Source organism: Marmota monax, unplaced genomic scaffold (assembly GCF_021218885.2).
Source record: "Marmota monax isolate L192 unplaced genomic scaffold, Marmota_monax_Labrador192_F-V1.1 WCK01_AAM20220418_F8-fsc00192, whole genome shotgun sequence".
NCBI classification, from domain to species: Eukaryota; Metazoa; Chordata; class Mammalia; order Rodentia; family Sciuridae; genus Marmota; species Marmota monax.
The window spans coordinates 2,714,900-2,960,567 of record NW_026693786.1 but is presented as its reverse complement, the minus strand read 5'-3'; the positions used below and the strand labels follow the sequence as shown (position 1 = coordinate 2,960,567).

The following is a 245,668-nucleotide window of genomic DNA, read 5'->3' as shown; positions in this document are numbered from 1 at the left end:
CCCATTCTCCTTGGTGAGTTCGTTCCAACTCGCCATGGGGAACTCCTAACCCCTTCCCCTTGGAGAGTTCACTCTCAGGTCTTGGTTCTTAGCTCCTCAGCAGAGCTCATGAAAGCCCTGGCCAGGCAACCAAGACTCTCTTGGCAAAGCCCAGGCAGGACTAGGGAAGTAGTGGGTGACTCCCTTCTCTCAGTCCCAGACTCCAACTAGCCATGGGGAACTCCCAAATCCCATCTGACTCACCTCCTGGCCCTCTTAGCTCCACTCCATTTGGCTCCTGATGTAAAGGCCCCTTACTCCAGGCAACATACACATGGTTCACAGATGGTTTCTCCTTCCTTCAGGAGGGAGTTCGTTGGGCAGGGGATGCTATAGTCTCTCTAACCTCAGTTATGGAAGTGGCTCCCCTCCCCAATAATACATCCAATCAGCAGGCTGAACTTGTTGCCCTTCCAGAGCCTTTAAGTTGGCAAAGGGAGCCTCCCTCAATGTCTGTACTTACTCTAAATATGCTTTCCACATACTTCTCTTCCACTCTACTATTTGGAAGGACTGTGGATTCCTTGCCACCAAGGGAACTTCAATTACTAATGCCTCCTTTATCTCTGATCTCCTTCAGGCCTCAAAGCTTCCCACTGCCATTGGAACTGAAGGAAGGCAGCTAAGTAACCCCCTTCTCTGGTGGACACTTCCTTTCCTGACCTCTCTCCTTGTCATAGGCCTTTTGCTAATGCTTGCCCCCATGTCATTAGATTTATTCAAGATTAGATTCAAAGAAACCAGTTTCTGTTATAGAAATTCCAATCCCTCTCCAAAATTGGGCCATCCAGAGTCAGCATTGCCCAGTACCCCTTGACCATCACCATTGCCTCAATGACAACCAACACCCGTAACAAAGGTCCAGACACCACCCCTTCCCAGCAGGAAGAAGCTACAGAAGATTGTTCTACGCCCCTGTCCCTCAGGGGCCCAATAACAAACAAAAAAGGGGAGAATGTAAGGTCCTTGCTTAGCATCTAGACAGCCATCTTAAATGACAGCCGCCATTTTAAGAAAAATTTCACTTTCCTGCCTAAGAGCCTTTCTGAGAAAGGCTCACCACTCCTTCATACCAACCTGACCTTTCACTTCCCATTTTTTCCCACCCAAGGGTGTATCACCTTTCCCTCATACCAATCCCATGCTTAACCACCTCCATTAGAACCCGCCCAGCTCTAATCTCTGAGCCTGCCCCATAAAAGTCCCAAACCCCAAGCCTGTTTTGTCTCTGTCTATGGAGAGATGGCCTTTATTTGTCAACTCTGACAAATAAACTCTCAGGTGTATCTTTGCCTTGTCTCTGTCTCACTTCTCACTCACCCATCTCCTGGTTCTTCACTTTCCTTTCACTAAGCATTACAAGCCTGTAATCTCACTTACTCCAGAGGCTGAAGCAGGGATCACAAATTCAAGGCTAGCATTGGTAATTTAGGGAACTCCTGTCTCAAAATGATACAAAAGGGTCTGGGAATGTAGATCAGTGGCAGAGTGCTTTGTCTAACATGGGCAAGACTCTGGGTTCAGTTGCCAGTACCACACACACAAACATCAAAGAAAGAATATATAAAAACATCAAAAGCAGGGACTTGAAGATATATTTGTACACCCGTATTCATAACAGTATTATTCACACTTGCCAAAAGGAAGAAGCAACCTAAATGTCCATCATCAAATTAATGGATAAGCAAAACGTATATAATACAATGCAATATTATTCAGCATTAAAAAGGAAGGTAGTTTGAAGCTCAGCATAGTAGCAGGAGGATCACTTGAGGCCAAGAGCTTGAGACCAGCCTGGGCAATTTAAGGAGACCCCATCTTATTAAAAAAAAAAAAAGAACAAGGGGCTGGGGTTGTGGCTCAGTTGTAAAGTGCTCACCTAGCATGTATGAGGCACTGGGTTCGATCCTCAGCACCACATAAAAATAAAATAAAGAGGAGCTGGAGTTGTGGCTCAGTGGTAGAGCGCTCGCCTAGCAAGTGCGAGGCTGTGGGTTCAATCCTCGGCACCACATAAAAATAAATAAAATAAAGGTATTGTGTCCAACTACAACTAAAAAATAAATATTTAAAAAAGGAAGAAAGTTCCAATACATAATGCATCATGATTGAACTTTGAGGATGTAATATTAAATGAAATAAGCCAGTCTCTCTCTCTCTCTCTCTCTCTCTCTCTCTCTCTCACACACACACACACACACACACACACAAACAGGTAATAGAAGGTTTTTGTGGGTATAGAGTTTCAGTTTTACAAGATGAAAATAGTTGTGGGCTGGGGGTGTTAGCTCAAGGCCCTGGGTTCAGTCCACAGCACCACCAAAAAAGAAGTTGATTTCTGGAAATTTGTTGCACAACAATGTGAATAAACTTAATTCTATAGAACTGTACACTTAAAAATAGTTAATATGGGCTTGGTGTGGTGATGTACACCTGTAATTCCAGGAATTGAAGAGGCTGAGGCATGAGTATCACAAATTGGAGGCCAGCCTCAGCAAATTAGCAAGGCCATAAGGAACTTATTGAGACCCTGTCTAAAATTTTAAAAAAAGGTCTAGGGATGAAGCTCAGTGGTAGAGTGCCTCTGGGTTCAATTCCCAAGTATGTACACATACATACATACATACATACATACATATATACCAATGCCTTGGCCACAAACATAGTTGTTACATCCTCACTGACACCACTTAATGCTTGATCTTTCATGTGGATCCTGAAAATAAGAGTACAGACAGCTGGAAAGAGTATGACTCATGGTGGAAATGCTGAGAAATGGTCGTTGAGCTCTTTTGGGTGATACTTTAAGGACAGTTAGCTAAACCCTGCCTGCAAAATCAGTGTGATGATTAGTAATATTCCAATGAGTGCTTTGTAAGTAATCACTTCCAGCTGGAAAAAAAATCATTAAGATGACTATAGCTATTGACTCCACCCAATATCCAGGCTCAGAAATGATTTGGTCTGAATCTTCCAGTTTATAATGCCTGGCTAAGGCTCTCTGGTTAGAAAATGTAGCTACAGAACTTTGGATCTGAAGTTCTTTTTATATTCTTCAAATAAATTAATGAAATGCTTTCTCCCGGTTCAAACACAAACTTCCCCCTGCAAACATAACTTCTGGGGAGCTTTCCTGACTTGCCATTTTGAGTTCCATTTACTTCCTATTTTTCAGTATATGCTGATTTCTGTTACTCTTGTAATTGTCCTACGCACATGAAACTTTAAGCTCTTTAAGACAGAGGCACTATCCTACTCATCATTCTAAGCTTATTTTTTAACATTCCTACATAGTACATGCTTAGCAAATATTCACCAATTGAACAAAGAAGAAAAAAATGGGCTTCACTCTTCATTTGCTTGCTGTCTTGTGGTAGAGACAAACATGTAAAACAAATGCAAGCCTGTGCTGGGAATGTAGCTCAGGCCCTGGCACAAAAGCAAATAAAAACAATCAAAAACTAAGAGCAAATGCAATTCTATGGCTAGTGGAAAAACATGTGGGTACAGCAAAGGGTGTGATCATGTTCTTGGGGTAGGAGGGCAGGCTTCTGTGATGGGATTGAATTTGTAAAAGATGATTACCTCAAAGGATAGATATTTTAAAGCACTGAAATGCCAAAACAAGTATTTTTTTATTGGTATAGCATCATTTCAGTACTTAAGAATCTGAAGTCTGAATCATTTGAATCCTGAGTCATCCCCAAATAGTTACATGGTAATTGAAATTTCTTTTTTCTCCTTTTTTTTTGGGGGGGGGGGTGGGAGACATGGGGTTTTCTTATGGGGTTTTTTGTTTGTTTGTTTAAAAACATTTATTTTTTAATTGTAGGTGGACACAACATCTTTATTTTATTTTTATGTGGTGCTGAGGATCCAACCCAGTGGCTCACACATGCTAGGTAAGTGCTCTACCTCTGAGTCACAACCCCAGCCCTGTTTGTTTGTTTTTTGTACTGGGGGTTGAATGACAGAGTCTCACTAAATTGATTAGAGCCTCACTAAATTGCAGAGGCTGACCTGGCATTTGTGATCCTCCTGCCTCAGCCTCCTGAGCTGCTGGGATTATAGACATTAGCCACTGGGCTTGGCTCCCCAGCTTTCCCCCCCTTTTATTTTTTGTACCAGAGTTTGAACCCAGAGGCTCTTAAACACTGGACCACATTCCCAACCATTTTTTATTTTTTTATTTGAGGCAAGGTCTCAAAAATGCTTAGGGCCTCATTAAATTGCTGAGGCTGGCTTTGAACTTGTAATCATCCTGCATGAGCCTCCTTAGCCATGGGGAATACAGGTGTGCCTCACCGTGCCTGACTCCTCACTTCTTTGAATCAGGAATTTTTTTTTTTCATTCTACTTGGAAAGACTCAAACCAGAAGCACAAAGAATACTTAGTCTTGGTTCCTGGCCAACATTGAAGCCTAACAGCATCTGAAAACAAGTAAAAGACAATGAAAACTGTATCTCAGATTTAACAAAATTCCAGCATAGCTGGGATGAGTGGCACACACCTGTAATCCCAGTGGCTCAGGAGGTTGAGACAGGAGGATTTCAAGTTCAAAGCCATCCTCAGCAAAAGTGAGGTGCTAAGCAACTCAGTGAGACCTTGTCTCTAAAGAAAATACAAAATAAAACAGTACCTCTCGCATGCTAGGCAAGCACTCTGCCACTGAGCTACCGCCCCAGCCCTCCTGTATTTCTATTAGTAAGTGTTTTTGAAAGTTTAGAAAATTTGGCAAGTATAGTTAAACACCTTAATTATAAAATTGTCTCAAGTTTAGACTATTTAAACAATACTTTTACCATCAGCTCAGCCCAGGAACCCTGTCTGGATCTTAGGTGGCTGGATTCAGATGCTCACCTGCATAAGAAATAGGAAAAAGATGGGAAAATTATTTGTGTGTGTATGTGTGAGTGTGCGCGCACTACATCCTCAGCCCCCCCCCCTTTTTTGTATTTTATTTAAAGATAGGGTCTCCCTTAGTTGCAGAGGCTGGCCTTGAACTCAGGATCCTCCTGATTCAGCCTGCTGAGTTGCTGAGATTACAGGTGTGTGCCACTGCACCTGGCAGGAAAAACGAATTTGATGCAGTTTGACCAACCCTGGGAGAAGGAGCTATATTCTTTCTGTTGGACCTACAGAAGCAGTTACAATTTATAGGAACAAAAACCAGGTGATATATATATATATATATATATATATATATATATATATATATATATATATATATATATATGTAGATTCAGTTAGCCTCTGCTAGATAGGCCTGGGCAGGGGACAATCTCCACTAAGCTTCCTTGGTTTCCATTTATACTTGCGGTGGGGACTAAAAGGCGAGTGATTCACCCTAGATGGAGATTCAACCAAGAGATTTTATTGGGGGGCTGCCCGAAGAAGAGGCAGAGAGCAGAGAGAAGAGGAGAACAGAAAGAGAGAGGAGAGAAAGAAGAGGAAGAGGGCAGAGGGCAGAGGGCAGAGGGCAGAGGACAGAGAGAAGAGAGCCTGTGTTCACAAGCTTCGGCTTAAGAACGGTTGTGTAGGGGATGTGGCGGGTGCTGATTGGCAGGGTGACTCAGGACACTGTGTCCTGTGGGAATTGGTTGAAGAAACCTTTGAATTTGGTGCTCTTGGCTTGGCGCCCTTTGGAGAGGAGGGGGAGGGGTAAGGGATTCTATGATGTTCTTCTCTGAGAAGGGGGAGTCTCCCACACACCCAATAGGGACAGCCCCTCAGCCTCCACTCTCAGCTTGAGGAAGTTGTTCTTGATTCAGAGAGGCCCCCAACTTCAGTCTACTTCAATACAGCTTCATTAATTGAACTCCTTATTTGGTTTGGAGCTACCTGATGAAGTTTGTTTGATTTACTGTTAAAGATTCCATTTTCCCTGGGATTTGGTTATACCTCAGTGGTAGAGCCCTTGCCTAACTTTCAATAGGCTCTGGGTTAAATCAGCAGCATGAAAAACAACTATGATTACTTGAAGTATCAATCCATTCTCTTAGGTTTGTCTAATTTCTTTGTTTGCAGTGCTGGAGAATGAATCCAAGGCCTTACACATGCCAGGCAAGTGCTCTACCTCTGAGCTACATACCTAACCCTTTTTGTTTTTTGATATAGGTTCTTACCAAATTGCCCAAGCTAGCCATGAATTTGTGATTCTCTTGCCTCAGCCTGAGTGGCTGGGATTATAGGCATTCTGCCTGGTTTTGATTTTTCATTTAAGAATATAACCAGGGGGGCTGGGGCTGGGGCTCAGTGGTAGAGCGCTCGCCTAGCACGTGCGAGGCCCTGGGTTCGATCCTCAGCACCACATAAAAAAGTAAAATAAAGATATTGTGTCCATCTACAACTAAAAAACATTAAAAAAAAAAAAAAGAATATAACCAGGGAGACTGGGTTTGTGGCTCAGTGGCAGAGCACTTACCTAGTGCAGATGAGGCACTGGGTTTGATCCTCAACACCACATAAAAATAAATAAATAAAATAAAGGCATTGTGTCCACCTACAACTAAAAAAAAAAATTAAAAAAAGAGAATATAACCAGGAAATCACTTCATATCTATACATCTAGACTTGCTTCCTTAAAAAATAATCTTTAGAGCCAGGTGCAGTGATGCATACCTATAATCTTAGTCTCTAGGGACTCTGAGTCAGGAGAATTGCAAGTTCAACTCCAGTCTGTGTAATTTAGTGAGACCCTAAGCAACTTAGTGAGACCTTGTCTCAAAATAAAAAAAATAAAATAAAAAGCACTGGAGATGTGGCTTACTTGTTCATTGCCATTACCTCTGAGTTAAATCCCCAATACCCCCAAAAAAGTTATCTTTAGGAATAGGCCCCAGCAGCGCAAGCCTATAGTTCCAAGCGTTTGGGACCAACCTGGGCAATATAGCAAGATCCTGTTTCTTTAAAAAATTTATTTTATTGTTATTTAATAATCTAATATTAACTGCATACAGTGGCCCATGCCTGTCATCCCAGAGACTAAGGCAGGAAGATCTCAAATTCAAGGCCATCCTAGCAATTTATGGAGATCCTGTCTCAAAATAAAAAAGTTGGGGATGTATCTCAGTGTTTGAGACCCTGCCTAGCATGCAGATGGCCTTGGCTTCAATCTCCAGTACCACAAAAAAAATCAACATAATAATTAATTATCATCTTCTTTGTGTGTGTGTGTGTGTGTGTACTGGGGATTGAACTCAGGCACTTGATCACTAAGCCACTTCCCCAACCCAGTTTGTATTTTATTTAGAGACAGGGTCTCACTGAGTTGCTTAGGGACTTGCTATGTTGCTGAAGCTGGCTTTGAACTCCCAATCCCCCTGCCTCAGTCTCCTGAGCTGCTGAAATTACAGGAGTGCACCACTGTGCCCAGAATAGTGTTTCTTATTTTTTCATACATTTTTTCTTTTTCTTTCCTTTTTTTTTCTTTTGTGGTGCCAATGCCAATCCAGTGTCGCATGCATCTTCTTCGTATAATTTTGCATTACTATCTAGTGTCCTTTCATTTCTGCCCCCAAAACTCATAGCATTTCTTGTTGAGCATGGGTACTAGGAACAATTATGTTTATTTGAGAATGTCTTCATCTTCTTTTCTTTTTTTCTTTTTGTGGTGATGGTGAAGGGAAAGCAAGAAACAAGAGATGGGTATGTGAGAAATGAAAGACCAGGACCAGGCAGAGGTACACACGACAGTTTATTTGTCAGAGCTGATACATAAAGACCATCTCTCTGTAGGAGAGAGGCAAAACAGGCTTGGGTTCTCGGGACTTTTATGGGGCAGGCTCAGGAATCAGAGCCAGAGGGCTCTGATTTGGTATGAGGGAGTGGTGAGCCTTTCTCAGAAACGCCCTAGAGTAGGAAAGGGAAACTTTTTCCTTAAAATGATGGCTGTCATTTAAGATGGCTGTTCAGATGCTAAACAAGGACCTTATAGGTGGGGATTTAAACCAGGGCCTTCTGCATGTGAAGCAAGCACTCTACCAACTGGGCTATATCCACAGTCCCTTCTTTTTTGGGGTGGGGGTACCTGGGACTAAACTCAGGGGCACTTGACCACTGAGCCACATCCCCAGCCCTATTTTGTTTTATTTGGAGACAGGGTCTCACTGAGTTTCTAAGTGCCTTGCTTTTGCTGAGGATGGCTTTAAACTCCCAATGCTCCCGTCTCAGCTTCCTGAGCCACTGGGATTACAGATGTGCACCACGGCTCCCAGCTTCTTCTTTTAATTTTTGAAGAACTGTTATGCAAGTTGGCTGACATTTAATTTTTTCAGCAATTTATTTGTCTTTTTTGTGGGGAAGGTACTGTGGGTTGAATTCAGGGGAGTTTAAGCACTGAACTACATATTCAGCCTTTATTTTATTTATTTGTTTGTTTTGGTAACAGGGATTGAACTCAGGGGCACTCCACCTCTGAGCCACACCCCCAGCCCTATTGTGTATTTTATTTAGAGACAGGGTCTCACTGAATTGTTTAGTGCCTTGCCATTGCTGAGATTGGCTTTGAACTCCTGATCCTCCTGTCTCAGCCTCCTGAGCTGCTGGGATTATAAGTGTGCACCACCGAGCCTGGCAGCCCTTATGTTATTTTAAATTTTGAAACAGGGTCTCACTAAGTTGTTCAAGCCCTTGCTAAATTTCTGAGGCTGGCCTTAAACTTGCAATCCTCCTGTATCAATCTCTTGAACCAGTGTCACAGCACCCTGCTAAAAAAAGAAGTCTTGCCCAGTGCGGTGGCACACACCTGTGGCACACACTGGTATTAAAGACATGTACCACCATGCCTGGTTCCCAATCCTTTAAAAATTTAACTTAATAAATTTATTTTGGTACCAGAGAGTGAACCCAGGGGGAGCTTAACCACTGAGCCACATGCCCAGCCATTTTAAAACAATGTTTTATATAGAGACAGGTCTGCTGAGTTGCTTAGATCCTTGCTAAATTGCTGAGTGTTAGAGTCTGTAAACAAGTCAAAATAACACCTGGCATTTTGCCAGGGGAATGTTAGAGTTCATAAACAAGTCTGGATGGTGCCTGGCAAAATGCCAGAGGGAGTGGTTTGAGAAGTAACAAAAGAGAGCCATTAAGTGTGGAGATTCCTGATTGGTTGACTGATGTATCTAGTTTATGCTAATTAGATAAGCTGTGTGGAATGTATAAATACTGCTCCTGTCCTGCAATAAACGGCTCCTACTCCTGCTGTATCAACGTTCACAAGTTGTTCATCACCCCCCCTGATTATTTTGCTGCAGCCGGACTGCGGCACTGAGGCAGGTTTTGAAATTGCCATCTTCCTACCTCATCCTCCTGGAAACTGCTGGGATTACAGGTGTGCACCACTGTAGCTGGCTTTTAATTTAATTTTATTATTATTTTGATACATGGTTTGGTTAAATTGCTAAGGTTGGCCAAGAACTTTTTTGTTTTTGAGTACCAGGGATTGAACCCAGGGAAGCTCAACCACTGAGCTACCTCCCCAGCCATTTTGTACCTTGTAACAGAGCCTCTCTAAATTGCTGAGGCTTGCTTTGAATTTGTGCTCCTCCTGCCTCAGTCTCCCAAGCCGCTGGGATTAGAGGAGTGCACCACCTCACTCAACCTCAAGTTTTTTTTTTTCCATTTAAATACATTTGTAAGTATATGTACATATATTTGTAAGCATGTTGATAAGCTGAACTTTATCTATAAAACATCCAGTGAAGAAATCGCTGTTAAACTGGAATAATAGAGATAAAATATTTTTTTATAGGATGGCCATATAGATGAGTGGTTTAGTGCGGTGTCTGATCTGAATTGCGACTCCACAGCTCTGAGACTGTCTACTTAAGAAGGTGTAAGGATTATGTGAGATAATCCAGATAAAGGATTAATATAGTGAACGGCATTTGGTACTCAATAAACGTAACTTGCTGTTGTTTCATCAGTTATGTCAAAGAAAAGAAAATGGACCAACAGAGCATTTTCAGAAAAAAAAGTCAAAATACGTCACTATCACTTTCAGGTCAACTAGGACTGAAACAGACCCCCTGCTAAAAAGGTGGAGGGGATCAAATGACGTGGACCGCCTTAGCAACAGGCCCCCAAAGAAGGTGAATTTACACAGCCAATAAGACTCTGAGCTGGTGCGGAGGTAGCCAATGGATGACGGAAAGAGGAAGAGGGAGGACGCGCCAATTCTCCTGCCTGAGCCTCTGCCCAACAAAATGGCGGCTGCGGCGGCGTCGCTTTGTTTCCGCGGCTCCTGCGGCGGTCGCAGTGGTAGCGGCCTTTGAGCAGTGGGGAGGATCCAGCACCGGTGACAGTGACTACTAAGATTCCAGGGCATTTTTATCGTAATCTGGCGCAGGAACCGTAGTGGCGCCAAAGGACTACAGAAGCCGAGGCGGCGATCAAGCGAAAACATGACTGCTGAGCCCATGAGGTAAAATGTACCCCCTTCCCGAGGGCCCCAGCGATGCGGGCCTGAGCACCATCTGAGTCGGGTGTTTGGGAAGACTTTCCCTTGGTGGGTTGGGCTTGTGCGTTGTTTAGCGGAAAGGGAGGCATCATTTTCTCTTTAGGTGTGTAGGGTTTCGGCATTTCGTAGGAAGGCTCTTATCGGGGGTGGGGGCGGGGGCGCGGCCTGTGGTGTTGGGAGCTTCTTCCAACCTTCTGTAACCTGCAAAGCTCGGTTGGCCTCCACTTTTTTGTTTTGGTGTCTGTGGGGTTGAGAATCCAAATTCGGAGGCGGTCTTTGGTATCCCGGTCATTCTTCCTAATCTTTGGGCCTAGAAACTGCATGGGGAAGAAGGGGGGGAGGGTGAAAAGAGGGGGGCAGGGTGAAAAGAGGGGGGAGGGTGAAAAGAGGGGGGAAGGGCGGGCGGGCTGTGAGATCCTGGGACTGCTTACTGGCGTTTAGACTGCTGGTGACGGGAAGTACTGGGGCTCTCCGGGTTTTTGTTTTTTGTAGATATTGGAGGCATTTTTTTGTCGGGGGGGCGGGTGGGGTGTCTTGCCAGGTATTTAGATTCCTTTTCTACTTCATATCGTGAAGGGTATTCTCGGATTTATCCTAGTTTGTGGGGGTGGGGGGACATACTAACGCAGGATTTTGCTTCCAGAGGATCCCAATATACCACTTTTTGGGAAGTCCAGCTTTAATGGGACATCAAGTGTTTCCCCAACTTTATGGGCAGATTTCGAGTAAAGGTAATTAGATCCTGTTTTTATTTATTTATTCCATGAGGGATGAACGTGGGTTCATGAAAAGTAAGATTTATTGCAAGCATAGTTGTGTCTGGCAGGCCGCCTCTCAAGCACGTTTATTAGGTTGACGCTATTTTTCACGCGTGTTTCTGGTTTGCCTATTGACTGTGTCTAAAATTTGGGTAGTTAATATGAAATGTATATCACTTTTATCTAGGTGGCTGGATTGCTTTTCAGGTAGTTTTATATTTGACTTTACATCCTACTAATTGATAGCTAATTTTTCTGCTGGTTATGCATCCTTCGTGCCTAGTGGCAAAGTAGAATTACTGGGAGCATGGATCAGAATTGCATTCCTAGTTTGCAAAATGTGCCTTTGAGTAACTATGAGAATGGCATAGGTTTTCAGAGCACTTCAGCTAAATTGTAGAATTTGAGAATCAGCCGGTACTACTTATGCCTGTTTTTTTTTGCATTAATAAGGAGTAGATGGATGATGATGTTTTCCTGACCTAGGGGAGAATGCACTTTAGTTCTTAGATTATAGATCATTAGTTGTGTAAAGATTGTGGCCTTGATTTCTGAATTGACTCAAGTATAAGAAACTATTTATGGGTTATTGGACTCCTAAGAGATATATGGTACAAATTGTTGACAAACTGCTGATAGGCATTCATATTCATAAGCAGGTACCTTACAGTTTAACAGGACTTCTAGATTTTATTAAGTCTCATAAAGTCTACATTTAAAACAATAGGTTGTATCTGTGCATGGGACTGTAGTCCCAGCTCCCTAGAGGGTTAGGTGGGAGGATCTTTTGAGTACAGGAATTCTAGACAAGGCTGGGGAACTTGAGATCCTGTCTCAAAAGAAGAGAAGAAACACCGCCCCCCCCCCAAAAAAAAAAAAAAAACCCACCATAGGTTGAACTCGTATTTTTTTTTTTTCCCATTTGTTTCCTTTTCTGGGACTACAGGGGTGTGCTACTACACCCAGTTCCCTTTCCCTTTCTTTAAAAAAATATTTTTAGTTATTGATGGACACAATACCTTTATTTTATTTATTTATGTAGTGCTGAGGATCGAACTCAGTGCCTCACATGTGCTAGGCAAGTGGTCTACCACTGAGCTACAACCTTTTTTGTGTATAGGATTTCTGAATAGTCTAATGTTGTGCCAATGCCAATTTTTCTTACTGGTCTTGAATTTTTGTAGATATTCTGGTGATTAGAGTAATATTCATAACAAAAATTGAGTTCTCATTGTTCTCTTTGACCTGTAATAATTTTTTTTTGGTACCAGGTATTGAACCCTGGGCACTTAACCATTCAGCCACATTCCCCACCCTTTTTTTGTATTTTATTTAGAGACAGGGTTTGCTGAGCTGTTGAGGGCCTTGCTAAGTTGCTGAGGCTGGCTTTGAATTTGCAATCCTCCTGCTTCAGCCTCTGGAGATGCTGGGATTACAGGTGTATGCCACCACGCCTGGCTTTATCTGTGTAATTTTGATTAATCCTCAAAATGTCCCATAGGGTACTACTTGATTTCCCCCATTTTACAAATGAAGAGGAAACTGAGGCATAGAGAAATAAAATAATTTGACTGAAATTATTCAGCTTGTAATTGATAGAGCTGGAATTGAACCCAGTGTTGACTCCCAAATTTGTGTTCTCTTTTGATCTGATTTTGTACATTAGAGCTTGTGTTCTTAACCACAAGGCATTAATGCCTCCTTGAACTCCTTCGTTTTAGTTTTTGGTACTGGGAATTGAATCCAGAAGTGCTTTAATACTCAGCCACATCCCTATCCCTTTTAATTTTTATTTTGAGACAGGGTCTTGCTAAGTTGTTTAGGGCCTTGCTAAGTTGCTGAGGCTGGCCTGGAATTTGAGATCCTCCTGCCTCAGCCCCCAGGTTGCTGGGGTTACAGGCATGCACCACCATGCCTGGCATGACCATTTTAATTTAGCCCAACTATTATGATAGAAGTAGTTTGTGTTAGCTTGGTCATGGTCATTTGTTATGGGTTTATGATTTTCTAGCTGTTTATAATGATACACATTTTGTGTCCAGATGTATGATATAGTGAGCTAATGAAACATTTAATTTGAGGAGTGTCTTAAAACTATGTGAAGGAGCTGTGGCTCAGTGGTAGTGCACTTGCCAGGCATGTGTGAAGCACTGGGTTCAATTCGCAGCACCATATATAAATACATAAATAAAATAAAGGTCTGTCAACAACTAAAAAATATTTTTAAAAAGGCTAAATGTCTTTTTAAAAAAACGATGTGAAAAACCTCTTGTAAGGAACTACATATATAATGGTAGAGAATTAATTAAAACATTTTACCTGCCCTAATTATTTACTGTGCAAGAGCTTCAAGTGGATGTTGAGAAGAACTTTCTCAGGTGAAGTCTCATCTTCAAGCTTTTAATGATAGTTAAAGGAGAATCTGACAGGTAATGCTTGAAAATTAAGCCCACAATACCAAAGAATGGTTGATTCTCTTATGTGAGACAGAAAGAATTTGAGCAGTTCTATGCATTATCATTAATTAGATTTTACACCATAGTTCCAGATTTTTCATCTTTAGATTTTCTGTTGAGCACTGAAAAGTTGGAAACAAAGACTAGTTCTTTAAAAAAAAAAAAAAAAAAGTACTGGGAATTGAACCCAGGGCTTTGTGCATGCTTGTAGGTGCTCTGTAGGTTCTCATCAGGTTGCCCAGGTTGACTTTGAACTTGTGATTCTCTCCCCTTAGCCTTCCAAGTAACTGGAATTCCAGGCATCCACCAACACTCCCAGTAGTTCTGATTTCTTTTGTTGGTATTGAGGATTTAGCCCAGGGGTGCTTTGCCATTGAGCCACATCCCTAGCCCTGTTGAAAAAATTTGAGAGGAGGTCTCACTAAGTTGCTTAGGGGCCTTGCTAAATTGCTGAGGCTGACCTTGAATTTGCAGTCCTCCTGAGTTGCCAGGCTTACAGTTGTGCACAATTGTGCCCAAATTTTTACTTTTGTTTATTAAAAAAAAAAAAAAAAAGAAAAGAAATGTTCCAGAATTCTGTGTTGGAAAAATGGCCAAAAGGCAAGAGGAAGGAAAATTAACCCGTGACCTGGCTAAACCATACATGGAATAATCTCTGGTTCACTCTTTAAAGCCCCCGCCCCACCTTTTTTGGTGGTACTGGGAATTGAACCTAGGGCCTTGCACATGCAAGGCAAGTGTTCTGCAACTGAGCTATGTTGTCAGCCCTTTTATTTTTTTTAAGGCAGGCTCTCCTTAAGTTGCCCAAGCTGGCCTGAATTTGGGATCCTCCCACCTCAGCCTTGAAAGTAGCTGGGATTACTGGTGCACTGCTTCACATCTGGCTTTCAATCTTTAAAGGTTTTGTTTTTCTTTTAAGTTTTTTTGGTTTTGTGTTTTAAATAAGATTGGTTTGTTTTCTCCAGTTTTTGACATTATGAAAGATGAATATCTGATTTATAACTTAACGGGTACTTACATGTAAAGAACTTGATATTATGAAATTTGATGGAATTTGTCATTTAAAAAATGTCTTTATTTAATTAATTAATTTATTTTTATATGGTGCTAAGGATCGAACCCAGGACCTCGCAGGTGATAGTGCTCTACCACTGAGCCACAACCCCAGCCCATGGAATTTGTCATTTTAATCTTACAAAAAGGGAGTTGAAAAGGGAGTTCTTAAATGTCAGTAAAACTTGTTATTGGTCTTTAAAAAGGCAGCGGTTATCCAATTTGAGAAATGATGAATGTCTTCAAGTCTGTTAAGATGGTAGCCTAATTTTTGAAAAATGTTATATGTCAATTATTTGCACTTCTGCTTTGTGGAGGGGGAAGAAACGCAATTTTAAATATTTCTTTGTGGTACTGTGGTTTGAACCCAAGGCTTTACACTTTTTAGGTAAGCTCTCTTCTAGTAAGCTACATCCCCAGCCCAGAAATGTAAATTTCCTAAAGGATTTTGGAATCATTTAAATATTAATTTGTTGGTTATGTTATGGGTTAGGGTGAAAAGAAGGACATTTGTCCTGTGCCCATGTCTGTAATCCCAGTGGTTCAGCTGCTTGGGAGGCTGAGGCAGGAAGATTGTGAGTCCAAAGCCAGCCTCAGCAATTTAGCGGGGTCCTAAGAAACTCAGTGAGACCCTGTCTCTAAATAAAATACAAAAAAGGGCTGGGGATGTGGCTCAGTTGTCAAGTAACTCTGAGTTCAATCTCCAGTACAAAGGAGGAAAAAAAAATTTGTGACCCTAATTTTGATTAGTTCTTATTATTGTCAGCCCTCAATGTAATTAGTTTTGAGCTTTCAGTTATACATGTTCTTTATAGGTAAGATAAATGTCATACTTAAAAGGAATTTTTATATAGATGTGTGATATAACTTTTTAAATAAGAAATTGTATTTATGTGGCTATTTTACATTTGGAGTCTAAACTTGGGCTTTAGGTTGATACGAAATGCTTTCCTCCAAACCTTGAATGATCTGTTTGACATTGTCAGAAGCACTTCACATTGTTTAAGTCAATGAAAAAGGATGCATAGATCTTTCTTTAGCAATGTTGAATATAATAATACAGTAAAAGGAGTGTCTAAATAATATCTCTGTATATATGTTTCCTAATGCTTGTCCTGTGATCTGCTTGATAGCTGACATGCAAGATGTTTAACTTTCATTTCCCCCTCTGTGAAAGGCAACAAGTTTAACAGATATCCATAATGCCTGCAGGTGTTTTCCTGGAGGTAACATGGTTATAACAACAGTTCTTTGTTTGGGTGGCTTGTGCTGGGGTTTGAGCCCAGGGCCTCATGATGCTAGGGAAGCACTGTACCACTGGAGCTATATTTCTAGCCCCAATAGAACAGTTCTTAAATGTCAGTAAACTAACATTCTTTGGATTTTTTTTTCAGTATAAAGAAGTTCTAGTATAGAGGAATGAACACTGAACAAACTGAGTCAAATCTTGTAGCCTTAGCTCTGTCCCATAAATAATTGTATGATCTTAGACAAATCATGTATCTTTCCCAGGTGTCTGCCTTGTCATTTGCAGAGTGAGTTTATACCAGTTGTTCCATACAGTTGTTGTTGTTATTATTTTGGTACCAGGGATTGAACCCAGGTTGCTATACCACTGAGCCACATCAGCAGCCCTCCCCCTTTTTTTTGAAGGGGGGGGGCGGGAATTTTAATATTTATTTTTTAGTTTTCAGCGGACGCAACATCTTTGTTTTGTATGTGGTGCAGAGGATCGAACCCAGGCCACATGCATGCCAGGCGAGCGTGCAACCACTTGAGCCACATCCCCAGCCCCTCAGCAGCCCTTTTTTAAATTTATTTTTTGGCATCAGGGAATGAACCCAGGGGTGCTTACCACTGAGTCACATCCCCAACCCTTTTTGTTTTTTTTTATTTCAAGATGGGTCTTTGTAAATTTCTTAGGGCCTTGCTAAGTAGCTGAGGCTGACCTTGAATTTGTAATCCTTCTGCCTCAGCCTTCCAAACCACTGGGATTATAGGCATGCACCACCATCCCCGGCTCCATAGAGTTATTTTTAAAAATTAACTCTCATTATGTGGATGTTGATCATTTTTCATTTTATCTGCTTTTTGGGCAGCATGTAGAAAAGTTTTGATTATGAGAAAATTTATTTAATATATGTTCTCTTTTTTTTGTCTTAAGACTTACATGGTCAGTAGTTCGGTGCAGTGGTGTTGAGAGCCACAGCCGAAGGGGCCCCAGCAAACTTCCAGCTGCCAGCAAACTTCTAGCTGCCAGCTGATGATTGGCTCACAGTGGCACAGTGGCACATGCCTGTAATCACAGCAATTCTGGAGGCTGAGGCTGGAGGATCCCGAGTTAGAGGTCAGTCTTAGCAACTTAAGCAGACCTTCTGCAACTTAGTGAGACCCTGTCTCAAAATAAAAAATGACTGGGGATTCAGCTCAGTGGTAAGGCATCCCTGGCTTCAATCCTCAGTACAAAAACAAGCAAACAAACAAAAAAGTGAGTAAAAACAAACAAAGACTCTTATATGGTTAGGATACTGGTGTTTTATTGCTAATATGTGCCATAGTGTCATGAACATAAACTTGAACAAACATTTACTGGGAAGGAAAACATTTTTGCTGGAAATTTTGTTGATTATAGCTTGGGAACATGTTGTTTGGTGGTGGTACTGGAGATTGAACCCAGAGGTGCTTTGTGACTGAGCTACACCCCAATCCCTTCTAATTTTTTATTTTGAGATGAGCTCTGGCTAAGTTGCTGAGGCTGGCCTGGAATTTGTGATCCTCCTCCCTCAGCCTCCTGAGTTGCTGGGATTATAGACATGTGCCACCACATCCAACAGGAATGTGTTCTGTTTTGAAAGGTTACTACATCTAGTATATTTCTGTCCATTTTATGATTGAAGATGGTCCTTCTGAAAAGAACAATATTAGCACTAGCCGATTTTTCTTTTTGCCCTGGAAAAGGGTTCTTTGAATTTTGCCCTGTAGCCACTGTTTCATATCCTTTTTCTGAGACATTTGCAGTTTTGGCTTTTTTTTTTAGAGAGAGAGAGAGAGAGAGGATTTTAATATTTATTTATTTATTTTTTGGCGGACACAACATCTTGTTTGTATGTGGTGCTGAGGATTGAACCCGGGCTACACGCATGCCAGGCGAGCGCGCTACCGCTTGAGCCACATCCTCAGCCCCGCAGTTTTGGCTTAAAATAGACATTCCTGGTATCTATAGCTCAGGTCTTTTGTTAACTGTCCCGTGCAACATTTAAGAAATTATTGATATGGCAATAATGCTGTTATACCAATATCATATACTCCATATTTTGTTTTATTAGTTGCTCCAATAGTTGAATGACTTGAGTATCAACAAGAGGTAAAGTTCCATACTGTACTAGAATAATAAAAATTCCTGCCCTCTGCTGGGCACAATAGTCCAAATCTGTAATCCTCGCAACTCAGGGAGGCTGAGGCAGGAGGGTTGCAATTTCTGTGTTAGTCCAGGCAACTTAGGGAGATCTTGTCTCAAAAAATAAAAATGGCTGGGAGTGCAGTTCAGTGGTATAGCAACCCTGGGTTCAATCCTCATTATTGCACACAAAAAATTGCTGCCCTCCAAAGGTATTCTTTTTTATTAGTTCATTTTAGTTATATATAATATTGGTATTTATTTTGATGTAATTATACAAGCATGGAATCAAATTTGCTCCAGGTCAGTCCTTAGTACTTCCTCTTTGCCTCTCCTCCCTCCCCATGTTTACTTTCATCTGCTTACAGATCTTACTTCTATTTATAGCTCTTTTTAAAAAAAAATTAGTGCATTATGGGTATATGTAAAGGTGAAAATCATTGTTATATGTATATATGTTCATAGGAAGGTTTGGTGAGATCTGTTCTACCATTCTTCCCTTTTCCTGTCCCTCCTTCAACCCCCTCAATCCCTTCCTTTACTCCACTAATCACTTTTCTATTTTCATGGAATTCCTTCCCCCTTTCTAAAGGTATTCTTGAGAGAAAGAAACAGAAAGAAAGAAAATAAACAGTTACAGAGCAGTCCTAACCTGAAAATATATTAGCTATGCTAAGGATAAGGAATGAAGGAGCATGATGCAATGGAGCACTCCTGTAATCCCAGTGACAAGGAAGGCTAAGGCAGGAAGATAATGAATTTGAGGCCAGCTTCAGCAGTTTAGTGAGATCCTTTCTCAGAGTAAAAAAAGACTGAGGATATAGCTTAATGGTAATGTGCCCATGAGTTCAGTCCTCAGTACCCTCCCCCCACAAGGGAAAAAAATAAATGAAGGAAAACCTGGTTTGGAGGATGTCTAGGAAAGTTTTGCAGAGAATATGGTAACCATATGAATCTTTTTGGCTATGCTGTCTAGGCTGGTCTCAAGTTCCTGGACTCAAGGGATCCTCCTGCCTCAACCTCAGAAGTGCTGGGACATGAGGCGTGCACTATCTTGCCAGTTCTGTATTGAGTCTTGAATGAGTTAGTGTGGGAGGCCAACCTTACAGGTGACTGAGTTACACTCCCCAGCTGGGTGCTGAGGCGCTCAGTCACAGAAATGGGTGTGTCTTGCCCCATGGGTGAAGCTATGCTCACCTGTTCCTTTGTAACATAACCCCTTGCCCTGTTTAGGATAGAATCTTCCATGGAAGTGCCTTGTGTGTGTCCCCTCCTCTTACTGTGCCCTTGGGTGTGGCCTACCCAGGTGTCAGTCAACCTGCTGACAGTGGACATCATGAAGATAAGACTCAGCCCCCTGAAACCTGACCCCTTGCCTCATTTGAATAGCTTCTCCTCAATAAAGGGTCAGCACGTGCTCTTTCTCTCTCTCTTTCTGTGGACCCTTAAGGTCAGAGGAGCAAAATTGCCGGGTTTCTGTTGTCGTGACTAAAAGGCTCAGGGGTCACTCTAGTTAAACTGGGCTAACTGGGCTGCACGAAATAACCACACAAGAGACACAAATACCTTTTTCTTTGGGGTTGCTGTGACGGCTCCTCTGACCTTAAGGGTCTGCAGAAAGAGAGCGAGGGAGAGCACGTGTTGACCCCTTTTATTGAGGAGAAGCTATTCAAATGAGGCAAGGGGTCAGGTTTCAGGGGGCTGAGTCTATCTTCATGATGTCCACTGTCAGCAGGTTGACTGACACCTGGGTAGGCCACACACAAGGCACTTCCATGGAAGATTCTATCCTAAACAGGGCAAGGGGTTATATTACAAAGGAACAGGTAAGCATAGCTTCACCCATGGGGCTGTAGCAAAACACACCCATTTCTGTGACTGAGTGCCTCAGCACCCAGCTGGGGAGTGTAACTCAGTCACCCGTAAGGTTGGCCTCCCACAAGTTAGCAATTAAGTTTTGGCTATGAGAGGGCAGTCCAGGTAAATTACTATGGCTAAAAGAATTAGTTTTATTTTCCACATTGCAGAGGAAATGAGACATACACAAATAATTTTGGAGCATGGTATGAAATGATAAATAGTACATGAGGTAAAAAGTAAGTTTGCTGTGGGAGTTCAGAGCAGGAAAAAAGACATTTATTTATATTTATTTATTCTCCCCCCCCCCCTTTGTGTGTGTGTGTGTGTGGGGTGATGGGGATAGAACCCAGGGCCTTGGGCATGCATGCTAGGCACATATTCTACCACTGAGCTCTGCTTCCAGCCAAGGAAGATATTTCTGATGGTAATCAAGAAAATATTAGAGATGTAGTATTTGAGTCTGGCCCTTGGAGGATGGGTTCAATTTTGACCAAGAAGACTATGGGAGGATTCCAAATGTGAGGGGTAGCAGTTTGAACAAAGAATATTGTATATATTAGCATTTTTTGCAAGGTCATCTTAGAATTTTTTAACTCAACTCGTGGAGGAACATTGTATAACTATCATGCAGTTTGTTTGTTAGCTTTTGTGTCTTGATATTTTTATAAAAACTACCTGTGCCCTGTGAATGAGCCTGATAATTTTAGTTCAGAATTGTTAAGAGTAACTGGACGGGCTGGGGTTGTAGCCAGTGGTAGAGTGCTTGCCTAGCATGTGTGAGGCACTGGGTACAATCCTCAGCACCACATAAAAATATATAAAAAAATAAAGATATTGTGTCTATCTACAACTAAAAAAATACTTAAAAAAAAGTAGCCGGACACTGTGGTGCATGCTGATAATCCCAGCAGTAGCTACTTGGAAATTAAGGCAAGGATCTCTAGTCTGAGGCTGCCAGCCTGGGCAAAATAGGGAAACCTTGTCTTAAAAAAAATGGGCTAGGGCCAGCATGGTGGCACATAGCCTGTAATCCCAGCAGTTTGGGAGGCTGAGGCAGGAGGATCAAGAGTTCAAAGCCAGGGCTGGGGATGTGGCTCAAGCTGTAGTGCGCTTGCCTGGCATGTGTGCGGCCCGGGTTCGATCCTCAGCACCACATACAAACAAAGATGTTGTGTCCGCCGAGAACTAAAAAATAAATATAAAAAAAAAAAAAAAAGAAAGAGTTCAAAGCGAGCCTCAGCAACAGTGAGGCACTAAGCAACTCAGTGAGACCCTGTCTCTAAATAAAATACAAGATAGGACTGGTGATATGGCTCAGTAGTGTTCAATTCCCGGTTCCCCTTCTCCAAAAACAATGGGCTGGGGATGTGACTGAGAGGTAAAGGTGTTTGCCTGGCATGGGCAAGGTCTGCGGTTCAAAACAGACCAACTGTTAAAAGCATTATCTTTTAAATTGTGTGAATTTAACACACAGGTTTTGAATAACTATGATCAAAGTTGTTTGACCTTAGTTGTTTTTATTTGGTAAATTGAAGTAGTCAGTTGACTATTGGGCAATATTTGAATTGTAAAATTCACAGTAGGCCTCAGGGTGTAGTCCAGTGTAAGACTGTGGGTTTGATGGCCAGCACTGCAAAAAGAAAAAGAATCCAAAATAAAATAACTTATTTTTGAGTACTATTGGATTTAGGATTAATTATTTTGCTTATTTGATTTATATTAGTCAGATTTTGGTTTTTGAGAGATAGCATCCTATATTAAATGCAATAATATTTGGTTTGAAAATGTTAATTTGTTTTTTTAAAATTTTTTTTAGTTGTAGCTGGACACAATAACCCTATTTTGTTTATTTAATTTGTTTAGGAGGTGCTGAGAATCGAGCCCAGTGCCTCACACATGCTAGGCAAGCACTCTACCACTGAGCCACAATTCCAGCCCCTGAAAATGTTAATTTGTTTCAGCAATATTGACATCAGGGAAGAATTTGAGCAGAAGACACAATTTGCATTTTTTATGAAAGATTTTTCTGCAGAGTCAGGGGTCAGTAAACTCTGACCTAATAACCAATGGCATTTTTTTTTACAAAAGTAAAATTCTATTGGACCCCCACCCCACTCTTGTTTGTTTATGTTGTCTGGATGCTTTTCTACCACAGTAGCAGAGTTGAATAGTTGTGATAGAGACCTTATGGCCTACCAATCCTAAAATGTTTATTATTTATCCCTTTATAGAAAGAGTTTGCTGATTACTGGGTAGGTAAATGGGGCAGATGAACCACACCCAGCTGAACAGAGCTGTACAAAAATACATGTGGATACATGCATACATTTCAGACATCTACCAAGTACCCCAGTTTACCACTTGTGTTATGAACCACACCCATCTACATTTGTTGTTACAATTTTACATCCGATTTCAGATAACCTTCCTTCTACCACTTTACAATAATTCACTAGCTGCAACCCTTCTGATACCCACTTCCACAAGCAAACTACAGGTTTTTTTCAAGGTAAAGTGTTGTATTTTTTGTTGTATATGTACATTTCTTAATCACTTAACTTGTGTATAGTATGTAAAACTGTGCTACCATTTCTACCAGTTCATTAGGTTTCTTTCTTTAAAAATGGTGTCACAGGGCTGGGGTTGTGGCTCAGTGGTAGAGTGCCGGCTTAGCGTGTGTAAGGCACTGGGTTCGATTCTCAGCACCACATAAATAAATAAAGTAAAGGTCCGTTGACAATAAAAAAATATATAAAAAAAGGTGTCACAGATAGTTTTAAGTGCTATATGTCTAACCCCATTTTTCTTATGATTTCTGTGATACTGGTTACACAACATTATTTAGTATGGTGAGTTTTTTAGAATTTTTTTTTGTTATAAATGGGCACAATATCTTTATTTTATTTATTTATTTTTATGTGGTGCTGAGGATCGAACCTAGTACTTCATAAGTGCAAGGCAAGCGCTCTACCACTGAGCCACAATCCCAGCCCAGTATGGTGAGTTTTTAGGAACCCATTTATTACATTATTGAGAAACTAATTGTTATCAATTAACAGATATTTCTTGGGTGGTGTGAAGATTGAGTTACTGGGCATAAAGTAGTTAAATTAGAATTTAGGATATAATAATTACTCAAATGTTCATTATTAGTGATTACTATTACCATGTGTCAGAAACCATGTTTTTTTTTTTTTTTTTCCTGTACGAGGGATTGAAACCAGGGGTGCTTAAGCACTGAGCAACATATCCAACTTTTTTTTTATTCATATATTTATTTATTTTTGAAACTTAACAGTCTATTTTTGTTTTTATTTTGAGACAGCGTCTTGCCAAGTTGCTGAGGTTGGCTTTAAACTTGCCATCCTCTTGCCTCAGCCTCCTGACTCTCTGGGATTAAAGGTGTGTGCCAGCGGGCCTGGCTAGAACTGTTTTAAATACTTCATTGACAAATAAGTCAGTAAGGGCATTGTCTCTGTGGAGCTTGTATAGTACTTTTCAAAATCTTTATTAATATATACTTTGGCTAATAATTCAGTCCTTCTCCCCAAATTGTTATTAAAATGATGTTTCTTATATGATCTTTTTAGATATACATGACAGTAGAGTGAAAAATAATAAACTTAAAAAATTTTAATATTTATCCACAAATCAAAGACATTTATTTAAAATGACTTACTTAACTGGGTACATGCCTGAAATCCTGGCAACTCACTTATAATTCCAATGACTTGGGAGGCTGAGGCAGGAGGATCGTATTTTTTTTTTTAATTTATTTTTTAGTTTTAGGTGGACACAATCTTTATTTTATTTTTATGTAGTGCTGAGGATCGAACCCAGTACCTCATGCATGCTAGGCAAGCGCTCTGCCACTGAGTCACAACCCCAGCCTGGGAGGATCATATTTTGAGGCCAGCCTTGGTAATTTAGTGAGACCTTGTCTAAAAAAAAAAATAAAATACAATAAAGAAAGGACTGGGGATGTAGCTCAGTGTTAAAGAGTTCAGCCCAGTGTGGTGGTGCATGACTATAATCCCAGCTGCTTGGGAGGCTGAGAGGGGAGGATCCTGAGTTCAAAGCCAGCCTCAGCAAAATCAAGGTGCTAAGCAACTCAGTGAGACCCTGTCACTAAATAAAATACAATATAGGGGTGGGGATGTGACTCAGTGGTCAAGTCCTCCTGAGTTCATTCCCCAGTATCCCCGCAAAATCCTGGGTTCAATCTCTAATACCTTCCTCCAAATAATAAAATTTTCTAGTCAGTATCTTACTGACTTTGTGTCATATTTTATTTATTTAATTATTATTATTATTTTTTTTTTTGTCTAGAGATTGAACCAGGCCTCATACTCACAAAGTGTGGACTCTGCCACTGGGTTATACCTCAGTCCTGAAGAGTGCCACAGGCACTCTTACCACTGAGATAATACTCAGTCCTTTTTTATTTGTTATTTTGAGACAGGGTTTTCCTCAATGGCTTTATAAATATAATCTTTCTGCTTCAGCCTCCTCAGTCGCTGGGATTACAGGCATGGACTATTGAACTTTCCTAAGTAATTTTTTAAATAACTTTAGCTTCAGGTGATAAAGCCTAATATATCTACAAGGATATAAAAGAGTTATCCCCTTTTTATAAGGTATAAAAAGTAAAAAAAATACTATTACTTTCATACTTATATAAAATTTGTAGAAATAGGAGACAAATTCAGATTCTCATATGCTCTTTATTTATTCACATTTATTTTATCATTCATTTTGTATTATTATTATCTTTATTTTTTGGGGGGGGTACTGTGAATTGAACTCAGGGACCCTTTACCACTGAGCCACATCTCCCACCCTATTTTGTATTTTATTTAGAGACAGGGTCTTGCTGAGCTGCTAAGGACCTTACTATGTTGCTGAGGCTGGCTTTGAACTCGAGATCCTCCTGCCTCTGCTTCCAGAGCTGCTGGGATTGAAGGCATGTGCCACAGTGCCTGGCCTATTATTATCTTTCTTAATCATTTGAGAGTAAATTGCAGACATGATGCCTCTCATTCCTGAGTACATTGTAATATATTTCTCCAACAAGCCTTTTCTCTGAGGTACCCTAGTATATTGTTAGCAATCTTAGAAATTAGCATTGATACAATATTATTTCCTAATCTACAGGCCTTATTCACATTTGCTAATTGCTTCATAATGTTCTTTATAATGAAAGCAAACTTTTCTTAATTTCTGGTGGATGATCCAGTTCTGGAACATAGCATTGCATTTCATTTTCATGTCTCTTTAGTTTGGAGAAGTTTTCTTTGCTATTTTTTTTTTTTTACCTTTTTTGGGGGGAGAAGGTAATGAGGGGCAACTTATGAGTTACATTTTCAGCCTTTTTATATTTTATTATGAAGCAGGGTTTTGCTAAGTCATCCAGATTTGCCTTGAACTTGTGATCCTCCTGTCTCAGCCTCCAGAGTCAGTTGAATTTGTCTTATGATTATGTATTTTCATAGGAATAGTATGAAGTGATATGTTCTTTTTTAAAAAATTTTTTTTGGTATTTATTTTTTTAGTTGTAGTTGAACACAATACCTTTATTTTATTTATTTATTTTTACGTGGGGCTGAGGATCGAACCCAGGGACTCACACATGCTAGGTGAGCGCTCTACAGCTGAGCCACAACCCCAGCCCTAGGGATGCTTTTTTTTTTTTTTTTTTTGATTTGGTTGTTTTTATTTTTGCTCATTACCAGTCTTATGAATTTGTAGTCCTCCTTTCTCAACCTCTTGAATTGCTGGGAATATAGGTGTGTATCATGATGCCTGGTCCTGTTCTCATCTTAATAAACATTTACTGTTCCTCTGTACAAATTGATTTGTTATTTCCCTTAATGGAAAATAAAAGATGAATTCAGACTAGTTTTCTCCTTCAAGGTACTTACATTCCATTAGAGAGTACTCTGAGTTTAAATAAATAACTATAATAATGTTTTGCTTATTATAAGAGAAGTAAAAGAAAATTCTGTGGGAGAAGGAAAATAGAATTTCTTTGATCTAAAAGTTGTAGTAAGATAAGATTGGAGGGCTGGGGATGTGGCTCAAGCGGTAGCGCGCTCGCCTGTCATGCGTGCTGCCCGGGTTCGATCCTCAGCACCACATACCAACAAAGATGTTGTGTCCGCCGAAAACTAAAAAATAAATATTACGAATTCTCTCTCTCTCTCTCTCTCTCTCTCTCTCTCTCTCTCTCTCTCTCTCTCTCTCTCTCTCTCTCTCTCTTAAAAAAAAAAAGATAAGATTGGAAAGGAAAGTACAAGTTCCCCCTGCAGAGAGCTTCCTATGCTGTGCTTAGGAGTTTGTACTTTATCCTTATGTATAAACATGGGAAGCCTGTGGATATCTTGACCAAGAGTGTGATGTATGTGAGTCTACTGTGTGGGAAACATTATGCTAGTTGTAAATACTGAAAAGATAGAACAATCTTTTGTTCTTGATTAATTGTGCTAGGGATGCAACCTCCAGCCTCACACATGTTAAGTAGGCACTGTACCAGTGAGCTGCACTTTCAACACAGAACATTTCTTTTTTAAATATTTTTTCAGTTATACATGGGCACAATATCTTTATTTGGTATTTATTTTTATATGGTCCTGAGGATTGAACCCAGTGCTTCACAAATGCGAGGCAAGTGCTCTGTCACTGAGCCACAACCCCAGCCCCAGAACATTTCTTTCTTTCTTTTTTTTTTTAAATTCTCTCTATTTATTTATTTTTTATTTATTTTAGTTTTTTTCGGCAGACACAACATCTTTGTTTGTATGTGGTGCTGAGGATCGAACCTGGGCCGCACGCATGCCAGGCGGGCGTGCTACCGCTTGAGCCACATCCCCAGCCCCCCCAGAACATTTCTTTAGACAAGGAATGTACTTAGAGAATATAGGGATATACCTCCAATTACATCTACTGCCTCCTTCCAAATAGTAGCACATCCTAAGTATCAACTGAGTGATATGGACAAATATGTTATAATAAATGTTAGGTGTTTTGGTACTTGAGTCAGGAATAGAATGTGATGTCTAAAAGCTGGGATTTCAAGGCAGGTAAAGTTGGCTTTTAAAAAATATTTTTTAGTTGTAGATGGACATAATACCTTTATTTTACTTATTTATTTTTATGTGGTACTGAGGATTGAACCTAGTGCCTCACACATGCTAGGCAAGCGCTTTCCACTGAGCCACAACCTCAGCCCCTAAAGTTGGCTTTTGTGTATACTTTTTTCCTCCTCCCTTTCCCATTCCAAATATAATAGTAAAAGATAAAAATAACCTGTATTCCTAAATGTTGCCAACCATTGATGGGTTTCTGTGATTTATTTCTGACATCTGATTTCTAAACATTTTTGATATGTTTTTCTGGACTGGAGCTAGTGTTATCTGTTTTAATTACAAAAATAGATGCTATTTTCCCTTCTCTGTATCTCTGCCCCTCACCCTTTTGGTACCAGGAATCGAACCCAGGTGTGCCTAACCACTGAGCAACATCCCTAGCGCTTTTTATTGTTTGTTTTGAGACAGGGTCTCACTGAGTTGCTGAGGGCTTCACTAATTTGCTGAGGCTGGCTTGAACTTGTGATTCTCCTGCCTCTGTCTCCTGAGCTGCTGGGACTGCAGGTGTATACCATTGTGCCAAGCCCTCTTAAATCCATTCTACAGAGAACTCCAGTTCTCTTCTAAAGATCTTCCCCCAATTTCTTATGCAGTGTTGGAGATTGAACCCAGGGCTTTCACCTGCTAAGCAAACATTCTAAAACTGAGCTAAAACTGTGCAAAGGGTATACCCTTTGCACAAGACCCTTTTCTTAGTCAGGCATGGTGGCACATGCCTGTAATCCCAGCAGCTCAGGAGACTTGAGGCAGGAGGATCACAAGTTCAAAGCCACCCTCAGTAATTTAGTGAAACCCTGTCTCAAAATAAAGAATAAAAAGGGCTGAGAATGTGACTCAGTGGCTGAGCACCTCTGGGTTCATTTTCTGTTACAAAACCCAAAACCCAAACAAAAAACAATAACAAAAAACCCCAGGGGAAAAAGGTACACTCATATATTGCTGGTGGGACTGCAAATTGGTGCAGCCAATATGGAAAGCGGTATGGAGATTCCTCGGAAATCTGGGAATGGAACCACCATTTGACCCAGGTATCCCTCTCCTCGGACTATACCCAAAGTACTTAAAAACAGCATACTACAGGGACACAGCCACATCAATGTTTATAGCAGCACAATTCACAATAGCTAAACTGTGGAGCCAACCTAGATGCCCTTCAGTGGATGAATGGATAAAAAATGTGGCATATATACATAATGGAATATTACTAAGCAATAAAAGAGAATAAAATCATGGCATTTGCAGGTAAATGGATGGCGATGGAGAAGGTAGTGCTAAGTGAAGTTAGCCAACCCCCCCAAAAAAAAACAAATGCTGAATGTTTTCTCTGATATAAGGAGGCTGACTCATAGTGGGGTAGGGAGGGGTAACATGGGAGGAATAGATGAATTCTAGATAGGGAAGAGGGGAAGGAGGGAAAGGAAGGAGGCAGGGGATTAGCAAGGATGGTGGAATGTGATGGACATCATTATCCAAAGCACATGTATGAAGACATGAATTGGGTGTCAACCTACTTTATATACAAACAGATATATGAAAAATTATGGTATATATATATGTGTAATAAGAATTATAATGCAAAAAAACCAAAGTACATGCATAAAGACATGAATTGGCATGAACATACTTTATATACAAAGATATGAAAAATTGTGCTCTGTATGTGTAATAAGAATTGTAGGGGCTCGCCTGGCATGCGTGCGGCCCGGGTTCAATCCTCAGCACCACATACAAACAAAGATATTGTGTCCGCCAATAACTAAAAAATAAATATTAAAAAATTCAAAAAAAAAAAAAGAATTGTAATGCATTCCGCTGTCATGTATTTAATAAAATAAAATCAATTAAAAAAACCCCATTATTTTTACAGCCAGTCATAACTAGAACAAAACTTTTAACCCTAATTTTCTTGCCTCTTGGTACATTCTTCACCACTGTCTTCATTAGAATATTCTGCCTTTGGGTGAGTTTATAGGTAATGGTACATAGATGAAATGAACTGTTTGATAAAGCTAAAATCAAAGTGGTTAAACAAAACATTTGTTAATGTTCCCTGTAATTTGACTCACACAAATATGGTGATCTTGGTTGCAATTTAAATGTTTTGTTTTAGGTATTATGTAAAGAAAACTAAAAAGTAATAAGGTAGAACCAGGCATAGTGGCACATGCCTGTAATCTCTAAGACTTGGGAGACTGAGACTGGATCCCAAGTTCCAGGCCAGCCTTGGAAGCTTAAGGAGATCCTGTCCCAAATTAAAAAAATAAAAAAGTAATAATGTAAAGTACAGATCTGATTTACATATTACTGCCCTATCACTCAAAATTTGTAATTTCTTCCCTCTCTTGTGACATTTATATCTTTGTATTTAAAACAATAGACAGGGATTTGTTTATTATTTCTTAAATGTTTTTAGGAAGTGTGACATTTTCAGAAAAATTCTGAATAGTGTTTACTTGCTCAGATAGTCACTCTTGATACGGAGCCTAGTAAAACAAGCAATGCCTAGGTTCTGTGCTGAAATGCTTTTATACTAAAATAACATAGGCAAGTAGGTATTTATTTATTTGGTACTGGGGATTGAACCTGGAAACACTTTACCACTGATCTACATAACCAGTCTTTTAAAAAATATTTTAAAAACTTTTTCTAGTTAGTTATAACCAGACCATTTAAAACAAATATATCTTTTTTTAATTTTGAGACAGTGTCTTGCCACATTTTTAAGGCTAGTCTTGGGCATGTGATCCTCTTGCCTCAGCCTCTTCAGTCACTGGGATTACAAACATACACCACCATACCTGGCTATTTTTTTTTTCTTTTTAAAAATTATGGAATGCTTTGCCAGGCTTTGGTGCATGACTGCAATCCCAGTGGCTAGGGAGGCTGAGCTAGGAGAATCACAATTTTGATACCAGCCAGAGCAATGTAGGGAGATCCTATCTCAAACAAAAAGGGGCGGGGGCTTGGAATGTTGCTCAGTGGTTAAGCCCCCTGGGTTCAATACTGGGTATGTATAAATAAATAAATAATTTAAAAAAATGGGCTGCTTTATGAATTTGCATGTCATTCTCTGGCACCACGCTAATCTTGGTATCATTCCAATTTTAGAACATGTACTGCCAAAGAGAGCACTGTGGAAAAATATTTTAAAAGTTAAATTATTATCAGGAAATGATGGTATAATAAAACAATAGCAGATATCAAATTCAAATATAAATTGATGTGATGAAAAAATTAAAGTGATCAAAAATTAAAATGTGGTAGATAATAGTAAGATACCAACATATGGACTGGTCTGTATAAATTTTATTGTAGCTTACCATTCCAGATTGTTTCTGCTTGTTATAATCCTTTAAGAACATTTGCACATGCAGAAAAATATCGCTTGTGTGACTCTTTGATTTTCTCATTTTTGTTCTTTGGTTTCTCATATCTCTTGGAGTAAAAATTGTGTATTGTGATGGAGGATTACAGGGGAAAGAAAAAGTTGGTAGGTCCCAAACTGAGCTTTTTTTTTTTTTTTTTTAGTGGTACTGGGTATTGAACTGTGCATGTGAGGCAAGTACTCTACCAACTGTACTATATCCCCTGAGTTTTAAATATGTGTTAATTTGCTGTAGAGGCATTAAAGATAAATGATACATTAAATAAGAAAAATCTCTCTAAATGTTGACTAATTGATACTGGGAATTGAACTCAGGAGTGCTTTAACACTAAGCTCCATCCACAGCCCTTTTTATTTTGAGACAGGGTCTCACTAATTTGCTTAGGGCCTCGCTAAGTTGCTGAGCCTGGCTTTAAACTTGTGATCCTCCTGCTTCAGCCTCCTAAGTTGCTGAGTTTGTAGGCATGCACCACCTTGCCCAGCCAAAGTTGTTTTTTTTTTAAATTTTATTTTAGTAGTTAGATGGACACAATATCTTTATTTTATTTATTTATTTTTATGTGTTGCTGAGGATTGAACCCAGTGCCTTATGTGTATGAAGCAACTCCACCACTGAGTCAAAACCCCAATTTTTAAATATTTATTTTTTAGGTGTAGATGGACACAACACAACGCATTTATTTTTTATGTGGTGCTGAGGATTGAACCTGGGTCCCGCCGGTACTAGGTGAGCGGTACTAGGTGAGCGCTCTACTGTGCTGAGCCACAATCCTAGCCCCAAAGCAGTATTTCTTAAAGGGGCACCGTTTACTATTGGGCCAAATAATTATTTGTTGTGGAGGGACTCTTATTTGCATTGTAAGGTGTTTGGTAGTAGTGTTTGTTTGTTTGTTTGTTTCTTTCTTTATTTTTTAGTTTTTGGCAGACACAACATCTTTGTTTATATGTGGTGCTGAGGATCGAACCCGGGCCGCACACATGCCAGGCGAGCGCGCTACCGCTTGAGCCACATCCCCAGCCCCTTAGTGTTTGTTTCTACCCATCAGAAGCCAGTGACAATTCCCATGATGCTTGTGACAGCGAAAATCATCTCCAAATTTTACCTATGTCCTAGGGCCAAAATTGCTCCCATTGGTTTTGCTGACTCAAAGCAGTGGTTTTATGTCTTACCCCTATGATTCTTTTAATTTTTGGACATACACACTTTTACTTTGTATTCATTAAATTTGCAATCATATTTTGCACTGTGTTGTAGCTTTCATAGATTTTTTTTAAAGAGAGAGAGTTTTTTTTTTTTAATATTTATTATTTTTTAGTTTTCGGTGGATACAACATCTTTGTTTGTATGTGGTGCTGAGGATCGAACCCGGGCCGCACGCATGCCAGGCGAGCGTGCTACCACTTGAGCCACATCCCCAGCCCTCATAGATTTTTTGTTTCCATCCTTTTTATTGTGATAAAATATGTAAAGCTTAAATTTTACTATTTTAACTTTTTTTTTCAATGCTCAGAAAACTTAAATTGGAACACCATTTGACATAGCTATCCCACTCCTCTGTTTATACCCAAAGGACTTAAAATCAGCATACTATAGTAATGCAGCCACGTCAATGTTTATAGCAGCTCAATTCACAATAGCTAAACTATGGAGCCAACATATGTGCTCTTCAATGATGAATGGATAAAGAAACTGTGATATGTGTGTGTGTGTGTGTGTGTGTGTATACACACACATATACATACACATACACACGCATACATATACACACAGAATGGAAGAATGAAAAGTTTGGCATTTGCCAGTAAATGGATGGAACTGGAGAATATCGAGCAAAACAAGTCAATTCCAAAGAACCAAAAGCGGAATGTTTTCTCTGATATGCAGAATCTAATTTATGATGGAGGTGGGGCTAGGGAAGAATAGAGGTACTTTGGATTAGACAGAGGGGAGTGAAGGGAGGGGATTGGTATGAGAGTAGGAAGAACAGTAAGTAGAATGAATTGAACATTATTACTCTATATGTATATATGATTACATGACAGGTGTAATCCTACACTATGTACAACCAGAAGAATGAGAAGTTATACTCTATTTATGTATGATGTGTCAAAATGCATTCTACTGTCACATATAACCAACTAGAACAAATTTAAAACTTTTTAAAAAGAGTAAGCAAGTAAAATAAATGGATTGTTGCTTGTAATCTTTTTTAATACATACATATATATATTAGTTGTCAATGAACCTTTATTTATTCTAGGCAGTGCTGAGAATTAAACCCAGTGCCTCACATGTGTTAGGTAAATGGTCTACCCCTGAGGTACAATCCCAGCCCTGTTGCTTGTAATCTTGATAGTTGCCATTCTGACTGAAGAAAGATGGAATCTCAGTGTAGTTTTGATTTGCATTTCTCTAATTGCTAGAGATTCTGAACATTTTTTCATATATTTGTTGATCAGTTGTATATCTTCTGTGAAGTGTCCATTCAGTCTTTAACCTAATTTATTGATTGGGTTGTTTTTTTGGTGTTAAGTTTTTTTGAGTTCTTTATATATCCTAGAGATTAATGCTCTATTTGAGATGCCTGTGGTAAAGATTTTCTCCCATTCTGTAGGCTCTTTTCATATTATTGTTTCCTTTGCTGTGAAGAAGCCTTTAGTTTGATTTAATCCCATTTATTGATTCTTAATTTTACTTCTGGTACTTTAGGAATCTTGTCAAATCCTAAGCCAACATGGTGAAGATTTGGGCCTACTTTTTCTTCTATTAGTCACAGGGTCTCTGTTCTAATGCCTATGTCCTTGATCCACTTTGAGTTGATTTTTGTGCAGGTTGAGAGAGAGGGGTTTGGTTTAATTTTGCTACATATTGATTTCCAGTTTTCCCAGCACCATTTGTTGAAGAGACTGTCTTTTCTCCAATGTATGTTTTTGGTGCCTTTGTCTAGTATGAGAAAAATGTAGTTATGTGGGTTTGTCTCTGTTTCTTCTGTTCTGGACCATTGGTCTACACATCTGTTTTGGTGCCAGTGCCATGCTGTTTTTGTTATTGTGACTCAGTAGTGTAACTTAAGGTCTGGTATTATGATGCTTTCTGCTTTACTTTTCTTGTTAAGGATTGCTTTGGCTATTCTGGGTCTCTTATATTTCCAAATAAATTTCATGATTGCCTTTTCTATTTCTATGAAAAATGTCATTGGGATTTTAACAGGAATTGCATTAAATCTGCAATTTCAATTTCAAAACCAAAATCAATGGTTTTGGTAGTATGGCCATTTTGACAGTGTTAATTTTGCCTATCCTAGAACATGGGAGAACTTTCCATCTTCTGAGGTCTTCTTTAATTTCTTTAGTGTCCTGTAGTTTTCATTGTAGAGGTCTTTTAACTCTTTTGTTAGATTGATTCTCAAATTTTTTTTTGAGGCTATAGTGAATGGGGTAGTTTTCCTAATTTCTCTTTCAGTGGATTCATCATTGATGTAGAGAAATGCATTTGATTAGTGGTGTTAATTTTATATCATGCTACTTTGCTGAATTCATTTATTAGTTCTAGCAGTTTTCTAGTGGAATTTTTTGGATATTCTAAATATAGAATCATGTCTTCAGCAAACAGAGGTAGTTTGAGTTCTTATTTTCCTATTCATAACTCTTTCTTTCTTCTGTTAATTGCTCTGGCTAGAGTTTCAAGGACAGCGTTGAATAAAAGTGGTGAAAGATTGCATCCTTGTCTTGTTCCAGTTTTTGGGGGGAATGCTTTAAATTTTTCTCCATTTAGAATGATGTTGACCTTAGGCTTAACATCTGTAGCTTTTACAATGCCCAAGTATGTTCCTATTATCCCTAATTTTTCTAGTGTTTTGAACATGGGTGCTGTATTTTGTCAAAGGCTTTTTCTGTGTCTATTGAGATGATCATATGATTCTTATTTTTATTTATTTTTAAAATATTTTTATTAGTTGATGGACCTTTATTTTATTTACTTATTTATATGTGGTGTTAAGAATCGAACCCAGGGCTGGGGATGTGGCTCAAGCGGTAGCGCGCTCGCCTGGCATGCGTGCGGCCCGGGTTCGATCCTCAGCACCACGTACAAAGATGTTGTGTCCGCCGATAACTAAAAAATAAAAAAAAAAATTAAAAATTAAAAAAAAAAAAAGAATCGAACCCAGTGCCTCATGCACACTAGGCAAGTGCTCTACCACTGAGCCCCAGCCTCTGATTCTTATTTTGAAGTGTACTGATGTGATGAATTACCTTTATTGATTTCCGTATGTTGAACCAACCTTACATCCCTGGGATGAACCCAACTTGATCGTGATGTGCTGTCTTTTAAATATGTTTTTGTATGCAATTTTCCAGAATTTTACTGGGATTTTTTGCATTTACATTGAGCAGGGATAGTGGTCTGAAGTTTTCTTTCCTTTATGTGTCTTTGTCTGGTTTTGGTATCAAGGTGATATTAGCCTCATATAATGAATTTGGAAGGATTCCCTCCTTTTCTGTTTCATGGAATCATTTGAGGAGTATTGGTGTTAATTTTTCTTTGAAGGTCTTGTAGAACTCGGCTGAGAATCCGTCTGGTTCTGGGCTTTTCTTGATTGGTAGGCTTTTGATGATGTCTTCTATTTCTTTGCTTGAAATTGATCTGCTAAAATTGTGTGTGTCCTCCTGATTCAGTTTGGTTACATCATATGTCTCTAGAATTTTGTTGACGTTTTTAAGATTTTCTATTTTACTGGAGTATAAATTTTCACAATAGTTTCTGATTATCTTCTGTATTTTAGTAGTGTCCATCGTGATATTTCCTTTTTCATCATGAATTTTAGTAATTTAAGTTTTCTCTCACTCTTCCTTAACATGGTTAAGGATTTATCAATTTTGTTTATTTTTTCACATAACCAACTTTCTGTTTTGTCACATTTTTGCATTATTTCTTTTGTTTCAATTTCATTGATTTCAGCTCTGATTTTAATTGTTTTCTGTCTTCTGCTGTTGATTTGTTCTTTTTTAGGGCTTTAAGATGTAATATTAAGTCATTTACTCATTGACTTTCTATTCTTTTAATGAATGAGCTCAATGCAATGAATTTTGCTTTTAGCACTGCCTTCAGAGTGTTCCAGAGATTTTGATATATTGTATTGGTGTTATCATTTACCTCTAAGTATTTTTTATTTCATTCCTGATTTCTTCTGTATCCATTCATCATTCAATAGGGTATTACTCAGTCTCCAGGTGTTAGATTAGCTTTTTTTTTTTAAAAAAAAAAAGTTCTTTTTTTGTAGTTGTAGATGAATAGCATGCCTTTATTTTGTTTGTTTTTATGTGGTGCTAAGGCTCGAACCCAATGCCTCACCCATACTGGGCAAGAGCTCTGCCACTGAGCTACAGCCCTAGCCCCTATTTTTTGTTTTACTGTTTATTTCTAATTTCATTTCATTATGATCTGATGGAATGCAGGCTAGTATTTCTATTTTTTTGTATTTGACAAGAATTGCTTTGTGGCATAAGATATGGTCTATTTTAGAGAAGGATCCATGTGCTACTGAGAAGAAAGTAGATTTGTTCATTGATGAAATATTCTATGTAGGTTAAGTCTAAATTATTGATTGTATTATTTAGTTCTATAGTTTCTTTGTTTAGTTTTTGTTTGGAAGATCTTTCTAGTTGTGAGAGAGGTGTGTTAAAGTTATCCAGTATTTTAGTGTTGTAGTTATTTTTTCTTTGTGGGGCTGGGATTGAACCCAGGGCCTTGTGCATGCGAGGCAAGCACCCTTCCACCTGACCTAGATCCCCAGTCCTGTAGTGTTTTTGATTCTTAAAATTGAAATGTGTTTGTTTTTTTAAAATATTTATTTTTAAAATTTTAGGTGGACACAATATCTTTATTTATATGGTGCTGAGGATTGAACCCAAGACCTTGTGTATGCAGGGCAAGCACTCTACCAACTGAGCTATATCTCCAGCCCCCTTTTTTTTCATATATGTTCAGACAGGGTCTTGCTAAGTTGCTTAGGGCCTCTCTAAATTGCTGAAGCTGGCTTTGAATTCGTGATCCTCCTGCCTCAGCCTCCTGAGCTGCTGATATTAGAGGGATGCTCCACCATGCCCGGCTGGGAAATGATTTTTATTCCCTGTCATTTTGATTTATTTCTGTTTTTTTCCTCCAGTCAATGTAAGGGAAACTTTATTGAGGTCCCAAGGCCATACATGGGGCTTGGGCAGGAGGCTGCCCTTTTGGGGAAAGGAGCCAGTGGAGGGGCTTTATTTGAACTTCTTCTTGGGGTGGATATTGTTGGTGTGGCCGCACTTCTTGCTGTAGTTGACAGCACAGGGTTGCAGGCAGGCATTACTACTTGTGACAGATCATCTTGTTATAGTTGTACTTCTGGGCAAACTGGTACAGGGAATGTACGATGATATCATCTCACAGGTGAAGCATGAAGTGCAGGGTGGACTCTTTCTGGATGTTGTAATGTGAGAGAGTGGGGCCGTCCTCCAGCTGTTTGCCCACAAATATCTGACACTATTGGTCAGGTGTAATGCTGTCCTTCTCTTGAATTTTGGCTTTGACATTCTCGAAGCTATCACTGGGCTCAACCTCATGGGAGATGGTCTTAACTGTCAGAGTCTTCACAAAGATCTGCATCTCTGCGTCTGCTTGGGAGCCTCATTGAAGCAAAAGTGCTATTTCTGGTTTTTAATTTGAATTTGTTTCTCCTTTGATTGACTATTCTTCCAATATCGTTCCTCCCTTTGATGGTTTTGAATTTTGGAGACACGGTCAGAAAGAACTTCTCAAATTGAAATTATTAAGAATTGACAAGAGCCAGGTGTGGTGGCACAGGCCTGTAAATCCCAGCAGTTTGGGAGGCTGAGGCAGGATGATTGATTATGAGTTCAAAGCCAGCCTCAGCAAAAGCGAGGTGCTAAGCAACTCAGTGAGAACCTGTTTATAAATAAAATACAAAAATATGGCTGGGGATGTGGCTCAGTGGTTGAGTGCCCCTGAGTTCAATCCCTGGTACCCATTAAAAAACAAACAAACAAACAAACCCAAAACCCCCACAATATGTGTATTGATAGATAATAAATATAATAAATATTTCTGGTTGTGTATGCTTTTTTAGTATTAGGAAGTGTGACAGGAAGAAGAAAAGAAAAGTCTCCTTCCCTGGAACCATATCTCTGTGAGAAGTAAGCTTTCTGTTTTCAACAGGATAAGATAATAAACAAGTGATGAGAGAAAAGCATGGTAGATATGATATATCCTGAATTAAGTGACAGTAGCTTGATTTTCCACCTAAGCCTAAATCATTAATGTGGCAATTAAGTAACTTTAAGGCTTTGGGTAATATAAAATAAACCAACAATTTTTTGGTATATGGGACATAAGGTTATTAATAGAATAAAATATTGCCAAAACATTGGACTAAGATCATGCTTTATGTAACTTTTAGTTTTGGGTCTTCTGTTGACACTGTGACCCTGAGCCTGGGTTTTTCCCCTCTTAATTTGTAGCAATACTCTACTCCACTCTTTTATTTTAATCTTCATTAGCTCTAAACTTGTATCCAAATGCCCTGTTGAGTTATATATTACTGTCCTCTGAGATACCTGGATACAAAGAGTGGGGTGCTAGCATTTTAGAATTATGGTTTGGGGTTTTGAGTCCTTAAGTGAGTTTGTCTGAGGGTCATGTGAATTAATACAGAGACATTTAATTGTAGAGAAAAAGGATGTTGCTAATTGGTAATTGTTTTTAGTAATGCATACTCAGCTGATTTATTCTTAAACAGGATGTTAGCTTATGGGCAAATTTTGTAGCTGGAAGTCACTTTTCTTTTTTTCAGTATGGGGGATTGAACCCAGGGCTGCTGTATCACTGAGCTACACCCCTAGCCCTTTTTCAATTTTTATTTTAACATAGGATCTTGCTAAGTTTCCAAGGCTGGCCTCAAATTTGGTGATCCTCCTACCTCAGACTCCTGAATTGCTGGGATTACATGTGTCCGATACCATACAGGACTATAGCTGGAAGTTATAACAATCATCTAGTAATTTGTTTCATTTTCCAGGTGAGAAAATTGTTCTACTGAGGTTTCAATTTGCCAAGATCACAGATTTAATAAATTATTAGAACTAGAACCAAGATTACCTGATTCTTGTTTCAGGGTTTTTGGTAGAGTACTGTGTTGTGTGTATTTGTTTGGGGGTGGGTAATGGGGATAGAACCCAGGGTCTCTCACATATTAGGCAAACAAACTGCCACTGAACTACATCCTATCCCTTTTTGAGATATGATCTCACTAAATTGCCCAGAGTGGCCTAGAACTTGTGTTTCTCCTGACTCAGTCTCTGCAGTATCGGAGATTACAGGTGTGTGTGTGCCTTGCTAGGCCAGTACTGTTTTTAGTCAGCTCATCAGGATGTTTTCTGTGTATTTTATAACAGTTAAGTAAGAAACTAGAATACTATTTTATAAGGTGGGTCAGAACTCCTGTTCAAGGAAATAATGGATGCCTATTATGTCTTATTGTGATTTTTACATTTTTTAAATCACTATCACAGGTTTCTGGAAGTAAATTAGCTACAATTCTATTGTGTTACTGTATTACTTATGATCTTCTTGAATACTTCAGAGCTGTTCCCTTGCTATTTAAGTTAAGGCAAGGTAATTATTTACTGAAATCACTACAGAGAGTTTGTTAAGTGTCTACAATTAGTGACATGATGTTTTAGATCAGAAATTTCTTTTCTTAATCCCAAAGTAATTTGTGTATGTGGTTTTTTGTGACGTGTAGTTTTACTTTGCATTTATAAAGTCTATAGTTTAGACCACTTAAAGTTTAATAACTAGCTGCACAGTATTCTTCAGTTCACATTTACAAGGAAGAATAGTTTTTAACTTGTTATACTAGGAGGAAATGTGTAGTGGGATAAAAAGGGTGAGTGGAGTAAACTGATTCTGGTGTTCTGTAGAATTGGAGTAGTTTGTACTAATCTTTTTTAAAAATATTTTTTAGTTGTCAATGGGTCTTTTAATTAATTAAATTAATTAATTAATTTATACGTAGTGCTGAGGATTGAGTCCAGGGCTACACACATACCAGGCAAGTGCTCTACCACTGAGCCAAAACTCCAGCCCCTTGTACTAATCTTTCAGCAGGAAAAAAAATGTTCCTTATTTGTTTTTTTGCCTCACATGTCTTCTAAATATCAGATCTTGGATCTTTATTACTGTGTTTTTATTGTGAAAAATGTTGAATAAGTTACATATTGGTCAGTAAAATAAATTCTTTGATCAGAGTGGGTTAAGTCCAGATGCCTGGATAAAACTTCCTGATCTTTCCTAAGTGCAGTGTGTAATGGCAGATCAAGGAATATGGAGGTATCAAGCAGAATTACAACTAAATTGTCCATAAAGACAAGGATTAGGACCTTAAAGGTTGAGCCAGGATTCGTTATACCTTTAATATAAAATAATCAAAACAGGTTATTTTATCTGTTCTAGGATATAGGACACTGAACTAGATATTAAAAATTCCTTAGGTATTTAACTCTTTTGGAAAATTATAAGCATATTCAAAAGTAAAAAAAAAATACTATAATGTATCCCCAAGTACCTGCCACAGTTTCAATTATTATCTCATAGTTGAATTTTATATATATATCTGCTGAACCTCCCCCTCAGTAGATTATTTTGAAATTAGTTTCAGACATTATTTTTTTAAATACTTTTTTGTTGTTGATGGACCTTTATTTTATTCATTTATTCATATGCAGTGCTGAGAATCGAACTCAGTGCCTCACACATGCTAGGCAAGTGCTCTACTACTGAGCCACAACCCCAGCCCTAATTCCAGACATTATATTAGTGTGTTGTTACAGGGAAGAATTTTTTTTGTGTGTGTGTGTGGTGCTGGAGATAGAATCTGGGCCTTCATAGGCAAGTGCTCTACCATTGAGCAATAGCCCCAGCCCTTTAAATGTTTTAATCAAAAGAAAAACTGGAGCCATGTGTGGTGGTGCATGCCTGTTATCCCAGAGAGGGAGGGTGAGGAAGGAGGATCCCAAGTTCAAACCCAATCCAGCAGTTTAGTGAGGCCATAAGCAGCTCAGCTAGGCCTTGTCTCTAATACAATATAAAAAAGGGCTAGTTGCAGCTGGGGATGTGTAGCTCAGTTCGTAGAGTGCTTATCGCCTTGCATGCACAAGGCCCTGGGTTCGATCCCCAGCACCAAAAACAACAAACAAAAAGGGCTGGTGATTTGGCTCAGTGTTTAAGTGCCCCTGGGTTCAATCCTTGGTACAAAAAAAAAAAAAAAAAAAAAAAAAGCCGTACTATTGGGGTATTTACCAAAATGATTCAAGTTGAACTATGATTCAAGTTGATTTTTTTTTTCTTCTCGTATTTTGTGTACAACACCAGATCACCTTCTTGATTTCTTTTATATGATAATGTTTTAACTGTTTGGTGTCCATCAAAATTGTAGTTTAGGCTGTGTGCAGTGGCACACGCCTGTAATCCTAGCAGCTCAGAAGGCTGAGACAGGAGGATCAAGAGTTCAAAGCCGGGGGCTGGGGATGTGGCTCAAGCGGTAGCGCGCTCGCCTGTAATGCGTGCGGCCCGGGTTCGATCCTCGGCACCACATACAAACAAAGATGTTGTGTCCGCTGAGAACTAACTAACTAAATAAATATTAAAAATTAAAAAAAAATGCTGGAGTTTAAAAAAAAAAAAGAGTTCAAAGCCAGCCTCAGCAAAAGCAGGACACTAAGCAACTCAGTAAGTCCTTGTCTCTAAATAAAATACAAAATAGGGCTGGAGATGTGGCTCAGTGGTCGAGTGCCCCTGAGTTCAATCCCCAGTACCCCCTGCCTCAAAAAATTTTTAGTTTAGAAGTTATTGGATTGTCATGTAATTATTACTTGTGTTGGATGCTGAGGATCGAACCTAGGGGTGCTTAGCCACTGAGTCACATCCCAGACCTTTTTTATTGTTTATTTTGAGACAGGGTCTTGCTACGTTGCTGATGCTGGCCTCCAACTTGTGGCCCTCCTGCCTTAGCCTTCATTGTTACTGAGATAATAAGCATGCATCACTATGTTGGAAAAACATTGCATTTTGTATAGTGACACTGTCAGGGAAAAGGGCATGGTGTAGTTACTGTCTTAAGAACATTAACACAAAACTTTCACAGTTGTAATGTTATTATAGTAAAGAGAAGAGATTAAGTGAACTGTATTTTTTCCCCATTTTGAAAGATAAGGGTTAAGGGTTTGGGGCATTGCTTAGTGGTAGAGGGTTTGCGTTGCCTGTAGGAGGCACTAGTTTGATCCCCAGCACTGTAAACAAATAAAAGACAAGTTAATAGTTTTCTTCTGTTTTTGTTTTAAAATCTTGAGGTACAAATGGAACCAGCTGTGTTAGAGGACTTTTTTATTTTTCTTTAAATATTTTTAGCTGTAGATGGACACAGTATCTTTATTTTATTTATTTATTTTATGTGGTGCTAAGAATCGAATCCAGTGTCTCACACAGGCTAGGCAAGTGCTCCACCCAGCCTCAGAGGACATTTTCTTATTTATTTATTTATTAATTTTTGGCATTGAGAATTGGACCATGGGATGCTTTTTTCAGTGAGCTAGCTACATCCCCAGTCCTTGTTTAACTTTGAGACAGGGTCTTGTTGATTTGCTGAGGTTGTCCTCAAACTTATGATCTACTTGATTCAGCCTCTGTAGTCACTTGTATTACATGTGTATGTCACCGTGCCTGGTTAAGAGAAATTTTTCCAAAGAATGTCATCATTGTTTAGGGATTTTCATTTAAATTAAGTAAGAGGTTCATTTGCATTTATTAATTTCTTTGTAGAAGAAAGGATATAGTTGAAAATGGATTCATGTCTAGTCCTTTGGAATAAAATTCAATTTGAGCTCTGTTCTCACACTTGATTTAATTTGGAATCATATAATGTACTGACAGATTTGGGATTGAATCTGGTTCTCTTGCTTTTATAACCTTGGGACAGTTACCTGTGGTCTAAGTAGTTTGTTCGTCTGTGCAGTGGAGCAATAATACCTAAATGAAAATTTCATTCATTGGGTTCAGTGGCACGTGTCTATAATCTTAACTACTTTGGAGGCTAATGTAAGAGAATTGCAAAATTTGAGACCAACTTTGGCAATTTTGTAGGACTCTGACTCAAAATAACAAAATAAATGTGCTGGGAAATACTTTTAAATACTTTCTACATATTTTCCATCTTCCATTGATTTTTATTTCCCCTGATTTTATGTAAAAACATTACAACTTTTTTCTTGGATGGAGTACTGGGGATTTAGCACAGAGGAACATAACCACTGAGCAACATCTCCAGACCTTTTTATTTATTTATAATATTTATTTATTTTTTGTTTTAGGTGGACACAATATCTTTATTTATTTTTATGTGGTGCTGAGGATCGAACCCAGTGCCTTGCACATGCCAGACCAGCGCGCTACCACTTGAGCCACATCCCCAGCCCCCAGACCTTTTTATGTAATTTTGAGACAGGGTCTCACTGAGCTTTTAGAGCCTCACTAAGTTTCTGTGGCTGGCCTTAAACTTAACAATTCTCCTGTTTCAGCGCCCTGAGTCTCTGAGATTATAAGCATGTGCCACTGTGCCTGGCTACTACTCCTCCTTTAATATAGGGAATACTTGTGGTATCTTTCTCTAGGTATTCTACCAGAAGATCCTGATATTCTAGCATTTTTGCTTTTTAAAATGGAGGTTAGCAGTATTGGTAAGGGGTGTTAACACCTAAATTTGCAAAAAGCTATATGAAAATTAGATATAGTCTGAAATATAGAAAACATTAGGAGATTTATAGTAAGAGGAATGGATCCTCCCTTTCCCCTATGTTACTACTGGTTTACTTAGTGTTTTTGTTTCTTTGTACTGGAGATTGAACCCAGCGCCTGGCGCATGCAAAGCAAGTGCTGTACCATAAAGTTACATTCTCAGCCCTTTTTTATCTTGTGAAAATGAATCAACTGGGCTGTGCTTGTGGCTCAGTGGTAGAGCACTTGGCTAGCATGCGCAAGGTCCTGAGGTTCTATCCTCAGCACCATATAGTTATAAATAAATAAAATAAAGGTATTGTGTCCAACTGTAACTAAAAATGAAATATATTAAAAAAATAAAATAAATCAACTTTAATTCTAGCACCCAAAATTACTAATGGGTATGCTCAATAAATGCCATGCGACTATTGTACACATAAAGGGATACTGTATACTACCATTTAATATCTTAAAAACAGGAACATATTTTGAATTGTTTAAATAATCCACAGAATTAGAAACAAAATTAGAAGCCATCCACAATTATAGTAATTGACAATTCAAAGTTTTATACTTGCTGGGTGTGGTGGTGTATACATGTAGTCCCAGGGACTCAGAGACTGAAGCAGGAGGATCACAAGTTTAAGGCCAACCTTAGTAACTTGGTGAGACCCTCAGAATAGAAAAATGAAAAGGGTTGAGGATGTGGCTCAGTGGTAAAACACCCCGGAGTTCAATCTCCAGTACAAAAAAAAAAAATGGTTTACACTTAATACTTGACATAATAGTCAAAACCTAGCAGTGGATACTGAAAATGATTTCACGGTCTCATCCTGTTGTATTCTGTTGGGAAGGTTTCTGGAGTGAAATATATAGCTGGTCCAGTGCAGATCCAGCCATGATCAGATTAGCAAGTAATTTTTTTTTTTTTTTTTTTTTTTAACCACAGAAGCTACTTCTTTTGTCAGTTAAATGTAAACAGTAAGGCCGGGCATGGTGGGTTAGGCCTGTAATCCCAGTGGCTCGGGAGGCTGAGGCAAGAGGATTGTGAGTTCAAATCCAGCCTCACCAAAAGTGAGGTGCTAAGCAACTCAGTGATACCCTGTCTCTAAATAAAATACAAAATGGGACTGGGGATGTGGCTCAGTGTGAGTGCCCCTTAGTTCAATCTCTGGTACTCCCCCCAAAAAAAAGTGAACAATGAGAATTAAATACTTTTATATACACAAGGTATTCTGTGAAAGCAAATTTGCTTGAAAACATAAAACTACGTTTTTTTTTTTTTTTTTTTTTGTTTTGTTTTTTTTTTGGTACTGGGGATTAACTGAGTGTTGCTTAACCACTGAGCCACATCCCCAACCCTTTTTTTGTATTTTATTTAGAGACAGAGTCTCGTTTAGTTGCTTAGGGCCTGGATAAGTTGCTCAGACCGGCCTTGAATTTGTGATCCTCTTGTCTCAGCCTCCTTAGCTGCTGGTATTACAGGTGTGCACCACTGTGCCTGGCATAAAAATACTTTTTTACAGTTCAGTAGATGGAGCAAAGGGGAATGAAGGGAAGGGGGGATAGGAAAAGTAAGATAGTAGAATAAGTCTGAAATAATTTTCCTATGCATACATATGAATACACACAGTGAAACCCACCATCTAGTACATCCACAGGAATGGGGGTCTTAAGTAGAATGATATATATTCAATGCTTGTATAATTATATCATGCATAACCAGAAGTAACAAAAAAAGGATTCTAAATATACTTCTTGGGCTGGGGTTGTGGCTTGCCTAGCATGTGTGAGGCACTGGGTTTGATTCTCAGAACCACATATAAATAAATAATGGTCCATCAATAACTAAACAATATATATAAAATACTTCTTAACTAGTTTGAAAAAATAATGTTTAAAAGTATGTGGCAAGATATTAATAATCTCTGACTCTGGAAAGATCAGTTTTGTATCTGTCATCAAAGAAAGACATGTTTAGTGTTTTTGAATCCCTTTAACCACAAATACTTGTCAAGGGAGATAAATTATTCATTCCACAGTCTTAGCATGGCTATGATGAGAGAAATTAAAAAACCAAGTACACATTGAGATGCCTAAGTCCAGAATGTTTTCTAATATTGGTCCACATAGAATATTTTCTTCAAGAGGAGGAGCAATAACAGGCTTGAGTAACAGTTTTTAATCTATAAACGCAATAGTCATGTTGGTATTTTGGGCACTGGTAAACACAAGCTCCAGCATCCAGAAAGGTCTGAGATGGCTGGGAGAGGTGGTATATACCTGTAATCTCAGTGTCTCAGTAAGCTGAGGCAGGAGGGATTGCAAGTTCAAAGCCAGCCTCAACAATTTATCAAGGTCCTAAGCATCTTAGTGAAAACATGTCTCAAAATAGAAAATAAAAAATAAAAAGATCTGAGGATGTGTGGCTCAGTGGATAAGCACTCCTGGTTTTATTCCCAAGTACCAACAACAACAAAACAAGAAAAGTCTGTGATGTTTCACTTCTGTAGATTCCATTTAGTGTATAACTAAAGTTTACATCAAAAATTTTAAAGATAGGGCAAAAATTCTCATTAAAAACCTTTTTATGGGGTTGGGGATATAGCTCAGTTGGTTGAGTGCTTGCCTTGATGCACAAGGCCCTGGATCTGATCCCCAGTACCACAAAAACAAAAACCTTTTTGTTTCTATTTAGAGTAACAATTTTAGGAGTTAAAAATTATTTTGTAGCCTATTGCGTCAACTTGGCAAACAGCTCATGTTGCAAAAGTGATTCATTCCTATTAAAATGTAAGCTCTTTGAAAATGAATATGTATGCTGACATGTATTTTATTTTTAAATATTTATATTTTAGTTTTAGGTGGACACAATATCTTTATTTTTATGTGGTGCTGAGGATGGAACCCAGTGCCTCATGCATGCTAGGCAAGCATTCTACCATTGAGCCACAACTCAAGCCCTGTAGCCATTATTTTAAAGGAATCAGATAATCTTTAAAGCAGCTTTACTGTTTCCTTTAAATCAGTCTGGAAAGGACCATTGTATTAGCTTCATGGAAAGGCTCAGTGGGCTTCTTTGTTTAAGGCTAATATGTTGATCATTTATCTAAGACTAAAACAGGTACCAGCATGATGTAAATCATAAGGAGAGAAGGAGATAAGGACTTTTCCTGGCAGTTGGTAGCTAAATCTCAAGGGATTCTTAGAAAATGACATAATGGCAGCCTTTCTTATCTTCTCTCACTACCATTTTTTTTTCTGTGAAGTAGGATAGTATTGCTCTTTAAATTTCCTTATAGCCTGGAGAAGTTCATGGAAACTTTGATCTATGTTTGTTATAATCTTTGCTGACTCCTTCATGTATGTTATTTAAGTTGCCATGCTAACTGCTGTCTTTCCTCCTGTGTTACCTGCTCTTGCTGATCCAGGTCTGCTTTATTACCAATTAAAACAATTGGCATCTCATTACAATCCTTTACTCTGAGAATCTTGTCTTTGAAACTTACAGATTTATTCAGACCACCTTCTGTGGTTGAAAAGACCAACAGGGAGCCCTCACCATTTCTTGTTTACTGTGCTCTCTTGACTCCAAATTATTCTTTTCTAACTGTGTCTAAAATATCTAGCCAGGTTGCTCTGTCATCTATCTCACACTGGTTTTTGTAGGAGTCTTCAGTGGTTGGATCATAATCAGTTACAAAACAGGTCTGGATATACTGGAAGGCATACTCTACCTTTCTGATGCCATCCCACCTACCCACACGAGTCCAATCTTCTGGCCAGAGTCTTCCTTCCTCTTCTCTCCAACCCTAGCAATCATAGTATATTCTGTTTCTATAAGAATCTTTTTTTTTTTTTGGAGTTGGGGTTGAACCCATTGCTTCATGCATGTGAGACGAGCACTTTACCATTGAGCTACATCTCAGCCCTGTTTATATGAGTTTTACTGTTATAGAAACTCATGTAGGTAGAACCATGTAATATTTATTCTTGTATGACTGGCTTATTTCATTTGCCATAACATAATAATGTCTGCAAAGTTATTTATGTTTTTGCAAATATCAAGATATTTTTCTTGGGGCTGGGTTTGTGGCTTAGTAGTAGAGTACTTGCCTGGCATATGTGAGTCACTGGGTTCAATTCTCAACACCATATATAAATAAAATAAAGGTCTATCAGCAACTATACATATATATGTATGTATATATATTTAAAATATTTCTTTTCTTGTTTTTTTTTGTTTTTTTTTTTTACTAGAGATTGGACTCAGGGGCACTCAACCACTGAACCACATCCCCAGCCCTATTTTGTATTTTATTTAGAGACAGGGTCTCACTGAGTTGCTTAGGAACTTGCTAAATTGCTGAGACTGGTTTTGAACTCATGATCCTCCTAGCTCAGCCTCCTGAGTCGCTGGGATTATAGGCATGGGCCACTGTGTTCTGCTCTAACTAAATTTTTTTTTCTTATTTTTTAAAATATTTTTTTAGTTATAGGTGGACACAATACCTTAATTTATTTATATGTGGTGCTTAGGATCGAACTCAAGGCCTCACAAGTACAGCAGCTGAGCCACAACTCCAGCCCCCTCTAACTAACCGAAAAATTTTAACTGTTGACCAACCTTTACCTCAAACTCCCTGCTCCCATCTCAGCCTGTGGTGATCACCACTTTAACTTACTACTTCCGTGGGATCCAATTTTTAGATTTTTATACGAGTGAGATCATGCAGCATTTAGATTCATTTTGTTTTTTCTTATATTCTGTTTCACTTATGCTCTGGTCTTTATTATTTCTTTCCTTCTACCTATAATGGGTTTAATGTTTTTTTTTTCTTGTTTTTCTCGTTCTAGAGGCATAATTTTAGGTTCTTTTTTGAAATCTTTATTTTTTGATTGCTACAAACCTCCCTATTAGTCCAGTTTTGCTGTTTCCTATAGGATTTGGTATGATATGTTTCCATTTTCATTTGTCTCAAGAATTTTTGTGTGTCTTCTCATTTCTTCACTGATCCATTGGTTCTCAGAAGTATGTTGTTTGATTTCCACACATGTGAATTTTCCAGGGTTCCTATTATTATTAATGTCCAGTTTTATACCATTATTGTCAAAAAAGATAATAGAATATGATTTCAATCATCTTAAATTTGTTACGACTTACTTTGTAGCCTAACATATGATCTGCCTTGGAGAATGTTAAATATATTGATGAGAAGAATATGTATTCTTGTAGCTGTTGTGACCATTATTAGGTAAAATAAGTGTTCCTTGAAGGAGATAGCTAATTTAACAAGAGAGTACAGTGTCTTTTAAATATGCTTGATAAAGGGTGGTTCACCTCTTAGGTGGAACAGATAGGATAGCAGAAGATTTCATCATGGTACTCACAGTGGCACATGATTCAAGTTTGTGAATTGTTTATTTCTGGAATTTTACATTTAATATTTTTAGATCACAGCTGATTGCAGGTAACCGAAATTGCAGAAAGTGAAAGTATCAATAAGGGAGGGCTACTGTACCAACTACTTTCTCTTCACAATCAGTACATTGTGGACTTGAGTGATATTCTGTGAACTGATAAGATTATCAAGTCCTCTGTGGATCCAAATTATGGTAAAAATTCAATCAAAATGATGAGAGTGCACTATAGTCTCTACAATGTGAAAAATAAATTGCTTTAGAACCACATGACTAATTAATATTGATACTGTTGCCTACTGCTGCTGCTGCTTCTCTTGAGTGGGTCTGAGCAAAGGGAGGAAACAGGATTCACTGTGCTTCCTGGTCTATGTCCTCCTTCCCAGATTTGAAAATTTAAGCACAATCTTAGAAGTGAACACATAATCATACCCCATTAGATGCTAACAGATTACCTTAGCTCTAGAGATTCCATGAATCTATAGCAAACAATCTATGATAATTTTGAGTTCCACATATCCACAGTTTAATCACTGATACATTTTAGCTATTGAGGAAACCTAAGAGTTGAAAATTGATTCTGGTGAGTAAGATCAATAAATAGAGGCTCAATTCAAAATCAATCCAAATAATAAGTACTCTGTGATAATACCAAGAAGTATTAAAGAAAGAATAGCAACCTGGAGGAAGATATCTAGAAAAAGCAATATTAAAATGACAGCATTTAAATATTACAAGGCATTTTTAACAGCCAGGTATAGTATTAAAGACTTCAAATATATTATTTCATCTAGTCCTTAAAACAGCACTATGCACATTATATGTATAATATAACTGAGGTTCAAGTTAAATTGCTGAAAGTCACAGTAGAAGGAACAGTAGATTGGTATCTGACTAATATTAGAGCCCCTATACTTAACCATGTGCTTCTTTGACTTAGTGGCATTGAACTTGGTACATATACTTAGTGCCAATTATATAATAAAGGATGTACATGATAACTTCATTTCATATGATTAGCAACAGTTTGGAAGAAGCTATAGAAGGATTGATTTTTGTGTGCTGGTGACCCAGTGTGAGAAGGGATAAATGTGTCTATCTTAAAGGACTTCCTAATCTTATTGGACTTTTTATTTCCTTTTGTTTGGAGCATACATTTTTTATGAGTTTATTTTATTTATTTATTTTTATGTAGTGCTTAGAATTGAACCCAGTACCTAATATGTGCTAGGCAAATGCTCTACCACTGAGCCACAACCCCAGATCGACTTTTTGTCCTTTCTTTTTTTGTGGTGCTGGGGATCGAACCCAGGGCCTTGTGCATGCAAGGCAAGCACTCTACCAACTGAGCCATATCCCCAGCCCCTCTTTAAGTTTTGAGACAGGATTGTGTAGGACTTTGCTGTTTTTCTGAGGATGGGCTTGAACTTGCTATCCTCCTGTCTTATCCTCCTCAGCTGCTGAGATTATAGGTGTATGCCACCACTTCCAGGTCATTATTTAGCGATAATCTGTCTCAAAAATAAGATAATCAAAAATGCTGGGGGTGTAGCTTGGTGGTAAAGTGCACTGTGGTTTAATTTCTATTGATACACACACAAAGACAACAAGTTGGGTGCAGTGGTGCATGCCTATAAGCCCACTGGCTCGGGAAGCTGAGGCAGGAGGATTGCAAGTTCAAAGTCAGCCTCAGCAGTTTAGCAAGGCCCTACCTAAGCAACTTGGTGAGACCCTGTCTCTAAATAAAATACAAAATAGTGTTGGGGATGTTGCTGTGTGGTTAAGCGCCATGGGTTCCATCCCCAGTACCAAAACAAAACAACAAAACAAGAAGACCACACTTGCTCTGGTATTTTTGAAATGCCAATTTCAATAGAACATATACATTCCTAAGGATGATCTCTAAGATGTGATTCTAGAAAATAGATTTTAAAAATCTATCTCAGATCTTATATATGCAAATGATTATTTTCCTTTTTTGTAGTTATCCTGGAATGCCATAGAGATACCAATCATGATATCATTCCTGAGGACATTTATACCGAAGTCTACAATTTATTAAGGTAGACAGTTTGGCCAAAACTCTGGTTCCCCTTTAAGTGATTGTGCCTCATAACAGCTTTCCCAGTGTAATCTGGGTGGTGGTATTTTTTAAAGTCAATCCTGTGGTGATGCCTGCCACCAACATTACCCCTGTCTCCTGGGTGCTTCCGGTGCTTGCTAAGGTGGCTGTGGCCATGGCTCACGTGGTCTCTGTTTTTGGATGGCATGTCAGTGGCTGAGACAAAAAAGCTCAAGGACATTTTGAGAGCTCTCCTTTTGTAACCAGAATGGGCAACCTTATTTATGTTTCAAGTTTGTATTTTACCACTATTGTTTTAGCTGGTCTCATAATTTATACAGGATGAGTATCCCTTATCCAAAAATACTTGGGATCAGAAGTGTTTCACATTTTTAGTGTTTTTTAGATTTTGGAATATTGCATAGACTTTACAGGATGAACATCTTCAGTTCAAAAGTCTGAAATATTGAAATGTTTCAAAATCTCATTTTTTGAGCATTAATCTTGGGTTTTTGGATTACTGATGTTCAACCTACAATACAACACAAACATATTTATGCCTCAAAGTCCTGCCCACCGGAAAGAAAAAAATTCCACTGATTGTAGACATTTCATTTTATTTTTGTGATGTGATGGTACTATTGGTCTGCTATACTCATTTACCCACATTTTTGCTCCCACCTTTTTTGTGGTACTAGAGATTGAACTCAAGGGCACTCTACCACTGAGTCACCTTTCACCTTTTAAAAATTTAAGTTTTGAGACAGTGTTTTGCTAAGTTGCTGAGGCTGGCCTCAAACTTGTTATCCATCTCACTCAGCCTCCCTAGTTATTGGGTTTGCAGGTATGCATCACCAGGCCTGACTTTTCTGTAACATAATCCTTGATTACTCACTATATGTGAATTTATGCAATAGAGCTTGCTTTTGTGGTTGAATCATTGTAATTTCTGGGACTGAGTGGGAGATCAAAATTCTGCAGGTTTGCTATACTTTCATTTCTAGAGAACCACTTTTCTTTGGTGATCTATTGGTTGGATAAGGTAATTATTACTATTTTGAATTTTGGTTCAAGGAATTTTGCATGCCGTGGACCCTGAGCATCTTTTCCTCAGGTTCCATTTTCTAACAACATACTTATGGACATGACCTAACCATAATAGTTTTGTATATCTCTTTTCCAAAAGAAGGGTTTTGGCAAAAAGTATCTTTATTATATAGGGAAACGTCATTTCATACTTTTGTAAAACCATCTTCTCGACCAAAGAAAACAACCAAATACCACACCCAGAAATCCACTAGTAGCATGTCTACTACATTTTCTTTTTCTTTTTTTCCTTCTCTATATATCTTGGATTATTCCTAACTAAATGCACAAAAATCATGTAGTAAGGCCACTGGCCTTGAGGTCTCACTGTGCTGCTGCTTGAGTGGAGGTGGTGCCTGTCCAGAAAGGCCTGACTTAGCTGCAGCTTCATTCACAGTATTTGAATGTGTTCTTTTGATTACTCATGAAGTTTTCCCCCATAATAGTTCTGTATAATAAATGTTTATTCCTGTATTTTTGTAAATTTTCACATTAGTTTACCTTTTAAGTTGATTGTGGAGTTTTTTGGAGGTGCCTACATAGCTTTTGTGGTGGTGCTGTTTTTTGTTTTTTTTTTTTTTTTTTTTCCCAGTTAAAAAGAAATGTATCTTCTTGAATATCCGGCCTTATTTTTTTAATATTTATTTTTTAGTTGTAGTTGAACACAAATACCTTTATTTTATTTATTTATTTTTATGTGGTGCTGCGGATCAAACCCAGTGCCTTGCACATGCTAGGTAAGCACTCTACCACTGAGCCACAACCCCAACCCTCCATCCTGATTTTAGGGTCATTTTTAAAAATATTTTTTAGTTGTAGGTGAACACAATACTTTTATTTTATTTTTATGTGGTGCTGAGGATCGAACCCAGTGCCCCACACGTGCTAGGTGAGCTTTCTACCAGTGAGCCACAGCCTCAGCCCTTGAACCCGGGCCGCACGCATGCCAGGCGAGCGCGCTACCGCTTGAGCCACATCCCCAGCCCTAGAGTAATTTTTTATGGAAATAAAATTCATGTAGCATAAAAGCCATCATTTTAACCATTTAATAATATACAGTTCAGTGTTTAAGTAAATTCACAATGTTTTGCAACCATTTCTACTACCCTAATTCTAAAATATTTTATCACTCTAAAAATGGTGTCCTTTATTTCCCAATTCTCCCTCTCTCTATCTTTAGCCATTACTGATTTGCTTTCTGTTTTTGTGGACTTGACTATTCTGGACAGTTCATAGATATAAGTGGAGTAATACTTGAAATGTATGTTTTCTTTAGCATATTGTTTTTCTTGAACTCAGGGGCACTTGACCACTGAGCCACATACCCAGCCTTATTTTGCATTTTGATTTAGAGACAGGATCTCACCGAGTTGCTTAGCACCTCGCTGTTGCTGAGGCTGGCTTTGAACTCAAAATCCTCCTGGGCTGCTGGACTTACAGGCATGCGCTACTGTACCTGACTAGCGTGTTGTTTTCAATGACCATGCATGTTTTAGCAAGTATCAATATTCAGTATTTCATTCCTTTTTATTGGGATGTAAATTTCATGGATTACACCTCATTTTGTTTATTCACTTATCAGTTGCTTCCCTCTTTCTTGCTGTTAAGGAAAATGCTGCTATGAATATTTTTATACAATTTTTATTTCCATGTGTGGGCATATCTTTTTATTTGTTTTGGGGTATATATCTGTAAGTAAAATTGCTGGGTCATTTTCATTACTCTATTTGACTTTTTTCCCCCAGTTCCTAGGTATCAGAACCAAGACTAAGGTATCAGAACCAAGACTGGCCTCAAACTTGCAATCATCCTGCTTCAGCCTCCCAGTTATGTGGGATTACAGGCTTGTGCCACTTCATCCAGTTTCTCTGCCCATTTTTAATTTGAAATTTTTTTAAAAGTTTAATTTTGAGAATTTATTATGTATTCTGGATACTGCACCCTTTTGAGATATATTGTTTAACAATGTTTTTCTCCTATTGTGTGGGTTGTTTTCACTTTTTTTTTAAACTTAGAAAAGTTGTGAATTTTGATGGAGTCATATTTTTCCTGTTGCTTTAAAGTTTGGATAATCTAATTTTACTAAAAATGGGGTATTTATTTTCTGCATTTAAACTTTAAATTCTCTGTAACCCTGTTGGATTATTATATAATTTAACTTTATGCTATAAAATTTGTTTCATAAATATTTCCCTGAAAATCTAAACTCTTCCAAGTCCTAGTCTATGTTTTATTTATCTGTCAGTGAGATATACAATTAAACTGTGCCAAGCAGAAGATAGTATAATTATAAAAAATACTTCAGAGACCTCCAAGATAGTAAATGTTCAGTAAATATATTTGCTAAATTACTGATACTTTTTGAAAATTTTAAGAAAATTTTTAGTTGTAGATGGACACAATACCTTTATTTTTTATTTTTATGTGGTGCTGAGGATCCAACCTAGTGCCTCATACACGTGAGGCAAATGCTTTACCAGCCAGCCCTAAATTACTGATACTTACAATGAATAGGAAAAAAAAAGTTTTGCTTCCCTTATTTTGGATGTTGCCAAGTTTAAATCTTTCTTGAAAAGCTGTTTTGGTTCTAAGGCTTTTCCATATATAGCCTGTATACAAGAAAGAGAAAATAATGACTAAAATGTTTAATGATAGTATGATAAGATTTGTAGAAGGGCCTGCTATTAATAGTGAAAAAAGGTAGTTACAGTTAAAATTTAAAAAAATTTTCCCCTATTTTTTAAAAATATGTATTTTATTTAGTTGTAGGTAGGCACAATACCTTTATTTTATTTTTATTTTAAAAAAATTTTATTTGTTGATAAACCTTTATTTTATTTATATGCTGTTCTGAGAATTGAACCCAGTGCCTCACACATGCCAGGCAAGTATGCTAACTCTGAGCCCCAGCCCTAGCCCCTCCCTCATAAAAAAAAAAAAAAACAACACTCTTGTCATAGGAAAGTTTATTTTCAAATTTAAAAAAAAAATTTTAGTTGCCAATGGACTTTTTTTTTTTTTTTAATTTATTGATACATGGTGTTGAGGATCAAACCTGGTGCCTCACACATGCTAGGCAAGCACTCTGCCACTGTGTCACTACCCCAGCTGGGAAAGTTTATTTTTGTCAAAAATTAGGTTAAGGATAATATTTTATGATCCATTTAAAATGATTTAACAGAAAGTAAAGTGTAACTAACTTTGTTTAAACACACAGAACATTTAAAGTTCTCAATATCTTGGAAGTGTTTAGTGAGTAATATGAGCAGTTTCCTTAAATGATATTTAAAGCCTGGGTAAGTGTATGGTTAGGTTGCATTACTTATATTTTTATATATCTCCAAGAGATAAAATTCAATTCCTTTAATTTTTACTTTGAATATGCATACTCTCAGAATATTAATAGTGTAGATAGGTTTTTAGTTTGTTAGAGATTTTTATTTAAATACATGGCAGGCTAATTAAGCAAATTCTTCAAATTTTTGTTTTGATAGTGAAAGCAAGTTGAATACATTGGTGCAGAAGCTTCATGACTTCCTGGCACACTCATCAGAAGAATCTGAAGAAACAAGTTCTCCTCCACGACTTGTGATGAACCAAAGCATTGGTAAATTGAAATTGAACCTGCTTATCTTATAGTCTTTTAAAAAATTATATTTGGAGGATATATAGCTTTTAAAGAATTTTAATTTATGAGCCAGGTGTGGTGGCACATGCCTGTAATCCCAGTGGCATGGGAGGCTGAGACAGGAAGATTGTGGAATGCAAAGCCGCCTCAGCAATGTAGTGAGGCCTAAACGACTTGGCAATACTCTGTAAATAAAAAGTATATATATATATAAAAAGGACTGGGGATGTGGTTTAGGGGTTAAGTGTCCCTGGGTTCAATTCCTGGTACCAATTTTTTTTTTTTTTCAATTTGTGGAAAATGAGATTAGCAAGCTTTATAAGAGCCCCTCTTGTGTATTTTTGCTAGGATCTGACATGAGATTTTAATTTGGGCAAGTAAAAATGTAATTTTGTATTTTATTGTAGTAACTTGGAGAAGGAAGCACTTAATATGGTTTTATGTATAATTAGAAGAAGTGGGAGTAGTATAGAAATATTTATCCTTGTAGTTACTCATGTATTAGGAATTAAAATTTTATGTTGTTTGAGAACATCTCTGATTACATTTTGTGAATTTTTTTTTTATAAAACTACTTAAGTAGTTTACCTCCCTTTCTCTTTTATAAAAAATCCTGTGTAATGTGATGATTACCAGTTTTAGGTAGTTATACTTGGTGGTTGGAGAAAAGTTATGTAGAAAAAATAAAAATCAGAGTGAAGTTCAGCTATATGTATAATTAAGAGTTCCAGAAGGAGAGAAGAGTGAGAATAGGTCAGAAGACAAATTTTCTAAAGACCATAAAAGACATCAAGGCATAGATTTAAGGAGTACTGTGAGTCCTAACCCTGAATAAATATAAAGAAAACAACGTCTAGTTATATCATATGAAATTCAAAGAGTAAAACTAAGAAAATATAATTAGCTAGAGGAAAATGATATTAATTTCAAAGGAACAAAAGTAATATTGATGACTTAGCAGAAATGATAGAAAATAAATGACAATGAAATAATTTCTTTAAAGTGCCAAATGAAAAAAATTGTGAAGGTATAATTCTGTATTCAGCAAAAACATCCTTTTAAAATGTTTAAATGAAGGGTGGAATGAAGACATCTCTAGACAAAGTAAGAACTTGATGTCAACAGACCTAAACTAGAGGAAATATCTTTATACTAGAAGAAATTAAGGGTTTTCTGAAATCAGAAGGGAAATTATTTGAAATAGGAAAACCAGAATATAGGATATAATAAATAATAATGGGGAAGGTAAAATAGGTGGGTAAAACTTTATATAATAGACTATTATCTAATCTACTGTCCCTATTTTTTTATGTTTTGTCTCAATGATGTTTGTAGGTAAGGTTTTTTGCCCCTATGTCTAGGATCCAGTTCAAAATTACACATTGCTTAAATTGACATGTCTCTGTATTCTTTTTAAATACAAAACAGTTTCTCTGTCTTTCAGGACCAAGAATTTTTCTTTTTGTGGTACTGGGGATTAAACCTGGGGATGCTGTACAACTGAGCCTCATCCCCAGTCCTTGTTTTTTTTTTTTTTTTTTTTTTTTTTGTCATTTTAGACAGGATCTAAGTTGTCAAGGTTGACCTTGAACTTGTGGTCCTCCATCCTTAGCTACCACATTGATGGGGTTGTAGGAGCACACCATTGTGCTCCTTTGCCATGAATTTTTTGACAAGTGTAGGTCTATTACTTTGTGAATGGGCCTGTTTAATTATGATTAGATTTAGCGTATATTTTTTGTCAGGAGTACTATGTAAAGTGGTATTACAGTCTTCTCAGTAAGTGCATCATATTGCAAGATACATGGTAGGATTTGTCCTTTTTTGGGTAATATTAATTTAGGTTATTAGTTATAATTGTGCTTGTTAGATTAATCTATAAAGACTAATTTATAAAATTATGATTTATTTTTTTTTCTTTTTTAGTACCAGAGATTGAACTCAGGGGCACTTAACCAGCTATTATAACTATGCCCAAGTGCAAAAAACAAATATGTGATTGAACAGATAGGAAATTCCACTAAGAAATATAAGAAAACCAATTTGAAATTCACTAACTGAAGAATTTATTTATTTACTTTTTGTGGTACTTGGAATTGATCTCAGAGGTACTCTATGATTGAGCCACATTCCCAGCTCTCTTTATTTTATTTATGTTTGAGGCAAGCCTCGAACTTGGTGATCCTCCTGCTTTAGCCTGCTAAGCACTGAAGAATTAATTTCTGAAAAACAAGTTATTGTATTTAACTAGACACTAGAGATAGCAGAAATGCCAATGATTTGGTGATAGGCTAATAGAAATTATCCACTCTGATAAAAAGCAAACATTACAAAATGTACAGACCAATTTGCTCGTCAAATCATCTCCCCAAGAAACAACTATAAAACTGGACAGTTATCAACCAAACGTATGTAAAGAATAGAAATGTTACTGTAATCCCAGTGATGTGGGAGGCTCAAACCCAGGAGGATCACAAGTTTGAGGCTAGCCTCAGCAATTTAGTGAGACCCTCTTTCTTGATAACAGAATAGACTGGGGATGTAGCTCAGTGACAGAGAGCCCCTGGATTTGATCTTTAGTACTAAAAAAAAAAAAGTGTTGGTTTGGAGATATAACTCATTGGTGTGCTACCTGGCATATGTGAAGCCCTTAGTTAAAGCCCCACCTAGTACTGAAAGAGGGAGGGAGGAAAAAGAATTTACTTGTACTCAGGGAAAATTATGAGTAAAACTTCTTAATCAGTTTTGTTTGTATATTAATCTTGAATATATTTTGCTAGAGTTTTACCTATACATTTACATTTTTGCAGGTTTTTTGGAGAAGGATTATGCTATGTTGCCCAAGCTGCCTTCAAACTCCCTAGATTCAAGTGATCATGTTGTCTCTGGAACTATAGGTGCATTCCAGTGCGCCTAGCTTGTATGCTATTTTAACTTTTATTGTTTTTAAATTTGATAATCCTAGTTGTTCATTGCTGGTATGTAGGAATTCAGTGGACTTTTTAATGTTGACTTTGTATCCTATGAACTTCTTGAACTCAGTTATTTGTTCCAGGATTCTCCCCGGCTTGTAGATTCTTTGGGATTTTCTACTTCGACATTCATGTTGTCTCAGTAGGGGCAGTTTTCTTTCCATCTTTGTGTCTGATTTCCTTTTTTCCTCATTATTCTGGTTAGGACTTCTTGTATTTTAAAGTATTACATTTAAGAAGAAGATTAATAGAAGACCATGGTATTCTTAGTCTTCGTGGGAAATCATTCAGTCTTTCACAATTAAGTTTGATGTTTATTGTGTAGATTTCTTATAGGTGCTCTGTATCAAGTATTGGGTATTCCCCTGTACTTCCAGTTTGCTGACTTTTTAAAAACTGAGTTTTTATTGAGATAATTGTAGACTCACATGTGGTAGTACCAACTGATACAGAGAAATCTCTTTGTTTAGTTTCTCCTAATTGTGACATTCTATAAAATAGTAATGAAATATTACCAGAACACTGGTGTTTGTAGAATCTACCAGTCTAAAAATCTGTTTCCTCAGTTTTCCTTGTACTTGTGTGTGCTTACTACAAGACATTACAACTTTTTTAAAATTTATTTTTTAGTTGTAGTTGGGCATAATATCTTCATTCTATTAATCAATTTATTTATTTTATGTGGTGCTGAGAATCGAACCCAGGGCCTTGCACATGCTAGGCGAATGCTCTCCTGCTGAGCCACAACCCCAGCCCCTGTGATATACAATTTTATTACATATTATTGATTCATGTGTGTACTACTGTTGTCAAGATATAGAACAGTTCCATTCTGACAGGCTTCCTACTTTGCCCTCCTCCCATTTTTTTGGTACTGGGGATTAAACTCAGTGCCTTGAACATGCTGAGTGCTCTGTCACTACACCCCAGTCCTTTTTCTTAAATTTTGAGATAGGGTCTCACTAAGTTGCCCAGGCTGACCTCAAACTTAGATTCTCCTGCTTCAGCCTCCTAAGTACCTGGAATCACAGGTGAGCACCATTATACTTAGCTCCCATAGTACCCTTTTATAATCACAATCACCACCTTCCCCCTGCCTTTCCTGTGTCTAACACCTGGCAATGACTAATCTGTCCTCCATTTAAAATTTTTGTCATTTCAGAAATGTTATATGAATTGCTTTATATAGTTTATCATGTTTTCAGATTTTTTATCATCTAGCATATTTTTTTGGTGATTCATCCTAGTTGTCATATTAGCAACAATCCTCTCCTTTTTATTGAACATTAGAATTCATAATAGAAATACCACAGTTTATTTATCTTTTATTTTTTTAGTGTTTTTTTTTTTTTTTGCCTCTCCCATTCTCTCTTTTTTTAGAGAGAGAGAGAATTTTTTTTTAATATTTATTTTTTAGTTTTCGGCGGACACAACATCTTTGTTTGTATGTGGTGCTGAGGATCGAACCTGGGCTGCACGCATGCCAGGCGAGTGTGCTACCACTTGAGCCACATCCGCAGCCCCCGAAATACCACAGTTTAACTGTTCAGCCTGTGAAGTACCTCTGGGCTGATTCTAGATTTGAGTTGTTACAATTAAAACTGCAAAATAAAGATATTGTGTCCAACCAACTACAACCAAAAAATAAATGTTAAAAAAAAAAAAAAACTGCTGTGAATATGTATGTACAGGTTCTTGTATAAACCTAAGTTTTTATTTCTCTGGGATAAATGCCCAGGAGTACAGTTGGTTATATTATGGTTTCATGTTGATTTTTTTTTTAAAAGAAACTCCTAAGCTGTTTTCCAGAGTGGCTATGCCATTTTATATTTCCATGGCAATTTATGAATGATTCAATTTCTGCATCTTTGCCAACATTTTTTTTTAGTTGTAGAGGCACACAATACCTTTATCTTTTTTTTTTTTACGTTTTACTTCTTTGTTTTCTTTAATTGTCAATGAACCTTTATTTTGTTTATTGATTTATTTATATGTGGTGCTGAGAATCAAACCCAGTGCCTCACACATGCTAGGCAGGTGCTCTACCACTGAGCCACAATCCCAGCCCCTATCTTATTTAATTATTTTTCTTAATGTGGTGCTGAGGATCGAACCCAGTGCTTCAAACATGCTAGGCAAGCACTCCACTACTGAGCTACAACCTCAGGCCCTCTTTGCCAACATTTGATGTTGACATTATTTTTAAAATTTTAGATAGTCTAATATTTAACAATACCTCATTGTGGCTTGTGTGGGGGAGGGGTCATGAGAAATTGAACCTAGGGGGACTCTACACCTGAGCTATATCCCCAGACCTTTTTATTTTTTATTGTGAGATAGGTTCTCCCAACGTTATCTGGGCTGGCCTTGAACTTGCAAAGCTCCTGCCTTAGCCTCCCAAATAAATGAAATTACAGATACGTACTGGACTCATTGTGGTTTTAATTTACAATTTCCTTAATGGGGGTTTAATATAAATTTTTAACTTAAGAGGAGATAAAATTTACTTACTGTACCACTGACCCGTTTAAAACATACAATTCCATGGTTTATAGTATATTCATAGATGAAACAATTACCACAGTTAATTTTAGAACATTTTTATATCAAAAGGTCATCCCTAAACCCTTTAACTCTAATCAGTTATGTACTTTCATATCTTTATAGATTTCCCTATAATAAACTTCCATATGAATGACATGATAAATATGTGGTGTTTTGTGACTGATTTTTTTTTAACTTAGCAAAACATCTTCAAGGTTCTTCCATGTTGCATTATATATTAGTACTTTGCTTTGGGTGGGATGTAGCTTAGTGGTAGAATACTGGCCTAGTGTGCATGGAACTCTGAGTTCCATTCCTTGTCCCTCCCTCCAAGAAGGTACCTTGTTCCATTTTATGGCCAAATATCTATTATATGTATGTGTTCACATGTGTGCGCGCACAAACACATCACACACTGCATTTATTTATCCTTTGATCCATTTATGGGCATTTGGCTTATTCCCACCTTTTGATTATTATGAACAATGTTATCATAAACATTTGTGTAAAATTTTGTATGTGGCCATATATTTTCATGTTCCCGAATATAGGGTTGGGTTATATGGCGACATTTTTAAATGTTTGAGGAAGCATCAAACTGTTTTCTAAAGTGTCTATACTATTTTATAATCCCACCAGTCGTACATGATGTTTCTGATTTCTCGGCACCCATTTTGAATGTTATTATTTGACTTTTTGATTCTAGCCATTCAAGTGAATGTCAAATAGCATCTCATTGTGGTTATGGTTTTCAGTTGCCTGATGGCTAAAGATATAGAGCATGGTTTTGAGTATGTATTGTATGTACTCTTTGGAGACATGTTTGTTCAGATTCTTTGCTCACTTTTAAAATATGCATTTATCTTTCCATTTATCAATGGAAAGATAAATGCATATTTATGAGCCTTCTTTATATATTTTATGTTTTTATTGTGGTAAAGTAAGTAACAGAGAATGTATTATTTGAACTGACTTTAAGTGTATAGTTCTGTAGTATTAATTACAGTTAGTGTGTAACTCTTGCCACAATCCATCTCTAAAATGTTTTCATGATCCCCAATTAAAGTTCTGTACTCATAAAGCAACAGCTTCCCAGTCTTCTCTCTCAGCCCTGGCAATTATCATTCAATATTGTCTTTATGAATTTGACTATAGAATCCCATTTTATATTAAGGGATTCCTAAAATATTATGAACCTTGTATTTACTTTTTTCCCCTTATACAGTCATATCTGTGATAAACTCACCTTTTTATTTAATAGGAACACTTTGTAGGTTTTCTTTCGACTGTTCAAATTGCTCACATCAGGCCATTGTTACATAAAGTAAACACAAATGCTTATGACCAAGTTGACTACTAAGTGACTAAAAATATGGGAACTGTATACAGTGTGAATACACTGGACAAAAGGATGATTCATGTCTCTGGTGGGAAGGAGTAGGATCATTCAATATTTAATCATATTATTCAGAATGGTACATAACTTAATTCTTATGAATTGTGCCCAGGTGTGAAAATGAATCCCTGTAATCCTAGCTATGTGGGAGGTTGAGACACAAGGATCCCTTGTTTGAGGTGAGCCTACAGAAATTTGGGAGACCCTGTCTCAAAATAAATTTAGAAAAGGGTTAGGGATGTAGCTCAGTGGTAGAGCATCTGCCTAGGAGGTATAAGTCCTTGGGTTTGTTTAATCCCTAGTACTATGAGAGTGGGGGGACTTATAAATAGTTATTGAAGTTTTTATTTATTAAATATTGAACCACAGTTATCATGGCTAACTTAAACTGCAGAAAGTGAAACTTTGGATAAGGGTAGACTATTGTATGCTAGGAACCTCAGGTAAGTGGAGTCATAGTCTTTGCCCTTTTGTGTCTAACAACTGTTATTTAGCATAATATCTTGAAGGTTTATCCAGATTGTACTATGTATCACAATTTCCTTTTTAAAGCTTAATAGTATACCACATTTTATTCATCTTTCTTTGAACACTTCGTTTACATATGTGATTTGAAAATATTTTGCCCCATTCTATGATTTATCCTTAATTGAAGTACAAAATGTTTTTTAAAAACTATATATTTTAGATGTTGATGGACCTTTATTTGATTTATTTATTTATATTTAGTGCTGAGAATAGAACCCAGTGCCTCACACATTCTAGGCAAGCACTCTTAACACTGAGCCACAACCCCAGCCCCCTATACCTTTATTTTTATGTGGTGCTGAGGATTGAACCCAGTGCCTTACATGTGAGAGGCAAGCGCTCCACCTGAGCTACAACCCCAACCCCTAATCTTTTGTTGTGATGAAGTCTAAATTTACCTATTTTTAAATTTTGATGCTCATGCTTTTGTTGTCATATATAAAAATCCATTACCAAATCCAAGGTCATAAAGGACTCCCTACCCCCTAGTTTCTTCTAAGAGCTTTTTTTTTTTTTCAGTACTTGGGATTGAACCCAGGAGTGCTTAACCACTAAGCCACATCCCCAGCCTTTTAAAAAATATTTTATTTAGATACATGGTCTCACTGAGTTGTTTAGGGCCTCATCCTCCCCAGCCACTGTGATTACAGGTGTGCACCATTGTGCCTGGCTATTCTAAGAGTTTTATTCATTTAATTCTTATATTTATGTCCTGTATATATCCTGAGTTAATTGTTTTATATATGGTGTGAAGTGGGAAGTCAACTTTATTATTTCATAGAGGCTCTCTAGTTGTCCTAGCACATTTTCTTGAGAAATGATCTTTCTCTATTGAATGATCCTGGCACCCTTACAAAAATCAGTTGGCTGTATCAATAGGAGCTTATTTCTGGACTCTCAGTTTTGTTCCATTGATCTGAATGAGTATGAATCTTCCTTTTTAAAATTTATTTAGTTTTTGAGATTATTTGCTTAATTTCAATTCTTTCAATTTTATATGAAGACTGTGTGTGTGTGTGTGTGTGTGTGTATGTGTGTATGTGTGTAGGTAGGTATTGAACCCAAGGCCTAGCACATGGTAATCATGCATTCTACCACTGAGGTATACCCCCATCCACCATATGAATTTTAAGAATAAGCCTGTCAGTTTTTACAAAGAATTCTCTCTGGATTCTGGCAGGGATAGCATTTTTTTTTTTTTGAAATTTATGATGTAGATGGATACGAAATATTTATTTTTATTTATTTATTTTTTTATGTGGTGCTGAGGATCGAACCCAGGGTCTCACATGTGTGGGGCAAGCGTTCTACCACCGAGCCACAACCCCAGCCCAGGGATAGCATTTTTTTTTCCTACAGATTAGTGTGAGGAGTGTTGCTGTCATAGTGAGTGTAAGGTGTTTTTCCTTTAACTTAGATCTTCTTTAATTTCTTTCAACTATGTCTTATAGTTTTCAAAGAATAAGCTTTATAGACTTTTTTGATGTATGGAGGATCTTTGTTCTTTAGCCTGGCTCTAAACTCCTGGACTCTAGGAATTCTCCTGCTTCAGCTTCCCTATTACCTGGGATTAAAGGCATGCACCACTTTACCAGGCAGGTTTTTGCTTCCTTTTGTTAAATTTATTTCCAAGTATTTTATTTCTTTTGATTCTGTTATTTCCTTACTTTCGTTTTCAGATCACTCATCACAAATATGAAGACATACAATTGCTTTGTGTATATTGTATCCTTCAACCTTTCCAAACTTATTTATTGATTCTAATAGTATTTTTAGTGGATTGTTTTGAGTCTTCTGTACATACAAGATAATGTCATCTGCATAGGGATTGTTTTACATCTTCCTTTTCAATGTTGATGGCCTTTTATTTATTTTTTTTTCTTGCCTACTTGTTCTGGCTAGAAACTCTTGTGCAAAGTTGAGAGTAGAATTGGCAATAACAGATTTTCTTGTCTTATTCTTGATCTTAAAAGGAAATCATTCAGTTTTTCACAATTAATTATGAAGTTACCTGTGGGGGTTTTATAGATTTTTGGTAATGTTTCTTTTTTTAAAATTAAAAAGCAGACATTTGGTGGAGCTGCTTTATGTTATTTTTGAGCTGTTTTAGATTAACAACAAATTTGAGTGAAAATACAGTGAGTTTCAATATGTTCCTGTCCTCCCACATCTTCCCTTACTGTCAACAGGTTTTTTTTTTTTTTTTTTTTGATACCAAGGATTGTTCCCAGAGGAATTCTTCCACTGAACTACATCCCTATCTATCTATCTATCTATCAATCAATCTTGAGACAGGGTCTCCCTAAGCAAGTTGCTGAAGCTGGCCTCAAACTTTGCCTTTTTCAGAATGTCATGTAGTTAGAATCATACATATGCATCCTTTCTAGATTGGCTTCTGTAACTTAGTAATATGCTTTTAGGTTTACTCTAGGTCTTTTTGAGGCTTGAATAGTTCATTTCTTTTTAGCTCTGAAATATTCCAATGTCTGGATGTGCCACAGTTTAGTTTTCCATTCACCTTCCAAAGGACATCTTGACTGCTTCCAAGTTTGACAATTATGAATAAACCTTCTTATAAAGAGTTTTACATAATAAAAATTTATATAAAATGCTTATAAATCTATGTGCAGATTTTTGTGTATTTTTGTTTTCAATTCCTTTGCGTAAATTAACATGTAGCTAGATCATAGTAAGAGTGTGTTTAGGTTTTTAAAAAGCTAAATTTACCCTGTGTTTGGTGGTACTTGTCTGTAATCCCCAGTATTGCCAGAACCAAAGTAAACAAAAAACTGCCAAGCTATCTTCCAAAGAATTTGTACCATTTTACATTTTCACTAGCAGTAAATGAGAGTTCCTGATGCTTTACATCCTTACCAGCCTTTGGTGTTCTCAGTATTTTGGATTTTGACCATTATAATAGGAGTGTACAGGTTTTTCATTGCTCTTATTTTATTTTTTTTAAGAGAGAGTGAGAGAGGAGAGAGAGAGAGAGAGAATTTTAATATTTATTTTTTAGTTATCGGCGGATACAACATCTTTGTTTTGTATGTGATGCTGAGGATCGAACCCGGGCCGCACGCATGCCAGGCGAGCGCGCTACCGCTTGAGCCACATCCCCAGCCCCTCTTATTTCATTTACTCATTTTTTTTGTGTGTGGTACTGGGGATTTAGCTCAGGGGTGCTTTACCACTGAGCTACACCCCTATCACTTTTTATTTATTTATTTATTTATTTTTAGACAGGGTCTCTCAGAATTACTTACAGAACTTTTCTATCCTCTTACCTCAGCCTTCTGAGTCCCTGCAATTACAGGCATGCTCCACCATACCTGACAAAATATAGGTAGCTAGAATGGTTCTCCCCATTCTACACTGGGGTTTGAACCTAGAGCGTCAATCATGCTAGGCAAGTGCTGTAACACTTAGCCACATTCCCAGCCCTCATTGTTCTTTTAATTTGTAATTCTTCAGTGACATATATTGTTGAGCATGTTTTCATGTGATCATTTCACCATCTGTGTATCTTCTTTCATGAAGTGTCCAGATACTTTTTTGCCCATTTTAAAATCAGGTTGTTTTATCATTTTTGATTTTTAAGTGTTCTTTGTACAGTTTGGAAAAGTGTCCTTTATCAGAGATATGATTAGTAAAGATTTTTTGTAAGTCAGGGCTTGGGTTGTCAATTGAAGTTTTCTAGTATTTTGTTGAGGACTTCTGTGTCTGTATTTCTGAGTGGTATTGGTTTGTAGTTTTTTTCTTTTTGTATTTTCTCTGGTTTTGTTATCAGGGTAATACTGGTCTAATAAAATGAATTGAGGGGTTGGGGTGTAGCTCAGTGGCAGAGCGCTTGTCTTGAACATGTGAGACATTGGGTTTGATCGTGAGCACCACATAAAAATAAATAAGCAAAGATATTGTGTCCATGTATAACTAAAAAAAATAAAATGAGTTGGGAGGCAACCCCCCTGTTTTCTATTTTTTGGAAGAGTTCATGAAGAACTTCTGTTAATTCTCTTTTAAATATTTGGTACAATAGAGTGGTTAAAACATCTGAGCCTTTGCTCTTTTTCCTGGTGTTTTTTATTACTAATTTAATCTCTTCAGTTGTTACATCTGTTTATGTTGTCTATTTTTTCTTGAGTCAGCACCAGTGGTTTGTTTAGAAGTTTGTCATTTCATATAAGTTATTTAATTATTCTTGTATAGTTTTCTTAGTATTTATTTTATTTTGGTGAGGTTGCTAGTAATGTCCCTCTTTTATTTCTGATTCTAGTAACTTAAATCTTGTCTCTCTCTTAAAAAATTTTTTTGGTAGTTGCAGATGGACAGAATGCATTTATTTTATTTGTTTATTTTTATGTGGTGCTGAGGATCGAACCTAGTGCCTCATGCATGGTAGGCAAGCGCTCTACCACTGAGCCCCAGCCCCATCCCCAGCCCTAAGTGTTGTCTCTTTTGAACCTGATCAGTCTAGCCTAAGGTTTTTCACATCTTTTCAAAGAATTAGCTTTTGGCATTCGTTTGTCCCCCTTATATTATTTTTCCCCTTCCCCTCACTTCCTCTTGTATGTACTTTTGTATAACTCTGAGGGTCTCCTTCCATTTCCATGCATTTTCCCTTCTCTCTCCCTTTCCCTCCCACCTCTCATCCCTGTTTAATGTTAATCTTCTTCTCATGCTCTTCAACCCTACTCTGTTCTTAGAGTAGAGGGAGCAGAGAGAGAAGAGGGGAGGGGAGGGGAGGGGGGATAGTAGAGGATAGGAAAGGCAGCAGAATACAACAGACACTAGTATGGCAATATGTAAATCAATGGATGTGTAACTGATGTGATTCTGCAATCTGTATATGGGGTAAAAAAGGGAGCTCATAACCCACTTGAATCAAATTGTGAAATATGATATATCAAGAACTATGTAATGTTTTGAACAGCCAACAATAAAAAATTAAAAAAAAAAAAAGAATTAGCTTTTGGTTTCATGGACTTTTCTATTGCTTTTGTATTTCGTATTTCATTAGTTTAATTAATTTAATTCCATGTTATTTTTTTCTGTTTGCTTTAGGTTTAGTTTGCTCTTATTTTTCCAGTTTTTATGGTGAGATGAAATATATTTTAGTATTTTAAATTTTTTTATATAAGGTGGAGGTTTTCTTTTTATTATTTTTTTAGTAGTAGGTGGGACACAGTGTCTTTATTTTTATTTATTTTTATGTGGTGCTGAGGATCGAACCCAGAGTAAAACACATGCAAGGCAAGTGCTCTACCATTCAGCTACAACCCCAGCCTGAGTTTTTCTTTCTTTCTTTTTTTAGATGTTGATGAATCTTCATTTTGTTCATTTATTTATATATGGTGTTGATAATTGAACCCAGTGCCTTATACATGCCAGGCAAGTGCTTTACCACTGAGGCACAACCCCAGCCCTGAGGTTTTCTTTTCATGGGAAATATCTTAGAAAATTATGGCAGGAAATGTTTTGAAACCAGTGTACTCTTTTTAGAAATTTCATGCTTTATAAGAAGCAATGTGTCAAATGAGAGTGATTCGGGCTGGGGATGTGGCTCAAGCAGTAGCGCGCTCGCCTGGCATGCGTGTGGCCCGGGTTCGATCCTCAGCACCACATACAAACAAAGATGTTGTGTCTGCCGAAAACTAAAATAAATAAATAAATAATATTAAAAAAAAAAAAAAAAAACAAATGAGAGTGATTCTAGTCAGAATACTCTTCTTGGGATATTTTAGTATGAGCATTACCAGTACTGTAGTACTTTGTAGCTAGAAAATGGATTCATGGTGTCATAGGTGTTGGTGTTCTAATTGATAATATTTCAAAAAGATAATGTTTTTTTATTTCTTGTCTTTTAGATAAAACCAGTGGTTCTGCAAATAACCCTGATACGATGGAAAATAACAAGGAAGAGGTAAGAATAATTTAAGCATTTCAAAGATTTACTAATTACCAATAATGAACTGTCATATATGTCATTATATTGTTTATAGTCAATACCTCACTGTGTGTAAGGCTTTTGTTCTTCAGCTTGGTAGTTTTCTAGTTTGAGGTTTTCATTGTTTTTGATATTGTAGTGCTTCACTTGAGCAGTTTACCTAAGAAGACTGAAGGATTACTAATAAGTAGGTATTTAACAAAAACCATCTAAAATGGATATTTTAGCAATGGTGTTTGGTAGATGGTGCATGGCTCCATACTTCTTAGATTTCTTTAAACTTGGTATTCAGAACCTCCTAAGCATTATTATAGCAACCCAATACTGTGTTCCTTTACCTGATATGCAGGTCAACACTATGTTTTTGAGGTTCTTTCCACATAGTGGCAAAAGAGGGTAAATTTAGTATCTCAACACATTATAGAAGTGATTTCATGGAATATGTTAACATAGAGAAGAATGCAACATCCAAAGTTTTATTTAAGATCTAAAACTTTAGACCTAAAAACTTCCTTCTTGTTTTGGCATCCGATCACCTCTGTACCTTTTGTTCTATCTGTTGAAGAGGACAAGGATCATCATATATCAGTGTATCACATTCAATCCCCTAGTATGCAACAGTGATGTTTAAAAAAGACATGTGGGCCGAGGATATAGCTGAGTTGGTAGAGTGCTTGTCTTGTATGCCCAAGCCCTGGGTTCAATCCCCAGCACCACCAAAAAAGAAAAAAAGACATATATGAGGATTTAACTCAGTTGTATAGCACTTGCCTGGCATGTGTGAAGCATATGGTTCATTTTGTAGCATCAGAGAAAGAAAACAAGTAACATAAATTTGGGGCTGGAGATGTAGCTTAGTGGTAGAGGGCCTGCTATAGGATTTATTCACCAGCACCAGAAAGAAAAAGAATAAGTCAGGAATTTTATCTTTGGTTAAGGAAACCTAAGTAAAAATGAGAATTAGTTTATTTGGAGGTTTCAGGGGTTGAATCCAGGGCTTTGTTTGTGCTTAAGCATGTATTTTATCACTGAGCCCCTGAGAATTAGTTTTTGAAGTTCCTTTTTTTAGGGAATTATTTTAGGCATGTAAAGTATCTCTTTATATCACTATATCGAAGTCTTGTTATTTAGCAAAATGAATGTTTCTTTGAGAATTTCACTTTCTATTTTTTTTCTCATGTTTAGGGAACCAGCTCTTCAGAAAAATCCAAACCTTCAGGATCATCACGATCAAAGAGGTTGGTTGATAGTGAAGAGTTTTCTCTTTCTTGGCTATTTTATTTTCTGTTTCTAAAAATATAATTCATTTTCTGAATTTACCTCAAGCACTGTTGTTCTGAAGCTTTTATAAAAAACATGCCTATTTAAAAATGAGCAGTATGAAAAAAATGAGCAATTTGGTATAATAAATTTCCTTGTATCACCTAGTTTCAACAATGATTCATTCTAACTGAATTTTAAAGAAATTTCTAGAGAAGGATTTATCTTATGTGGCAGTGGTCCTTGCAATATGCAGTTCATTTCTTTTGATAATTTATGTGCTTAAAAAAGGGAAAGGAGAAGTTAAATGTGTTAAATGTTAAATGTGTCAGATAACATGTCACATTTTTAGGGTTATGTGAAATTATCTAGGATGTAGAGTGGTCTTTACAGTTGTAAGTTATAAGGAGATCAAAAAGTGCTATTTTTTTTTGTTCTAAATTCCCAAATTATACTATAAGGACAGACTATTTCCAAGTATACTTTATATTCAATATACTGTAGGGTATAGTTGTTACTAGAAGTTTGCAGTTTAGTCTGTTTTTTGGACTTTTGTTTTTGAGCATTGGAAATATTTCTTCATAGCTATAGCTTGCATGTGTTATTAATTTATTCTCTAAAGTAGTGATTCTTAAAGATAGCCAAAAATCCCCTTTGTAGCTTTTTCAGGAAGCACATGCCCTGGTCCTACCTCAGGCCTACTGAAGCATAATCTTCTGTGGCAAGTAAGGTATAGAAATGTATGTTTCCCTAAGTGATTTTGATATACATACATATCTGCTAAGAGCCACTGCTAAATCCAAACATGCTGTTTATGTTCTTGGGGTGTTGTTCCAGTTGTCAGACATTTCCCTAATTCTATGGACTTAATTGTTCCATAGGAAACCTTCAGTTGTAACAAAGTATGTAGAATCTGATGATGAAAAACCTTTGGATGAAACACTGAATGAAGATGTTTCTAATGAAAATTCAGAAAATGATATTACTATGCAAAGTTTGCCAAAAGGTAATGTGTATTAATTTTTCGTATGAAATTAAAATTGAAATCATCTTAAAATGTCATTGTTATAAAATTGGAACTTGATTATTGCTAGGTATATATAAAGGACAAAGATTGGCATTTTACCAATAGTGGTCTGGAAATGTATTTACATGCTAATAACAACGTTGTTGAGGTTAAAATTTGGGACATTCAATTATTTTTGAAAAATAACAAAATCAAATATTTCTTTTTCTTTCTGTTGTGTTTTTTTTTAACTAGGGGATGTCTTTAGTTTCCAAATTATATTTTAATGTGGAAGTAGCTTTAAAAGTTTCATATGTGGTTTTGATTCAGTAAATGTTAATGTACTTTCTTTATGTAAAAAATATATTGAATATTCCTAAAAACTTAAAAAAAGCATTTACAGTCTAATTTAATCCTGTTGCATTTTTATTTTTTTGTGGTGCTAAGGATCAAACCCAGGGCCTCACATACGAGGCAACTGCTGTATTGCTGAGCTATTTCCCTACCCCTGTGTTACTAGGTCTAGATTCTTAAATTCCTCAAGGCTAAAAGCCAGAATTAACTATTAAAGGTAGATAAAGGTGTATTTTTGAAGTCATATTTTTAAAAAACCTTGTCACCCATCTCTCAACTCTTACAGTTCTAATTGTAAAAGAACAATGATTAGGGGCTGGGGTTGTGGCTCAGCGATAGAGCACTCGCCTCGCACGTGTGAGACCCTGGGTTCGAGCCTCAGCACCACATACAAAAAATAAATAAGTGAAATAAAGGTATGGTGTCCAACTACAAATAAAAAATATTTTTTTAAAAAAAGAGAACAATGATTAGATTGAGAAAAAGTTCCAACTGAAAATCTTGGACTCTTATAGCTCAATTTTGAGAGCATCATTATTGCATGATGAGAAAATGACAATAGACTTGGTAATTTTATGGTGTTTTTAAAGAGTCAAAAATTTAGTTTTTTCCCCCATTGTTAACTATGTTCCAGTATGTTAGTGGATTTTTAAAAATTATTCTTATAGTCAGATCTCTTTTTAAAAAATCCTTGTTTATTTTTTTATGTGGTGCTGAGGATTGAACCTCATATGTATGAGGCAAGCATTCTGCCACTGAGCCACACCCCCAGCCCATAGTCAGATATCTTATAGCACTGTTTAGTAAACCTTGTTCCCTGTCTATATTTATGTTTTTGATCCATTTCTTTAATTATGGAAGTTGAAGGAATATGGTGGATATTGTGCTTTGCTTATTAATAGGATAAATTTGGAGTTATAAAGTGAAAAGTTAAATGAGGAAAGGGAATGATGGATAGAAGAAAGGTTGAAGGAGAATTGATGAGCCTACCATTTACTTGGCTTTGCAAATCATGTCTGACAATTTTATGTAATGTTTTTTATGGTCAAGGACAGGAACAACTAACACGGGAGACTGAATACTAAAGGCAGTGACTCTTTGGATTTTTACATCCTTGGTGGATGTCACTGGCAGTGCTTATTGATGTAAGAGCTTGGAATTCAAACTTTTAATGGTACTATGGAAGACTTGTCAGTATAGGATTTTCCTAATTAATTAAGCTAAGCTTAGTTCTCTCATACTAAAAAACCTATTTTATAAGCTTAAATCCAGTTGGTTATTTTTACTGTTATAGTACTATCATGAGTATGCTTGGATACCAGACTCTGAAAGAATAACCTCCTTTAATCCTTAAAACAATGCAGTAAAGTTTCTGTTGTTAGAGATGAAGGAATAAATTCAGAGGTCAAAGGAATTACTTTTTTCAGTTTGAAATGAAGAAGCTAAGATTTGAACCCTATTCTATCTTAATCTAGTGCTAGTGGGTGTTCTTTACAATTTGGGCTTTAATTCCAATTAGAAAAGAATCTTCAGGAAGGAAGGGCTCAATTACTTTATGATTAATTTAAAATCTTTACCTCTTTTCAAACGTTGGGACTTCTCTGAGAGTATATAACATAAAGTAATTGTTTTAAATAACATTTATGGGAAGATAAGGATTATTTAAATATACCACAGTCTGTAAAATCTTAATCCTGTATGTTCCCCTCTTCTTTAGATATTCAGAAATTCATTTAACAACTAGATGGTATAAGTTGCCAAAATCTGCTTGTTGAATACAATGGATCCATATTTCAAGGAGTACTGGCAACTACCTGCAGTCACTTTCTTAATTGTTGTCAGTAATAGTCAAATTACTAATTTGAGCAATGTATCTAAAAGTTGAAACCTGGACGGACCCTTTTTACTGTGCTTGTTTAATTCGCTCTTTAGAAAATGTTATGATAACTTAAAATGATAACCTTTTCCCTCAATTTACATATTTTATAGTTAAGAAACAGCATTCTAAAATATTTTGATAGTCACCAACAAATGATCTCATTTTATAATTTTATTGTTAGAGCACTTCAGCTTAAGTATCTTAAAGTAATACTACTCAAGAAATTTGCAGGGCAGGGAATCTTTGACATACTATTTAGAAAATGTTGTAGAATAGGCATGGCAGTAATAGAGTGAACTTTATTATCCCCCTCCACACATCCCCACAAAGTAAAATAAAACAACACTTCAAAATCTTTTTCTGATATTCTGATTTGGATTATGAGATGAATAGGATGCCTTTTCATCCTCTAGTCTACTCATTTTATAAATTTTTCATGGAATTTAGTCCAAATGTTCATATTCATAACAGCTTTGTGATAGGCACTATAAAAATTCAAAACTGGGATGAGGCTATTTTATTCCTACATTTCTGTTTTAATTAGTTCATAATACCTCCCCCTCATGAACTATATTCCAATAAATTATCTGATTGTTGAAACCTGGCCCTTTTTCTGCTTTCCCATTTTATTTACTTTTGTGAGGTCCTTAGACAAGTATTTTAAAGCTTGAGAGAAACAAACTATGTACCAGCAATGTTGGCTTTATCTGAACTGAAGTCTTGTACTTCACTTGCACATTTAATATGTGTAATGGTTTTTTAAATGAAATCATTCTAGGTACAGTGATTGTACAACCAGAGCCAGTGCTGAATGAAGACAAAGATGATTTTAAAGGGCCTGAATTTAGAAGCAGAAGTAAAATGAAAACTGAAAATCTCAAAAAACGCGGAGGTAAATACAAGTGAAAATGAACCATGAGTTTAAATTGCTGTTTATGACCATATTAGAAAATCTTATGTGCTTTCTAAAAATACCTCCACTTTTCTGCCCATTATTTTTTAAAAGCACTACTTAAAAATAACTTCTGTTTCTCTTTTGAACTCTGAAGCAGAAAAGGTTAAACACTATTTATCTAAACTCCTTTGCCTTCATTGGCTATTAAGTTATTTCAAGAAGCTTGGCATTCCCTTCTTCACATTAGTTCTATAATCCCTATACCAGAATACCATGTGTTTTCCCTTACTCAGAATTTCAGACTTGTGCAAAATCTTGCCCATGGCCTTTAGGTAACTGCATACATATTCAGAACATTGTCACATAGAGTGACAGACATCAGCATTTAGTATTTCCTGGTGTACTTATTAAAGATGCAAATATTTTGACTCCACTTCTAACAAGATAGAATTTCTGGGGATGAGGTTGAGAATGTACCCCAATTTGTCCTTAAAGTATACTCAAATTTCTGATCCATTGATGCAGTACAGAGATGAGTAGGAAAGAGAAGAGAGCTAGAGCCAATAAACCACCCTCCATATGCCTGAGCCACCTCTCCCTTTGTCTATCATCACTTATGTTCTCAGCTAGATTGGCTAACAATTTGTATAAATTTAGCATTAGGAGAATTCATTTAGAAATTTTATTAGAGTGGAGTTTGTTTCCCACTTGTTCATTTTTTACTTTTAATTGGTGCCTGTATATCCTTTTTGGGCACATTATCAGAGCCAGAAACTATAACCATAAAAGAAATGAATTTCTTAAAGAGAGAATATGACAGTAAATTTCTAAATAGAAGTATAATGAAGGTGTGGACATTTAATACAGACCATGTTATATGATTGTGAAATAATAGAGAAGTTTTTATATTGGTGAAATTTTGTGCAGATTTCAATTATCTTGATGGAATTAGTGAACTAGATCCACAGTTATAAAATATCAGTTTTCAGATTAAATAATTCGTGAGGTTGCTGGTGAAAATCAAGGAAATGTTGTTTAGTCTTTTGTCCACAAGGGGGTGATCAACCCCTTTTGAGTATATGGACGATTTTTTGAAATCTAGTTCATAGTAGAGAAATTGCCGTTGCAGCAACACAACTCAGTTTAAGATAAACTACTACTCTTAAAACTTAGAGAATCAGCAAGTAGAAGGTGATGATAAGGATTAGAGGATAAGAGTTTCTTTCCTCTGAGTCCTTTAGCAAAGACAGATAATTATGTGTACTTCATTGTGTCAATTAATGTTTAAATGGTGTCTTTTGGGAAGGGGCTCTAGAGCAGTCAGTGTCAGATATATGGATGGGACTTGAAAGCAGAATAAGGACTTTTGGGGGGAGGGTATTCCTAGTGCCACTCTGGTATGCTGCTGGTGTTTGGTCTCAGCTGATATTGTTTTCTGGAATATTTTGTTGAGTGTTCTGTGTAAGAATGTTTATATCATGCTTAAGTGAATATGTATGTTTATAGCCATGTAGTGCACTTAAATATTTTATGTTTATTTTTGTCTTAATGATTTGTTACATCTGTAAACTGTCAGAAATCACACAAGAAATTTCATTTTAGGCTTATGCATGTGTGAACAAAATTGTGATCTGAGATAGTGGATTGCTGTGGCTACTGTTCAGACTTTTTGGTAAAATTAGTTCCCAAATTGAAGCCTAATTTAGAACAGTGTCAAGAATGTAAACTTTATATATAAAATAATATTTTATTATTTTATTTATATATAAAATAATATTGATTTGGAACAAAATTATAGCACAATGTCACTTAAAAAATCATATCCTGTTTTGACATACTTTTCCCAGTTTAATTATTAAAAAATATGTTACACTAAATTTTCTACACGGCAAAATAATTTTAGTCTCTCTTTAAAACACTAAAATGTATTGAGCTCAGAAATGAAAATGTTTTTTTTTACATTGACACACTGTTATAATCTTTATTTCATAACTAGATATAAAAATTTAAACATACGTGTAACAGAAACAAGTACATAAAAAAGTAACATTTCAACATTTTACCATATTTGCTTCAGATCTCACTTAAATAAAATATTGGTTCAGTCCTACTCTCATCCATTTCCCCTTCTTCCCACCCCACAGGTAATGATTATCTTAAAGTTTTATGCATGTGCATGTGTATGCATGTTTTTCTATGTTTTCTATATATGTATTAAAAAATTTTTTCATTTAAAAAATCAAAAATAGTATTTATATATATATATATATATATATATATATATATATATATATATATATATATGTCCTTTGAGAACATTTCTCATTCAACATTGTTTTTGAAATTTATCCATGTCAGCAAATACACATCTAGTTGGTTTTTCACTGCTCTATAGAATTCTTACAGTATAAATTTATTTACTTCCCAAATGTGAGATTATTTCCAGTTTTTAATTTTCTAATTAGTGCTATAGCGAATATCCTCACATACAGTTCCTTTTTCCTGTGGAAGAAATTCTCCAAAGGATCACCTATTTTAAAAAATTTCTTGAATGATATATATGCAAGAGCACATAGTAGATGCTTAATTAATAGTATTTAACATTGGGTGTATATTCAAATTCTAGGTTTCATTTATCTTAATGAAATTATTATTTGAAATGAAAATTACACCAAATATTTCTGTTAAAACAAATAACAGAATACACGATACCCAAGATCAAAACAATGTAGGGCAGGCAGTGTGATTAAAAATAAAACATTAAGTAAGCCTTGAGATTCTCTTTCATCTTCTGAAAACGTATGATGGTGTCCTTATACTTTGAACTGTTTTAGCCTCTACAAGTAAAGATATTTAAAATAGTCTTTGGGTCCATGGTGCTTTGGATCTTAAAACTAACAAAACACAAAATAGAAAACTCAAAGGTGAGAAATGCACCTGGCGTTTTGTGTTATTTAGGGATAGAGACTTTTTTGGGGTGGGGTGGGGTGTTGTTTCTTCCAGTCATCTCCTTTTTATTTGTGAATGAAGGCATTTTCACTGACCTCTTTTAATCATAATCTACTATTTTATTTGGATCAAAGTCTTGGTTGCATATCAGGATCTGGCACAGAGAGAGAGAGAGAGAGAGAGAGAGAGAGAGAGAGAGAGAGAGAGAGAGAGAGAGGGATTTCAGTTCATTGTTTTATTGGTTGGGAATGGCTGTCTTTGTTTTTTTTTTTTTTTCTCCCTCCTTTTTCTTTTTCATTTTCTTTCTCTTGAAATGGGGATCTCACTGTGTTTCCCAGGCTGGTCTTTCACTCTTGGGCTCAGCGTCCCAAGTAGCTGGGATTACAGGTGTGTTTCTGTTTTTTAAAAAGATTCTTCAGATGATTCTGATGTTCAGCTTAGATTGTGAGGCACTGCTTTAGCCGAAGTAGGAACAAGAACAAGGCAGGAGAGGTTCCTTCTAATTGTTGCTTGTATAGATTATCTTCAGCCTGTTTTCCTGTAGATAGTACAGGATGAGGGTATGCCTTTCCAACTAGCTGATGTTTTGCTGCTATATAGATAACTCATAACGTCCAACCAGACACTGTTAGTAGGGAGTGGACAGTAGGCATAGAAAGAAGCCACATGGGGATTATGGACAGTATTGAAGCAAATCTTAGGAAGGAAATGGGTAATATCAAATTGCCAAGTTTTCATGTATCCCATTGATAGAATTTGTACAGACAATTCCACTTGGAGAATAAAAAATGTTTATGTCATTTACTTCTCCATTCCCTAAGAACAGGTAGTGTATTTATTTGTAAAGCAATAGCAATGAAAAAGAGCCCTTGATCTTTATTTTTAGAACTTCCTTATTGGGTCTCTTTATGTTATGCCAAGTTGTGAGAAATGAATGGGGTTTGTATATGTAAAAGGAAAGAAGTTTAGGATTTGTAGCTCAGAATTTGACAAGGTTGTCAGATTTTTTAGAAAGTCAGTATTTTTTTCTTTTTAGAAAATCAGTAAAAAAAAAAAGGCTTTTTAATGGGTGTCCAAAAAGTTATTTCCCCATGGATTATGAGGTATCTCATATCTAATATAAAGTTCACAAAATGCTGACTAAGGTAAATATCCTTTTTTCCCCCCTGTGTAAATGTGTAAATAATGGCCTCTCCTTTCTCCTAGAAGATGGGCTTCATGGAATTGTGAGCTGCACAGCTTGTGGACAGCAGGTCAATCATTTTCAAAAAGATTCCATTTATAGACACCCTTCACTGCAAGTCCTTATTTGTAAGGTATGTAGAGATTTGTTGATCAGGCTTACATTGTAGAGGGGAAGACCCATATATAAAAGGCCTGAAAAATGCCATTTCAGGGGAGATATTGTGATTATGGAGCAGATAGGAAGCCTTTGTAATTAGGACTTGGTTGGCTTTTCAGTGGAGGTGTTATAAACTAATACCTGAAATGTGAATAAGAACTAGCCTGGTAAAGTGGGATTGGTTCAGCTCCTTCTAGGAAATACAGCACAGTATTCAGCGATTGAGAGCTAAAGGAGAACCTGTTAAGTATCGAAACCTGACATTTTGTGTATGTGTGCATGCTTGTGTTTTCTAACCCTCCTTTTAATGTACCCTACTACTTTAAGTTTCCATGTGGAAGAGGGTTTGAAGTAACTTGAGATAATATAATTTAAATGTTTCTTATAGGTTGATTATGGTTTTAATAGTCTGTCCACACCTTTTTGTTGGTAATACAGTAGAGTTATTTTAAAATACCTATGATATAAAGGTTATGTATGGGCTCCCCATCTCTTGTTAGTGCTGAGATGAATCTTGTGTGAGTAACTCACTTTTGAAATGCAGGGGTAGGCCATATTTTCCTGGGAGTTCTAGCTGTAGTTTTTACTTTTTATTAGGGTGATACTGATGATTGAACTCAGGTGTGTTCTGCCTCTGAGCTATATCCCCAACCCTTTTGTTTAACTTTAATTTTTTTTTGTTTGTTTTGTTTGTTTTTGGTACTGGGGAGTGAATACAGGGTCAATTAACCATTGAGCCACATCCCCAGTCCTTTTTTGTATTTTATTTAGAGACAAGGGACTCTCTGAGTTGCTGAGGCTGGCTTTGAACTAACGATCCTCCTGCCTCAGCCTCCTGAGCTGCTGAGATTACAGGTGTGCGCCACTGTGCCCAGCTCTGGCTGGTTTAAATTTTGAGATTTAAAATTTCAAGTTGCACAGGCTGGCCTTGAACTTGTGATCCTCTTGCCTCAGCTTCTTAAGTTAGTTTTAAATTTTGACAGCTGGATTGGTAACCTGCATTTCCTTTCTCTTTTCTTATTTGCTTTTTTCTGAGGACCAGTCTGTAAGTCTAGGCAGTTTGGGTAGTTTTTGGAACCTTCCCTTTTCCCAATATGTCTGGAAAGGAATTTGAAGTTAGTGAAACTTGAATTTGAATAACAACTTTGCCTCTTAATAGTGTATGATATTAGATTAATTTACATATTAATGAACCTTAACTTTTCCCCTTAGAATATCTCCTACCTTGTGGGTAGATATTTTGAGATTGAAAGATAATGTAGGTTAATAGTTCAGTTGTACACATAGTAGCTGTTTATATGTGGCGACTGTTATAATTAGGAAGTAGAAACATCTAATACAGTTTTATGTACAGCTTTGTAAGCTAGTTGTATAAGACCAGAAATTTGCTTTATTAAATAAAATCTTTAAAGCACTTTTTAAGTAATGAATAATGGTGCTTGATGGTAGGGAAATCTGTGTCAAAAAGTTAATTCCTTGAGGTATTTTAATGACTGGAAAATACTAGTATTGGGTAGTACAGTGTTCTGATTTGATTGTTTAAAATGTGCACATTCCTTTTACTTTATTAATGATTTCAAATGTTAATTTTTTTGGGAGTAGATGTGATAGAGTCCTTGTGTAGCATGTGTGAATTTCCCTGGGTTTAATTCCCAGTACTCCCCACCAAAAGTTAAGTTTTGTTCCTTATGAATGTTAATGAATTTTGAATAAAATTTCCCTTTCCTCTTTTCTTTCAATAGAATTGCTTTAAGTATTACATGAGTGATGATATTAGCCGTGACTCAGATGGAATGGATGAACAATGTAGGTAGGTAATAATTAAGATCACCTAACATTCAGTGTCATCATTTTTGGGGGAATTCTTAAGAGTCTTTTACTAGATCCATCTTTTGTAATCTCATCATTATGATGTCTTTTGCACTAAGTTTTAAGCTTTCTGATAAGGAATAGGCAGATGACCTAAAATACTACTAAAATTGCTGACAGGACAATTTAAATTGCTTTAATAATGAAGAGATTAAAATTAGTTTCATTTGGAATAATATTTTAATCTTTAAAACATTTCAGATGGTGTGCAGAAGGCGGGAACTTGATTTGTTGTGACTTTTGCCATAATGCCTTCTGTAAGAAATGCATTCTCCGTAACCTTGGTAGAAAGGAGCTGTCTACCATAATGGATGAAAACAACCAATGGTATTGCTACATTTGTCACCCAGAGCCTTTATTGGACTTGGTCACTGCATGTAACAGTGTATTTGAGAACTTAGAGCAATTGTTGCAACAAAATAAGAAGAAGATAAAAATTGACAGTGAAAAGAGTACTAAAGTATGTGAACATGCACCCAAATTTTCTCCAAAGAAGAATACTTCAAATTGCAATGGAGAAGAAAAGAAATTAGATGATTCGTGTTCTGGCTCTGTAACCTACAATTATTCAGCACTAACTGTGCCCAAAGAGATGATTAAAAAGGCAAAAAAACTGATTGAGACCACAGCCAACATGAACTCCAGTTATGTTAAGTTTTTGAAGCAGGCAACAGATAATTCAGAAATCAGTTCTGCTACAAAGTTACGTCAGCTTAAGGCTTTTAAATCTGTGTTGGCTGATATCAAGAAGGCTCATCTTGCATTAGAGGAAGATTTGAATTCAGAGATTCAAGCTTTGGATGCTGTAAACAAAGAGAAAAATACCAAAGACCATAAAGTTGTAGATGCTAAGTCGGAAACAAAAGTACGAAAAGGAGAAAAAATCTTTGCTTTGGAAAGGAAGGATATTTCAAAGTCAGATGGTAAACTGTCCAGAAAACAGGTAGATAATGAGCACATGGATCAGAGTATCCCAATAGAGGAACAAAGAGCAAATAAAAGTACCAGTGGTGAGCATAAGAAATCTGATAGGAAAGAGGAACCTCAGTATGAACCTGCTAATACTTCTGAAGACTTAGACATGGATATTGTGTCTGTTCCTTCCTCAGTTCCAGAGGATATTTTTGAGAATCTTGAGACTGCCATGGAAGTTCAGAGTTCAACTGATTTTCAGGGGGATGGCAATAGTGGAACTGAGCAAGAATTGGAGAGTTCATCTGTAAAATTAAATACTCCTTCAAAAGACAACAGAGGAGGTATTAAGTCAAAAAGTACAGCTAAAGTAACAAAGGAATTATATGTTAAACTCACCCCTGTTTCCCTTTCTAATTCCCCAGTTAAAGGTGCTGATTGCCAGGAAGTTCCACAAGATAAAGAAGGCCCTAAAAGTTCTGGTTTGAACCCCAAGTCAGAGAAATGTGGACCTGGACAGGAAAACGCTGACAATGAGCATTTAACTGAAAATGAAGTCCCTTTACTTTTAGAAGAATCTGATCTTCGAAGATCCCCGCGTGTTAAGACTACACCCTTGAGGCGACAGACAGAAACCAACCCTGCAACATCTAATTCAGATGAAGAAAGTAACGAAGTAGTTAAGGAGAAACAAAAACTATCAGTTCCAATCAGGAAAAAGGATAAGCGAAATTCTTCTGACAGTGCTATAGATAATCCTAAGCCTAATAAATTGCCTAAGTCCAAGCAATCAGAGATTGTGGATCAAAATTCAGATTCTGATGAAATGTTAGCAATCCTCAAAGAGGTAAGCAGCAGGATGAGTCACAGTTCTTCTTCAGATACTGATATTAATGAAACTCAGACAAATCATAAGACTCTGTATGATTTAAAGACTCAAAAAGGGAAAGATGATAAAGGAAAAAGGAAACGAAAAAGTTCTACTTCCGGCTCAGATTTTGATATTAAAAAAGGCAAATCAGCTAAAAGCTCTATAATTTCTAAAAAGAAACGCCAAAATCAGTCTGAGTCTTCTAATTATGACTCAGAATTAGAAAAAGAAATAAAAAGCATGAGTAAAATTGGGGCTGTCAGAACAACCAAAAAAAGATTTTCAAATAGAAAAGATTATGATTCTTCTGAAGATGAAAAAAACAGCAAAAAAGGGATGGATAATCAAGGGCAGAAGAGTTTGAAGACTTCACAGGAAGGATCATCTGATGATGCTGAAAGGAAACAGAATTTTTCTTCAGCAGAAAGCACAATTGAGAAAGACAAGACCATAGTGGAATTAAGAGATCGACTTTCTAAGAAACAGCAACCAAGTGTTTCTTCTGATGTTGCTGATAAGCCTTCTTCAGGGAAAGAGGAGAGTTTAAATTCCCTAGAAGACAAAAAAGTAGTTGAAACTAAAGAAAAGAGCAAGCATCTGAGAACCAAAACATGTAAAAAAGTACAGAGTGGCTTATCTGATGTTGCTGATAAATTCCCAAAGAAAGAGCAGAGTGATGATTCCTCTGAAGAAGATAAAAAGCAGAACAAAAAGGGGACTGAAGAAAAAGAAAAGACTATAGACTTGAAGAAAAAAGTAATGAAGATAGAACGGCATTATGAATCATCATCCGATGGCACTGAGAAATTACCTGAGGGAGAAGAAAGTTGTCATTTTCCTAAGGGCCTAAAACAAAGTAAGAGTGACACAACTGATGGAGAAAAGAAAGGTAAAAAAATGAAAGATAAAATTTCTAAAAAGAAGGATGAGTTATCTGATAATGTTGAAAAGGTACTAGGGAAAGGAGATAGTTGTGACTCTTCAGAAGATAAAAAGAGTAAGAATAGAGCATCAGGTAGAGAGAAGAAAAGACGCAACTTGCCTGAAAAGAGTTCAAGGAAGAGACAAGATTTTTCATCATCTGATACTGAGAAATGTTCCATGAAACAAGATGGTTGCGACTCTTCTGATAAGAAACCGAAAAGAATAGAATTGAGGGAAAGAAGAAATTTAAATTCAAAGAGAAATACCAAGGAAATACAAAGTGGCTCATCATCTTCTGATGCTGAGGAAAGTTCTGAAGATAATAAAAAGCAGAAGAAACAAAGAGCTTCAGCTAAAAAGAAGGCAGTCAATGTCAAGGAAAAAAAGAGAAACCCCCTAAGAACAAGCAATAAAAGGAAGCAAGCAGACATTACTTCCTCATCATCTGATGTAGGAGATGATGATCAGAATTCTGTAGGCGAGGGGAGCAGTGATGAACAGAAAATTAAGCCTGTGACTGAAAATTTAGTGCTTTCTTCACACACTGGATTTTGCCAATCTTCAGGTATGAAAAAAATAAGTAAACATTTTAAAATTTGTACTCTCTTTAAACCCTTTTTAATAACTACATTGTTTAATTTTTCCTGAAGAAAATCTAATTCAGGATTACTCTTTAGGAGAAGTCTATTTAAAAATGATCACCAGTTTACTATAAGACCTTTCTTGATTTAATTTTATGCCATCTTTGTAAAATATTTCATACATTGTTAGTCTTTTGTGTCAGTCAGACCAAAGTTTTTGGGTAAATAACAAAAATGTTCTTTATGTGTTTAGTGTTTTTTTTCTGGGGTAATGAACAGTAAAATTTATGAGAGAAAATGGTACATTTTGTGAGAGTACTCCAGGAGGTATTCATTTAATGGAAATGAGACCAAAAGTTTTAAGTGCTTTGCCATGCATATAGCTTTAAAAATTGGAACAGAGAGCTTTTCATTTGGTACTGGGGATTCAACACAGGGTTGCTCAACCACTGAGCAATATCCCTAGCACTTTTCATATTTTGAGATAGAGTCTCTCTAACTTGCTGAGGCTGGCCTCAAACTCCCAAACTTGGATCCTCCTTGCAACCTCTCAAGTCACTTGGATTATGGGTGTGCACAACCATTCCTGGTTTCAGAAGAGATAGCTTTGAGTCCCATGAAATCCTATTAAATAGCTTAAATTTAGTGTATTGAAACCCTTTTTGATATTTCTCAGCTAGTTTCTGATAGTACAAACAGAATCTTCTCTTTTTTGTCCTGTCCCCAATCACAGATGCTTCTCTTAAAACACTATCAACATGAAGGAAGAAAGAAAATCCAAACTGTAGATGGAATACCCAAACCTGATGGGATAGAGAATCAGGAACATTAGGATTTGAGTTAATTAGTTATGGCTACCTAGAAACATAAAATAAAAAAAATTAATCATTATTACACTTATTTTCAAACATTGTTTGTTGTTATACTAAATATATATGATTGTTATTATATAAATTTATTATAATTTTCACTAGTTACTTGTATTGTTTGTTTTAGTAATACCTGTTAGTTAACTGAGGACACTTAGATTTTGATGGGGAGATACTGTGATTGAACCTGCAGGTGTTTTACCACTGAGCTATTTCCCTAGCCCTTTTTATTTTTTATTTTGAGACAGGGTCTTGCTAAGTTACATAGGGCCTGGCTGAATTGCTGAGGCTGGTTTTGACCTTGGTGTCCTCCTGCCTCAGCTTCCTGAATTGCTGGGATTATAGGCATAGAAAACCACTACCAACTCTTTTGTGTGTGTATGTGGCCTGGGGATTACTGAGGATTGAACCCAGGGGTACTCTACCACTGAGCTATACACCCAGCCCCTTTTAGTTTTTATTTTTGCTAAGTCCCCCAGGCTGGCGTTCAATTTGCAGTCATCTTACCTCAGCCTCCCTAGTAGCTGGGATTACAGGTATGTTAATGCTCAATATAATTACACATTTTTATAAAGTAAGTTTCACAAAAAAAGGTGTTCCAATATCGGGCTGGGGATGTGGCTCAAGCGGTAGCGCGCTCTCCTGGCATGCGTGGGGCCCGGGTTCGATCCTCAGCACCACATACAAACAAAGATGTTGTGCCTGCCGAAAACTTAAAAATAAATAAATAAATAAATATTTTTTTTAAAAAAAAAGGTGTTCCAATATAGGATGAAGTTTAACTTTTTAATTTTGTTTTTCTCTTTCCACATTCCTTTTTAAAATTTGTCCTAATTAGCTATACATGATAGTGGAATGTATTTTGAGATATTATACATATATGGAATACAACTTCTCATTCTTTTGGCTGTACATAATGCAGAACTGCATGGGTTGTATAATCATATGTTGAAAAAATACTTTGAGTCTGAGGCAGGGGGATAAAAAATACAAAACCAGGGGCTGGGGTTGTGGCTCAGGGGTAGAACACTTGCCGAGCACATGTGCGGCACTGGGTTCGATCCTCAGCACCACATTAAAAAAAAATAAACAAATAAAGTTAAACATGTTTTTTAAATCCAAGGCCAGCTTGGGCAACATACTAAGCTCTTGACTCAGTATTAATAAACAAACAAACAAATAAATAAATGGGCTGACAATACAGTTCAGTGGTAGAGCACCCCTGGATTTAATCCCCAGTAGGGCCAAAAAAAAAAAAAATAATAACACACACACACATGTTACACAAAGGGTAGCACTTTAATATCATAAAGTATAATTTTAATAAATGTACGCACACTTCCATCCTCCTCTGGTTTTTTAATCAATCATTGCATGCACAATGGGCTCAAGGGCATTTTCTGTTTTTTGAAACATTTATTGTTTTAGTTTTAGGTGAACACAATATCTTTTTTTTTTAAATGTTGTGTTGAGGATCGAACCCAGTGCCTCATGCATGCTTGGCAAGTACTCTACCACTGAGCCACAACCCCAGTTTAAATTTTTAATTTTTTTCTCTTTCCACATTCCTTTTTAAAATTTGTCCTAATTAGCTATACATGATATTAGAATGTATTTTGACATTATACATATATGGAATACAACTTCTCGTTCTTTTGGTTGTATATAATGTAGAATTGCATTGGTTGTATAATCATATGTGCACTTAGGATAGTAATGTTCACTTCATTCTACTATCTTTAACCATTCCCCTTCCCTTCCCTTCATTTCCCCTTTTCTCATCCAGAGTACTTCTATTATTCCCTAACTCCCCACACTACTGTGAAATTAGCATCTTCATATCAGAGAAAATATTCAACATTTGTTTTTTTGGGATTGGGTTATTTCATATAACATGATGTTCTCCAGTTGCACCCATTTACCTGCAAATGACATAATTTTTTTCTTTATTATGGCTGAGTAATATTCCATTGGGTACATATGCCAAATTTTCTTTATACATTCATCTATTAAAGGGCACCTAGTATCATAAAGTATAATTTTAATAACTGTATGCACACTTCCATCCATCAGTCATTGCATCCACAATGGGCTCAAGGGCATTTTCTAATTTTTGAAACATTTTTTTTTTTTTTTTTTAGTTTTAAGAGGATATCTTTATTTTTTTTATGTTTTGCTGAGGATTGAACCCAGTGCCTCATGCATGCTAGGCGAGTACTCTACCACGGAGCCACAACCCCAGCCCCTCAAGGGCATTTTCTAACCTGCATTCACTAATGAAACTTGGCATATCATGTGGGGAAAGAACCCAAGTAAGTGACCAAAAAATAAGAAATCTCTCCCCTCAGAGCCACAGACTAGGTTTTGTTATGTGAACTACTTCAGGCATAAATAAATGGAGAGACACACACACACACACACACACATTTAGTGATGATAAAACAATAGACATACATTGTGTTTTCTAAAAATAATGCAAAGAAAAACAAACTAAAAGTTCTTCTTAATGAAGAAACCCAGAAAACAATGTCAGCTAACATTTCAGTGTACATTAAGCAACTGTAATTTTATTACAACATGGAGATCATTCTAAACATCTGTCTTGCTTTCTGCCTTTTTTTTTGCCTTCAACCTTTATTAATTTGATAACTAAGGAACAATCTCATAGATTTCATTTACATGCTTTTAACATTAATGCAATTGGAATATTTTTAAAAAATATTCCAGAATTTCTGTGTGTCTTCTATTCTGGATTTATTCCATATTCATAATTCTTCTGAAATAGCTTCTTACAAATGAAGAACATTCATTAGGAATGCATGCCATATATTTTTTTTTATTCATTTGTTCTTAGAGATTAATGACAGCATTAGTGATTTCTTTTAAATTAGAGCTATTGTGCTTTTAAGGACATCCATTCAAATGCAAAACTGGAAAGGAACTGACAAGGAAAAATTCTTCAGAAAAAGTATGTCTTTATAGAGAAGATGAAAACAATAAGTATATATTGGTTACCTGTTAAGTGATCTAAGTAGTACTGATAAAGCTTGCACTGAATAGGAGTCATTCTCACAGCTAACACATATTCATGTTTTGGAGGCAAAAACTTTGTAAATGCTGTATAATCTTTCCTCTGTAATTAACAAGAAAGATAATGATAATTAGTTAATCTAAAAACATGACAGTAATGAACTGTTTTAAGAATTCTTGTTTTGATTACAACTAAAAGACACACATAACTAAACACCAAACATAAAAATTTGAAAACCATATTTGTACTTGCTAAAATCACACAATGATCCATGTATTATTATAGTAATAATTTCATATGATAATATAGTATACTCATAAAAAGATATTGCACTATATCAGTCACATTTTTAATTTAAGTAGTCATTTGACAAAATGACCACTTAAATCAATTTAAGTTCTCAGGACAGTCTCCTCCAAGAATAATGGGGTTGGGGGGGAGAAAATGGTGGGGGAATGTAGTAAGTTGTGGTAACAAAATGACTTGCCCTAATCACATTCTAATACCAATAAATCAAACTGTAGTACGGTCTGAGTTATACTATTGGTAAGATATACCTTTGTCCAAATAACACATAATCTGAGTAAAAATGTTTGCCCAGTTGAGAAAATAAGACATGCACACACACTTTGGGAAATATTTTATCATATGTATAAGGAAAAAACAGAACACTAATATGCTAAAAAAGAAAAAAGACAAATCAGAAAAATGATGATACCTGGGTAGTAGCTGCAGTACAGATAAAGAATACATAGGGGCTGGGGTTGTACCTCAGTGGTACACGTGTAAGGCACTGGGTTCAATCCTCAGTACCACAAAAAAAGAAATAAACAAAATAAAGGCATTGTGTCCATCTATAACTAAAAAAATATTTAAAAAAAAAAACAGTACTTATACTAGTTTGTGTAACCAACCAAACCAAATAGCATGACTTTGCCTTATATGATGGCAGTATATGAAGCCTGAGGGATAGATAGCATTTCTAATGTGATGGTTCTTTGTAGCTACCATTAAAATTTAATATCTGAAAAGAACAGATCTTGAGATCCATTAATAGTTAGCTCAGTCTCTACATACTTATCTATTCATGAATGTAAATTAACCAAAGGTCTGTATATAAACACTGTTAGCCTGTTTAGGCTATTGCCTGTATGTGAAAGTAATAAAACTATTTCTTAAGGATTACGTCTCAAGGATTACACATCTCACTGGGTCTTGAGGTACACATGTGTAATCCCAGCAACTATGGAGGCTGAGAAAGGACGACTGCAAGTTCAAGGATAGCATCAGCAATTTAGTGAGGCCCTAAGCCACTTAACTTAGCAAGACTCGATCTTTATAAAAAAAAAGGGGGCTGGGGGCTGGGGAAATATCTCAGTAGCAAAGTACCCCTGGTTTCAGTTCCCAGTATCCCCCCAAAAGTCTCCTCTCTTAATTCATATTGACCTCTCCTACAACTATGGAGGCTGAGAAAGGAGGACTGCAAGTTCATGGCTAGCATCAGCAATTATCTTTTTTTACCATTTTGAAATTTTTATTTTGGAATAATTACAGATCCACAGGAATTTTCAAATTTGCTTATTGCCTAGCAGGCCCAAAGCTCTGTGTTTAATTCCCAGCACTGCAAAACAAACAAGCAAACACACACCCTGTAATGTTGTAAGGAACATTGAAATATTTAAGACCTTACTATTTATCATTTTACTTCTGGTACTTCATAAATTTTGTACTACACTTTTTAAACGTTCTTTTTACTCATATTTTGCATTTCAGAATAGTGGTTAGTACCTACTGGTATTTTTAAGAGCTTTGGACTTTAAATTTTATTTTATAATGTTTAACTTATGTAGATCATTTAAAGCTAATTTTAAGTACACTTTTTTCCCCCAAGGAGATGAAGCCTTATGTAAATCAGTGCCTGTCACAGTGGATGATGATGATGACGACAATGATCCTGAGAATAGGTATGATTCCATCTGTAAGGACTTAAAAAAGATTATAACACACCCTAGGCGTGGGCGCAAACATCAGCAACGGAACAGCAAGCAGGTTGTAAAAACCGGGAGTGCCTGCCTTAGAAAGACTCATTCACAGTCTTCCTGCAAGTTTGAAAGAAAGGCCAGAAAATGGGTTAAACTCAGAAACCTTAAGAGAAAATAAATATAAATATTAACACACCTAGCATAGGGTGTGTTATAAATACAGAACTGTCAGTTTTGTGTTTTCATGTAAACTGTGATAATTTTTGAAACTTTTAATTTTTACAGATTTTTTTTTGATGAAAGTGAATCATGAATAAATTGGTAACAACAGACATCTCTCTATATATTTGGTTATTGTTCTTAATTGTCATCCAATGAATTTGGTGATCCTGTTTTTTAAGACCTGTTGAGATTGAAAAAAAAGATTCCTTGATAGTTAAGATTAAGAAATTGCTTTCAGAATAAATTATAAATTTACAGGGATCCAGACTAGATTTTAGCCATTTTTCAAAGAAAATGGAAGTAGTATGACAGTGTTAACTTTAATAAGACAGTAGGTTTAAATGTGTAGGAGCTTGTAGAATTTTACTTAACTGAGGGATGGCTGGGAGAAGGAAAAAAAGGGACACATTCCTGACATAGACAGTAAAGAATTAAAACTGGTATTAAAGAATATAACCAAAATGTTTTACAAATCTTTTAAACATTTTGTTTACTTTAGTATATCCCCAATCATAATCTCCAATCATGAAGACAAAGTGGTATAGTGAATGAAATTGGAATAATGGGGATAAGGATCATATCTTCTAATGTTTCTAACAACTAGGTGATTTTTGAGCTTCAACTTGTTTTGCCAAAGTTTTCTACCTCTAAAATGAGTAGGTTGGATGGCGTTTTCTCTGATTAATTCTAATCTGGTAGAATTGATGAATTTATTAAGGAATATTTATTCCTATTAGTAAACTCTAATATTTAAAGAAGATATAAAAATACACATGTAATTTTTGTGCCATAATTTTTAATGAATTTAACAGAGTATTAAATACTGTAGGCTGAGTTGTTATGGTAGTTGTTTTATGTCTTGCTGATGGTGATAGGTTTCTCAATTTGAAAGATCAGCATTCTGCTAACATATAGAATATTTAAAGTGAATGAATAGGTTTATTTTACATTTTTAATAGAGCTTAATTATGGAAACAAAGAGTCGGATTCTGCTTTCCTCCTTACTTTTTAAATTAAAAATATATACCGGATTATTTCATGGAATATGGGTGAGGTCCACAATGGAATGGTAACTGCATACAATTTTTGGATTTTACATTATTTCATCACAGATAATAAAAACATTTAAAATTTTATTTTAAAAATGCTTAAATTCTTACTTATATATACTATTATTTGTTTTCCTGTGTGAGGCCTCAAATGTTACTGATAGGCTAACAGTGTTAAGTACATTATATCCTGACTCAGTTGTGAGTGATGAACTTTCATATTTAGTCACCAAATAAGATTGTTATTAAGTTATGATAATTTTTGTTAGAACTTGTCAGAAAATTACATTTTCATCTTCTAAGTTCTCTGATCATATCTCTTTGTAACTGGCAAGTATTTTATTGGCACTTACCTTTAATTCCATCTTGTATTTGTGATAAAAAATTACAACCCTATTGAGTACTTTTGAGGAATTGAATTTTATCTTGAGCATGTCTTTCATTATACTCAGTTTAATGTTCTCTTATAATATATAATTAATAATTTGTTTAATATCCACTATACCAAAGAGATATCTAATATGCATGGGTTATCTAATCATGATGTGCATACAAATAACTTCTTGCACTATTTTAGTATAAATGATGTATTTGAGCAGATTTGAATATGCACTAAGCAACTTTAAAATTTTTGTCTGCAGATCATGATTAAATCTTGGCATTATTTTTCCAATTTGACATTTTTTTGAGTGGGATGTGTTTTAGTAGTAGTATATTGTAATTGTGTGTAAATTTGTACACAATTGTGTAGCTGTGTAAAAATTGTGTATAAATTTCATATGCATTGCTTTTTTAGTAGTATTGTAATACATTTCCAGTGATGGTGTTTATGGAGAGGTAAATAGTGTATTGTTGCAAATGCTTCACTATTTCAACGCAATAAATTTGTGTAAAACTTTTTCTTGTTCAAGCATTTAATTTTAATTATAATGCACCTTTTCATAAGAGTTCATAAAAATTTTTAGAATCAAGATATATAAATTAGTTTGAACCACAGATGTTCTTTATGTTCCTGAAATTGAGGAAGTAAATACTTTTTCCAAAACATATGTGGTTATATATATTTGTGTGAAAATTTGATTGGTTTTTCTGTTTGAATGTTGTGGTAGTTTTTTTTGTTTGTTTTTATTAGCACATTTATTTTTTTATTATTGTTCAAAACATTACAAAGCTCTTGACATATTTCATACATTTGATTCAAGTCGATTATGAACTCCCATTTTTACCCTGGTGGTAGTTTTTTTGAGTTCATTTTAAAAACATATTCATCTTGGATATTTTAGTAGACATAAATAAGTTTGTGTTATTTTAAAAAGCTATTATGTAGCATCTGTATTTATGTAGCATTTGTATTTGAAGGTAGAGGTATACATTTGTGAGATAGAATCCTGTAAGCTATGAATTAATTTCTCTTTAATTGCTTTTATTTAATGAACAATGACAAAATATAGGTCAATGCTCTGGTTTTATTGAGCTTCTTTGAAAATAGCATAAATATTTTGATATTTGTGTAATAAGAATTTATTTTAGATTTTCTACCTTAGAATTGATGTATTTTCTCAAAGGCTGTAATACCAATTAGTTTGTCATGGTTTTAAATTTATACACATAATTTAACTTAGTTATGAGGAAGTACTATAAGAAAATGTTTTCATTTGACTTTCTAATATTTGTTAGTTGGGGGTTTAAATCGGTTCCTCTTTGAACAGGTATCCGTTGGTATATTTTTTATTTTGGGTAGAATTTAATAATTACGCTGGCATTTAAATCACACTTATCCAATGTGATTGGGACCAAAAGTATTTCATATTTCAGAGTTGTTTTTGTATCTGATTCTGTTTGCCTAGTCTTTACCATTTGAGCATCCATGATTTGAAAATACTGACAGATTTCAAAGCACTTCAGATTTCAGATGTATTGATTAGGAATGTGCAGCCTGTATGTTTTCAGTATAACTGGGGATATTCAGATCAAACATTTTTTCTTATGTTACAATTTAATACTTGTACAATGAAGGAGCCTCAGTAATATGATGGTGTGTTCAAATTTAATAATGTTAGTGTTCAGGGTTATTATTTTTGGAATATTTTTATTTGTATATTTTTCAGGATATGAAAAATATTTAGAATTGAGCTTTTGAGAGTAAAAACACAAGTAATAGATTTTTCTTATTAAGCATTCTTTTTTAATCTCTAATTTTTACCAAAAGCAGAGAGTTTTATATGGATACCCTTTCCTGCTAACACAAACACAGGGATCCCTGCCTGCGTGCACACATGAGCACACACACATTTACTTTATTGTTGAAAAATGTTTACTTGGTTCTAGTACTATTACATAGTTTTTCTCATGATTTCTCTGTGATTGGGGCTAAATAGTTTTTTTTTTCCCCATAGAAGGAAAATATGTGGAGATTGCTCAAAAAAATCACCCCTTATTGATAGACGTTATACTTATTTATAGTGAGAATAGATCATAGCCTTTTACATTTCCAATTCTCCTAACATCTGGTATTAGTTTTGCTTTTCAAATTAGAAAATATACAAATTATTGTGTTATTTTCTGCTGTCTTGGTGTGGGTGTTCTGTTGAAGGCTTTGTACGGTTAATGCAACATATTTTGGAAAGATATTAATGATTCCTGGATGTTGTGCGTGTGAATGAAGATATTTAATGATTGTTTACTTGATTTCACGAAAATTATGGCATGATATCATAACTTTCACTTCTATTTAAACATTTCCAAATGCTCACCTTCTACTCCTACATGTTTTAATCCATTCTCTATACAAATTTGCTACATCTGTGATTTTTTTTTTAATTTTTAGTGGTGGTACTGTTTGATTAGTAAAATTGTTCTGATTCTTCTTTATAGTACTTGAAAAAACAAAGGTAGCATTCTAAATTGAATATTTTGTTTGTTTCTCTGTTTTAGTAAGGGCTTCAAATATTTAGCAATTTTAAGGTTTTTCAACGTAGTTCAGGTAAGTATTAGAAGTCATATAATATGATGTCCAACCAGTGGATAGAATATTTTTGTAAATGAGTAAACTGGTTGCAGTTTTCATCAACTCTCTATTGCATTATAATTCCCAGCAAGGAAGATAATATGGTCAGTAGTGGGGACGATTGTCCTCTGCTTAAGATTTAAACATTATATGTAATCTCTTTATTTCTTGTTTCCCTATTCTTTGGTGTACTGAGATTTTCAGAAAATGAGAAATAGGTCTTCCTCCAATGGACAAAAAGGAAAGGAAAGAAAAAAATTCAGATTTTAGTGTTAGCAAATGTAACTCAGTTTTGTGACTTGGAGTAATTTCTTGTTTTCACTTTTCAAGTATAAAAATGCTGAACTAGTTCTGAAATGATAAAATTTTCTAAATTTATATCAATGTTAATATATTGTTACAAAAATTCCTATAAAACTTAGATTTTTTTTTTTTGTGAAATGAAGGAATACACATTTTGTAATACAGGCATTATTCTAGTACCATAGCCTGTGTATAGACTATTAATAATTCTGTGTTCTTAATTTCATACAGCTTTTATTTGTCTACTCCTAAGATTTTGTAAATGCCATTTGATAGTAACTTTCATGGTGCCTTCACCAAAAACCAAAAACAACAACAACAACAAAATAGGGCCACATCTCATTAATTAGAGATATTATAGGACATTTTACTGAAAAAATGCTTTGAATCATTTTTGAGCTTTTGATTAGTTGGTGACTTCATCATTATCTCATGACTTCTACCAGTTTTGCCTTTGCTTTATTTTTAAAAGTTGTATACCAAGATATTAATTTTGAACCTAAACATTAAAATATATGCTATTATAAAGTTGGAAGAATTCAATATTACTTCTGGAACATTTTGTTTTTAAAATTTATAACCTTTTAGTATGTGACATTTATTAAACAAAGCCCTATGCTCTACTGCAAGTATATGTGTTGTTTATCATACTGTTCTTACAGAAAATATTTAACATTCCTTGCTTGGATTCCTTTGAATTGTTTTACAAATCCACTTGAAAATGTTTTATTGCTACGTGGACAATTACTTTGTATCTCTATGGAGCATTCATTTCAATCTTATTTTATTCAAAATTCTGTTAACTATATATTCTTTTGTGGAAGTGTTCACAGAAAGTCTAAAAATAATTTTTTAACAAATTTTGTCGTCTATATATGGGTACATAATATTTAGGCCTTCTAAAATGTAATTTTTATTTAGCAATTTTCTTCACATTTGTTTTCAGAGCCTCTTGAAAGCTAAAACAGTTGTTGTATAATGTATCTGAGATGGCCCATTAATACATTTTAGAGATGAAACATACTGGACTAATGATGTTTAGAAAATTTTTTTATCTTTAGAATTCAATCTGGGTTTTTTCATTTCTAAATATATAAATTTGAAGTCAGTGAAATACATGAATCTTTAAGAATATGATTATAGCAGGGTGCAGTGGTGCATGCTTGTAATCCTGGGGCCATGGGAGGCTGAGGCAGGAGGATCACATGTTCAAGGTCAGCCTCAGAAACTTAGTGAGGCCCTACGCAAGTTAGTGAGACCCTGTCTCAATATAAAAATAGAAAAGGGCTGGGGATGTAGCTCAGTGGTTATGTACCCCTGAGTTCAATCCCTGGTACCAGTATATAAATATGATTGTTATGTGTTTGTCTAGGTTCTCAGTTGTACAAAAGTAGTTCATAAGAAGAGAGTATAGCATTGGCATAGTCAAACTAACAGCAGATGGGAATTGGATCTGAGGTTCTACTCTTGGCTTTGCCACTAACTAGCTTTATTTCTTTGGCTAAGTCATCTTCCCTCTCTGAGCCTTTTTCCTCATCTATGAAATGACATAATTGAAATCTAAGATCCTTTCTTCTAGCTCTAACATTTTGTGCTGCTTTTGTTATGGCTGTTTCTCTAAAGCTCCCTTGCACAAGAGATCTTTCTTTTGTTTGATCCTTTTTAAAAAGTCAATATTTTCAATTATATATCAGCTCGAGGCAGTCTACTTTTCTTTCTCATTTGAGTGCTTAAACAAGACATTACTCATTTCCTTCCTAGATAGGATCATAATTACTAAGGGCTTTCTTGGCTTTCTAATCCCCTCACCATTGCTTATTTGTGTTGTTGGGCTCATTTCTTATTATTTTACTTTTACTTTCTTTAGTAGATGAAGGTGTAATAAGGTATCTTCTTAATGTTCATTATGTAATTTAGAAGACTTAGTTTGTGTGGGTTTTGGGGTCCTACTATTTATTCTCTCATGCACCAGTTCCGATCATTGTTTGTTTGTGGGTTTCTACCCTCCCTCCCATATTATTTTGCTTTCTCCCCCTCTCCCTTCCCTCCCTTTCAGGAAAATGGAGGAGTGGCTCCATTACCTCCGGCTCTGCCCAGGTTTTCTGCCACAAGAGTGGCACAGCCTGTGCCTCTAATGCTTCTGATAGAGTCGTGACTGCTTTGGATGCTACACCTGCCCCAAGATGTAATATTGAGCATTGAGATTCCAGGGGCAGTACCTTGTTGCCAGGATGATTTTCCCAGAAACGTCTTGGAAAGCCTCAAGAAAGGAAACTTCAGAGCAAACAGAATCAACTAGGGATCATGACTATACATCCATCACATGCATACCAGCACGGGTCCAGCCGAGGCCTCCAAAATGATGCTTTGCCAGCCTCAGCTGGTTCTCAAGTGATGATGTCTTTGAAGTCTCTGTGGCCCGTGACTCCAGAGTTAAGGTAGTGGAGTTTCCCTTTAAAGCATCTCACAGCAGGCTTTGTAGATGGGACACATCTCACCTCAACATGCTTGCTGACTACTCATGTTGAAGGTCACCCTCAGCCCTTAGATCATTTAAATTAAGCTCCTATTCTGAAATGGAGTAGATTACATAATAGGCTAGTTTTATGGTGCAGTAGGTCTTTGACATATTACACTTGAGCCATCAATAGAGTTTATGCAAAATGATTCAACTTTATTAACTTTTTCATAATTTATTGGCTATAAAGAAAATTCTTGGTCAAAGAATGTTAGAGGGCAAATATAAATTCTTAGGTAAAGCATGGGAAGTCTCCATCATTCTGTATTTAACTTGTGATTTGGAGAAAAATGATCATTCTTTGAAATTTGTAATTTTTGTGCTTCTAAAGTAACTATGATCATTCTACATATTATATCCTTAATGAAAGTTGTTGATGAGTTGTAATTCTTCAGTATGTGGATCTGATTTCATTTTCTTTGATTTATCGGTTAATGTATTATCTTCTATCATACTTCGTAGTCTCTTGACAATTCCAAAATGTGAAAATTAATTAGATAGGATTACATATTTTGACCTCCAATTTAGTGGATTTATTTTTTATAGAGTCTAGAGTTTGAAAATAGAAAGAAGAATACATGGTTTCTTACAATTAACAACCATGTCTTTATAGAATTTTAGGGCTTTTTTGAATTTGTAAACACGAGCAGACATCGGTTTTTATGGGGGGGTTGGTGGGGGGGACAGGTACTGGAGTTTGAACTCAGAGGCACTTTACTACTGATCGAGATTCCCAGCCCATTTATTTATTTATTTATTTATATTTTTGAGATGGGGTTTCGCTAACTTGCTGAGGCTGATCTTGAACTTGCAGTCCTCCTGCCTCATCCTCCCAAGTCATTGGGATTACAGGTGTGAGCCACCACACCTGACCAAAATTCTGGTTGTTGAACTAACATTTAGAGTAGCTAGAGTTTGAATTTAGTTTTGTTGTCTCTTTATTGTCCTACCCAAATGATGTCGCAAGATTTCCTTGTAACCACAAATGAACTGTTTTTCTATTTTTAATCTAGTAACCAACACTTCACATACTTTATACACATGCATATATTTTCTGTTCCAAAATTTATTACCCAAGTAAGTTTGAGAAAGTTTTTTTTCTAATATATGAGACATGACAATATAGTATTGAAGATGATTTTATAGAGTTTTCTCCAGAAACATATTTTCATTCAATATAAAGGACTTATAACTTTATTCTTTAATGTGTTGGAAATAGGAACTTAAATATATTTGGGTTCAGTTTTTTTGTGGCAAAATAAAAAGTTAAAATTCAGTGTTAGTCCCCATTTTAAAACGTGCTGTATGCAATCCAAGTCAGCAAACCACTGATCTAGAAATTAAGCTTAAAGTTAAACTTTACGGTAATATTTAAATTGGGGTGACCTAATTCCACTTTATTGAAATACAAATAAGGGCAGAAACCATCAGAAAAGCAAACTCATCTGTGGCATCCTTTAGCAATTGGTAATTGTCTGTTTTGTCTAAATATTTCTGATCCATTACTTTGAAGGAGATAGCATAAAAAGGCATGCATTAATAAACCTTCATGGACGTGGTTTGCTTCAATCTGCTGAGGTGCCTTTGCTATGCATCTTTGAATATCAATGTTTCTACCTGTCACAATTGAGATTTAACGTGCATTAACATTTCCTGTTATTGAATGAATCCTTGAGTGAAATGTGAGTGCATGCTAAGAAATGTAGAGGGGTGTTAAGTCCAGAAGTAACAACAGTTTCATATTCTCATCTATAAGATTTTGACTGAGCTAGTCAGTTTTGATTGCAGAGTGAATGTTTATCCCATAGAACTTAGCTCATGGCAGACTATTTGAGTCTTGTCACCTTCCTTTTGACCCTTTCTATAAGGGTGTTACTGTGATTTATGACTTTATAGCAAAAGGATAGCCAAACTGATCAAACTCCTTGTCTTGCACAAAAATTGTCATGATTTCTTTTATCTTACATTTTCAGATATCTTTCATTAGTGTAAACATTGAAATTTGCTAGGAATATTTTTTACAAGCAGTAAAAGAAGTATTTTCTTATGTGTTTTTTTTTGCAATCATTTTTTTCTATTAGCAAATTGGTCTTTGAGGAACATCTTGAGAAATTTTGGTGTGAGCAGAGCTATTGCACTATTTTTCCTGAAAGTGAAAACTTGTTTAATGTTTAATTTGTGTTCTTTTATCACGTGTGTTATTTTATAGCACTCATGTCCCTTCTCATATCTACCCTAGCTTGAATATTACTAGAGAGTCCTGATTGCTTCAGTAATTAATATTTGGTGTTCTTTCATCTGTTCAACAGATTTATAAAGTAAATTGAAATTATGGTCCAGAATATTATCCTTCTGTTTGAGGCATTATTTCATAATATAGTGGTTTATTGCACACTAATTTTCCAAGAATATGTTTTCCCGTGGATTAAAACCTCTCCTGTGGACTTTTCTCTTGGAATGCCATTTGTCTGGATAAGTGTCTTTATTGTTGTTGGCCTGTCTGACATTGTAGTTGTTGGATGATGGCATCAGAACAAATATAACTTTCTAAGATTATATAGCTTCAAATTGAAATTGGTCAAAATAGTCAGTAGGGTATATCCTTCCTGAGACTATTTAGTATACTGTAGTATTGAGAAAAAAGTCAGTGCAAAGAACATTTTTAAAAGTTTTCATTGGAAGCTTAGATTAAAGCATGGTTTTGGTAGTTTTTACATTATAAAATCTATCAATACCTTTATTTCTATTTATATACAGAAAATTCTGTTTTTGTTTTTATTTTGGTATACTTCACTCCCAAATATATAGTTTTTTATTGTTCTTTTACTCTAAAGAATTGCCAAGAAGATGCTTTTAGAAGAAATTAAAGCCAATCTTTCCTCTGATGAGGATGGGTCTTCAGATGATGAACCAGAAGGAGGGAAAAAGAGAACTGGAAAACAAAATGAAGAAAACCCAGGAGATGAGGGTGAGCTTCCCAAAGAGAAGTATAGATTCTTATAATTTGATTCCTTGACTAGTTCATTCTTTGAAGAATATCTGACCAAAAGAATTTCTTAATGGATACATTTTAAAGTTTATTAAAATATTTAAAACTTTATTGCCATTACTTCTTTGTGTATCTTGTAGTAATTATGGAAGTTATTCTAGATCTGTCAGTTATTTCTGGTAAACAATTGATTTTTAAAGCAAAGTATTTTATCCTTTAAAATGATATTCATTGGTAATATTTTGTCAATATTTAGTAGTTATAATTTATCAAGTCTGATGTGTAAGATTACTGTCACCAATGATACCAAGGTATATGTACATATCTGATTGTTTCCATAAATGATGACAATTGTGAAGAGACAACATAGTTTCATAATGCATTTTAAAGGAAAAATTGGCCACAGAAGGTTTTATTGATATATTTTCTTCATTTAGAAGCAAAAAATCAAGTCAATTCTGAATCGGATTCCGATTCTGAAGAATCTAAAAAGCCAAGATACAGACATAAGCTTTTGAGGCACAAACTGACTGTGAGTGATGGAGAATCTGGAGAAGACAAAAAGACAAACCCTAAAGAGAATAAAGATGTCAAAGGCAAAAATAGAAGGAAGGGTAAGATATTTTAACTCTGAATGTAAGGAATGTACTGGTTTTATAAGTAACTATAGTAATCTGTTCAAATAATTGACCACTAATATTAAGAGAATATCAGTACACTGGAGTAACTTTCCTCTTGCATGAAAGAAATAAAGAATTTGAGTGGGATGATAATCCAGAAACTTGACAAAACACAAAAATATTTTAAATATTTAGTGGTCATATATACATTTAGACTATAAAGAGAAATAAATGTGACTTAATAGGTTAAAGGTACTTAAAAACTGTGTAGAAAATATAAGATTGTATACTACTGCAAGAATAAAAATACTTTCCTATGGGAAGACAGAAGATAAAGTTGGCTCGGGTTGATTTTTGCAGTCTAATATGCCAAATTGCACTTGCATATAGTCACATTTAATTTTTATAAAAAATAATTATTTTTTAGTTTTAGGTGGACATAATATCTTTATTTTTTATATAGTGTTGAGGATCGAACCCAGCCGAGCGCGCTACAGCTTGAGCCACATCCCCAGCCCCAGATTTAATTTTTTACTACATTAAACATCTGTGTTCATTTGGGTGCTGTGGCATATACCTGTAATCCAAGTGATTTGGGAGACTTGATGCAGGTGGATGGCTATTTTGAGACCAGCCTGGCAACATAGGAAGAAATAAAAAAGAGCTGAGGATGTAGCACAGTGGTAGAGAACTTGTCTAACCTGCACAAATTCCCCAAAAACAAAAGCCAGAAAAGTCTTGACTCCCTTTGTAGTGAGACCTTTCCTACTGTCAACATCACATTGTGCATTGAAAATACAGAAATGAATAAGGTGATCATTGGTATGATGATTTTCAACCTGGCTACATGTGCAAATTAGTTGCGGAGTTTTATAATATACATGTGAAACCAGGGGATATTGTGTTAAATAAAATAGGTCAAGTACACATATTCTCATTCATATGTAGAAACTTAAAATGTTAATTTCATAAAATATAGATTAGAATATGATTCCTAGAGGTTTAGAGGTGTAGTGGGAAGCAGGCATAGAGGGAGATTGCATAATAGTTACCAAATAACAGTTAGATAGAAAGAATGATAATAGTGTTCTGTAGCACAGCAGGGTGACTATAGTTCATAATAATTTATTACATTCTTTATGAAGCAGTAGAAGAGAGGAGTTTGAAGGTTCCCAACATAAAACATGGTAAATATTTAAGGAGATAATAATATTAATTGATCTGATTTGATCATCACATGTTGTATATATGTATTGAATTATTAACACTGTACCCCATAAATATGTATAAACATCATATGTCAATTAAAAAGAACTTGAAAAAATGTATCTATGACTGTATGCCATCCACATGGCATATCTCTATATATCTAGATATATGCATGTTTTACAAGTTTCTCACTGATCTTGCTGTATAGTGGATTTGGCAGTTTAGTAAGAAATATAGATATCAATATTATAAAAAATTAAAGCACTTATGAGGAGTGTTTTTTTGTAATAGGTATTTTATAGTGTGGCACAAAGAGGTGGGGTTTTTGTTTGTTTGTTTTGGTATAGGTATTGAACCCAGGGGCGCATAACCACTGAACTACATCCCTAACCTTTTTATTTTTTATTTTGAGATGGGACTAAGTTGCACAGCACCTTGCTAAATTCCCGAAGCTGGCTTTCAACTTGTGATCTCCTTGCTTCAGTCACCTGAGCCTCTGGGATTTCAGGCATGTGCCACTGTGCCTAGCCTGCAAGTTCTTCTTAAGAGTATATAAAGGAAATGAGTGATTTAACAGGTTGTACAGTAATATGGATTCCTGTTTATCTTCAACAAAAGGAGCAATATGGATTTTGCATCTGAAATTTAGCTCAGGATACAGAGTGCTTTAGTGTCCATGATTACATTAAATATTTGCTTTATTAAAACTCAGGTTTTTCATGATGAATTTCCAATGCCTGCTTCTGTGGATAATTTATTCACAGGTGATTTTGTTTGTTTGTCTATATAGGACAGTGTAAAAATTCCTAAAATCCCATTACCTTCTATGGTCATAGTGATTGATAGTTATATTGAATTGCATGATTTTCTTAGTTTTGTGAACTCTGCTATATCATTGTTGTCTGGCAACTTGAATTGGAAGATGGGGGCGGGGAATTAAAAGAAAATAATTTACTTATTAGTCTAACTATTCAATTAAGTTAAATTGAAATGCATTACAGAATTAAGGAATAATACAGCCTATGAACCTTTAATTTTCTCTTAAATTGTAAAAGCATACAATTATTTTAGTGGCAATTTTTAAGCTATAAATATTGCCTATAAGTATTAATATATTTATGTTAATAAATAAGTATCATTATCATGTGATAATGATACTTATTTAGGACAGTATCCTTATGCATGGGGGTAACATATCATGATGTCTCTTTGCATTTAATTTCAAATGGTTTGGTATAGGGCTGAGGCTATAGCTCAGTGGCAGAACACTAACCTAGCATGTGTGAGACACTGGGTTCAATCCTTAGCACCACATAAGGAAATAAACAAATGAAATATAGGCATGCTGTCCATCTACAACTACGGAAAATTTTTTAAAAAAGTGGTTTAGTATAAGAAAAGTATGTGTGTGTGTAGATAGAAGTAGAGCAAATGTGGTAAACTTGAAACAATAAGATAGTTTAGGAAAAGGGATTCATGTGTTCATTCAACAATTCTTTGAAATTTTTATTTGCCCTGAAAATTTTCAAAATTAAATATTGCATGAGAAATTATTGCTAGTCTTAAAATTATACTTTATTTCAGGGCTTATTAGTGTGTGCATATAGGCATTCATGTTAGCATGTATTTTTGAAGTTCTCTCAACTTCCCTGTTCTTTTTTTTTAAATTAATTAATTAATTAATTTATTTTTTAGTCATACATGACAGTAGAATGCATTTTGATATATAATACATACATGGAATGTACATACATCAGTCATATTGTCTATTCTATTCTGCTGCCCTTCCTATCCTCCCTACTCCTCCCCTCCTCTCCCATCCTTTCTCTCTATCCAATCTAATGTTACACACTTTTTTTTTCTTTTACTCATTACAACATCATATATGTATTCTGTATAGCAATGAGGTTCTCCTCCCATCTTCTGTGCAACTCCCCTTCTCCCTCTTTTTCCCTCCCACCTCTCTTCCCTATTTAGTGGTAGTCTTCTTCTCATGCTCTTCCTCCCTATCTCATTTTGAGTCACCCCCCTTATATCAGAGAAGACATTCGGCATTTGTTTTTTAGGGATTGGCTAACTTCACTTAGCATAATCTGCTCTAATGCCATCCATTTGCCTGCAAATGCCATGATTTTATTATTTTTAGTGCTGAGTAATATTCCATTGTGTATAAATACCACATATTTTTAATCCATTCATCTATTGAAGGGCATCTAGGTTGGTTCCACATTTTAGCTATTGTCAATTGTGCTGCTATAAACATTGATGTGGCTGTGTCCCTGTAGTATGCTCTTCGGACTATAGTCCGAGAGGGGGAATAGCTGAACTTCCCTGTTCTTAAGCAGTTTTTTTTTTTTTTATTGTAAAATGTATGCAATTTAAAAGTTACTATTTTACCCACAGAATTCAGTGCCATCATATTTTTACACAACCATCACCACTGTATATCTCCAAAATTTTATCATCATATATATATGTGTGTCTGTGTGTGTGTGTATGTGTGTATGTATGTACTGGGGATTGCACTCAGGGGAACTCGCCCACTGAGCCACATCCCCGGTCCTGTTTTGTATTTTATTTAGAGACAGGGTCTTACTGAGTTGCTTAGTGTCTTAGCTATTGCTGCTGGCTTTGGTCTCGTGATCCTCCTGTTATAGCTTTCCAAGCCATTGGGATTAGAGGTGTGCACCACTGCATCAGGCTCCCAAAGAGAATATTATACCCATTAAATAGTAACTTCTAATTTCTCTCTTCATCCTCCCCCATAAAAATCGTTTTTAGTGTTTATATCCTATATTTTTAGCTAGAACGTAACTGATTCTGATCCTAAGTTAGAACATTTAAAAATTTTATTTTGAAATAATTTTAGATTTGCAGAGTGTTGTGCACATAGTGCATATTTCTCATATACTTTTTCATCTCACTTCCCTGATTTGTTCTTATACTTATCATAGTATAATTATAAAAATCAGGAAATTAATATTGATATGGTACTACTAAGTCAGGCTTTGACAAACCACACCTGTCAGCCAAATCTGATTCTGCCTGTTTTTATGAATAAAGTTTTACTGGAACACAGCTATGTTCATTCATTCACTGTTTTCACATGTACAATGGCAAAGTTGAATAGAAATGACTTGTTTTAACAGAGATCATATAATCCATAAAGTCATAAAACATTTTCTGCCCTCTGAAGTAAGTTATATATCTTTTTGAAATATCATTAGTTTTTCTACTAGTATCCTTTTTCTGCTTCAAAATCCAATTCAGGATCCCCATTGCATTAATGTATAATGTTTCCTTGCAATATTTCCTCAGTCTTTTCATTCATTATGACTGAGCTTTTGGATAGTTTCAATCCATTCTTTTCTATTCTGTTACTTGATATGTATTTGTTCAATGGTTTTCATTATTAAAATGAGTTGGCTATGCATTTTGATAAGAATACCACATAAGTGGGCTGTGAATGTGGCTCAGTGGTAGAGCTCTTTCCTGACATGTCCTGAGTTTAAGCCCCAGCACAACAAGAAAAAGAAAGAATACCACATAAGTGATGATTTGCACTTATTAAGCACATTATATCGGGTATATAACATCAATATCTTTTTTACTGGTAATATTAACCTTGATTATTTGGCTAAGTTGGTGTCTACAGATTTTTTTCCCACTATAAGGAAAATATATTATTTTTGTATTTGTTTGTAATGAATATTTTATGGGAAAATGAGACTGTGCAAATACCCTATTTCTCATTGTTTTTAAGCACACTAATTTTTGCATCCATCTTGCATGAAGCAGTTATTACTGTGGTTGCCTATTAATGGTTTTGTGTCTTGTTACTTCTACATTTATTGTCTGAAAGGAATAAGTGTTTCCTCCTATTTATTTACTCCTTGCACGTCTTATATGCATATGAATTTAGTGATTTGTTTTTAATTTAAAGAACTCTTAATTGACAAAATAATTGTACATGCATATTTATGGGGTACACCATGATGTTCTGATTATACATACATTGTATAATGATCAAATTAGGATATTTATTTAGCTTATTTGACATCTCAAACATCACTTCTTTGTGGTGAAAACATTCAAAATGATCTCCTAGCTATTTTGAAATATATGCAATATTGTTAACTATAATTACCATTCTGTATAGTAGTCATCACACTTCCTCTTTCTATCTAGTTGTCATTTTTTACCCACTAACTAGTTTCTTCCCATCTTCTCTTACCTATTAACCTCTCCTGCTTCTGGTAACTACTATTCTACTCTGCTTCCATGAGATCAGCTTTTTATGAAATCCACTACTAGAAAATTTATTTTAGTGCTCTAATTGTTCCAGCTTTGGCTATTGGGAGCCCTTCAAGTTGGAGCCTATAGCCTAATATCATTGAACCTTTTCTCATTTGAAAACTGCTCTACTTTCTGGCACTATTAAAAGGTTCTATATTCATATTTTCTTTGTATTGGTTTCTTTGGCCAGAAAGATTGGTCTTCTGGAATTTATATGCCTCTGTCAGTTTGACAATTGTGATATCAGAAATGAGAGAAGAAAATTGGGATTTTTTTTTGATAACTCTAGACGCAACATGAAGGATCCCTTTTATTCCAGTGCTGCTGCTGGAAAACTGACAGTTTTCCTGTCAGCACCCTCTGTATAGTTTTTAATTCATTGTGCTTTGTGGTCAGAACCAGGAAACAATGAAAATAACACATGACACTCATAGCTGTCATGTCCCTTTCCCTTAGTTACAGAGGGGTCATTATTCAGATTTTGATTGTACTTGCCAATCTGCCTACTATGGTTTCCCTTTCAGAGTCTGTAGGTGCTTAGCACACCGTGTTTAGCAATGCATAGTTTTAGTTGTTATCATTGGTGAGAGAGTTTTGACCAGTCTACTTTGCTTGTTTTAAATGGCAAGATTTCTTTTTTGTTAATTCACCTTTAGTAATTCTGTATTTTATTGACTGCTAAATTTCATTTAGTCAATCCATATACAAGTGAATACTTACATTTTGATCTTGAGCTATAATTTTATAATAATATTTTCAATACATTCAAATTCATAAACATAAGTTTAGTATCCCTTATCCAAAATACTTGGCATCAGAAGTCTTTTTTACATTGGATATTTTTAGATTTTGATATATTTGCACATATAAATGAGATAGCTGGGCCATCAAACCCATGTCTAAACATGAAATTCATTCATATTTCATATATAGTTTACACAGATAACTTGAAGGCTTGAAGGTAGTTTTATGCAGTATTTTTTAGTGTGTTTGTATTTAAACTCTGACTCATCATGAGTTTACATGAAAATTTTCACTTTTGGAGTCATGTTGACATTTAGAAACTTGGATTTTGGAACATTTTGAATTTCATTCACATTTTCAAATTAGGAATGTTCAAACTACTATTTAAATCATTACCTGGTATATTCTATATGTTACAGTACTAATTCATGTGTATATTACCAATGTTAATTTATAATATCATAAAAATGAAGTTATTGACAAATAATTGAATTGTGCTTCTGTCATAAAATATTTAATAATTGAATTTTTTTAATTTAAGTGAGCAGTGAAGAGTCAGAAGAGTCTGATTTTCAGGAGTCAGGAGTTAGTGAAGAAGTTAGTGAATCTGAAGATGAACAGCGACCTAGAACACGGTAAGTATAAATAGGGTTTTCAAAAATTTAAGGAATTAACCTGAATGACCATGCTTTCAGATTATGTGAAGAATGACTACTATTACCAATAAAGTCCAGTAAATCCAAAGTATAATATTTTTATTTGAAATTAGTTTTACAACTATTGATTTAAAATTTGTAAACATATTTGCCAGGCATGGCGGCGCACTCCTGTAATTCCAGCAGCTTGGGAGGCTGAGGCAGGAGGGTCGCGAGTTCAAAGCTAGCCTCAGCAATGTAGTGAAGCCCTAAGAACCTCAGCGAGGCCCTGTATCTAAATAAAATACAAAATTAGAGCTGGGGATGTGGCTCAGTGGTTGAGTGCCCCTGAGCTCAATCCTCAGTATTCCTCAAAAAAAATAAATAAATAAATAAAATGTATAAATATATTTTACTTGTACCTCAATTGTGTGTTCTAAACGTTTTGTTTTTCAATGTGCAAAATCACTGCTGACTGAAATTTTTGGTTGTTACAGGAAGGGAAGTTATTGTGTAATAGATAGGAGATTCTGTGCACAAAACTCTTTTATCTAACTTTCTATTGACTACTTCATTCATGCCTTAAGTTTCCTCATGTATAAAATTATGGGTTATAACATACTTGTACTTCTGGTCATTAAGTGAGGCAGCGCATAAGAAAGGCTTATATTATTACCTACATTGCAAGTAGTAATTGCTTAGTGAATGCAAATAATTGGTATTAGTATTAGAGTAATAAATATGTATTTGTTTTTTCAATATGTGCAACTGATGATCTAGATTACTAGTTATGTCAAATTTTAACTTCCTTTTTAGCATGTTTTTAGATAATTCTAACCATTCTAAATTTGTTTTATTTTTCCTAGAATAACATTTTTTAAAGAATTTAGCCAGTGAACTGTTTTTGTTTGTATGAAAGTATACATGCATGTCTTTATAGACGTGTATTTGTGTTTAGGTGTTCTCAGAAATTTGAGACTTTTTAGGTGAATATTTTTAGGCTGTTCTCAATACAGAAGTGTATTAATCTTAAAGAAAGTACAATAAGATAACCATAAGAGTTTTTAAAAAATATTGGAGAAAGCTGGGGCTGTATCTCGGTGGCAGAGCGCTTGACTAGCGTCCATGAGGCAATGGGTTCAATCCTCAGCACCACATAAAAATAAATAAATAAAGGCATTCTGTCTCTACAACTACAATTTTTTTTTTTTAATATTGGGGATATAATTCACATAAAATGAAATTCAACATTTTACAGTGGTCTTAAAATATGTACAAAGGCTGGGGTTGTGGCTCAGTGGCAGAGGGCTTGCCTCACACATGTGAGGCACTGGGTTCGATCCTTCGCACCACACAAAACTAAATAAAATAAAGATATTGTGTCCATGTATAACTAAAAAAATATTTTTTAAAATGTGCAAACTTCTGAATCACCTCCCCTGTATAGCAAAAGCTCACTTTTTTATGAAAGGAGTCTCCTGCAGGCCTCTGAGCCGATGTCCCAGCTCCCAGCCTGGCCTATAGGGTTTGGTTCTCCCCACCCTGAGCTCTGACTTCCTCCCCATATACATCTCTCCTGCCTTCCCTTCCAGCATTCATCCCCCAGGGTGCTCTCTTCCCTGGAACTCTGACATTTCCCCACACCAGCCTCTCCCTGGGTCAGGGCCCCCTGCTCTGTATTTCCCAGGCTCTATTTCCACAGCCTGGCTAAGCCTCTATTCAGTTGTTATGGCTTGTTTGATTGTTCCCATTCTATGTTTGCTTAATTTTTGTTCTCACTAGATGTTAAGCACTTGGTGGCCAAGACCATGGTGTGTGCAATATACTTTTGTATGCCAAATGCTTGGCACATAGTAGGTGCCAAATAAATGCTGACTGAATAAAAATACATAGAATATGTTCAAAGGTATATAACTATTCCTAACCATCTGATTTCAGAACATTTTCATCACTGCTGAAAGAAACTCTGTACTCATTAGTAGTCATTTTTATTCTCCTTGACCCATCATCTCTTAATAAACATAAAAAATAAAAATAATCTTTTTATTTCTATGGATTTGTTTATTCTGGATATTTCCTATGAATAGTTCATATCATATGTGTCCTATTTTTGAGTGAATTGTTTCACTTAGCATAATGTTTCCAAGGTTCATCCATGTTGTAGCTGTATCAGCACTTCATTACTTCTGTTGTTTTTGTTTGTTTTTCAGTGCTAGAATCCAACCTGGGTAGAGCATTTGCACAAATGCTCTATGACTGAACTCTGTCCCCAGCCCACTTCATTATTTTTTAAATTATTATAAGATATACATATCATAACATTTGACATCTCAACCATATTAGTTTTGTAGTTTAGTGTTCTTTTTTTAGCTTGTGTCTAGAACTTTTTCATCTTACAAAACAAACTCTGTACTCATTAAATAATAATTCTCCTTTATCCTTTTCTCCCTTCCTCTGTCATCTACAATTCTTCTGTCTCTATAAGTTTACCACATACTGTATTTGTCATTTTGTGACTGTTGATTTGACATCATGTTTTAGAGGTTCATCCATATACATATTATAGCATATATCAGAATTCTTTTATTTATATGACTGAATATGTATAATACCACAGTTTATTTATCCATTTATGGGCACTTGGTTTGCTTCTACATTTTGGCTGTAATGCTAATATGAAGACTGGTGTACAAATACTTCTTCAAATACCTGTTTTCGTACACTGTGGTGGCATGCCGCAGTCTGGCTGGGCACAATCAGGAGCCACTTGTCAAAAGAAACTAACTTTATTTTTAGAACCACACACGACAAACAAAATAGTCTCTCAGGAAAAACCCTCAGAGCCTCAACTGCCACCACCGGCTTTCCCCAAGCCTCTCTCTCCCCCACAAGCTTCTCTCCACCTCCCACAATCCTCCTGCTCTTGAGGCCGATTGGCTGGGTCACGTGGGCGGAGCCAAAAAAGTCCCCCAATGAGCAGCTCGGTGGTCTGAAAGGGCAGGGAAACAGTCCAATGAGCATCACCGCAGAGGAGCCAATCAGCTAGATGTTGCTGGGGCCGCTGTGAGCCAATCATCAGCCAGCAGCTGGAAGTTTGCTGGCAGCTGGAAGTTTGCTGGGGCCCCTTTGGCTGTGGCTCTCAACATCTCCCCCTCTCTGTTTAAACAACAAGCATGTGGCTTAGGGACCGTGCCTGTTAGGCAGTCCAATTCAACATATGGTCCTTACCCGTCATCGGATGAACTGACCTCTAGGCGTCAGCCTCCTGTCTTAGGTTGGTACCACTGCAATTGGATCATACCCGTCACTGACTACCGGTCCAGCATACAGCCATACTTGTGGATAGGCCTTTGCACCTGTGGGGGGGTGAGGTTCTTTGCCTCACCTCTGTTGGCCCCCAAATTTTAGACCATCACTAGTAGAGGAGGATGCATGACATTAAGCCAATTGAGGGCTCCTTTGAAAAACTGTACCACCGGTGACATCATCAGCAAAAATACCCCAACACTACCATAAGTCGCTGCACCAACAGATAGTTCACAATGCATACAGGTGAGCTCACAATGTGTCCAGGCAAGTTCTGCAAGCAGTTCAGTGATGGCTATTGTAGAAGCTGTAGATTGGTTTTATCTTTGACTTCACCAGCACTGGGATGAAGATAGGAATTCTGGCAATAATGGCTAAAGAAAAAATTATGTAACATTACAGAAGGCACTAAAAGAAAACAATTTTCTTAACAATTTACATTGTCTTCACCGGCACTGGGATGAAGATAGGAATTCTGGCAATAATGGCTAAAGAAAAAATTATGTAACATTACAGAAGGCACTAAAAGAAAACAATTTTCTTAACAATTTACATTATCTTTAAGAGAATTATTAAATATAATGAAAAGGAAAGGTGAAAGTAAACAGATCTGTTAACCTTCTTTTTTGTTTACATATTAAAACAATCCTCAACAGTTGTTTACCCAATTTAAATTAAACCATATAAATCACGTGAAAAAAAAATATTTGGATCCATTTTATCATGAGCGCTCATCATATATGATATATGGACATACGTACATTCAAACATATAACACAAAACACAAGTGTGCACACATAATATAATACATACAACACATAACATTATAGTAAAGGCCTTATAACTTTTTACAGGTGAAATCTCCATTGCAATGTTTAAAAACTCTATAGTCAAAAAATAGAACTGATCAGCAAAACATTAACCTAGGTCTGTATGAGCTCAAAAAACAAAATAGAACTTCATGATATGGCAAAGGGCAATAATAAAATAGATAGGGGAAATCCTACCAGCATCTTCAAGAGATACTATAGCATTAACTACATACTGACTATCAGAAAATAAATTAAATACAGAATCTTTAAACATCACAAAAGCTTGTAAAACTGCATTAAGCTCTACCTTTTGAGCTGATTGTTTGGGTACTAAAAATGTAAAAGTTTGATCAGGGGTAACTACTGCTGCTGTACCATTATTTGACCCATCAGTGAATATATTTGGAGCATTCATGATAGGTGTTTTTCTTGTCATTTTTGGAAAAATTACAGGATGCAATGACCGAAAAGACAATAAAGGATTAGATGGTAAGTGGTTATCAAATGAAACATTAGATTTGCACATGATTATTGCCCAAGTATTTAACTCATTAGCTAACTCATCCATTTGATTCATAGTATATGGAGTAATAATTTTATTGGGAGAAATTCCAAACACTCCCTTTGCTGCTTTTATTCCTTTGAGTATTAATTGTCCTACAGCCTCAGGATACCTAGTAAGAATAGTGTTAGGAGAATAAGATAAATGTATCCATAATAATGGACCTTCTTGCCAAAATACTCCTGTAGGAATATTTTTTGTTGGTAGTACAATAAATAATAAAGGCAAACTTATATCAATTCTATCCAAATGCATATTTTCCATATATGTTTCAATGATTTTTAATGCCTTTCTTGCTTCAGGCGTTAACATTCGGGGTGAATTTGGATCTGATGGACCTTTTAGGATATCAAATAAAGGTCCCAACTCTCCTGTTGGTATACCTAAATAAGGCCTTATCCAATTTATGTCTCCTAATAACTTTTGAAAGTCATTAAGTGATTTGAGTTGATCTACTCGTATTTGAATTTTTGGTGGACGGACCATGGTTGAGGATAATAGAACTCCTAAATAATTAATTGGAAAATTTAATTGTACTTTATCTATTGCTATCTCTAGATTATAATTTTTTAATAAGTTTGTAAGTGTGGCATAACATTCTAGCAATGTGTTTTTAGCTTTGTGTGCTAATAATACATCATCCATATAGTGAAATATTTGTAGTTCAGGATTTTGATTTCTAAGTGGCTGGATTACTTTGTTAACATAAATTTGACACATAGTTGGGCTGTTAGCCATCCCTTGAGGGAGTACTTTCCATTCATATCTCTGATCAGGACCTTCATGATTCAGTGCAGGGATAGTAAATGCAAAACGTGGACTATCCTCAGGATGAATTGGAATTGAAAAAAAACAATCTTTAATATCTATAACTAAAACATACCAGGTTTTTGGCAAAGCAGACAACTGAGGAATCCCTGATTGAGCAGGTCCCGTAATAACCATCTCATTATTAATGGCTCTTAAATCTTGCAATAATCTCCATTTACCAGATTTCTTTTTGATGACAAAAATGGGAGTATTATGGGGAGATACAGAAGGTTGTATATGTCCTTCTGCTAATTGTTGTTTGACCAGGTCATGGGCTGCTTGTATCTTTTCTTTAGTCAGGGGCCACTGAGGAACCCATACTGGTCTTTCTGATTTCCAAGTAATTTTTATTGTCTCAGTGGCCCTTTCTGAAAATCCAACCCATGTCTGTCTGTTCCTTGATCTATTTGTATTGGTGCTGCTATACCTTGTTCTTGTTTTTCTAATCTTTTTCCTTTCCTAAAACCTTGTCTAGTCATAATAGTGGGTGCATTTTGGTTGATGTTATTTGTTAATGTCAAACCTAATTGATCTAGGACATCTCGTCTCCATAAATTTACGGGAAGATGATCCAATACATATGGCTGTATAGTTCCTTCACATCCTTCAGGATCCTTCCAATCTAATACCATTGCACTTCTATGGGGATTAGTCGCCACTCCTAGGCCTCGAAGCGTTTGAGTGGCTTGTTGTAATGGCCAATGTTTTGGCCATTCTTGACGAGAGATGATGCTAAGGTCTGCGCCTGTATCCAGTAGCCCATTAAATTCATGTCCTTGAATATTTAGTTTTAGCATGGGGCGAGAATCTAAATTTAAAGAAAGCATAGCCCAATTTACACCTGTGGAGCCTAATCCCTTGGAACCTCTTTCTACAGTACGACTGGAAAATTTATCATGTAGGCTGGGTATTATTAGTAACTGTGCTATTCTATCTCCTGGTGAAATTACTGATATACCCTTTGGAGAACTGGCTATAATTTTTATTTCACCTTCATAATCGGGATCAATTACCCCAGGACTTATCATAAGTCCTTTTAGAGTAGAAGAGCTGCGTCCCAATAATAAGCCTACTGTTCCTTTGGGAAGAGGTCCTTTCACCCCTGTGGGAATGATTTGAACTCCCATCTCTGGAGTTAGTACTGCTCTGGCGGAGGCGCAGATGTCCAACCCTGCGCTCCCTCTGGTTTGTCTGATGAGGGATCTGATGGACAATGTGTCCTGGGCACTACCCTGATGGGGTTGCTGGGTTCCTCCAGTGCTCCGTATATTTGTGGTTTTGGGCCCCGGAGCATTGGGCCCCCCTGTCCGTTTTTTGGCAATGGAGCCCAATGCCTTTCTCCACGATATCGTGGATAAACACCTGGTCCTTGTTCGTTTTTTGATAATGGTGGTTTGAGAACGGCATTCATTAGCCCAATGTCTCCCTCTACGGCATCGTGGGCAAATACCTGGTATTCTACTCCTTTGATACCTAGTTTTGTTAAACCCTCCTCCAATGGGGCAATTCCTTTTAAAATGTCCTGTTTGTTCACAATTGTAGCATGTTCTTGGCCTGGCATCTAAAGCCTGTTTTACTGCAGCTGCCACAATTTGCCCTTGTTCATTAATGTCTCTGGCATCTAAAGCCTGTTTTACTGCAGCTGCCACGACTTGCTCTTGTTCATTAATGTCTCTACATAATTTAATATATGTGTTTAAATCTTCATGTTTCCATGGTCTAATGATATCTCTGCACCAAGGATTTGCTTGCTCATAAGCCAGGTGTTTTAGTAATGGCATTGCTTGTTCTGTATTCCCCAAAACTCTGGTAGCTGTTTGAATAAGCCTATCTACAAATTCAGCATAAGGTTCATTAGCTCCTTGTATTACCTTAGATAATTGACCTTGTAAACCTCCATGTCCTTGTAAAGTCTTCCATGCCTTAATTGCATCTGCAGCAATTTGTGCGTATACGCCAGGATCATATGCAATTTGTTGCTGCTGATCCTCATAAGGTCCCTTTCCTAACAACATATCTAGATTTCTCTGAGGATAACCAGCTGCTGCATTTCGCCTAGCCGTCTCCTTGCAAAATTCCTCATTGGTAACCTTCCATAACAGGTATTGTCCTCCATTTAGCACAGCTTTACACATATTAGCCCAATCTGCTGGCGTCATGTTCAAGTTGTTAATGGATTCGACCAAGCTTACAGTGAAGGGTGCTTGAGGACCATAGGTTGTTACAGCCTCTTTTAGCTGCTTCACTGTTTTGAAATTTAAAACTTGGTAAAATCGCTGCCCTCCTGCCTCAAATACAGGGCATGTTAATATTTGAGACCTTGTCTCAGGATCCCAACTATCAACTGCGGGGGTTGGGGGCCTCCCAGCATATGGAGGTGGCGCTGTTAGTTGGACACTTACGCCCTCTGGTGATAGAAAGGTGTTAGTAGCAGTCTCCTGTAGATGTGGTGCTGTTGGTTGGACACTTACACCCTCTGGTGATAGAAAGGTGTTAGTAGCAGTCTCCTGTTGTAACTTTCCCCCTGATGGCTTTTTCTGTTTTACACTTTCTTTCTCTGTCTGACTAGCTTGAGAGGCCTTCTCTTTTACTTGAATCTTTTCCTCTGTCTGACTAACTTGAGAGACCTTCTCTTTTACTTGAATCATTATGTCTTCTCCTTCCTCTACCATTGTCTGAACTGAAGGCTTTGGACTAAGCAAACAAGATACGAATGTCCACAATGGCAATGTGCCAACTGGCAGAGTCCCTGGGCTTTTCTTTTCTATTCTTTTTAAATCTTCACCATGATGGTTCCATTGTGATATATTTAACAACTCCTCCTTAAAAAGCCATGGGCTACATTTTTGTATTGTATCAACGTATGCCCTGATTGTTCTTGATTTTACTGAGATGCCTCCTTCCTCTAACAATTTACTTAACACTCTTTCAGTTTGTTTTTTACTAATTTCTGATCCCGTATTTCTACTATAATCCAACCCAACAAGATAACGCCTAACAAAACTGAAACTGAGTGAAACAAAATTGGAACAACACAAAATCATTATAATAGCCTCCTGAAATGTCCATCCGTCCTTTCTCCCTATCTGTTCCTCAGATGTGAGCGGTTTTTCTTCCATCTTACACATCTCCAGGGACAGGCAACTTAAAACAAAAGTGAAACAAAATAACAAAAGAAGAATCTTAAAATGGCTACCCATCCTCTCGCCCTGCCCTCAGGGGCGAGCAGTTCACTTACCCTCAGTCGCTCCCCGTGCGAGCCACCAAATGCCGCAGTCTGGCTGGGCACAATCAGGAGCCACTTGTCAAAAGAAACTAACTTTATTTTTAGAACCACACACGACAAACAAAATAGTCTCTCAGGAAAAACCCTCAGAGCCTCAACTGCCACCACTGGCTTTCCCCAAGCCTCTCTCTCCCCCACAAGCTTCTCTCCACCTCCCACAATCCTCCTGCTCTTGAGGCCGATTGGCTGGGTCACGTGGGCGGAGCCAAAAAAGTCCCCCAATGAGCAGCTCCGTGGTCTGAAAGGGCAGGGAAACAGTCCAATGAGCATCACCGCAGAGGAGCCAATCAGCTAGATGTTGCTGGGGCCGCTGTGAGCCAATCATCAGCCAGCAGCTGGAAGTTTGCTGGCAGCTGGAAGTTTGCTGGGGCCCCTTTGGCTGTGGCTCTCAACATCTCCCCCTCTCTGTTTAAACAGTGGCACATGCCTCTAATCCTTTCGGCTAAGGAGGGTGAGGCAGGAGGATTTAAGTTCAATGCCAGCCTCAGCAACTTAGTGAGACACTGTCAAAAAACAAAAAGGACTGGGGGTATATCTCAGTTGTAAAGCACCCCTAGATTCAATCACCAGTGCAAAGGAAAAAAAAAAACTGTTTTCAGTTCTTCTTAGTATATATAAGTATAATAGGGTATATAATAGTATATATCATATAATGGGATTGCATCATATGATAATTATACTTTTAATTTTAGAGGAATCTCTGTACTCTTTTCCAGAGCAGCTGCACCATTTTACATTTCCACTAATAGTGCTCAAGGGCTATATTTTCTCAACATCCTGATTAGCACATTATTTTCTGATTTTGGGGGGAGTCTGGATTAATATAGCTTTGTATACCAATTTGTAAGCCTGGAGATATATTTCTTACCAGATGTCAAGCTATCATTTAAAAAAAATCTCATTTATTTTGAAGAAAGTAGAATCTAACTTCTGTAATCTGCATCAATTGTTTATTTATGCATACATACGTACGTACATAATACATACTGGGGATTGATCCTAGGAGCACTTTACTACCAAGCTACATTCCCAGCCCTAGAAACTGAGATTTACTTCTTTATTAATGATGGTGAAGGTTGGAAAATATATACATGCATACATACATGTAGACACACATGTATATATGTATGCTGTGTTATATAGGCCATTTGTATTTTTCACCATAAAAATGTCTTAATGTTACTTTATATTACTACTTGTATACCAAATGTCTGGTGAATACGTCAAAGTGTCAAAAATTGGATTGAAATTAGAATTTTGGCATCTCCTGTAATACCCACTTTAAACCTGAGATTTTTTTTTTTTTTTTGGCTTGTCTTGTTTTTAGTCTTAGCATTTCCAAAGTAGTACATAATTCTTGAAATCTCACCATGAAGTATTTTATTTTGCATTTAAAATTTTCTTCAGGTCTGCAAAAAAGGCAGAATTGGAAGAAAATCAACGGAGTTATAAACAGAAAAAGAAAAGACGACGCATTAAGATTCAAGAAGATTCATCCAGTGAAAACAAGGTAGCAATGATATTTAATATGTGCTTGAATTAAAACTGGTACAGTACACTATAATAAACAGGAGTTACATCTCTGTGTTCAATCCTTGATGGCATTGTACTTGCTTATTTTACACTTGTAGAAGTATTGAATATATACATATTTATAAGTGTTAATGTATTATCATTTTTAACCAGTACCTTAATTTCAAATGGATGTATCATACCACTCTAATTCTTTTTTAAAAAAATATTTATTTTGTAGTTGTAGTTGGACACAATACCTTTATTCCATTCATTCATTTTTATGTGGAGCTGAGGATTGAACTCAGGGCCCCACACATACTAGGTGAGAGCTCTACTGCCGAGCCAAAACCCAAGCCATATTTATGTTCTTTAAAAAAAAATTTTTTTTAGTATTTATTTTTATGTAGTGCTGAGGATTGAACCCAGTGCCTCACACGTACTTGGCAAGTGCTCTACCACTGAGCTACAACCCAGGCCCTTGATACTTGTATTCTTGATAATTGCCATTCTGACTGGAGTGAGATGGGATCTCAATGTAGTTTTAATTTGCATTTCTCTATTTGCTAGAGATTTTGAACATTTTTTCATACATTTTTGACCATTCGTATTTCTTCTACTTTGAAGTGTTTGTTCAATTCCTTTATCCATTTATTGATTGGGTTATTTATTTTCCCGGTGTTATTTCATTTCTTTGTAAATCCTGGAAATTAATGCCTTATCTGAGGTACAAGTGGTAAAGATTTTCTCCCATTCTGTAGGATCTCTATTATTCTTGATTGTTTCCTTTGCTGTGAAGAAGCTTTTCATTTTGATACCTTCCCATTTATTGATTCTTGATCTTACTTAATTGTGCTTTAGGAGTCTTATTGAGGAAATCAGTTCCTAAGCTGACATGTTGGAAAGTTGGGCCTACTTTTTCTTCTAGTAAGCTCAGGGTCTGTGTTCTAATGTCTTGGTCCTTGATCCACTTTGAGTTTTGTGCAAGGTGAGAGATAGGAGTTCAATTTCATTCTATTACTTGTAGATTTCCAGTTTCCTGGCATTATTTGTTGAAGAGGCTATCTTTTCTCCAGTGCATGTTTGTGGTGCCTTTGTGTAGGGTGAGATAACTGTATTTATGTGGGTTTGTTTCTGTGTCTTCTCTTCTCTTCCATTGATCTTCATGTCTGTTTTGGTGCTAGTGCCATGCTCTTTTTGTTACTATAGTTCTATAGTATAATTTAAGGTCTGGTATTGGTGTAGTTGTTTTCAAATTAGTTTGTTCTTGATAATTTTTATTCTGAGTTGAGTCAGGTGAGATCTGAATGTAGTTTTTATTTTCACTTCCTTGATGCTAGGATTGTTGAACATTTTTCATGTATTTGTTGGCCAGTTGAATTTTGCCTCTTGAGAAGTGGTTGTTAGTTCTTTTGCCCACTTATTGATTGGGCTATTTGTGTTTTTGAGTTCTTTATATATTCTGGATATTAATCCTCCTTTGGAGGAGCAGGTAGCAAAGATCTTTTCCCATTCTCTTGGCTCTCTTTTTATGCTATTGTTTCCTTGCTGTACAGAAGCTTTTTAATTTTGTTGCTGTCCAACGTATGGATACTTGGTTTTATTTGTTGTGCTTCTGGAGTATTGTTATGAAAGTTGGAATGTGTGCCAGTATGTTGGAGTGTTGGGCCTGTTTCCTTCTAGCATTTGCAAAGTTTCTGGTCTAATCCTAGGGCTTTCATCCTCTTTAGCTGTTTTATATTGATAATTCTTTATTAAGTATAATTGTAAAAGTTTTCAACATGTTTTATTGCTACTTTCATTGGTATATTATTGAGTATAATAAGAAGTTGGTAAATTTGAACAACTGTACTATTTACCTTTAATCATTTTTACTCTATAGAGCCATTCTGAAGAAGAAGTCAAAGAAGAAGAGGAGGAAGAGGAAGAGGAGGAAGAAGATGAAAATGATGATTCTAAGTCTCCTGGAAAAGGCAGAAAGAAAATCCGGAAGATTCTTAAAGATGATAAACTGAGAACAGAAACACAAAATGCTTTGAAAGAAGAGGAAGAGAGGCGAAAACGTATTGCTGAGAGGGAGCGTGAGCGAGAGAAATTGAGAGAGGTAAAAAAACCAAAAATAAACCACCTTATTTTTATTTGATATATTACTTTCATAGATATATGTTGTGGATGTATTTTATTATTTCATGAGTAGAGTATTGTAATCAACCACAGATTTTTTAAATTCGATTTTCTAACTCGGCAGTGCTTTATGCAACCTCAAAGTTCTCATTAGGTTATATTTGTATAATTAGGTTCATGAAAAGAGCTGAGATTCTTGAATGATCACTGAAATAATGGTGATGTATTTGGGTAGGAAAATGTTTAAAATTTACTTTTTACACCTGTAAAGGATTTGAGTTTTTTAATGACCTTTATATTTTAAATATTTTCATATATACAGGTAAAGAGAATAGTACCATAAATATACATCTATCTATTATTCTGGCTTCACCCTTTACTAACACAGGGTTGATTTTAAAAAATTAGTCATTTTTGTTTTTGTGTAGCACAAAGTAATTGTATATGTGGTTTATAGTGTGATATTTCAATACATGTATAGTGCACAATGATTGGATCAGTACCTTTGTCACCTCAGACATTTGTCATCTCATTATGTTAACATTCTGTATGCAGTTTTTGTTATGATTATTAATGCATATTTACTGTATAACTTTATGGGTTTCACTGTGATAAGTGTGTATATTGTGCTTTAGTCATGTGTACCTATCACTCTTTTGCCTCTCTTTCTTTCCTTTGAGTCTTTGGTCCCTACTAGTCCCTCTTTTACTTCCAAGTTAGTTTGCTTATTTAGTTTCAAAATGTGAAAAAAAAAAGTACAGTATTTGTTGTTTTGCATCTGGCTTATTTTCCTTAACTTGATGTCCTACTGTTCCCTCTATTTTCCTGCAAATGGCATGATTTTGTTTTTCTTTATGGCTGAGTAATATTCCATTGTATATATTTTATTTATCCACTTCTCTGTTAATGGGTACCTTGGCTGATTGCATGTCTTGACTTCATGAATACTGCTACAATGAATATGGGTATGTAGGTGTCTTTTTTATTGTGCTGTGTTCATTGTTTTTTTTAAAATATCTTTATTTTATTTATTCTTTTTTTTTTTTGTGGTGCTAAGGCTCGAACCCAGTACCTCACACATGTGAGGGAAGCGCTCAACCACTGAGCTGCAACCCCAGCCCTTGAGTTCATTCTTTTTTCAGATAAATACTCAGGAGTGGTATAGCTAGATCATATGTTCTACTTTTAGTTTTTTGAGTAACCTCTATGCTGTTTTCCTCAGTGGTTGTACTAATTACATTCCTTTTTTTAATAATAGTCATTCTGACTAGGATGAGATGTAATCTCTATATTGTTTTGATTTATATTTTCCTGATGGCTAAATATTTTGAACTTTTTCATGTATTTATTGGTCATTTGTGCTTCTTTTGAGAAGTGTCTATTAAGATCATTTGACTGGGCGAGTCTTATTTCATCTGTTTACTTAACTTTTGATTTTTTTGGAACAAATACCAGAAATCAAATCATGCAAATACTTGAGAATATGATGTTAAACAATTAGGACCTTTAACTATCACTATAGTACCATTATTCCTTATTTTGTTTAATTTCTTCACTTACTAACAAACATTGTAGTGATTTTAAAAATTGTTGGAATAAATCAGTATCCTAACAATGTCCAGCTAGATATTCTGTTGCCTTTGGATGCAATGTCTCTTTATCTATTTGAATCTCTAATTTTCCTCTTATTTTCTCTTTTTTTTCCCTTTGCATTCTTACATCTAATGTGAGGAATGAGATTGTATAGAACTTCCTATTAGTTTTGCATGTTGCAAAACCAGGATTTAGTTAGTTTTTTTGGCTCCCATATTTCCTTTAAACTTGTAGTTAAATGTAGAGGCCTGATTAGATTCAGTTGTGTTTTTGGCATTAATACAGATGGTAGTATGTGCTACTTCTTGCATCTCACTAAAAGGTACTTTGAATCTGGTAGCTTTTTTGTTAATTGTGTGTATGTGTGTGATGTTGTAGATTTATCTTTGGGACAATCTCCCACTGAGTAGAACCCAGCCCTTTAAAAATTTTACTTTGAGACAGAGTCCATGTACTCTTAATTGATTTATCATGTTTATTTTCTAGTTAAATTTGTATGCTTATTAAATTGAATACACACCCTTTGTTATATATACTCAAATTGTTATATAAGGGTATATACCATGAGTGTCTACCTAAGAGGCAGTGACCATCAATTTTTGTGTTAGCTGTTTCTTTTTGTTTTTACCTGTTTCTCTTAAATGTGCTTATAATGCTGTTTTTTTTTTAATTTGTACCTGTAGACATTTCTCTTTATATGAAAGTTAAGGTTTTATCTCTCGTCTGCTACCCCTCAAAGATCACTTTCTTCCTGCCATTTTCCCCTGAAAGGTTATGTTACAATGCTTGGTTGAACATAGCAGATTCACATTGTACATACTGCTGTGTAGCAAACAACCCACATATACACATGTGTACATATGTAGATATGTGGATTACATTTCTTTTCATGAACTTCTTTTGTTTGCTTTTTCTAGGTTTATATTTATTATTAATTTTCAATCTTTTCAGCAGAACCCCAGAATTTTTCAATAAGTTCAGACACATTAGGTGATTGATCTGTGTTAGTTTTTTTTTTTTTTCCTCCTTGGAAGTGTCACCAGTGTAGCTTTGTTTTCCTACTCTAATTTGGTCTGCTTTATCTGCTTTCATAATTATCCTGGGAATTCCCTCACCTATGTCTTCTTTTGAATCTCTTATTCTCTGGATCCTGTGTTTCAATGTGAATCTTACAAATTTTTTTTTTTTTACTTGTAGATGGATAGAATACCTTTATATGTATATTTATTTATTAAAAGCCAACTTTTATTATTTATTTACTTTTTATGTGGTGCTGAGGATGGAGCCCAGGGCCTCATCTGTGCTAGGCAAGGGCTCTATTGCTGAGCCACAATCCCAGCCCACTTCTTAACATTTTGAAGCGTGTCTTTCTCTAGACTTCACTGGACAATTTTGGAAATTTGGTATGTTTATTTCTTATTTATCCTTTCTATCAGTCTTTTTGCTTTCACTCCAGATTTCTTCCTAACTATTCCTATTAATGGATGAACCTTTTGCATTTTATAATGTCTGGTGCTCATTGATTTCCTCCTCTTTGGTCACTTTTGTTTCAGCTTTCCCTCCTATGTCATTTGACACTTGTCTATACATGTTCTACCTTTCAAAGTTTTCTTGATATTTTAAAACATTTCTGCTAGCATCTTGCTATGTACTTGTGATGAATTTTTTGTTCTTTCCTGTTAATTTAGTGCATTTAATACAGCACTTTTAACCAGTTCCAGTGTTTTAACCAATGTAGAAAATTCCTATGGTTTGGTGTAGACAGAATCTATTTATATTTCCAATACTGTATTTGTATCAATGAGTTTTGGCCGTTATAATTTTATGTAGCTGACACCCCCTTAAAATTAAGATGTGGAAAACTTTTATCACTACTCCTCGGTCAATCCTGAAACTTCCTGTCCCCCTAGCCATACTAACCAATCATTCACGTTCATCACTGTAGATTCAAAGTTCCATATGCATAAAATCATGTAGAATCTTCTCTCCCATATGGCTTCTTTTCTAGGTAAGAATTCTGAGATTCATTTGTGTGTTTTTTTTTTTGTATACCAAAACATTTTGTTTTTATTATCCAATACTATTCCATTGTATGAATATGCCACAATATTTTTATCTGTTCATCTGTTGTGATACATTTGAATTGTGTTTAACTCAAGAACCAAGCTATTATAAAGGTTTATACACAGATATTTGCATGGGAAAATGTTTTCATTTCTCTTGGAACAGTACCTAGGAGTTGTGTGGCTAGGTCATGTGGTATGTGCATATTTAACTTTATAACATACAGCATTTGAATTTCCACCATAAATGTACGAGTGAGTGTTCCAGTGTCTTTACATTCTTCACCAGCATTTGTTATTATCCATTTCTAAAATTTTAACCATCCTGATTGTTGTTTAATGTTATTTCTTTTTTTGTATTAATTTGCATTTCTCTCATTACTAGTGATTTTTCAATATCTTTTCATGTGCTTTTTGGGCATTTATATATCCTTGTGTCTATTCGAATATCTCTTTTCCTTTTTCATTGTTTTTTGGTGAGTGTTTTGATTTATTTTTTTCTGTAATATTTCTTACATATTTTGCATACAAATGACCTTTTCTGTTTATGTATCACAAATATTTTCTCCACTTTTTCTTTTTTCCATGGCTACTCTGATAAAAGCCATGTTGAATTTTGATAAAGTATCACCAGTTTTTCTTTTATTGCTTTCTACTTTTTGTTTCCTATTTAAGAAGTCTTTGTATTCCCCTCATTTGCAAATATATTTTCTCCTGTGGTGTAATGTAGAAGCTTTATAGTTTTGGCTTTGAATTTTGTATTATGTATGATCTTTCTCATGTTACATTTTTTGTGTCACTGGGGATCAAAACCAGGATATTATGCATACTAAGCAAACACTGAGGTATATCCCCAGGCCTTTTAATTTTGTTTTGACATGGGGTCTTATTAAGTTGCCTAAGAGGGCCTCATATGTGTTCCTCCTGCTTTTAGCCTCCCCAGTAGCTGGGATTACAGATGTCTGCCACCATGCATGGCTTCATCTTCCTCTTTATTAAATAATATGCGTTATATGGGTCAAGATTCATGTAGGTAAACTGGTTGTTCCAGTATCATTTTTTTAAAACACTTGTTTCTTCGTTGAATTAGTTGGCATTCGTGTCAAAAATCACTTCATCATGTATGTATGGGTCATTCACTCTTTATGTTCTTATGCCAATACCACAACTGTCTTGTTAAGTGTAACTTTATAGTAAGTCTTGAAATTAGATACTATAGCTCCTCTAAATTCCTTCCACTTTTTCAGAATCATTTTGGCTATTCTCAGTTCTTTTTATTTTCATATAAGTTGCAATGTTATGGTGCCAATTTTTGTCATGGAATTTTTCCTGGAATTGTGTTGGAATTTTAGGTCGGGTGGCTAGAATTGACATTTTTTTTTTTTGTATTGGGGAATTGAATTTATGGGTACTTGGCTACAGTTTTGTATTTTATTGAGAGATAAGGTCTCATTGAATTGCTTAGCGCCTCACCATTGCTGAGTGAGGCTTTGAACGCATGATCTTCCTATCTCAGCCTGCTGACCTGATTGAATTGCAGGTGTGTGCTATTGCTTCTGGCTCAGAATTGACAACAATGTGTTGATTCTTGTCACTCTTGTCTCCATTGATTTAGGTCCCTATTATCTCTTAGCAATGTTTTGTAATTTGCATTCTATAGATTTAATACTAGTTTGTTAAATTTACCCCTATGTAATTCCTATTTTTTGATATTATAGTAAATGGAATTTCAAGTAATTTTGGTATAATGACTATGTGTTACAAGTCCTTGCTAAATTTCCTTAATAGTTATAATAGCTTTTGGTCAATTTTTTATCATTTTTATTTCATAAATTCTTTCAGATTTTCTTCATATTCAGTTTGGTGTCCATAAAGAAAATTCATTTTGTTAATTCATTTCCAAACTATCGAGCATTTATTCCTCTCTTGAAATTAGAAATAGATGCTGAATTTCATAATGTTCTTAAAATTATCTCTTATATTGATCAACATAGTCTTGCATCTCAAGAATAAATTTTGGGGGCTGGAGATGTGGCTCAAGCGGTAGCGTGCTTGCCTGGCATTCGTGCGGCCCGGGTTCAATCCTCAGCACCACATACAAACAAAGATGTTGTGTCTGCCAAATACTAAAAAATAAATATTAAAAAAAAATAAAAATAAAAAAAATTGGTGAACAAAATTGTTTAAAAAAATAAATTTTGCTTGTTTATGGTATATTGTTTCTTTATGTATTTTATATTCTTTTTACTAATATTTGAATATAGTTTTTATCTCATGTTAAGTGGAGATAGTAGATTTCTTTTTTTAAAATATTTTTTAGTTGTCAATGGGCCTTTATTTTATTTGTTTATATGTGTTTCTTAGTATCAAACCCATGATAGGCAAGCACTCTATCACTGTGCCACAAGCCCAGCCCCTCTAGATTTCTTTTCTTGGAATGTCATTGTGTGGTATTCATAATTGAGTAATATTATCCTCATAGAAAGTGAGTAGGGATGTATTCTCATCTCATTTATCTTATTTATATATGTATTTATTTATTTTGTATTACTTAGGATTGATACTAGGGTCTTATAAATGAAAGGTAAGATCTCTACCACTGAGTGATATACCCAGCTATTTTCAGATAGGGTCATACTGAATTGTCTAGGCTTACTTCAATCATGCAGTCTTCCTGCTTCAGCCCGTGGAGTCACTGGAATTAAAGGCATATGCCACTGTACTTGGCCTGCTTATCTTCTTAAGTGTTTGCAAGATAGATACATTTTTATATTTGTCTTGCTTATGATTTTAGAGGAAATGCTTTCTGATTTTTCTATGTTCAGTATGTTAGCTTTGGGTTTGCTATAGCCTTTATAATGTTGATATAACTTCTTTTTATCCCGTTTCTTCCACCTTTGTAACAAGAATAGGTGTTGGATTTTTTGAATGCTTTTTCTGCATTATTTGAGGTGATTATATGATTCTTGTCCGATTTTTATTTATGCTGTGATTATACTTACTGATTTGCATATGTTGAACCAATCTTGAATCCTTGCCATGAAGTTCATTTGATCATGGTGTAGTATCTTGTTCAAATGTTTTAACATTAATATGATAACACAGGTTGCTAATATTTTATTAAAGATTTTTTCCATCAGTGTTCACCAGGGATATTCCTCTGTAGTTTATTTTCTTGATGTGTCTTTGTCTTATGTTGGTATCAGGATGATATTACGTTGCTTTATTTTTTGTTTCATGGAATAATTTGAGAAAGTTTGCATTAGTTCTTCTCTAATAGTCTGGTAGAACTCTTGTAGAATACATCTGGTCCTGGGCTTTTCTTTGTTGAAAGGCTTTTACTCATGTTTCAATTTCATTACATATTCATCTGTTCAGGATTTCTCTTACCCCCCCTCTCTTTTTTTGAGGTACCAGGGATTGAACTCAGTGACACTTGACTACTGAGCCACATCCCCAGCCCTATTTTGCATTTTATTTAGAGACAAGGTCTCAGTGAATTGCTTAGCACCTAACTTTTGCTGATGCTGGCTTTGAACTTGAGATTCTCCTGCCTCAGCCTCCTGAGCTGCTGAGATTACAGGTGTATGCCACCATGCCCGGTGTATTTCTCTGTTTTCTTGGTTCAATTTGGATAGGTTACACATGTCTTGAAATTTGTCAACATCTTCGGGATTTTTCACTTTATCAGAGTATAAAGTTTTCAGAATAGCGTCCAATGGCTCTCTGGATTAAAAAAAAAATCTTTGTGGTTATGTCTCCTTGTCCATCTTTAATTTTTTTGATTTGGATTTTTTTGTTTTGGTTTGTTTGTCTAAGGGGTTATCAGTTTTGTTTATCTTATCAAAGAAACAATTCTTTGTTGCATTGATCCTTTTTAAAATTCTGAGTTTCATTAATTTCAGATCTTTTCAGTTATTTCCTATCTTCTACTGATTTTGTATTAGTTTGTTCTTACTTTTCTAGGGTCCTTTTTTTTTTTTTTTGGTGCTACTAGGGATTGAACCCAGGGCCTTGTACATGCTAGGCAAGCACTCTACCAACTGAGCTATATCCCCAACCCCTTTTCTAGGGTCTTGATGTGTATAATTTGATTATTTATTTGGGATCATTCTTTTTTAAATGTTGAACTGTTTTCCTTCTTAGAGATTTTGATATGTTGTATCTCTATTCTCATTTGTTTCTAAGAATTTTTTCTTCTTTGATTTCTCTTCTAATGGATTCTTCAGTCATAAAAGTGTATTATTTAATCTCCAGGTATTAAAACGTTTTGTTTTTAATTTTGTTGTTGATTTCTAACTTTATTTTGTTGTTATCTGACAGGATGCAAGCAATTATCTTTCTATTTTTTTATTTTGCACTTGGAATAATTTTCTTTGGGTCCTAAAACATGTCTATTTTAGAAAAAGTTGAATGTGCTTCTGAGCAAAAAGTGAATTTTGTTGTCAATGGATGAAATATTCTATAAAGTCTATGGGGTCCATTTGGTCAACAGTTCTAAAGAATCTTAGTTTATGTCTGCATGACTTATCTAATGGTGAGAGAGATGTGTTGAAATCACCCATATTATACTATTGTGGGCTATTCAATTCTTTATATTTAGAAGGATTTGTTTATGTGTGTAGGTGTGGTGACATATGGGGCATACATATTTACAGTCACTTTATCTTCTTGTTGGATGATTCCCTTAACCAGGATGAAGTGATTTTGTCTCTTAAGATTAATTTTGGCTTGAATTCTGTGTTTGAATTGAATGTTTGCTTTCTGTCTCCATTTACATGGTATATCCTTCCCAGGTTTTTTCCTTTGCTGTCTTAGACTGTGAGTATCTTGTAAACAACATATTGTCATATCTTGTTTTTTAATCCAGCAGTCCCCCACAAATAGTAAGTATATATTTCTTTTTGCATAACACATGATTTATTTTTCATTCCCCCCTTTAAAGTGGTTTTATTTCTCTCCCAGTTTTATAATGAAAACTTGTAAACATACACAGAATTTGATATAATAATAAAAGGAACATTAATATACTTAACACTTCCCTTCTTCATTTCTTAATGTTTTGCTATATAGCCATATACTGTGCAATCATCTTTCCCTCAATGACAGGCCATATATACAGTGGTTGGGCCATAAAATTATATTGCCACATGATGTTTTCGGGCTGTAATTTTGTTAAGAACACTGTGACATTTGCACAACAAAATCTTCTAATGATTTCCTTTTCAGAATACATCCATATCGTTAAGAGATAGGTGAGCATATGTGGTTGATCACTTGTCTTTAATGTATATATTTGTTGTACCATGAATGAATGAATTAGTCTATGCTCTAATCTGTATTCTTTGGTTTTCATAGCTTAGGTTTACTTTGTATTTCTTTTGCTGATTCCTTCATGTGTAACATTAGGATCTTAATTTTGCATCATTGTTTACATTTACATACACTAAATATGGCCTCTTTTAGCATTCATTTTATTCCATCCAATAAATTTAAAAATTCTGTTTATTTTCATTTTCTTCATGATATTTTCTAGTTTCTCATGTGATTTGTTATTACACCCATTATCTAAAAGTTTTATTAAATTTGAACACATTTCTGGTTTTTTTTTAGTTCTTTGTTATTCATTTCTGATTTCATTGCCTTTTCCTTGGAAAACATGCTTTGTATGATTTCATTCCTTTTATATTAAGACTCGTTTTATGCCCTCTTACATGGTCTGTCCATGTGCACTTGAGAAAAATATGTTTCCTGCCATTCTTGAGTATTCTGTATAAATCTGTTTGGTCCATGTGATTTATTGTGTTACTAAAATCTTTATTGATCTTTTGTCTCTGATTGCCCATGCATTATTTTTTAAAATTTTCTTAGTTTCATATGCATAGGACACCTTTTTTTTTTTTTAATGTGGTGCTGCGCGAGTTGAAACCAGTGCCTCAAATATGCTAGGCAAGTACTCTGCCATTGAGCTATACAGCCCCATTCCCTTGCATTATTAAAATTGGCCTATTTAAATTTCCAAGCATTATTCTAGTTCTTTCTGTTTCTTCCAATTTTATTAGTGTTTCCTATATATCTTGGGGATATTTTATGTTATCCATGTGTGAGTATAATTATTATAACTTTTTGATGAGTTGATTCTTTTATTGATATATAATGCCCTATTTGTCTCTTAAAAGAGTGTTTTCAACTTAAAATATGTTGTGTATGTTTATTTAGCCATCCCAGCTCTCTTTTGGTTATGCAAGAATATCTTTTACCATTCTGTTACTTTCTGCCTAGTTCTGAAGTGAGTATTTGGATCATATTTTGTTTTATTTTTTGGGCCTTGGCATGTAACCCATGGTTTTGTGCATGTTAGGCAAGCATGTTACCACTGAGCCAAATACTCAGCCCCAGACCATATTTTTAAATCATTTAATCTGTACTTTTTGATTTAGGAGTTAAGTACATTTAAATTTGAGGTAAGTTATGATGAATAAAGATCTTCTTCTTCCATGTTGCTTTTTATTGTGTCTTAGTTACATTTCTTTTGTTCATTATTTTCTACATTACTTAGAGTTCTTTCATTGTTAATTGAAGTTCTGCAGTGATACATTTGATGTTCACCTCAATTTATTTCAGTTATATTATACAGCTATTTTCTTTGTGGTTACAGTGCAGATTACAAATAATATCCTTATGTTATAAAAATCTTGTTTCAGTGCATACCAAAATTCTTTTTTTTAAAAGAGAGAGTGAGAGAGAATTTTAATTTTTATTTTTTAGTATTTGGCAGACACAACATCTTTGTTTGTATGTGGTGCTGAGGATCGAACCTGGGCCGCACGCATGCCAGGCGAGCGCGCTACCGCTTGAGCCACATCCCCAGCCCCCAAAACTCTTATTCAACTGCTTCCCGTGTAGATAAGTGTTTTAACTGTGTATGTTAACAATGCCACAAACATTTTAGCCATTTTATATATGTGTGATAATTTATAATTATATTTTATATATTTTTTTAATCTTGTAAAAAGCAAAAAGTGGTGTTATCAATGAAAATTACAGTTATACTGGCTTTGAATGTATGTTTTTTGGAGATCTTCTCAGCTGACAGGGTTTTTGTTCAGTATTTTGCATTGCCTTCTGACCATTAAGTTTCTTTTGAGAAATTGACTGATTACCTTTTTAAAGATCCTTTGTGTATCATCACCATCTATTCTTGCTGGTGACCTATGCTAGGTTCACAAATCTTACTATTCTAATAACTTAGGAAAATGGCGAAGAAAGTATGCAAACACACAGAAGTCCCTTTTCAAACTCTGGGACGGCTCTCTGACCTTAGGGGTCTGTGGAAAAAAAGAGAGCCACTGGAATTCTTTATTCTTATATAGGGAGGTTCCATGGAACATTCTATCCCAAAAAGGGCAAGGGGTAGGATTACAAAGGAACAGGTAAGTGTAACTCAACCCCACCGGGTAACTCCTACTCCTGGAGTCAAGCCTCATTATCCGAGTGGAGGTAAAGCCCAAGTTATTGAGGAGTGCAGTAATTGTTCAGTATGTCTTGCTCAGGGCTTAAGGATACATATTTCCAGAGCAGCTCCCCATAGCAGGGTGCAACTGTTCCATGCTCCTTTACTCAGGACTTAAAAGTGTATACAGTCCAGACCGGCTCCCAACAGTGTAGGATGAATAACTTCTCTCTTGCTGATTATAGTACAGACATAACCAGGAGATATTGTGGGTTTGGTTCAATAGTATTGCAATAAAGCAAATATTGCAACCATGTGAGTCACATGTATGTTTCCTTTTCTCTCTGCATATAAAGCTATGTTTAAACAGTAATATAGTGTATTAAGTGTTTAGTAGTTTTCTGTGTAAAATATTTATTTATGTGCCCAAATTTCAAATATTTTGTCACTAAAAAATGCTAATGATCATATGAGCCTTCAGTAAGTCAGTCTTTTTTGCTGCTTGTGGGTCTTCCTTCCATGTTAATGGCCTCTGACTAATCGTTGGTGTTTGCTGACAGTTTGGATGGATATGGCAGTTTCTTATGAAATTAGCTGAATTTCCTCATTTCAACATCTGAGTGGTATTCATCAAGGGTAGATTCCATAATTTTTTTTTCCTCACTTTGGAGTACTGGGTATTGAACATGTGCTGTGCCCTAACAGTGAGCTACATCTCCAACCCCTTTTTATGTTTTAAGTTGGTGAATCTGGCATTGAATTTGTGATCATTCTGCCTCAGCTTCTCAAATAGCTGGGATTACAGGTGTTTGTCACCACAAGTGATTTACATTCCATTTTAAGAAATAATTTTCGGGGCTGGGGTGGTGGCTCAGTGGTAGTGCGCTCGCCTAGCATGCATGAGGCACTGGGTTCAATCCTCAGCACCACATAAAAGCAAACTGATGTATTCACCTAAAACTAAAGATACATAGTAAATAAATATTTAAAAAAAAAAGAAATAATTTTCTAGAGAGCACTGTGGCATATGTGTGTTTACCCAATGACTTGTGAGGCTGGAATATCTCAAGTTCGATGCCATTTTGGGCACGTTATCAAATCTCTGTCTCAGAATATGAAAAGGGGCTGAGTATGGTAGTGTGCCCCAGGGGTCAGTCGATAATACCAAATAAAAAAGTCATTTTATTTGCTCATTCCCATGAGCAACTCCGCCCTTATTCCCCCTCCCCTTGTTTTTGGTGCTGGGCATTGAACTAGGGAAAGTGGACCACTGAGCTGCATTCCCAGCCCTATTTTTAATATTTTTATTTGGAGGCAGGGTCTCCTTGAGTTGCCTAGCACCTCTTTGTTGCTTAGGCTGGCTTTAAACTTGCAATCCTCCTTTGTTAGCCTCCTGAGCCGCTGGGATTACAGGTATACACCACCTCACCTGGCCTCCCTTTTCTATTAAGCTTTATCATGATATTGCAAAAATCTAGTGATATATGTCCAGGCTCCACTTAAACTTGTAGTTTTATACTATTTTCATCACACTTGAAGTTACTTGTAACTTAAACCTCATGAGGTCATTCATGAGGGTTTAAGTCAAGTTCTTTCATATTCCTCTTACTGTTGATATTTTGACCTCCTCACAAGAACCATGAATGTTAATGATGTCTAGAGTGATGAGTACTTTCCAGAAAGCTTTGAATTTACTTTGGTCAGATCCCTCAGTATTTCTATTCCTTCTTTCCTTTTTTTAAAAAAAATTTTGGTTGGTACCAGGGATTGAACCCTAAACACTAAGCCACATCCCCAGCCCTTTCTATTTTTGTAGTTTTGAGACAAGGTCTTGCTAAATTGCTTATGGCCTTGCTAAATTGCTGAGGCTGGATTTGAATTTGTGATCCCCCTGTTTCATCTCTTATTTGCTGAGATTACAGTCATGCACCACTGTATCTGGCTACAAAATGTATTTCTTAAATAATAAGACTTGTGTTTTAGACAGCTTATTTGATCCTGTGACTAAAAAACCTGAGAAGAACAATTTTAGAGTAGGAAAATTTTGTTTGGGTGCTCAGGGTTTTAGAGGTCTCAGTGCCTAGACAGCTGACTCCATTCCTCAGAGGCAACATCATAGCTCACATGATGATTAGAAAACAGACTAAGCTCAGCTCACTCAAGATAAACTCCAAGGGCAAGCTCCCCATGACCCACCTCTTCCAGCCACACCCTACCCACCTTCAGTTATCAGTTAATTTCTATTAGGGGATTTTTTTCAGTGATTGGGTTAAAGTTCTCATAATGAAATTATTTCACCTCTAAGGTTTTTTTTGTGTTGTCTCACACATGAGCTTTTGCCAAACATCTCACATCCAAATCATGGCAAGTTGCATGTAAAAATGACTCCTGGTTATGACCAGAGAATTGATATTGTGTGTATGGGCAAGAAAACAATATTAATATTATTGTACTTTTCCATGAAAGTTCTGGTGACCAGGTGCATGGTCCATGAATAGTAGTCTTTTAAAAAAAAAATTTGTTCTAAGTAGTTATACACAACAATAGAATACATTTTGACACATCATACATAAATGGAGTATAACTTCTCATTTCTCTGGTTGTACATGGTGTATGATTACACTGGTTGTGTAATCATATATGCATGTAGGGTATAATTACTGATTCATTCTTATTATTCCTCCTACCCCCACTCCCTCCTTCCCCCCCCTTCACTCCCCTTGAACTAATCCAAAGTACCTCTATTCTTCCCTAGTGCCCCACTCCCCCATTGTGAATTAGCATCTGCATAGCAGAGAAAACATTTGGCCTTTGGTTTTTTGGGATTGGCTTATTTGCTTAGCATGATATTCTCCAGCTCCACCCATTTACCTGTAAATGCCATAATTTCATTCTTTAAGGCTGAGTAATATTCCTTTGTGTATATATAACACATTTTCTTTTCTTTTTTTAAATAATTTAGATTTACCTTTATTTATTTATATATGGTGCTGAGAATCGAACCCAGTGCCTCACACATGCTAGTCAAATGCTCTCCCACTGAGCTACAATCCCAGTCCTTTATAATACACTTTCTTTATCCATTTATCTGTTAAAGGGCACCTAGGCTGGTTCCATAGTTCAGCTATTGTGAATTGAGCTGCTATAAACATTGATCTGGCTGTGTCATTGTAATAGTATGCTGATTTTAAGACCCTCAGGTATAAACTGAGGAATAGGATAGATGGGTCAAATGGTGGATCCATTCCAAGTTTTCTGAGGCATCTCCACACTACTTTCCTTAGTTGTTGCTTTTGGGGGATAACTTACTGTAAAACTGTTGTGTTCTTTTGATGGCACCATGTATCCATGGCTTTTCTTGTTCCTTGAAGTCTTTTGTTGCTATTTGTGCATTTGAAGAAACAACCACTTCATCCACTCTTGTGTTTTTTTTTTTTTTTAATATCAGGAATTGAACCCAGGCACTTAACCACTGAGAGACACCCTAAATCCTTTTTTATTTTTATTTTTAATTTTGAGACAGGGTCTCAATAAGTTGCTTAGGGCCTCACTAAACTGCTGGGACTGGTCTTGAACTTGTGATCTTCATGCCTGAATTCTTCAGTGCATCTATTTTTTAACTATTTTGTTCCAAGACTATGCTGGATGAATTCTCTGCTGGATTCCCACATTTCCACAATGGTATTGTCATTTATAGGTGATTTATTATCTGTGCTTGTGTATATGTATTTTTCTATTTTTCTTCTTCCTTTCCTCCTTCCCTTCCTTTATTTTTTCGGGGGTGATGGGGTTCTCAAGCATGCTACCACTGGGAGTTACTTCTTGAGTGGAACAATTGTTTTTGGCATTTCATATTGTAGGGATGTTTACTTTTTGTTGTTATCAGGGATTGAACCCAGGGTTGCTTAACCACTGATCCACATTCCCAGCCCTTTTTAAATGTTTTATTTTGAGACAGGGTCTCGCCTGAGTTGCTTAAGGCCTCACTATGGTCCAGAGCCTGGCTTTGAACTTGCTATCATCCTGCCTCAGCCTCATGAACCACTTTGATTAGAAGAGTGTATCACTGTGTCTGGGAGGATGTTTACTTTTATATTTGCCTTTTGCTCCTCTCCATTTATTACCAGCCATTACCACTCATCATGACAATCTTAAATGCCCTCAAATTTTAAGTGTCCTATAGAATAGAACTTTCCCAGGTTGGGAATCACATCTGTATTCACATTGTAATGTTGGTGCCATAGACTAGTTAGAACACTTCTTTTTTCACATTTCTATCTAACATGTATTGAGGTATCCTGGTTGAGAACTATTAAGCTAAATTATTGGCTTTACTAAAGTGATTTTATGTTTTATAAAGGTGATTGAATTTGCAAAACATATTATCCTGGCCTTATTGAACCAAAATATTAGATGTATCTATACTTTAGAAAATATTCCATAGTAAAATTTATACTCCACCATTGCTTGAACTTAACTATCAACAGCTTTTTTTTTTTTTGTAGGTGATAGAAATTGAAGATGCTTCACCCACCAAGTGTCCAATAACAACCAAATTGGTCCTAGATGAAGATGAAGAAACCAAAGAACCTTTAGTGCAGGTTCATAGAAATATGGTTATCAAATTGAAACCCCATCAAGTAGATGGTAAGAACCTATTAGGCAATTCATTCACGTTAAAGTTTACCTATATTTAGTTGTTTTCTGTGTGACTCACATGCTGCTAAGCACTGGAGATAAATTGGTGAGCTAAGATAACATGATTCCTGCCCTTACGATTGCCTGTAGGTAAATGAGGAAGAAAAAAATCTTTTGTAATTGCAGAAACAGTGAATTTTATAATTTGGAAAAATTGTTACTTATAAATGGGTATATTTAACAAGTGAATTTCACTTGTACTATAGTGGTTGGATGAGGTGGCTAAGAAGTGGTACAGTTACCTCAGTGCCTTCTTTGGGAATTCCTATTTCAGGATCTTCAGGTATGTTTTAAAATAATACTCCTGTACTGGTATTAGAAAGATACTCTATTGTAACTTCCTTCTGCTTTCTTGGAGCAGAATCAGTAAGTTGGTTTTGAGTATGCATATGAATTGATTCATAAGGTAAATTCTATATTTCCTACTTCTTGAGTTACTGGCCCCATTTCTTACTCAGTCTTTTCTGTTGAATAAATAATAGAAATAATTCATTATCCTGTTTTTTGTTTTTTTTTTTAACACTGATTGGCTCAGTATCCTTTAAAGTGTATTTGATAGGAAGCTGTTTCATCTTTAGGTAAAGTTTCTATTTCAAAGGAAAGTATTTTTATATATTTTTGTACCATCCCAGGGTATAGAGAAAAACTGTTTTGATAGATTAGATAATGTGAATTTAACAAAGTCATCCAGTAGTGTGCTTGTGTTTGTGTCTAATTTATCTTAGCAGGGAAATCTTTCTATTTATATTTAAGTTTTTTTTTTTAAACTCTTGAGTATTGTGTTAATACTATTTCTTAGAAGTTTTCGTTATTTTTGATTTAACTGATTGGGAAAAGGTTTAACTTGGACCTTTAAATGTAACTTAATGAAGCTGTAATCTTTAGGTGTTCAGTTTATGTGGGATTGCTGTTGTGAGTCTGTGAAAAAGACAAAGAAATCTCCAGGTTCAGGATGCATTCTTGCACATTGCATGGGACTTGGTAAGACTTTACAGGTAAGAATAAAGAATATCCATGTATCCTGTTTTTTTGCTTACATTAATTTGGATTCAACATTAATACTGGGTTCTGTTATGTTTACACACTGCTGTAGGGGCTGGAGATAAAACAGTGATTAAGAATTACAGAATCCCTCTCAATATATTATATTCTGTCAGAGAATAAAATAAGAAATTTCTGCTTTTAGATAATATGTGTTAATATGATAATAACAATAATATAATAAACATTGAAAGTTAAGGAAGACATCTTTAAAAAATGCTATGTTTGAGCAGAAGTCCTAATAAGGTAAGGAAGTGGGGTTACAGATAGGGCAAACAACCATGACCAAGTCATTGAGTGAGAAATTAACTTCTTTCACTTAACAATATTTAACTGTCTATTGGGTTGGGGTTGTAGCCAAGTGGTAGAGCACTTTCCTAGCATTTGTGAAGTACTAGGTTTGATGTTCAGCACCACATAAAAAATAAAGCCCTAAAAATAGTTTGTGATGCCACAGTAATGAGAACATTTTAATGGTATTTTTTACCATTAAAATTACTTCGTTTGTATGGTTGGGATTATAGCTTAGTGGTAGATTTTTTTCACCCATCCTGTACAAGACCATGGGTTCAAACTCTAGCATTGCAAAAGAACGAAAAAAGTGATTGCATTTCTTATATTTGGTTTATGTAGCAGAGATGTGAAACTATTATATAGATTATTTCCAGAGATGGGTAATTATTATAGATTCATTGAGTTAGAACAAGTTAAAATGGAAAAGTATTGTGTAACATACTTGTCTTCCAAATTGGCAGTGGTATTTTCTGAAAGGCTTTTAGGACATTCTGTGGAGATCAGGGCCTTTGTTTAGGTGTGAGAACATTTTATATTATTTTGATCAATCATAGTATTATTATGATGCTTTAGAGTTAAAATGACCTTTTACATTTTTCATTTTACAAATATATTTCTTTCCCTATACATGGCTTGCAAATTATTTAAACAGTACACTAACCCTTTTCTTGGGTTAGTATACTGTTTAAAGCAAACAAAACTTTAGTTGTAAGATTGCTTAAATTTTTGTGGGTATATAAATGAAGGTACCAACTTAATTTGTTTTCTTTTAGGTTGTAAGTTTTCTTCATACAGTTCTTTTGTGTGACAAATTGGATTTTAGCACAGCTTTAGTGGTTTGTCCTCTTAATACTGCTTTGAATTGGATGAATGAATTTGAGAAGTGGCAAGAGGGATTAAAAGATGATGAGAAGCTCGAGGTATCATATTTAAGTGTTTTTGTTATTGAAATATTTGCATGAAATTCATATAGTAGAAGAAAGATTTTAAATTACAAATAGTGCGTATTTTAAAGGGAATTTTTAATAGCCTTACATTTTTAATAGGTATTTTCCAAAATCCTTATTTTCTCACAAAAGGTCTCTGAATTAGCAACTGTGAAACGTCCTCAGGAGAGAAGCTACATGCTGCAGAGGTGGCAAGAAGATGGTGGTGTTATGATCATAGGGTATGAGATGTACAGAAATCTTGCTCAAGGAAGGAATGTGAAGAGTCGTAAACTTAAAGAAATATTTAATAAAGCTTTAGTTGATCCAGGTAAAGTATTAACTTGCACTAACATGAAGAAGCAAGTTGAAAAAATTTTTTTCTTATATTTGGTTTATGAAATAATAGTTGAGCAACAACCAAGTAGCTGGTTTTGTTGTGTTTATTTGTCAGGCTTTTGTGTTCTTTTTGTTTCTTAGAATCAAGTAACATTCCAACGTGGAAAGAAAAATCACCCTTTATGTTGATAGCTGTCCAGAAGATATTTGCTAAGTCTGTAATTGTTTAGGGTTTTCAGGGGAGATCTTATAAACAAACATGCATCGGGTACCTATGTTACAATTGATTCTTCCAGGTGTTTGAACGTTAGATGATAACAAGAATTCTCTCTATACTCTGTAAACAGTTCTTAAATCTCTTTCCAAACTTCATGTCATCAGAAGAATTCCTGCTTGCTCCTGTCTTTTAAATGGTCACCATTATATTAAGCTAATATTTGGAATACCTTTGATCCTTTTGTAACAGCAATCTCATATGAGAGCCTATTACTTCATTCTTATTCCTTACCTGGAAAGATGACTAATTGTACTATGTGCAAAAATAATTAATTTTTATCTAAGACTATTAATTATTTGTACAATTTTTTCCTCATCAAATTTTATCTTGTTATATTACTTCAAGATACTATAGGATTTATGTTTGTTCAAAAATGCTGGGTAGCTGGGTTTACTTGTGCATACCCTCAATCCCAGAGACTCAGGACTCTATGGCAGGAGTATCACAAGATCAAGGCCAGACTTAGCAACATAGTGAGACTCATAGCAACTTAGCAAGACCCTTTCGCAAAATCAGTAAATTAATGAAGGATGGAAGAAAATAACTAAAGTAAGTCTATGTATGTAACTCAGTAGTAAAGTATCCTTGGGTTCAATATCCAGTCTCCCTAATACAAAATAAAACACCTCCATAATTATCACTGTTAAAGTTACTACTAGTTTTTAAAATCCATGGCTTGCTCCCCCCCCCCCCAAGGATGATGTAATTAATATGCACAAAAGTTACTGCCATTGTAAGTCTAATAATTACATTGTCTTTTTGCTATGATCAAGTTGGATGTCTAAAAATCCTATAGTTGATTTATTCTTTTTTTGTTTTGCTGTAGTTTTTTTTTTGGTTCTAATTAGTTATATATGACAAGAGAATGTATTTTGACACATTATATATAAATGAAGTATAAATACTCATTATTCTGGTTATACATGATATGGAATTACACTGGCCATGTAGTCATATATGCACATAGGGGAATAATGTCCAATTCATTATACCACCCTTCCTACCCTGAGACCCCCCTCCCCTCAGCCTAATCCAAAGTACCTCTATTCATTCTTGATGACTCCCCTTCCCCCAATGTGAATTAACCCCCGCACATCAAGAAAACATTGGAGGCTGGGATTGTGGCTCAGGGGTAGAGCGCTCGCCTAGCACGGGCGAGACCCGGGTTTGATTCTCAGCACACATAAAAATAAAGGCATTGTATTGTGTCCATCTACAAAAACGATATTCATTCATTCATATTCATATTCTCTCTCTCTCTCTCTCTCTCTCTCTCTCTCTCTCTCTCCCCCCCCCAAAAAAAAATTGGCCTTTGTTTTTCTGGGATTGACTTATTTCACTTAGCATAATATTCTCCAGCTCCATCCATTTACCTGTAAATGCCGTTGTGTATATATACCATATTCTTCCATTCATCTGTTGAAGGGCATCTAGGTTGGTTCCATGGATTGGCTATTGTGAACTGAGGTGCTGTAAATATTGATGTGGGTGCACCACTGTAGTCTGCTGATTTTAAGTCCTTCGGGTATTAACCAAGGAGTGGGATACCTGGGTCAAATGGTGGTTCCATTCCAGGTTTTCTGAGGAATCTGTATGCTTTTATACAGAGTGGTTTCATCAGTTTCCAGGCCTCCGGCAATGTATAAGTGTACCTGTTCCCCCACATCCTTACCAATATTTGTTGCTGCTTGTATTCTTGATAATTGCCATTCTGATTGGAGTGAGTTGAAATCTTAGAGTAGTTTTGATTTGCATTTCTCTGATTGCTAGAGATATTGAACATTTATTCATTCATATATATATATCTGTCTATCTATCTATCTATCTATCTATCTATCTATCTATCTATCTATACTAGTTGTAGTAGAACACAATACCTATATTTTTTTGAATATTTTTTTTAAGTTTTCGGTGGACACAACATCTTTATTTATTTATTTATTTATTTATTTTTTATGTGGTACTGAGAATCGAACCTAGCGCCCCTCGCATGCCAGGCAAGCACGCTACTGCTTGAGCCACATCCCCAGCCCCACAATACCTGTATTTTATTTTTTTATTTTTATGTGGTGCTGAGGATCAAACCCAGCGCCTTGCACATGCTAGGCAACTGCTCAACCACTGAGACACATCCCCAGCCCTTTTTTGATCAATTGTATTTCTTCTTCTGTGAAAGAGGCTGTCTTTTCCAATGTATGTTTTTTAGTGCCTTTGTGTAGTATGAGTTAATCGTATTTATGTGCTTTGGTCTCTGTGTCTTCTCTTCTGTGCCCTTGGTTTACATGTCTATTTTGGTGCCAATCCCATGCTGTTTTTGTTCCTCTTGTTCTGTATTATAGTTTAAGATCTGCTGTTTTGATGCCTGCTTCTTCACTCTTTTTGCTAAGGATTGCTTTGGCTATTCTGGCTCTCTTTACAAATGGATTTCATGATTACATTTTCTGGTTCTATAAAGAATGTTATTGGGATTTTAATAGGAATTGCATTACATCTGTGTCAATCTTTAGTTACTATGGCCATTTTGACAGTATTAATTCTGCCTACCCTAGAACATGTGAGAAGTTTCCATCTTCAGAGGTCTTCTTCTATTTCTTTAGTTTTCATTGTAAAGGTATTTTAAGTCTGTTGTTAGATTGATTCCGAAGTATTTTATTTTTTAAGGCAATTGTGAATAGGGTAGTTTTCCTAATTTCTCTTTCAGTGGATTCATCACCAATGTATGGGTACTGATTTTATATCCTCTTACTTTGCTGAATTCATTTACTAGTACTGGAAGTTTTCTGGTGGAATGTATTGTGTCTTCTAAATATAGAATGATGTCTTTGGCAAATAGTGATAATTTGAGTTCTTTTCCTATATATAGCGCTTTAATGCATTTTGATACACGGTACCGAAATGGAGAACAACTTCTTATTCTTCTGCCTGTACATATGCAGAGTCATGCCGGTTATGCAATAATTCATGTATATAGGGTAAAAATGTCTAATTATACCAACCTTCCCACTTGAACACTCCCTCCCGTCCCCTCTGCCAATCCAATGTCAAAATGCATTATGCTGTCATATATAACTAATTACAACAAATTAAAAAATATATAGAATAAACTGCCAGTTTGAGTATCATAATGCTAACATCTTAAATGGTTTTTAAAGTCAACTGGATGATTAATATAATTCTGCAATTATGATAAAAATAGTTTAAGAGCCTTCCAGAATACAAAATTGCTCAAAGAATACTTTTAAAATTAAAATTTTACCAGGACACATGAGAAATTAAATCATATTTTCCTTCATTAAATTTTTCAATATAGTAATGTAACTTTAATGCTGGCCCCCACTTCAGCACCCTATACTATATTCCATGGGATAGTCAGGTTTCTTGCCTCTGTGCCTAAAAGATCTGATCAGAACAATTTTAGTGAAGAACAGTTTATTTGAGGGCTCATGGTTTCAGAGGTCTCTGTCCATAGAAGTGTGATTCCATTCCTCAGGGCATAAGGTGAGACAGAACATCGTGGCAGGAGAGGGTGCCAGAGAGATAGAGAGTGCACTCTTCAGATACAGAATATATACTCCACAGCCACGCCCCTAGTGAACCACTTCCTGCAGCCTCACCCCAGCTGCCTCCAGGCTCCACTCTCTTAATCCCATGAGGGATCGATTTGCTGATTTGGTTAAGGCTATAGCCCAATCATTCGTCCTCCAAAACTTCTTGCGTTGTCTCTCATGTGAGCTTCAGGGGACACTTCATTACTCTTTAGTAGCAGCAGAAATTTTCTGTCAATTTCATGTTGCCTAAAGAGGTTGTCAACTGGGCCTGCTGTCTGAGCATCTGTAGGCTTCATGAATTGGATCAGTTCATCCACACACCAGGGTGGTCTTAAAGAAGCCTTTTTTTTTACAAGGACACTGATGTCAGGTACAGCTATATATCTTGGAGTTTCACTCCTCTTCTGCATTTGGCATTTATCTTTGGAGTAACTACTCTTGGGAGATTATTTGTTCTCAACTAGTGTTGAACTTGTAGTTGCTTGGTACCTCCTGAGAAAAATCTCTGTAGAAAGAAGTTTGCATAAAATTTCTACAGGCAGGATTCAGGGAGTCTCATGAATTTAGTCATGAATTCTTAGACTCTCTAGCAAGATTTTCCTCTTTTGGCATGCCCTCTCCCTCAGGAGACAGTAATTCTTCTTTAGAGGCATTCACCTTTGCTTTGAGCAACTTGGAATAGAGGAGAATGGTTTTCTTTCCTGTATTTCCTCTTTTACCTGCACACATGAAGTGTTGGGTTCGATCCTGACCACTGATTTATCTTTATCAAGCTCCATAGGGCTATGAGCTTTCCTTTTAGAGGAGCTGAGAGAGTGGCTCCTCAAAAGGTTTTCATACTGCGGGCTGTGGACTGAAGTCTCAAGAAAGCAAAGAGCAAATGATGTACTATTCATACATGGAAGATGAATGGAAGGTGTTTCCCCATCGGAAGAAGCAGTATTCACTGCTCCTCCATGATTATCTGGCCTGAGGTATCCAAGGATAGTCTCAGACTGAAAGGCAGAATACACACAGGCCTGCACATTCTGGCAGAGCACCACGTTTCCAGAGTCTTGAGTACTTCATTGCCTCATGGTCCTACAAGATACTCCAGGCTTATCATCCCATGCCTCAGATCAGCCGTTTCTCCATACACTGTGGTTACTCTTATTGAAAAAAGTGGCATTCACAAAGATCCTGTTCCTGGGTATGTGTGCTCCTAATTGGATTTCGGTTTTAATCAGCTTTTTTTTGCTGCTGTGACTAAAGTACACTACCAGCACGATTGTAGAGGAGGAAGAGTTTATTTGAGGGCTTATGGTTTCAGAGGTCTCTGTCCATAGAAGTGTGGCTTCATTCCTCAGGGTTTAAGGTGAGACAGAACATCATGGCAGGAGAGGGTGGCAGAGCGAATCAGCTCATATCATGCTTATCCAGAATGAGAGACTTCACTGGCCAGATACAAATATATACCGAAAGCCATGCCCAAAATTTTCACCTTTTCCAGTAGCATCTTAGCAGTTCAGTTTCCACTCAGTTAATACCTATCAGAGGATTAAATCACTGAATGGGTCAAGACTCTTGTAACCCAGTGATTTCTCCTCCGCACCTTTTTTGATTGTCTTACATGTGAGCTTTTAGGGGACACCTCACATCCAAAATATCAGTTTGTGCCCATGAAAGCTCACAACATAAAATACAATTTTTCATTTCCAGGGTTCTGTATAGTCAATAGGGTAAGATTGCTGAAAGTTCAAGTCCAAAATCTTCTCTGAGGCTCAAGGCAATCTCATGTTGTGTACTTTTGTAAACATAAAGCAGTTTACAAGTGTCCAATATGTAATGGCACACCGTAAATGTTTGCATTCACAAAATTAGGGAGATAGAAAGACGGATAGGACCAAGGCAAGGCCAAAATCCAGCTGGGTAATGAAGTCTTGTAGCTCCTTGTCCAGAATCTTGGGCACATGATATCTTAGTGTTCTCTCCAAGGGCATGTATAGCTCCACCCCTATGGCCTTTTTGGTTGCAGCGCAAGTGGCTTGTCTCTGCTTGTTGCAGCTTTCCTAGGTCGATGTCCTATGGTTACTCGCGTTTCTTTTTTCAGGGGTCTCCACTGCAGCTTTGACTTACTCCTCACATCTCCACATTTTGACTTCTCAGGGGGTTCCTGCAGGGATTCTGACCATGCTGCACTTTGCCTGGCTTCCCAGCCCCTCCTTTAAAATCTTAGTGGAAGCCTCCAAGAACCCCTAAGTCATCCTTCATTCTTGTAGAACCAGCAGCACATGGTTGATACCAACGTCGGCTGCCATCTCAAGCAATAACTCATTGCAGCACCCTCTGAATGTCGGGGTGGCTGAGCATATTGGGAAAAAAAATAAACTTTTTAGGCCCCCTTGTGCAAGAAGGGTGCCCCAGTGGTCTCAATACAATTTTTACTTTTACTCCCTTGAACTTGAGTTGGGTGTGGTCTTATCAGCTCCTGAGATGCCCTGGAGCCATATTTCTTTTTGTATCTGGCAAAGTGTTTTTTTTAGTGGCAGTTATATCTTTTAACATCTGCAACTTCCTTAGCCCCAGTTTTACTCTAGCCTTTCAAGTCCAGGTTTTAAAAAATAAGTTCTGCTTTGCTTTTTGTTCCTTAATATCACAATAAGTTTGGCTAAAAGCTGTCAGCCATGTCCATGCCACCTCCTGAATGCTAGGCTGCCTAGATAATTCTTCTGCCAGATTAAGAAGTTCATTACTTTTAAAATCAGCCTCACAAAGAGTCTCAGGATAAAATACTGACAGCTTCTCAGCCAAAACATAACAGGAATGGCCTGTCTCCAAATTCCAATGGAGTTGTTCTTTGAACCCTCTTGAGCCCTATCTTCACTATCCCAGTCCTATTGGCATTCTGTTCTTTGAGCTCCCACCAGAATCATCCATTAAGCTCTGCTTACAACAACCTAAAGCATTTCCAGCTTGCACTATTAAGTATCTCAGAATTCTTCCCACCAGTTCCAAAAAGCTCAAAAATCTTCTGATCCTTATGGTCAGGTTAGTCACACTAATGACCCCACTTCCCTGTACCAATTTCTGTTTTATCAGGTTTTTCGCTGCTGTGACTAAAGGACCTACCAGCATAGCGTTTTTCTTCTAGGGCCTCTCAGTAGACAGAGATCATATGAGCATGGTGTACAATCCATGTATGTACGTATGTATGTGTGTATGCATACGTATGTGTGTATATTAAAACGTGGTTTAGTAAATAGTGGGATTGAATCCAGGGGTTCTTTACTACTGAGCCATATTCCCATCTCTTCTTATTGTTTATTTTGAGACAAGGTCTTGCTACGTTGTCAAACCTGGCCTCATGTTTGTGATCCTCCTGCTTCTGCCTCCCAATTCACTGGGATTACAGGTGTGTTCCACTGCATGTGGCTCAATATTGTAGAATCTCTGCTCTTGTGACAAACAAATTTACCCACTAAAGTACATTGTTTATGGTTGCTTTTGTCTGTACCTTTATAATTTCCAGTTAAGACATCATTTTCCAAAACTACATAGGCTAATTCCTTTATTTTGTTTGCATATATTAAAGTTTATACTTTGTAATATGGTTTAGTGGATTTTGACAATGAATAAAGATATGTATATGTAACCTTATTACTATAGTAGTTTCTTAAAACATCTTACCATTATTTTTGGTAACCTGATAATTCATTATTTTCTCACTTATAATTATGGCTGGACTTTTTTTTAACTTAATACATTTTATTTAGTTGACTTGTGAGTCACATTACCATTGGTTAATATATGACAAACTTATTCAGCATTGATGGATCCATACTTGGGTAAGCCCTATCAAGTTGGTGAGAGTGGTGAAAGGTTTAAGAGAGATTCGAATCTCATTCAGCATCAGAGAATTCATACTGAAGAAAAATATTACCAGTGTGATGAATGTGGCCAATGTTTCAGCCTGAGTTCCCATCTTATTCAGCACTAGGGAATCCATAGTGTGGACAAGCCCTACCAGTGCAGTGCATGTGGGAAATGCTTCAGCCAGAGCTCTCTTGTGAAGCAGCATTTGAAAGTGCACAAGGAAGAAAAGCCATGTAAAACCCAGGATAAAAACCCCCAGGTTTTTTTTTTGCCCCAGGGCAAAAGTCTCAGTATCATATTGGAAAGCTGTTACAGGAAGGAAATCAGTAGATGGTTGTGCCAAATTATGGCGGTCCTTCAGCCCTTTTTTTTTTGGGGGGGGGGGATGGTTTAGATACAGACTATTCTTTGTGAATTTCCGGATGTTATATAGTAGAGCACTTAGAATACTGGTTCTGCACTAGGATGAAGATATTGAAAGTGTAATGACACGGGGCTGAAAGAAAGTTCAGCTGCTGTTATTTTTATGTGACTGGAACACCAAAACCTAAAAATATAAAGTCCTTGACTATATTCTGTTATAATTTCTCAAGTGTGTGTAGGATCAAGTAATTCCTTAAACTATACAAAAAAGCAAAATGGTAAAAGGTAACATAATAAATGTTTTTAAAAATTTTGAAACAAAAAAAAATAAAATCCTTGATCTCATTTGAAATTGCTTCCTACATTCTTTTGAAAAAATGCACTTTAAATACTCAGTCTTAGTATTTTCGGTGAAAGGAATACAAAAAGCGAGAAGGAATTAATTTCATTAGCTTTGAAGTTCTGTGACATTAGGAGATCTTATGTTTGTAAAAAGCTTGAGTTTTTCTTATTATGGAGAATTACACATAACAAAACAATTTTCATAGTGTTCTGTAACTATCACAATTATTCCATTGGAAATGCAGAAATTCTTCATCACCCTGAAAATAAATTCTGAACCTATTAGCACTCATTACCACTAATCTGCTTTCTGTTTCTATGGATTTGCGTATTCTGGATATTTCATTAAGATGGAATCATGTAATATCTACCTCATTGATTTAGCTTAACATTTTAAAGGTTTATCTATATTAAAATGTGCATCAGTAGTCTCTTAACATTCCCTGCCAAAGAATATTACACTGTATGCATACTAACCATATTTTTATTGATGGACCTGTACCTTGTTTTTATTTTTGAGTACTAGGAATAATGCTGCAATGAACATTCATGTAGAAGTTTTTATTTCTGCATGTATTATTTTTTCATCCCTCTGGATATTTAGCTAAGAATGGAATTTCTGGGTAATATGGTAACATAATGGTTCATATTTTGAGGAAATGCCAAATTTCCACAGCATTTGCACCATTTTTTTTTACCAGGAATGCATGACAATTCTTCTTTCTCCATATTCTTTAACACTTGTCATTGTCTGTTTTATTATATCTTTCCTTGTGGGTATAAAGAAGTATCTCATTGTGGTTTTAACACACATTTTCCTACTGAGTAATTATGGTCAGCATCTTTTCATATATTTGTTGGTTATTTGTTTATTCTCTTTGGAGAAATTTATTATTCAAAACCTTGTTCAGTTTGTAGTGGGTTTTCTTTAACCCCCCACCCCCACCCTTTTGGTTCTGGGTGTTGAACTTAGAGAGACTCAACCAATGAGACTCATTTTTACATTGTTTTCAAGATATATATTTTGTCTTCATTGTCTGAGGGTCCTGTCTTCCAAGTGGTCTAATCTGTTGATGTTGCTTTCAGTTGAACTTTTAATTTAGTTTATTGTTTCTTTCATTTCAAGGATTTCTATTTTTTAAGAACCTCTATCTCCCTATTAATCTTTTGCTTCTTGTATTTGTTTATGTAGCTCTTTGTGAAAATGATCTTTTGCTTCCTGTACCTGCTCTTATAGCATCCTTTAATTCTCAGAACATTTTCATTATGTACATCCTGAGCTCCTTCTCTGTCATTTCTCCTTCTGTGCTGGCCATGCATTCTAATAATGTGGTATCTTGATTTGTTTGGGGCACTTACTTCCCTTGTCTTTTCATATTGCTAGTGTGTCTTCCCTTCTAGCACTGTGGATCCCAGGCATTACCATTTTTACCCTATAGGCTTATAGTGCCCCTGGAGGGAACTAATATCTCTCTTTTGAGGTGAAGGACAATGTTAACAGATCCCAAAATAAACAATATACACCCTAAAAACAAAATGTTTGCTATTAAGACGTTTATACTTTGGTCACAATGTACAGAAATGGTGAATTCAATTATTATCTACAATATACTCAGTAGGCTTCTAAAAGTATTTACAGTTTCTGATGGTGGACAAAGAACCAGTGGTGAGTAGTAGGATGATATGTTGAGGAGGTAGGAAGTGAGGATATAGAGTTATTATATCTTAGGAAGTGTGAAGGACAATTCTAAAGAGGAAGATTAGTAGCAGGAGAAGGGAGAGGAAGTAATTTTGGGTATAGAAGTAAGTGGGAAGACAGTAGAGTACATAAAACAAACACACATATATATTAAGAAAAGTAAAAATGTTAAAATAGTAGAATTGGTGGGGGGAAAAAGGAAAAAAGAAAAAAGAATATACAACACAACTGTAATATACTATTCAGTCATCCCAGTTCTCAAAATCCTAATGCATGCAAAGTACTTGGTTTCACATCTGATGGGGATATGAGGGTGGGAGAATAGAGAGGGAGAGGAAAAAATATCTTGAAGGAAGAAACAGGGATTGTTTGGGTTGGAGATCAGTATCTTTCCTGCTTCCCTTCTCATCCAATAGGTAGGGTCATCTGTTGTTAGTTTATATCTCCACCCTCAGGATGGTGAAGCTAACCAGGGTGTTTCTGTGCTGGAGTAGTGGCTGCTGGGGAGAGGGGGCAGTTAGGAACTGGGTACCTGGCCAGCCGGGGTTCCAAACTGGGAGTTGCCCCCATTGAAGGTAGTGATGAAAGTTACCCAAGATGAAGGTGCCTGCTTTCAGCTATTGGATGTTGGGTCATGCGTGGAAGTGGGGGGGAGCCAAGCGATAGCATTGGAAGATGAGTTCAGAGACGAGCTCTGTGGCATGTAGTGTGTGGGCTGTCGCCTGAGTTCAGGGACTTTGTGAAGTTCTCAGGTGCAGGAAGGCTACGGCACACAGGGGACTATCTCCGCTGCTGCAGAGTCCCAAGATGGTGGCAACCAGGGGAGCCCCACGTTGGCAGATGGGGTTCCAAACAGGAATGGTGGCCAAGCAGTAGTGGTGGCTGGAGTTTCTGCTTGTGGGAAGCTGCTGGGTGTCCTGTGTGGGAGTGGCTTGTGTGATCATTTTGAGTGTACAGTTCAGGATGTTTTTAAAATACATATTGTAGCCATGCTCCGGTGGGTGGCTGAAAGTTCTGTGTGGGTGCTGCTGCCGATAGTCCTGCTCCGGTACCCAGTAGTCCTATATGGGCAAATAGTTGGGAGACCTCCTCTGATGCTGAGCCCTGGACTGCATGGTGACTGTGATTTCTGTGCATGAGCAGGAATGTTGCTGGTAGAGAAGCAGTATAATCCCAGGTCATGGAGTGACACAGAATGTTGCCTCCCTCTGGCCCGCCATCTTGGATCCTCTTTTTATCTTTTTCATGCTGTTGATTTAACCCAGGGTTGGTTTTCCACTGGGCTACATCCCCATCCCTGTTTTTTTTTTAAATTTTTTTTAATTTTTAATTTTTTGTTCTTTTTAGATATACATGACAGTAGAGTATATTTTGACATTTTTATATAGGCATGGAGCATATTTTATTCTAATTAAGATTCCAGTCTTGTGCTTGTGTATTATGTAGAGCTTCATTGTGGTGTATTCATATATGTACATAGGAATGTTATGTCTGATTCATTCCACTGTCTTCCCTATTCCTTTTCCCCCTCCCTTCCCTGCATTCCCCTTTGTCTAACCTTCAGTTCTTCACCTCTCCCCTTTTGTTGTGTGTTATCGTCCACATATCACACAGAACATTTTACCTTTGTTTTTTTTTTTTTTTTGGGGGGGGAGGTTTTTCTCCCCATTCATTTTTATGTTTTTAGTTTTAGACAGGGTCTCACTAAGTTAGTAAGACTGGCCTCCATCTGGATTTTTCTACCTCAGCCTATCAAGTTGCTGGTATTACAGGTGTGTGCCACTTTACGCAGCTCTTTGATTTCATTTTTCTTGCCTAATGGACCTTCCTAGAGCTTCCTATACAATATTGCATGTAAATTGTGAGAAAGTTTGTCTTGTTTTTGATTTTGGGAAGCTCAATTAACTATGGTGTTAACTGTGTTTTTTCTAAAAAAACAAATACCTTTTATGAGGGTTAGTAAGTTGGATAATTGGTTTATTTTTTGTTAACTTTGAAAAATAAATACTTATATTGTCTTTGTTAGCACTTAACTGGAGCTATGGCTTTTCTGTTAGGTTTTATTGAATATTCTTTGAAGTCTTACCTTTCATTTCCTTTCCAGAGTATATAAGAAGCTTAGAGATACCTTGGTTTGTCATATCGGAAAAATCATCTGAACTGCATGGAGAATCCCCTGTTTTCCATTACTATATATAATATATACTAAGAGGCATATGTAAGCTCTAAAATGTATTGGCAGTAATTGCTTTTTTATATAATTTTTCTTTCCATCTAAATCTAAAGTATCGGGCTATTTAGAAGGGATCTGTTAAACAAAACACTTGCTTTTCCAGTACATGTTTTCTTTCTTTGCCCAATTTGTCCTCTCTGATTTGGGGTCTGACTGGTGGTAGTGAAGGATCATATAAGTGATAGCTGAGTTTATGAAGGCCTGACTTTGGATATGTTGTGGCATAAAAATCTGAATTGTAGTTTAAGATGGAAGTAAAGTGTAAGAGGTAGGAGATACCAGATTCTTAAGAATGAGATCAAGTCATAAATTCACAAGTGTAAGCTATTAGGACAGAATCCTGGAATAGTGGGAGTATGTATTAGGATGGAAATTGTTTAGAACTGACCAGAATTTTTGGACAGCAGTATTCATATGTGAACTCTGGTTCTCTGGTTATTGCTGCATAACTATTAGCCAAAGTCTTAGTGGATTAAAGCGACAACCATCTTTTCATTCTTTCTCCTTGTTTTAGTGTCTCAGGGTTTTGCAGTAGGCTTGCATGGACAGTTTCCAATATTTTATCAGTTTTTTCCTTAATATTTTGATTTTTAAAATTTACCAATACATAACAATGTAATACACTAAAAATAAATTTAAGTATAACAGTATATAAAAAGACTTTTATTTTGTTTTCCTCTCCTATCCTGCCACTTATTTTAAAGCATACTTTCCTACTTAATATCTTCAAATTGATCTGTTGGAGTCTAATTAACATTACTGTTCTTGATTGTTCATTAGGTGTGTTTGTGGTACAATATTGATGGCATCATTTGATTTCAGCAATAATGTCTGCCTATATAATTAGAATAAATATTAAAAGTATACTGAACCATCTTAACATCCTTTAATATCAGGCTTGAGTTTGTGTGCAGCGATCCATACCTGTAATGCAGATTGGGAGGGTGAGACAGGAGGATCACAAATTCAAAGCCAGCTGTCGCAACTTAGCAAGGCTCTAGGTAACTTAGTGGAACACTGTCTCAGAATGAAAAATAAAAAGGGCTGGATATATGGCTTAGTGGTTGTGTGCCTCTGGGTTCAATCCCTGGTACAAATCATCATCATCATCATCATCATCATCATCAGTCTTGAATTTTGAACAGAAATTTTCTTATATACTTTTGTTAGATCTCTTTCCTTCTACTGCCCAGAATGTCATGGCTGCTGTTGTCCCTGTACTTTCTGTTAAATGATTTCTAAGTGTAAATATTTTCATTCCCTACTACCTCAGTTGTGTATGATTTTGGGGAATAAAATTTTCCAGAAAATGTGTTTCCATGCTAATTAAATTGCATTTCTTTTAAATATTAAAAAAAATATATTTTTTTTGAAATGGCTTTTGCTCAGATTGACCTTGAATTCCTGAACTCAGGCCTTTAAAGTAGCTTTGAGTACATGCTCATGTCAGTGCTCCTAGTTTAAACATTAAAATTCTTTATTTAAAAATAATTATCTTAGAAACTTATATTTATTACTATTAGTAAATACAATGTAAACAACAAAATTTAGCTTTTGGAGTTGTTTTCTCAGATATCATTAATAAGAATTGGGCTTGCTCTCCCCCTACTGCTTTGTTAACTAATAGTCTTTTTAAGTTAAAGAAATTACAAATGTAATTTATGTTCTTAATCAAAATGCAAACTGAAGGGGCCAGGGTTGTGGCTCTCAGGTAGGGACTTGCCTAGCATGCGTGAGGCACTGGCTTCAATCTCCGGAACCACATAAAAATGAACAAATAAAGGTATTGTGTCCATCTACAACTAAAAAAGATATTTAAAAAATTCAAAAGAAGACAAAGGATTGTGTGCTGGAACATAAACATTTCCTTCCTTCTTAGTCCTCTATCATTTCATGTATATTTTTCCAGACATTTTTTGTACTTACAGAAGCATGTATTTTAGTTTGCAATATTTAGAGTCCTCAATCAAAGCTACTTTCAGGTTCAGTAATTCACAGGAAGGACACACAGAACTAAGGAAGGCTATGATACCCAGGGTTATTGTTTGGTATAATAAAAGAAATCAAATTAAAATCAGCAATAGGAAAAGGCACATAGGGCCGAGCACCAGATAATTTCTTGTGTGATCTTTCAGTGGAATCATTCACAGAGGTCTAGCTTCTTCCAGCAATTAATGAGTGACAGTATGCATTGAGTATTACCCACCAGGTAAGGTCATTTTGGACACGGGCATATAGGTATGGTTGACCACCCTTGTGACTGATCCCCAAATCCTTCATAGTCTAGAAGTTTCCACATGGCCTAAGCCTCCCACCCCCCTGTGCATCTTACTCTGTATGGACTCTCCAAGGTCTCCAGCTAAACACTCTTTATGTGGTAGGACATTTATAGCAGACCTTTCTTTGAGTAAGATTAATCCTTTGTGTACATATATGTGTATATAGATAAAATCAGCTTATTTTATTTGTTGTTTAAATGTGAACGACATCATAATATAGATAACTATAGACCCTTATAGGCCAGTTAGAATGTTACCTGATTTTTCAATCTAGACCATGAAAGCCAGTATGACTTGGCATAATACATACTAAGACCTGAAACATAATGAGTGACTAAGCAAAGCTACCCTTGACACAGTTATCCCTCATAAATGAAGATGAAATGAAAACCTTTAGGCCACATGGGGATGGATGAGATTGCCCTAATATTATTTAGACTGCAAAATTGTATGAAGTGATAAGCCTTCAGTGGAAACTTTTTTTTTTTACCTTGCAGATTAGTTTAACAATGTCAATTCTAAACTCCTTCTCTGACACTTCTTCTGCTGTGGTGTTGATGGACTCTGTCATTGGAGTATCTTGGTTTGTTTGGGGTGATTGTTCCCTTGTTTTCCATGTTGTTTTTCTACCCTTCTAACAGTATGAGTCTGAGTTTCTACCCTGTGGACTTATTTATAGTGCCCCTGAAGGTTTCCAGTACCTCACCATTTAGGGGGAGATTAATCATAATAACAGTTAATGCAAACAGTACCCAGCATTAAACCAAATAGTTTGTCCTATGACGTCTACAATGTTAATTATCACAATAAACACAAACAATATGATCAGTTATTGCCTACAATAAAAACAGTAAGTTTCCAAAATGGTTTATGATTTCAAATGGTAGACAGGGAGAGAGCAGAAGTGATATAGGATGTGATAATTATGATGGAGGAGGAGAGAAGATTGGAGTAAAAATTTAAAGGAAGAGTGAAGAGGAAAACAATTTCAGTGGAAGAAAAGAGAGAATCAAGGAAAATAGGTGAGAGAAATAAGATTCAGTACTCAGCCCTGGGGAAAAAAATTAGGTTAAAGAAATAAAAATAGGGCTCAGTGGTAGAGCACTTGCCTAGCATGCATGAGGCACTGGGTTCGATCCTCAGCACCACATAAAAATAAAATAAAGGTATCGTGTTCACCTCCAACTAAAAAATATTTAAATAAAATATAAGAAATTGAAAACAAAAGAATATAAAACAGAACTGAAGGACATTAATCAAACATCCTATTCATCAAAAACTTGATCCATGAAAAATAACTGCTTTTTAAAATGTTAGAAAAAATACAAATATGAATATGTATAAATGTCCATGAACCATTAGGTCACAATTATAGAAAAGAAAAAGGCAAATCTCAACGAAAAGTTAAAGAATTGTTTGCGGTGGAGTTCAAAAGATTCTTAGCTTTTCTTCTCAGTGGTGTTAGGTGGGGTCAACTGGGGCACATTTCCCCACCCTCAAGATGGATTGCTGGAGTGAGAGAGAGAATCCCATAAGTGGAATTAGTAGAGAGGGCTCAGGCTTAGGTAGGCTCCAGGCTATTCGCTGAATGCCAAATTTGGTCTCGAGATCATCAGGCTTAACAATTGCTGGTGCACTCTGGAAGACTGCACCCCAGGGGTCTTTCCTGGGTTCCACTTGTGTGGTGTATGTCACCTGTAGACCCCACCTTTCCTAGTCTTGAGTTCAGTCTCCAACCTCAATCTCTTCCCCACTCCTTTAGAAATCATGGCCATGACATCTCTCCCAGCTGGTCCTCCTATAAGCAGCCAGATTCTAGGGGGAAGGGGAACAGAAGAGCTGGTTGGGTTTCCATGCCCAGTTGTCTCCTGAGTAAACCTCTCTCCATGTTTGATTTTTCTCCTGGTCACTTAATTACACTCTGTGTCGTGCAGTGTATTTTTACTGGGCCTGTATTTTGGGTTTGCCAGGAATTGTCTCCCTCAGCTACTGGCCCGAGCTTATCTCCCAGTTTTGCTTGTGGAAAGACTGCTCTTGCTGATGTCTCCAGCTACTGTAGAGGCTGTGGCGCTGGGGATGTTTTCCTTATTTTATTATATCCAATCTCATAAGTCCCCACCCACTTTGAATGTCCAGAATTAAATTTCAATACCCCCCCCCCCATTTTTTGCTCACCCACCTTGCTGAGAAGCTGCCTGACTTCTTTCTTGGTTTCATGTCACGGAGCAGTCAGAAAAGGGCCCTTCTCTATGCAACCATCTTGAAACATCCTTAGAAACTGTATTTCAAATTTAAAATTTTGCTCTTTTCCTGAACTACCAATTCTTAGTTAGATACTCTTAGAATGTGAGCTCTACTTCTCAGTTGTCCATTTGATCATGGGGGTAAACAACCAAAATTCTATAGTATATTGTGTTGCTAAACTATCGCCTTTGGTAGAGTTCCGTAGGTGAGGTGTACTGAATGCATTTACAGTCTTGTGTTGGAAATGTGAGTTTATCAAAACATAACCTCATTAATTGATTTATAGTACTTTTTTTTCCTGACAAATCTTTATTTTGGATGACCTATTTAATGGTGAGAGAGGTGTGTTGAAATCACCTACTATTATTGTATTTTGGTCTGTTCAGTTCTATATTGCAGTTTTGTTTTATGTTGACAGTACACAGACGATTGGGGCATACATATTTACCATCATGATATATTCTTGTTGGATGATTCCCTTAACCAATATGAAGTGAATTTTTTTTTTTGTCTATTTGGATTAATTCTGTCTTAAACTCTATTTTTTTCTGATATGCAAGAAACTTCCTCTGTTTACTTTGTCTTCATTTGCATGGTATATTTTTTTACATCCTTTCAGCTTTAGCTTGTGGAATATTTGCCCATGAGATGATTTTCTTATAAATAAAATATGATTGTGCCTTATTTTTTAATCCCCTCTGCTAATATGCCAATTATATTTTTGTTTCTTTCTTTGTTTCATACCAGGGATTGAAGCCAGGGGCACTCAACCACTGATCCATATCCCCAGATTTTTCTTTTTTCTTTCCTTCTTACTTTCTTTTTTTAAGTTGTTGATGGACCTTTATTTTATTCATTTATTTATATGAGGTGCTGAGACTTGAACTCAGTGATTCGCACATGCCAGATAAGTGCTCTACCACTGAGCCACAACCCCAGCCTCTATTTTTTGTTTTGAGATGTGCTCTCACTAAATTGTTGAGGGCCTTGCTAAATTGCTGTGGCTGGCTTTGAACTTGTGATCCTTTTGCTTCAGCCTCAGGAGCTGAATATATGTCTTTTGATTGATCAGAGAGATTTAGATCATTGGCTTTTAGTGTTATAGAATATGATTTTTATTTCCTGTTATTTTGATTTATTTCTAAATTTTAATGTATAATTGATTTTCCTTTTTGTGACTATTCTACTGGGATGCTGGCTTTATTTTTCATTTCTTCCACATGTAGTATTTTATTGAGTATGTTATGTGGTGCTGGCTGAGTAGTTATGAATTCTTTTGTTTCTACTTATTCTGGAAGGTTTAATTTCATCTTCTTGTGTGAAGGACAGCTTTGGCGAATATAACAATCTTGGTTGGTATTTGTTTGTTATGTTTCAAGGCTTGGTATGTATTATTTCAAGCCCTCCTAGCCTTTAGGATCTAGGTTCAGAAATCATTGGACACCCTAGTTCGCTTAAACTCTAAATGTGACCTGCCGCAGCCTGGCTGGGCACAATCAGGAGCCACTTGTCAAAAGAAACTAACTTTATTTTTAGAACCACACACGACAAACAAAATAGTCTCTCAGGAAAAACCCTCAGAGCCTCAACTGCCACCACCGGCTTTCCCCAAGCCTCTCTCTCCCCCACAAGCTTCTCTCCACCTCCCACAATCCTCCTGCTCTTGAGGCCGATTGGCTGGGTCACGTGGGCGGAGCCAAAAAAGTCCCCCAATGAGCAGCTCCGTGGTCTGAAAGGGCAGGGAAACAGTCCAATGAGCATCACCGCAGAGGAGCCAATCAGCTAGATGTTGCTGGGGCCGAGGAGCCAATCAGCTAGATGTTGCTGGGGCCGCTGTGAGCCAATCATCAGCCAGCAGCTGGAAGTTTGCTGGCAGCTGGAAGTTTGCTGGGGCCCCTTTGGCTGTGGCTCTCAACATCGACCCACCATTTTTCTCTTGCAGCTTTGAAAGTTCTATCTTCATTCTATATATTAAGCATTTTAATGATGTGTTATAGAGAAAATCTTCTTTGATCTTGCTTAGATGGGGTTATAGATGCTTCTTTTATTTAGATTTCTATCTCATTCCTAAAATTTGGAATTTTTTTGATATTATTTGATTGAAAAAGTTATATATTTCATTAGTTTATATTTCAGTGCCATTGCCTACACCAGTGATTCTTCAATTTGGTCTCTTAAACGTATTCCTGATTTTAAAAATATTCTTGTGATAGTCTCTTAGCATCTTTTCTTTATTGATGAATTACATTCAAGATTATCAGAGTTTCAAAATCTGTCTTTAAAGTGTTCTAATCTATTGATGATACTTTCAAATGAATTTTTAATTTATTAGGTCTGCCATTTCTAGGGTTTCTGTGTTTTCTTTTTCAGATTCTCTTTGTCATTGTTAAAATGATCTTTCACTTCCTGTATTTTCTCTGAGTTCATTCCTTACATTTTCTTTTGGCTCATTGAAAATTTTAGATATGAATTTTCTAAATTCTTTCTCTAACATTTCCTCCACTATGGTCTCAGTGGTATCAGTTGGTAAAGCGTTGTGAGCTGTTTGGGGTAATTTGTTCCCTTGATGTTTGTATGTCTACTCATCTGCTGTGATGATTATTCCTTCTAATTTAAAAAAAAATATTTCTTAGTTGTCAATGTACCTTTTTTTTTTAAATTTATTTACATGCATTGCCGAGAATCGAACCCAGTGCCTCACACATGCTAGGCAAGTGCTCTACCATTGAGCCACAACTCCAGCCCATATAGCTTCTACTTTTATGCAAGGGAAGATTTAGTGAGCTTTCTTTTAAGTGCCCCCCCCCCATGGGGTGAATATTCAGGTGTAGATATTCTCATTCACCATGTGTTCTTTGCTGTACCCAGTATCAGTACCACTTTGAGAGACAATAAGCCCTATTTACTACTATCACTTTAGAACAAAGCCACATACTAATAAACCTTAGGGGAAAACCCCCAAATTTGTGGAAAACGTTCTCTGTAGGTATAAAATTAATCGTCAGGCTCTGGAATAGGTAGAAAATTTAACTATTAGTCAAATTACTATTAATTTCTATAGGGACTGAAGAGGGGAGTAGAAAAAAATTGGGCAAATGAGAAAAAGAAAAGATTGAATATAATAATAAAAAGCAAGATCAAAACAAGAAAATGATGGGATTCAAGGCAGTAGTAGGTAATGCAAAAGGGACAACAAGAGCTAAGTGGATCAAAGGACACAGAGGTAAGAAAACAAAGATAGAATGATTCCAGTTAATGTTTTGAAACATTAAAATAAGCAAAAAATCAAATGGGTTCAGGGCACAATATTGAATTCTAGGGAAACTTTATCCATTCAAAATGTAGAGTAGTATATGTAAGATCAGAACTGACATTAGAATTATTTATTATACTGTATGCCAAGTGGCGAAAATTCTTAATGAGTCTTCCTGGGTATTTTTGCATCAAGATTTGGGACTTTCAGAAGATACCCATCACTCTTGACTAACAATTCTATTTTTCAACTGTTGTTCTGAAGAAGTTACTTCTTTTTTTTGTTTGTTTGTTTTTAAGTTGTCAATGGACTTTTATTTTGTTCATTTATATGTTGTGCTGAGAATCAAACCAGGGGCTTACACATGCTAGGCAAGCTCTCTACCACTGAACCACAACCCCAGCTCAGAAGTTACTACTTCTTTTTTTTAATTTTTTAAAAGTTTTTAGTTGTTGATATATGTGGTGCTGAGAATCGAACCCAGTACCTCACAAATGCTAGGCAAGTGCGCTACTGCTCAGCCCCAGCCCCAGCCCCAGCCCCAGCCCAGAAGTGACTTCTTAAAGTCATGTAGAAGATGAATTTTCTCTAATGTGTAACAGATGAAGTTTGATAGCTGGTATTGCTAAGAGCAGTATTTAAGTAATATATGTGTGTATGTCAACCAGCAAGTAAATTGTGTAGGTAGGATACTTCAGTAGACAAAAAAAATGTTTTTGTTTTTTTTTTTTTAAATAGGTCATAGTGTTACTTCTGAGTCACTCTCAACTGGGAGATCTTTTACAGAAGAAAGGTGGTGTTCTCTCCACCCATACCCACATAACAACCAGTTTAATGATACTTTTCTAGTTCAATTTCCCCCAACAGTGAGTCCTAGTTATTAAGAATAATTTAGAAATATTGACTGACTTCTTCCAATTTATTATATTCTTTCTTATAAGGTAACTTTTGTAATTTCACTTTATATGTATATCTAGATCGCTGTTAGCCTTTGCCAGTAAGTTTAACCTAATATGCTAATGCCAAAATACTATCTTCAGAAACTAAAAGATATTTGCTTTATTGAATACTCCAAGTCTTTTTGAGGCATGTTTTGTCCCCTGGTGCTTTTCTTTTCTGTTTTACAATGGTTGACATTTTATTTTTGTCCAAATTTGTATACTCATTTAGTGGACCTTAAGTACCATTTATAATACTACTTTAATTTTCTTCTGGTGGGTTATAATTAATACTAATTAATGCCATATTAGCCAAATACAGCAGCAGATAAACATAATTATACTCCTAATGTTTTATTATCTTCCTGAAAAAACAGTGCTCTAAGAGGATTAAATTTGCTTATGTGCATCACATTTCTAGTTTCATTATATTAAGCATTTTTTATACATTTTTATAGGCCCCGACTTTGTTGTTTGTGATGAAGGCCATATTCTAAAAAATGAAGCATCTGCTGTTTCAAAAGCTATGAATTCTATACGATCAAGGAGGAGGATTATTTTAACAGGAACACCGCTTCAAAATAACCTAATTGAGTGTGAGTTTATTTCTGCAATTATGCTGTAGAGTATTGGTTTGCCTCAAGTGTATTTTTGCAACTTCTGCAATTAGCCTTTTCTCTGTTCGGTGTAGTTCCTGACTATGATCCATGTATGTCCATCCTAGTCTATTGTGAAAGAATACCATATTTTCCAAGTGAGATGCTTTATAAATGACTGATGAACTACCATCAAAAGATGTGCCCTTGTGATTGTGCAGATAAAAATATGGAAATAAAAATATAAAATATTATGAGTCTGAAATACTTTAAAATTTACAAAGGCACATTTCTTTACTCAGGAAATATTGTAAAGATACTTACTCAGTTTTAGGGGAGGTACTGTTAAATAAAAGGAAATGCCCAATATGAACATTTTTAGAAAGGGGGCATTGGAGATGAAAAACCATGCTAAATCTATTGCAGAATAGTTTGTTGAGGCTGAGGATAGATGAGTAAATTCAAGGAAGAGTGTTCTTGTGAAGTTTCTTCATTTTCTTATGTGTGTGGTGACACTAAAGAAGGAAGGTGAAATCATTTAGCAAATAACAAATTGAGTTTTCCATTATACCCTCCCACATTTTCTCTTTCTCATATTTAGACTTTCTTTGCTGCATTACTCCACAGATTTTTACAATAACTTGTTTTCTATTTTATTATTTGAGTTTCTGATTACTGTTTAACTTTAGGCTTTATTTTATCTTTGTTTTAGGGTTTATCTCTGTTAATTTCCCTTTTCTATTATTTTATCCCATTTATAAAATACTACTTCACATTGTAGTATTGGACAATTGACAGCCATTTTAATGACTAATGGTAATGGGGTTTTTTAATATAATCTTTTGTATGGTAGTTTATTATCTCCTTTTATTATTTTTATTCATATCTATGTTTGCTTCATGGGATAGTTGAATCATATGAAAATCATTTTTGGGGTTGTAGACCATGTGATTTATACGTTGTGTCTCTTAAAAGTCATTTTTCAAAAAAATTCCTGTCTAGTATTTAAGGATAATTTTTATTTCAGTTTCTCACCTTATTTAAGTAATCTAGTTGTATTTCAGACTAGTAACCAATGTTTATTCTACACTCAGTTGGATATTCTTTTTACCTTCATTTGGATTGATATGTGGTTTTGAGGTCAGCAATTCATTGGGGGAATTTTTCTAAGTTAAAGGTTCATTAATGTTATTGAATTAATGTCTTCTCTTTTAGATCATTGTATGGTTAACTTTATCAAGGAAAATTTGCTTGGATCCATTAAGGAGTTCAGGAATAGATTTATAAATCCAATTCAAAATGGTCAGTGTGCAGATTCTACCATGGTAGATGTCAGAGTGATGAAAAAACGTGCTCACATTCTCTACGAGATGTTAGCTGGATGTGTTCAGGTACAGACATGTTCCATAAGAATGAAATATTGTCATTTTTTATTGCAATCCCAAAACATTTTCTGAGTTTAAACTTTGTTTTTCTTTTCCCCATTCAGCATATCGTTTTAAATTTATATATCTCGGCCTTGTGTTCAAAAGTTGATGCATCATTGAACTTTTAAAACATTTAATTGAGAATTTTAGCAGACAATTAGCAATTCATTTGTGAAGTTTAAAATCTCATATTGTATTATATTAATGTTTAGATGGGTGGAGGGGGTAGGGAACAATAGAGGTACTTTGAATTTTTTATCCTTTAGACAGCTAGTTCCTTAAAAGCACAAGCTATTATTAATAAGAAATTTCTAATCTTACCTTCATTCTATAGTAATAGTGTTCAGATCCTCACTTATTTGGAATAGTAGTAGGAGAGGTCAGTATGAATTAAGAAAGGAGACTTTTTTGGGGGGTACTGGGAACTGAAACCAGGGGTACTTTGCCACTGAGCTATTTCCTGAGCCCCCAGCCCCCTTTTTTATTAAGACCAAGTCTTGCTAAGTTAAGTGGCTTAGGGCCTCACTAAATTGCTGATGCTGGCCTTGAATTTGTAGTCCTCCTTTCTCGGCCTCCATAGTTGCTGGGATTCCACATGTGTACCTCAATGCCCAGTGAGATGTGTAATCCTTGAGAAATAGTTTTATTACTTTCACGTACAGGCAATAGCCTAAACAGGCTAACAGTGTTTATATACAGACCTTTGGTTAATTTACATTCATGAATAGATAAGTATGTAGAGACTGAGCTAACTATTAATGGATCTCAACATCTGTACCTTTTCAGATATTAAATTTTAATGGTAGCTACAAAGAACCATCACATTAGAAATGCTATCTATTCCTCAGGCTTCATATACTGCCATCATATAAGGCAAAGTCATGCTATTTGGTTTGGTTGGTTACACAAGCTAGTATAAGTACTGTTTTTTTTTTTAATATATTTTTTTAGTTATAGATGGACAAAAATGCCTTTATTTTGTTTATTTCTTTTTTTGTGGTACTGAGGATTGAACCCAGTGCCTTACACGTGTTAGGCAAGTGCTCTACCACTGAGGTACAACCCCAGCCCCTATGTATTCTTTATCTGTACTGCTGCTACTACCCCGGTATCATTTTTCTGATTTGTCTTTTTTCTTTTTTAGCATATTAGTGTTCTGTTTTTTCCTTATACATATGATAAAATATTTCCCAAAGTGTGTGTGCATGTCTTATTTTCTCAACTGGGCAAACATTTTTACTCAGATTATGTGTTATTTGGCACAAATGTATAGCTTACCAATAGTATAACTCAGACCGTACTACAGTTTGATTTATTGGTATTAGAATGTGATTAAAGCAAGTCATTTGTTACCACAACTTACTACATTCCCCCACCATTTTCTCCCCCCGCCAACCCCATTATTCTTGGAGGAGACTGTCCTGAGAACTTAAATTGATTTAAGTGGTCATTTTGTCAAATGACTATTTAAATTAAAAATGTGACTGATATAGTACAGTATCTTTTTATGAGTATACTATATTATCATATGAAATTATTACTATAATAATACATGGATCATTGTGATTTTAGCAAGTACAAATATGGTTTTCAAGTTTTTATGTTTGGTGTTTAGTTATGTGTGTCTTTTAGTTGTAATCAAAACAAGAATTCTTAAAACAGTTCATTACTGTCATGTTTTTAGATTAACTAATTATCATTATCTTTCTTGTTAATTACAGAGGAAAGATTATACAGCATTAACAAAGTTTTTGCCTCCAAAACATGAATATGTGTTAGCTGTGAGAATGACTCCTATTCAGTGCAAGCTTTATCAGTACTACTTAGATCACTTAACAGGTAACCAATATACTTATTGTTTTCATCTTCTCTATAAAGACATACTTTTTCTGAAGAATTTTTCCTTGTCAGTTCCTTTCCAGTTTTGCATTTGAATGGATGTCCTTAAAAGCACAATAGCTCTAATTTAAAAGAAATCACTAATGCTGTCATTAATCTCTAAGAACAAATGAATAAAAAAAATACATGGCATGTATTCCTAATGAATGTTCTTCATTTGTAAGAAGCTATTTCAGAAGAATTATGAATATGGAATAAATCCAGACTAGAAGACACACAGAAATTCTGGAATATTTTAAAAAGTATTCCAATTGCATTAATGTTAAGAGGCATGTAAATGAAATCCATGAGATTGTTTCTTAGTTATCAAATTAATAAAGGTTGAAGGCAAAAAAAGGGCAGAAAGAAGATAGGCATTTAGAATGATCTCCATGTTGTATCAAAATTACAGCTGCTTAATCTACACTGAAATGTTAGCTGAAGTTGTTTTTCTCATTAAGAAGAACTTTTAGTTTGTTATTCTTTGCATTGTTTTTAGAAAACAATGCATTTCTATCTTTCTTTCTTTCTATCTATCTATCTATATACTTTTTAGTGTGTGTGTGTGTCCAGTTCTTTATGCCTGAAGTAGTTCACATAACAAAACCTAGTCTGTGGCTCTGAGGGGAGAGATTTCTTATTTTTTGGTCACTTACTTGGGTTCTTTCCCCACATGATATGCCAAGTTTCGTTAGTGATTGTCGTTTAGAAAATACCCTTGAGGGGGCTGGGGTTGTGGCTCAGTGGTAGAGTACTCACCTAGCATGCATGAGGCACTGGGTACGATCCTCAGCACAGCATAAAAAAAAATTAAAGATATTGTGTCCACTTAAAACTAATAAAGTAAATGTTTCAAAAAACAGAAAATGCCCTTGAGCCCATTGTGGATGCAATGATTGATTAAAAAACCAGAGGAGGATGGAAGTGCGCGCACATTAATTAAAATTATACTTTATGATACTAAAATGCTACCCTTTGTGTAATATTTGAGGTTGTTATTTGATTATTATATCTTGGTCCAATTGGGGATTGAATTCAGGGTGCTTTTCCACTGAGCTATATTGTCAGCCTATTTATTTATTTGTTTAATATTGAGGCAGGAGCTTAATATGTTGCCCAAGCTGGCCTTGGATTTTTAGAAAAAAGTTTAACTTTATTTGTTTACTTTTTTATGTGGTGCTGAGGATCGAATCCAGTGCATCACATGTGTTAGGCAAGTGCTCTACACCTGAGCCACTACCCAGCCCCTGGCTTTGAATTTTTGATCCCCCTGCCTCAGCCTCTGAGTTGGTGGGATTATAGGTGTATGCCAACACATCTAACATAGCAACTTTCTGTTTTAAGGAGAATAGTAGTTGAATATTAATATTTTATAGAACTGCTGTCTTTTAAAACAACTTTTGACTGTGGAAGGAAAATTTAAGTTCTTATAGGGCACACATTTTCATTTGACTATTGGTAACTGTTAGATTTATTGTACTATTCTATTTTGAACAATAAAAATTGTAGATACAATGAAGTAACCAAATATAAGTATCCCAATGAGTGAATTACACTGTAGTTTAAGAAAAAGAAGAGTGTCCAGAAAGGATACCAACTTTTCTAATTTATATAGTATTTTTCCTTTTATGCATGTTGTTTTATTTTAAGTAAAGTAATACCTTTGTAGTATTTTTAAATATTAGACATTCATCTATATTTTAAAGTAATGGAAATTCTTTTTATTTATTTTCTATTATTTATTTATTTAGTTTTGTGGTGCTGGAGATTGAATCCAGGTCCTTGTGCATGTGATGCAAGCAGTCTACCAACTAAGCTATATCCTAAACTCAGGATTCAGCTATTTTTAAAAATTGGAATTAATACCTCAGATACACATATTCAAATATCATTTTGTGAACAATACAGTATTTAAAAGAGTTTAGGGGGTACATTCTGATCACTATTAATTGATAGAAATATTTGAAGCACTAATTGCTAAAGGTTTTAAACTCTGAATGCATTATTATTAAATTATTTTCTGATTAATGAATCTAGATGCAAGGTATTGGTTTTCATGGTGTGACACTTTTGTTAAAGTACAATAATGTGTGTTAATTAGCCTCCTTTTGAAAGCATGCACAAAGGCCAAATGGAAGCCAAGTGTGGATGTGCACATACCTGTAATCTTGCTCCTCCAGAGGCTGATACACGAGTAGGTAAGATTGAGGAGAGCTGCAGCAACTTAATAAGACTGTGTCTTAAAATGAAATATAAAAAATGCTCAGTATGGAGGTCAGAGGTAAAGCACCGTTCGGTTCAGTCTCCTGTACTGCCCTGCTCCCCAAGAAAAATCCAAATGGGTTATATTAATGAGTATTCTGTCTTGATTCTCACTATAAGTCATTGGGGTATTTCTCTTGGAATTTTATCCGTGCATTGAAAATGTTTGGTAAATTATCTTTTATGTTATGTATTTTAAAAAGTCTTTTGTTCCATAATAGAATTTTTAGATTGTGCTTTGTTTTTTATTTTAGTTTTATTAGGAATGAGTTATAGTACATTTAATACACTGCAAAAAGAAGGAAGACACTGGAAATGAATTTTGAGAAAATAAAAAAATCTCTTTTTTTACAGTAATTTTTAAATTGTTAAAAAATTGTATATATTCATGGAATACCATGTGATGTTTTAATACATGTACACATTGTCTAATGTTCAAGTAATAGTTAATATATATCTCTTCAAACTTACTTCTCCTGACTGTAACCTAGTACCCATTGGCCAATCTCTATTCCTCTCTACTTTCCCCAGCCTCTTTTAAACAACATTTTATTCTTAATTTCTATGAGATCAACATTTTTAGAATCACCTATGTTACATGATGTGCCTCCATATTTCACTTAACATAATGACCTCCAGTCCTAATGACCTCCAGTCCTAATTACAGCAGTACATCCTTTTTATGGCTGAGAGGTATTCCATTGTGCATATGTGCCATTTATATTATTAATTCATTAAATAAGGACACTTGTTTCCATTTCTTGGCTGTTGTGCATTGTGCTGCATTAAACATGGCAGTACAGGTATCCTTTCAACATACTGGTGTCCTTTCTTTTGGATGTATACCTATAAGTTTGATTGCTGGATAATATGATGGTTTCATTTTCAATTTTTGAGCAACCCCATACTGTTTTCCACAATGATTAATTTACATTGCCACCATCAGTTTATAATGGTTTCCACTTCTCCACATCTTGTTACCTTTTTTATTTTTGATTATATCCATCCTATCAGGAATGAGAAATAACTCATTATGATTTTTTTGTACTGAGCATTTAATCTAGGGGACACTCTATCTCTGAGCTACATCCCCACCTCTTTTTATTTTCTATTTTGAGACAGTTGCTTAGGATGTCACCAAACCACTGACACCTAGCTTTGAAGTTGCAATCTTTCTGTAGTCACACAAATCTGTAATCATTGTGATTTTGATTTGCATTACCCTGATAATGGTTCCCATTTTCTTTTTTCTTTCTTTATTGGGGGGAGAGGGTGGTACTTAGGATTGAACCCAAGGCCTCAAACATGCTAAGGAAGTGCTTCACCAATGAGTTTCATCTTCAACCCTCCTTTTTTTCAGTGTCATTCCATAGGCTGCCTTTTATTAAAAGGTTTCAGAAGTTCTTAGTAACATATAATTGTATGCATTCAGTAAACAATTAGGTTTTATAAGAATATGAATATGTGGTCTTTTAAATAACTAATTATTAGTCTGAGTTTAAACTTAAATCAATATTACAATCCATATACTGTCTTGAGTTTTATAGTGATGCAAAAGTGGAGCACATGGCTGGTCATGTTGTGCACACCTGTAATCTCAGTGACTGAGGAGGCTAAGACAAGAGGATCACAAGTTCAAAGCCAGCCTCAGCAACTCGGTGAGGCCCTGAGCAAAGTAGTGAGACTCTGTCTTAAAATGAAAAAACATAAATAGGCTGGGGATGAGGCCCAGTTGTTAAGTACCACTGGGTTCAATCCCTGGTACAGAAAAAAAAAATAGTACATTGAACGATAGCCCACAGAACTGGAGGAAATATATTCAAATCATTTTTTATCATTTTTTCTGAATAGGGATTGATATCCCGAATATATGATGAATTCTTATAATTCAGCAACAAAGAAACAAACCACCTATATCAAAAATGGGACCCAAATTGATATTTCTTCAAAGAAGATATATATAAATATCCAGTAAGCACATGAAAAGATGGTCATCATCACTAGTTATTAGGGATGGGAATCAAAACCACAGTGAGACACTGTTTTGTGTCCTTAGGATAGGCATTATCAAAAAAAGAAAAGGCAGTCTAAGAAATACTGCTTATGGTGTGGATACAGTGGAAACCTTATATATTTCTGGTAGGAATGTCAGATATTATAGCCAATAGAGAAAAACAGTGTGGCATTTTTCAAAAGTGATCCAGAATATCCAGCAATTCTATTTGTAATATTCCCAAAAGAATTGAAAGGAAGAACTCGGATAATTGAACCCCCAAATTTATAGCAGTGTTATTTATAATTGCCCAAAAGGTGATGGGCACAGTGACAAATACCTGTAATCCCAGCAACTTTGGTGGCAGAGGTAGGAGGATCTCAAGTTCAAGCCCAACCTTAGCAACAGAGTGAGACCCTCAGCAACTTGGTGAAATTGTGTCTGAAATAAACAATTCTGGCAATGTAGGTCAGTGTTAATGTGCCTAGTACCTAAATAATAAGAAAAATAAAACAAAAATGTACAATCAACCCCAGTATAGACTGACAGATGAATGCATTAAAAAATGTGGTATAGATATACAATGGAATATTATTTAGGTTTCAAAAAGGTAGGATAATTCTGACACATTCTATAACATGGATGAACCTTGAAGACATTAATATATAGTGAAATAAGTCAGACATAATTGTAATACTTGTATAATTCTGGTTATGGGTACCTACAATAGTCAGACACATACAGGCAGAAATTATAATGGTGATTACCAAGGGCTGAGGGAAGAAGGGAATGAAGAGTTATTTTAAGAGGATGCACAGTTTGTTAGGAATGATAAACTTCTAGAAATGGAGGGTGATTATGCTTGTAGAGCATTTTGATTATGCTTCATGTCAATCATTTGTGAATTTACAATTATTAAAATGGTAATTTTTTATTTCATATCAAATAATAATATCCCCAAACAGAACTCAGTAATAGCTTTTGTGTCTAAAAATGCCCGAGTCTAAGTTCTGACTTTTAGAGGTTGATTCTGTGTATTTGGACTGGGGCCTGTTCATTGGCATTTTTGTAACCCTTCAGATGATTTTGATAAACACTTCTGATAACCATTTGATAATCATTGCTATAAAGTGTTTACTTGATTATTAGGTAGTTACATTTCAGATGAGAGCTGAGACTTAAATGAGTGAGTGTTAAGTAGCCAAAGGAATCATGGAGAAATGATACCAAAACGTTAACTGAGATTCTTTCCTTTATGTGGTAGAAATATTAATTCTTTATTTTATTTTATTTGTTTTACATCTCTACAAAAATTGCAGAATACAAGTAATCTAAATGTGTGTTTATATAATCAGGAAAACTAAGTTATTAAATATATAAAATTAATACTATATATATCAGTACTGGGGGTGAATCTCTGAGGTGCTTTATCAGTGAGCTATATCCCCAGCCCCTTTTTTAGTTTTTATTTTGAGACAGGGTCTTGATAGTTGCTCATACCAGCCTCAGACTTGCAGTCTTCCTGCCTGAGCCTCTCAAGTACCTGGAATTATATGTTAATTTAAATCTTACATTTGAAAATATCATAACTAACATTGTGATAACATAATTCAAGGTTGAGGAAGAATGTATAATAATTATCAAAAGTAGTCATGACATTAGAGTCATCATTGAACATTAGACACCACTGAACTGATAAGATAAAATGATATGGAGTATTGTTAAGGATATAGTGAATTGGGCTCTTTAATGCTTATATTAATTTGTCTTTAACTAGGTAAGGTATATCATAATTATTTTCAGTTTTAAGCCTTTATCCAAAGGAGAGGTCTAATAATGTGTACAGAAATTTATATTCAAGAATGCTTATATCAGATTTTTAAAGCTTTTTCCCCTCCTTGCAGAAATATGTGTTCATTGTGGAATGTGTATGAAATATTGAAATGTGCAAATGTGAGAATAAGAGTAGCGATTGTGTCATAAACCACAAATTGGAAGTGGTATTTTTATTAGGTATCCTGCTTTCCAATTTTTTAAAGTGTATATGTTCTTTATTTGTGTAGGAATGTTTTTTATTTTGTTTATGGATTATCTATAATTAAGGAGCATTAAAAAACACTAGGAAAATATTTTTTAATGACTGGAATTTTACAATCCATCTTTTTATTTAATATTAACTCTTTTTATTTTTGTCATTATTTGTAATAATGAAAATTGGAAATTAACCAAAAATCTCAACTTTTGGGGTTTATTTATTTATTTGGGTACCAGGGATTGAACTCTGGGGCACTCAACCACTGAGCCAAATCGCCAGCCCTATTTTATATTTTATTCAGAGACAGGGTCTCACTTAGTTGTTTGCTTACTGCCTCGCTTTTGCTGAGGCTGGCTTTGAACTCAGGATCCTCCTGCCTCAGACTCCCAAGCCACTAGTATTACAGGCATGCACTATGGCACCTGGCTGGGGATAGTTTAGATTATGATACATCAATTTAATCTAATGCCATGAAGTAAGATACATTAAATATAATAATCTATGTACCATAATGCCTTAATAGGAATCTATACAATGTATCATGTATTAATGGTTATAAAACAATGCATAATTCTGTGTAGTATAAAAACATATGTATCAAGGCCAGGTGCACTGTTGTGGTGCACATTTGTTCTCCCAGTGACTTAGAAAGCTTTAGGAAGATGATGGTCCGTCCAAGGCCAGTCTCAGCAACTTATCTAGAGCCTGTTTCAAAATAAAAAGGACTAGTTAATGGGTTCAGTGCCCAGTACAAAAAACAAAAAAAGTACACATATCTAGTATGCAAAGATATTATGTGTGTTGAATTCTCTCTTCAAATTTTGCTCTGTCCCCCCCCCCTTTTTTTTTCTGTTTTCATTTCTTTCTTGTCTCTCTCTCTCTCTTTAAGAAACAATCCTACCAACTGAGTTCTGTGAGTGGTGTATACCACTATTGTGGCTTGCTCCCTCCTTATTTCCTTCCTCCCTCCCTCCCTCCCTCCCTCCCTCCCTCCCTCCCTCCCTTCTCTCCCCTTTCTTCCCTTCCCTTCCCTCCCTTCCTTCCTTCCTTTCCTCAAGCTACACCTCAGGTAGTACATCCCAAGCCCATTTTTTTTTTTAAAAAAGGTACACATGGCAGAGTGTTTTTGACATATTACACATACATGGGGTATAACTTATTCTAATTAGGATCCCATTTCTGTGGTTGTACAAGATGTGAAGTTTCACTGGTCACATATTCACATGTGAACATACATATAAAAGTTATATGTCTGATTCATTCTACTATCTTTTCCATTCCCATTCCTCCTCCCCCTTTGTCTAATTCACTGAACTTCTATTCTCTACATCCCCCATTTTGTGTTATCACCTGCATATCTGAGAGAACATTCAACCTTTGTTTTTGGGGGATTGGCTTATTTCACTTGAGCATGATAGCCTCCAGTTCTGTCTATTTACTGGCAAATGCCATAATTTCTTCTTTATGGCTGAGTAATATTTCATTGTGTATATACCACATTTTCTTGTCCATTCATCTGTTGAAGGGCACCTAAGTTGGTTCTATAGTTTTGTTATTGTTAATTGAACTGCTATAAACATTGAAGTGGCTGCATCACTGTAGTATGCTGCTTTTAAGACCTTTGGGATAACTGGGTCAAATGGTGGTTCCATTCCTAGTTTTCTGAGGAATATCCATAATGCTTTCCATAGTGGTTGCACCCATTTGCAGTCTCACCCGCAGTGTTGAGTGTACCTTTCCCCCCACGTCCTTACCAACATTTATTGTTACTTGTATTGTTGATGGTTGCCATTCTGACTGGCATCAAATGGAGTCTCGGTGTAGTGTAACGAACATGGAAAGGTCTCCCTTGTTCTTTGATAGGCAGAATTAATATTATCAAAATGGCCATACCAAAAGCACTATACAGATTCAATGCAATTCCTGTTAAAATCCCAGTGATGTTCTTCATAGAAATAGAAAGAGCAGTAATGAAATTTATTTGGAAAGATAAGAGTTTCAGAATAGCCAAAGCACTCCTTAGTGAGAAAAGTGAAGTAGGAGGCATCTCATTATCAGATCTTACAGAGCTATAGTAACAAAAATGGCATGGTATTGTCTCCAATATAGACATGAAGACCAGTGGAACATACCAGAAACAGAAAGAAACCCACATTCCTACAGTTATCTCATACTAGACAGAGTTATCATAAATATATATTGGGGAAAAGATAGCATCTTCAACAAATGGTGCTAATAAAACTGGAAATCCATATGTAATAGAATGAAATTGAACCCCTATCTCTCACCATGCACAAAACTCAACTCTATGTGGATGAAGGACTTAGGCATTAGACCAGAGACCCTGTGCCTACTAGAAGAAAATGCCAGCCCAATTCTCCATTATATCAGTTTAAGAACAACTTCCTCAATAAGATTGCTAAAATGCAAGAAATAAATTTAATAATCATTAAGTGGGATGGTATCAAAGTAAAAACTTCTTTATGGCAAAGGAAACAATCAAGAATGTGAAGAGAGACCCAAGCCCCCTTTCTTAAAATTTATTTATTTATTTAAATTAGACATATATGACAGCAGAGTGCATTTGCTTTCATTGTACACAATTGTTGCACAACTTCACATTACTATGGTTGTACATGATGTAGTGTCACACCATATGTGCAGCCATACATGTACCTAGGGTAGTAGTGTCTATCTCATTCCACCATCTTTCCTGCCCCCCCCTCCCCCGTGCACCCTCCCTATTCTTCCTCTCCTTTGCCCAATCAAAATTCCTCCATTTTTCTTATGACTCCCACCCCTCCATGTTAGGGATCAGCATCTACTTATCAGAGAGAACAATCAGCCTTTGGTTTGGGGGGATTGACTTACTTTGCTTAGCATGATGTTCTCCAGTTCCATCCATTTACCTTTTAATTTTAACTTGAGACAGGGTTTGGCTAAATTGCTGAGGCTGGCCTCGAATCTGCCTTATCCTCTTTGAGTAGGTGGGATTGCATTGTTCACCAAAATACTCAGCCTTCTTTTTCTTTTGATATTTATCAAGCTTTCTTACTCTGTAAACCATTTCTCCAAAAGATCATTTGATAGATCTCCCCCACCTTTTCTCTCTGCAGTACACTGGGTTGCCCTACCACTGACCTATATCCCTAGCCTTTATTATTCTATTTCTTTCCTTTTATGTTTGTTTATTTTTAGTTACTAGTGATTGAACTCAGAGTTGCTTTACCACTGAGCCACATCCCCGGTCCTTTTTGTTTTTTTATTTTGAGATGGGGTCAAACTAAATTGCTTAGAATTTTGCTAAATTTCTGAGGCTGTCCTTAAACTTGCAGTCTGTTTCAGACTCCCATGTGTTCCACTGTGTGAAGCTCATTGAGGCTTTTAAAAAAATTTAGTTGTTGATGGGCTTTATTTTATTCATTTATTTATATATGGTGCTGAGAATTGAACCCAGTGCCTCACACATGTGAGGCGAGTGCTCTACCACTGAGCCACAACCCCAGCCCTCATCGAGGCTTTGATATGCATTTTTCTAAGAATTCGTGATGATGAGCACCTTTTTATATACTTGTTTGCTATTTTTGTGTCTTAATTGGAGAACTGTTTATTCAGGTTCTTTGCTCATTTTTAAATTAGATTATTCATTTTCCCCATACCTTTATTGAGGTAAATTTGAAGTACAATAAAATGCACATATTTAAAGTATGAAATTTGATCAGTTTTGAGATGTATGTAACCAATACAATCAATATAAAAAAATTTCCAGTACTTTTTTAAAAACTTGAAATCATGCAGTCTGTTTCCTGCATGATTTATTACATTAGGAATCAGTCACTCTAAGATACATAAGACCCCACCCTCACATCAACTATTTCAGAATTCAGTGGTGCACTTCTAAGTATCTCTGAGGTCAAGGAAAAAAGCACAAGAAAAGTAGATAAAAAGTGTTTTGAACTCAAAATAAAAGCTTAAAATATCAGGCTCTCAGGATGAAACAGTACTCAAATGAACATTCATAACTTAAAGTAGTTGTATCAGAAAAAAAATCTAGAATAACATAGATTACTCATTTTTTTGCTACAGATATATTTTTATAGTAACCTCTTATTTGATACATGGTTTGGAAATATTTTCTTTCCATCCATTTTCTTATTATTTTCTTCATTGCTTTCTTTGCTGTACAAGTACTTTGTAGTTCAATGTGGTACTACTTGTTTATGTTTACTTCTATGTTTTTGTGCTTTTAGTGAGCTATCCATAAAATCTTTGCCAGGGCCAATATCAAAAGTTTTGTTTTGTAGTGTAAAATATTCTTACCTGTTTCATTGTTTTGCATGTATGTATATATATATATATATAGTTTTCCTATTACTTCTGCTTTTCTAATTTGGATGCTCTTGCTAGTTCTTCTAGTACTATGCAAAATATTGGCAGCCAGCATATATATCCTTGCCTTATATTTCATCTCAGAGTAAAAGCATTTCCATTTTCTCCATTGACGTGATACTGAGGAAATTTCCTTGTATACCTATTTTGTTGAGAGATTTTTTTGTCATGAAAGAATATTGAATACTGTTAAATACTATTTGTTATTTAGATGATTAAGATAGTTTTTTCACATATGCCAAGCAAGCACTCTACACTGAGTTGCTCTTTCTTTTTGTTAATGTGTATATTACATTGGTTGTTTTACATATGTTAGTTCTGCCTGTCATCCCAGGAATAAATCATAGTTGTCATGGTGTATCATCATGTTGCCATACTGTTGAGTTAGGTTTGTTGGTATTTTATTAAGGATTTTAACATCTATGTTCCCAAGTGATATTTGTCTGTAATAATACATGTTTGGCTTTGGTATCAGGGTAATGGTGGCCTCGTAAAAAGAGTTTGGAAGTATTCCTTCTAACTGTATTTTTGGTAATTTTTGGTAAGAGTTTAAAATGAATTTGTATTGATTGATTCCTTGAATATTTGGTAGATTCAGTCTTTTTTTTTTTTAAGATAGGGCGAGAGAGGGAGAGTGAATTTTTAATATTTATTTTTTAGTTTTCGGTGGACACAACGTCTTTGTTTGTATGTGGTGCTGAGGATCGAACCCGGGCCGCACACATGCCAGGCGAGCGCGCTACCGCTTGAGCCACATCCCCAGCCCTAGATTCAGTCTTGAAAGTCTTCTTTATTCAGAAAATTTTATTACTCCTTCAGTCTGTTTATAATTGTTCTGTTTTTGCTTTCTTTTTACCTTGATTAATTTTTGGAGGGTTGTATGTTTTTAGAAATTTATCCATTTTTTGAGGCTTTTCAGTTTTTTGTATATAATTGTTTATATATGTCCTTCATGATCTTTTTTTATTCCCAAGGCATCAGGTGTAATTTCTGATTTTATTTATTTAAATCTTCTCTCTGTTTTTCTTCATCTAGCTAAGTGTTTGCATTTTATTAAAAAAAAAAAAAAAACTTCTGGCTTTTCTGATATTCTTTTCTATAGCTTACCTAATCTCTGTTTGATTTATTTCAAGATACTTAAGGTATAAAGTTAGGTCGTTTATATGTGTGTGTGTGTGTGTGTATAATGTGTGTGTATACGCATATGTATAATATATACATATATATGTATATATGTATTTGTATATGTGTATATATATATGTGTGTATATATATTGTATATACATATATGTGTGTGTATTTATTTTTACTTTTTAAATTTAGATGGGTATTGTTACAAACTTCTTTAACATTCTTCTTATTACCTAAGTATTTTCTTTGACCACATTAGAAGGAAATTAAAAACAGTAATTAAATGAAAGTTTAAAAATTCACCAATATGTTTAGATAACTCACTTCTAACCAACCCATGGTTCAAATAAGAAATCACTAAGGAAATTAAAAAAATATTTAGACATCAATGCAAATGAAAGCACCTAGGTATCAGAATATAGGGTGCAATTAAAGCAATCCTTAGAGGGAAATATATAGTTACGAAATCCTTATGTTCAAAAAGAAGAAAGAACTTTATAATCTAACTTTCCATTTGAAAAAGTAAAATAAGAGCAAACTAAACACCAATTAAGTGAAAGGAGGAAATAACAAATACTAAGATTAGAAAACCAACAAAGAAAATCACTGAAACCAAAAGTAGGTTCTTTGAAAGGATTAACATAGTTGATAAGACTTTATACTTACAAAGTAATAGAAAAGACATAAATAAGGAATGAAACAGTATATGACTGACCTTAGAGAAATAAAAGCAATTATAATAAAATGTTGTAAGCAGTTGTATTCCAAGAAATTAAATACTTTGTTTTCAGAGTAATGATTTCTGTTACACACAATGGAAATACATCTGTCTGGCAAAATAATAAGTACAGATTTATATTAAGTTTTTTATTTTCATTTTTGTTACTAAATTTTCTCTCCTAATGCTTGCTAATTACTGGTGAACTAATATGGTTTAAAACTGGATAGTGGGGATGAGGTTATGTGCTTAATGTGTGCAAGGCCTTGGATTCAATCCCTAGCACCGCAATTCCAAAAAACTATGAATAGGAAAATATGTTATTACTTAAATGTTGTTTTTATCCTTTTAATTTTTGTCTTGCCTTTTGCTACCTTGATAATTTTACCATATAATGTAATGTGTTTTCATTCCCTTTTCATTTTGCTTTTATTTAAAGATACTTCAATGGTATTATGCTGGACAGAATAAAACCAATATTTACAATTTTTAGAAGTACATTTTTTTGAACAAGCGTACTTGGAGAAAGTTGCTACAGGACTATGTATATGGAGCAAGGCTTGATCTAAAATGGGAGTTTTTAATCTAGAGCCCATGAATAGAGAATCTAGGGGGCTTTAAGAACTCATATAAAAAAAGACAATGTATGTTTTTTTTAAATGTCTGTCTAAAATGGCAGCTTTTTTTTCAGTTATGATTAAAGGCAACAAAATATGCTAGTATTAATCGTAAACCCCAAAGTATTTTTTATATAATGTTGTTATTGATATCTCTAGATCTTTTAAATTTATCAGTACTTTAAAATTTCAGGTCCTTATTTTGCCTGCTGTTACATTTATTTTGTTTCTTAATGTGTTTTCTTTGTTGTTTGTTTGTTTTCAAACCTGGAGCCTGGTACATGCTGAGGAAGTGCTCTACCACTGAATTATTTCCACAGCCCTCTAATGCATTATTACTTTAAATCACATATTTCTGTGTCACAAATTTGCTTCTTGATAGTTTCTGTACAATGGGTTTCTTTCACAATTTTATTTATTTTTTGTGGTAAAGAATGTATTTCTAAAAAACAAGATTAATAATCTTTTACACACTTCCAAAGGGTCCATATCACAAATAATTCCTCTAATCTGGAAATATCTTGGTTAAAATAAAGAATTCTTGCATCTTAAACTCTTTTTTTTTTCTTTTGATTAGGTGTAGGTAATAGTAATGAAGGTGGAAGAGGAAAGGCAGGTGCAAAACTTTTCCAAGATTTTCAAATGTTAAGTAGAATCTGGACTCATCCTTGGTGTTTGCAGCTGGACTACATCAGCAAAGAAAATAAGGTAAATCAGATACCTAAAATTGTTTAAAAGGAATCTTTTTGAAATAGAATAACCTTAGAAAAATGGTCAATTTTTGACTTAGTGTATATTCAAGGCAATTTTCTATTTCATTCAGCTTTTTAAAATTTCTACATCCTTGAATGATTGTGATTAAGAAGGAATGTTAAATGTTGTTTTATTATAAGAGTTCATGTTTAAAACCTTTTATTTTGAAATAGTCTTATATATAGAAAAGTTCTAAAAATATTTCAGCGTCCCCCATTCCTTTGATTCAGATTTTCCTAATATTAACATCTTGCATAACCATAGTGAAATGAATAAAAATAAGAATTTAACTTTGCTCCAGTACTATTAACAACATTGTATGGATTTCATCTGTGTTTCTATTTATATTCTCATTCTTGTCCATGATTCAGTCTAAGACCGCCATTGCATAGTCTTTCTTATCTGTTGAGTCTGTGTTAGTTCCTCAGTTCTTCTTTATCTGAGGTCAATGAACTTACCTTCAACTGAAATGAAGCATGATTATAATTTCCAGTATACATTTAAATAACCTACTCAAACTTGTCATTTGTTTTCTCTAGGGATATTTTGATGAAGATAGTATGGATGAATTTATAGCTTCAGATTCTGACGAAACTTCCATGAGTTTAAGCTCTGATGATTATACAAAGTAAGTTGAGTACCTTTTGTGCCCTGAGTTGATCATTTAAAACCCCTACTTGCTAACTGTCCTATGATAATTGGCTTTTTTATCTTTGCTTGGCTTTCCTAACATTCTTCTTTCTTTCTTTTTTTAGAAAGAAGAAAACAAAGGGGAAGAAGGGGAAAAAAGACAGTAGCTCAAGTGGAAGTGGCAGTGACAATGATGTTGAAGTGATCAAAGTTTGGAATTCAAGATCTCGAGGAGGTGGTGAAGGAAATATGGATGAAGCAGGAAACAACCCTTCAGTTTCTTTAAAGCTGGAAGATAGTGAGTCTAATGAACAATGGCACATTGATTTAGAAAATATCAAGTTATTAGTGTTTTTTTCAGTCTATTATTATTGTCTCTACTTGATTTAAAGGAATGTCTTTTCTCCGTTTGTTAAAGTCTAGAATAGTTACATACATATAACATATATCTGAATCTTCAATTATGGGAAAGCCAATTTGTTCTTTTTGGAATTTGGAATAAAAGGAACAAAAGAAAAATTAATATTCATTTACATACACATACATACACTATGTTATTTTAACTATTTGTTAGCTAACTGTTCTTGAGCAGCCTTGAAATGTAGTTGATATCTTTAGTTTTATAAATGAGTAGTATATCTGGGATTTGGACCAAAATATGTCTAATATTAAAGTCCCCATGTTATTTTCACTTAACCATATAGGATTAACTGGAAGTATTTCAGATAATGAAGTATGATTGTAATTAATTTTATTTATATAGTAAAACTAACCTTAATCATTTAGTCTTTTTCCTTTCTAATTCTTCATAATCTGTAATTATTGTTTACTTGCAGTTTCCCCTGTATTATGTACGGCATGTGACACTTTTTTTTTTTTTTTTGGTCTTTTCTGTCTTGTGTATGAAAGTGAAAGTCTTAGATCAAAATCTCCTATGTCTTATGTTCTCTTTAACCATGTATATGTGTTGAAAGATTGGCATTGAGCCTCTGTATTCTCCTATTGCAGCCTGATTGTGTGTTTAGGATCTTTGAAGGTGGGACCAAATATCAGAATATTTGAAATATCAAACATCTGAAGAGAGCATAGTGTAATGGCTCTGAATATCCGGCCTTTGGGAGCTTTGGAACAAAGCAGTTAATTATCTGTGAGGAAAAAAGAGATAAGGGGGTCATCTGAATGATCCTATGATCCAACAGGTTTGACTTGTCTCAGATCTACAGCTGAACCAAGTTGGTGATTCTTTGATAAACATTTCTCTCTTCAGTACCTCCATAGAATATACAGGTGGCAGCCTAATCACAAATCCTGGATTCACCAAGAAATCAGGGGATTCAACAAAATTAAACTATAAAATTCCCCTCCTTTTTGTTCTTTCCTGCTATCACATAAAGGCAGTTTACTGTCAGTGTTCATCTTCCAATCAGATTTAAGAATATTTTTATAATAGTAAAGAAATAGTTTAATTTCAGATAATGGGAAGCTCCTGTAATATCCTCCTTTGTTCCCTCAATCTGCCTTTCCACTTATATATAGTTCTCAAGTCCCTCATCTTTTTAAAAATATTTTTAAAATTTCATCCATTCATTTATTTTTTTTTAAACTTTATTTATTTATTTATTTATTATTTTTATGTGGTGCTGAGGATCGAACCCAGGGCCTTGCACGTGCAAGGCGAGTGCTCTACCGCTGAGCCACAACCCCAGCCCCTAAAATATTTTTTAATATTTATTTAGTTTTTAGTTGTAGTTGGGCACGATATCTTCATTTTATTTATTTATTTTTATGTGGTGCTGAGGATCGAACCCAGGGCCTCACATGTGCTAGGCGAGTGTTCCACCGCTGAGCCACAACTCCAGCCCTAAAAATACACACACACACACACACACACACACATATTTTAAGTTCTAGTTGGAGACAGCATATATATCCTGGGGATGATTTAAATATAATTTGTTGAAATTTTTCTTATAACTTATTGTTACGAGGAAGAAACAATCACCCAGTGTATATTGTCTTATGCTGTAAGTAGTTTATGTAAAAGTATGTTGATGATTTCTTCATCACTTGGAAGTACAGGTGGGGTCCGAACAACTGAATTACTGCCAGAAGTGAGTAGCCTCTTCCTTTTCTCCTCTGGCATGCTATGTAAGTATTATTGCTTTCCATATATACCATAATAGAAAAGGATTAGAAAGTAGGAGGCTACATGTTGAGAATCTGAAAGCAGATAGGGAATGTCATGTGTTTTAAAAGACAAAATTTAACCAGATTGCATAGGGTTTTTGTTTTTTTATAGCTGTGTGCACTCAAATTAACATTATTTATACATAGATGCACTTTATATTTTTGTAGCTTATATGTATGTATAGTTCATCAGAAGCATCTCCAGAACTAATAGATGATGGAAATCTATTATTTAAATCTACATTAATTCCATGAGTATATCACAGTATTAAAACTTATATAGCTTATACAGTATAACTAAGATAAAAGTACTTTCTTAGAGTAAATGTAAGAAAAGGTGAATAGGTAATATTAATGGTTCAAAGTGCTATATATAGAATTTGAAATGGGTATCAAATATGTAGTTGGCTTTAATTGAGCTGTAGTATGATTTTGCTACATATTTTCTGTACACATCAGAGTTGCTGTTTAATTCTTTTGCAGTAACTTTTTTGATTTTTCTGAGAAGCAGCATCTTGAATATGTCATTCAAGGTCACTTCAGCATTCCCATTTTTATGTTGTGTGAAAGTAAAGTTTTGCGTTAAGGAATGCCTATATTAATTATTTCAAAGTGTTAGATTTATTTTTTTAATACTTTTAGTATGAACTTTATCTCTGAACAGTAACATTTTAAAAGGTTTGTAATTGTTTATATGGATACACTTTTTGGAGTCAGAATTCTCCTATTCTGATGTTGGGCGGTAATATTAGCAATAATATACCAGGTTTATTCATTCAACAGATATTTACTGAGTGTTTTCTATGTGCTGCATACTGTTCTAGAAGCTTGGGTTATATCAATGAACAAAAGACTTTCATGGCACTTGCCATTTGTTTTAGTCCATTTTCTGTTGCTGTAGCAAAATACTTGAAACTGTAATTTATAAAGGAAAGAGATTTATTTGGGCTCACAGTTATGGAAGCTTAAAAGTCCACGATTGGGCAGCCATGTCTGTTGAGGATAAATGAGCACTCACGAAAACTAGAAAACATTAGGGGCAGACTTTCTTTACTCTGTGGCAAGTGGGAACCCATTCCTGTGAGAAGGCATTATTCTCTCTTAATGACCTAATCACTTCTCAAAGTACCATTACCTCTCAGCATCATTACATTGGTAATCAAACTTTAACATGAGTTTCAGTGGGGACGAATTATATTCAAACTTGTTGCACCATTTTTCTGTTTTGTCCAGAGAATATTTTGTATTTTAAAAGTATGTATAGTATATTGATATCATTTATTTCATGATCCATTCTTTGACTTTTTCAAATAACCAGCCAATAACATTAGACAAGAGGATTTCCTTTATATACACAAACTACACACTCACTCCCACACCCTGCCATGAAGTTAGTATTTAAGTAGGTCCTACCTAAAGCACCATTCTACTACTACTACTACTACTACTACTACTACTGAATACATACATATAATGATATGCTACTTTATATGTGCTTTACCACTGAGTCACATCTCCAACTCTTTCTGTTTTTGTTTTTAATTCTGAGACAGGGTATCACTAAGTTGCTGAGGGCCTTGTTAAGTTGCTCAAACTAGGAATCCTTGTGACTCAGCCTTCTGAGTTGCTGGGATTATAGGCTTGTGCCACCATAACCAGCTGTGCTACTTTCTTTTTAAAAATCTATATTGTTTTATGCTACAAGTATGATAAAGAAACTTTTACTTAAATATATATATTTAGAATGCATTAAGTAGTTAATTGTGAAGGTATAATTTTCTATTTATCTTATATTTCATTTATGCCTTAATTTTTAAGGATTTTTTTTTGTTGTGGAGAATTTAACCCAAGAGCACTATACTGTTAAGCTACACCTCCTGCCCTCTATCATCACCATCTATTATAGCTGGCGACCTAATGCTGGGTTCACAAAATCTGACTATTGTAATAACTTAAGAAAACGGCGAAGGAAGCACACAAACACACAGAAGTACTTTTCAAACTTCGGGGACTGCTCTGCGACCTTAGGGGTCCGCGGAATGCTTTATTCTTACATCTGGGACACACAAGGGGAGCGTCCATGGAACATTCTATCCCCAAAAGGGAAAAGGGGTAGGATTACAAGGGAATGGGTGAGTGTAACTCAGCCCCACCAGGTGATGCCTACTCCTGGAGCCAGGCTTCATTATCTGAGTGGAGGTAAAGCCCAAGTTATTGCTAGGCACAATAATTGTTCAGTATCTCTTGCTCAGGACTTAAGAGTGTGTATTTCCAGAGCGCTCCTGATACTCCATTCATTCATTTTTATATATATTGTGTGTGTATACACACACACACACACACACACAGCACAGTTACAGCAGAAGTCATGACTGATCCATGTGGATAATGGAATAAGAAAATTCAGCAAGAAGTATCTATAAGTTTTTATTTCATACAATACTTAGGATATTTATTAATTAAATACCCTTTATTTGTATCATTTTGTTTTTTAGACTTGACTATAAAGTACTATCATTATATCCAATAGAATCAATATTTGATCAGGAGGGTTGTGGGCATATTTCAGTGGTAGACCATGTGCTTAGCATGCGGAGGGCTTTGGTTTGATCCCCAGCACCACAAAACTAATTGGAATGAGATCTGTTGTATTTGTACAGAAATTATCAGTGCTGTTCTGAACTTCATTCATATTTAGCTGTCCTACTTTTTTAGTTCTGATATTTTCACTTAAATTATTTTAGTACAGAATTCTCCCAAGGTTCTATTATTTGCCAGTGGGCAAATTGTGAAGCTTCTAGAATAGAATGCAGCACATAGAAAGCACTCAATAAATATTTGTTGAATAAATAAATCTGGTATATTATTGCTAATATTATTGCCCAACATCATAATAGGATAATTTTGTCTCCAAAAAGTGTATCTATAAACAATTACAAACCTTTTAGTTAGTTAATATTTGTTTTATAAGCTGTGAGTCAGGAGACCCCACCACACCTAGGTTCATTGGTTCAGTAGAAAGCTTCACAGGACTCAGCATATACAGGACTATGTGGCTTTTTTGTTTGTTTTTATAATAAAAGAATACAAAGCAAAATCAACATAGTGAAAAGTACATAGCATGAAGTCCAGTTGAAATCGGGCACAACCTTCTAAAAGTCCTCTTCCAGTGGAATCACCTGGGATACTCCTAATTTCTCTAGCAGTGAGTTATTACAATATGAATGAAGTGTTGTACACCAGAGAAGCTCATTAGAAACTTAGAGCCCAAGATTTTTACTGAGAACTATTCACATCTGTTTGGCTCATTCTAAATTCTAGACCCCACAGGAAAGCAAACATTTGGAATAAACCACATTGGTTTTACAATCTAGCCATTGTTATCATAGAAAGGTTTTGTGAGTTTTTTGTTGTTGTTATTTTGTTTGTTTGTTTTGATTTTGGTACTGTGGACTGAATCCAGGGTCACTTTTACTAGTGAGCCACACATCCCTGGCCCATTTTGAGACAAGGTCTTGCTAAGTTGCTTAGGGCCTTCCTAAATTGCTCAGGCTATGTTTGAACTTGTGATATTCCTGCCTCATCCTCCAAAGCCGCTGTGATTATAGGCATGCGGCTCTGCACCTGGCTCATGAAAAGTTTTATATCAGTTTAGGGGACTGTGTACCATTCATGGTCCCAGATAATGGCTAATGACCAACAACATGTAGTAAAAATATAAAGACTTGCATAGAAATGGTCAAGATAGAATTTAGGGGTTTAGTTACCTCTTAGTAGAGAGGGAAAGAAAATGGGATTTGTTAGGGTCACATACTAGGCTTCAGCTGCATCAGGAGTGTATTAGTATTAAAATGTGATAAAGATGAGATGTGGAAGTACAGCTGTTCATGATATTCTATGTACTTTTCTGAGTACCTAAATATTTTATAATAGAAAATATGTAAATTGAAAATATTCTGCATTACAAAGCAATGGAATATTCCTTACTTTTAATCAAACCATATTTAAATTCTTTAACAGATTATTTTGTGAGGCTTTCTTCTTGTGCCTTTTATAATCAAAGTGTTTATGTGGAGGAATCACAATGAAGTGATTTAGCATGATAGGGCAATTCCCTGGTAAATCCTTGTTTTGAGTTTTCCAGAATTCTGTAGCACAGTGAAATGTGTCCTATCTTAAAGCCCTTTTCTCTCTTGATCTCTGAGTATCTCTGTGTCTGTTAATTCCTCTCTTGGGGTATGTTTTGAGACTTTTACCCTCAGAGCCTCTGGGATTTCCATCTCTTGGAGTCTCTTTGTGAACTCCCCACACTATTTCCAGGGTTTTCCTCTCATACTTGCATTGTCTCAGTGTCCATCTATTGCTTGTTGTCACTTGGCATTTATCCTTGTCTCTCTCTTCCCTCCATTTCATGTCTTTCTCTATCAGTGTAGAGCTCTTCTTCCTGGATTGGTGTCTATCTGTGTGTGTGTGTGTGTGTGTGTGTGTGTGTATGTTTGTTTGACCCTAATTGCCTCACTTCTCCCAAATCTACATTAGTCTCTCTCTTAATCTCTCCTTGGTTGATCTGTTTCTGTTTCTCCTGGTCTCATTTTCTTGATTTACCTACTTATTTATATTCTGTTTTATTTAGGTAAAGCTACTTCCTCTTCTAATCCAAGCAGCCCAGCTCCAGACTGGTACAAAGATTTTGTTACAGATGCTGATGCTGAGGTTTTAGAGCATTCTGGAAAAATGGTACTTCTCTTTGAAATTCTTCGAATGGCAGAGGAAATTGGGGATAAAGTGTAAGTTCTTTCCTGTATTTATTGTATAAATAAGCCTTTTGATAACATTACTACTGCTTAAACAGTTTTATTTTTAAAAAATCTGTTATTTTTTTCTTGTTTAGAGATGTATTCTCTTTGGTTATTGTAGTGCTAGACCAATAGAAATACTATTTTTCTTTTAAGAACTAGTTTTGACCACATACTCAGATTATTTTTCCATGTTGTTTTTTACTTGTAGTTTTTGTACTCTGAATTTATTTTTTGGTCTCAAGCTTTTAGTAGATATTTATGTTTCACCATGTATAAAACCCTGTGACTTTACTGAAATTCTTTCTGAAGTCCCTAGTGATCTTCTTATCTTCAAACCTAATGGACATTTTTCAGACTTTTAACATTTTACCTGTTTGATTGTTCTTTCTTTATTATTTTTCTTTTCAAATAATTTAACAGAAGACTAAAAAAATGATACTTTATCTTAAAAAATTCAAACTTACTCTTTCAGCCCCCTTGAAAGAGACAAAACTCTTATTGTCATAGCACCTTTGAATATATTCTACTCTTAACACATTTTAAAGCACTCACTTGTTTATGTCTTTCTACTGGAAAAAGTGGTAGTTAGCTGTTTGAAGACACAGACTATTTTTTTCCCTTTTTTGTTCTTCTCAGTACAGGGGTTTTAACCCAGGTCCTCACGCGGGCAAGGCAGGCACTCTACAACTGAGCTATATCCCCAGCCCAGTATATTATTCTTTTGGTTGTTGATCACTGTACCTAGCACCTACTAAGTGCTCAATATAACTTTTTTTGTTTGGTTGGTAGTGTATTGCCATTGTAGTTATACAGAAACTAATGGCTTAGGTAGGGGATGATGTTGGCATATATTGTATGGAAATAAAGGATATGATTTGGAGTAGAAACAGAATGACTTGATAGATGAAATACAGGGTAGCAAAGAGAGAGTAGTCAGAGAGTGACTCCTAAGCCTCAGTTTTATTGGAAGAAATTGGGAGTCTTACTCTGGCTGTTTAGTTTCTTTTTAAAATATTTTTTTTAGTTGTCGATGGACTTTATTTTAATAATTTATTTATATACAGTGCTGAGAATCAAACTCAGTGCCTCACACATGTGAGGCAAGCACTCTACCACTGAACCACAACCCCAGCCCCTGGTTGTTATGTTTGATGGGCCTGTTAGGTACACATGAGAGATGTCAATTAGTAAGTAGATATTTGAGCTAAGAGTTTCTAAAAACTCAGAAGATATTATTACTATAAACTTGCTTTTTTTCACTATCAACCTCTGTGATTTAAAATTAAGAGTATAGAAGGATTTTAATGGTCTTTTCCTATATAGGAATTTCTTCTCCCATATTCACTGTAGATGTCCACCTGCCCTCTGCTATAATAGAATATGCTATCATCATAGAAGGTTACCCATAATTGAATACTTATTAGAGTTCAACTATTAGTTATTACTTGTATTATCGTAACCTTGTAAGAGCAAGATCCAATGAATGGGATGGCATCAAATTAAAAACCTTCTTTATAGGAAAAGGAAACAATTAAAAGAGTGAAGAGACAGCCTACAGAATGGGAGTACATCTTTGCCAGCTACTCTTCCAACAGAGGATTAATTTCCATAATAAACAACTTAAAAAATCAACACCAAAAAAAACAACCCAGGGCTGGGATTGTGGCTCAGTGGTAGAGTGCTCGCCTAGCACCTGTAGGACCCGGTTTTGATCCTCAACACCACATACAAATAAAGGCATTGTGTTGTGCCCATCTACACCTAAAAAATAAATGTTTGTTTTAAAAAAAACAACCCATTCAATAAAAATGGGCAAAAGAAATGAGCAGACACCTCTAAAGGTGTGCAGATGACCAACCTGTTATGAAAAAATGTTCAATATCTTTAGCCATCAGGGAAATGCAAATCAATACTATACTATGATTCCATCCCACTCCAGTTAGAATGGCAATTCTCAAGAATGCAAATAATAATAAATGCTGGCTAGGATGGCTAGGATGCAGAATGGGAGTGTGGGGGAAGAAATACTTACATATTATAAGTGAGAATGCAAATTAGTAGAGCCACTATGGGAATCAGTATGAAGATTACTCCAAAAGCTGAAAATCCAACTACTATAAGATCTAGTTATATCACTCCTTGGTATTTATCCAAAAGAATTTAAGTCAGCATACTTAAGTGATACATTCATGTCCATGTTTACAGCAACAAAGTTCACAGTAGCTGTTTTGAATCATCCTAGGTGTGAGTCAACAGATAAATGCATAAAGAAAGGGTGTGTGTGAGTGTGAGAGAGAGAGAGAGAGTGTTTGTGTGTAGTTTCACTTAGCCGTAGGAGGAACAAAATTATGTTATTTGTAGGAAAATGCATGAAACTAGAGATCATAATGTTGAGCAAAATAAGTCAGAAAAGTATCATGTTTTCTCTCATGTGTAGTTGAAGCTAAAGGGACAAAAACAGGAAGAAAGAGATGCCATGGAACTAGAGGGAGCCTCATTAGGTTTGAAGAAGGGGATCATTGAGGTATAGGAGACAAGGGTAATGAAGTTATTGGATAGTGAAATTGCTTTTACATATGTATGAATTTGCCATAATGGAATGCACCATTTTATATAATTAATATACACTAACAAAAAATAATTTGCAATTCACATTAATTGTTTCAGAGAAATTTTTGATTCTGAGATAGATAACCAGACTACTTAGGTGTCAAGACATAGGCTTTGGTTATTTAAGCTGAGCCCTAGGACTCAATTCATTTCTTTACCAGTGTTCTAGAAGTTGGCAACTGGGAGATAGTAGCCTCTGGTAGTGCAAAGATCAGGAAGCCATATAACAGAAAATTTATATGTTGTTAAATTCAGCAGCTCTTTCATAGCTTCAGCTGTTCTTTTTATCTCCACTAAATCTAAACACATTTAATGGTGACTATTAAGGGATGTTTTGGAATCATAAGCACCTCCCTGCCAGAATCAAGTAAAACTTAAGAAACACACTTACCACTAATACATAACTTTTTATATATCGACCTACTTTGTATATGTAAGGGATAGGAAATCCTTCTACATTCTCTTCCAAGCTTTTTTTTTTTTTTATCACATATTATCCATTTACTCACTACTGTATTGGATCAGAATAGTGGTTTTCAGATTACTTCTGAGCAAGTTGTTAACCTAGAGCAGAGGATGAGTTACCAGTGGCATTTTTCTTCCTTTTCCCACAATACCTAAAGTATCATGCTGATTTCATGTATTTTAATTTCATATTAAACTTTAGGTCAACAAATGTATTTCATGGCTAAAAATGAGTTTAAACTCACTAGAATAGAGAATCAGGAATTTGCAGACCTATTTGAAATGGAATGATAACATATAATAGGATGCACAGAATTTTGAAATATTGTAATACTTTTAATAGGGAGATTTAAAATTTTTTACCTCCTTGGAACAGTGTGTCTTTTGCAGAGCAAAAGCTTTTCATTTAAATGAAGTCCAGTTTATCACCTTTATTTTTCACCAGTCATCCATTTATTGTCATGTTTCTAAGATAGTTTAAGTTAAAAGATTTTCTTCCATATGACCTTCTAAATATTTTATAGTTTTTATATTTTACATTTAGATTTATGTTCCATTTTGACCTACTTTTTGCATAAGATATAAAATTTGAACCAAAGTTCATTGTTTTTTATATGAATGTCCAGTTTTGCCAAGACCATTATTAAAAAGACTATCCATTTTTCATTGAATTGCTTTTTCCCTGTTGCCAAAAACCAATTATCCACATTATATGACTCTGTCTGTATTCTTTCCTGTTCCATTGATCTGTTCCTGTCCTTTCACCAGTAGTCTTGATTACGGTATCTTTTTCAGTATTGGAATCATGTAGACTTAGACCTCCATCTTTTTGATTCTCAAAATTGTTTTGGTTGTTCAATACTTGACATTCCCTTATGAATTTTACTCTCGTGTTAATTTCTACATAAAATCCTGTTAAGATTTTGATTATAATTGTGTTAATTTATGGATTGGGAAGAAGTGGAGCCTTTACTAGGTGATTTTTTTTTAAGGTGAATGTTCTAGTGTTTGAACACTAATCTTTTTTTTTTCCAGTCTTGTTTTCAGCCAGTCACTCATATCTCTGGACTTGATTGAGGATTTTCTTGAATTGGCTAGTAGAGAGAAAACAGAAGATAAAGACAAACCTCTTATTTATAAAGGTGAGTTACAAACATTTCTATAAAATAATTTTTAAAATACTTATTTAAACATATTGTAAAGACATTTTAACAATAAAGGAAACAAAACAATAAAGGAAACAAAATGTTGTGAGTCTCATAACCCTAATACATAAGTTTTTTTTTTTTCTATTCTTTCTCTTGGTTCTTTTCACATACCTCTGTTTTTTTTTTAAACAAAATATTCTTGTGTATATTTGGTATTAACAACATCATATTATACAATACAAATAGATATTAATAATGTGGCCATTTAGTGAAATATATTAGCATATCTATCACCTCACAGTTACTTTTTGTGACAAGGGCAGTTAAAATTGAATTATTTAACAAAATTTCCTAATACAGTAGTCTTTGTTGTTGTAATTATAGTAAAAATTTTAATTTTTATATATCTTTGTTAATATATAATTCTCCCCTATAAAATTGACCGATTTAAAGTATAGAAGGGGGAGCTGGGTAGGGGTGCATGCTTGTAATCCCAGCGACTTGGGAGACTGAGGCAGGAGGATTGTAGGTTCAAGGCTTCCCTTGGCAACTTAGTGAGACCCTGTATCAAAAATAAAAAGGGCTGAGAATGTGACTCAGTGGTTAAGTGTTCCCTGGGTTCAATCCCTGGTTCCAAATAAATCAATAGTTTATGTAAGGTAATGGTTTTAATATATTCACAGATATTCACCATAGTCAATGTTGGAATATTTTAGTCACTAACAAATAAATCTCTGTACCTTTAGGGATTACCTCCCTACTCTCCCCCTCAACTCCCTCACAACCAAGCAACTGCTAATCTACTTTATGTCTCTATAAAATTGTCCTATTTAGGACCACTCATGTTAATGGGAACATAATATATTGTCTCTTATTTACTGACTTCTTTCACTTTGCCCAGTATTTTCAATGTTAATCCATTTGTAGCATGCATTATTATTTATTTCCATTTTATAGCCTAGTAATATTTTATTGTTTGAATAATGCCACAGTTTCAATATCTGTATTTGAGATATTTGAGCTCAATATGATTTCTCTGCTTCTATTGATACCTTTTGGCTATTAATAACAATGATGCTATGAACATTCATATGCAATTTCTGTTTATTTAAACACTTGTTTTCGATTCTTCTGAATCCATACTTGGGGTGTAATTAGTGTGTCAAAGGATAACTCTTTGTTAAAATTATTGAGGAATCACCAAACTGTTCTGCACCTGGCTGTATAATTTTATACTCCAAGAGCAATATAGAAGCATCTCAATTTCTTTACATCCTTGTCAAAACTTGTTATTCATTTCTCTCTCTCTTTTTTTTTCTTTCTTCTTAGCAATTGAACCCAGGTATACTTTACCACTGAACTACACTCCCAGCCCTTTTCATCTTTTAAGACAGGGTCTCACTAAGCTTCTCAGGTTGGCTGCAAAATTGAGACCCTCCTGCATCAAGTCTCCCATGACACTTGTTCTTTTTCTTTTTCTTTTTTTTTTAAATTTTAGCCACCCTATTGGTTATAAAGTGGCATCTCTGTGGTTTTGATTTGCATTAATCTGATGGCTAGTAATACTGAATATCTTTTCATGTGCTTGTTGGCTGTTTGTTTATCTTCTTTGGAAAATGTCTATTCAGGTCCTTTGCTCATTTTCATTTTTTTTTTTGCTCTTCTTAAAATTGCATTTGTTGTCTTTTGTTGTTTAGATATGAATGTTTCAAAATTATATTCTACATACTAGATATGTTATTTGCAAATATTTTCTCTCATTCTGTGAATTGTCTTTTCACTTTGATTGTGACCTTTTGTATACAAAAATGATTTCATTTTGATGAAGTCTATTTATCTATTTTTTTGTTGGTTGTGCTTTTAATGTCATTTTTAAGAAACCATTGCCAAATCTAAAGCCATGAACATTTACTCCTTTGTTTCCTTTTTAAAAGTTTTATGTTCTTACATTGGATCATTAAATGGATCTTTGATCCATTTTGAGTTATTTTTTATATATGTTGTGGAGTAAGGTTCCATCTTCTGACTTTTTAAAAATATTTATTTATTTATTTTTAGTTTTTCAGTGGACACAACATCTTTATTTTATTTTTATGTGGTGCTGAGGATTGAACCCAGTGCCCCGCGCATGCCAGGCGAGCACGTTACCGCTTGAGCCACATCCCCAGCCCCCCATCTTCTGACTTTTGCTGTGGATATCCAGTGGTCCCAGTACTATTTGTTGAAAACAATATTATTTCCTCATTTAATGATTTTGGTACTTTAAAAAGTATATCAAAGGATATAGGTTTGTTTTCTGACCCCTAGTTCTGTTCCACTGATCTTTATGTCAGTCTTCATGCTAGTATTTCACTGCCTTGTTTACCATTGCTTTGAAAGTAAGTTTTAAAATTGGGGAATTGATAGGATATACTTCAGTGGTAAAATGCTTGCCTAGCATGTGAGGTTTTGAGTTTGATTCTCCGACACTGCAAAAAAATTAAGTGTGACTCTTCCTACTTAATTCTTCAAAATTGTTTTGTCTGCTCATTAGTTTCCACAATATTTAATTTTAGCAAGTATTGCTATCTTAATAATAAGAGTATTCTAACCTATGAACATGGGATGTTTGCTATTTGTTAAGGACTTTAATTACTTTAATCAGTATTTTGTAGTCTTCAGAGTATAAATTTTATGCTTCTTTTATTAAATTTATCCTTACATGTTTTATTCTTTTTGTTGCTGTTGGCAATGAGATTTTGTTCTCATTTTTGTTCACTGGAAATGTATAAATTGACTTTTGTATATTGATTTTGGCTGCTGCAAACTGGCTGAATTTATTTTCTTATTTAATCTTTTTTAGAAGATTGTTTTGGATACTCTGTTTACAAGATCATGGCATCTACAAATAGAAATAGTTCTTTCTAAAATGGATGCCTTTTATTTATGTTTGTTTCTCTTTTGCTCTAATTAGGGAACTCCATTATATGTTGAATGGAAGTAGCAACAGTGGACATCCTTGTCTTGTTCCTAATGTTATGGGTAGAAAATCCAGTCTTTTATATCCAGTCTGTTATTTCCTACGATAGTAACTGTAGGTTTTCATAGGTGGTGTTTATCAAGTAGATGAAGTTTCAATGTAATTTTAGTTTGTTGAGTATTTTTATTATGAGAGAATATAGGATATTCTCAAATGATTTCTCTGCATCTATTGAGAATAAATTATTTTTTCTTTATTGATATAGTGTATTATTTTGATTTTAAATTTTGATGTTAAATCAACTTGGCAAGCCTGGGATAAATCTCACTTGATCGTGGTTTATGATTCTCTCTATGTGTTGTTTGATTCAGATCGCAAGTATTTTATTAAGGAATTGCACATCTTTATTAAAATATGCTGAGCTTGTAATTTCATTTTCTCATGATGTCTGGGGATGTAGCTCAGTGGTACTAGCATCAATCCCCATTACCCCCACCTATTCCCCCCAAAGTCCTATTGCACTGGAGTCCAACTCATTCAGTGACCATATGAAACCCAGAAAAATTTTTTAAATAATAATAAGAGAGAGAAAGAATAGAGAAATAGACTGCATCCTTGCCTGGTGTGCTCAGTGAGGGAGAGCAAAAGCTCCCTGAAGAGATGTATGGATTACAAGTCAGAGTATCTTATGTCTCTGTTCTCTCTCTTGAAATGCTGAAAGAAGAAATCATAAAGATTTTAAGAAGTGTTGACTCAGTGACTAGACATACTGAGTAAAAAGATTGAGCATAGAAAGAGAATACCTATACTTTTTGGCACTCTTTTTTCTTTTTTATCTTTCAGTTTTGTTTTTTTTAAATCCAGTTTTGCAAGTTTCTTTTTTTATATATTTTATTTAATTTTATGTGGAGGATTAAATGCAGTGCCTCACGTGTGCAAGGCAATCACTCTACCAATGAGCTATAGCCCCAGCCCTATCTTTCAATTTTTGTTTCTGTGGACTACTTTTCCATTACTTTCATTTGATTTTCTGGGGCCCAGTCCAAAAATCTACCTGCACTCAAAAATGAGACAGTAGCACAAACCTGTGTGGAACTCTAGACTGCAGAAGGCCAATGGAAATTCCTTGGAAATTGGCAAACTACAACTACACAGGTGTGTGCAAACCTGACATAGTCTGGTAGAGTTTCATCTCTTCAAATAGATTTCAACTGCTGAGATTAATCATGGAATTTTCAGACCCATCTTGGCTATATGAGGAAGGGCAGGGCAAGAATTGTTAGAGTTGGGGGTAACAGTATGTACACACCTGTGGCAGTCTGCAGAATAGCATCAGGATTCATTCAGGAACTTCCAGAGTTTCCTGATGGCATGATAGAAAGGTGGGTGAGGTTCGTACTGTTAGTCCTCTCAGCCAGAGAAAGATCTGGCTGCAGGACTGCAGACACTTAGAGCAAATTCCTCAGACCCTCCCAAGAGTTTTTATGTGCCTGTTAATGCCACAGAAAAGCCAGAACTTCCCAGGTATGCATCAGAGGCAGGCATGTTGAGGTCAGTATGGAGAGGTGAAAGAATCTGAGTTCTGGAAGCTTTTGAAGCAGAAATGCTGAGCTGGATGGGTGACAAACTAAATATACAGCTCCCAACACAGCACAGAGACAGATGATGTAGTTGTTAACCCCATGCCCAGAGACACTCAGAGGTCATGTATTTGATACTTGTGCATTTTCTGTGTTTCCCAGTAGCTGGCATTCCAAAGTTGGAAGGTCCAGTAAGAAACCATTCTGTCTCAAATACTTCTACAGGGAATAATTTTAGATTCTTTAACTTAGCATTTTAAAAATTTCACTGGTATTTTATTTTGTGTTAATTTGATAGATTCTTGCTACTCTTTGACTTTGCATATCTTAATCCAATTTTATGTATTGTTTTACTTTAATTGGAGTTACTCATTCCATTCTCTCTTGTTTTTACCTACTCTCTCCCACTCTTTTTCTTACATATTTTCCTTCTTCTTTTTTAAATATTTTTTTAGTTGTCAGTGGACCTATTTTTATTTTTATGTGGTGCTGAGAATCAAACCAGTGCCTCACACATTCTAGGCAAGCGCTCTAACACTGAGCCACAACCCCAGCCCCTCCCTCTTTTTCTGTTGTCATTTTTCTTATGTCTCTGTTCCTCCTCCCTGCATTTTTAAAAATGTTATATCAATTGAATTTATTCATTCTATTTTTCTTCTGCTTTTCTGTACTCTTACTGTCTCATCAATTTTTTTCCTTATGTCTCTCTTCCTGTCCACTCTCCCTGTAGTGGTTGGGCTTTATGTATGTGTGTTTGTTTTGTGGTACTCAGGATGAATCCAGGGATGCTTTACCACTGAGCTATGTCCCCAACTGTTTTATTTATTTATTTATTTTTATTTTGAGACAGGATCTCAGGAAGTTATAGAGGTTGGCTTCATATTTGGAATCCTTCTGCCTCCGCCTCTTGAATAGCTAGGATTATAGGCATGTGCTACTACTCCTGGCTGTTGTGTTTTTGGTTTCTGTTTTTATTTGGGGTGTGGGGTGTATACCAGGGATTGAACTTGGTGGTACTTAAAACACTGAGCCACATCCCCAGCCTTTTTATTTTTTATTTTGTGATATAGGGTTTTACTAAGTTATTTAGGGCCTAAGTTGCTGAGGCTGGTCTCAAACTTGTCCTCTTGCCTCAGCCTCCCAAGTCACTGGAATTACAGGTTGTACCACCATGCCTGGCTATGTTTTTTCTTTTTAATATTAACTGGATTTAGTCTTCTTTTTCTTCTTGCTTTTTTCTATGCTTTCTCCCTCTTTCATGTTTTCTTTTTTTTTTTGTCTTGTGTCTATCTTCTTATTTTCCTTTTTTTGTTTAATTGATCTTATTTTTTAAAATATACAACAGCAGAATGCATTGCAATTCTATTTTACATATAGAGCAGAATTTTCATATCTTTGTATATAAAGTATGTTCATGCCAATTCATGTCTCTTCTTATTTTCAGTTTTTTTCTTTCTTGCTTCTTCCTATTTTCTCAAATACTTTATATATTTTTAATATCCATTATACTTTCTTTGACACTATTTTTTCAGCCTATTATAGGATATCACTTTCTATTTTGCTATTTCCACTTCTGGACTAGTGAGTTTGTAGTAAACATTTTTTCGGGGGGAAGGGTACTAAAAATTGAACCCAAGGACAGTTTGCCACTACTTACTTTATTTTTTTAATTTTCAGACTGGGATTTGCTAAGTTGTTGGTACTGACCTTGAATTTGTGATCCTTCTTCAGACTCCTGAGTTGCTAGCATGTACCGAACATTTTTAATAAGTTGATATGTCTTATAGGATATATTTTTGCTCATAAGTGGTCACAGTTACTTATGATTTTCATATTTCAATGTGATGCTAGAGATTGTTCAAAGTTCATAGTGAACATGTTGAGCAGGCGTTTTGACACTGAGTTATACCCCTAGCTCAGGGACACATTCTAAAGAAAAAGAAAATCTCTAGAAAAACCCTCATATAATGGTGAAATAGAGATTGGCCCCACAAAATTTGTAGATCTCAATATAGAAACATAAGAAATCAAGGTAATAAGATGCCACCAAATGTTCATAATCCTCAAAAAACTAAACCTATAGATATTAAAGAAGAGGAAATGTTTGCCAAAGACTTTAAAAAATTATTGTTAAAGTGATCGGTGAATTAAAAGTAGATCTAAATAATGACCTAACGGAGAAAATACAAGGTATGAAGGAACATTCCAATAAAGAGAGAGAGATTCTTAAAAAGAACCAAATATGTCCTGGAAATGTAAACTCATTCAAATAAAAAAACTCAGTTGACTAATTCTCACCAATAGATTAAATAAGTCAGAAGACAAAATCTCAGGACTTCAAGATAAAGTCCATGAATTGAATTTCAGACAATAAGAAAAAAATTAAAAAACTGAACAGAATATACAAGAACTCTGGGTAATGTCACTGATTGAACTCCAAATAGACCAGACCAGAAAATAAACTATGTATGGTACATTATATTTGAAATGTGAGAATTCCAGAAAAATAAAGAATTTTAAAAACTGCAAGAAAGAGACATCAAGACATGTACACATTCAAACCTAGCAGAATAACAGCCGATATCCTAATAGAAATTCTAAAGCCCAGGGGACATTGGATGGTATGTTCCAAGCCCTGAAAGAAAACAACTGCTAATATTGATTGCCATAATCTGTAAAGTTGTGTCCTTTAGAATCAAAGCAGAAATTTAAACTTTCCAAACAACTATGAGCTAAAGGAATTCACGACCACTAAACCAGCATTGCAAAAAGATAACGCAATACTACACACAGGAGAAGAAGAAAACAACTAAGAGAGCTTGGGAAAGGATAGATATCATTAGATGGTTAAGTAAGCAAATAAGAATTAGGATTGGATCAAATATCACAAAAAGGAAAATGTCAGGATAAAATGCATACCCCTATAATAACAATATAAATGGTATCAATCCTCCAATTAAAAGACATAGAGTGACAGATTGGATTAATAAACAAGATACAATGATATATTCCTTCCAAGAAACATAGCTCATTGGCAAAGACATCCACACACTGATGAAAGTGATAGGATAGAAAATGATATTCCATGCAAATGGAACTCAGTCGTAAGGAGGAGTAGCTACTCTCATATCAATCAAAGCAGGTTTCAATCCAAAATTAGTAAGAAGAGACAAAAAAGGTCACTACACAGGGGAACAATGCAGAAATAAGGTATGACTATTGTAAATATGTATGCCCTAATTTCATAAGAAAAACACTACCTAACATTATGGCCCAAATTGGCTCAATTACAATAATTGGTGATTTCAATATACCTCTCTTACTGATATGTCTTCCCAACATAAAATCAACAAAGATACTGCATAGTTAAAACATACTATTGATTAAATGGACATAACAGCCATCTATAGAATATTTAACCCAGCAATAGCTGAAAATACTTTCTTTACCATTGGTCATGGAACTTTCTCCAAAATAGATTATATTTTAGCCCACAAAGCATGTTTAAGCAAATACAAGTTGAAATAATTCCTCATATCAACATGGATCAGAATTCCAGATTTCAAATTATACCACAGAGCTATACAAAAAGAGTGTGGTACTGGCATAAAAACAGACACATAAATGCAGCAGAATAGAACACACAAATAGAAACCCACACAGATACAGTCATCTGATTCTTGAAAAAGTGCCAAAAGATAAATTGGAGAAAAGACAAACTATTTAACAAATGTTGCTGGGAAAACTGGATATCCATTTTTGGAAGAGTGAAACTAGATCCCAATTCTCACCCTTCACAAAGATCAACTCAAAATGGGTCAATGATGTAGATGGAAATCTTGTAACTGCTAGAGGGAAAAAAAAGCATAGGGGAAATACTTTAACACATAAGCACAAACAGTGACTTCCTGCAACCCTGTGTAAGAGGTACAAAATTATCCCCATTTTTATAAAGAAATGGATGCATAAGGAGTTTAATTATTTGCATGAAGTGAAAATGTTAGTAAACAGTGAAACTGAAATTAAATTCATTGAGTCTTACTCCAAGGTTTATATTATTAACTACTGACCTATACTACCAGTTTTTATGCATTGGATTCATGGAAGTGGTATTAGAGATTCATCACCATTATCACAAAAAGGAAACTATGTTGAAATGCTTTTTTAAATAATCAAATCCATAAAGCACCAAATAAAACAATAAAAAAATAGAAGGAAGACTAGTAAGTATGGTAAGGGGAACAGTGGGAGGGAGAAGAGGAGGGAAAGAGAAAGTACTTGGGATGAAATGGAGCAAATTATATTCCAGCATATATGATTATGTCAAAATGAACCCCACTATTGTATATATCTATAAAGCTCTAATAAAACATTTAAAAATAGTTATATTATTTTCCATTCATTTATGTTTAGCATATTTATTATAATATTTTACAATATTTATACTGTTGAAGTGACTGATTATAATATAAATGTGACCTTTTTATCCACCTTCTTCTCTCAAATTCTTTTTTCCACAGATACATATGCTGTTTTCCCTAATAGAATGAATAAAGATCATAAGTAAAATTACATTTTTAGACATTATTGAATTTTCAGCAAGGAAATTCTAGGTTTTCAGTATAAAACATGCATAAATCATAAACATATGAAAAAACATCTATTTAACAAATGTACGAAGTTTAAAGAATTTGTTAAAAGGCATATATATTCATTTATTAAGACTCTACAGCATGGAAATATGAATCTTTCTTGGATGGGTAATAGTAGTAGTATGTTTATAGTTAAAAAATCAGAATGAAGGGCTGGGGTTGGAGCTCAGTGGTAGAGCGCTCACCTAGCATGTGCGAGGTCCTGGGTTCGATCCTCAGCACCACATAAAAATAAATAAAGTATTATGTCCAACTATAACTAAAAAATATTTTAAAAATTCAGAATGAAGATTATGTATGAAATATTAAAATGTCATAAGCACTCAATTCCTGGTATCAATGCAAGTCTTGGGAAACTTTTACATAACTTGTCTAAAAGTTGACGTCAGATCACTAACTCACATACCTAAGACCTTCACACTCACACATAGATACACATATGAACACCCAAATAATATTCATAAAATGGAAATATATGCTGAAACTTTTGGCTAACCAGTAAAAGGTTTTGTCATATATCAGGCACTCAGTTAATACTTGATCAATGAATGAATAAAATCATTGTTTATGGTGTTCACCTGGTAGTTACCAAGTTGTTAATAAAAAGGGGAGAAACCTGGCTATTTGCATATTTACTTGAGTTTTTATGTAATTTTTTAAAAAATTCTTTTTAGATATTCATGATAGTAGAATGTATTTTGACATATTATACATACATGGAGTAAAACTTATTCTAATTAGGATCCCATTCTTGTGGTTGAACATGATGTGGAGTTGTAGTGGTCATGTATTAATAAATGAACATAGGAAAGTTATGTCTGATTAATTCTACTGTTTTTCCTATTCCCATTCTCCCTTCCTTCCCTCCATTTGCATAATTAAAGCATACCTCATGAGCAAAGTGCAATTTATCATATACTTTGGACAGTTTTTTAAAAATATTTATTTTTTAGTTGTAGTTGGACACAATACCTTTATTTCACTTGTTTATTTATTTTTTTTTATGTGGTGCTGAGGATCGAACCCAGGGTCTTGCAGGTGAGAGGCGAGTGCTCTATTGATGAGCCACAACCCCAGCCCTACATTGGGCAGTTTTAAAGGATTTTAATCAAAGAAATGCTTTTATGAAATTCTCATGTATGTTCAGAAGCCAGGCATGGTGGTGTAGGCCTTTAATCCCAGTGACTTGGGAGGGCAAGGCAGGAGGATTGCATGTTCAAAGCTAGCCTCTAAAACTTAGTGAGGCTCTAAGCAACTTAACTGAGCCCTGTCTTAAAATAAAAACTAAAAAGGGCTAGGGATATGGATCAGTTTTTAAGGACACTTAGGTTCGATCCCTGGTACCAAAACAATAACCACCACCTATGTTCAATATCTACTTAATTGAAATTTTTTTGAATGAAATTTGTGGTGAATTTATTTGTAATACAATTAATTGTCCCTAGGTTAAGAAAAATATGTGTGGTACTATACAAATACTGGAAATACAGCATTATAAATATATATCCTTTTTAAGTGGTGAGTAAGGAGGAAAATCTGTTAGCAGAGCAATGTATCAAATCCTTTTTGTGTTTTCTCATTAAATTTTCAGGTGAGGGGAAATGGCTTCGAAATATTGACTATTACCGTTTAGATGGTTCTACTACTGCACAATCAAGGAAGAAATGGGCTGAAGAATTTAATGATGAAACTAATGTGAGGTATGAATCATCTTCTGTATGTATAGAGAGGCTTTTAAAGTCATTTTTAATTTACATACAGTAAAATTCACTCTTTTTAGTGTATCCTTCTCTAGAGAATTTTGATAAATGGAAGATACAGTGAAGATACAAGTTTCACCCTCCTCTCCAAATTCATTCGTGGAATTATTTGTTTGTTTGTTTTCTTCCTGGTGATTGAACCCAGGGCCTCTGGCATGCATTCTACCCCTGAGTTACATCTCCATCTCTGGAATCATACATTTTGCTGCCTATTTAGTCTCACTGCTTTCATTTAGTGAAATGCATTTGTAATTCATCCATGTCATTGCTGGTGTTCCTTTTTTCTTGTTGAATAATTGTCCTTTGCAGGGATGTATCAGTTTGTTTAGCCATTTCTACTTGAAGGACATTTGCATTATTACCAGGTTTGGGGATTAAAATCATAGCTGCCCCAAACATTCATGTACTATTTTTTGTAAGTATAGGGATCTCTTTCAGTGTAATGAAAATGCAGAATGATAATTTCTGGATTATATGGTAAGTTTATTTTATTATATATATATATATATATATATATATATATATATATTAGAAGCTGTCAGTTTTCCCAGGTGACTGTACACTTTTGTATTCCCAACAATAGTGTGTGAGAGTTCCAGTTGTTCTGCATTCTTATTAGTGTTTACTTTTGTCATATTTTTACAAAATTATTTTACCTATTTCTAGTAAGTATATAATGGTACCTCATGTGATTTTTTTTAAAATTCTGATTTGTTATGTATGACAGCAGAATGCATTACAATTCACATTACCTATATAGAGCACAATTTTTCATATCTTTGGTTGTACACAAGGTAGTGTCACACCATTTGTGTCTTCATACATGTACGTAGGGTAATGATGTCCATCTCATTCCACCACCATTTCTACCCCCAAGCCCCCTCCCTTACACTCCCTCCCCCCCTTTGCTCTATCTAGACTTCTTCTGATCTACCCGTGCTTCCCCCCAACCTCATTATGAATTAGCATCCTTATATCAGAGAAAACATTTTGGCATTTGGTTTTTGGGGATTGGCTAACTTCACTTAGCATTATATTCTCCAACTCCATCCATTCACCTGCAAATGCCATGATTTTATTCCCTTTTAATGCTGAATAATATTCCATTGTGTATCTATAACACATTTTTGTTATCCATTCATCAACTGAAGGGCATCTAGGTTGGTTCCACAGCTTAGCTGTTGTGAATTGTGCTGCTATAAACATTGATGTGCCTCATGCAGTTTTTAATTTGCCTTTCCCTAATGATAAATTATGTTGAATATCTTTTTATGTGCTTACTGGCCATTTTTATATTATCATTGGTGACAGACTCTTGATGATTTTAAAGTTAGCAAAGTTTTCCTGATCTCTTTCTTTGTTGTAGAAATGTGAATCATAATATTTAAATAACTATAGATACAGTGTGCTTTATATGTGCGGTTTTTATTTTGTTTTTAACTGTTACTGATTGACATAATCAAAATGCATTTAGCAATGAAAATTTCATATATACACACACATACATACACAAACATACCAACACATTAAACACAAATATATGAAAGCATGGCCTTTGAAACAAAGGCAGAGAGGGGATTAGTTTAATGGTAGGATGACTAATGTGTGTCTTAATATTTTAAACAATGAGGAATAATGTGTTATAAAAGACATTTTTTAATTCTAGCAGTCATGAACCAAATCAAGGCTTCAGGCTAGTGAAATTTCAGTTAGGTCATGTGAAGAGTATTAATTGATAATCTATAGGAGTTAGGAGTGCTTATATAGGGATATTTTGAGTACAGTTAATTTATAAAGTGTGTTATTAGTTATCAGACTGCTTTAAGAATAAGTACATTTGTTTATATGTTTTCATGTTTTAAAAAATTACTGTGCATGAGTATGAAGAAGTAATTTTATTTTTATATAAGTTTTTCAGAAACTAGTTCTTACTATGTTTCCTAGGCTGACCTTTTATGGGCTCAAGTAATATATCTGCCTCAGCCCCCAAGTAGCTGAGACCAAAGACATGTGCCAACCATGCTGGACTGAGAAGTAATTTTATTAAATAACCCTTATTCGTCAAACATGGTTGAAACTGTGACTTGTTCAGCATCCCAGATTTTTAAATACCACCATAGCATTTTGATCTGGTCCATAACTTTCATACTTGATGTGAGTACAGAACAGTTTTGAAATGGAGATGCTGAGGTGTCAGATAGACTTACTTACTATTACTAGTCAATGAATCACTCCTAAACATAAACCAAAAAGTGTTTCTGATTTGGATACATGCTTTAGGAATATGTGTGTGTGTGTGTGTGTGTGTGTGCGCGCGCACGCGCGCGCATATGTTTGTGTATATATATATATATATCATGGATTTGGGTTACAGTAGTTATATCTGACCATAGTAATTTTAGAAAATATAAATATAATTCTTTCATGCAGAAACAGTATGAAAGACTTATTAAGATGAACTTTAAGATAATTACCATATCTTATGTTGTCATCTCATGTGACCTAGAAGTAATTTTCAGTAGTGTTAGTGTTCCTAGTTAGCTTAGGCTCAAGTAATCCTTCTGCCTCAGCCTTCTCAACAGGTTAACTGTAGGCATGTGCTATCACACCCTTTGCTATATTTTTTACTTAGAAATAATTATAGATTCATAAAAACTTGCAAAGATAGTATAGAGACATCTGTAAATCCTTTGTCTCATTTTGTTCAGTGGTTAGATCTTAGATACCTGTAGTTTCATTATCAACCAAGAAATTAACACTTGAATGTGAAATGTGTTTGTATATCTTTTTTATCATACATAGAAATTCATGTTAAAAAAACCACTGCAGTCAATATACAAAATTATTCTGTCACCACAGAGATATCTCTCATAACCCTTTTATGTAGTGACATCCATTCTTATCAACCTCACCATTATCTCTAACCCCTAACAATGACTAATTTGTTCTTCTTCATAATTTTGTCATAAGAAGACCGAAGACCATTACATAAATGGTATCATACTATAGATCCAAATAACATAGCTCCTTTGGTGAAATGCCTCTTTTTTGATCATTTTCTTATTGAATTACTTGTTTATTTTATTGTGGAGTTTATTATTTTATCAAGAATTTATGATCTAGAAGAGAGTTCTTTTGTCATACGTGGTTTGCAAATGTTTTCTGCCAGTTTATTGCTTGTCTGTTCAGCCCCTTCACATGTCTTTAACAAAGCCAAGTTATTCATTTATTTTGGTACTGGGCATTGAACCTGGGGTGCTTAACTACTGAGCCACATCCTCAGCCCATTTATTTTTATATATATATATTTTTAAAATTTTGAGACAAGACCTTGCTAAGATGCTGAGGCTGGCCTGGAATTTACAATCCTCCTGCCCCATCCTCCAGAGTCTCTGGGATTACAGGCATGTGTCACCACACCTGGCTATCAAAAGGATAGTTTTTAATTTGGACAAAATTTAATTTGACAGTGTTTGTTTGATTATGCTTTTTGTGCCAATTCTTAACAACTCTTTCCCATAGCCCTATGTCCTGAAGATTTTTCTCCTGTGTTATATTCTGAAAGTTTTATGTTCTTAGATTTTCTAGTTAAGTCTGTGATGTAATTTCAGTTGATTTTATATAAAATATGAAGTTTAGCCTGGCCTGATGGTTAATACCTGTAATCCCAGCAACTGAAGAGTCTGATGCAGGAGGACCTGAAGTTTGAAGCTTGCCTCAACAACTTAGCAAGGCCTTATCTCAAAACAAAATAAAAAGGGCTTGGGATGTGGTTCAGTGTTCAAAAAAACCCCCGGATTCAATCCTTAGTATAGATAGATATTTAGTTTAGTTAGAGGTTTATTTTAAGCAGTGATCTAATTGTTCCAGCAGCATTTGTTGAAAAAGCCATTTTTCCCTCACTACATTGCTTTTCTACCTTTGTGAGAAATCATTTGGCTATTCTATTCTATTGGTTCATATGACTATTTTTCTGCAATTATCACATAATCTTGCTTGCTTTAGCTGTATAGTAAACTTTAATCTTAGATTGAATGATTCTTCACATTTTATTCTACTTTTTACAAATTCTCTTAACTAGCCTAATTTATTTGCTTTTCTATGTACATTTTAGAATAATCTTGCCTATATCTACTGATGTTTTCCAAAGGGGTGGTGTGTGTGTGTGTGTGTGTGTTTGTGTGTGTATGTGTGTGTTTGGATCAAACCCTGGGCTCATACATGCTAGGCACTTTATCTACCATGAGTGAGTTACAGTCTCAGCCCCTTGCATTTCTTATTAAAATAGAAATCATGTTGAATCTGTTTGTCTTAAGGACAATAATGTCTTTATTGAAACTTCTGATTTGTAAATAGTGTGTAGTTTCATTTATGTTATCATTAATTACTTTAATCAGTGTTTTTGAGTTTCCAGCATACAAGTCTCATGTATATTTTGTTAGGTTTACACCTGTAAGTATTTTTATTTTGAGTAATTTCAGATGATATGGTATTAAATTTTGGTTTCCCTGTATTCATTGTTAGCATATAGAAATGCAGTTGATTTTTGTGTTGATATTCTGTCTGTGATTTTGCTACTTTTATTTGTTATAGGAGTTTTTTTGTAGATTTTTTAGGATTTTCTACATTGAACATTATGTTATCTATATGTAGCAATAGTTTTATTTCTTGCTTTCTGATATGTATGTTGTTTATGTTCTTTTCTTGGCTTAATACACTGGCTCGAATTGGCAGTAATGTGATGAGTCAAAGTGTTAAGATTGGATATCCTTGACTTCTTCCTTAACTTATAAGCATTCAGTCTTTATTAACTATGATTTTAGCTATGGGTTTTTATTTGATTTTTGCGGTCCTGCCTATAAAACCTGGGGCCTCATGCATCTAGGCAAGTGCATTATCACTGAGCTAACATTCCTAATCCTTTCCAAATTTTATTTTCAGAAGGCTGCTTCTGTCTGTCAAGTAGCTGGGATTATAGGCATGCACCACCATATCCAGTTTATTTGTAGGTTTTTTGCAGGTACTCCTTCAAGTTGAGGAAGTTTCTCAATAGTCTTAATTTGCCAAGAGTTTTTATTATTATTTGGTGTTTAATTTTTGTCAAATGCTTTTTCTATGTCAATTATGTTTGGTTTTATTTTACTTTACCTTGTTAATATGGTATTTTATATGGAGTGATTTTTAGATATTGACTCAGCTTTCCATTCCTGGAAAAAAACCTTTACTTGGTGATATGTATAGTTATGGTACTGGGTGTTGCTATTTGCTAATATTTTGTTGGGAGGAGTTTATGAAAGATATTGGTCTAAATTTAGTTGTTTTTGTATAGTCTTTGGATTTGGCATCAGGATAATATTGGCTTCATAAAATTTATTGAGAAGTATTGCCTTTTCTATTTTCTTAAAGAGGTTTTATAGATTTATATTTTAAATGCCTTGTGTCTTATGCCGCAGTCTGGCTGGGCACAATCAGGAGCCACTTGTCAAAAGAAACTAACTTTATTTTTAGAACCACACACGCCAAACAAAACAGCCTCTCAGGAAAAACCCTCAGAGCCTCAACTGCCACCACCGGCTTTCCACAAGCCTCTCTCTCCAACACAAGCTTCTCTCCACCTCCCACAATCCTCCTGCTCTTGAGGCCGATTGGCTGGGTCACATGGGCGGAGCCAAAAAAGTCCCCCAATGAGCAGCTCTGTGGTCTGAAAGGGCAGGGAAACAGCCCAATGAGCATCACTGCAGAGGAGCCAATCAGCTAGATGTTGCTGGGGCCGCTGTGAGCCAATCATCAGCCGGCAGCTGGAAGTTTGCTGGGGCCCCTTCGGCTGTGGCTCTCAGCAGTCTTAGGTGTTACATCACTGTGAGAAAAATATTTGACATAAATAACTTAAAGGAGGAAAGCTTTGTTTTGGCTCAGGGTTTCATTTCATGGTTGGCAGGTTGGTATAACCTAAGAACCAACCACTTCCCAATAGTCCTTACAGATTATGAATTCGTCAATTGATTAATCTATTGACAAGATTAGTGCCCTCATAGTTAATTTTCACTTTTCCTAAACCCTATCTCTGAACCTTGCTGCATTGGGGCCCAAGCCTTCAATACATGAGTTCTGGGGGCGGGAACATTCCGGACCCAAACAATAACATGTTGTAAATTTTGCCAGATTATTTTCTTCTTCTTTTTTGAGGGAGAGTTTTAAGATTTTGGTTAAATTTCCTTAATAGCATTAAGACTATTAAAATGATCTCTTTCATAGTAAATGAGTTGTAGTAGTTTGTTCTTTTTGAGGAATTGTTCTCTATAATGCATATATATTTTTTAAAAGTAAAAAGAAGAAAACAGCCAGGTATGTTGGCACACACCTGTAATCCCAGCAGCTCAGGAGGCTGAGATAAAAGGATTGCAAAGCCTCAGCAACTTAACAAGGCCCTGTGCAACTTAGTGAGACCCTGTCTTTAAATAAAATATAAAATGTGCTAGGGATGTAGCTCAGGGTTAAGTGCCCCTAGGTCCAATCTCTGGTACAAGAAAACAAAAAACAAAACAAAATCAGAAAACAATCATAACCCTCCTGACCAAGATAACCACTATGAACATTGTGTGTATATGTGTTTTATGTTTCAATGTAATTTAATTTTTATTTAAGAAGGTTCTATATCCTTTTTTTCACACAACATAATGTTTTGGATTTTTTAATGGCAATATATCCCATTTAATAGTGAATGGCCCTTCCTTCCTTCTTTTTTATTTATTTTTTTCTGTGGTACTCGAAGTTGAACCCAGGGTTTTGCACATGTTTGGCAAGCACTTTAGAACCACAAGCCCTACCAGATTGTAGTTACATGTGTTGTTGTACTTTTTATTTTCAAGTTTTTGCTATTACATAATGAATATATTTTCTTGGAAATTGGTCATTTTTGTGGTAATTTTCCTAGATGTGTTTTTACACTAAATTCATATAGAACATTCATTTTATATCTGTTCCTTTGTACTAGATTTTTCTTTAATAAACAATATGATTGGTAAACTGAAAATAAATTCATTATTCAAATTTAGTGTCTCCCTGCAATCTGGTATATAGTGCTATAAATGTAATGGGCTGGCATTTTAATGGTAATTTTCTGTCATGAAGGTATAGAAAACAAGGCTTAGTGTAAAGGGATTATATGGTGATTGCTGAGGGCTTTTCCCAGAGTTTTTCTCATTTTCATATAAGTTGCCAACAATAAACCAATCACTAAATTATTATATGGCAATCCAGTGAAAGAGGTAGCTAACAGGCATGACATGTATAAAAAAAATTTAAAGAAATGTTTGTAAGGGCGGGGATGTGGCTCAAGCGGTAGCGTGCTCGCCTGGCATGCGTGCGGCCTGGGTTCAATCCTCAGCACCACATACTAACAAAGATGTTGTGTCCGCCAAAAACGGAAAAATAAATATTAAAAAAAATTCTCTCTCTCTCTCTCTCTCAAAAAAAAAAAAAAAGAAATGTTTGCAATATGAACTGTATATACAGATACTATGTTGACTTAACCAAAAACGTATACGCTTAGAAAAAAAGAGACCAATAGGAGGAAATGTACAATGATATGAATGGAGGTTGTTTCTGGGGAATGGACCTATATAGTTTTTTCCCCTTAAACTTTTTTATACTTTCAAAAAATATTATCTTTGTTTTCAAATTAAATTTTTATTTGTGTCAAAGTAATATATTTACATATTATTATTAAAAGTGAATAGTTTTGCAAGGCTTAAAAACCAATACTTTGACCAACCTCTTTCTATCCATGATTTCTACTTTCCAGAGGTAATTAATTTTATCCCATGTTATTCTGGTGTTTTTGTACACATATCCTTACTACATTCTAAGGTGGGAATTTATCCATACATCACTTCTTGCTCATTTTACCAATATAATTTTTCATACTGTTTACCTAAATCAATTTTTGGAGTGTTTGCCTTATTGTGACTGTGTAAATGTTCTTAAGTCATTTACATACTGTGATTAGTTTTCCTTTTATGTGTTCCTGTTTATTTTTATTTTATATATATTGGAACCAGAGATTGAACTCGGTCACTGAGGCGTACTCTGTCACTGAGCCACATCCCCAGCCCTATGTGTATTTTATTTAGAATTAGAATCTCACTTAATTACTTAGCACCTTGCTTTTACTGAGGCTGGTTTTGAACTTGAGATCCTCCTGTTTCAGCCTCCTAGCCACTGGGATTACAGGGGTGCACCACTGTACTGGGCTGTGTTCTTGTTTATTTCCCTGAAGTGATCATTTGTATTAACCATTTGCTTGGATTTCTGTGTACCTGTCCCTAATTCATTCTCAAATTCTTCTATAGAAATATTTTCAGTCCTTTTGTTCCAACATGTCAGATAATCTATTAGTGTAATTATTTTTCTTTAAACACACCCTTCATGGAGCCCTTTGTGTTCTTCCTTTTAGTTTAGCTATTTCTTTACATGTATCCTATTTTTTATCATTAAATTTGTTACTCTGTAATTGTTTGTGTATGAGTGAACCCTACTACACTCAGTTCCTTATGCACTGTTTTTTTATTTTGATATATTGAGTGCTTATAACAGTATCTAACACAATATGGGCTTTCAAATTACATGTAATTTTTCTAAAATTGCTCAGAAATCTGTGGGGGAAAAAAAACTTTGAATACATTGCATACATAAGATCACCATATCCATTTTTCTTCTTAAATAAAGCTTTTTATTTTCTGTCAATAAGATCCTTCCTGAGAATATAAATCATGAGTCTGACTCCTTAGATGCCTTATTTTCTTCCATAAGTAAGAAATGACCAGTCACAGTGGCATATACTTGTAATCCCAGTGACTCAGGAGGCTGAGGCAGGAAGATGATAACTTCAAGGCTTGCCACTAACTTAGTAGACCCTATCTCAAACTAAAAAAGGGCTGGGGAAATAGCTTAGTGGTTCAAAGTGCCCTTGGATTTAATCCCCAGTACCAAAAAATAAAAGAAAGAAAGAAAATGAATTCTCTGAACTTATGATAATATAAAAACTTCACTAGGATCAAAAAGTCATATCATAAATAAAATATCTATAAAGTATTTATTACTAAAGCATGTATCCTATATTTTCATTTTCAGAGGGCGGTTGTTTATCATTTCCACCAAAGCAGGATCCCTTGGAATTAATCTGGTAGCTGCTAATCGAGTAATTATATTTGATGCTTCTTGGAATCCATCTTACGACATCCAGAGTATATTCAGAGTTTATCGCTTTGGACAAACTAAGCCTGTTTATGTGTATAGGTTCTTAGCTCAGGTAGGTTTGTAACTCATATTCTCTTTTCCCTACTGAAAATTTGGATGAATCTAATATTTTAGAGATACAGGATGTACATGTAACTACTATTGAGAAGCAAACATAGTTGAATATGTCATTCCTATAAATAAAGCAGCAGAAGTCAAATTTGGCCCCTCCCAGTTTTCTGTTCTGCAGTTCATTAATTTCTATAGTGTTAGCTTTCTTGATATTTTTTGATGTTGTTTTGCAGTACTGGGAATTGCACCCCAGTACAGGGCCTCACACATGCTAAACATTCTACCATTGAGCTACATCCCAAGCCTTTGAGATTATTTTGTATGAGTAAACAGATTTAGTATTTTCTTGCTAGTTCAGGATAGTTTAATATTTATAGTTCATTTACTTTGCACATGTAAAAAAGCCAATGAGTAAATCTAATTTGCTTATAGAAGAGTAGGTAGTTGTTTTTCAGTGGCTACTAGTTTTCTCTTAATTTGAGAAATGTGGGTAAATAAAAAGCCAATTTATTTTACCAACAGAATCATTACAAAGAGTATTTCATACTATGTAGGTGAAACTATTAGGGTGATTTAAGTATAAAACCAAGTATTAAAAAACAATACTCAAAGTTAAGAAAAACAAAATCAAATAAATAGATGCATTTTGCCAGGTGTAGTGGTGCACACCTGTAATTCCAGCTAATCAGAAATCGAAGGCAAAAGGATTGCAAATTCGGGGCTAGCCTGGGCAACTTAGTTGGACCTCTCTGAAATTAAAAAAAAAAAAAGGAAGGGCTGGGGATGCAGCTCAGTGGTAGTGTATCCCTGTATTCAATCTCTAGTGCCAAAAAAGTAAAAATTAAAAATAAGTGGTTGCATTCAGAGGTAATAATAGGTTTATAGTAACAGCTTGTCCTTCTAACTGGTACATCTGCTTTGAGAGCAGGTGTTATCATTTTCTGCCTGTCTCCAAATCTGGTCTTGTCAATTAAAGACTTTCTGGTAGATCCCTGCTTATTTTATCTTCTTTAGTATGTGATAAGATTAATATCCTCATTATAAACACTTTCCTGTTATTTTGTGTAGAGATTCTTTATATTGTAGCTTATAATGCTACATATATGTAATGGAAATGGCATTTTTGTTTTCTGTCCTGATATTATACAAAGTAATTCTTGATACAAAGTTGATTTATGTTGATTGTTGATAGCTCATTATATTCCATGGAAAAGGAATTAAACTGTTCTTTTGCATTCTAACTTTAGTATTCACCTAAATCCTAATTTCATTTATCCTTTTTATTTCTATTTATTCCTGGTAGCTACCCGCTGTCACTTTCACCAAGCAAAGAAATATAAAGCAACACATGAATGCATTTTGTTCAGATAATATGGAATTATTACCAGGAATGTGATTCTCTTAATTTGTCATGGCAATCTGTGGTGAACAGATGAAATTTTTGATAAATTAAACCACATTTCTAATAAATTTTCCTTTATGACAAATGATTATCTGAAGTTTTACCATCTCATATTAACTAGTAACCATATTTCTCCTGATGAAGTTTCATGTTTATAGAATTTTATTTATTTTGTATATTGTTCCTTCTTTTTACAAAGGGAACCATGGAAGATAAGATATATGATCGGCAAGTAACTAAGCAGTCATTATCTTTTCGAGTCGTTGATCAACAACAGGTTGAGCGCCATTTTACTATGAATGAGCTTACTGAACTTTATACTTTTGAGCCAGACTTATTAGATGACCCTAATTCAGAAAAGAAGAAGAAGAGGGATACTCCCATGCTGCCAAAGGTAAACATATTTAAGTTATTGGCTTAAAAATAGTGAACATGGACCAAGGAAGTTTTACTGTTACTCTGAAAGTTAGTCATCTGATTAAGACTATATTTCCATTTTCAGTGTGAAAATTGTATTTAATAAACTTGTTCAGATAATTACAAGTGAGAGGATGCTTGATCAGTTTTCCATATAACACTGAAAAGAAACATATTTTGAAATATGTATTTTATGCTAAGTAAACATTTCTGCCCTTACCCCAGAAAAACATCTGAGACCTAAAAGAAATAGTATGATTCTCTTTTAATAAATCTCCAGTAGAGAGCATTCATAATTTAAATAAGTCTGTATTATACTTTATTATTCTGTCTTGTTTAGCATTCTTTTCTATCATAGAGCAAGTAAGAATCAGCAAATACCCAACAAGTATTTCAAAAGGTATTCATTGCAGATATCTTGGTATCTACCTAGTCTCCTATTTTCACTAAGTACAGAAATATACAAAGCAACACATGAATACATTTTGTTCAGAGAAAAATGAAATGATTATAAGTAATGTAATTTTCTGAATTTGTCACAGCAAACTCTACTGAACAGATGAAATCTTTAAGAATTAAGCAACATTGTTGATGGATTTTTCTTTATGACAAATTATCAGGGAAATGCAAATCTAAACTATAACAGAGATACCACTTCACACCTATTAGGATAACTTATTGTCAAAAATACAAAGACACTAGGTGCTTGTGAGGAGATGGAGAATACGGTATACTGTTGGTGGGAATGTGAATTATACAGCCACTATTGAAAATAGTATGGAAGTTCTTTAAAAAACTAAAAATGGAGCTACCATATGATCCAGCAATCTCACTTCTAGGTCTATAACCAAAGGAATTGAAATCAGGATCTTGAAGAGATGTCTCTGAAATTCTGTGTTCATTGAAACATTATTCACAATAGCTAAGACATGAAAATAACCTAATTTCCATCGACAGATGAATGGGTAAAGAATATGTGAAATATACATACAATGGAATATTATTCAGCCTTAAAAAGGCAAGAAATCCTTCTGATTGCAATAACATGGATAACTCTGGAGGGCATTAAGCTAAGTGAAAAAAGGACACAGAACATAAACTATGTGATACCACTTAAATGCAAAATCTAAAATTCATAGAAGCAGAGAGGAAAATAGTAGTTGCTGAGGACTAAGAGGAAGGGAAAAATGGAAGACATTTGTCAAAGAACACCAAGTTTTAGTTAGGCAAGATAAACTAGTTCTAGGCATAGTGTCTGCAGTTAATAGTACTACATTGTATACTTAAAACTTTGTCGAGAAGGTAGATTTTATGTTAAGTGTTTTTATTAAAAAAAAGTGGGTCAGACATGGTGGTGCAGGCCTGTAATCCCAGTAGTTTGGAAGTCTGAGGTAGGAGGGTCACAAGTTCAAAGATAGCCTCAGCAACAGCGAGGTACTAAGCAACTCAGTAAGACTCTTTCTCTAAATAAAATATAAAATAGGGGTGGGTATGTAGCTCAATGTTAAGAGTGGGATGAAATATTTAGAAGTGTTGGTTATGTTCATGACATCAATTATAGCAATAGTTTCATCATATCTCTAAATTCATTAAGTCCATTAATCCATTAAATTCCAAGTTTTCAATTCTGTGAGTATTTCAATAAAATTGACACTGGTAGATTTAATAAGTTGGAAGTCAGTTGGACATGGTGGTGCACACCTAAAAATCCCAGCAAATTGGGAGACTGAGACAGGAATATTGCAAATTTGAGGCCAGCCTCAACAACTTTAGGGAGACCCATCTGAAAATAAAAAACAAAAGGTCTGGGGATATAACTCAGTGGAAAGCACCCCTGGGTTTAATTTCCAGAACCAAACAAAAGTCAGAAATCATAATTTATTGATTATATATTATTAATTAATATTAGTATAAATTTTATGTAATTATGTATTTACATTTTTATAGGTATTCCACATTTGGAATAATGTGACAAAATGGGTTAAGTTTTTATAGCTTTTATATGTCAAAAATTATGAAGTTGTAGAACTTAATTGAAAATAATTTTTACTTAAAATCTCTATAGTACTTAAACGTTTTTTAAGTATTTCATGGTTACCTTAGTTGATCATTGAAATAACTTTTCTGATTGGGCAGTAATTTGTTGAATTAACATTATAATTCAGATTTCCTTAATATATACATTAATGTTGTTTCTTACACTGTTACACTGTTAGAGGCAAATAATTGTTTATTCAGCTATTTAAAAAAGAATCAGCATATAAAATAGTACTATTTATTCAGTGCTTTCCACTATGATAAAGTAAGACTTCCTGCACTTGGAAAAGACTCTAAGAGATAATCTAGTAAAGCCCTCTTGTTTTATAAATGGGAAAAGTTTGAATTAGAGACATCGACTTACCACAGCTTTCAGCTAGTGAATGGCAGAGCCAAGACTAATATCTACGTCTATATTCTGGTACATTTTCAGATAAGAAATTGTTATTTAATAGTAATATAGCAAGTATAAACACTTCTAGGTAAAACAGCAGTTGTGTGTTTATTTTATAAAATTTGATATGATGGTAGATGTCATTTTGACCCTTTTGAACAGAGAAGAAAAATCTACATGTTTTCTCATTTAAATAAAGATGTTACTCATTTAAACTGATTTTCATTATCTAAAAGCCATTTTGCAGGGAGTGGTGGATTTCCAGTTGTTTTGGTTTCAAATTCAAGTATTTAATGTTCTATGCCACAGTTAAAAGAATTGGAAAAGTAGCTACCTGGGTATCCACTCCATTCATCAAAGTTTAGTCACTTGTAAAAATAACATTCTCAAAAGTAGGGGTCAAGGGTATAGCTCAGTGTTGGAGAGCTTGCCTAGCATGGGCAAAGGTCCTGTGTTTGATCCCCAGCACTGCAAATAAAATGAAATTGCATACTAATTCAGAGTGGCTAGGGAAGCCTAACTATCCTAGCCCTAAGTTAGAAACTCAGAAGTATATTAGCTCTTAATATGGTTGGACACATTTAATTAAAGCAAATAGGAATAGAAATAAATGTTTTTCAAATGCTAATATATAGCATTTTAAAATATTTTAATTTTATATATGTGAGCAAATATTTTTCTAATCAATGAACTTAAAGTTCACTGATAAAACATTTAGGAAAGGGGCTGGGGTTATGGCTCAGCGGTAGAGCACTCGCCTCACACATTCAAGTCCCTGGGTTCGATCCTCAGCACCACATATAAATAAATAAAGTTATTGTGTCCAACTACAACTACAAAAAATAAATATTAAAAAAAAAACATTTAGGAAAGCATTTCATTTGTTTGTCCTTTTGCTGGGGATCAATTAGGGTCTCCAGCATGCTATATAACTAGTCTACCACTGAGCTACATCTCCAACCCAAGAGTTTGTCATAGTGACAACTGCTGTGAAGTCCCTTGGACTTAGTTAGGTCCACTCAAGGTTTAATTTGACCATTTTTCTATTAGTTTAAATATGCTTTAATAAAAAGTATCATTTCAATATTCATGTTATGAAATATTAAATTGATAATTTGACTTTCTTAATTATATCACAGAATGTTAAGATTCTTGAATAGACTGAGAAATTCCCTATGCAGAAACAGATTTGTTTTCATACCTTTAAAAGTACACAAACACAAATGGAATCATACAATGCATACTCTTCTACAGCTTACTTTTTTCACCTTCGTGTATTTTGAACATATTTCTGTATTGGCACATATATTGTCATTTTAAAATTACTGCATAGTGTATCTACTTTATTTTTATATTAACTTTTGTATCCACAACAATTTTCATGATTTTAAATGGCAAGAAGTATTCTTTTCAGGATTTGTACCTATTTTTATCATTTAAAAAATAGTGAAGTTTCCCTCTTTGAGAAGTACATACATATATATTTGTAAAATTAACATACTTCCTAAAATTATACTTAAATTTAAATCTAACTTTCACAAGAAATAGCTCATGATTAGTAATTTTCCAATAGGAAGCAAACATTCGAATTTTCAAAAGGGAAGATTGCTTTAAGTTTATTCACTACATGGTGGATTTCTGGTTATAGGAAATATGTTTAATTGGATAAGCATTTATTATTTGCTGACTTTGAAAGGCCCTATAAGGATATAGTAAGAAGAATAAGACATTGTCTGTGCTTTAAAGAAGAGTTTAAAAATTCCCTAGGAAGTACAATTTAATTATTATAGGCTATCTGGAAAGAAACCATCTGTTATTTGTAATTGGAACTCTGAATCTTTAAAGGTATCCTTCTCTTACTGTATATTGCTTTTAGTGCTTTGCCAAAGAGCAAAAATGAAAAGAAATGTCAAATGCCTTTTGTATTTGGTAGTTGTAGATGGACACCATGCCTTTATTTTATTCGTTTACTTTTCTGTGGTGCTGAGGATCGAATCCAGGACCTCATGCATGCTAGGCAAGTGCTCTGCCACTGAGCTACAGCCCCAGCCTAAATGCCATTGTTTTAAATAGCTGGCCCATAATTTTCTCATTCCTTTTCCCAGTCTCTAAAGTCCCTCCTTGACTTACCACCTTGTTTTTCTAGTTTGGACCCCATCTTTTTAATTAAAAAATTCAATATGTAAGAGTACAAAGAATATTGTAAGCATTCATGAAATTATTATTGTCTTAGTCTGTTTGAGCTGCTATTACAAAAATGCCATAAACTAGCTAACTGTAAAAGAAATATTTGTTTCTCATAGCTCTTGAGACTGAGTAGTCCATGAACAAGGCACCAGTAGATTCAGTGTCTGGTGATCAAATGCCATATTAACACAAAGTGCTTCAACTGTCCCATCATTCTTTAAAAAAGAAAAATTAGGGGCTGGAGTTGTATGTAGCTCAGTGGTTGAGTGATTGCCTCACATGCATGGGGCACTGGGCTTGATCTTCAGCACTACATAAAAAATAAAAATAAATAAAGAAAGAAAGATGTTGTGTACGTGTACAACTAAAAATTTTTAAAAAAAGGAAAACTGTATTTAACTTACTAATTTCTTCTGATATATCATACTTTGGGCTAAACAGCTTGTTCTGATTATCTTCCTCAATCCAGTAGCAACTGAAAACCAGGTAATATTGTTTTCATTATCAATATGAGAAAATTGAGGCTGGAGAGTTATGTAAGTTACCCAAGTTTATACACTTAATTTGTGTTGAAGCTGGCCTTCTAATCACATCTGCTGAATTCAGAAAAGCATGTAGTCTGGGGCTGGGGAAGTAGCGCAGTGGCAGAACACTTGCCTAGCATTTGTGAAGCCAAGGGTCTCATACCGATTTGGGGGCACATGTACTCTTAATCTTAAATTTACTGCCTCTCAAACAAAGATTAGAACATTATTTCCAGTGGCTGGGGATATACCTTAGTGGTAGAGCACTTGATTAGCATGCTAGAGGCCCTGAGTTAGATCTCCAGCTCTAGGGGGGGAAAAATTATTTCCAAGTGTGAGAAACAAGGCAAAAAAGTTTTAAGAAAAACTATACCATGCTACCTTTCTAAGAACTATCACAGTAACTAAAAAACTGTCAGGGATCTATAAGGCTTAGGGTATATGTGAGATTTACCTGAAGGAGACGATAGTCCAATTGGGGAAAGAAAGTAACATTCTTAAAAACAAAAGAATTGGGGCTGGGGTTGTGGCTCAGTGGTAAAGCTCTTGCCTAGCACATATGAGGCATTGGGTTCGATCCTCAGCACCACATAAAAATAAATGAATAAAGACATTGTGTTCATCTACAACTTAAAAAATTAAGAAAAAAGAATGAAGGGCTGATGTGACTAGCAGTATGTTTGCTATAATAGATAGGAAAGAAGAATGTAGCTTTTGGATACATTTAAAAAAATTTTTAGTTGTAGATGGACATAATACATTTACTTATTTTTTTATGTGGTGCTTCACATGTGCTAGGCAAAGCGCTGTATGACTGAGCTACAACCCCAACCCTCGGGTACAATTTTGATGATATAAATCAGAGAAGTTGGCCCATAAAATATGATTATCATTTAATTGGATTAAGTAAAGAATGAGATATAGACAACCAGTTAGAAAGTTTGTTCAGAAGGATAGAAGGCCTTAGGCTTAAGGGCTGATGAAGAAATGGATCTAAAGAAGAGTTCACATTGGATTGGTAGTGTGAGGCCAACTGTGAGACCCATGAAAGGCAAGTGGAGGCATTTGAATTTCAAATAGTATTCATTAGAAGTTCTTGAATGAGGCTGTTGTATGATGAATGTGGGGTTTTGCATCATTAGACTGGCAGTAGATTTTTTTTTACTTGTTCTTTTTAGTGATACATGGCAGTAGAATGTATTTTGACACACCATACATATATAGAGTATAACTTCCCATTTTTGAGTTTATACATGATGTGGAAATGCACTGGTCATGTATTCTCATGTGAACATAGGAAGGTTATGTCCAATTCATTCTACTGTCTTTTGTCATTCCCTTCCCCCCCTCCCTTCCTGCCAGTCTTCCCTGATTAATCCGGTGACCACCTCCCTTCCCACTGTGAGTCAGCATTGGTATATCAGAACATTCAGCCTTCATTTTGGGGGAGGATTGGGTTATTTCACTTAGCATGAGAGTCTCTTGTTTCATCCATTTCCTGGCAAATGCCATAATTTCGTTTTTCTTTTTGGCTAAGTAATATTCGTGTGTGTGTGTGTGTGTGTGTGTGTGTGTACACCACATATATCCATTCATCTGTTGAAGGGTACCTAGGTTGGTTCCATAAGCTTAGTTACAAGTTTTCTGAGGAAGCTCCATATTGCTTTTCAGAGTCGTCGCACCACTTTATAGTCCCACCAGCAATGTATGAGTGTGCCTATTCTCCACATCCTCACCAATATTTATTGTTGCTTATATTCTTGATACTTGCTGTTCTGACTAGAGTGAGATGAAATCTCAGTGTAGTTTTAATTTTTCATTTCTCTAATTGCTAAAGATGTTGAGCATGTTTTCATATATTTATTGACCATTTATATTTCTTCTTCTGTGAAGTGTCTGTTCAGTTTCTTTGCCCATTTACCAATTGAGTTATTTTTTTTTTTTTGGTGTTAAGTTTTTTGAGTTCTTTATATATCCTGGAGATTAATGCTCTATCTGAGGTGTAGGTGGCAAAGATTTTCTCCCATTCTGTCAGCTCTCTTTTCATGTTCTTGATGGTTTCCTTTGCTGTGAAGAGGTTTTTAGATTGATGACATCATTCCATTTATTAATTATTGATTTTACTTCTTGTGCTTCAGGAGTCTTGTTGAGGAGGTTGGTTCCTAAACTGACATGATGGAGGGTTGAGCCTACTTTTTCTTCAGACATTTCACAAAAATAAATGATAATCTCAATAACTGGTGATAGAATGTAGCTCTCAAAGGTGTAGAGAGTGAATTTTAACCTAAATAATGAAGCTTATTTATTCATTAATACACTAAAAATGTTTTAGGGTGCCTATGATATGCCTTGATTGTTATTAGGGTTACATTTATAAATAAAACTAGGATACTGCTCTCAGGAACCCTCTGATAAGCTTACCTTAAGCAAATATATGTAATAAAAATTATGTGTCCTATAACAGGAATTTGTACAGGCACCAAAGGGGAATATTCATTTCTTTCTTAAAGAATTTGATGATGGGTACTTGATATTAAGAGGACTTGAACAGATGTTGAAAATGGAAGTGGGGGGCTGGGGTGTGGCTCAGAAGTAGAGCACTTGCCTAGCATGTGTGAGGCACTGGGTTCAATCCTCAGCACCACATTTAAATAAATAAAAAATAAAGGTCCATCAACAACTAAAAAATATTTTTAAAAAAGAAAATGGAAGTGAGTACATGTTTGTATGGCTAAGAAGAGCAGGAAAAAATCACTCATAAAACAGCATGACACTTTTGAGGAGCATCAAGTGATTAAAAATATATAAGAATATCAGAAAATAGTGATAGTGTAGGGGTAGTCATGGGAGGAGATGAGAGAAAAGACTAAAAAGTAGGTGGGAATCATATCATGGAGAATTTGGAGCCAGGTTTGGTAGCACACAACTGTAATCCCAGCTCCTAGGAAAGCTGAACCTGGAATTATTTAGAGTTCAACCCTGTCTGAACAACACAGCATGAACCTGTCTTTTTTTTTTTTTTTTAAGGAGTTTTGTACATTGTATTATAATAGGCTGTAGGATCTCTTTAGGAATTTCAAGCAAAAGACATCAGATTTATATTTTAAAAATATTATTTTTTGTACCATTGTGGAAGATGGAGTGGAGAAGAGGAAAAAATGAATGTTAAAATAATGATACTAAGATCGTTCACGTAGGAGAGATAATGGCAGTCCTAAATAAGGAGCTAGTGCTTGGAACAGAGAAACTTGGTGTAGGTATTCAAGAAATGTTAATTTTCTTCCTAGGTTAATATTTAGAATTTCATTCACCTTTGCCAGTACTTTAATAAAATTTGAAAATTGGTCCTCTGTAATGGGTACAAGCATGTGTTTTGATATTTATCACAAAGGATTTCTTGGTATTTGTCCCTGCTTTTATTGCAAATTTGGTTCCTACTCTTATAGTGCACTTGAGAACCCCTTCATTTTTACTTTAATTTTTAAGATGAAGGACTGATTCAAAATGGAACATTTTTATTCCCCTCTCCCATTACTGTTACCTAAGTGGTGATTAAATTGTGTGCACTTAATTTGAACTTACTTGATATGTGATTTTTTTATATCTTTCTGCTTTATTACTTCCTTTTTAAAATATTTATTTTATTGTAGTTGGACACAATACCTTTGTTTTATTTATTTATTTTTATGTGGTGTGGATGATCGAACACATCTTAGGCGAGCGCTCTACCACCGAGCCACAATCCATTCTTTGTTATATTATCTCTGTTCCTGTATTTCTATTCTCTTTTTAATATCTTTATTTTATTTATTTATTTTTATGTGGTGCTGAGGATTGAACCCAGTGCCTCACATGTGCGAGGCAAGCACTCTGCCTCTGTATTTCTGTTCTTGTTTAGTTTCTTTTACTCTTCCACATTCTAATTAGATTTAATATCAGAGACTTATTAGTCACTTGACTTTTTCAAACATTTTTTTTTTTATCTTTGCAACTCTTCACAGTCCAGAACTGTATTTTTTTGTTCCTCCTCTATTATCCATAGTGAATAATACAATGTGGGGTACTTTGGCCTTTTTTGAATTTCTTTATAGTGATGTTTAACTGGACTTTTATCATTATTTAATAATCTATACATCATTGAAAGGTGATGTTAGAATTAGACTTATTTTGCAAGCAGTGACATTGAAGTGAAGAATGGTTAGTCTGTCACAGTGGTTTTATGAAAGAAGAGAGCTGAAATTTAAATTGCATCTTCTCATTCTTTCCTACATCTGCCTTTGAAGTAAGCTTCATTCACTACCCTACTCTATTACTTATGTTTCCTTAAATCCCCTCATTGGATTCTTAATTGTTGTTGCTAATGATGATTTTTTTCCCATTTTGAAGTAGAACAGTTTTATAGTCCTATGATTCTTTTTTTTTCCCCCAATAAATTGACTTCAGGGTCTCCTAAATCATGTTTACCAAGTGTCTATTGCATCTCTTAAGTTTTTCAAGTTTATGTTCCTGGGCCTTTTTGAAACTTCAGCAAGTTTGCAAATTTGTTTAACACAAGTTTCTAGCAATAATTATTGACATTCTTGTTTGTTTTAAAATATTAAAGTAATATGTAGCTTCTTAACATTTATAGAAATTTTGCTTGGGAAACTTACCTTTTCTGATAATAAAATTATAAATTATATAGATATCAGAGATAAAAATTTTAGTCAAGGTCATGTTTTATAATATGCTTAAGTGGGTGTTTTGTTCATCTTAAGTACAGTGTACACAGCCTAAGCTCTATATCCTTTATTAAGAAAACAAAAGCCAGCAAAACTGGCATAGAAAATTTTTTCACTTCTCTTTTCTAGCAGTGCACTACTTATGTCTTTTTAAATGTGAACTGCTTATTGGTAACTATAGGGAGAACAAAATGTGATTTAAACTAAAGTACTCTAAGTGAGGCTTTATGTTTGTTTTCTCCACCCTGATTTTGTGTACAATTTTCTCCCCTTGTCTTTAGTCCTGTATTCAAACTTTAATACCTCAAAACACAGTTTACTGAACAGAGATGTTATTGTGTAGTTTTATTAGCCAATGGGTGGTAACATAAGATTTTACCTTAGTCATTCTTAACACTAGTGTGAAATATACTCCATTTAAATAATTTGATGTGAAGTATGAAATAGCTAATCATCCAATTTCAGGACCTCTTTTTGGATTAGTATGCATTTACTTTCAAGAATACAGGTTCAAAAGGACCCATTGATTATAGGGCAAGTCTTAGTAACCTATGACATATGAACCACATGGTGGCACATGGACCCAGTTTTTGTTAACATTTACCTCTGAGAAGTCATACTTGTAATTAAAATATGAGGTTTGATGTCATTGCTACTTCTTGCCTCTTTTATCACAAGTTTAATGTTGGTTGTTTATTAACATAAATTCTAGTAATATTCCCATAATTTGTATTTACTAGATTAAAATTATTAGTCATCTGAATAATTGATGACCAGGAAATACAATAAACTTAAGAGAAATGGTTTTAAATCTTCCATTATTTTTTAGATTATTGAAGTCTCCTATTTAGTGTTTGCTGGCGGGATGTGATGCCAAATAATAAGAACTGTTGTATTAAGCCTACCCCCCCTCCCCTGTAACCTGCCAAACACCTTTTAGGGTGTAATCTTAGGCAAGCCACATAAACTTACTTTCTTTTTTTAATATTTTATTTTTAGTTGTAGTTGGACTTTATTTTCATGTGGTGCTGAGAATCAAACCCAGGACCTTGCACGTGCTAGACAAGTGCTCTACCGCTGAGCCACAACTCCAGCCCCACCACATCAACTTTCTAAGCTTCACTTTCCTCAAGAATATAATAGTAACTACCTCACAGAGGCAATACTGCCTAGTACATAGTAATTTTTCAAATGTTTATTGTTTTCTGTTTCCATAATTATTATTAATATTTCTTTTATAGTAGGTTCATTTCTTTGAAAACAGTATGGAATTGAGTTTTTTTTTTTTTTTTTATTATTATTAACTTCACAGGTGTTATAGGAGGTCCTGATCCTTTAGAGACATTTAGTTGCTGGAGGAAATAATCTTAGCTAGACTTTAGAAGAGACAGGTATTTGAGGCTTGGACTCTCCTAGAAATCAATTATAGTTGGTTTGGAATATGATAATATTTAAATATTGGTAATCACTTCCAATGAAGTTAGCATGCAGTTACCTAAGAATGAATACCCTTCCCAACATTCAAGGTGTTTTTAGGCAACTTTAGACAAGTTATCTATCTTATAACAAGCTAATATCTCTATAGTGATTTTTAAAAGTGGAGGAGTACTTCTAGTATCCCTCCACACACCACACAATAAATATTTAGTAGGTTGGCCTTGCTTCATTTATAGTGATATTTTGTAAGGAGCCAGTCACCAAGTCTTTTAGGAAAATCATTTGGGTTACAGAATCCATGGTACCCATGATGCCCCTAAATGGCAGCCTCCCAAACCTTGGCCATCTGTTTTATAAATAATTGCCAGCAGAACCATCAGAATATATAAGATAGCCTTGCTGGCATTGTTGAGAATGATACACAAGATTCTATTGGCTCAGTTTCCTCATGGAAAGTTTAAGACACCAGAAGTATTTGCTACTCAAGATCATAGAAATCCTGACATTTAAAATACCAGCTTTGTATTTAGTAAAGGCTCATTGATTAAGTGAATTTACTGGTAGATCCTTTTCTACTGTATAGTCAAATTAAAATATTTGTCTATTCCCTTTAGACTCTAAACTGTCTATATGAGGGCAGGGAATATACCAGTTGGTCTTTATTACAGTGTTCCCAGCATGTGACATAATATGCATTATAGCACATGAGTATCCAGTGGAAATTATTACATGAATAATGAGTTTTTGCTCTAAAATCGCAAGCAGATTGTTATAAAGTGATGGTTGATAGGCCTTTAAAATAATGGTTTTTCTCCTTTGTAGTCCTTGGACTAAACTGTATCAGAATCACTAGGAGGCTTGATAAAGTGCAAAATGCCAATTTTCTTTCTTTTTTTATATATGGTGATTGAACTCAGGAGCACTTTACCACTGAGCTTCATCCCCAGCCTTTTTTATATTTAGTTTGAAACAGGGTCTTGCCAAGTTTCTGAGGCTGACCTCAAACCTAACATCCTCCCAAGTCTTTGGGATTATAGGTGTGCATGCATCACCACCATGGGCAGATTTGTAGCTTCATCTAAGAACTTCTGGATGTGGAACCAAAGGGAATCTGTATTTTTTAAAAATGTTTTTTAGTTGTAGTTGGACACAATAACTTTATTTTATTTATTTATTTTTTATGTGGTGCTGAGGATTGAACCTAGTTCTTCACACATGCTAGGCAAGCACTCTACCACTGAGCCACAAGCCCAGCCCCCAAGAATCTATATTTTTAAAAATGTCAATACTGGTGTATACAGGGTGTTATAACAACATCATTTCTCTTTACAATTGCTATTAGCTCTAACTTTGAATTAAAAATAATAAGAAATGGGGCTGGGAATGTGGTTCTGTGGCAGAGAGTTTGCCTAGAATGCTTGAGGCCTTGTGTTCAACTCCTATCACTACATCATGATGATGATGATGACGATGATAATGTAACTAACATTTATGGAGCATTTTTTCTATGCCAGGCACTGTGCTAATGGGTTTTCTAGCATTATTTAATTTAATCCTTACTAGCCACCTTACAAAGCAGATACAATTTATTTCTATTTTTATAGATGATGAGATTAAAGCATAGAGAAGTCATACAGCTAATAAGTGGTGGCACCTGTATTGCATTTGAGCTCAGTGCCATGACCCTACACAGTAACCACTACATTATGCTGTACTGACATTAATTATTGTTGAGAGCCACCACCGCAGGTCAGAATGACGCCTGGCATTTTCCAGAGGGAATGTTTGAAAGGTGACACCAGTGAACCATTGAGATGATGATTTGAGTTAAGCTATATATAATTGCTGTGATGCTGGATTGATTGTATTGTATATTTGACCTTTACTGTGGGGCAATGGGGCAGCTCTTGCTACCTCGGTCGCCTGCTGCTTTGGAGTTCTGGGGCTACTTTGGAGTTCTCACGGGGATTCCTGGAGGGTTCTCGTTGGTTGGGGAAGGTCCCGAGGAGGGATTTTCTGGTTGGTGTGGTGTGAGCCTGGAGGAGCCTCGTGGGTGGTGTTAGAGAGGTTCCCGGGGAGCGTGTGTGGAATGTGCTGGTGGAGTTCGGAAATAAAGTTTGTTCCTGCTTGAGTGGCTCGTGATTTGTGCCCAGCCAGACTGCAGCAAATTATATGATTAAACTTGTGAAATAAGTAAACTGAAGCACTCTTCTGTGGTTTCATTGTATCCTTAATCAGTACTATAGGTTTTGTTCAATGTTATCAAGGTATATAATGTTGGAAAGTAAGTTTCATCCTTTAGTCACTATAAAATACTAGGGTAGCAAAGTTAATCCTAGTCCTCTTTAATTACTTTTCATGCTGAATTTATTAATCTTCAACCCTAAGTCATTATACATTATTGGTTAAGAACAGGTCTCTAGGGCAAAACCACCTGGCTTTGATTCTTGACCCTAGTCAAGATATTTGACTTTTCTGTGCCCCAGTTTCTTCATTTATAATTCTGAGAAAATTATGTCCACTGTTTCTTCAAAATGTCACCCTCTCCACTTTTATTTTCATCTTTAAGACCTTTAATTATCTAAATGCCTGCTCTTTTTCATTATTTTTAAAAATTTGTTGTTGTTATTGTTGGATCTTTTTTTTTTTTAATATGCTGTGCTGAGAATCAAACCAGTGCCTCACATATGACAAGCAAGTGCTCTACCACTGAGTCACAACGTCCGCCCATTTTGGTTATTTTTGTGGTGCTTGGGTTCAAACCCAAATCCAGGGCCTCATGCATACTACATGCATGCTCTGTCACTGAGCTACTGGGCTACAGTCCAGCCTTCTTTTTCCTTTACTTCCATGTCTTTTTTTTTTTTTTGTACCAGAGATTGAACCCAGGGCCTCTTAACCATTGAGCCACATCCCCAGCCCTTTTTTATTTAGAGGCAAGGTCTTGATAAGTTGTTTAGGGCCTTTGCTAAGTTGCTAAAACTGGCTTTGAACTTGCAATGCCCTGCTTCAGCCTCCTGAGCTGCTGGGATGACAAGTGTGTGCCTCTGTGCCTGGCTAGACTTCCTATCTTTTAACTTTTCATTTTTTACTCTTGTTTCTTTTTTTTTCTTATTTTTCTACTGTCTTCTAGAAAAGCAACTTGGTCTGATTTTCTGGTTCTCTAAAGTTATTCTTCAGTTGCACCCTTCCTGCTGTTTGTACTATCCATTCAGTTATCTCAACTGTTAATTTTTTATCCCTAATAGTCATTTGATTTTTTAAATAATTTTTGTGTAAATTTCATATTGGAAATATTTTCACCACTAGATTAATTGATTAATAACTGATTACATGGCATATGATGCCAGTTGCCACTCCAAAGATATATGTGTCTATAAGCTTCTGAAATTCATATTTCCTTTTATCTTCTTTAGTTTCTTTAAGGTTGGTTTTGGGAGACAGCACCAATAGCCCATGCTGGTTCACCATCTTGGTCATCTGATTTATAATATGGGGATAATAATAGTCGATGCTTCATAGAGATGTGAAAATTAAATTAGATATTCCCATGTGAAGGTCCTAGAATAGTATTGGCATATAGTCATGCATTCAGTTTAGCTGTAAAAAAAAAAAATCTAGAGAGGGCTGACTTGGATTAAGATCTCAATTTCACAGTACTTTTTTACTTCTATTTTGGGGGGTTGGGTGGGTATGGGGGTTAGAACCCCAGGGCGCTTAACCACTGAGCCACATGTCAAGCCCTTTTTATTATTTTTTTTTATTTTGAGACAGGGTCTTACTAAATTGTTTAAGGGCCTTGCTAAGTTGCTGAGGCTGGCTTTGAACTTGTGATCTTCCTGCTTCAACCTCCAAAGGCGAGTTGCTGGGATTACAGGCATGTACAATCATGCTTAGCACATCACTGTTCTTTTTTAAATATTTTTATTTTTTAGTTGTAGTTGGACACAATACCTTTATATTATTTATTTTTATGTGGTGCTGAGGATAGAACCCATGGTCTCGCACATGCTAGGTGAGCGCTCTACCACTGAGCCACAACCTCAGCCCCTCATCACTGTTTTGATATGATAAAATACAGAGCTAGGGGAAAAGGGCACTGACCATCTCTATTTTAGAGTTTCAGCTTTCTCAGGATTCTGCTACACAAATGTTTTTTCCCTTATTACAAAGAAAATATGATAAATTGGTGAATTTTCAAACTGGAAATATAAAATTTTCATATACTAATCACCTAGATTTTGGAGTTATTAATATTTCACTACATTTGCCTTATCTATTTTTTTCTGAAATATCTTATATTACAAGCATTATAATATTTAGTTTGTAAATACTTAAGTATAATTTCTAAAATATTAAGACATTTCTTACATAATCACAATACTATGAAATGAATAACCTAATTTCCTAACATTGTCCAATAATACATCTATATTCAGGTTGTCTCCAAAATATCTTACTTATTACTTTGTTCATACCAAGATCCACCCAAGATACACATACTACACTTTGTTATGTATCTTCTAATTTGGTGCAGTTACCTCTTCTCCCTCCATTCTGTACTTATTTTATTATTTCCTGATAGTATGTTTGAACTTACTCTTCTAATTTTCATATATTCTATAAACTGGAAACTAGAAATTAATCTAAAGACTTGATTAGATTTATGATAGATATGTTTGGCAAGAATAGTTTGTAGATGTGTAAAAGACATTAAGATCTTTTGAAAACATTAAAACAAGGTAATGAGGATAAAGGATTCATATATATTGAGTGCTTCTACCATGTACTTTTGAATATATGATCTTAAGCTGGGGGTGTTGCTTAGTGGTAGAATTTGTGTTTAACATGCATGAAACCCTGGGTTCAATCCCCAGCACAAACAAGCAAATGTTATTTCATTAATCCTTGCAATGACTCTGTGGCAAGGGATCATCTAACTTTTTGTTGTGTTTTGTTTTTGTACTGAGGATTGAATTCAAGGCTCCTTTGCCATTGAGCTACATTCCCAGACATTTTTTTTTTTTTTTTAAAGGAAGTTTATTGCTTTGCTAGCAAAGGAGAAGCACAGGGGACTCCTGTCCCAGAGGCTATGATTCTGCCCATCATCAGGAAGAGGGGGCTTTTTTTTTTTTTAATATTTTATTTTTTTTTAATTTCTCGGCGGATACAACATCTTTGTTTGTATGTGGTGCTGAGGATCGAACCCGGGCCGCACGCATGCCAGGCAAGCGCGCTACCGCTTGAGCCACATCCCCAGCCCCATTCCCAGACATTTTTGGTGTACTTATTTATTAATTTTTATTTTGAGGCAGGGTCTCGGTAATTTGTTAAGTTACTGAGGCTGACCTTGAACTTGCAATCCGCTTGCCTCAGACTCCTGAGTCATTGGGTTTGCAGGTGTGTGCTGTTGTGCCTGGCTGAACATTACCCAATTATTAAAGAGCAAAGTTAAAAAATACAGAAAGAAAAGGAAAAGAAACAGGCCCTTTATCTTTACATAAACATAAGAATTAACAAATCACTTCCTGTCTGTGTCAGTCTCTTATATAATGAGAGCAACACATTAACTTGGTTAAAGTTCTTTACAGTACTAACGTTTTTATCTTTATCTACATAAATTGCTCAGTATTATCAAGTTTTTACTTTAGATTATGAGAGATGTCATTTAAACATGACTTACATTTAAAATATATACATACACATTCTCAGGTCAAATAATAACTTGTTAATCCATCTATAGCTTTGACTTCCATAAGTCTAGGGTCTCCTTGAATGATTCCTACATCAGAAAATTTGTCCTGTCAAACATCTCTTGAATTTTTTATTAGAAAAACTTGATTAAAGTCTAAAACCCCTTACTGTGTGGAAACATGTTGCTGGTGGTTTGTTGTTTTTATTAAAGTCTGCTTTTGCACCTTTAGAAAATATATTAGAAATAAGAAAAAGTGGTTAAAAAAATACTGGTAGAGTTCTCCCAGTAGCTTACCAAAAGAAGAAAGTATTTTGGAGAAGAGAGTTAAATTCTGTCAGATATTACTGATGGTGAGAAAAGATCATGCCTGAGAATTGACTATTCATTCATTCATTCATTCATTCATTTAGTTATTTGTGTTTAGTGGGGATCAAACCCATGGCCTCATGCATGCTAATAGGCAGATGCTTTACCACCAAACTATGTCCTCAGCCTGACCATTAGATTTAACAACACAAAGATCATTGGTAGACCATGCACTGTGCTAAGCACTTCATATGTAACATTTAATTTCCATAGTTATCCTGTGAAATAGATACTTACTAAGCCCACTTATAGATCAGGAAACTGAGGCTCACAGAGGTAACTTACTCAAGGACATAAAGCTAGGAAATAGAACTAGAATTTAAATCTACTTAAAACTAAATCTGCACTGTTCATCTAATACAACAGCCATGGGGCTTGAGATGTAGCTCAGTGGTAGAACACATGTCTAAAATAATGTAAAAGGCTCTGGTTCAATCCGCAGCACTGCCAAAATAATATCACCAATACAAGAGCCACTAACTACCTGTGGTTATTTACATTAAAACTAAAATTAAATTCAAAGTTCCTCAGTCACACTAGTCAAATTTCAAAAGCTTAGTAGCCATATAGGTTGTAACTTCTGTAGTACTTTAGAGCCTATGATCTTAACAATTGCACATAAACCCTCCCAGTTTACAAAGTTACCACCTTTTTATTTATATGTATGTGCATATCTGTCTATATATTTCATTTAAATAATTTCATTAAACCTTTCATCTGAAATTAAGACTGACAGTTTTTTTTTAAATCAGATAAGTTGATTCCAGCAGCATTATATTGGTATTTATATTCCAAGCAGTGTAGTGATAAAATTTTGTATTATAGGAGTTCAGAAGGATGTAACTAACATGTTGGGATAATCAGTAATCCTTTATTAATACAGGAACTTTAGTGCCGCAATAACTGTATATTAATAGCGTAAGTGGTATTACTCTGTTGGTTATGTTGGCTAAGTAAAATTGAAGTCTTTTAACATTTTAAAGGAGGAGCAGCAGAAAATAGAAACTATTCATAACCCACTTGAATCAAATGTATGAAATATGATATGTCAAGAGCTTTGTAATGTTTTGAACAACCAATAATAAAAAAAAAAAGAAAATAGAAACTGTGATTCTTTTAAGAGAATTAAGTATTTAAATACCTCCTCACTTTTGTCTCTTCAGTTACTAGTGTTTGTATGGCCAAGTTTTTTACATCAGATTTATTATTTTGGACTCTATTATTTTGGAATGTAAATTCCACGAGAGAATTGATCAATATAAGAATTACTAGGTGACCTTATTTATATCATTTTAAATCATTTTCTTCAAATGTTTTCTTTCTTTCAGATAATAACTTGTTTAATCCACAGCTCTGCCCAAAACAAACAAAAAAACCCTATGATATAACTTGAAATAGCTGCTTTAATTCCTATTTTGTATGTATTCTATTTTCTTGTTAAAATATACTATAGTGGAGTTAGAGGATCTAACATTGTGAAGTAAAGATGATTAATACAGATTGTATATGATAAGAATTGATTTTCCATTCAGGGTCTGCTTGAAAAGTTACAACCTCCAGAAAATCTCTGCGGTCATATAAAATCCAGAATGACGGTTCTCCACCTCACAGTAGCATGTGTAATAATTGTAATGGGTAATCAATTTTTAAAGGTTAAATACTAAATATAGCATCTGGCTCTTTAAATGTTAAATTAAGAAAAAAATATTCTTATCAAATGAGGCTTTACCCTCCACCAAAGTCAGTTTGGCAGGCCTGCGTTTTCTTTCGTTCAAAGTGACAAGTTCTGTAGTTGTCACTATCTTATTCATACCAGCAATTTGGGAATCAGGGTATATTTATAAATGCTGTCTGGCAAAGGTTGTGTGCTCTTGACCCAAAAATCTGATACGAGGTGTTATGTGAACTTCATTCAGTAAGCTCTCTAGTTACTTATCAAATGCCCAACTTTTTTTTTTTTTCCTCCAGCATAGTTTGGGAAAAAATGGTCCTCAAATTTGAAAGTAGATGCTTTTTGAACCAGAATATTAAATTTCTTTACTAAAAATGTAGACTTATTTAAGTTAATAAAAGGAATTTTCATAACCTCTTGAGTGGGTAGTTATGTATTCTAGTGACATTTTATTTCCAGATATTGTAAAACTCAAACTCAAAGTGATGGCAAGCAAAATATTTTTGAAACGTGACAACCCCCCCATCCTACCCTCAGGCAAAGTCTTTATTATTTTTAACAATTGTATTTTCAAGGTTGAATTTCAGAATTAATTAGATGGGAATTTTTCTCAGTTTGCCAAATACTTTAAACTTCTAAATAAATTAACTTAAACTTTTAATTTATCATTAATTTTGCTTTCTTATTAATTGAACTAGTCATTTTTAAAGCTTAAACTAATTTAGGTTGTTAGCTAAAATATAGACCATGCTTTTTTCAGCTTGTTGGCTTTTTCACTTATTTAAGGAAAAATAAAGTTTAGACAAAGAAATGTAAAGGTACACATTTGGATGTAATTTAAACCTCATTTTGATGACTGTTGGCTTAGTGATTATAGATTCTGTTCCAGTATTGTTTTCAATAATAGTGTTACTATAGCAACTAATATAAATGCTGCTCTTTAAAGGGGGAAAAGCAAAACCTCTGCACTGATTTGTGTTGTATATTAGGATGAAATTTTTATTTATTAACTTTTATAGCTTGCTCTGGAGTTTGCAGAATTGTTTTCCCTTGAAGAAATAACCTGAGGATCCTGTTACAAATACTTTTTTGCCCTCTTAATCTCATCATTTGTTTTTTTTTATTCATCGAGTGCTGCAATTAATTTAAAAGGGGAAGATGCAGAAAATTGTGTCTTACACAGCACCCTGGAAGAAAGAGTTCTGTTTTTCTGCTTTTGAAATGTATAAACAATTTCTGTTTTTAAAAATAACTGACTTGTACTGTATTAAAATGAAGATGATGGCGAGCATACCTGTCTAAGTCCTTGAGTATTATTGATTACTATATAGGCAAGTGACTAAAATACACCAAAATTTATCTAATTTCATTGCAGATTTGATAATAATTAAAATAGGAAACAGTCTTATTGTCTTAAAATAACTCTTAAGGGAATAAATAAATAGATAAAGTTTATATATATAATGTAAGTATTGTTCAGCCTTTAAAAGAAGGTAGCTAGGCACAGTGGGGCATGCCTACTAATTCTAACTACCACTTTAACATAATCCCATTTTTGTGCAAAGCTATGTGTGGAGTAATAGATAATTAATATAACCGGTGGTTATATCTAGGTTTTGTAATTAGATATTAGTATTGTTTTCATTAATTTTTTAAAAAATTTATTTGAAAAGAGTGATTATGGTAGCCAATAGAAACAATGTGAAGTTTTTTTTTGGTTTGATGGAAAGAAGGAGGTAATATTTTAGCAAATAATCCAAAATTTTGTAGTGGTAGAAAACAAGTCACATGAACTTTTGTTTTGACTTCCTGGCATTTCAATCAACAGTTGGGCAAAAGGAATGTTATTTTATGGGCAGAGCTGAACCTCCAGCATAATCTGACCTTAATTAGGCAATCATGTTTGATTTGACTTGATAGTCTGGAATTGGTGGGAAGACATTAAAATCAGGGATTCCCCAAATTAATAACTCCTAAAGATGAAAATTATAAAATAGTGCATGTCAGATTTATAGTAAAAGAATGAACTTGCTTTTCACAGGTTTGTTTCTGAGAATTGTTAGTCGATGTTTTTATATTTTCTTTTATTAAATTAATATATGCTTGTTCTTAAAAAAAAACTTCCAAAAGCATAAAATTGTTAAATGTGATAGAGAAATAAACCTACTAGAATCCTTCAGGTGATTATCTTTTTATTTAAAAGAGTAGATCTGGGAAATGGAGGAACCATACCTCAAGAAAACAAACATTCCTCATAGTATGTTAGAATAAGCACTTAACCAGTAATTAGGTTAGGATTCTGTAAATTTAGTTTCTATTCCCAGCTAGTCCTTAGCTGTGTGATTGAAAGATGTAATATTCTTCTCTGGTCCTTAATTTCTATTGATTCTAAGATAATTTGGGCTTTGAGACTATAAGATGCTAAAGACTGACATGATAAAGCTTCCTGATATATGAGATATTTTTATAAGGATATATATGAGTGTATGTGTATACATACAAGCACACATGCATTTTTTCCTTCAACCATAAAAAAGTAATTAATGTATGAATTGTGGTGTTATAATTAAGAAATAAATACTATACTTAATGGATATAGTGTTCATTTTCCAAGAGTTGAATATTTTCTTTAATTCTGCTATACTGAGATCATCCTGTTAGGCCTCTGAGCAAAAAGTATTTTGTCCATGTTCAATTTAAATTCATAGTTAGGCTAAGTTATAATAAGACCCAGTTTTATAGAGAGAATAAATCAGAGGCACAGACTGAAATAATTTGGTTGCTAGTACTTTTGGTCTTTTGCTTAGGTAGCTTTCATAGTGAAATGAATTGATACTGACTGTGGTTAAGATCATCATTTATTGCTAGGCAGAATTAAAATTAAGGATTATCCATAGTACATTTGAACCTTATAATTTATTTGTTATATTGTAGAACAGCTGACTTCTCTAACTGTCTTTGGCATGGTTACTTTTTTAAAAAAAATATGAGTGTTATCTTGTTGTATTATACCTTTCTCTTCAGTCATGCTTTGGGGAGGTGGACATGGGAGTCACACATCTAAGGAAATGTTATCTTTTAATGGAGTGAATCAGTGCAACAGGTGTTTTTTTTCCTACATGCCTGGTCAGTAACTTTAGAGACTGATTTAGTGATACTAAATTTGTTCAATGTGGCATAGGCCACACCTTTGGATAGCAGATTTCTACACTGGATAAGAAGAGAAGTATTTAGCCAGGTGTAGTGGCACACTCCTGTAATCATAGCAACTGGGGAGGCTGAAGCAGGAGGATCACAAGTTCAGGCCAACTTCAGCAACTTAGCGAAACCCTGTCTTAAAATAAAAATAAATAAAAAGGACTAAGGGGTAGGGGTTGTGGCTCATTGGCAGAGCACTTGCCTAGCATGTTGAGGCACTGGGTTTGATTCTCAGCACCACATATCAATAAATTTAAAAAAGAGGGGTGCCCATTGACAACTAAAAAAAATATTTTAAAAGACTGAGGATGTAGCTCAGTGGTATAGTTCCCCTGGAGTCAATCCCCAGTACCTTGCCCTCCCCCCCAAAAAAGAAGAGAAGTGCTTAGTTAACTTTCAAAGGAACTAAAGTTGGCATCTATGTATTCTACCAGTGAACTTCCTTGAAGACCTCCTTTTGTATGGTTTATTTTGTTTTGGTACCAGGGATTGAACTCAGCCCTTTTTTTTTTTTTTTTTTTTTATATGGGAACAGGGTCTTGCCAAGTTGCTAAGGCTGGCTTTGAACTTTTGATCCTACCTCAGCCTCCTGAGGCACTGAGATTACAGGCATGCACCACCACACCCAGCTGTATGATCTTTTAGTGTTTTCTAATAGTCTCTTTAGTCTAACAAAGGAAGTAGCACATACTACATGTCAACATGAATTATTATATAGTCTCAATTACAGCTGTGTCTATTAAGAAAATTGGTTCCATGATTGTTTATTGTTTATTGGGATAACCTGATTGTTTATAAGTGTTTATTGGGATAACAAGATAAAAAGTTGTTTACATGATATAAATGTTAAAATATATAGAATTAATGTCAGTATTTGCTATTGTATAGAAGAAAATTTAGGGCCTCGTGATCTGAATTTTTCACCTTGACTTATTTAATAGACATTTATGTTCCTACCATTTTGGTGTGATTAAATATGTAAAGATAATTCTTTTCAAATGTGGGTCTTCTCTATAGTAAAAATGGATGCATTAAGTATCACTAGAATTAATTTAATGTACTATATACCTTCCACTACCTACATTTGTTCATTATGTTGTTTACTGAATTAACAATTTAGAATGTGTATTCTTGGAGAACTTATTTTTTAAAACATGGAAAATCTTTTTTAAAAATGAGTTAGTGTGTCTTTTATATATTCGGGTCTTCATGTGTGATTTTCTTAATTTTTAATGTTTTTATTGACACAGAATGCTACTTTAGTGTCCTTACTGAAAATATGATTATTCCAATTTTTAAGCATTTGATTTTTAACCTTAAAAGACTAACCCAGGACACCATGGCTTTTAAAAAATGCACTATGATAATAAGTTATTGAAGAATGTTTATCAGTTGAAATTTGACTCATGGATCCTTAACAGTGCAATTTATATTTGACTTTTTTATAATAGAAATATAAAGATTATATATTCCAGTTAAACTTTCTTGTATCTGTTTAGATTAATTTAGATTTAGTTTTTGCTAGTATAGTGCTTGGTAGCTAAAGTGTTTGCGAAAATAAAGTTGTTACATATGTATGAACAGGAGTAGCCATGATTTTTAGCACAGGCATCCACTATAATCACTTACTTAAACAGAATTGTATTAGCATTTATCAACTCAGTTCTAAGCACAAAAGGTATATGAACAAATTTTTTTTTCTAAGTTTGGGAAAAAAGACTTTGAAAACTGAAAAGTGGTAAATTTAAAAAATTACATCTCTCAAACATGTTATGTAAACATGAAATTCTGATGTAAGAGTACGCTGTTGCATGTTTTATGACTGTTCCTAAGTCATTTATAATATATATTAGACATGTGAAAAGCAGTCTTAACAGTTAACCAGCAAACTATGGAGACGTGAGACAGAGGTAGAAAATAATTCTCTATTATTTCAACCTCTCTAAACAGGATACTATACTTGCAGAACTTCTTCAAATACATAAAGAACACATTGTAGGATATCATGAACATGATTCTCTTTTGGACCACAAAGAAGAGGAGGAGTTGACTGAAGAAGAAAGAAAAGCAGCTTGGGCTGAATATGAAGCAGAAAAGAAGGTAGTTCACTAAAAATGCTTTTGAGGCTGGATGCAGGGGCAAACATCTGTCATCCTAGCTACTTTGGAGGCTAAGGCAGGGCAGTTGCTTGAGCCAGCAGTTCCAGACCAGCCTGGGCAGCACAAGAAGACCCACAGAAAATAAAATTTTTAAAAACACTTCATTTGAAAGAGCAGTGAGGAAGAAAAGGGTCACATTTGAAATGGGCAATAATATAGTAGGTCTTCAGGTACAGGGTCCCCAGTTCTGAGTATCAGTTTATTGGCTACAGATACATTTGGTAGTAAAGTAGGAGAAGACATAGGGAAATAATAGTTTACACTTGAAGAGTAGTAACCCCACTTCTTAGCAGTTGGTGAATTGAGAGTTGAGTAGGAAGCTACATATTTAGCATTACTTAGCTTGTTACTACCATATGTAGTCACATACAGGAGCTTAGAGTTTGGAAGTAGGAGTTGCTTTAGCATGTATACCATGAAGTCTAAATTTTGGCTGAATACCTGAATGCAAAGTATTTTCTTATTGGATATTAGTGTCATCTCCAGCAGCAACTTTATTAAAATAATTCCATGTTTGTTTTAAACACCAACCCACTAAAGCAAAAAAAAATGTGCCTCAGCATGGGAAACCTTATCCTAATACCTGAATCCTTTTTAAACTCCTAACTCATTGTACCAAACTTCTTTAATGTTAACGTGATGTTAGGAGTCTCATCAGAAATCACTGAATTGCCTCATTCTGTGGGAATTATTAGAAAAAAAGAATACACGTTTAGGAGTTAAAGCTTTCCATGTAATAAGATCTTGGTCTCGGGTGAAAAGGGTGTTTTGTTTGTGTGTGGAAGAGTGTTAATAATTTCCTAGATCTGAGAACATGGATTCTTTTCTAAACCAGTAGGTGATGTAGAATTTCAAGTTTTAAATCACAATGTGAGAAGTGCATAATTTTTTTGTTTTTAGGGACTGACCATGCGTTTCAACATACCAACTGGGACCAATTTACCCCCTGTCACTTTCAACGCTCAGACTCCTTATATTCCTTTCAATTTGGGAGCCCTGTCAGCAATGAGTAATCAACAGCTGGAGGTAAGACATGAAGTACAAAAGTAGTTTAACATGAATTAAAGGCAATTTCAAATGCCTTGTTGTTGAGGGTTCCCTATGCAGGAATATCACATTCTCCAAACGATTACCTCTGAATAGACCAAGAAATTTTTTTTTTATTTGTTGACCCTTTTCAACCAATATATTATAGTAAAATGCAGCTTGTTCAGAGCACAAGGGAATCAGTCCTTGAATTAATGCAGTTTGAATTATTTTAATTAAGGAACAACAGGGCAGCCGAATGGCTAGGGAAATAGCACTTTAATCAGTTATAAAATATTTGAAATAAACACATTCCATTCTTAATATTTGAAAGTAGGACAAGTACATGCCTATTTATATTCTAATACAATGTAGAAGTACTACTAAATATATAATGCCCAGTTTTGTCAAATAAGTGATTTAAAACTACAATCAATTATGAATTAAATAGGAAACATTGGGTTTGAGGGTTTTTTCCATTTTAATTGGCACATTATAATTACACATAATAGTGGGATTCACTATCATATATTCATACATACATACAATATAAAAATACAGTTTGTTCCCTGGTATCTAATCCCTCCCTTAGGTTTCTTTCCTTGTCTGTACTGGTCTCCCTAGGATTGGGTTTTATTATACTAGTAGTTTAATAATTGAATCTGTGTTTTCCTTTTTTAAATGTGTTTATGTAGTCATTTAAATGACTGAATTATTGGTACAATAAAACTCAAGTTTTTATTTTCCTAACAAGACACTTTTGGCATTGAGGGGTTTTACTCCTCTTTACTGAAGCTGAAATTTGCTTTTCCCATCAATTATTTAAGATTTTAAAACCAAGTGCTATCAATCGGCAAGAGGAAGGATCCCTATACCTTAAAACTGTGCTGTCTTTCTTCCCTAACTTATTTCTTACATTCTTCTAGGACCTCATTAACCAAGGAAGAGAAAAAGTTGTAGAAGCTACAAACAGTGTGACAGCAGTGAGGATTCAGCCTCTTGAAGATATAATTTCAGCTGTTGTAAGCTAATTGGCAATTGTATTATTTCAACCTCAAATTTTTGTACCTCCCCCCACATATCATTTGTCTTAATTTTTAATTGTAGTTTGCATTACTACTTTTGTGGGGGAAAGAATATAATTCTTACAGCTTGATTTGCAGTAGTGAAGTACTAGTAAACTGGATAGTAGTCCCAAACTATAATTCAGCAATTTTACATAGATGTTGGAACAAAAGAGAAATGGGTAGAATCTAAGAATTAAGAAATTAACCATAGAGATGGATATGTTGTTTGCATAAATTTAATAACCAATTATGAAAATTAAATCCAAATAGTTTTTTTTCCATTCCAGAGATAGCCAACCCATGCACAACATAGAACAACTTAGAACCCTGCTTTTACATCACTGTTTTCTTTAGAAAAAAAAAAATAAAGGAAAGAAGGGTGGCAGAGAATTTGTAAAATCCTGAATATCTTTAAGTACCGTGATTATTTTCTCTCAGTTGTACAGCCATAAGGATTAAATAGAAATTTTTTTTCTTTTAGTGGAAAGAAAACATGAATCTCTCAGAGGCCCAAGTACAGGCATTAGCATTAAGTAGACAAGCCAGCCAGGAGCTTGATGTAAAACGAAGAGAGGCAATCTACAATGATGTACTGACAAAACAACAGATGGTAAGAGTTCTGACTATCTCTAGGTTATGTTTAATTTTCTTGAATTTGTAATAATAGGCTTGCATGACAGCTGTGTCAGCCCTCCTGTGAAGCAATGGATGGTATTCTAGAAAAAAGTTTGTCAAAAACCTAGTAATATCGAGGAAAGATAATATATTCATTACAAAGGAGCAACAACTTCCCAAATGGATATTCTTGCAGTTTGTGCTGGATCTGTTTCATATAATTTTAAGTTTTTGTATATTCTGGACATCTATATAGGAATTTTGCCAGACTTTCATCACCTTTGCTATTTTTTAAACAACTTCAAAAAAGTATTCTTTTCAGTGTATTTAATTTGAGAATAAGAAGTGGAGCTCTGGATGATATATCACAAGTTCCAGTAAATTATATAGTTCTTCAGAAAGCTAGGATATTCCAGGATCCTTGATCATCTTCCCCAGCTCAGTTGTTTGCCAGCCATCTGCCTTGCACTGGGAAATTTCAACTCTTGACACCAGGGAATCAACTTCTGTGGCATGAATTTTACTTAGAAAGCAGGGCAGAATTGTGTGGTTTTAGATGATCTTAGGAAATTTGAGATATTTCAGGTAGGAATTATTCCTATTACAAGTGCTTTTCTCTTTAGTGTTTGTCACTGAAATGTTTATTTGTCTGTCATCATGTGAAATATTCAAAAGAAGGACAAAGAAAGGAGATTTGACAAAAAGTGCTGTAACTAATACTTGAGACTAATCATGGTACAGGACAGGTTACTATGGCAACTAACCTAAATGCTCCTTGCAATACAATAGTCAAGTCATTAAGAGAATTTAGCCCTAAATGGTGTTACTAACTGGTTTCTACAGTAATGGTCCTGTGAATGCCGTCAAATTAGTAATGGTGATAACAATAATGTGTTTTCCTTTTGGTATGGTACCCCCTTAACAAATTGATTTTAACTCAAAACTTGATACTTGCCTCTTTGAGACAGGTCATGCACTTGTAACAACTCCCTTTTCTCTCTATAGTTAATCAGCTGTGTTCAGCGAATACTGATGAACAGGAGGCTCCAGCAGCAGTACAATCAGCAGCAACAGCAACAAATGACTTATCAGCAAGCAACACTAGGTCACCTCATGATGCCAAAGCCTCCAAATTTAATCATGAATCCTTCTAACTACCAGCAGATTGATATGAGAGGAATGTATCAGTCCGTGGCTGGTGGTATGCAGCCACCACCCTTACAGCGAGCACCACCCCCAATGAGAAGCAAAAATCCAGGACCTTCCCAAGGGAAATCAATGTGATTTTGCACTAAAAGCTTAAAGGATTGTTAAAATCATAGAAAGATCTTTTATTTTTTTAGGAATCAATGACTTAACAGAACTCAACTGTATAAATAGTTTGGTCCCCTTAAATGCCAATCTTCCATATTAGTTTAAAGTTTTTTTAAATAGGGCATACCATTTCCCCTGACATTTGTCAGTGATGTTGCCTAGAATCTTCTTACACACATTGAGTACAGAAGATATTTCAAATTGTTTTCAGTGAAAACAAGTCTTTCCATAACAGTAACGGCTCCACAGATTTCCTCTCTAAATTTTTATGCCTGCTTTTAGCAACCATAAAATTGTCATAAAATTAATGAATTTAGGAAAGAATAAAGATTTATATATTCGTTCTTTACATATGAAAACACACAGCTGAGTTCTTAGAGTTGATTCCTCAAGTTATGAAATACTTTTGTACTTAATCCATTTCTTGATTAGAGTGATTGAAATGGTCTTAATGTTCCTTTGACTGAAGTCTGAAACTGGGCTCCTGCTATATCATCTCTGTGCTTGAAAGTTAGAAACTAAGGGTTATCTTTGACACAGAATTGTGTGCAATATTCTTAAATACTACTGCTCTAAAGTTGGAGGAGTCTTGCAGTTATCTTAGCATTGTATAAACAGCCTTAAGTACAACCTAAGAAGAGAATTCCTTTTTCTTCTTTAGTCTTTCTGCCATTTTTTTTTTATTTTCAGTTATATGTGCTGAAATAATTACTGGTAAAATTTCAGGGTTGTGGATTATCTTCCACACATGAATTTTCTCTCTCCTGGCACTAATATAAAGCACATCTCCTAACTGCATGGTGTCAGTGCTAGTGCTTCATCCTGTTGCTGGCAGTGGGATGTGGACTAAGAAAATCAAGTTCTAGCATTTTAGGAGGTTAACACTGAAGTTGTGGTTGTTAGGTTCACACCCTGTTTTATAAACAACATCAAAATGGCAGAACCATTGCTGACTTTAAGTTCACATGAGGAATGTGCTTTAACAATTCCCAGTACTGTCAGTATTGTGAAATAGTTCCTCTTAAAGATAAGGATCACTGGCTTCTATACTCTTCTTTTCTCTCATCACCATGTCCCTTTCCCCCAGTTTCCTTACATTTTCTTAAATTGTTTGATATCTTTTCAGTTTAGATCTTTGAGGCAATTTTCTGATCAAATGAATTCATCTAATACCCTTTCATGTGGTTTTATGAGAAAATCATTACAGTTCTTATTCCTCTGGGTCTGTAAAAAAAAAATGACCTATAATTTTATTCGTGTTTGATTTGATTGCTTGAGTTCCTCAAAGGAAACGATTGTTTTTGACTATGGGAGTCAACTCAACATGGTAAAACCATTTTTGAGATGGTGATGTAACAGGTAGTAGAAATAGCTACAGAATTCGCAAAACAAGAAAGCCAGGTGGAGGATTTGTTCTAGGTATCACTGGATTAGAATGAGTTTAATGTTAGTTAAAACTGTTTTGAGTTATTTGGATAATAAAGAGATTTCCATTTTTATCTTGGAAGAACTAGTGGTAAACCATCCAAGAGCACTAGGTTTATGATATAAAATTTGTGAGGTTTGGTGGATCCATCCTCCCCCCAACCTTCCTGTGGTAAGACATAACTAACAAATTCCATGTATTTGGATGTTATGCCAGCCAATCAAATTTATTTAATTGGGGTTGGGGCAGATGTGTGTTTATTGCTTTAAAAGAAATGAAAAGGAAGATTTATGAGATGAATTTTTGAAGGCAGAATGCTCTGGCTGACTGTTATCAGTTGGTATTTCTACAAGTCCAGAATACTTTAAACCTGATTTACTAGACCTAGGAATTTTCAACATGGTCTAATTATTTACTCAAAGACATAGAAGTGAAAATTTAGGCAACCTTCTAAACCTTTCTCACCATGGATGAAACTATGACTGAAAGAATAATACTTAGAAGGATTAATTGGAAATCAGAGAGTTTGAAATAAAACTTGGACCACTTTGCATACACTCTTCTCACTTGACATTTTAGCTACATAATATGTACTTTGAGTATAACATCAAGTTTAACAAATATTTAAAGACAAAATCACATCAATAAAATACTAAAAAACTCATTTTTATATTTGTTTTAGATGTTTTAAATAGTTGCAATGGCTTAAAAATGACGATTTAAAATGTTGCTTGTAATACAGTTTTGCCTGCTAAATTCTCCACATTTTGTAACCTGTTTTATTTCTTTGGGTGTAAAGCGTTTTTGCTTAGTATTGTGATACTGTATATGTTTTGTCCCAGTTGTATAGTAATGTTTCAGTCCATCATCCAGCTTTGGCTGCTGAAATCATACAGCTGTGAAGATTTGCCTTTGTTTCTGTTAGACTGCTTTTCAGTTCTGTATTGAGTATCTTGAGTACTGTAGAAAAGATGTCACTTCTTCCTTTAAGGCTGTTTTGTAATATATATAAGGACTGGAATTGTGTTTTTAAAGAAAAGCATTCAAGTATGACAATATACTATCTGTGTTTTCACCATTCAAAGTGCTGTTTAGTAGTTGAAACTTAAAACTATTTAATGTCATTTAATAAAGTGACCAAAATGTGTTGTGCTCTTTATTGCATTTTCACAGCTTTGAAAATCTGTGCACATATTGTTTTATAGAAAATGTATAGCTTTTGATGTCCTATTTAATGGTGGTTCTTTTGCACAGTTAGTTATTTAATACTGGGAGGTCAAGAAGTTTGGTTTTTGAATCTGTAATATACTAAATTCTGTAAAAGGAGATCTCTAACCTCAAAAAGAATTTACATACCAGGAAACCTATGTGTGTTTGTGTTAGTTTTGGTTGTCTGTGTGTAATCCAGCACCATTTCCTGCTTCCCAACAGTTGTATCATTCATTTAAGTCAACAGGGCTACCAACCCACACTTGATACAAAAGTTCTTACCATCTAGAAGTCATATCAGGTAGATGGAAACTGTATTGCCTGGCCTCAAAGAAGCTGAGTATTTTACAGACTTCCCTTAGCTATTCTCATTTTCCCTCTTTTGTCACAAATTTAGATCTTTTTTGTATTCCAAACCAAACTTTAAAATAAATTATTTACCTATCTCAATAACCTTTGTTTCCTTTCAGGGTAGCAAGTTGTGAGACTGTAGATACCTATTCTCACAGTAAAATACGTCAATCCTTTTACGAGTTTATTTCACTGAAAATTATGTTCAGGTTATTACCCACCATATTTTACCAAACTCATTCTGAAGTGATTTTTAGCTATCTCTAAATCAAATCTACCCTTAGGGAATCAAAAAATTTCCACCATTGATACTTTTCAGAAGTCTATAATCTGAGCCAATCCCAGAGGAGTGATCACATTTCAGAAATGCTTTCATCTGTGCAACATTATAATATATGCTATTATATGGGGGTGAATAAAAATTAAAAATCCAAAATATATACTGTGTCTAATCTCAATATTTGCCAGGTAACCAAACTCTTGGTATCACTAGTGTTGTATCTAACAGTGGGATAACACCCTACCCCTAAGAGTTTTACTCCCCAGGGTATGCATTGCCATACAGTTCCCTTGTGATACATACTGCCACATCCTCTCTCTGGAATAACCTTCCTGACACACTGATCTACTAAGCTAAGGGAATTATCCTTCCTCCTCTCACTCTAGGGATCTAGATTTCTTGATAGTGACCATTACATAACACACCAAAGAGGAGAGTAAATAATTGAGGCCCTTATTAAAGATAACAAGGTCACAACTTTATTTGAAAGGATGAAGGTCTAAGGCAAATTGGTTTTTTGTTGTTTTTTTTTGTTTGTTTGTTTGTTTGTACTGGGGATTGAACGCAGGGGCACTTCACCAAGGAACCCTTTTTATATTTTGAGTCAGGGTTTCCCTAAGTTGTCTAGGCTGGCCTCCAACTTGTGGTCCCCTTGCTGAGGCAAATTCTAAAATTCTGTAGGCGGGTCCTCTTTAATACTCAGAACATATCAGAAGCAATCTACTCTGCAACACTTTTTCTGCTGGATGTTCTGCCCTTACTTCCTCTCCCTGATAGAAATATGTAAGGGAGAGAGGAGCTTGGCCATAAGCCTCAGTAAAACATATCAGATGACTACAAAGAGACTTCAACCTATTAAATATGCCCAGCCCTGTCCCTGTAGTCTTCACATTAAATGCATGTTGGTTTTCAAGAAGGGTGAAGAGAGATGGCTCGTTAAATGCAAGGATGGGATTTGTTTCAGATATATGAGGAGAAAGTATAGTATTGAAGGGGAACAAAGGTGGGGAAGGATAGGGAAAGAGACAGACTATATTGGAGAGGATTGATGGCCTTGAAATCCTGAATGAGTAATTCAATATAAGAGGATAACAAGGGTTTGTGAGGGGGATAATATGCTCAAAGTAGCAGGTAAAGATGGTGATTTGGGCTGAGGTAATTTGAATGGGTTAGAATGCAAAGTGAAGAAAGATGTGAGACAGGAAGATAGATAATGAATCCAGGCATTCAGTGACCAGACTACACACAATTTGAAGCACAAAGAGGAAAAAAAGTCACTAGAAATTGTATAGAATAGTGAACTTTTTAAATAGTATATAAGAAAAATCATTATTTCCTTTTGCTCTTCCCCCAAGGAGCCCAACTTTGTTCAGGATTTATGATTTTACATACCAAAGTTCACTTACTTTTGGGGGGATTGAACCCAGGGGTACTCTACCACTGAGCTACACCCCCAGCCCTTATTTTCTCTGGAGACAGGGTCTCACTAAGTTGCTGAGGCTGGCCTTGAACTTGCCATTCTCCTTTCTCAGCCTCTGGGATGACAGGCGTGTGCCACCACACCCAAGTCATTCTTTTTGATTACTCTCTCAAGCTTCATGATATTTCCATTACTGGCATTCCTATTCTTTAAGTTTTATTATTCCTGATTATACCCTTGCACTTATTTGCAGAAAGTGAGGTTGGTCCATTTGATTATAATTCTCTTTCCTCAAGCCAAATCTTCAAAGAGTTAGATCCATTCCTGTTACTTTTCCTTGAGACCCGTTCATTCACGGTGCTAGTATCTCTGTTGGTAATGTTATATTTATAAGCTTCCCTTAGTGTTTTCAAAGTGCTCTGTGGTTATTATGTGTTAACCTCTATACAGCATATCTGTGAGGGATGTGAGGAGAATAATTACATTCTCCTCATGACAATTAAGCTAAAAGAACAAAATCAAATCCATTGCACTTAAGAGGCAGAAGACATTCTAGTTAAGTTCTCTGGATCTTTCATGTCTCATTTTAAAATATGGGACTATAATAATACCTTAACCATAGAAGGCAGGGGTCTGGACCAGGTGATTTCCCAAGTCCCTTTCAGCTCCCAGAGTTAAACTTTGAGCAAAGCAGTGTGAAGCCAAAAGGCCATATGTTTGTCTAAGGTTACAGGGTAAGTTTGTGAACAGCATTAGAAATCCCTTCCCTTTGACTAACTGTCTCCCCCACTAAGCTGTACCTTTTCTTTTCCTCTGTTTGGAAAAATGAGAGGTCTGACAGGCATTTTAATGACAAAGCAGATAAGTCAGGTTGTAATTGGCTCTAATTACCACTTCCACTAGCTGTAACCTCCTTTATCTTTTGCCCAGAGGCACTCCCAGTGCTGTTTCTTACTGTCTTTGGAACTCATTGCAGAAAATGAAAAAACACATTTAAGGAGCTGATTCCTCAGTGGAAAGAGTGTGACAAAAATCAAGGTAAATATAAATAAGCTTTTGTGAAGTCTCACTTTTAAGCCAATAATTGGTAATTTCCCATTGTTTATAACTGAAAAGCCAAGCTAGAGCAATGTTTAAATGGTCTGGTCTGGATAAACCTTATAGTAAGTCGGAAGCAATACTTTTGTATATTGACTTTTGTGTAACAGCACATGCATACCTTTTGAGGTTTAGGTTTTATAGTTGAATTGTATGACAAAACTAAGAAAACTAATAGAAGAGTGAAATAGTAATCATTTTTTTCTGTACCTGCTTGTCCTCACATGCCAGTAGGAGAGCAGGTAGAAGCCTGTGTCTAGCCTGCTGAATACATTGCAGTGAAAACAAAACCAGGCTTAAGAAATGGGAAAGCCTGGTTTATAACCATCCAAGGTCTTGTTAGTTTATCCCCTACCCTTGGGAGATTTTTCAACTATACTGCATGAAGAGGTTGGGCTTCAAAGGCATTAGTGATGCAGGATCACTTGGATCTTATCCTTCTTAGCAAAGGAAACATTTTTATTCTATCACCAATAGAGTAATTAGCAATATTTTAAAATATCTTTTATAGTTGTAGATGGACAGAATGCCTTTATTTTATTTGTTTATTTTTATGTGGTGCTGAGAATCGAACCCAATGCCTCACACATGCTAGGCAAGCGCTCTACCATTGAGTCCCAGCCCCAGCC

General features: G+C 35.2%; 1 protein-coding gene and 2 pseudogenes across 11 annotated transcripts; 1 reads left to right on the top strand and 2 right to left on the bottom strand.

Annotated features, from left to right (window-relative positions):
* The first annotated feature begins 10,210 nt into the window (after window positions 1-10,210).
* Atrx (ATRX chromatin remodeler) lies at window positions 10,211-241,840 on the top strand. 11 transcript variants are annotated; one of them, XM_058584904.1, is made up of 38 exons: window positions 10,211-10,463; window positions 11,143-11,230; window positions 50,788-50,866; window positions 55,446-55,558; window positions 68,884-68,939; window positions 70,149-70,201; window positions 71,105-71,229; window positions 74,241-74,354; window positions 78,513-78,622; window positions 80,391-80,458; window positions 80,719-81,773; window positions 81,855-83,789; window positions 89,597-89,669; window positions 99,621-99,754; window positions 100,213-100,389; window positions 107,186-107,279; window positions 117,463-117,565; window positions 119,450-119,671; window positions 135,306-135,447; window positions 136,384-136,493; window positions 137,607-137,753; window positions 137,913-138,090; window positions 159,585-159,722; window positions 160,938-161,113; window positions 162,871-162,988; window positions 176,750-176,880; window positions 177,465-177,553; window positions 177,681-177,853; window positions 184,376-184,529; window positions 188,652-188,758; window positions 199,547-199,655; window positions 208,848-209,025; window positions 210,626-210,820; window positions 235,025-235,174; window positions 236,134-236,259; window positions 237,186-237,281; window positions 237,808-237,936; window positions 238,947-241,840. In XM_058584904.1, exons 2-38 carry the CDS (start codon window positions 11,182-11,184, stop codon window positions 239,223-239,225), a joined length of 7,485 nt encoding a protein of 2,494 aa, XP_058440887.1. In that variant the 5' UTR covers window positions 10,211-10,463; window positions 11,143-11,181; the 3' UTR covers window positions 239,226-241,840. The 11 variants fall into 11 exon arrangements, with proteins under 11 accessions (XP_058440887.1, XP_058440888.1, XP_058440886.1 ...); XM_058584903.1 differs by having other exon boundaries at window positions 10,212-10,463; window positions 78,516-78,622; window positions 80,719-83,789; XM_058584902.1 differs by having other exon boundaries at window positions 10,212-10,463; window positions 80,719-83,789.
* On the bottom strand, window positions 30,201-30,300 carry LOC124105093 (U6 spliceosomal RNA; annotated as a pseudogene).
* Window positions 36,815-37,202, bottom strand: LOC124105059 (ubiquitin-like; annotated as a pseudogene).
* Window positions 241,841-245,668: the final 3,828 nt, after the last annotated feature.

What these genes read in the sequence shown, in the direction of transcription:
- Atrx (XM_058584902.1), top strand. Translation starts at nt 11,182, where the DNA reads ATGGGACATCAAGTGTTTCCCCAACTTTATGGGCAGATTTCGAGTAAA. An exon ending in TGGAAAATAACAAGGAAGAG is followed by an intron (nt 68,940 to 70,148) that starts GTAAGAATAATT and finishes TCTCATGTTTAG; the next exon opens with GGAACCAGCTCTTCAGAAAA. An exon ending in GAACAGCGACCTAGAACACG is followed by an intron (nt 107,280 to 117,462) that starts GTAAGTATAAAT and finishes AATTTTCTTCAG; the next exon opens with GTCTGCAAAAAAGGCAGAAT.